Below are 288,358 nucleotides of genomic sequence, written 5' to 3'. Positions count from 1 at the left end.
AAGTAATTTGTACCTCTACCAGATGAATCTGTGGTTCGGCTCCTTCTGTTTTTTTGTTTAAGAAGAACCCTGTAGGCATCAACATCTTCATTGTTTGTTTAAGATTGAGCTTCTATGGCAGTAGCTACTGTCTGTACAAGTGAGGATCCATCTTCTTCCACACTAACAGATCTGACCAAGAATGATTGTTTCCTCTGCATTAGGTGGAATGGGCTCACTTTCCTCTTCAATTGTGGGCTCACTGCCCCCTGCAACACCCTGAATCTTATGTAGAGCCTGTGGGTTTTCCCCTCCAATAATGTCAATAACCAAACCTAAAGGGCTTATAGCCTGTTTAGGTGTTTTTTTTGTTTCTGTTGGTCCTTGAATCCTTTGGCCTTCAGATTTTTCCACTTAAACTTTACTTGATCAATGGTCCTCTTCGGCATTGACATTCTGGGTGATTTCACACCAAATGTCTTTTTTCTTCTTCAGTCAGTTCTCTTCCCTTAGTAGAGTTAAAATATCTTGTTATTGAGGCATAATGATACCTAACCCCCTCCAGCAGTGGACAGGTTTCTCCATCCATCCATTCTCTTCCGCTTATCCGGGGTCGGATCAGGTCGCGGGGGCAGCAGCTTGAGCAGAGAGGCCCAGACTTCCCTCTCCCCGGCCACTTCTTCCAGCTCTTCCGGGAGAATCCCAAGGCGTTCCCAGGCCAGCCAGGAGACATAGTCCCTCCAGCGTTTCCTGGGTCTTCCCAGGGGCCTCCTCCCGGTTGGACGTGCCCGGAACACCTCACCAGGGAGGCTTCCAGGAGGCATTCTGATCAGATGCCCAAGCCACCTCATCTGACTCCTCTCGATGCGGAGGAGTAGCGGCTCTACTCTGAGCCTCTCCCGGATGACTGAGCTTCTCACCCTATCTTTAAGGGAAAGCCCAGCCACCCTGTGGAGGAAGCTCATTTCGGCCTCTTGTATTCGCGATCTCGTTCATTTTGGTCACTACCCATAGCTCATGACCATAGGTGAGGGTAAGAACGTAGATCGACTGGTAAATTGAGAGCTTTGCCTTACAGCTGAGCTCTTTTTTCACCACGACAGACCGATGCAGAGCCCGCATCACTGCGGATGCCACACCGATCCGCCTGTCGATCACACAGTCCATTCTTCCCTCACTCGTGAACAAGACCCCGAGCTACTTGAACTCCTCCACTTGGGGCAGGATCTCTCCCCCAACCCTGAGAGGGCACTCCACCCTTTTCCCCTCCTTGAACCGTCACCTTATCGTGGTGGAGGGGTTTGCGTGTCCCAATGATCCTAGGAGCTATGTTGTCTGGGGCTTTATGCCCCTGGTAGGGCCACCCAAGGCAAACTGGTCCTAGGTGAGGGATGAGACAAACAGCGGTTCAAAAAACCTCCAATGATGAGCGAAAATTTCGGACAACGTTTTCCCTTGCCTGGATGCGGGTCACCGGGGCCCCACTCTGGAGCCAGGCCTGGAGGTGGGGCTCGATGGCGAGCGCCTGGTGGCCGGGCCTGCGCCCATGGGGCTCGGTCGGGCATAGCCCGAAGAGGTAACGTGGGTCCTCCTTCCCATGGACTCACCACCTATGGGAGGGGCCAAGGAGGTTGAGTGCAGTGTGAGTTGGGTGGTAGCTGAAGGCTGATCCTCAGCTACAGAAACTGCACAGGTTTCTGCTACTGCAAAATTAAGTCCTTTTGAGTCAATGCTTCCACCTCATTGGTGTGGTAAACAGAGTTTATAGGCCATGGGCCTGCTTGAATTAACAGAAAACAAGCTGAAGCACATCACCTAATTGATGTTTAAAGGGTGTTGGAACCAATCATACAGCCATCTTATTCAGCATTTCTCTGAGGACGTACAGAGGGCCACTGACAATGGTAGGTATAGCCCATCGCCACTATCATTTTAGCAGGAGAGAATACAGTCAAAGAGTGTATGTGGAGTGTACAAAACCACTAGAGCAATGCACCACTGAAGAACTTTATGCTCAGCTTCGGTTTGGGAATGCCTTGTCAGGCTAAAACTTCAACACTGAACCAAAAGGAGTCACAGTCTGTCTGTGGAAGAACAGTCCAATTGCTCTGCGCTTCTGTGCATCTGGGTCTTTCTATGAAGTTGCTGGTGAGAGTATAGGAGTGGACAATTCAACTGTGAGTGATTTGGTGAAAGCTGTGTTAATCACTTTGGCCATCCTGGGCCATCAGTTTGTTTCATTTCCAAGGGATGTCCAGATTTCCCAGACCAAGCGTAAGTTCTTACTTTTGAAGGAACGTGCCCAACACAATTGGAGTTATCCACTGACCTCTTGTGTATACACAAGCATCCTATGAGAGAGAGTGGGAGTACATCAATAAAAAGGGGATCCACAGTATAAAAATACAACTTGAGGGTGATGCTGTGTCATGAAGTGGCCTGGGCCTGCCTTGAAGCGCGTATCCATGAGGGAAAGTGCTTTATACAGAGAGTTCCAAATCAACCGATCAGATGGCATAATATTAGTAGACAGTGCCAATCCACTCCTACCATGGCTGATGACACCTTCTCTTGCACCAAACATTCCTGAGCAGACATGTTTCAACACTGTCTATTGCAGAGCAAGATGTGCTATTGAGCGTTTAAATGGAGTTCTGAAGAGGCGCTTTCCATGCCTTTAACTGCTTGTGAGTGGAGAGCACAAGGGACGTGAAACATAATACTTGCTAAAAAACAGAACATCAGCATCTGTGATGACGTTTATGATGAAATAAAAATGCCATGGTTAGAAACTAGTTTTTGTTTTGTCATTGTAATTAATATAAAGTGTCAAATGAAAGTTCAAATTGAATAATTGTTCATACCTACAGTATTTAGAGGCTCATTTTGGGGGGGAAAAATCCTTTTTTTTTACCTTACTGTAGTAAAAGATGTAACAGCTTCATTTCCACTCTGTCTTCTTTATTACAAGTGCAAAATATAAATAAACAAATGTGTATATACTACATAATACAAATGTGGTATACTTGACCAGTTTAAATTATATGTTCCTGAAATCCACCCTGCATACACCCTTCGGCTGGGATCAGAATAATCCTGATTTTTTGGCTAAAAGTCATCCCATTCCTAATGAAAGGTTTTGAGAAACGTAGATTAAAACCAAGATTGGATTACTTGATCTAATCCGATATCAGAATCCATTTTTAGTTTTGAACAAACCATGTTCAAGATTTGATCCAATCCTTTATACAAAATCCGATCAGATTACTTTTAAACCACTGGGCCAGTGCTTGAAGTGGGCCATTAATGCAGCAATACTCTATCCTGGCATTACCCTGTTCTTGCTTTATGAGTACCACTGGTTAATGTATGCATACCAGTGTGTACTGTCACTTAGGATCAAATTAGCGCCCCTTATAACAATATGATAGATTGCACCGTGCATTTTGATATAAATTATGTTATTCAGCACATACAACAAGCGGCATAGGCAGTTTTTTTCTTTCTTCACTTTATAACTGGGCAACTGAATTATGTCCTCTGTAATTTTAGGCCCACCTGAATCACTCATATGGCGATTTCACTCACATGTTGCTTACACGTGACTAGTTTAATGTCGGGGCTGCACGGTGGAGCAGTTACGAGACCCAGGTTCGCTTCCCGGGTCCTCCCTGCATGGAGTTTGCATGTTCTTCCCGTGTCTGCGTGAGTTTCTTCCGGGTGCTCCGGTTTCCTCCCAAAGACATGCAGGTTAGGTGGATTGGCAATTCTAAATTGTCCCCAGTGTGTGCTTGGTGTGTGTGTGTGCGCCCTGCCCGGGGTTTGTTTCCTGCCTTGCACCCTGTGTTGGCTGGGATTGGCTCCAGCAGACCCCCGTGACCCTGTAGTTAGGATGTAGCAGGTTGGATAATGGATGGATGGATAGTTTAATGTGGGGTTATTTTTTTAATGAATCTTTTTAGAAGATTAAAGTCTTAGTAATCTTTAATGAGATATGGATGTGCAGTCCACATTGGACGGGACTAACTTAGATATGTTTCATGTCAGCAAAGCACACATTTGTTTCATTTTGTAGCAAACATTCTTGAATGATTTCTGTTACATATTATTTGTTTGGTGTAGGGGTGAAACCTGAATGTTCGAAAGGTGGAGAACAGATTTGCATTACATTTGTGTTTTTTAAGGACAAGAGAGGAATGGTTGAGGTTATCCCAACATCAAACTTTTACTGCAGTTTTCACTCCATCACCCATTTATCAAGACAACCACACCAGAAAATGCTGAAACAGTAATATATTACAAAGACACCAACATATATAAAATGACTTAGAAATGTTACGAGCAAACAGATAAGATACACACACACCATCTCCTCCAGACAATACAGATACAGTTCAGAAAGTCTTTCACTGTAAATGGTGTTATGTGAAAGCAGATGTGAAATCCAACATTAAAGCTCTTTTCGATTCCTCCACTTGACAAATCATTACCTATGAAACTGATTAACAATTGGTCCTAGAGACGATTTCTAGAAGTTCTCAGAGTCCTTCTCTTGTTTTGGACACGAGTATGGAAAGTCTGTGCTGCCTACCTGTTTGTTTTAGTTCTGTCTCATCGGTCTGAATTCGCTGCTGGAAGAATGGGAATTTGAGAGACAGATGACCAGTATTAACCGGACCAGGAGATACTTGTGCATTTGAGGATCAGTAAAGGGAGTCAATGTCTACAATTCAGAGAGGGCACTGAAAAGATCAAAAAGCTAAACCATAAGTCAAGTTAAAACAAACATTGTAATGAATCATTAACTAGAAAATGTGTTGTCACCAAAGCCGAGGCATTAAAACCATAAAGTAATTTGAGAAGTGGAAATGTGTGTCAGAAGACATATATTACAAACAGTGCAAAGACTGAAGGGGTGATGTCAGACACTGCCTGGAATGTCTGCAAAGCATCCTTCACGTGGCACAAAGAGACTTCTGGAAAGTAGCCCCTTAAAACATTGAGGTGTGTCCTAGCAAAACAGTCATAAATTATCGAAGCTACAAATGTGGCAATGTGACACGCTTGAAATTAAACAATAAAAGTATTTATACTGGTTAATAAATAAATTAATAATACAACACACATGAATGAATATGCCTTAAGGATTGAAACCTTCAAAAGAGCCACAAAAGAGTAACAGTAAAAAATGTGAACATAATATTCTAATTTGCACAAACTTCCTTGAAGAGCACCATGGGTCACAATAAGTCACCTCTGACCTTCACAGGTTGACAGCTCTGTAAAACCCACAGCTGGAGATCAAAGTTTCCAAAAGGATGTTGCCATTGCTGTACAGTAAGTTTGGGTTGTAAGTTTCAAAAAGTCTCATTGAATCCTCTACTTACAGTTTATACTGAGTAACATGGAAACAAACAAAGACTTCAGTACCCATAAACTCAGCCCCTCTATATTGACTTCACACCATCTCGATGGTTAGTATTATTACAAGACATGCATGAAATTAAACAGAACATACCAAACAAGAACATCCCCATAGGTTGGCATCACTGCAGAATTAATAATAAAACTTTCATCACAAGAACACGCAACATTCCTTTTCCCCCATTTTTCACATGCAGAGCAGTATCAATGCTTAGTGTGCCAGGTGTTCTTCATCCAGACGTGGCCACCAAAATGACAGCAGAGACATACCAGAGTCCCAGCGTTAGTTCATAAACCCAGAATACAGTACAGATCCCAAGAGATTCAGATAAGCCCACTTAAGCACTGCCTTGTCACGGTGATATACTCGCGTATAAGTCAGGTGTTCAAACCCGAAAATTGATCAAAAAATCAGACCCTGACTTATACGCCCATTCAAAAATACATTTAATTTTTTTTTTTGTTGTTGCAGAAGGACAGTTAACAATTTCTTTTGCCAATTCAACAACTTTTAATTTAAAACCAGCTTCATATTTTCTTCTGATCGAATGCTCCATCGTAGATAAGGGATGCTCTTACGATAAAGGTGTATGAGGGTGTGAGATACAAAAAACACAAATGTCGCATCAGTATAGTTCAGGTATTACCATGTTGTCACTTAGGCACAATACATAAAAAAAAAAGGCATTGTGCTCCGTGGTTACTCTCTCAGGTGGGCGTTAGCATATCATAATCTCTTGGACCAATAGCGTGAGTTTTCCGCATTCGACTTATACAACCGACATTATAAAATACTTAAAATTATATGGTAAAATCAAGCCCGACTATATACAGTGGAACCTCGGTTCACGAACGTCCCGGTTCACGTACAACTCGGTTCACGACCAAAAAGATCGCCAAACTTTTGCCTCGATTCACAACCACACACTCGGTATACGAACAAGCCAGGTTCCCTTGCCTGCCTGCAAGCTGAGCTGAAAGAGAGAGAGAAAGAGAGAGAGAGAAAGGGCGAGCGAGCACGTGCCTGCTAGGGAGGTGGAGGAGGAGATTGCTGCACGTGTTTGCTGAACAAGCCAGTTTCCCTTGCCTCCTCAGTTGAGAGAGAGAGAGAAAAGGGCGAGCGAGCATGTGCCTGCTGGGAAGGGGAAGGAGGAGATTGCTGCACGTGTTTGCCTGCCTATCTGTAGGCTGTAGTGCAAGCGAAAACATCCCCCTCCCCCCACAGGCAGCCTGAGAGAGAAAGAGAGCGGCCATGCTTTTTCATTTAAGCAAAGCCGCTCCTTGTTCATTGTTTTCAATAAGACGTGCACTCTCTTTGTGCTCTACAGTATTTCGTGTGCTTTTGCAGTTAACTATGGCTTCTAAGCAAGTGGAGAGTGGTCAGGAGAAAGTTTTGAAGAAAATTGAAATCGAAGTAAAGAAAGAAATTACAAAAGGTGGAAAAAATTTTACCAGTTTACTCATTTACCAATCGGAGAACCCTCGTGCTTTCAAGCAGCATAATGTAAACAAAGCCAGACTGCCAGTAATGTGGAGGGTCACAAGAACTTTCTTTTTGGAATGGCTGCATGAGGCTTTCACTCCCACCAGCTAAACAGCTAAAAGCACCAGAAACCCAAGAAATCACAAGAGAGAAAACACCTGAAGGAAAACACTTCATGCCAGAACTCGTTTCATGCAAGGTTAGTTTTCTTGGTGGTTTTTGTATTACGGATTTTTCAAAAGTAATTTTTTTAGTTCATAATGCGATTTGTTGCAATGTCTTTTTTCAAATGTTCGCTTTTTTCCTTGTGCTTAAAACTCATGAAATGTTTACAGATGGAGTTTTTCATAGCGATTAGGTGCGATGTTACATTTCTCTTTTCAAATGTTCGCCTTTTTCCTTGTGCTTAAAACTCATTAAAAATTGTTTACATGGAGGACTTCATCGTGTGATTTGTTGCAATGTTACTTTTTTGGTTGCTTGCGAGTTGGTTTTTAAATGAAGTTCGGATTTGTGCGATGTTTTTTTCTGCTGTGCTTAAAACTCATTTTAAAAACATTGTTTACAGCGATCAGGCTTTAGGTTTAATAACGTGATCTCCTGCAATCTCGCTTTCTTGTTTGCTTGTGAGTTGGTTTTGTAAGCGCTTGGATTTTTTTCTGCTGTGCTTAAAAGTCATTTTAAAAAAAAAATGCTGCGCGAGCAGGTGCTACAGAGAGATTAGAGAGCCGGGCAGCTGACAGGGAAGGGATTGGGGGGACGGATAGGTGGGTGTGTGTGTGTGTGTGTGTGTGTGTGTGTTTGTGCGCTCGCGCTACACAGAGAGAGAGAGTGCGTGAGCGAGCCAGCTCGTGTAGCTGATCAGGGAGCCTGGGTGTTTTGTGTCAGTGTTATTCAATGTTTTTACATTAGTTTACTATTACACTGTGCATTCTATGGTGTAATTAACTATATTTGTGCTTAATCTTTACATATTTTTACATATTTACATACAGTTTGTACGGTCTGGAACGGATTAATTGTATTTACATACAATCCTACGGGGGAAACTGCTTCGGTTCACGACCAACTCGGTTTACGACCAAAGTTCTGGAACGAATTATGGTCGTGAACCGAGGTTCCACTGTATATATTTGACTATACGCGAGTATATATGGTAACTAAAGTCACTATTAATGACGAGTGCAAATGTTATGTTTCAGCCAGCATTTTACCCCTGGCTGTTGTTCACAGTTGTGTTTAATTTTGTATCATTTATTTGTAGTAATGCTTATTACGTACATTTTCTTTATATTGGTTATGTCCCTTGTGGTTTGTGGTTGGTTCCCTAAGGGGCGGGGCCACCTGCCAATCACCACCAGGAATTGCCCATCTATCCTATTTTAGGGTTGGTCTCCCATGAATTCTGGTGTTTCATAGAATGCGCTTGGGAGTGGAGTCGTTTCTTGTGTTTTTGTGCTTTTTCTCTTTGGGGACTTTGTTTACTGTGTTTTATACTGCTTTTCAGGCAATTCTTTGTGCTCTTTGGAGCTTTGTGCCTGCACAGACTTTTGTGAAAATAAACCTTTTATTTTTATCAAAATTTTCCTTGGCCCTTTGGGTTTTAGTCGGGGTCTTTTCTTTTTTGACAGTGGTTCCCCCTCTAGTGGGCAACTTTGGAAAGTGTTTTGGCCCCATTGCTGTTGGGACTTTCGTATTTCACGACAATGTCAAAAAGAATCGTCTGAAAACAGAATGAAAGATCATATTGTACATTTGCTTTCAACAGCAGCAAACACAAATGGCAACAGAAGTAAACCAGATACAGAATTCTAATACAACAACAACATTTATTTCTATAGCACATTTTCATACAAACAATGTAGCTCAAAGTGCTTTACATGATGAAGAAAGAGAAAAAAGAAAAAATAAATAAAAATTATAATAAGGGAACACCAATTAACATGGAAGAAAAAAAGTAAGGCCCGATGGCCAGGGAGGACAGAAAAAACAAAAAAAAAAAAACTCCATACGGCTGGAGAAAAAAAAAAAATCTGCAGGGGTTCCAGGCCACGAGACCACCCAGCCCCCTGTAAGGCATTCTACCTAACATAAATGACCTCAATCAGTCCTCATTGTATTCATGGTTCACATGGAAGAACTTGATGATGATGGTCATGTGGTCTTCTGGCCTTTAATCCAGCAATGTAGGGACAGCACGGTGCTTTGATCAGGTGATGGTTGCGCAGAAAAAGAACAGAAGAGAAAGTAGGGGTTAGTAGGGATTTTGGAGCCACCATGAATAATCATGATAATTAATTGAATATACAGAGCATCAGGATTAAACTGAGATGAAGCTATGAGAAAGCCATGTTAAAGTAATGTGTTTTCAGCAGTGTTTTAAAGTGCTCAACTGTATTAGCCTGGTGAATTCCTATTGATCATAAAAAGGCAAACAAAAGAACACTACATAAAAAACATAATCCTAAAATCCAAGCAAAAGTCAAAAAAAAAATCTTTCTACAAGAAAACACAGAGAATACTTGCTGCACAAAAGAACTATTTTGTTCATTATTGAGTGCATGCTGAGGAGCAGACATATTTACAAGCAAAAAACAGAAGGACAGGCAGATGTAGCTTGGATCAATGTATAGAGAGATGACTGGCCAAAACACCAAAGCCAAAATGTTAACAAATCTCAGACATGGCAAGAGGGACATGAAGCCTCCAGTAGGAACCACAAAACAGGCCTGAATCTCCACACGTCTACAATTGACACCTGCAGGCTTCAGCTGGTACAGGCCTATAAAGAGCTAAATTTACAATTTTAAAATACATCAAAAGTTACAAACTATACCAAATAAGTAGAGAGTCACCATAAAACTCTGACTTGTAGAGAGAATCCATACAAATTTACTTTATACACTTGGAATTTATTAACAAAAAAAATCAAGAAAGACTAAAAATGCACAGAAAAGGGAAAAGAGGATTTGTCTGAAAGGCAATCTGAGATGAACAAGTCCCAATACACAATGCCAAGGATCCAAATCCAAAAACTAAATCAAGAAAAACACAATAAGCTAGAAATAACAAGAAAAGCAATACTTATAAAATGACTCTGTTGTTGAGACCCCCTCTTTGACTGCACTATAAAGCCAGAAGGAGGACTGAACAGCAGTGACATGATGGTGACCTCCTCGGTATTCACCCATAAAACCCAATCAATGGCTGCACATATTGGACACAAATAAATGAAAAACAAATGTGAGAGAAATGACACGATAAAATGAAAAATACTGTGATGTTTCAAAAAATAAAAAACATACTAAAACAGAAAATAAGTATAAACCAGGAAAAACTATGAAGTTGAACCATAACAAACCTGAAATCAAGACCCTTATATAGTGTGGGCACAATGATTACACCATTAGCACATTTTGTTAAAAACTCCAGAGTTCCGAAGCACATAAAGACCCAAAAAATACTCAAAAATGCCCACTAGAAGGGGAACCAGCAACCCCAGCTAGTCACAGAAAAAGAATCTTTATAAATGAAAGGATTTATTAACAAAAGAAAACGGTGCAGAAGGTGCCAAACCGAAATCCAAGAGGCGAAAAACAGAGCAGGAGTTCAGAATAATCCAAAAGCACAATAACAACAATCACTAGAGAATCTCCCCACCAAAAGTGCATTCAGGATGAACGCCAGGAGACTGCAGGTTGTCCCCACCTTAATATGCTGAGGGCCGTGTCTTAGCAGTGATGGGAAGGTGGCTGCCCCTCTTGGGGAACCACCTACAAAACACAAGGAACAGAAGAGAATGCACATCAGCCTAAAAGAACTAAATAATCAGCACTGTCAACCTAAACGGTGAACAAAATAGACACAGATGAGACATTTGAACCCCAGTCAGTGGAGAAACCCTGGCTTGAGTATAACAGAAGTAGTAAGTAGCAAGAGGCATTATTGAAATAAAGTAAACAGAACCCAAAACAAGTTTCTTTATGTATTTTAAATGGATGTATAGGAAAATGGAAAATAATGTCAAAGTATATAATTTGCCCTTTGCTAAGTAGTTTCTTTCTGAAGTGTTTATACATTTATGATAATTTATTGTTATTTTTATAATTCATACAGCTTTTGTTATTGGTCAATTGATTGATGGATGATTGGTAGATCTACTATTATTAGTCCCTGTTCCCATATCATAGGTATCTCAAATGGGTCGGTGGCAGTTAATGGTCATATGGCCACTTTCACTTTTTCATTGGCCACAGAGTTCAGAGTCTATCCCAGTGCAAGGCACACAATGTAAATCCATGCATGAACCCACACATCCTCAAATTCTCTCTAATTCTTAGGAGCTGCACAGTTTGGAGTTAGAAAGACGCTGATAACAAATCAACCCATCTCTTGGAATTTACAAAACAAAATTCATCTCTTTGATTGTACTTAAATATATGGAAACCCAGTTTTTAGGACACTTCCACACACTCATGTGAAGCAGGATACTAGGCCCCTACCTGAAAAAGAAGAGGATTTGTTTCAAACTTCCCTGCCTCTCTTCTGAATTCAGAAATTATTTAAACAAATGGCTTTTCAGAGACGGCACTATGCCTGGCTAATGTGTTGCAATTTGGGAAAAACGGTTGTGGCATTGACATCATTATAATAATGAAACATTTTGGGACTCTAATTTTATTCACTTTTCTTTGTTCAAATACTGGAAATTGCAGGATCTTTATTAGTAGGTTCATGATCAGTATGTGAAATAATCTCCACTAACTGGGGGAACCTGTTAGCTCAAATGTTACTCTGCTACTACAGAACATATAATAAATTAGACATGGAGAATCTATATATATAATTCACTAAGGCAAGACAACCATGAAAAGCACGCCGGAAGGGGCGTGGATTCACTAAGCCGCCGACAAGTGAGACACCTATGGCGCACGCAGGAAGGAGCCACGCCCACCAACTCCATAACCATTGGATATGACGACAACTCGCAGGGCCACGCCCACCAAGTCGGCCGCGAGGACACAGAAAAAGTGGCGTCATTTATATTCGTCTGTCGTGGAGGCCACATGCGGTGCAGGTCAGGTTAATGCCATGTTCATGTCATGCACCTCCGAGCTACGTTGACTGTTCATAGAGGCATGTTTCTCGCGGAGGTGAATCGCCATATGCAGCGTGTGAAATGGTTTGCGAGGGGTATCCCATGGGATCCTTAAAACATTCCTTTACAACGGAGATTAAAACACAATGAAGTAAGCAGTCTACGAGTTTTCGGTTACAACGCATGACCGCTTGCACCATAGCAAACTGTTTTACACACTACATACAGCAATTCGCATCCGCGACAAACATGCGTCTTCTTAGATGTTCCTGCAGGAACACGGAAGACGTTTTCCTGCCCACCAACACTCCTTTTTCACTGGCCCGGGTCTACCCTCACTCTCAACGCATTCACACTGCCTACCCATGTGCCCTGACGCAAAAACTCACCGACCACCCAGTTAGCCCCTTTCGTCTGTGCAAGGAGTCCACATGCACGTCTAAGCCACGTTGACTTTTCATTATTCTTTTCGGTTTCGACACCAACCGCGTCCACCATGAAAAACCATGCGAAAGGAACAATGAAGCCCCGCCCACAAACCCCTCCTCCCACGTGCTCAGGAACGCACCTCAGACCACTGCCCGCCAAATCAAACAGCTCATCAAACACCTACTCACTAGCTTTGGTCTGTGCTGCGGTCCAAACCCAGCTGTGAGCCACGTTGACTATTCTTTTGCCCTCCATGGCTACCGCTTCAAATGTATTTCATGGAAACAACACTTCTTTCAATGTTATAGAAATTCCTGCTTCAGGTAACTGTTTGTTTCTGTCAGTCGGGTTTTTTTGGAGAAATGTCATTGACGAAACTGTTGCTCATAGCAAACTGTTTTACACGCTACATACAGCAATTCGCATCCGACAAATATGCATCTTCTTAGATGCTCCTGCACTTTGTACACACACCCCCGTGGTCGGGTGTCTTGGTGGATTATATGTAGAAAGGCAGCCAAAACCGCACAGAGCAATGAAAAGTCTTCGTGAGTCACAGGTAGGGTTACCACTTTTAATACAAACAAATAAGGGGCGCATACTGCAGCGGGGGCCACATCCCTTGGGGGCCAAGACCACGGAACGTGCAATTTCATTCTCAAATACGGGACGATTCCGTATTTTAAACGACGGATGGCAACCCTAGCCTCACAGGTGCATCTGCACTGTACAAAGACGACAATGTCTCGAGTGACGAGTTTGAGGTGGGCACTTCAGCAGGCAGTGTATACTGAACGAGAAATCAGCAGACTAGCATGACGGAGGGAGCGGAGTGGATGTCGTCCTCCTCTCCTCCCGTTCCACCCTCCGCGTCTGTGCACCGCACAGACGATTGTGTGTTGGTTCGTTCCGTGCATTGGTTAAAACCCAATGAAGAAAGCAGTCTTTAAAAACCAATAAGCCCTGTGCCTCTGTTTCATTACCGTCTCACCTGATTCACCAATGCAGGCCCTGCAACAGGCGATCCGGCGTCATTCCCAAGTCTTTGGGTTCAGGGGAGTATGGTTACAAAGCTGAAACTTAAAGGAATTGGGAAGGGCACCACCAGGCGTGGAGCCTTTCGCTTCATTTGACTCAACATAGGAAACCTTACCCGCCCGGACAAGGAGAGGATTGACAGCTCTTTCGATTCTGTGGGTGGTGGTGCATGGCAGTTCTTACTTAGTGGAGCGATTTGGATGCTTATTTCCAAAACGCGAGACTCCCGCCTGCTAAATAGTTACACGACCCAACAGCGGTTGGCGTCCAAATTCTTAGAGGGACAAGTGGCTTTCAGCCACGTGAGATTGAGCATTAACAGGTCTGTGATGCACTTGTATGTCCGGTACTGCACGGGCGCTACACTGAATGGATCAACGTGTGTCTACCCAGCGTGGGTAAGCCATTGAACCGCATTTGTGATGCAGACCGTGGCTTGCAATTGTTCCCCACGAGCGAAATTCCCAGTGCGTGCGGGTCATACGCTCGCACTGATTACGTTCCTGCCCTTTGTAAGGGTCGGGTGACTTGGTGGATTATATATAGAAAAGCACCCAGAACCGCAAAGAACAATGAAAAGTCAATGTGGAAACCGACTGAGGCGGTGTTTGGAAAATTAACAGTCAACGTGACTCACAGGTGCGTGTGGACTGTACACAGACAAAAGCGACTCAGGTAGGGAGTTGGGGGCGGGCAGTGCGTACTGAACGAGCGCCGTTTAACCCGTCCTTCGCTTTGAAGGAGAAGGCGCACCTCCGGTTTTCAGTCACGGACAATTGCATGTTGCTTCGTAGCGTGCATTGTTGCAATGTTACTTTTCTTGGTGGTTTATTAAATTACGGATTTTTCAAATGTTTATTTTTTCCTCTGTGCTTAAAAATCATTTAAAAAGCGGCCTGATTATGCGGCGTATGCTACGCCGCGGGTTGGCTAGTGTTATTAATTAACATATGCATGTCTTAGGCCTATAAAGTGCATAATTTGTGAGCAAACAGTCTGCAAACAAAAGACATACCAGCATTAAATGGAAAAGACACTTTTCATAATGCAAGTAACTGAAACACCATAAAACACTGCTGCTGCTTCACCTGGACCGTCTTGTTTACCACGGAAATATGAAGTTTAATGCCAACTTCTTTAAACTTCTTCTGAATGCTGGGAATTTAAATCCACTCAGTTGCACTGTCACTGTGTTTCTTATATATAAACGTCTACACATGGAAGTGCGTGTGTCTGTCCGGCCCGGACGTGAGAGGTGGAGTTGGGGTAAGGGCTCCACCTCTGAGGAAACAGAAAACTCGCTTATCTGCTAATAACACAAGTGGGACCAGCATGTCAGCAAAACAAAACCTCAGGAGAAAGACAAAGTCGCTTAGCCGCTAACATCAGCAAAACGGTATCCCTTTTACTTTTCCTCCCTCCGCTAATACACAAGTGAATTGAGTGCGTCCACAAAATGAATCCTCCTAGGAGAGAGATGCCCAGAGTAGTTCCTTTCAATTTCCTGACATCTCTACATTTCAGGTTTTTTTCTGACGATTTCAATACTTTATAGGACCTTGGGCTTTTTACAGCATGGGCTTACACAGCTAGTATTAAATAATTAAATATAGCAACAGTGCAACGCCTGCATGGGGGTCTGATTTGTTTCCAACTAAAGTTTCCACCTTCCTGATTTAAAGCATTTGGACTGCTGCTGCCCAAACATGGAGCTGCGCCCAGCCTGCTCCCTGACACTCATTTCACCCCACCCACTCTGTGAGCCATTCTCAGACCAATGTCTTTCTTTAAGTCATTTTGTAATATTTCTCAGATACCCAGTTATGGGTGATAAGTAATTTAAAACATCAAAAAACATGACCGTTCATTTCATTACTGCTTTGTTCAGTCCAAAAATATATACAGTTTTTCAAAAATGAATATATATTCTTGTGGCTTGCTCTGTGTAGATGTGATTCAACACCATTCTGCCTCGTTTACTCTAGGTGTATACACTTTTTCAATAATTCTGATTTGTGGGTTAATCTATACTAATAAAAGGCAAAGCCCTCACTGACTGACTGACTGACTCATCACTAATTCTCCAACTTCCCATGTAGGTAGAAAGCTGAAATTTGGCAGGCTTATTCCTTACAGCTTACTTACAAACGTTAAGCAGGTTTCATTTCGAAATTCTACACGTAACGGTCATAACGGTCAATAACGGTCGACAACGTCCGCCATTTTGTTGAACTTTCTTATTTATGGCCCCATCTTCACGAAATTTGGTAGGCAGCTTCCCTGCGCTAACCGAAACCGATGTACTTACTTATTTCGATGGTATGACGCCACTGTCGGCCGCCATATTGAACTTTCCAACGTCGCCAATTTTCCAACTTCCCATATAGATAGAAGGCTGACCCCATCTTCACGAAATTTGGTAGGTGGCTTCTCTGCGCTAACCAAAACCGATGTACGTACTTATTTCGGTGGTATGACGCCACTGTCGGCCGCCATATTGAATTTTCCAAACGTCACTAATTCTCCAACTTCCCTTGTAGGTAGAAGGCTGAAATTTGGCAGCCCATTCCTTACAGCTTACTTACAACACTTAAGCAGGTTTCATTTCGAAATTCTATGCGTAATGGACATAATGGTCAGCCATGTTGAACTTTCTTATTTATGGCCTGATTTTCTCGAAATTTGATAGGCGGCTTCCCTGCACTAACCGAAACCAATGTACGTACTTATTTCGGTGGTATGATGCCACTGTCGGCCACCATATTGAACTTTTCAACAGTCTTTGTTACTTATGGGCCCATCTTCAAGAAATTTGGTACACGGGTTCCCAACGCTAACTGAATCCTACTTACATACATATATACGTCCATAGCCTGCAGCTCGGTCACCGTGTGAGGTGGCGTTGGGTCCCCCATCGCAACGCCTCCCACATTGTTGGCTGCCTGCCTATATAAGACCATCCCTCGCTCTGGTCTCTACATTCCCTTCCTTGCTTCGCCACGGGATTCACGTCTCCCTACTGATAACTACAGCCTTTTTGTTTAATCCACGGCTTCTCCGCTGTTTAATTGTTTGTTTATTACAATTATAGTTATTGTATATGTATTTTAGACTTACTTTACATTGCTCAGGTACCCATTTCCTTTATCATTCCAACCCCCATTACCATATCTATCAAGATGATCACTATCAATCAAAGAACTATCACTTACCGAGTGGTTTCCATGCCCGGAGATGGCACCTACCTTTTCCATTCTCTTTGTTACATATTGCACGGCCATATCAGGCTCACTCTTGATATCTGGAGGAACATTGTGTCTTATGTATTGAATGACTGGGACAGGTTCAAGGTGTGGACTGATGACGGTACAGGAGATAATTATACTACACAGGAGCACTAGAAGAGTGAAATGCTTAAGCCCTTCACCTATGGTTCTGCATGTGAGTTGATGGCTGCCGCTGAATTGTTCGGTTGTCGCTTTCAAGTGTACCGAAATGGCCAAATATTTTACACCTTTCGACAACCCCCAATGCCTCTTAAACATCTTAGATTCACAGGTGACGATTTCAGTAGTGGACACTTTAAACATTCATAAACATCAAACTCTCAAAAGCTGGATGTGATTTTATCGATGAAACCGGTTGTGTGCTTACAACGCTTGACAGATGCCGAATGTTACTTCAACACAACAAATCCTGCAAATACTGTCGTAATTGAAACAAACCATGAAACTCAAACCGATTATGACAGCAGCAATCCAAGCTGTGAGATTTGAGACAAGATTACTGTTCACATGGCCAACTGTAAGTTGCATGCTCAAGAGTAAGCTCAGCGCACAGCTTGGTCATGTTACAACTGGAGGGCCGAACTGACAACATGGTATACAAAGAGATCCTTAACAAATAATTATTGGCATATTTTCCCTCAGTTTAAAAAGGTTACATTTTCTTCTTCATAAAAATTTTAATGCAGTACTTCGCCGCTGCGAAGCGCGGTATTTTGCTAGTGTGATAATAAATACAGGTAGAACACGGCTCTCGGCCAGCGACATGAGTATTGTATCTGTTACAGGTCAGCAAAGTCGGGTCTGAAGCTGTTTTGCCCACCAATCAGTTTGCTAGAAACGTTTGCCTCATGTGCCAGGGTGGCCAGTGTCTGCCATATGCAATACAGCATGAGGGAGAATTATAAAATTAAGGCGAACTATGTAACTAAACCACTTCCTCTTTAAAATATAAGCACCAGCTCTTTGTCATCTTACCTTTCATTTTATAATCTTTTTAAATCTGCATTAATGAATTCTAGGCTTTGCATATTAAGCAGAGCACCAATGGGTTAAATATAGTGTACTGTAATATTTTGTGTAAGACTAATAATTAATTTGACATTGTGACAGAAAAAGTATAGAAGTTACACTGATTTACTCATTTTAAATTGTAATTAATGTTTGTGTTAGTCAGAGAAATGTCAGGAGGCATATTTAGTTTAATTGATGTACCTACTGTATGCCATTTTTTGAAGCTGATATTGAAGACTAACTCAGGGCTGTTGAATGAACTTGGGCCACTGTGGATCTGTGCACCGCTTCTTACATATGTGGCATTTTTACATTGTGTTTCCCGAGGAAACTTCTGAAAAGAAGAAAGAGAAGCAGGTGAAAAACATCTATTAACTTGGAAGCCATAAAATCATGGAGACGCTCTTCACACAGCAACTGCTTCAAGTTCTTTCATGTGGGTGACACAGCCAGACACCTGAAATTAACTTTATAAAGCATAAAATTACAGCATCTCTAAATTTGTAATAAAAATAATTACATAGTGTCGCAATTAGGAACTTGGAACCAAAAATGGCAAGTCAGTTAAATAAACAAACAACATTTACAGTATAAGTAAAGTTTATGCCTAGGATGCAGTTGTGCTTTTGCTTCACCTTTATTTATATTTGAACTAAAAGCATATGCTATTAAACTTTAAAAAAATATTGATTTATTGAAAGAAGGGAAGCACGTAGTGATTCACACACATAGAGCACATTGAAGATCACATACAAAACAAAGCATTTAACATGCTACTTTAGTTACAATGGGATTTGAGAAACTAGTTCTACTAGTTTATGATGTTCTACTTTAATGACAAAATAAACTATGTGATTAAAGCAGAAATTTCGAGATTAAAGTTGATGTTTCGTGCTTTTTTCCCACTGTGTGCATATTTTTTTTTTGTCTGTACCCTAATAAACTCAGACAGTGGGCTACAACTTGCCTTTTCACGGCGACTTTGATATGTGACTTCTTTTTTTATTTTGGCATTGTGTGACTTTGTAAATTTGAGTTTTCAAGTTTCTCCGACACGCTATGTCACTCGATCAACTTCCTTTTGTTGTTTATTCCACTGTTTAAATTAACAAATAGTTAGTTTTTCCTTTGCCTCCACTTGATATTTGCTGAAATTGTTATATTTTCCCCCCTGCCTTTCCCATTGTCTTTTCACAGAATGCTGAGCATAAGGGCTATTTATATTGATTTGAATATTCAAAGAGGCGTAATTCTGGGAGGAGTTTGGGTGGGACAGCACGCACGTGCACAAGCATTACTTTTCACAATGATCAGGATTTATGGAGCGGAAGAACGCAGAAGTTGGAGTACGCACAGATTCCTGCATCTGGATTTTTCTGTGCGTAAGCACATTTCGGCTTTTGTGCTTATGTCATGTTATAGTGCGAATTCTACGCACGGCGTTATGCATGAGGCCCTTGGTCATTGTTTTTGAGGAGTGAGGCCTTTCTTTCCAAGTTCATTTGGGTTTTCTCTGGGAACTCCAGTTTTCAAACTTATCCGCTACTGCTGTGAACTCGAGAGTTGCCAAACATGTAAGACCCAAAAAATACTCAAAATGCTCACTAAAGGGAGAAAGACAGTCAAACCCTAGCTAGTAGCAAAAATGACAACAAAGAATCTTTATAAATAAAAAAGTCTACTTAAACAATAAGCTCATTTAATCAAAAATAAGCTCTGAGGATCAAAAAGAAAAAGGCGCAGAAGGTAATTTCTTCAACATAGGAAATCCCACAAGCAAAAAGTCCAATGATCCAAGCATGGTCAGAAAAACAGAGAACAGAAATAAAAATTCCAGTAATACACAAAAAGGGCAGAGTAACTGAAAGAGAAACTCATTAACACCAAGAGCACATTGACAATGAACCGCAGAGGACTGTGGGTTCTCCTAGCTTTTACAAGGCTGAGAGCATCTCCTTCATGGTGATGGGCAGGTGGCTCTGCCTCTTGGGGATATGGTAAAAACTATTTAAGCATAAGTAATTTAAATAATCAGCAATGTTAACATAAATCATGAAGAATACAAGGAGAAATGTAAGATTTGGACCCAAGCCAGGGAAGAAAACCTAGCTGAAACAAAACACATTTATGGTCAATGTCACACTTTTAAAGTGAGTGTTGGTGAGAATACTCACACTGAAGTGATCTCCCCACCATAATTGAATCCTTACATATGCATTTTATTAAAGATCCAACTCCCCTCAGCAACATAGTGGGAAAATGGAGATAAACAAAAAGGATATTTTGTGCCTCAGAGGGCTTTCTGTTATGACTCACAGCTGCTACCTCATGATGACCGAGATCTGTGACATCATTACTCAGAAAATAGTTAAGTCAGTGTGTTGTGGACCTCCTGTTGTCCAAGTTTCTGGATTCTTGTGTGTTCTTGTGCTTAGAATTTTAGCAAGCTGTATTACGAGTTTTAGTTATCATATTTTTGGTTGCATATCTAATGCATATCTAAGGCTTTAGTTTTACACTATCATTGGCCTTTTAGCCCATAACAGATTTTTGAATGTTTATTAATATTTTTTCCCATTTTGGTACTTTTTGCTTTTGTTTTTTTCTTGTGTTTATTCCTTTTATTGTTTATTACAGTGACATCATCAGACACTGCTATAATCTTCAATGCTGATCATACAACTCATGTCTCTATCTATGATGTTACTGTCTTTCTAGCATTTTCCCTCCACATCCACACAAACTCCATGTGCATTGCCTCTCTCTGTTCTTCTGCCCTAAAGTGTTATTACTTACATCCACTGGCAAATACATTATCACACATCAAAATGGCTAAAGGAAAGGAACAAAAAGGAAATACACTTCCTCACAATTAGATAACAATTTTCTGTTTTTTGCATTTGAAGATGTCTGGAAAATAAGGTGAACTGATCTGGAAGAGGTTGTGACATGTAATAAAATTCAGAGCCACTTTGTTCTTAATTACCTTCAGAATCCTCACAGTCCACACTTAGCACTCACACCTGCTGCGGTTAAATAGGACTGCTGCTCTGTTTCATTAGCACTAGCTGAGGTGTAACCAGATTAATATTCTGATACATCTAACTGCAGATTTGAATGTTTCTTGATCTGTTGTGTTTCTACACCGCATTTTCTTTTTTCTGACCGTAAGTTGGTTGGAATGTGGTGACACAGTAGTCCTATGAAGCTATGCTTGATATGTTTAAAAGTAAAAAAATATATATATTTTTAAACACATGTTTATATTTTTAACAAATTAAAGATACACTGTGTTATTTAAATTTCTCATCTGTCATCTTATTTTCGTAACTGCATTTCCTGGTGAGGGTTTTGGTGGTAGCAGCTCTTCCTGATGAATTCCCAGGCATCCCCAAGCCATTGGAGAGATATAATCTCTCCAGCTTGTCCTGGGTCTGCCACATGGTCTCCATCCAGTGAGACATGCCTGGAGCAGTTCTAGGGGGCATCTTTATAACATGCCCAGACCTTCTCAACTGGCTTATTTTGATCTGAAGGAGCAGCAGCTCTACTCAACAGGCTCTCCTGAATCGTTGAGCTTCTCACATCATCACAGAGTGTCAACCCAGCGACTCTGCAAAGAAATCTCATTTCTGCTATTCTTACTTGCAATCTCAATCTTTCCCTTATTATCGTCAGCTCATGACCATAAGTGAGGACAGGAATGTAGGTTGATCTGTAAACCAAGAGTATTTCCTTTAGACTGCACTCACCTGCCACCACCATGGATCTGTTCAGCATCTGCAGAACAATCTACATGCTCCCTTTTTCACGTCACTAGATATTTGAACTCCTCCACTATGGGTGCCTCACCCGATGGCCAATCCTCTCTTGATTTGAATCCTTACAAAGGTTTAGTTCCCACTGTATCTCTGGCTTTTACACTAGGTGAATTATTTTTGTGTTCATAACAATTACTTATGAATGCTTAGAAATCACTTCAGTTTTTTTTTTGGTCCAGCGCCTCTTTACCTACTAATACAAAAAAACATATGAAATACCTTCCGACTAATCAAGTGTAGTTATGCAAAATGTCAATTTGTTGGCCATTTTTGGACCATATTTTGTTCAATAAATTACATCCACATGATAAAGAGTAAAACAATGACCATCTAAAACAGTGGTGATATGTTATGCAAGGAGTTGTGGTACCACCCCACAAATATATTACAAAGTCTACTTAAATGAATTAAGTAATGTGAAATAATCGTATACTGTGTGAATCCCTAATTTCCTGAATAAAGGATGCCAGCCAAATGAAAGTGTATATCAGTCCTTGATCTTTTGGCAAGCAGGTTACCTGAGGCTGCCCTGAAATGGATTGCTTTCAGATCTTTCCGGGGACACAGCTCTTTGCATTCCGGACACTCCTACATTTATTGAAAGTGAATTAGTATTGTTTTAGTTTTTTTTTTTTATCTAATGTGATTGGACAATCATCAACACACTATTTCAAGTTAAGATCAATGGCACACCTGCCTTTAACGTTACGTAACTATAGATGAGTGAGCGCAGCTTTAAGAAGATGGCAACTTCAATCGGAACTTCAGAAATCAAAAAAAAATTAGTTATTTCTTTAACGAAATCCCCTTCATAAATTGTTCACTTGAAGAAAAAAAAAGATGATAAAATAGCTTGAACCAGAACGACCAGACTAAGAATCTGAGCACAGGCAAGTGATCAAGGATGAACTTACACACTGACTTTTTCCAGCTTTTGCTATGACAAATGGAGTTGGCTAACATGGTGTGGTGTCTGTTTGTGTGGGATTAAGTAATGTAGCAATGGCAGAGACACCTGTTTCAGATGGCTCTCTGTGTAAAAACAAAGTTGTATCCACACACGCAGTGAAGAGCTGGTAATGCTAATATCTGCCGAGTTCGATAAACTAACCTGGCTGGAGAAACTGCAGGAACCGTGCAGGTGAGTTATGAGCTTTCAAACATCTGCTTATGGAGTATAGCGTTGTTGTTTTTCTAATTGTTGAAATGATGATAAAGTGTCACGTTATTACGCTAACTTGTGTGTGTATTAATTCAAGGAGATCAGTTCCTGGAATTTTTTAAATCCTGAGTTTTTAATGCTGCTTTTATAGTTATTTTATGTAAGTGATTACTTCTCCAAACCATGCATTAAAAAGGTTGAGAATGCTGTGATGCGTAAAATTGTAATGTAACAACAGTGGCATCGATAACAAAGGGCCTTCTTTCACTAGGCATTCTATAGCTCCTGCAACTATAAGCATTTAAAATATCCACAACGAGTAATCACAGAAACAATTTATTGCTGTGCTAAGTAATGTTATTTATTTCATAAAATAGACTCTAAATAATAATAAATACAAACAAGCAAATTTATTTGCATACAACCTGGCAATAGACTTGGGATATTGTGATTCAGGAAATTTGTTATTCTTGCAAGCATTTCAATTTTTTTTTTCTTTTTCATATTGTTCACAAAAAGAGATCTACTCTGGCATCTGAAAATGTGAACAAACTTGTGTGCCTTAGCAACTTGTTGAATGTTAAGATGGAAAAATAATGATGAAAGTGGCCTTGAGCAATATTACACACATGTCTAAAATATTTTATTTTGTTTGTCGTAATTTTCACAATAAATGGAATTTCCAAAATCCTCTGGGAATTATTTCCAGTATATAACGATGTTTACACTATTATTTGTACAGCTGATCTGATAATGTACTAACTGTACACGTTACATAGTGTATTGTACTATGATTACAAAAGATGCAAAGACTCTGTTTTTTCTTTTTATACATTGTGTGTTTTATTTCCTTAATGTGCTATAGTAACAGGCCTACTGTTTGTTAAGGTCATGAAGGTTAAGACGTTTGAACTGAGTGAGAGTTTGAGAGAGAGAAAAATATTCACTTGACAGCGCTGTTCACTGTAAGTGGTGTCTACAGTTTTGGTGCTATCATGATAGTTGTTTTTTTGCATCATTGCCTTAAATTTGTGTGCGTGCATCATCCAACATTGTGTGCATTAATGAGCAGGGTTTTATTAGAGGAACCCCACTTATTCACCTGCTGATGAAGAAGTTCTATAAACCGTGTTATGTTTCATATATGTCCACTGTCACGCACGCGCGCATTGGGAGCAGCTGCAGGACCTGACGCGCACCGCAATCAGCTCGGCCAGGGGACGAAGGCAGTGTACTAACCTCTCTCTCTCTTGTTCCATAGAAAAGACGAAACGCCACCGCCATAAACCAACCCGGAGTAAACAAAGGACTGCACTTCCGGGTTCCTTTCTTCCCTCTGGTCCCCCAGTGATGACGTCCAACTCCCATACACCACCACGCCTTCCCAGCATCCATCACATCTGATTTCCGGTCCGCCCCTTTATATTTTCCGTCCAAACCCTCCATTATGTCTTTTGTTTTCATGCTGTTTTGTCTGAGAAAAGAGACCTATTTTCGTTACAGTATACGGGGCTCAAAACCCCAAAACTTTATGCTTTGTTTGTGCTTCTTTCACAGTTACTTAGTCGGTAGGATTGCGAAACACCCAAGAAAATGACTGAAGGGCAGGATTTAAATACGGTGCTGAACACCCTGGCCACTGAACTACAAGCTCTCAAAGTGGATCACGCTACCACGAAGGCGGAGCTCACGGATACTTACCTGGCAGGGGAGATACCATCTCTCCTGTTTGGTATAGGGAACGTCTCACGGCCTTAGAATAATAGGTTGGCAGGTCCACCACTGTCTAGCTTTCACTAGGACGTGGCGGTTGAGAGTTTTTTTGTTTTATAGCTTTTTTAGGTATCCAGAGACGCTGGGAGCTGTATAGAAGAAGAAGGAGGAGGAGGAGTTAGTAGCTTTTTTCAGAGGTGGTATCTCTTCTTCCCCTTTGTGTCTTTGTTGCAGGACTTCAAAGATGGTCTCCGAAGAGGAAAGGAAGAACGCTGTCCGTTTTCAACTCGCTCAAGGGGAAAAAATGGACCGAAAGACTTTTGTAGCCTCAATCCTGTTTGGAAGTTTGGGCTTCACTGCTCGTCAGGTAGAGTTTGTTTTTGCCTTTCATAATAGAGACCTTTGAGGTAGTCTTCACTAGTAACTTTTTAATGGAAAAATGCATAAAGACTTTTAATGAAAAGGCACAAACTGACAGAGCTTTGGAAAAGGTGACGATGCAACCTCTTGCACAACAAGAATTAAAATCTGTTAATGTGGTGATGTTTTCAGAGAGGATCAAATACGAACAGATCCTCCAATGGATAGAGAGGTTTTGCGTGGTTCAGCGGGGTAATATAGGTAGGGATGAGTTTGGAATTAAGACGGGGTATTACAGTTTCCTTGTAAAACTCCCAAGAAATGAAAAGGGTGAGTTAAGACATCTCTCGCCTACAATCCAGATTGGAGGTGCAAGGGGCTTGATTTTTTACAATGGACTACCTAAAATTTGTCGTAAGTGCGAACAAGAGGGGCATGTAGCCTCACAGTGCATGGTGGAGAGATGCAGAAACTGTGGAAATATGGGGCATCTGGCAAGGAAATGCACCCAAAACATCCAATGCCACCTGTGCGGTGAAGAAAATCACGGCTACAAGATGTGCCCAAAGTCGTACGCTAGTAAAATTAAGGAAAGCACAGTCAATGACTATTAATATAGATAGCGCAGAAGAGTCTGAGAATGAAGAGGAGGGAGAGAGAGAGAAGGGGGAAGAAGGTAGCCCAAACCTTTTTCAAACCCCAGAAAGGGGGAGGCGTCAGTGAAAAGAAGAAAATGGAAATGGTCCGGACAGTACAAAAACTAAGGATAGAAAATGTTAGAGAGGCAGGAGGAGGAGTAGAGGGAAAAAAGAAAGATGAACGCCCTGCTGAAGGAGCACAACAAGAAATAGGGGAAAGGATTGAGGACAGCATTAGGAGGACAGCTCTGGAGCTGGAGGAGATGAAAGAATTACTGAGCAACGCCCCCTCCTTAAGAACCCCTGGAGCAGAAGAGAACAAAGCAGGAATAAAGGAAAGCTGGTATGAGAGGACAAGAGAAAGTGAAAATTGTAAAGCAAGAGCCTTAACGATTCTGGAAGAGGGCTACGAAGAATTTGACAGTAACCCTTATATAATAAGCAATATATTTTTGAAAGAACACCCCTTTGAAGCCCTGTCAAGGGTCATGGAAGGAAAGGAGCAAGGAAAGAAAAGGAACCGGGAAACAAAAGTGGAAAAACTGAAGAAGAAAAAGATCGAGGAGAGAGACCCCCAACCAAAGAACAACTGATGAGAATTGCCTCGGTAAACATGAGGATGATAAAAGGGAGAACAAGAAGACAAATAGTATTCAGGTTCCTACGGAATAGAAGACTGGATATTATCTGCATACAGGAATGCGGGATACCAGGGCTACAATCTTACACACATCTAGGGAAGGGATGGGAAGGTAAGGCCTTCTTTTCAGGGTCCAGTGACAACAGAAAGAGCGGGATTGGCTTCTTGATAAAAAATGAAGACATCAAGGTTAAAGTGTTCGAGGAGGTAATCAGAGGTCACTTGGCTGTCTTAAAAATCGAACAAGTGGGTCAAATGTGTAATGTTATCAACGTTTATGCCCCCTGCGAAAAGAACGGCAGGTTTGAGCTTTTAAAAAAACTAAATTTGCTGTGTGGCGAACAGAGAACAAGGTCGTTGTAGGAGATTTTGACTGTAAAATAGACAAAGGTAGGAAGAAGGACAAAACTTCAGGGTTCCTAATGGAAATTTTAAAAGAGCACTGTTTGAAAGACAATGGGAACCGGGGGAAAGGGATAGGAAAGAAATACACTTGGAAAGGGTGGAAAGGACGAACTTCCAGAATTGACTATATTTTCACAGAGAGGGTTTTTAAAACAAAGAATTTTAAACTAACCCCTGTATTTTTTTTGGACCACCACCTTTTGCAAGTAGAGATCGAGGGAGGACAAAAGCAGGAAAGAGGTGCAGGTTTTTGGAAGCTTAATGTAGCCTTGGTAGAGGGGGAATTAGTAAGGAAAGAATATAAGAAAAATATGAGAAATGGAAAACCCTGAAGGAATCATGCGCAACGATGGGAGAATGGTGGGAAATTGTTAAATTTAGAACGCGTAAATTCTTTCAAAAGAAAGGAAGGGAAGAAAGGAAACAAGAAACAGAAGAACTGTAAGCCCTCAAGATGTTTTAGAAGGCCTCTATGAGGAAGGGAACAAAGATGAGGAAACGGAAAGGCAGATAATAGAAACAAAGAAAAGGATGGCCAAGATATATAAAAAGAAAAAGAGAAAATAAAATTCCAAAGCCGGGTCCAAGAAATTGAGGAGAATGAGAAATGTTCTTGTTTTTTCTTCAAAAAAATCAAGGAGAGAAAGAGGAGGAGTTTCATAAAAAGGTTGAAGGACCCTGAGGGAAACTTCAAAGAGAAGGAGGAGAAAAAAATAAAGTTTGTAGAGGACTATTATCAAATGCTATATCAGAAACGGAGTTTAGATCTGGCGTGTCAGGAGGTGGCCCTAAAAAATGTAGGCAGTAAGGTGAATGTAGAAGACCAGAAGAGAATGGCGAAAAAAATTCCAATAGCGGAAATCCGAGGAGCCATAAAACAGGGAAAGAAGGGGAAACCACCAGGCATAGATGGATTGCCCCACGAATATTATGAAACCTTTCTGGACATAATAGAGGAAGATTTGGAAGACCTCTATAAGGAAATTATGGAGGGGAGCGATGTCCCAGAAACTTGGAAGAAAGGAATTATAACACTAATCCCGAAGAAAGAGGAGTCGGAAAATATAGCCGACTGGACACCAATAACCCTCCTCTGCCAAGATTATAAGATATGAGGAAAAATAATTGCAAACCGAATTAAGTGTTTTTAGATCAAATAATTGGAACGGAACAAGTGTGTGCAGTGCCAGGGAGAACCATAGCGCACCACCATCCTTCTATATAAAAGCGGTTGGGTGTCCTTCTGTCCCGTGAGTGCTACGCAGGCGCGGAGTTTCACACACGCCCCGTCCATTTTGCAATGCACGATGGGATTTGTAGTTTAGTTTTTCTAGGTAAAAGATGATTTTCTACTCCAGACTGTGCGATATCTTCTTCTTCTTTCTTACTATATAAAAGCGGTCGGGATTGTCCTTCCGTCCCATGAGTGGAAAGCATAGCGGTATTCCGCTTATCACAGACTTACTACTTGCAGCTTGCGGTACGAAGCGACATGATGTGAGCAGAGTTCTGGTGCTTCCATCGTTCCCTTGTTTTTGTGCGCGATGCGCTTGAAAAATAGATAAAATTATGTCTCTGGAAATAATTAAGGATGGAGTACAAATGCCTCACCGCGTAGTAAATATCAGGGGGGTTCAAAAGGGCAACCTCAATACAGAAAAAAAGTTTAAATTTCATCACAAAAATAACAGAAACTACGAGTATTAAAGTAATACCGCTCAAATGCAATATAACCAAACTAATGAGTTTGTATAAAATATCAAATTGATCTACATATTGAATTGCCTTAAGAAGTGGTCAACTTAAAAGTCGGTTGCCTTAAAAGGCGGGTCAGCCTAGTATTCTTATAAGGGACGTATGTGAGTATGCAAGAAACAGGGAATTCTCCATAGGATTGGTCAACTTAGACCTGGAAAAGGCCTACGACTCTGTAAATCATGAGTTTATGTGGAAAACGCTCAAAAGGGTAGAAATCCCAGCAGGGGTGAGGAAAGCAATCAAAAGATGTTATTTAGGAGCGACAGGGAGGGTGCTCTTAAACAGGAACCTAATAAAGGATATCCGTATTGAAAGAGGTATTAGACAGGGCTGCCCTCTCTCAGCCATTTTATTTGTATTAGTCATTGAGAAACTGGTAAGGAAAATAAGAGAGAATCCAAAGATAAAAGGTTTGGAGATACCAGGAAGTGGGGGACAGTCCGCAAAATGTACACTGTACATGGACGATATCACCCTAATAAGCAGAGAATGCCTATCGGTAAGGAAGGCCTTAGATGAAGTAGAGGAGTTTTTCAAGGCAGCAGGATTCCAATTAAATAAGGGGAAAACCGAGTGCCATCTGCAGGGCAAGTGGCAGGAGGACTTTGTGCACGACATGAAAATACACAGAGGGTCGGTTAAAATATTAGGGATCCATTTTGGAGAGGAGAAGGAAGGAAGAAGAGACTGGAAGGAGATGGAAAGAAAGGTATAGAAGCTCACAAGTCTCTGGAGGACTAGGAAACTAACATACAAGGGCAAAATTTTGCTAATTAAATCAATAATTTTGCCCAGGCTCTTTATTTTGGCAACAGTTTTTTTACCGACAAAATATATTTTAAGAAAAATCGAAAGACAATGTTTTTATTTTTTTGGGGGGGACTACATACGAGAAGGTCGCAAGACAGAAAGTAAAGAAACAAAAAAGGAAAGGGGGAAAAGGTTTTCCTAATTTAAGGATCCTATTAAGACTGAAATACACGGCCGCTTACATATCCTTGATACAGAGCGGGAATGGGAGGGCAGCGGACTTAGCCAGGTACATGATGGGTGGGCATCTAAGAAGGTTTGGGCTTTTCAAAACCCAGAATAGGAACCCATATGAATTTAGATTACCCAAACTATACAGGAGGAAGGTAGAATGTATCAAAGATTATGGGCTTCAGCAGGATGAAAAGGACTTGTGGAGGAGGTGGAAAGAATTAGTGATAAAATGTAAGGGAAAGCGAGAAACCAGTAAACATTAGTGGGAAATCTAGAGAGGAATCCAAACTGATATGGGAAAGATTTGGGGGAAAGTTTCCAAATAATAAAGTAGCAGATATAGCCTGGCTAGCTGCCCACGAAGCACTAGAAACTAACCTGGATTTAAGTAAAAGGAAGATTTTACAAGGGCCTAAATGTCCCAGGGATGAATGTAAAAAAATGAGTCAGTGGGACATGCAATGTGGGACTGCCCCACAGTGGCAAGGATATGGAGGGAAGTAAGGCAGAGCCACATAGTAGACACTAAGTTGGATAGGGATTTGGTGGTATATGGGAGATCAGGGAAAAAAGAGGTCGGGAAAGATTGGGACCGAATAAATGTTGTAAAAGGAGTATTGTGGAAGGCAAGATGTGCAAGTACAAATAAAAAGAAAGTTTTTTCCCAACAGAAAATGATCGGAATGATCAGAGAAAACCTCTCGTTTTATGAAAAAAAACATCTCTTATGAAAAAAAGGCCCAAAGGTAAGACAAGCCACATAAAGTTTTTAATTTTTATTTTTGTAAAGACAGAGTTTTTTAATGCAATCGGCATACCTTGAAATTTTCCCCGAGGGACTGTACTCGGGAGAAGGAAAGGGAGCCGAAAGAGAAACACTGATCAAATTTTAACTTCATAACTGTTTTTAATGAGATATGAAATAAAATTGATTGAGGACAAAAAAAGAAGGCGGAGCTCATGGCCTAACCCTAACCCTCGCAATCTTCGAGAGGACAGTCACTCGGAATCAGTGGCCACGTGCGGAGTGGGCCGCTATTTTGGCCCCGTACCTAAAAGGCCCGGGGCAGCAAGCCTATCACGATCTTCCTCGGGAAGAGGAAGCCGCCCAGTACACACTCTTGAAGGCCAAGATATTCAAGCGCTACGGCTTGACCTCCGATCAGCAGGTGAGGGATTGGCAACACTGGCCCACCTAGGGCACAAACCTTTGAATTCTGGGGAAAGATCAGTCACTGGCTATGGCCAGACGTCAACCAGGCTCGACAGGTAGTCGAGCTGGTGGTCTGCGAGGCCTTTATAGGCCAGACTACCTCGCCCAGCAGGTCCAGAGACAACTCGAGCAACAGCTGGCTGTAAACTGACTCGGGGAGGCGGAGAAGCCGGTTTGCGGGGTCCGACAGGGACGAGTGGCCATGCTGGAGGTCACCCGCCACAGTCCGGAGGTTCCGGCTAAACCGCGCAACAGACTCCCCTCCACACCGCACTGTTTCAAGTGTGGTGAGGTGGGGCACATCGTCAGCTCCTGTCCCCTGAATCATGAGCCCATGGACTGCAGCTGGACCCGGGGTGAGAGGTACTGCGCTCTGTCTAATCCCCTGGCGGTTAAAAATACGGGAGTGGTGTTAATTAATGGGCACTCGGTGGTGGCACTGTTCAACTCCGGGAGTAACATTACCATTGTTGCTCGCCGTTATGCTTTACCGCGACAGTGGACTGCTCCGAACTCAAGGGTCACGTGCGTACATGGGAAGAGCAAGTCATATAGGTCTGCCTACTGTTACATAACATGGGAAGGGGAACCTAGAAAGATGTTTATCGCGGTGTTGCCCGAACCCTCCTTCCCGGATATATTGGGACACGACTGGTCAGAAAGCAAACACGGTGGAACAGTTACCACTCCAGAAGCCAGGTTGGGTCTAATCATGGAAGGACAAGGTCCCCCAATGGCCCGGGATCAACGAGGAGGTCCGGCGTTTCTGCCAGTCCGCCAGTTATGCCAGATTCTCAGAAGGGAACGTGCTCCTCTCGTCCCAATTCCCCTCATTGACGTGCCATTCGAAAGGATCGGGATCGATCTAGTTGGACCCCTGGAACCTTCGATACGAGGCCACAAGTACATATTAGTGATGGTCGATTACGCAACTCGATATCCAGAAGCAGTTCCCCTGCGAGCTGCCAATTCGAAGAACATCGCACGGGAACTAGTAGCCCTCTTTGCCTGAGTGGGCATACCCAAAGAAGTCCTCACGGACCAAGGTATGCCCTTTACATCGGATACGTTCAGGGAGATGCATTACGCATCTCAGGACGTCTGTATACCACCTCCAGACTGATGGACTGGTGGAGCGTTTTAATCAGACCCTGAAACAGATGCTCCGCAAGGTAGTCAGCCCAGATGGTCGGAACTGGTACCAGCTTTTACCCCTGGTGCTTTTCGCTTATTGGGAGGTGCCCCAAGCCTCCACCGGGTTTTCCCCTTTTGAACTCCTATATGGACACCAACCCTGGGGTATTCTGGATGTATTGAAAGAGGGCTGAAAAGGAGAGGCACTTCCCTCCACTAATATCCTAGAACATATTGTGCAATTACGCGATAGGCTACAGAAAATCAGACCCCTCCTAAAGGAACACATGTCTAAGGCTCAAGCAACACAGACCCGCAATTACAACAGGAACTCGTCCCTACGCGAGTTTCAGCCGGGGGACCGAGTCATGGTGCTCATGCCCACTTCCCACTCCAAATTGTTGGCCCATTGACAGGGTTCGTACGAGGTAAAAGAGAGAAAAGGGCTCGTAGACTATTTGGTGCTTCAGCCGAATCGTCGTCCGAGTGAGAGGATCTATCACGCAAACCTGTTGAAACCCTGGAGGGACAGGGAGAAACCGCCCCTCCCCGGGCCGGCCCTCTCCCTTTTCTCTGGAAAAGACGACCTTAACCTTGGCCCCAATTTGAGTCCCCACCAGTGACAGGAGCTCATTGGTGCAATCCGGTCAGTTCCGGAAGTGGTCAGTGAAGCACCAGGACGGACCGCGCTGATTCAGCACAACATTGTGACAGTCCCGGGGGTGGTATTCAGAAAACGGCCCTATCGCCTCCCGTAGGCAAAACATGCGGAGGTGGAGCTAGAGGTACTGCTGATGTTAGATCTGGACGTTATCGAGGAAAGCCATAGCCCCTGGTCCAGTCCAATTGTCCTCGTATCTAAGCCGGATGGCTCCTGGAGATTCTGCAATGATTTCAGACGCCTCAATCAGGTCTCCAAGTTTGATGCCTACCCCATGCCCCGAATAGATGAGTTGCTCGAAAGGCTGGGGATGGCCTGTTATCTGACTACCCTTGACATGACCAAAGGGTACTGGCAAATTCCCTTAACGGCATCCGCAAAAGAGAAAACAGCCTTCAGCACCCCTAGTGGACACTGGCAATACAAGGTCCTCCCATTTGGTTTGCATGGGGCACCAGCGACCTTCCAGCGTCTGGTAGACTGCCCCACCAGTCCTATTGCGCCGCCTACCTGGATGACGTGGGCATTTTTTCCGGCACCTGGGAGGAGCATGTATCGCAGGATTACGCCGTCCTCCTGACGCTAGCGAAAGCCGGCCTCCGCATCAACCCCCGGAAGTGTTATTTTGGCTTAGGGGGGAGACTGGTGAAACCACAGTGTACCAAAGTCAAAGACATCCTGGAATGGTCCCGTCCGGTGGTCAAGAAGCAGGTGCAAGCCTTCCTGGGACTAGTGGGGTACTATCGCCGGTTTGGGCCTTGGTTTTCCGAGAGGACAGCACCCTTGACGGAATTGACAAAGAAGTAGGCCCCTTTTCAAGTGGTGTGGAATAGCGAGGCGGAACGAGCATTTAGTGACTTAAAACTGGCCCATAGCTCAGCACCTGTTTTGAGAACACCTGACTTTTCTCGTCCTTTTCTCCTCCAGACCGATGCTTTAGACACAGGTCTCGACGCCGTGTTGAGCCAGAGCATCGATGGTGTCGAACACTCCGTCATATACCTAAGCTGGAAACTGCTGGACCGGAACACCAGATATGCGGCGGTCGAGCGGGAAGCCTTGGCCATTAAGTGGGCAGTAATGTATCTGCAGTATTACCTCCTGGGTCGGGAGTTCACCCTGGTGAAGGACCATGCCGCTCTCCAGTGGATGGCTCTGCATCGGGAGTCGAATCCCCGGGTCACGAGGTGGTTTTTGGACTTGCAGCCCTACAAGTTTACTGTTACTTATCTCCTGGGTGGCCTGCAGGCCAATGCTGATGCTCTCTCCTGGGTCCACGACCTCTCAGTTTGGTCTGCCCAACCCGATGAGTCTGAGCTCTGGGGTCATGTCACACACGCGCGCATTGGGAGCAGCTGCAGGACCCGACGCGCACCGCGATCAGCCTGGCCAGGGAACAAAGGCAGCGTACTAACCTCTCTCTCTCTTGTTCCATAGAAAAGATGAAACGCCGCCACCATAAACCAACCCAGAGTAAACAAAGGACTGCACTTCCAGGTTCCTTTCTTCCCTCTGGTCCCCTAATGATGACGTCCAACTCCCATACACCACCACGCCTTCCCAGCATCCATCACATCTGATTTCCGGTCCGCCCCTTTATATTGTCCATCCAAACCCTCCATTTTGTCTTTTGTTTTCATGCTGTTTTGTCTGAGAAAAGAGACCTATTTTTGTTACAGTATACGGGGCTCAAAACCCCAAACCTTTATGCTGTGTTTGTGCTTCTTTCACACCACCTACCAACACATTTCTAGCTTCACTACTACTACTCATAATAATTCTTTACATTTATATAACACTTTTCTCACTTCTCAAAGCACTAAGTGTGTAGGCAACATTACAGTTTGGTATGTATTTTTTCTTTGTATTTCTCCTGAGCTATGAAATTCTGCTTCAGTTTGTCCCCCCAAAACCTGCTTCCCACTCCCCCAAATATCTTTTTCACCAGCCACCACTGGTCTACAACAAAAATGATCAGAAGGATTTGATATTGTGCATGCCAAAGATAGATAGATAGATAGATAGATAGATAGATAGATAGATAGATAGATACTTTATTACTTCCAAGGGGAAATTCACATGCTCCAGCAGCAGCATACTGATTAAGAACAATATTAAATTAAAGAGTGATAACAATGAAGGTATAACAGACAGACAATAATTTTGTATAATGTTAACGTTTACCCCCCACCAGGTGGAATTGAAGAGTCGCATAGTGTGGGGGAGGAACGATCTCCTCATTCTGTCAGTGGAGCAGGACGGTGACTGCAGTATGTAACTGAAGCTACTCCTCTGTCTGGAGATGATACTGTTCAATGAATGCAGTGGATTCTGCATAATTGACAGGAGCCTGCTCAGTGTCCGTCGCTCTGCCACGGATGTCACCCTGTCCAGCTCTGTGCCTACAATAGAGCCTGCCTTCTTCACCAGTTTGTCCAGGCATGAGGCGTCCCTTTTCTTTTTAGAAGAGAGCACTCGCCACAACGGTCTGATAGAACAAATGCAGCTTCTTATTGCAGATGTTGAAGGATGCCAGTCTTCTAAGGACATATAGTCGGCTCTGTCCTTTCTTACACAGAGCATCAGTATTGGCAGTCCAGTCCAATTTATCATCCAGCTGCACTCCCAGGTATTTATTGGTCTGCACTCTCTGCACACAGTCACCTCTAATGATCACGGGGTCCATGAGGGGCCTGTGCCTCCTAAAATCCACCACCAGCTCCTTGGTTTTGCTGGTGTTCAGTTGTAGGTGGTTTGAGTCGCACCATTTAACAAAGTCCTTGATTAGGTTCCTATACTCCTCCTCCTGCCCACTCCTGATGCAGCCCACGATAGCAGTGTTTTCAGTGAACTTTTACACTTGGCAGGACTCCGAGTTGTATTGGAAGTCCGATGTATATAGGCTGAACAGAGCAGGAGAAAGTACAGTCCCTTGCGGCGCCCCTGTGTTGCTGACCACAATTTTAGACCTGCAGTTTCTGAGATGCACATGCTGAGGCCTGTCTGTAAGATAGTCCACGATCCATGCCACCAGATATGAATCTACTCCCATCTCTGTCAGCTTGCCCTAAGGAGCAGAGGTAGAATGATGCTGAAGGCACTAGAGAAGTCCAGAAACATAATTCTTACAGCATCACTGCCTCTATCCAAGAGGGAGAGGGATCGGTGTAACATATAGATGATGGCATCCTCCGCTCCCACCTTCTTCTGGTATGCGAACTGCAAAGGGTCGAGGGCATGGTGGACCTGTGGCCTCAGGTGGTGAAGCAGCAGCCTCTCCATTGTCTTCATCACATGTGACATCAGAGCGACAGGCCGGAAGTCGTTCAGCACACTAGGACGTGATACCTTTGGGACTGGGGTGATGCAAGATATTTTCCAAAACCTCGGGACTCTCCCCTGTTCCAGGCTCAGGTTGAAGATGCGCTGTAGAGGACTCCCCAGCTCCAGAGCACAGGCCTTCAGCAGTCGTGGCGATACTTCATCTGGACCCACCGGTTTGCTGGCACGAAGTCTCCTCAGCTCTCTGCTTACCTGGGCTGCTGTAATTGTGGGTTGGGGGAAACTCACTCCTATGCTGGTATCAGCAGAAGAATGGGTGGGGGGTGCAGTACTCCGAGGTGAGAGTGGGTTAGGGTGGTCAAACCTGTTGAAGAAGTTATTCATTTGGTTTGCTCTCTGCACGTCTCTCTCGATGGTGGCATCCCACTTTGAGCTGCAGCCAGTGATGATCTTCATCCCATCCCACACTTCCTTCATGCTGTTATTCTGCAACTTCTGCTCCAGCTTTCTACTGTACTGCTCCTTCGCCGCCCTGAGCGGGACTCGGAGTTCCTTCTGCATGCGCTTGAGCTCATGCTGATCACCGCGTTTAAAAGCCCTTTTCTTCTGGTTCAAAAGGCCCTTGATGTCACTTGTAATCCATGGCTTGTCGTTAGCATAGCAGCGTACTGTTCTTACTAGAACTACAATGTCCATACAGAAGTTGATGTAGTCAGTAGTGCAGTCAACAACTTCTTCAGTGTTCTCATTATGTGACCCCTGCAGGATATCCTAGTCCGTAGTTCCAAAGCAGTCTCTCAGAGCCTGCTCTGCCTCAGGGGATCACTGCCTAAATGAGTGTGAGGTTGTAGGTAGCTCCCTCACTCTTGGTTTGTAGTGAGGCTGAAGCAGAACCAGGTTATGATCTACTTTCCCACGCGCAGATAGTGGAGTGGCACTGTATGTGTCTTTAATGTTCGCATACAGTAGGTCAACAGTCCTACTTCCCCGGGTGTTACAATCCACATACTGGGAGAAGGCAGGTAATGTTTTGTCCAGCGTCACCTGGTTAAAGTCTCCAGCGATTAGCACAAGCGCTTCAGGGTGCTGCGTTTGTAACTTATCAACTGCAGAATAGATGATGTCACCCGCTATCTCCACGTTCGCTCGAGGAGGGATGTAATTAATAACAACAATGACGTGTCCAAACTCTCTGGGCAAGTAATAGGGACGCAGACTTACGGCCAACAGTTCGATGTCCCTGCAGCTTTTAACGTTTACATGTCCAGAGTTGCACCACTTTGTATTGACATAGAGAGTGAGTCCCCCTCCTTTCTGTTTCCCGCAGGTACTTGCGTCTCTGTCCGCTCTAACTGTGCTAAACCCAGGTAGCTCTATGTTAGCATCTGGGATGGTAGTTGTTAACCATGTTTCCCTAAAACACAGCAAGCTGCATTCTCTGTATGTCCTGACATTTTTCACCAGTGCAGCCAGTTCATTGATCTTATTTGGTAGTGGGCCCCAGGAATTCAGCCCCTAATGAGATACAAGGGGTCAACTTTATTCCTTTTCACAAAGCTTAAGAAAATGGGGATCAGTAATATAGGCATGTAGAGTGCTGTTGTATGCTGTTTCAAGGCTGCTGATGAAGAACATGACAATATTTCTGATATTTAATTCTTTACCAGTGGTTCTGCCCTCCTAAGAGCCACTCCGAGAAGGTTAAAAATGTTTCATGCATAAGCATGTGGGTATCATTTTAGACTTTTCAATGTCAGTGATTACAGATATGATGTTAATTTTGATTTTTGAAATTTTATTGGGGGTCTAGCCCTCTATGAGTATCTATCAGATGGTAAAAAAATATAAATATTTAGAATTTAAACATTTAAATTGAAACACACATTTCAGTATTTCATTTATCTCACACAACTATTCTTGGCTATTATGTATGTCTCTGTTCATGAAGTAAATCATTAAATTTCTTAAGAACACACCACATTAGGGCAGCTTACACTAATTCAAATTTTTATTTTTTTTGTTTTGTTGGCTGGTACTCATCCATCATCTTTAGGAATCCAAGAGGGCCCACCATATCAAGATGTCATGTGATGCAGTCACATGATGGACATGACCACCTGGCAGGTCTTGTAATCACGGAGCACGAACACCCATTTTGTGGCGACTGTACAAGCGGACTGGCTGACTGGTTACATCGTCAGCTCATTTAGTTTTTTCTTTTTGTGAGAAGCTACACTCATTTGAAATTCAGATTCTTATTAATTGCTAATTTCATTTTCTACTTTTGCCTGTGATTTTACACTTTATATTTCCTGGTGGTGTTCTGTGCTCTTGTTTTTCTTTGTGTAAGACTGCTTACTGTATTGCTTGTGTCTGTTAATGCTAATCTGTTTGAAATGGCTTTGTTCTACCATGTCTTTAACCAAATATGAATTTTATTTGTACAGTAATCCCTCCTCGATCGCGGGGGTTGCGTTCCAGACCCCCCCGCGATAGGTGAAAATCCGCGAAGTAGAAACCATATGTTTGTATGGTTATTTTTATATATTAAGCCCTTATAAACTCTCCCACCCTGTTAACATTATTAGAGCCCTCTAGACATGAAATAACACCCTTTAGTCAAACGTTTAAACTGTCCTCCATGACAAGACAGAGATGACAGTTCTTTCTCACAATTAAAAGAAAGCAAACATATCTTATCTTCAAAGGAGCGCAGTCATAAAGGGGCGCCGTCAGGAGCAGAGAATGTCAGAGAGAGCCTTGCAAAGAAAAGCAAACAATCAAAAAATCAATACGTGCTTTTAAGTATACAGAAGCACCGCGATAAAGCAGCATTTTGTAGAGGAGCGTCCGTGTCCTCTGTGCAAACAGCCCCTCTGCTCACACCCCCTCCGTCAGGCAGAGAGAGTGAGAAAGATAGAGAGAAGCAAACAATCTCAAGTACCACATGGGAAGCATATCTTATAGCACTGAGGAGTTTTAGTTAATATGTAATACATGCTCTGATTGGGTAGCTTCTAAGCCATCCGCCAATAGCGTCCCTTGTATGAAATCAACTGGGCAATCAAACTGAGGAAGCATGTAACCTAAATTAAAAGACCCATTGTCCAGAAAGCGAACCAGCGAAAAATCCATGATATATATTTAGATGTGCTTACATTTAAAATCCGCGATAGAGTGAAGCCGCGAAAGTCGAAGCGCGATATAGCGAGGGATTACTGTATATTTTTTACATTTTTTTACCTCTGTGACCTGAAAATAGAATAAAGTCACAGTCCCTCATAATTAAATCTAACTAAAGAAGTTTGTTGTCAGGAATGTAAGACGTCTGCGCCAATATGCCGAAACTTTGGAGAGCAAACGGCCAACCTAGGTGAAGCTCGAAAATGACTGTTAAACGTTATGTGTTTTATTCAGTTCGTACTTTTGATTTTACCTGTAGATTTGTTACAGTGTAGAGTGCCACAAAAAAATCAATTGAACTTTAGGAGCTAGTTAACTAACAGATGCTCTCATGGAATGCCATGAAAATGGAGGTGATGTTAGTTCTTGCGAGATCAACATAGCTATGCCATTAGGTTTCTGTTTGTCTGGCTAGGTTTTGGGTACAGTAAGATTTTAGACAGTGTGCTCTTATTCCATAGTTTTTATCTTCTTGCTACTACCAAAAACCATAAAACATAGCAGTATACTTATGAATATTAGTTGTTTATTTACAAGTGCCAGCTGATTGTGATGTTTTCCATCTATTTGCACTTTGATTGACATTCCCTAGTCAAATATAATTTGGAAAATTAGATAGGTTCTGAAGTATTACATATTCTACAATTTCTTGGTTTGATCGTCTACTATATTTATAAAGAACTGAATTAAATGGCCAGTACATGTCAAAGGTAGTGTACAGACTAGCTAGCCTCCACTGAAAATAGTAAACATAATTGAGATCCAGGTAGTAGACCACCTACAGTGAAAAAATAAGTAAATCTTTCAAAATGTTATCACATATGTGCACTTGGGAGACAACTGTAGGGCCCATATTATGGTCATTCCACCCCAAGTCGAGAGTTAGCATCATCACCTGATCCCTGTCCTAGCCTTTTGCCTTCAGGCCTTAAGAACGACGACAAGAAGATTACAGATGTCACTTCCGTTTCCAGCAACATGAACCCTGGCTCTTTCTGCCAGCAGAGCCCCCATCAAGATTGCAGAAGGTCTCGCAACAGACTCATGTCTGGAAATGCATCTCCATACAACAGCTATTACTATTTTTTTTCTAATCATGTGGGGTTCACCTATTGCTCATCTTTGTTTGTGCCTTTCTTACAATGAGAATTTGCTCAAAGTAGGCAGCCAAAACACAATATCTCCCCAATATTCAATCTTAAAAAATCTCTATTCCTTTAGAAATGCCAAACAATCTAAAATTTATTGTAAATATGGTAAATAAATCCTTTTCCCAAAAGAGGTCTCCACAAACTGCAAAACATCACGCCAAGGAGGGTCATGAAGCTTCTTCCATTTTTTGATGATTTGGAGACAGCACACACAGTATATACTGTCTCAATGTTTTCATAAAACTCTTGAGGATGTCTGCTTTATCTACGTGACTTGGTAGTACGGCCCAGCTCTCAAGTTATAAAAAGTTCCTTCTTATTTCTGATTTAAATAACCTTCCTACTCCAGCAAATGTGGATTTACATTTCCGGCTAAAAAGCTAGAATATTTGTGATTTCTTACCATGGAATGCTTCCATTCAGCCATGCTGTGTTCATCTCGTTTTATTGCTAGTTGTGAACAGCAAACAGAACTAACAGCTTTCCTTCGAAAATGACTGTGCCAGAAATCTGTGGTATAACTAATCATTTCCAAACATTTGTGTTGTTGTCAAAATAAACAGAAGGCTTACTTCATGAGACCAGTAGCTTTGTCACTATGAAGTGGACATATTTATTTGGTCATTTTTTCTCTTTGCCTGGCTCTTTATTTATTTTTTAAAGAAAGTCATTTTATTTACAAGCAGCACATTATAACAAAACCCAATCAAACAAATGTGGATAGTATGCTTTGAATGCAACCCGTAAAACTCACCAGGGTTGGTAAATTTTAATTACTTTACTTCACATTTCCATAATTACTTAAGCCCTAAAAACCTTCAGTTGGATTAAGCAGGGTTGACGTTGGTTATGTTATGTTGTAAGTGGCTTATTGGCTATAACTGAAATTTATAGAATCAGGACATGTGACAAACAAAACGTTGTCTGAAGGAAATGGTAACACACCTGGAAAAAATGTGAAAATTCCACAATTATTCCTTGAAATGCATTCATTGTTTGTTATAAAGTATGGGCTAAATTTATGGAAAACGTTCTCATTGTTGTGTGGAACATTCTGTAAAGCATCCATGGTGAACCACACAAAGTATGATACAAAGCATAGCAGCATGGCAGCTTTGTTTCATGGCTGAAATAATGTCCATACATCTGTCCATTACCAAAACTAGGAGGTGTAATGTATAGTATGAAACACCAGCTGCCATGAGAGCTACATCTTTCACATTATCAAGTGTACATTTGGGAAACCGGGCCAACGTCCAAATTGTATAGCGGCCCTGTGGTGCTGAGATTCACACCATTAAAAATGGTGCTTTATTTATTTGAAATGAAGAAGCAAGGATAGCAGAGAACAGTCAAACCGCTCTCACCAAGACACCATGTTGAGATCAAATCTAGAATATGTATATATTAAACTAGGGCGCTTATCCCTGCTCACTTCGCTCGTCAACCCCCCTTTTCTGCGCGTCGCTCTTTGCATCTCTGTCGCTTGTGTTGTGAAGGGGGGGGGTTGAACAAACCCCAAGGAGATGCGGTCGCTCCTCCGAAGCCCCCTGTTAAACGGTGATATAATGGGAAACAAATACAGTTTCTTTTTTACCTCCTCTTTGCTCGATCAGCTGCTAGATTGCTGCTGCTGCTGCCGTGCCGCGTGATCTTCATCTCGCGCGGTGCTTGAAACATTTAAAAGCCTGTACAGCAGCTGTCTTTGTCATCTACTCTTTGTCCTTTATTTTTGGCCCTGGGCGTGGTTAAATCTCTTGGCACAAAGACTTGTCTCGCAGGACACAAGTTCTTGATATTTTTTAGTTTAGAATTTTAAAACAATAAAAATCTGCAAATCTAACAACATCACATTAAAGTTCAATAAATTCTGAAAAGAATGATACCAAACATACATATGTAGGTTTTTAAATAAGCCTGATTGAAAGCATGACAAAAAATGTCACATATAATCATTGCACAAAATCGCTGCACTTTTAGACTTAGGATTTTATATACTGTATATATAGTAGATAAACTGTTTACAAGCACAAGACAACTTTTTACAAAGTCCCTTCCCATAACCTGCAGTGACAGTACACAGTTAGATGCCTACAATCTCAGTTTAAAACACAGTCCAGATGACTGCACGTGATGATGATGATGACGGTGTGTGAAAATAAACCCCATTCAGCAGTCCTCCAGAAATGGCATCTTACTGTAGTTCTACCATGAATATGAATGTCTGATGATGATCCACTGTAGAAGGAGTGTGCTTTGTGAAGCTATCACTCCAAACCAGATAGATATCTCATGAATACATTAAAACATAAAATCGATGAAGAACACAAAGGCAAGAAAAACTGTATCCTGTAGCATAGATGGAAAATATAAATGAGGGAAAAAAAACAAAGCTCTTCTGTGTCCAGCTGGTGTTCTACTATACTGAGTGCTTTAACAAGCAGATCCTCAACAACCGATACCCTGGCAGTCTGGCAGTGATACTGCTGCATGCTGGGAGATGTATTTCTCATAAGGCAGCACTGCTACAATTGCAGGAATATGTGATATGACACATTGTTCTCATTTCAACCTTCGGTTTACCTTAACACATTATCTTTTTCATGACATCATGTGATTCACCAAATGGTTGTTCATTTTGACATTTACTGACTCCATGATGAGGCAGACAAAAAAACAAAAATGGAGGGAGATTTATGGAGAGTTCTCACCTCCAGTTCCCCGACCTCAAAGTCTGTGGCTCAAGAACAGTATTTCTCGGCCATCTAACGGTACACAGATAACCTTTTCAAGTGTCACTCTTATTTTGATTGACCTCTTGCGATGATTATGGCTTTATATGCTCAGACATTTATTTTGTAATTTCTGGTTCTTCTCATATTAATTTATTTAAGGACAGGAGTAAAATGAGCGATGAGAAGAATCTGTCCAGTGAATGAGGCTTTTATGGGTAGGCAGTGGCTTAATTATCTCCATCCTCAGGGTGTCGATGTAGATGTGGTGCACTCCTACAAGTACTTGGGGATCCACAATAATGACAGGTTGGACTGGTCTCCCAACACAGAGAAAATATATAAGAAAAATCAGAGCACACTCTTTTTTCTTAGGAGACTGCGTTCTCTTAATATGGGAATTAAGTGACATCCTTCACATTTTCTGTATCTCAGAAATGGCCAGTATAGTTTTCTACACTGTGGAATGCTGGGCAGCCAACATCACAACACCACTCTGGATCCCCTGGAGGTTGTAGCAAAGGAGAGAATTAAAACAAAACGGAGTGCCATTATAAACAATGCTGCACATCATTTCTGTGACACACTAGCAATAAGGAGTGTCAGTGCTGTGTAAAACGCTTTCCTCTGTTTTCAAAGAGTTCATGGAGATCAGATGAAAATGCAGAACGATTATTTGCACAAATGTATCAGTCCATGGAGTGTGCAATCAATAATACAGTTAATTTGCTCTTATGGTTTTCTGCAACCATTAGCTCAACTAATACATCAAATCATCTGACTCTTAATATGCAGAATTCTGTCATCTTAGCCAATCAACTACAGCCACCAGTAACTTTGTATACATGTTGATTCTTCCATTATTCTAAACATCGCTTCGTTAATAAAGGTGACCTACGGGTTTTCCCATTGATCTTATCACTGCTTCATAATAGGGGTGTTTGGGCTTCCTCACTGGTCTGTCCTCGCTTTTTAAGGGGGTGTTCATTACACATCTACTTCATTTTAACCTTGGTAATTACCACGATGATTCCTCTTAAGATGAGCTAACCCTCAAATGCTCAAGATTAAAGCCATGTTTAGTTAACCCTTTACTTACCTTTAGTTCTTTTCCTTACACTTGTAATAATCCATTGATACAGCTTCATTTAAATAAACTTGCATTAAATAGTAAAAATTACCATGAATTGATTAAAAATATTTGATTAAAATTCTGTTTCAGCCAATGAATTACTGTATTTAGCAGAAGTGTGTTGAGAAACGTTACTGGGGCTCCCTTATACCAACAGCAATATGCCTGCATAATGCCTCACTGGGATTGTGATGGCCAAGTGAGAACATCTCTTTCTTTTTAACATACTTCCTTTTGCGTCATTCTGGTATGTGTTCAGACCAAAGTATCTATCTATCTATCTATAGATATCTATCTATCTATTATATAGTGACTTTCATGTCTATCTATCTATCTATCTATCTATCTATCTATCTATCTATCTATCTATCTATCATTAGGTCACTTTTAACAACCCATGATGCTCTCGATTTTGTTTGAACAGATCAGTAATTCATTTCCTATGGCAGTTTCAGAGAAGTGGCGCTCATCAGTATTTATTCTGCACACGCTTTTTTGTAACTGATGTGATTAATTATTTGATGGACATTTTATGTACAGTATTTGGGAATTCTGAAGAACTCTATTAGGTCCCTACATAGCCTTCTGGGTTCACGACTGACAAAGTTTTAAATTACTTTATCCTGCCAGTGCAGGTTGCTTTTCAGTCAAGGGATGCATTTGGCCACCCTTTCCTGCATAGTATCTATTGCAGGTGGGCCTTTTCTTGTGGTCCTGCTGCATGCTGGTGGTAAACTTTCCTGTCAAGATACTTTCGATAGTAGATGTGTAGAACCTCAGTAGTAATTGGGAGGGAAGTCTGAAATCCATGTGGCATATGTGGTGGTGCCTTCTTCACCAAGTTGTCAATGTGCTTGGACCAGGTCTGGGCCTATGTGATGTGGACACTGATGTATCTGCAGCTGTCCATCTGAGTGCTGTTAATTCTGAAAGGATGGTAGTGCCTTCGCTGCTTTCTCCTAAAGTCCACAGTCTGCTCCTTTGTCTTACTGACATTCATTCATTCATCCATCCATTTTCTAACCCGCTGAATCCGAACACAGGGTCACGGGGGTCCGCTGGAGCCAATCCCAGCCAACACAGGGCACAAGGCAGGAACCAATCCTGGGCAGGGTGCCAACCCACCGCAGGACACACACAAACACACCCACACACCAAGCACACACTAGGGCCAATTTAGAATCGCCAATCCACCTAACCTGCATGTCTTTGGATTGTGGGAGGAAACCGGCGCCCGGAGGAAACCCACGCAGACACGGGGAGAACCCGGGAAGCGAACCCAGGTCTCCTAACTGCGAGGCAGCAGCGCTATCACTGCGCCACCGTGCCGCCCTACTGACATTCAGGAGAAAACTAATGTTCTGATTACTTGTGTGACAGACTCTCCACTCCATCCAGGTGAGCCTGCTCATCGTTGTTAGATACCAGGCCTACCACAGCTGTGTCAAGAGCAAACTTGATAATGATGTTTGAGTCATGTGCAGCTCATATGTGTAGAGGGAGTACAGCAGAAGACTCGGAACACAACCCTGTGGAGCCTCTGCATTGAAGACGAGGAATGATTCAGTGTGGCCACCCACTCAAACCACCTGGAGTCTGCTTTTAAGAAGTTTAAAAATCCAGCTGCAGAGTGTTCAAACGCAGGTCTCTGAGCTTGGTGATGAACATAAAGAGCTTTATTGTGTTAAATGCAGAACTATGGTTACCTGGTTGTCCAGGTCAGCCTGTCCTGTATGTTGGAATAAGATGATGGCCTCCTCTGTGGATCTACTGGAGCAGTATGTGAACTGTAATGAGTCCAGTTCTTTTGCCGGTGAAGTGCATGTGTAATTTTTGACTAGCCTCTCAAAACACTTCACTACTGTAGGTGTTGCATGAGTGGGCCCTGACATGAATAGTTCTTGCACTGTACCCACTGGTAGCAGATTAGGCTGTGCCCATGATTTAAATTGAGCTATTTTTATCTTATATAGCACCTTTTATAGTGAAGCCCGAGGAAGAAATCCTCAGACGAAAACAGTAGCTAAGCCAGACACAAAGTAAGGCGCAAAGTGTCTAAACATCATTAGGGCTGCAGCTGCAGAATAAGCGACCTAAAGTGATTTGAAAACAAATGTCTACAGCAAACGTCTGCTTAGCTTTTAATTAGCAGAAAATACAAACTCTGGTAGTAATTGTTTATAACTCAGCTGTATTTCTACTCTACCAATGTAGAGCACAGTGTGTGGGGAGAGTCTGAATGTGCAGTCTCCATATTTGAATGAGACATTATAGTGTAAGCAACTCTTAGCCTGCCTCTCAGCCGTAAACAGTAATTAGTACGGCAGCATCACCTAATTTGCCTCCTTTAATTTTATAGCCTTATATCACAGTAATGTGAAGTGGGAGGCTTAATTATTTTTTGTGTTTAAATCTTATGTAGCTGTTTCAAAAAGGTGTTTTCTGGAAAAACTTAAAAGAACATTCCAGCAGTACCAGATCCATTACCTGGCTCCACATCCACTTTACTTATTTCTCTGAATCACAGAATATTGGTACTGCTTCATTACAAATTAGAAACAACATTTAGAGAAAAATTAAAAAAAAAAACAAACAAACAAAAAAAATAGTGCACAAGTGGTGTGCTCATTCACTGGTTTTCTGAACTGTTTTATCGTATTGAGGGTCATAGGTAGCCATATTTCCTGTGACAGCAAGAGGGAACCACCCTTAGAGAGGGTAGAAGTCCATCACACAGCACACTCATGCACATTACATGAACAACGGCTAAGCAGAGGCACAGCCTCAGAGAATGATGGGACTGCGCAAACTCCCATAAAAACCCAGGAGCTGGTAGGCAGCACCCAACTATTGGTGCCAAGGAAAAATGTCCTTAAACAAATAAAGTGGAAGTGAATAGCCAAGCTAAGTACAAAATTTGAAATATTTAGGATCAGTGGTAACCCAAGATGGAAAACTAGCTGCAGTGTGGATGGAACAATTGGAAGATGGAATCAGTAGTATTGTGTGATTTAAGAATTAAGGCAAAGGTTGAAGGTAAGGTTTTTAGGGCAGTGGTGAGACCAGCAGTGATGTATGGAGCTGAGACATGAGCAGTAAAGGGAGTGCTGGAGGAGAAGTTAGATGTGGCAGAAATGAGAATGTTTAGATGGATGTGTGGAGTTACCAAAAAAGGACAGAATACGAAATGAGACAATCTGAGGTACAACAAAAGTGGGAGAGATATCTAAGAAAGTAGGTTAAGAGGTATGGACATGTGATGAGTACAGATAATGAATATGTGAGCAAAAGAGTGATGGCGATGGAAGTACAGGGGATGAGAAAACAAGGGAGGCCAAATCAGAGGTGGATGGATAGAGTAAAAGAAGATCTATCTGAAGGAAAAGGGCTTGACTGGCGAGGAGGTGCAGGACCAAGCTGTTTGGAGAAGGTTGATTAAGCACAGCGATCCCTCATAGATGTGGGAAAAGAGGAAGAGGAAGAAGAAGAAGACTGTATCAGATCATTCTCATGGCTTTGAAATCTGTCAGGCCAGCTGCAGTGATTATAGGACAAACCTGTGCAGTGTTCTGTCAAGGTTCTTTGGTTTTATGTGTTACATTTTGGTGATAAAAATCTGTTCACAATTGTTTCAAATTATATTTTCCTTTAAGACTGCAATAAAATAAGATGGCAACCACATACTGTACATGGCACAGGCCGAAAATGTGGCTTTCTGGCCAGAGAATTGGATCTCACGTGACAAGACTATCAGTTCAGGACCCCCTTGATTGACTGTGTGACCCTTACAAAGTCGCTAAACCGTCCCAATTCTTACAAATCTGTTGTGTCTAATGCCACCAGTAATGTTCTGCGTATTGTCCTATTGATCTTGACGCACTTCATAGGAGGGGTGTGCGGGCTTTCCCCTCGGTTTATCGTCACTTTATAGAATGTTGTTTGTTACTCATTTCTCTCGTTCTAATCTTGAAACATTTAAGATGGAACAGCTTTAAGTTGAATTTAGTTCATCTTTAAGTTAAAACTCAGTCCTTTCCCTTGTGTTTAATAATTAATTCTGTTATAGCTTATTATATATTTGTATATATACGCACATATAATGGCTTGCAGATGGCGCTCCTGCCACCCAAACCTGACACAGACAGATGCAGGACACAACTTCAGCATACATGCTTTTATTCAGCATACAACGCCTACCCCCGTTTCCCACCTGTACAGCACAGCTTCAAACACAAGCACAATACAGAGCACCAAGCATGTTTTTCTTCTCTCTTCACCTCCACTCCTTCTCCAGCAAGCTCCAAGAGTAGTGGCAGCAGGCTCCTTTTATAGGACACCCAGAAGCACTCCAGGTGTCCAATGACCTTCTTGCAGCAGCACGTCTGAGTGTGTCAGAAGTGCAGCCAAACAGGGCTCAACAGTTCCTGCAGCGCCCCCTGGCAGTGCCCCCTGAACCCAGGAGGGCTACTTCAAACTCCAGTTCCCAAGGAGCCTGTGGGAGTCTGAGGCACTAGCGCTCCAGGGGAATGTATTGGCCTCAATAAGCTCTCTCCCACAGTCCTTCTACTGTCGAGGCACCCTGGTCGGGTAAGAGCCCTGGCCATCCATCACAATTTATACAGTATATTTGTAATAAATTGTGAAAGATTTATTAACTTAAGATAAGGGCTGTTCGGTCCCTGTACAGCCGGTGTCAGAGCTTGGTCCGCATTGCTGGCAGTAAGTCGAGCCCGTTTCCAGTGAGAGTGACTCTGCTAGGGCTGCCCTTTGTCACCGATTCTGTTCATAACTTTTATGGACAGAATTTCTAGGCGCAGCCAGGGTGTTGAAGGTGTCCGGTTTGGTGGACTCAGGATTGGGTCACTGCTTTTTGCAGATGATGTTGTCCTGTTTTCTTCATCAGGCCGTGATCTTCAGCTCTCTATAGATCGGTTTGCAACTGAGTGTGAAGCGGCTGGGATGGGAATCAGCACCTCCAAATCCGAGGCCATGGTCCTCAGCCAGAAAAGGGTGTAGTGTCCTCTCAGGGTTGGGAGCGAGATCCTGTCCCAAATGGAGGAGTTCAAGTATCTTGGGGTCTTGTTCACGAGTGAGGGAAGAATGGAGTGTGAGATCGACAGGCGGATCGGTGCGGCATCCGCAGTGATGCGGGCTCTGCATCGGTCTGTCGTGGTGAAAAAGGAGCTGAGCCGTAAGGCAAAGCTCTCAAGTTACCAGTCGATCTACATTCCTACCCTTACCTATGGTCATGAGCTATGGGTAGTGACCAAAAGAACCAGATTGCGAATACAAGCGGCCGAAACGAATTTCCTCTGCAGGGTGTCTGGGCTTTCCCTTAAAGACAGGGTGAGAAGCTCAGTCATCCGGGAGGGGCGCAGAGTAGAGCCGCTGCTCCTCCGCATCGAGAGGAGTCAGATGAGGTGGCTCGGGCATCTGATCAGGATGCCTCCTGGACGCCTCCCTGGTGAGGTGTTCCGGGCACGTCCAACCAGGAGGAGGCCCCGGGGAAGACCCAGGACACGCTGGAGGGACTATGTCTCCCAGCTGGCCTGGGAACACCTCGGGATTCCCCTGGAAGAAGTGGCGGGGGAGAGGGAAGTCTGGGCATCTCTTCTCAAGCTGCTGCCCCCGTGACCCGATCTTGGATAAGCAGAACAGGATGCATGGATGGATGGATATTAACTTAAATTCCATAGCAACAAAGCTTCAACTGAACTAAAAACTAAAAACTGAACTGTGACTGAAAAAAGTATTCCAATAAAAGGCAGTCACTCTGTCCCCTTCAAATTAAGTACACACACCTGGTATCCACTAGGCAAGTGTCAAACATTTTTAAAGTTTGTGAAACACTCTCACAGTCAAAGGTACTATCTCATGGGATTCAAAAGCTGCACTAAGCTGCAAAAAGACTGGCTATACAAAATATTGTAAGGTTTTGCATTACCTATCAACTTTCCCAGAATGCACTTCACATATCTCCAGCTTAACGAGTCACTCAGTCCTTGGCTACTTACCTGAAATCTATCGATAGAACAGGTTAAAGCAACCTCCATACAAACAGCACTCTACTCTAACTTAAATAAGGTACTGTCCCTGCCTTTGCTGTATCTTTGTGAACAAAGTGCTATCACTACATGCTGGGATATGTACAGGTATGAATGAACCTTATTGATTTTCTTTTGTGTTTGAAGCTCCTGATGTTTATAAATATATGAACTGGTTTAAAGCCAAATATTCTATGTTTTGACAGCCATGTACAGTCTGAAGACATTTTCTTATGTCATTTTTGCATCCATCCTCCTAACCTGCTTATCCTGACTAGGGTCATGGGAAGGATGGCGTCTATCCCAGCAGTCATTGGGTGCAAGGCAACAACAATCTGTCACTCTTCATAATGTCTAGCAATGTATCCCTTATGTTAGGTGAGGTTCTACCGTTATGGTGAGTTACACAGTTTATGAGGTGAAGCCCAGAGTCTTGTGAGAGATAAGATTTCAAATATCAGATATATAGAGGAGTACACCATTGGAATGGCTTAAGAATCACACCACTGTTTCATACACCTCCTGGACACATCTGGAATCGCAGCTATAGGAGTAAAATACTGAGACATGAACACTTTGAAAGAGTGGTTTGGCCCGGACTGACAATATGTTTATGAAGAAATAAAATTAGAACATGGCTTGGCTATACAGAGCAGATTTGGCTTGAGGTAAAGTAAATACATGAAAGGCGCTCACAGTGAGAACAAATGTAAGCAGGAGGACTTGAGAGTGGACCGATAATCTGACTCTATCAGTTCAAAATTAGACAAACCCTTTCTGAAGGAAGTGAAGAAATCAGCTTTGCAAAGCCACTTTCCTAAAGTGAGGGGAGTGGGGTGGGCTGAGTTGGTCCTGGGTCGGTGGAATATTCTGAAATCTAAAGCTTGCAGTGGGGATAATTACCTCATTGGAATGTACATGTTGGCAAGAAGCAGATCAAGATAAAGAGAGCTTTGTGAAAGGTGCTATATAAAAAGAGACTGACTGAGAATATGAAGATGGACAGGGGCCTCCTGCAAGCATTCAGACATGGAACTCAATTAAAATCTTTCAAGCAGAGCTGAGGTAATTGGACCCGACTTGAGACGGTCATGGAAATGGAAGTTTAAATATGGTGGTCATACCAAGGTCAGCACTCATATTTAGCTCAGCAGGGTCCCTCATATGACTAGCTTTCTCTTAGAAAAACAATTTGGTACAAGCATAATTGCTTCACCCACCTAAAATCGGAGAGAAGCTGTGAGTGCTCACCTCCCACTGACTATTGATAATGTGTCAACACGCCAATCAATCCCCCCTCTTGGTTTAATATAGTGCCCCTCGCAGCAAATGTCAATAGCCACATAATACAACACGACTTAATCAGACTTTCACTCTGCTGCCTGTGGCTCTCTACTTCTTTCATTGGGGCTCCACAGTGAATGCCTGTCTTTAAGAATAAAGTTTTCTTTTGTTCAATAATTCAAAGAAAACAGAATTATGAAGAACCAACCATTTAACTTGCACATTGACATGATTTGTAAGTTACTTTGGACAAAGAAATTAATTAACAATAGAATTATACAATTGTACAATTATAGGAAAAATTAAGTACACCCCATGGAAATGGTTGACTTTTTAAACATAGTGGAACAGACAAACAGTGCCTATGGAGAAAGATGATATATTTGATCAAATGACATAAAACTGACACGATGCATTCGTGCCAGTACTCTCATAATCTAAATGAACCAAAACTGCAGATTTGTCACATGGCAAAAGTTACTACACCCCTTTAGTATCACCACTTCAAAGACATACAATTAGAATCAGGTATTGCAGATTAGGTACCAATGACTGGAACCTTCTAAGGAAGTACCCTAGTGGAACCGCAGGTTTCTCAGGTCTGGTGATCAAAAGAGCTCTCAGAGGTCCTCAGAAAGAAGGCTGCGGATGCCAAAGTCTATGGCAAGGGATTTAAAAAGATCGGCAAATTATTCCAAATCAATTATCCCACCATGTATACCATCTGCAAGTGGTATACATTTCAAACAACTGCTATCTATATAAATGCAAAGAATTATTATTATTATTATTTTGTCCAGGACTTGCCGGCCCAACAAATTCAAACCACGAGTAGACCATTTGATACTAAATATAGTCTCCAAGAAAACCCATAATTTCATTGCCGGATCTGCAGATAACTCTTACAAATGTTGAACATGTAGGCAAAGACCAGGGGCCTCATGCATAATGCCATGCGTAGAACTCACACTAAAACACGGCGTACGGACAAAATTGGAAATGTGCATATGCACAAAAAAATTCAGATGCACCAAATCGTATGTAAGCCAACTTCTACACACTTCCGCTCCATATATCCCAGTTGACGTGATAAGTAATGCACGTGCATGTGCCTGCTGTCCCACGCCGACTCCCTCCTCAATTATGCATATTTTAAAATGCAAGTCAATATAAATATCAAATTCCCCATTCAGTGATGGCAAAAGCATACGAAAAAAAGAATTTCAGCGAATGCAAATTGGAGGCAAAGAAAAAGTAGTATTGGTTGACTTAAGCAGCAGTATAAATAACAAAAGAAAGCTGATCCAGAGATACAGAGTGTTGGGGAAACTCGGAAGTTCACGTTCAGAAAGTCGCACAGTGCCTGAAACAAAAAAGAAGTGGTCAGATATCAAAGTCGTCGTCTGAGTGTCATACGGAAACATATTAGGAGACAGAGAAAAGAAAAAAAAATAGGGACACAGTGAAAAAAAAATGTCAAAATGTGCACTTTAATCTCCTAGTTTATTTTGTCATTAAAGTAGAATGTCATAAACTTAATCTTAAAATCAATCCCATCGTAACTTAAGTAGTATGTTAAATGCCTCGTATTGTATGTGTTCTTTTATGTGCTCTATGTGTGTGAATCAGTACATGCTTCTTAAATGGGCTTTCTCTTACGCCAACAAGACACAGAATATATTACATTCATGATATTACAGCTTTCTGAACAATTTAAATTCTAAGATGTATGCTTAATATCATTTTCCTGATGAACTGAATTAGAGCAGTGGTAGCGATGAGCTGGCACCCCTTCCAGAGTTTGTTCCTAAGAATCTTATGAATATATGAATATGAGATATGAATATCTTCGTAGTACATGTTTAATTATTCCATCCAGGGCCATGCCAGTCCCAGCAAGCATACAGCGTGAGGGAGGAACAATCTCTGAACGGGGTGCCAGCTCATCGCTACCTCTAAGGGATCGATTCTTCGCATATTTAATCATTAACAATATACATTATTTAAATTCAGTTATAATTTATCTGTATAATGTAATATATATACTTTACTGTATTTAATCTTAAAAATGATATCAAGAGCTCCAAGAAGATAATGCCTGGAAATCTAAATCGACTTAGAAGCCAGTCATCATCATCTGCAAATGTGCACTCTCTTCTATTGAATTGAATTGAATTCCTTTATTGTTATTGTATGGTACAATTAGATTCAATATGCAAATCCTCCATAAACTTATTTTCCAATAAAATAATAATAATACGATAAAACAATTAAAAATATACACTATGAAAACATAAGTATAATGTACATGTACATATAGTGCACATAGTGTAAATAGGTCATAAAGTGGCTCAGGTTGTGCAATATTACAACTGTAGAGCAAGTTCACAGTAAAGTGATTGCACTTATAAGTACAAACAATTCTACTGGGAGCACTTGGTGGACTGAATGAGTGCGTTTAGAGCTGTTGGGATGAAACTGTTTCTGAACCTCGAGGTTCATGCAGTAAAAGGCTCTAAAGCATTTGATGAATGGGACAAGTTCAAATAGACTGTGTGCATGGCTGAGGCATTGTGTGTTATAAATGTTCTCCAGGGTAGATGCTGTATCCTGATAATCCTCTGCTCTCACAACCCACCGGAGAGCTTTCCGAACAGCTGTGATTCCACACTTAGACACCAGCTGCCTGAGACTGTCCAGCCCCTTTGCTCCTTCTCTGTTGCCACGCAGGAAGAGGTGGAGGACATCATCAGGAAAATTAAACCATCTACCAGTTCCCTGGACCCTTTTCCCTCAGCCTTGCTGAAGGCCAACATTTCTGCTGTTTCTCCACTTATCACCAGGATTATAAACCAATCCCTTTTGGACGGCATATATTCCTTCAGCACTAAAAACTGCTGTCATCACACCTCTACTGAAAAAACCCACCCTGGATCCTGAAGTTCTGTCTAATTATAGACCCATCTCTAATCTTCCATTTCTCTCTAAAGTTCAGGAAAAAATAGTTGCTGTACAACTTCATGATCATCTCAAACTGAATAACCGAAACAGCCCTGGTCAGGGTCACAAATGACCTTCTGATGTCAGCAGATACTGGTTATCCTTCTTTACTCATTCTCCTTGACCTGACAGCTGCTTTTGATACAATTGATCATAATATTCTTCTTCACTGTCTGCAATACACCATTGGACTTTCAGGAGATGTTCAAAATTGGTTTACATCCTATTTGACCAGTGGAACTGAGTATGTTGGCAGCGCAAAATCTCATACCCATAATGTTACCTGTGGTGTTCCACAGGGCTCTGTGTTGGGCCCCATCCTTTTCATCATTTACATGCTCCCCCTTGGAAGTGTCATTAGCAGACATGGTCTATCTTTCCAATGTTATGCCGATAACACTCAGCTTTATCTTAGGACTACTCCCACCTCCTTTACTGCTCCTCTGCCAACATCTACACTGACTATTTGTTTGGAGGAAATTTGTAGAGGCACGGATGAGGCTCAACTTCCTTCAGCTAAACAGATCTAAAACAGAAGCCATTTTAGTTGGCACACCACACCATCTTCGTTCTTCTACCATCACCAATATCACTTTTTCTGGTCAAAACATTCATCTTTCTACAACTGTTGCCAATTTGGGTGTTAAAATGGACTCTCAACTCACTTTTGACACCCACATTAAACATCTTTGTAAGTCATCTTTTTACCATCTCAGGAACATTGCTAAACTTCGTCCAACACTTACCCTGGCAGATGCAGAGAGGCTTGTCCATGCCTTTGTCTCATCCAGGCTGGATTACTGTAATGTGCTCCTCATTGGGATTCCTGGCAAAAGTATCCAGAGACTCCAGTACATTCAGAACAGCGCTGCCAGGATCCTGATGAGGGTGCGAAAGCATAGCCACATCACTCCTATCTTGAAAACCCTTCACTGGCTCTCTGTACCACTTAGAATTGAGTACAAGGTTTCCCTCCTTACCCATCAGTGCATCTATGGATCTGCTCCCCTGTATTTACAGGAACTCCTTATCCCTCATACTTCCTCACGCACCCTCCGCTCTGTGCATATTAACATTTTTCAAGTTCCTAGAACTAAGCTTAGCAGTATGGGTGATAGGGCCTTTTCTTCAGTGGCGTCGAGGCTGTGGAATTCTCTCCCTGACTACCTGAGAGCCTCACAGTCGACTGATGCTTTCAAACGAAACCTAAAAACGTATCTTTTTAGAAAGGCATTTTGTTAAATTATATCTATAGATGATCTTGTTTGTTAATTTATTCTTATTTTGTAGCACTTTGAGATTGTTAAATATAAAGTGCAATATAAATAACATTTATTATTATTATTATTAGATACAGTGGGTTAAAATACACTGAGTGATGCAGTGAGAGTAACAACGCTAAAGCAGCTATGGATTTGGAATAGTTTGGCCATTCCGTGCACCATTATATTGTTACAGGTTAATTACAATCAGATGCCTTAAATTTATAAACGATATATAGTTAATTTCAGTGTATTTGATAAAGCCACGTCAGGGATGTGATTCTAAAAGAAAGGGAAACCACACTGGAACAATAGCACTGCTTTGACGCTGGGTGCTGCCAGTTTGCAAAACTGAGCAGAAAACGTGCGTACGCAAAGCAGGGAGCTGGTATGAAAATGAGTGTGGCTTTACGCCAAGTTTAGTTTTTATACATTTCAATGTGAGCGTGGAAATGGGCGCACCCAACATTTTTATGCATGCACACCGTTTATACACGAGGCCCCTCAGACCTACTAGAATAATGTCATTTGGACAGATAAATCAAAGAGTTGCTTGGCCACAGACAACATTTCAGGGATGGTAGTGGAAATGTGATGGTTTGGGGTTACTTTGCTGCTTTAGGGCCTGGAGAGCATTGAGTGAATTCTGCATCATAGCAAAGTTGCCGTGTGAAAAATGTTAGGCTGTCTGAAAGTTGAAGATGAACTAGAAATTGACTTTTTGGCACGATAATGATCTAGAAAGCTAGAAAATCCAACAAGAAACAGCTCAAAAATAATAAATGGAGAGTTTTAGATTAGCATAGTTAGAAACTGATGTAATTCAAAATGCCTAGACAAAGTCATTACTACTAAAGGGGTCAATACCAGCTTCTGCGGTCAAGGGTGGACTTACTTTTCACCTAGTAGACCATTACATCTGTTGATATTTTTGTTGAATAAATGATTGAGAAGGCAACATTTCCCTATGTTTTTATTCAAGTATATCACTTTATCAGTAGGCACTGTTCGCATGAAGATGTACTGTTTGTCTGTTCGAATATGTAGAAAAAAAAGCAACAATTTCTATGGGGTGTACTTGCAGTATTGTAATATTAAAGTCATCCATCTCACCATGTACTAAAGCTACAACATCGTAGCAAGACACAAGGCAGACCAAAGTTACTCACACTTATAAAAGGTCAGCATAGATTGCAACATCTTTGGAACGAAGAAGGAAACTGGAGTAACCAGAGTGACGACCCACTGACAAAATGAAACCTTTTATTACTTGAGGTAGAGGCCGAGGGGTGGCATGAGATAAAGATGCCATACAGGAGATCAGTAAAATAGGCAGGAAAACCAGGGTGAAGGCCTCTGGGTGTGAGGCAGGAGTACTGCCATTGCTGAGGTGTTCCTGTACCAGGCTCAGGGAACTGCTGGTGCTGCACAATCCTGTTAGACTGAGGAGAGCCCAACTGCTCAGATCAATGTAACCTAATATGCCTAATATTTCCATAAAAATTAAATGTAGTAACCTGTAGAAAGAGAACTTTGGAAAGCATTCATGGACATCCCTTACAAATCTAGTTGTGTAATCTGACATCCTCAAGATGAAGTGACAACAATTACCAAGTGTGACATTCTGTCTGGTGAGAATTTATGCAAAGTGCTCCCAGCTTTAATTCAAAGTGACCTCATATTTGTGAAACAATGTTGACTCGGTTGTCATGGGTCTCAGCCTAGAATGATCTGAGAGGTGAAGCCAATATTATTATTCCCTGATCAACAGAAAGTGAGCCATGTGTTTATAGCTTCCCATTTTGATTATTGCAATTCTTTCTATACGGGTATCAGTCAATTGTCTTCAGAATGCGGCACCGAGATTATTGACTGGCACTGAGAAAAGAAGTCACATCCATCCAGTTTTTGCTTCCCTTCTTTGGCTCCCAGTTCATTTCAGTGTTCATATTAAATTATTGCTTTTTGCTTTTAAACCATTAAATGGCTTCAGCCCACCTTATATTTTTGATTTTCTTTGACCCCACTCCAGCACCAGCTCGTTAAGATCTTCATGTCAGCTATTAGTAGACGTGCCTCAGTCATGATTATTGGGATTGTTCCTTCGCAGCTGCTGCCCCGAGACTGTGGAACAGCCTACCCTCAATGTTACAGCTGCTCCTTCTAGTCCTGCTTTTAAATGAACTCTTTTGTTCATTAGCTGTTAAGTCTATCCAGATGAATGTTTCTGTATTTGGCTTTTGCTTTTTGTCTTAAAGGAATATTCCACCCAAAAACAATATTGTGCATCGGAGGATTGCCTTATGGGCTCGATTGAGGTATGTAATAACTTATTGGGACAAGAGGGGGTGCTGTCGCTAACTTTATCTTCTCCTTCTCTCCCCACAGCACTGAGACACAACCCAGTGAGAGCAATTAGCCTTGTGCCTTCCTGATCACCAGTAATAAGAACTCTGACTACCTGGAAGGAGGCATCTTTTTGGCAAGAAACTGCCTGCTACATGGAGCAGCCGAGCAAACAGTCCCTAAACCTACAGCTAAAGCTGAGCCTTTTTTGTTGATTTGGAAACCTGAGACCAAAACACCTAAACTCCAAAAAGCTTTTGTTTTGGTGGAAGTCTTTTGCTGAATTAAATGGGGCAACCCGGTTGGCACCCCGACTTTTATCTTGAGACCTGTCATTCCTGCACCCGGACACAGCATTTATGAGTACTCGTTGAAAAAAATAAATGTACTCTGCACCTGCGTCTGGGTGGCAGACTCCTCATACAGGAGCAGTATGATAAAGAAAAGCCCTCTCCTCTTTTCCTGCTGCTTCCCATGACTGAGAACATCAAACAAAAAATAAAACAGATCACAAAATATTCAACAAAGTAAAGCAAAGTAAAAGAAAAAAAAAAACCACCACAGACATGTCAGATGAAGGAAGTATTGAAGAAACACCCAAACTGAGTCTAACAAGTGGCAATTCTGCCATCTACTGGTCATTAATGTACTTGCGGTGATCAAAGCAAGATACTGTATCAGTTGAGAAGAAAGAAAAAAAGACTTGTGTAAGATTTGTCAAGCTTCTGAAAATCTCCTTAGAATTATCAAGAAAATGATCTGAAGTCAAAGTGTGCCAGCAAACACTAAGAACCACCTAGGTGCATAAAATATTATCTATCTATCTATCTATCTATCTATCTATCTATCTATCTATCTATCTATCTATCTATCTATCTATCTATCTATCTATCTATCTATCTATCTATCTATCATATAGTGCCTTTCATATCTATCTATCTATCTATCTATCTATCTATCTATCTATCTATCTATCTATCTATCTATCTATCTATCTATCTATCTATCTATCATATAGTGCCTTTCATATCTATCTATCTATCTATCTATCTATCTATCTATCTATCTATCTATCTATCTATCTATCATATTTGTTTTTTTGTCTGTTGGGTGATTGTGTTATACTGATTTTTTTTAACAATTATATCAACCACACATATTTTATTTACAAATATATACAATAAATGGTCACTCAGACCCAGTCCAAATAGTGCACAAACCCCAACACACACACAGTCCTGGCCACAACAATGCCTTCTTCTCGGGCCGCCGCACACACTCACTCACACACACACACTCTCTCTCTCTCTCTCTCTCTCGCCTTGTCCATCTTCCACCCGACTCCAGCCCTGAATGAAGGGAGATGGCCCCTTTTATAACAGCCCCGGATGAGCTCCAGGTGTTCCGAACATTCCCCCGTTGTCCACGCCCCAGCATGGCAAAAGTGCCGGCTGTTCTCCCGGCAGCTCTCCGGGTGTCCTCCTAAATCTTCCCGTCCAGCACTTCCGGGCCCCTACAGGGTTGGGCTTCCAAGCCCTCAACCCGTGACCCCCAAAGCAACCAGGAAGGCGGCCCCCACGTGATTCAGGGTGGGCGCAGACCCACATCCGGTCCCTCATGGCGTCCCGGCTGGGTCGTGGCCCCTGGCATCCCTGACACTATCTATTTATCTATCATATAGTGCCTTTAATATCTATCTATCGATCTATCATATAGTGCCTTTCATTTCTATCTATCTATGTATCTCTGCTTCCTTCCTGTTTCGCTGTCGCAGTGCTTGTTGGGAGTGTGTTGGTGCGGATGGAGGTTGTGGGGTGTGAGATCGGATCCTGAGGTATGTGTTGTTTTGTTTAAACTTTAAATCAATATTCTTTTCTTTTCTGATTTTCTTACTTTTCTTTCTAAGTGTTGGTGGAAAAGTTTTAAAAGTACTTATTGTGTGGCTTTAGGCCACGGCAGCCAAAATGGCTGCAGGTTTGGAAAAGTTGACTCGCCGGTATGGCGTTAAACTTCTGTCAGAGGATTTTTTTCCTTTGGAGAGTGGGGTATTGGCTGTGGGAGAAGTTATAGGATGTGCAAACATTAAATCAGCGTCTCGAATGAATCGATCAAAAGTACTATTTTTAAGTTCTGTTGATTTGGTATCGACGCTTGTCGAAAAAGGAGTCGTAGTCGATGGTATTTTTGTGCAGGTGTATCCACTGGCGCCGGCCCGTAAAAAAGTTATTTTGTCTAATGTACCGCCATTTTTAAGAAATGAAGTACTTGAAAGAGAATTGGAGCATCACGGTCGACTAGTATCAAAGATACGATATATTCCCCTTGGGTGCAAAGCTCCTGCAATTAAACACGTATTGTCATTTCGAAGACAGGTGTATATGGTGCTCAACCAGACGGACGTGGATCTTAACATTTCAATGCGGTTTAGGCTTGACGGTCACGATTACGTTATTTTTGTTACTTCTGATGAGATGAAATGTTTAGCGTGTGGCAGTGGGGGGCATTTAGTTAAACAGTGCCCTGAAAAGGGGAATCGGACAGTGGCACATAAAGAGGGAAAAGATGAACAAGGTGTACAGCAGGCTGGACCCTCCTCAGCCCAAGAAAGTGCAGCGCAGGGGGTGTCCTCAGTGCCGGTGAGATCAGCCAGTGAGGGGGCTTCTGTTAGTGCGCTGGGGGAGAAGGGCGCGAGTGTTGATGAGACTGTGAACAGTGAGGAGGGGAGCAGTGGGGTTACAGGAGAACTACCTGCTGTTGTGGATGATAGTGTTTGGGGATCGATCGAAATGGAAGAAGTTAAAGATCCGGAAAACAATGACGGTTTTAAATGACCAGCTCTAAAGCGCTTTTACAGTACAGTAGAAGGAGGTTCTGTGAAAAAGCGCAGCAACGTCTCGGTGGCATCGCCTGTTGCTGACCGAGAGAACAGTGCGGCCGCCTTTCCCGTCGCTGCGGGCAGCTTTGCAGTTTTAGCAGCTGTGACGGAGGAAGACGCCGCGGTAGCTAGTGAAAGTGAGGTAGAGGAAGGCAGTATTTCTGATTCATCCACGGTGTCTGAAGCACAAGACCTAAAAGACAGGGGGGGTTACAGTGCCCAGAGTATAAAAAACTTTCTATTAGAGACCGCTGGGCGGAAAGGAGTCGATGAGTCCGAATTCTTTCCTGATATTGATCTGTTTGTGTCATCAGTCTGCAGTTTAAGAAAATGTCCATCTTCGTCCGCAATGTTCACCTCACAAGAGCTGGTGAGATTAAAGAATATATTAAGTAAACTGAAGAGAAAGTCCAAAATGAATAGTCAGAATGAATAGGAATAGTAGGATTCACCCCCTTTTGAACTGGGGTCTTCTCGTGAATTGTTTTTTTATATCATCTGTGATTATGGCCAGTATACAAATTGGGAGCTTAAATATCAATGGGGGTAGAAATACTGGCAAGAGATGGGCTCTTTTTGAGTTTTTAAAACAGAAAAATCTGAATGTAACCTTCTTACAAGAAACTCACATTGATAAGGAAAACCAGTGGGAGTGGAGCCGGGACTGGAGTGGTGGGATATTTTACAGTAATGGGTCCAATGTCAGTGCCGGGGTGGCTGTGCTGTTGACAAATAACATCAGTGCGGACATCTGTGGGGTGGATAACATACTGGAGGGGAGATTATTGAGAGTGAAGGCACAGATCCAGGGGAAGGTTCATAACTTCATAAATGTCTACACTCCGAATGATGGAAATGACAGAGTACAGTTCTTTAAGAAAGTTGAAGATCTTTTAGAGCAGTGCAGTTCGGAAGAACTCGTGGTGTTAGAAGGCGATTTTAACTGTACCATCGACTCACCATTAGATAGAAATAATGGGATTGAGCCTCATCCTCGCTCTGCCCAAGAACTGCTGAGGATACTGAGGGGAATGGAGATGGTGGATGTATGGAGGAGGAAGAACAGGCAATACACGTGGGGGAGAGTAAGTGGTGGGGAGGTGTCACTGGCCAGACTGGACCGCTTTTACACATTCAAGCATCACCTTGGACTGTTCAAATCGAGCTCCATCACACCCACTGGGCTGTCAGATCACAGTTTACTAACCTGCAGTGTGCTGCTTACAGCCTACACACCTAAAAGTGCTTATTGGCACTTCAATTCTACTTTACTTCAAGATCAGAATTTCAAAGAAATATTCAGGTTTTTTTGGAACACATGGAAACTTAAAAAAAGGGAGTTCATCAGCCTGCAACAATGGTGGGATTTAGGAAAGGTGCAGATTCGAGGGTTGTGTCAGCAATACACTAGAAATGTCACTAAATGTTTAAAATCTGAGATGGCTGAATTAGAAGCTGAGGTCACAGAGATCCAGAGGCTTCTCGATTTGGGCCCAACCACACAGCTTACAGAGAGCCTCAAAGATAAAAAGAGGGGTCTGGCCCCGCTGTTGGACACCAGAGTTAAAGGGGCTCTGGTGAGATCACGATTCCAGAGCCTAAATGAAATGGATGCACCAACAAAGTATTTTTTTAATCTTGAAAAAAGAACTCACAAAGTAAAGTTTTATATTGTTTGCGGGCAGCAGATGGGACAGAGAAACAGCAGCCAGTGGAGATCAGGGAGATTGTGAGGGACTTCTATAAGACTTTGTATGCTGCAGAGACGGCTCAAGATGACAAGGACTGCCATCATTTGTTACAGAATCTTCCTCAGCTTCCTAAAGGAGATGTCACAAACCTGGAAGCAGCTGTGACTTTATCAGAACTTTCAGATGCTTTAAGGGGGCTTAATGTGGGCAAGGTTCCGGGTATTGATGGGATCCCAGTTGAATTTTATAAAGAATTTTGTGATCTCATTGGTCCAGACTTATTAGATGTGTTCACAGAGAACATCAGGACGGGTGTCTTACACCAGAGCTGTCGGAGAGCAGTGATAACCCTCCTTCCTAAGAAGGGAGATTTGTGTGAAATTAGAAACTGGCGGCCTGTGTCACTGCTGTGCGCAGACTATAAGGTTTTTTCTAAAGCGCTGGCCAACAGACTCCGGACTGTTCTGACTAAAGTGGTGCATCCAGATCAGAGCTACTGTGTCCCTGACAGAACTATTTTTAATAATATTTTTTTAATTCGGGATATTTTGGCTTCCTCAGAGCTTCTTAATTTTAAAGTTGGCTTGCTCTCCTTAGATCAAGAGAAAGCATTTGATCGGGTCAGTCATTCCTACTTATGGGATGTGATGAGGGCTTTTGGTTTTGGGGAGAAATTTGTTAAAATATTCAGTTACTCTATAGTGACATTTCTAGTGTAGTGAGAGTCAATGGTGGCTTGTGCGCACCTTTCACAGTTCAAAGAGGAGTTCGTCAGGGCTGCTCTCTTTCTGGAATGCTGTACGCACTGGCATTGGAGCCATTTTTGAAGGAGTTGCGAAGAGTGCTGAGTGGTTTGTCTATCCCAGAATATACAGTGGAGCCATTTAAAGTTACGGCTTATGCGGATGACATTGTGGTTCTCATCAAGAATCAGGAGGATGTGGATAAGCTGACAGCTTGTCAAAGGACTTATGAAAAAATGTCATCGGCAAAAATAAACTGGGCCAAAAGCAGTGCTCTGCTAGTGGGAGACTGGGCCGGAATAAGTCCACCCCAGCTTCAGGGCTGTCTGCAGTGGAGCACTGGAGGATTATTGTACCTGGGAGTCTTCCTTGGCAATGGACACTTTGTATGTAAGAACTGGGAGGGATTACTCCAAAAGGTTCAAGATCGACTGGTGAAATGGCGCTGGATCCTCCCCCAGATGTCCTATAGGGGTAGGATGCTGGTTGTTAATAACTTGGTGACCTCCAGCCTGTGGCACAAGTGCATCTGTTTGGAGCCCCCATCACAGCTGATCAAGCAAGTACAGGAGGCTATTGTGAACTTTTTTTGGGACGGTATGCACTGGCTTAGACGGAGTGTGCTTTACTTACCACTGGAGGAAGGGGGTCAAGGACTTATGGATGTTGGGAGTCGAGTGGCTGCTTTCCGTCTACAAACAGTACAAAACTGTTATATTCACAGGAGCAGCACCCATGGACTTTTTTAGCTCGGTTCTTTCTTGACCAGGTTGGACAGATGAGACTGGGGAAGAGCATAGTGCTGTGTGAAGTGGACAAGATCAATACCTCACAGTTATAAAAGTTTATTAAAGTTTATTAAGTGCTTGGTCTCTACTGAAGGTCACAAGGGATTTTGAAAGTACTTCCTTGTTTTGGGTACTGGAGGAACCGCTGCTATTTAACCATCATGTCAGCTGCTCTTTGGAATTATGATATTTTGTTCATAATTTTGTACAGTGCCATATTACTAAACTTCGTCATTTAATTGATTGGGACAGATTTGGTTGGAAGGACACAACAACAATAGCAGAGGAGACAGGAGTGCACTCTCTGCGATTATTAGGAAAATTCTTGAATAGACTGAGAACATCATTGATCAGGAACTATTTTACACAAATAGAAGACCTGTTTGTTACAAAGATTTGCCCTTCCAGTGACTGTGATTTTCCTGCACTTGTGGTGTCCCCGGCATGTGAGTGGACTGACAGTAAAACTAATGGATCACTGTCCATAAGCAACCTGCTGGACTTACCACTGCAGTGTGTGACTGGAAAGCAGCTTTACAGAATGTGTGTGACTGTCAACCATCAGACTCAGCTGAAGACGCATCCTGATACACCATGGAGAGACAAACTTACTGTTCTAGAGGGAGCAAAGCCGGCCTGGAGGTCGCTGTACAGGCCACCATTGGCTCATCGGGTGGGAGATCTGCAGTGGAGGCTGTTGCATGGCATTTTAGCGGTGAACTCCTTTTTAGCAATAATTAGTCCTGGGGTTACTGATACTTGTCCATTTTGTGGTGAAAGGGAAACTGTGTTTCATTGTTTTATGTTTTGTATGAGGCTTCAACCTCTTTTTACTGTCATCAGAAATCTGATTTTTAGATTGGGTATTGTTTATAATGAGGTGGGCTTCTTATTTGGGTGGAAGGCAACAAAACGAACATCGAATAATGAAAACCTGGTGAACTTCATCATAGGTCAAGCAAAACTAACAATATGGAAAACCCGCAAAAATAAGATCAGTGGGACTGGGCTACAGGATACCATTGGTTTCTTTAAACAGTTATGTAAAAGTAGAATCTTAGTTGATTTTAATTTTTATAAATGTACAAAGAATTTGGAAAGGTTTAGAGATATATGGTGTGTAAATAGTGTGTTCTGTGAATGTGAAGAAGACGAGTTAATCTTGATGGTATAATATCTCCACACATATGCTTAATTAGAGTGTGGTAGGACAGATTTTTTTTTGGAAATGTTTTCCTCATTTGTTATATTGAACAAGATTATTTTTATTTTTCTGTATATACGTTTTTTTTTTGTTTGTTGGGTGATGTTATATACTGTTTTTTTAACAATTATATCAATAAATGTTTTTTTTTTTTAAATATCTATCTATCTATCTATCTATCTATCTATCTATCTATCTATCTATCTATCTATCTATCTATCTATCATATAGTGTCTTTCATATCTATCTATCTATCTATCTATCTATCTATCTATCTATCTATCTATCAGGTCTTATTAGAAAGGCACCAGTAACACTTTAAGTATGGACTGCCCAACTGCTACATAGTAAAGGTTTGGTTTGTGTTACATTACAGATGTCCTGTACGACAATACGGCTTTAAAGCTGTCATTTTGACGCATCAGGAGGCTGTCTGCTTGGCTCTGGGACTTCTTGTTTTACTGGTCCTGTGTTATAGTCTCACCATCTGTGTATCTGTGCACTAGCCATGTGAATAGAGAAGACTAAAAAGAAGGACAGGCAGTGAATGGATGTGAAGAAATCAGGAGGAAATGAGGGGTGTGGAAACAATGAAAAAACGGTTATATGGTGGGAAATGGGCATGCATTGGAGGTAGAGAGATCAGCCTTGCTCAAGATGTCTCTGTACACAGCTTTAACCGTTCAACATAATGAGTCAACATAATCAAGTAGCCATCAGTCTAGGGAACTGTTTGGGAATAAGACAAGGGTTCAAATAGAGCTATAACATCCATCTATAGTAATATTTCAAAGTGGTGTAAAGCAGACTGGATATTGTATTTTATTAAACTAAAGCTCTGTTTATTTAGGCCAGACTGAACACTTCTATGAGCAAATATCGTTTTTTTTTTCATTTTTGTACCTCTGTTGTTATGTCCTGTACTGCACATGTGCTGCTCAAATCTTTCAGTAGTGTAACTTTAATTCTGACATACAGCACACTAGGAAGCATACCATACCATACCATACCATTTTCTAAGCCCTCTTAATCCTGAAAAGGGTCACGGGAGCATACTGGGAACCTACAAAATATTGTCTTAATTGATTTTATTTGTTACTTTTGACATTTATTTGTTTAGCAGATGCTTTTTTCAACATGACTTTATGAAGAGTGTAAGGTTTCTAAAGTCTTGGGACTCACCCAACGGGATGACAGGATGAAGAGCGTCACGAAGCGCGATCACCGTGTCAGTGGAAGACTGCTTATCCATTGCCAGGTCAACCGCAGGCTCAAAGCACTGCAGCGGCTTGCAGCAAAAGCAAATCGAAGCCAATCGCCGTCGCACTATAAGTGGCGGTCATCGATGGGTGATGCAAGGAAAATTAGAAATGCAGGGGACAGGATTACATGGCCACTAACCTGGCCAGGACCCTGCCTGATGGCTGTGTATAGGAGAGTGGCAGATCAAGACAATGAATAACCCTGCTGTTTCTGTTTCAAGTGGAATAAAGTTGGTTTTACTCAGCTTCGTGTTTTGGGGTGCAACGCAGGGACTCACATGTCACAAGAGATCAACATAAATGAGTAAACAGTAGTCTGGGGGGCTGTTTAGGAGCAAGTGTTACAGGATAAGGGCACTAAACGGATCACCACAAGTGAAGAGCTCAGAACAAAACACAAGCTGGTTACACTTCTTAGGCTACAAAAAAAACTAAAATCTAATATCATTTAGACAGAAATTCAAAAAATAAGAGAATCTTAGAAGGAGTCATAATTTCGATTGGAGGTGGGCAGCTCATCTCATAAGCTAGGAGCTCCACGTGAAAGGAGTCTGGATTGAGATTTGATGCCACGTAGAGGTGGCATTATCAGAGGCCATTCATCAGCAGACCTGAGTAGGTGAGAAGGAGCATAGGACTTCATAAGTGTTTCCATGTACGTTTAGGTGATGACCCATTGACTACTCTGTTGGCAAGCATAAAAAATCTGAACTTAATAACATGCTGCTACAGAAAGTTAAAGTAGTGATCTGAAAAGAGGAATGGCATGTGCCCATCTCAGCTGGTTGAATATCAGATGTACCACTGCACTTTGAACCATCTCCAGCAGCTGGTCTAGACATGACAAAACCAAAGCTTGGACCAGGAGTTGTGTTGCATACTCTGTTGGATGCAGCCTGATCTTGTGGCTATTATACACAACAAATCTTCAAGACTGAGAGACCATAGCAACATGGTCAATGAAGGACTGATTTTCATCAATCACCATCCCAAGGTTGCGTACTGACTTTGTGGGTGTTAACGATAATGAGCTGAACTGAAAAGGGATGTGGTGTTGAATAGATATATGAGCTGCAATAACATGAAGGTCTGACTGGAGATGGTGAACCTTTATCCTAGATACAATATCAGTGAGACATGCAGAGATTCTAGCTGATACCTTGTGGCCCTCTGGTACAGCTGTGTATTATTGGCACGACACTGATAAGAAAAAACATTGGACTCAATGATAGGGTTTAGTGAGGAGGTGTACAGAGAAAAGTGCAGAACTGATCCCTGTGGTACTGCATGTGCTTGCCTGGTGCACCATTCCTTGCCAGTAGACATGGGAGGATCTGCCAGAGTGGTCTGACTCAATTCACCTGAGGACAGTTCCAGCAATGCCAAGGTCAGAGAGGGTGGCAAAGAGGATCTGGTGGTCGACTGTGCCGAAGGGAGAGGCAAGGAGAGATCTTCAGAATGAGGACAAATGACATGCTGGTAGCCCTATTTATTTGTAACGTGTCAACAACACCAAGTATAGGTGTCTTATTGTATGCTGTTACTTTGTAGAAATGATGTATACAAGCGATATGCAATTTATATACAGCATATTAATTACAACTGCAGCACAAACCACAGTAAATCAAAATCTGTCCCTCTGGTTTCTGTACTTGCTTTGTTCTGTTCAGGGTAGCATCAGGTTCAGGGCACTAGGCATCCCAGCATTGTCAAAGGTATGTCCCCTGCTGTGCCTTGTCCAGATCAGGTCCCCCTCTCATTCAATAATAATGCCTCAATAGATCCTGATGATAATTTAAAAGATAAATTTAGTTTAGTAAATGGATTGGTGGGTATCAACTGCACCCCCAAAAATAAATCGCACGGAATGAGATCAGGCGAACATGAAGGCCACCCGACATCGCCATGTAGGGAGATCAACTTCCCCAAAATCACAAAACTTGCATGGATCTCCATGGCAGGAGCAGGTTTGTGCGATGAACGTCAAGGAGACTGTAAAATTGATGACCTTACAGCTTGGATGTTTTCAGGTATTCATATAGTCCAAGGACAGCCTGGAAATTTTTTGATCAATGTTGCAACCTTTTGTCTAAATTTAGCCACCCATTGAAGAATTGTTTTCCGATTTGGGACGTCACCATTAGAAGGAATGCTGAAGTGTGTTTGGAATGTGTGTTGCATAGTGATGATGGATTCATTTTATTTGAGGAACGCTTCAACAGAGTAAGCACGGTGCACACCAGACCAAGGAAAGTTGCCAACTGACATCTACAAAGGATCGCCTTTCAAAGGACCTCAACCACAACCCACTTAGTTGCCTCTACCTCGCACATTGACTTTGAGAAATGTGGCACTTCATTTTGGCTCACCCTGGAGATAGATAGAAATGATGTGCACTAGATAGATACAGTTGTGCTTGAAAATTTGTGAATTTTCTATATTTCTGCTTAAATATGACCTAAATCACTCAAATCCTAAAAGAAGATAAAGAGAAACCAGTTAAACAAATGAGACAAAAATATTATACTTGGTCATTTATTTATTTAGGAAAATGATCGAATATTACATATTTGTGAGTTGCAAAAGTATGTGAACCTCTAGGATTAGCAGTTAGTCTGACGGTGAAATTCGAGTCAGGTGCTTTCAGTCAATGGGATGACAATCAGGTGTGAGTGGGCACCCTGTGTTATTTAAAGAACATGGATCTATCAAAGTCTGCTCTTCACAACACATGTTTGTGGAAGTGTATCATGGCACGAAGAAAGGAGATTTCTGAGGACCTCAGAAAAAGAGCTGTTGAAGCTCATCAGGCTGGAAAAGGTTACAAAACCATCTCTAAAGAGTTTGGACTCCACCAATCGACATTCAGACAGATTGTGTACAAATGGAGGAAATTCAAGACCATTGTTACCCTCCCCAGGAGTGGTCGACCAACAAAGATCACTCCAAGAGCAAGGTGTGTAATAGTTGGCAAGGTCAAAAAGGACCCCAGGATAACTTCTAAGCAACTGAAGGCCTCTCTCACATTAGCTAATGTTCATGTTCATGAGTCCACCATCAGAAGAACACTGAACAACAATGGTTCGCATGGCAGGGTTGCAAGGAGAAAGCCACTGCTCTCCAAAAAAAAACATTGCTGCTCGTCTGCAGTTTGCTAAAGATCACGTGGACAAACCAGAAGGCTATTGGAAGAATGTTTTGTGGACGGATGAGACCAAAATAGAACTTTTTGGTTTAAATGAAAAGCGTTATGTTTGGAGAAAGGAAAACACTGCATTCCAGCATAAGAACCTTATCCCATCTGTGAAACATGGTGGTGGTAGTATCATGGTTTGGGCCTGTTTTGCTGCATTTGGGTCAGGATGGCTTGCCTTCATTGATGAAACAATGAATTCTGAATTATATCAGAGAATTCTAAAGGAAAATGTCAGGACATCTGTCCATGAACTGAATCTCAAGAGAAGGTGGGTCCTGCAGCAAGACAACGACCCTAAGCACACAAGTCGTTCTACCAAATAATGGTTAAAGAAGAATAAAGTTAATGTTTTGGAATGGCCAAGTCAAAGTCCTGACCTTAATCCAATCGAAATGTTGTGGAAGGACCCGAAGCGAGCAGTTAATGTGAGGAAACTCACCAACATCCCAGAGTTGAAGCTGTTCTGTACGGAGGAATGGGCTAAAATTCCTGTAGGAATAATCAAAAGTTTAGTTGCAGTTATTGCTGCAAAGGTCACATCAGATACTGAAAGCAAAGGTTCACATACTTTTGCCACTCACAAATATGTAATATTCGATGATTTTCCTTAATAAATAAATGACCAAGTATAATATTTTTGCCTCATTTGTTTAACTGGATTCTCTTTATCTACTTTTAGGACTTGAGTGAAAATCTGACGATGTTTTAGGTCATATTTATGCAGAAATATAGAAAATTCTAAAGGGTTCATAAACTTTCAAGCACAACTGTAGATAGATAGATAATGCTGTTAGTTTTTTATTTTTTAATTCCCTGCAGCAACCATCCTCCTGTAGTGATTGGAAATTGTAGAGGCAAGAACTCTCCTCAAAGAATTTTACTTGGCTTTTGGGTCAATCATGTAACAGCTTTATTCAAAATGTTGCAAAAAGAGTGACAATTTTGTGATGACATCTCTCTGACTTTTCCTGGTAACAGTTATTTTTAGATCTTAAGCTACACTGTACAAAATAGAAACTAAATTAATACCTTATCTCATAACAGGAAGACAGGAAGATAAAATCTACATGTGGATAATAGCTTTTCTAACAGCAGAAGAAAGCATTGATTTGTTTGCCCCATACTGCTTAGTAACAACCTTATTTTTGGATATCATTAGGCAAGTAAAGCTGAATAGCATACAAGTCCATCATGCCTTGCAGCAACTTCTCTTGACATAAGTCTGGCAGACCCCTGGTATTAGTTAAGCCAAGCCATGTTAAGGAGAGCAGCAGCTACGATTTTTCTTGGCATCATTTCAAGATAACAAGATTGCAGACTTTTCAGAAATATGTCTTAAAAGAAGGCATCATTAGTTTAAATATAGTAACTAAATATAGATTCCAACAGAATCTATAATATACAGTATTACATTACATTTATCTTATCGTGTGTTTGCCCCTTTAAATGCTCTCAGAACAATTTGCTTTTGTCAGGGCACGGGCTCAACTAGATGATGAAAGTGCGTCACTAGGTAGCTGACACACGGTGATGCAGACATGTCCCTCTCTTACTGTAATTTACCTGGCAGTAGGTGTCTTATTGTGGTGTTTGCTGTTTTGGTAGTAAGAAACCCAGTATATGCCACAAGGCACAGACCACCTTATTACTCGGCCTCCACTAGAATGGCACAAAAAATAGACCTGCATTTATCAACCGTACAGAGTGGAGCTGAGCACTTCATAAGTGCTTGAAAAGTGGGCATCTAAACAATGGAAGTACATTGGGGGTCTGACATGGAGCAAGTCCAATTTCCTGCTCAATGTGACAGACACAGGTGTATGGCCCAGGGATCCTGCTGGGGCGCGGAAGCAATCATGTTTGCGTAACCCTTTAAATGTGCAGCAAGGAACTGTCGCTTCCTGAGTTTTAGGACATCCGATCTGCTGATATATTTGATATGAGCCAGATAAGAGACTTTTTCACTTTGGAATCTGCTATCCTGATATGCCTAATGGTGAGGTCTCGTTTTTGTTTACCCTTTACTTATTTGAATAATGTTTGTGTTAGACAATACTTCTTATTATAATACTGTACATAAAAGGTTTTTATTTTACTCAATTGTGTTCTGCTATTATAGGAGGGCAACACTCTAGACCCATAGGAAATGTCAAAGAGCTCAAATTTGCAAACCATAACACGCCAGCTTAATCCAAATCAGTGTCACAAGGTCTGGAGTTTATGAGAGCGCTGGGTGTAAGACAATAAGACATCTACTGCAGAGCCCACTTGCACAAAAGCACACAGACGTACTGAGAACATGCACATGCCGCACGGATAACAACCAGGCAGTAAGCTGAGACCTTGAACCCTGTATCTACTCTGGTGGAACACACGCAGAGGGGATAAACAAAGTTTGAAGCTTTCTCCTTCTGCCTGTAAGGCCTTGCTTACGAACTCACAGGACACTATGCAGTGAGGCAACTTGAAATCCTCCTTTGGATTTAATTCTAAGTATTCCCAGAATCACTTGTGAGGTCAGGAGTTTGCATGTTCTCCCCGTGTCTCCGTGGGTTTCCTCCCACAGTCCAAAGACATGCAGGTTAGGTGCATTGGTGATTCTAAATTGTCCCTAGTGTGTGCTTGGTGTGTGTGCCCTGCGGTGGGCTGCCACCCTGCCCGGGGTTTGTTTCCTGCCATGCGCCCTGTGTTGGCTGGGATTGGCTCTAGCAGACCCCCATGACCCTGTAGTTAGGATATAGTGGGTTGGATAATGGATGGAAGGATAGATGGACTTGTGAGATCAGGGGCTGGTCATTAAAGCTTCAAAAGTAACAAGCTACAATGGCAGAAACATTTTAGGCAGTCTACTGTAAACATTCCTACATTTGCTGTCATCATATGAGTGCTAACATGGACACACTTCTGTTTTTGTAGCATATGTTGCTCTCTGATTAACAGAACAAGATGCAGAAGACAGAAAGATATGGAAGAAGATGATCCACTGTGGTGACCCCTAACGGGAGCAGCCGAAAGAAGAAGAAGAAGATGTTACTCTCTAATGGCCAGTAGGTGTTTGGATCGACTGCTAAACCGTTGTTCTCTTTCTGATTCACTCTGTCTCTGTCTAGCTGAAGACATGTCTGCTCTGCTTGGGGTAACTAATGATTTGCTTATGGCAGCAGACCCCAGACAAACTGGTATATTAGTTCTGTTAGACCTTAGTGCAGCATTTGATACTGTCAAGCATGATATTCTGCTGTCCAGAATGGAGAGCATTCTGGGTATCCCTGGAACTGCCTCCATTGGTTTATGTCCACACTGAATGATAAGTAGGAGTTTGTTAGTCTTGGCAACAGCAGGTCCAGCTCAGCACCTGTCACACAAGGGGGGTCCTCAGGGCTCTGTCCCTGGCACTGTGCTCTTCTGCATCTACATGCTCCCCCTACTCCATATTATTTATAGCTTTAAACTGTGTTATCATTTTTATGTAGATGACGCTTGGCTCTATTTCAGCATTGATAAAAAAATGTTTTCTCAGCTCACGACTTCTCTCAGCAAAATTAAAATCTGGATGGAATAACTTTTTAAAATTAAACTGCAACAAGTCATGTAAATTGGCACTAACGCTCAGCTTAACAGGATGAGCGTCTTTTCAATCATCAGATCATCTTCTGCTAGGAATCTTGGTGTCATTTTTGATTCCTCCCTTTCTTTTTCCACCCACATAAACCACATTAAGGAACTTTCTTACTTCCACTTTTTTAACATATCCCATGTTCACTTATTCGTCTCTCTTTCCAATGCTGAGAGACTTGTTCTTGAACTTATTACATTCCACATGGACTTCTGTAACTCCCTACTGCCACGTGCTTGTTCTAATTTGTTATCACAGCTCCGGTTGGTCCAAAACTCTCCTGCAAGAGTCCTTACACAGACCTGCAACTATGAGCACATCATGCCCATCCTGCTCCACCTTCACAGTCTCCTTCCTGGAAGGGTCAGCTTGTGGCGAGTCAGTATGGTGGGCTAAGCTACACAATAAGACAGCAGTCCAATTAAATGGGGAATTATTTGTAATAAAAGTCCACAGCTACAAGGACCAAGCAGGATGACTCCTCTACTTCAGTATGTTTATTAATGACGCACACAATTTCAAAATGTTACTATTTAAATCAACAGTAATGAATATTGAGTACTTTTTGCAAATGAATGGTAGACTCAAAATCATCATGGACGGAGTTATTGTGATTGCGAAGAACTGACACTGTACTTGTGTAGTCGTCTAAATTTTAAATTTTCATTTTAAAGGTAAGTGAGATGGATTTTTCATAATTAGATAGACACATGCAGCTAAATAGGTAGTGTGTATTTTATGTTTATTTTTTATAAAATGTTAGAAATGTAAAATTTTAAGTTCTAGCTTTTACATTCAGTCATATCTGCATCTTAAATGGTCTCTCAGGTGAGTTTATATACCAAAGCACCAGTTCTACCACCAGTACTTCTTCAAATGGAAAGCCCAGCCAATGTGCACAAATCTATACACTTAAAAGTTGGGATACTAAAATTGAAAGACTTTTAAAGAAATGTTTAATACAAGAAGAAATGCATATCAGAAAGAGCGTGTATAAGCTAAAGTAGCCACTTCGTGCTCAACAAGCGCAAAGAACGAGAGCTGTTGCACTCACCATATGACGAATCATCTGGATTGAGACCCGAGTACAGCGCGTGACACCTCAGCACCACACTTCAACAGTGTGAGGTTTTTTTACAGTGGCTGGCTGGAGTGCCAATCCTGCCACCAACCCCCAAGCTTTCCGTGCACGTTGGAGGGCCTGCTTGCAGTGCTGGATGCAGATTAACGTCATACCCAGGACGAAGCAACTGCAGGTTAAGGGCCTTGCTCACGGTGTAACTTCTGGTGTTCATGGGATTCATACCAGCAACCTTCCCATTGCTGGTGCAGAGCCCTAGTCCCAAACACAAAGAAAATTTTAAATATTGTATACTTCCATTTTATTCAACTGGTCTAATTAGGAATGTTTTGCCACTTTATATTTAGATTTGAATATAAAATTTCAAAAATGTGAGATAGCACATTAAACCTTCCTAAACAACACAGAGGTAGGAGTGAACAGGTAAACTGAAATGAAATAAAGCAAATGTTGTTTTGTAGGAGAGGTAGATCAACAGCATAACAAGCAATATTTCATATCGTTTCTTTTATTCCACCATGGTATAAGTAACAAAATTGAATGGGCATCATAATACATGATGCTTGATGACTTTTATAAAACACACACATTTTTACCACAAGACCATTTTTTTCTTGTTAGCAATAACATTAATTCACAAACAAGTGTCAATTTGACAGTCTGTTAAACTGTAAATTAATCATAAAAATAACATCTGTAATATTGTATAATGTACCAAGGCCTGAAAAAAAACCCAAAACAAAACAGACATTACACAATACCATGGTAGAAATAAACATTTTATACACTTAGAATTTTGGGGGATTTGCATTAAAAAGGGGAGTTGTCAAAATGCAGCTTAAATTCTCTCAGAATATTGTTGGATCTTTTAATTCCAGTTACATATTTTTCCCCAAAAAAAAGGAAATATACTTTTATATACATGTTTATATATATATATATATCTGTTCAACGCTATATAAATCTCAACTGTAACCATAATATAAGACCTTTTCAGGTGATATAAAAATGGTCTACTTTCCTCAGCGTTCAAAATTTTACAAAATGAGATCGTACCGTTCGAAAAATGACCCACTACAAATTGCAGATGACAACTTTAACCCCTTTATTGGGTATTCCTATTCTGTTTGTTTCTACTTTGGTAAAATCCGAATCCAATCACTTTAAACAACCACTTAGAGTCTCATCAAGTCATACAATGCATATTACAAAATTACCTTGTCAATGAATTTCTCCGTAGGTGTGTTCATTCAACATATTAGAGTATTTGGGAATACCGGACCTTTACATTAATACAACTGTTAAGAAAGCACAGAAACCAGCTTGTGCACAGATTCGGATTTGTTTTTAAGGCGACGATGAAAGTGCAAGATTTTCAAAGCAGACAAAATTGTTCATTTATCTTCAAACATTGAATATGTAATGTATCAAGAAACAAATATTTCATAAGGAATACACATTTTAAAAAAATAAACAAAAACGCATACATTTAAATACAGTCAATGCTACACAATAGCTTGAATATTTTCTACACATTTATGCAGCATATGCATACACCAAATATCAAATGCAACTCAATTTTCCATCATACATATGGCAAACTCCAGGTCATTCAGAGATATCTGAAATTTAAAAAAAAAAAAATCTTGAGACAAAATAATGGCAGTGCATACTCTTTTTGATATATTCATTCAAATTGTATCATTGAAAATTGAAATATTTGAAGTTCTGAAAATTTCAAGCATATTGAAATGTAGACGTGTAATAAAAGTATAAAGAGCCATTATCAAAATCATCACATTTTTCTTCCATAAATACATGCAGTTGAAAATCATGGCACAGCCAATGTGATAAAATATATCTGCATTTCATGTGAAATTTTCATTTCCTTATTAAATCGACTGGGACCTTAAGATAACGCAAACCTCTAATGCCTAGTGCTCAGAGCATTCTTGACTTGGGAAGACTCCCTTAAACTCATAAGCAGCCTCACCTTGCTGATGACAAGTTTGGTTGTTAACCTCAGAGTTTATAGATCTTTTCTTTCTTCTCTAAATGAATGTTAGACTAACACTGGTACAAGGTGAGTCTCCCAAAAGATTCATAACAATAGACTTTGTTATCTCATACTTGAGATTGTGTTTCCCAAAACCCTTCATAACTGAAGTAGGATGTAAATTTGTTTGCAAATTAACAAATGAACCAACTCACTTGTGACTTTTACCTGTGATTCTGTCACAGACAGAATTAGATCACAAGTAACAACACACTGATGCTCTCATTTGGGTAGAGTATTAACAATACTAATAATAATAGGTTAACGTTGTAACATAAATATTTAATTATAATGTAGGCTATAAATTAGTGTAAAACAGGCTCTTTGTAGCTTTAATATCTCTGGACAATTTGAATACATAATGAGTTAACCTATCGAACTTGCTAAGTAACCAGTCACATCCTTTAAAGTACGAAGGTGATTCACACCTTAGTACCAGCAATGACAATGACAGCTATCCAGAGAATTCTGAAAATCATCAACCCAAGATGCCGGCTAAGACAACACCATCCAAGAAGCCAAGTCACTGTACTAAACGCTGTTTTATTGAAGGACATGAACCCCTTGGACCATCTCGGTAATCAACACTTAACAGAGAAATACAGGCTGTCCAGAAGTGAAATAATGACCCTCCTTATAATTGCTCTGTCCTGCGTATGTGTCACCTGTTGAATGGCTGCGCTCGGGTCCTAATTTGGGATTCTGAGGTGGGTCATTGTGTAGTGGGTGAGACAATGTGCTGTTATCAGTGCATGCTCCAAACCTTGGTCTGGTGCTGTACACATTATAAAGAGGAACACACTGCCATCAGTCCCACTGTGCAGGTTCTGGCAGCCTTCTACATCACTTCTACCACATTCCTGCACACCGATGGCGATGCAAAGCTGCGGTGTCCAAATCTGTGTGTGCAGTGACCAGATTACTACTGCGCTATGCATACAATTACATATAATTTCCAGCATGAAAAGGAAGCTTTCTATGACACTAAAACTGATTTTCATGCCACTGCATTCATCCACACTTTTGTCGATACAGTGGATCGAATGCTAATCCCTAGCCTCTTGAATCCCATCTAAACCTGTCTCTAAATGTCTAGGTGATGTGCAACCATCAGTGGCATTTTACTCTGTGGCTAGGTGACTTGGGAGTACACAACATGTTTATTTCTTATCCAACTTGGTAGTGTGTCAGGGTTGATGTGTTTACTGGTGGCAGGTTACTGGAAGACATCTTTTTTTGCCAACACCTGCTAACTTCTGTGTTGAATCTACAAACTGACTGAGGATGGGGACACTGCCACACACCAAAGCAGACGCAGTGTAGCAGAATGCACTCTGGGCACGTGGAAGATGCGATTCTAGTGCCTGCACAAGTGCGCAGGGGGTTTCCATGAAACAACACGTCTTCATTTTTTGTCACCTCCTCCATGTTTCCTATCGCTGCTCGCATTTGCTTTTTTTTTTTTTCCTCCAAAGAGGCCACTTTACATTTTGAGCCCATTTATAGATTTCAGACTAATAGGTTAAATTAATTTGGTCTTTACTTTGTGTGCTTTTACATGTTGGAATTGATTTCAGATAACAAAAGGCTTTGGGAAACACTTGTAAAACTCATTTGTTCTTTAACAGCTTTCTTCGCTCTCTGGTTAGTTATATAGTAAGATCATTTTCAGGAAACAAAGTCACTAATGGTAATAGGCAAATAATTAGATTTTTCTCATTTGCTCGGGGAAAGACAAACTGCAATTTTAAGACTCTCTTTTTTATTAAAGGCATTTAATATATAACTCGGAACAGAAAAAAAAAACAAAAAAAAAAACCCTTCTTGTTTCTTTAAACTGGCTCTTTCAGTACTGCCAACAAAAACGGCTGGCAGGCCAGAACACACTGACAGCCTGAAATCATTGTTAAAATATTCAGATTTATTTTGAGATCAGCTAGATGGGAAACTGTCTACATCTGCTTGCTTTAAAGAACTAATGCCCTGACGTAAAATAAATTTTAATCATCAAGAAATACATAAAATTATGTTTTGGGTTTGCTCTTTTTCTCAGGTAACTTTGGCACCCTTATAAAGTTTTATAGTAATAAAAAATACACAAACAAATAAATAATAAAAAAATGTAAATTTTTTTTATACATCGACTTTTATAACTATTTTTATTCTCCTCGAGGTAGAACAGGAAGAATTTTTCAAATACTGTTTACACTTTCTTTGGTTTGAAATGTCTTTGGGTTGACAGTTAATGTATGATTTGTTTTAATTAAATCATAATATATGCCTCTAAAATAATACATAAGAAATAACTATATATATAGTTATTATATAATATAACAAAATATAATTATCATAAAAGTGTGTTGAAAAAATATCTGAGATATTAAATGTGACATATTTGAGAATAAGATATCTCAAAATTACATTTTATTTACCATAAATATAAAGGAACGGCTGCAGTGTCACTTTTTTCACACATACAACATTTAGAAGATAGTGGTATTTTTCCATTAAGTGGAAAATTGGCTAAGATTGCCTTTTCATACAACAAAAAGATAAAAAAGGTATTATTATATAAACATTTTCTGTAAATTTATTTTAAAATATAGTATTTTTTGTTATAACTAAATTAATAAAACCTCTAGTCAGATGGTGGTTAAACATCTCATACTAGTGTTTCCGGCAGTGAATCGGCATTGTCGGCAGACAGCAGTTCCCAAATTTGCCACCTTTCCCTCTGCCACTCTTGCCAGTCTTGTTCTCCAATATTCCGACTCCTCGGATTCTCTGCCTGGTTTAAGTACATTTTGTTCATTTGATTTCTTGAAATGGGTAGCTGAGGATCCAACTTATGTCCCTTCTGATCTGCAGACACAGCGTTCGGCTCAGAAAGCACAGTGGGGCTCTTTTCAGGTATGGAGGTTTTTTTTAAAATATTTGAAACAGATGTGAGTGCCTGATTTCCACTTGACCTTTGGTGTGATGTACCTGGGTAAGGTGGAGGAGGACGAGTTTCATTGCCTCCAATATGCCCTTGACAAGAAAATGATGATTTTGTACTGCATTTCAAGCAGGCAGAGTTCAAGCTCCTGTGAGAAAGGTCTTCGGCACTGCTAGAGGCAGACTGATCTTCAGGCCTTGAGCATAATGAGTCTAAGCTTAACTGAATATGGCGAAGGCTTTCTTCTTGTGGGCTGCTGGAGGCTCTGGTAACCGGCGAGTGAGGTTTACAGTCTGGAAAGCCGGTAGTGGTTTGTGTTCGACGGACTGGCGATTTTCCATTTCCCAAAGGCAGCGTCAATAAACCTTGACTTTCAAGCCACTCTGAGGTCAAGCTTCCAAGAGAAAGAGAGGTATCCTCTGGGACTGAAGTATATTCATGCATGTTACCATAAGAGCCTAAAAAATTAAAAATAAGTGTTGGTGATTTTTTCAGTTATGTAGATGTCATCAGTCTAATATTCACACTAGAAAATATTCCAAAATTTACATCAGGTACTGAAAAATGACTGGAAACCATGTGTAAAATTGAAGTTTGTACAATATTATTTATAAGCTGCACTCTGGACTCTGATTTACAAAGAAAATCAGATTAGGTATTTTAAACAAAAGAATAATTACAAAACTCTCTTAAACACCCAAGCTACAGCCTCTTGCTTGAAAAGAGGACTAATCTGAAATAACGTTTGGAGCAACATGCTTCCACTAAAAGGAATATTATTGAGAAGTACAGAATTAAATTCAAAAGAATTCAAAAGTATACTAGGCCATTTTCTCTTATGGGGTAGCTAAGAATAAGGGATATAATAAAGAACTGCCAGTCCTCTGAGAAAACATCCTGTGTTCAAGAGGAAAAATAACATGCATGTTCTCGTGGAAAATTCAAGATTTTTTGGTATGCAACATGAATGATTTTGTACATGTGCCATTTCAATTAAGAGCTCAGAGGAAAATCTATATACATACATGCTAAGTTTCTTGTCTCTCTTTCCCTCAGATGACACTGTTAGATTTTTGTTTTAATTAAAAAGGTGCAGATGGCATTCCCTTTCAATAGTTAAACGCAACAATCCAACTACACGTGAACTGTTAATGTGAAAGTGTGCTTATTCAGCGTAACCATTTGGAAAATATCTAACCCTAGATGTGCAGAGAACAGGAAAAACAATACTGTGCTGTAATACATTTTCTTTTTAAATGGACATATTACCTAATGCCTAAATTAGGTAAATCAGGAATGGCATTTTGTGGTTGTTTTGTGTTTCGTGTGAAGTGATGCCCATTTAACAAATACCATTTCATCTTTACATTTATAAAAAACATCCATCCATTATCTAACCCACTATATCCTAACCACAAGGTCACGGGGGTCTGCTGGAGCCAATCCCAACCAACACAGGGCACAAGGCAGGAAACAAACCCCGGGCAGGGCACACACACACACACACACACATACACACTAGGGACAATTTAGGATCACCCATACACCTAACCTGTATATCTTGTGGGAGGAAACTGGAGCACCTGGAGGAAACCCATGTAGACATGGAGAGAACATACAAATTCCATGCAGGGAGGACCCGGGAAGCGAACCCAGGTCTCCTAACTGCAACTGTGCCATTGTGCCACCTTATAAAAAACATAGTAATCTTAAATTCTTTTTACATAATCAGAGCGGTCTCGTGTTTCTGCGAAGGTCTACCTGATAATGCAGAATAAACTGGGAAGGTGAGGTGCCACAAATGGTAACTCTGTAGTGCCTGTAACATATAAAGCACTGGAATATGCTATTGTATACTGAATAGCATTATCTTAAAAATACAGTTACTACTATCATTTATGGATATTTCCATTATCCCAATATGTAAAAACCTGAATAAAACAGTATGTAATTATAAAATGATTGTTTGCTGAAAATGAAATAATGGACTGAAATATTAATAATGTATGACTCATTTTTAGAACACACTGTATTTGTGCTGGTTTTTGTTGACTACTGTCTCTTTAAGCATTTAAAAGCAATTCTAAGAATATGTTACCATAAACCAAAAATGCCCTTTATGTTAATTTTCTGCAATTACAAGAAGGAGTTTTTATTTTTCATACTGTTCCTTTATCACTACTAATCATTTTTTTTATTTGAAAATTAACATGAATTGAAAATTAAAGCAAACTAAAACTATATTTCCAGGACAGTTGTACTTTAGGACTAAGTCTGGAAAACACTGTACTGCAGTTGGATGCAGTATTAGTGGTACACCAACTTTAATTTAACTTTAACTTGCTATCTACAAAATTATGTATGTACCTGTTGGGCTTTGCTCTCTCAAACCTGATTTCAGTGTGGAATGCCATGCTCCCCAGATATAATTGTGTTCATCCTTAATATCTGTAGAAGACAAAAGCACATTTCTGTTTGGCACTGGAAATCCCTCAGCTTGGAAATCAAATGATTACCACTCCTCAACTATCCTTATACTTGTATTACAGTCCAGCATTATGTATGTGGTTTTGTTCATGAATGTAACACGAGGTTGTTCTTTTGCATTTCAAATAAATATAATTAAACTATAAATGAGCTGAAAATGTGGACATTATCATCTGATGAGCCAAAAATGGTGGATGGAATAATAGAATACAGATAAACAAAACAGTACGTCTTAAATACACTGTAAATGTTACATCATTTGAAACAATCCTTCTGTTAATATATTTAACCTGTATACATACAGTCATGATTATTTCTTATACTATATATTTTTTTTCTGAGAATTTTGCTCCTCCTTGAGAACCAACCCTCCTGCTTATGACATGATTGAAAGTTTCATTAATTATAAGATTCTTGACGGCAGTTATCAACTCATCAGACAACAAAAACTCTTGGATGATATTTATGAAAAATGCTGTGTGATTCCGATTCTTTATTTTCATAAACATTGAGTGGTGAAAATGACAAACTAGGTGCAGCAAACTTCTGATCCTCGATCTCTACAGGAAATGGAATACTTTACATTGGCCTGATCAAGTGGACTGTAGGCACAAAAAAAAAAATAAACTAGTATTTTGGGCCCATGATGCAATTACATGTCAAAGAAAAAAAAAGAAATGACATGCATCCAACAACCCATTTCTATATTGGCTTTTCCGATATAAGGACTCAGGGAGGCACAGCCGATCCTGACATCATCAGATGGAATTAAGGAACCAATCCAGTTAAAGCTGCCACAGCTTAATGTAATGTAAACATTTATGAACATAAAGCACTGACTAAATTTCATTTACAAATAACATGTTGCATTTCTGAGTTTATTCCCAAAAAGTGTCAGTCTTGTAACCAAGCATATATATGAAATACAAAATAAGAGTACTGTTGATCTCATTTGTTTTCTGGGCAAACCAAAGTACATTTAAAAGTCTTTTTTAAATGCAACTAGCAGTTAATTCTATGTCAGTTGGCTTCCTGCATGGAATCCTCTTTGTGTTAAATGTATACAATGTGCTTCAACAGAAATGTGTTAAAAATACAGTATACTGGAATTACCACATATAGCAGAGTAGCAAAATCTTGCCAGTTGATCACTACATGCAAGTAATAATTTTAATATTCTGTTTATGTGACATTAATCACACTGCAAACCTATAAACTTATTGTCATTTCACTTTTAATTGCAAATTTGTGATCTTAGAACCTTAGAAGCTAGTATGTTTGTAATTTTAACAGAATAACATCTTTATGTTTTAGTTAAAATTAATATAATGGTTTTCTGGCACACTCTGCCTAGAATATGAGATGGGGTTTGGATGCGATATCAGCTGAGTGAGAGGAGTGTATGAGACAGATCAAGATGTATGAGACTTTGATGACTGAAATGGATTCATGGAACATTGAAAGTATGGTATGACAAAGAAGGAAACAGAGGTGCAGGGAGTCAAAAAATACTAATTAGATTTAGCTGTACTCACTCCAATAGTTGCCATTAAAAACAATAATGAAACTGTTTGGTTTAGAGTGGCCTCTTCTTTGGTTTTTCCCATTGGGCAGACACTGGGGATATGTGGGGAAACTCATATGTCCAGGGCCTTTGTTACTGAGTCTGTATGCCTAATAACTGTTTCAAAAATTTGGCTCATTAAAGACTGTGAATGCAATAAAAATGTCCAGCTGTGCATTGCAGAGTCAGAGTTTCTACCAGTGGACAAGAAGATCATCTCAATGCAACTTTGACTTATTAAAAAGAAAACAAAGTTGTTTATGCGTTTTCATTCACTTAATAATTATTTAGACTTTTTACACACAGGACTGAGTTAGTGCACCACTTTTACATAAATAAACTTTCTTTTAAATCTAATTCTTACTTCTTTTAACAAAGTGATGCTCCAAGTAAGACATATTAATGACCAAAAGAGGATGAATATAAAATAAATAAATAAATAAGAAGTTCTCAGACTTTAACATAGAATAGTATCAACATTTTCAAATAGTAATTTTAATGACTGTCAGAAAATGAAGAACTGTACTGTATGTTCTGCTTTCAGCCTTAACCTTACCAAGCCTAACCTTCTCAACTCACCTAAGGTATATTCGTATTATCAGATGGGCCCTCTCCATCTTCAAAGTTTAGCCATTGCATTTTTAAACAAATACTAGGTGCTTCAAATGCACCATAATACTTCCTCTATCTATCTATCTATCTATCTATCTATCTATCTATCTATCTATCTATCTATCTATCTATCTATCTATCTATCTATCTATCTATCTATCTATCTATCTATCTATCTATCTATCTATCTATCTATCTATGCTGATCACACAGTAAGATTTATAAAAAACTCCAGCTATTCATAAAGCACTTCTTTTGTAAATTTTATATGGTTTCCATTCACACAGGTGATGCATCTACATGTGATTTTAACACTTACATTGTTCACATTTTTGGAAATATATATTTCAATAATACAAATTTAAAATTGTTTTCTTGTACCTTTTCCAGATAACTGTCCAACCAACTGTTCCCTTGGTCTTGATTTTAAATGCCCAACCAAAGCATACTGCTCAGGGACACGGAAGAGTTTTTCTGACTCAGGGGCAATATCATCCTGCCTCTGGAATAGCAATCTTTCAGCCAGAACCGGGGAGTTGTTGTCATATGGTGAAACTTCTCCACTTGATGCTTTGTTTGAGTCTGTTGAAGAATGCCTCTCTCCAAGAGAAAAAGATCCATCACGCCTCATAGGATCTGGGCTTCTGTGAACAATAAAAACACGCAGTATTTAATGGTTTCTTTCCAAGACATTTAAACACATGGTCTTAAGATATTAAACAAAAAACGTTTTTTTTTAGAAGATGCAGTCTATTAAAGCTGACCCTAAGGAAGCGGTGCTACAAGGTTTCTTCTTCAGGTTAAACTTATCTTATTATGCCAACACTATTTTCACAATGGTTTACAGCATAGTTCAAGGCTTAAAATTATAAATGTTAACCTCATAGCTATTGAAAATACAATCAACAATGGAACTGTGAAAACTAAAATCCTTGATGTACACTTTATTTATACTAACACTTAATTTTAAGCAATTATGAAAGTTTTCTATGGCCAGTCAACTGTAACAACAGGTGCAATTTACGAATCTATTTCAGATGAGTACACCACAATGTAAAACACAGGCATATAACACCATAAGCAGTTAAAGTATATATAAGTATTTTCCTGCTTCACATAAACATTTAACTCCAAGCATATCACTTAAGCAGTTGATAGTTTTATTTCGCATATAATACAAAACAAAAAAACTGAATTCCAACTGGCACCAGTAAATTTAACTATATACTCTACATTTTCAGTGTATTTTTGTAGAAATGCATTACTACTAAGTTTATGGCTGATCTGTATTTGTTAAATTCAAGAATGGCGATCTGAATTCTTCTGTTGATTTCACTACATTCACCACTCAGTGACTCATGGACTTGCTCTTTGGTAGATAGCTGTGAGAAATTCAGGTTCTCGTTACACTTACTAAGAGATATAATATAATAATGTACTGCGTGTATCTCAGAATGTTCAACACTGTACATGTCTTTTTTTAATCAAAAAATCAATGCAGATTAATAATTCTATACCAGACAGTTTATTAGCCCTTCATGATATGGTTTTCTGCTGTGATATTTTTTATTTCATAGCATTCCATATAGTTGGAATAACCACTTATGAGTGACTTCATACAGATGTGATTTTGGACTTTCACAGTAAAAGAGAGTGACTATTCATGAAATCATTTCAGTTTTATTTTATAACTAGCAACTTGGCGTGCGCTACGCTGCACATTGGATGACCACAGTTGAAGGACTCAATCGTAAGGACCTCTTGTTGGGTGTCTCATTGGCACGCTTTTGCCTCTTTCTTTCGCGATCACTGCGTAATCTGTCTTCTCTCTCTGTAGGGGTTTCAGTTGCCTTTCGTTGTGCGGCAGAGACGCGTCGTTGAGCTAATCTGTGTGAATGCTGAGTGTCCTTTTCTTGCGAGCGACTGTCAAGCCTTTGCCTCTTTGCTTTGTGATCACGCTGTAATGTGTCCTCTCTCGCAGCAGCGGGTTTAATAGTGTTTCGTTTCAGCATTGTTCCGTAAGGTCTCCTCCGTACAAGTGCACACGGGTAGCTGAAGACGGAAAGGCATAGTGAAACACATGAATTGGTGACCAGGGGAACCATCCGACTGAGACGCGGGGCTCGAAATACTCAAGTGCACATGTTATTTATAATGAAAATTTTTTTTTTTGTTATGAACTTCCCCAAAAGAGTTGATCCCTGTAAATAGTTAATAGTATATGAACAATATAATCTGTTGTAGTACGGGCGTTAATTAGCGTCACACCTCATAACCTGCATACACCACGTGTTTGGCTATAACGCCATAAGCGCGGTGTACGCTGTAAGGGTAGGTTGTAGTTTCTGTTTCTTTCGTGATTTTTTTATTTCATTTTATTGATTATTTAATAGACAGAGGGGAGAAGACGTTAATGTGACGCTCTGTCTATTTCTTTACTTTTGTTTTGAAAAGATTTTCGGGAACAGGAAAAATAAAAGCAAAGGGGAAAGAACGGAGGGGGGTAAGCAGGAATTCTGAGAAGGGACGGACTGGGGCTTTTCTACGGGGCAGCTATACAGCCAAAAGTAACGCAGACCTGGACCCGGACACCGCGCTGGGCTTTTATTATACAGATTCATCAAAAAACTATTTTCAGAATTTCATTCCAGTTTAACTTTTTGTGTAATTTATGTACATTCACAGTAACAAATGATCAATCACGTAGGGGTGTACTTTCTGAAGGATAGACAAAATACATTAACAACTCAAGAAAGACCATATCCTTTTAACATTCTACTTAGGTCATTTTAAAACTAAGCCTGGTTACACTGTTGAACAAGGGCTGTGCACAATGACAACATTGGAAAATCTTAACCCAAAGTAAGCAGCTTAATCATTTACTGTTCCAACATATTGAAGACAGCTATTGGCATTAACAAGAATTTCAATAAAAGAAGCATTCACATTTAAGATTTACACCATGGAGAGCCTTAAATATCCACAAAACAAAATTTTGCTTCATCATTCACCAGTTAAGGAGCCTAAACAAAATTAAAAGGAAGCTTTGCTAAAGCAGTTTTAAAAATTGTAATATAAACTTTGAACACAAGATGGCACTCAAAGATTACCAGCTTTATGACGGCCTTTTAAGTAAAGGTATAGAAGAAGATACTAACGTTGACTGTGAAGCTTTTCTGCGCAACAGATAGTCCACTACGTCTGGATCAGTCTCCAGTAAACTCATCAATACTTCATTCTGAAGATCGGGGGGGACCTTGTATGGAAATAAAAAGATTACCAAAAAAATGTATATACCATCTGCAAAAACATTATACTAAATTGTATAAATACATTTTTTGAGAAAGTCTTCTGTTATCGAAAGAACCATATTTTCTCATTATTAAGAAATAAGATGTACCAAGTTCAGAGCAATTAAAGTGTAGACAGACATTAACTATAAAAAAAGAATTAACTTACAGTAACTGTATGAAAGACCTCAAGAATCTATCCAGTATTTGACCTGTCTAATTTTCTTTAATACTGTCTACTTTTCATAAGGATTTGGTCAGATATTTTTCTCTGTATTATACTAAACCAAATGAATCTTCAGGTGTGATGTCAATGGAATTAAAGGGATAATTAGAGCAATCTGATTGTATACTCTGGTTAATTATCTCAGATGATTTAAATTTAGCTGAGTATGGTCCTTAACCCTCAAAGTGAATTTATCAGTGCTCAAAATCAGGGTAAACAAAAAATAAAAAATAACTGTCCACGTCTATTAATCTAGAAAGTATTACAAACCCATATATAAGACTTTAGGGTTCTACTGCACACATCTCAGTGCTACACTGTTTAAATAAAGATAGTCTGGGATATTAGCACATTTTTCCAGAAGATGTCACCCTACAATAATCTACTCAAAATTACAGTATGAAATGAAAAATTAAATTAAAATAAAATAAAAAAAAATAAAATAAAATTAAAAAGAACCATTGAAAATTTGGATTGGGATCAGTACAGCTTTCCCATGCCTACTCAGGTCAGTGCTCTTCATTCTAAAAATGCACAAAGCAAAGATGGACTTCATGGCAGAACAGCAAGGAGAAAACAATTGCTTACAAATATAACTTTTGCTTCAAGCTTACTGTTGTTCAGCATTAGTCCCCATTGGCACCTATAGTATCTGGAATAGTGTTATCTGCATATTCCATAAAAACATTAGATTGACAATTTTTTTCACCCATCATTACAAACAACACATTGGGTAAAAAAAAGATTAAAAAATATAATTTTGGGGTATAGTATTCTTTTTAAAAAACAGATGGGTTATCCAATTACAATTTTGCTTTACCTGAAGCAAATGAGAGATATGAAATTAAAGAAAGAATAATAATTTTTATTTGAATTTCAGTAACCTGTAATTTTTCAGACTTCATTTACATCTCTTTAATTTATATTTGGTAAGTAAATAAATAGCTGACATCTCATCTCATCTCAACTTCTTATTAGTGAGGGTCGTGGTGGCAGCAGGTCAAGCAAGTCAGCCCAGACTCTCATGTCCTCTGGAACAGATTCCATCTCTTCCTGAGGAATTTCCAGACACTCCCAAGCCAGCTGAGGGATGTAATCCCTCCATCATGTCTTGGGTCTGCTGCATGGTCTCTGCCCAATAGGGTGAGCCGAGGACAGCTCCACCTCCATTGGACCCTCTCGATCCAGAAGAGCAGCAACTTCTTTGAGGCTCTCCTGCACTGCTGAGCTTCTTACCCTGTCATGGAATGTTGGCCCAGCCACCCTGTGAAGAAAACCTTATTTCTGCTGCTTGTATTTGCGATCTCATTCTTTTGGTCACTACCCACAGCTCATGACATAGGTCAGGACAGAAATGTAGACTGACTGGTAAACCAAGAGTTTTGTCTTTAGACATAGATCCTGCTTCACCAACATGGACCGGTGCAGCACCTGCTTTTTGATTTCATGTTCCCTTTTTTGGTCACTCATGAACAAGATCCCAGGATACTTCAACTCCTCCACCAATAGCTAACATATATTCTAAAAAAGACTGTAAGTAAAGAGTATGTTTCTGGTCTTTTGGTTGATAGAACAATAGCCTCAATGCATCCCAGTACTAGTTACAATTTACAGTTCACAAATAAATTGATCTGCTTGAAATTGGGAAGTGTTAGAAAACTGGAGATCATATATACACAAGGCAAACATGTAAACTCAGAGAGTGGCCTCACTGGGATCTTAACCCCTGTAAGGCAACAGCACTAACTACTGAACCATCATGTCATCATTAATTTAGTGACAAACTCAATTTGGTCTCTTGAGACATTAACATACTGCAGGCTTGCTTATGCTCTTTCAAATACTTCTCATTTTGGGCCCTGACATTTCTAAGAAACCCACTACGGTTGTTTGAAACCAAAAATATTTTCATAGATTATTTAAGAATCTGAAATAGAAATTATTCTGATTATAAAGGCAACTCACAATATATGTGTCTTCCATCCAGGACATTAACACTAGAATTACCAAAGCCTATGAAAAAACTTGTAGATACGTCCCACCTTAAATCGCTTTTCACCTCTCCGTCAGCTTCTTTTGTCCTTTAAATGTGTTGATAAGCAGAAAGCAGTCTGCTATCACATCCCCCACCAGTGCACAGTTTTCTCAGCTCAAGTCTGTTTACATGCGTGTCAGTTGCTTGGAGTTGTATAGAGTGAGAAGTCAAGCAAAATCACACCTTTTATAAATACTATATCATTATTTGGAACACATGCATTTCATGTGTGTTCCGTGTGCAGAGCTATAGCGTGTCTTTATGTGAAAACAGCAGTGTCAGATGGCAGGGTTACGATCGTGAACGCGACTGAGAGAATGAAACTGAATGAAATGAAACCCATCTGAGAAAACTGTGCGCCGGTGGGGGATGTGATAGTAGACTACTTGCTGCTTATTAACACATTTAAAGGACAAAAGACGCTGACAGAGAGGTGAGAAGCGATTTAAGGTGGGAGGGATCTACGAGTTTTTTCGTAGGCTCTGGTAATTCTAGTGTTAAAATATATAAGAAATCCTTACTGACCAGCATCTTTCTAATGGATAGTTTCATTGTTTTTTAGAATGAAAGTAAACAGCCCTGAATCTACTGAAAAGCACTTAGCCCACAGTAAACGGTATAATTGACCTACAAAGGTACCTTGACAGCTGATAACAGGTACTATAATGTATAAAAAAAATCTTACTATAGGTGAATCACAAGAAGATATAATAATTTTAAAGCTGCTGCCTACCATGAAAAGTGTTTCATAAGTCTCTATCATCCTCTGGACAACAGTGATGATTGCAGCACTCTCTTCAGCCCGGGCTGTGCTCTGTACTGAGAATTCTTTATCTGTGCTTTTTTGCTTATGCAGAAGATTAGGTCCAAATATTGTGGCCAAGTTAAGAGAGGTCATTTTGTTTCCTGTTACCTAAAACAACACAGTGTAACAATAAAAAGACACTTATTAATGCTTTTCAACATGTGAAGGGCATATATTTCTGAATTATGGTTAATCATTCTTTACAATCATTAACTGTTACAAAATTATAAGCAATGAATATGTTGCTAACCCCTCTCTTTAAAGAATAAAAATCAATTTTGTATATTGTCTCCATTTTTTCAAAGACTCATTGCCCACTTTAGCATAAATATGTTGCTCATTCTAACAATGAACATTCAAAAAGACAAATACTGAGACAAACAAGACAGGCAAAACAGTAAAGAAAATAACAGGACAAGGTGAAATAAGACGAAATAAGACATAAGAAAATTTTGTGATTTTAGTTGTACAGTATATAGTTTTTCTATTGCCTAAATAAGAATAATAAATAAATAAAATACATACATATATACATACATACAAATACCAGCAAGTAAAAATAACAGTCAGAAAAAGGAAACCGGAGATAGTGTGGTATGTATTCTCAAATATAAACATCTAATTTAATTACACTGCATTTAGATAATTAAAAATGTTCCTGACACATCTCTAGAGAATCATAAAATAAAATTTGTTTAAAGCTTTCAAGTTCAGGAATATGGTGTCACATTTTTGCAATTTATTAATACAATGAGTAGTGCCTGTCATTCTAAAAGAGTATATTAATTACTGAAAGATTTCTAAATAAATAGAGACAAATTACTGTAGTTCCAGGACCAGCTCTTCTCTAAAGGATTCAACAGATAACAAGTTGTTCAGTTATTCACAAAAAATACTTAAATGGAGGGCTGTGGCTATTGCACAGATAGCTCTAATATATTTTGTAGGTACTGAACCACACCAATGAATTAATTACCAACATGGCTTTCCTCAGATCAATACAACTTGTTAAAATAATATTTTTTTAACTAAAATTGCCAAGTAGTTTTATTTCAAGCAAAGAACCTCAAATAACTGCATTACAAAAGGAACCTTCAATAATCTGATCAAATCAAGTACCTACAGTACTTTAATCTTTGGCACAATTTAAAAATTATTTAGACAGAACCTCTTGGCCTTCCTTATCCATGGTGTCTTCAGCATGGCCAGCCACAGTAGAAAGAAATGCAAGAAGTCGGTGCAGTGTGTCACAGTTACAGGGAGGCAGAAGGTAAATGAGAAGCTGTAAGGCACTTGTCTGATCTTCAGACTCCAGCACTGTTGAGGGAAGCATAAAGAAAATCCATTTATTAGGCTTCAAACTTTCCTCATTATATCTAAAGTGACATAAGTTAGCATTTTCAGTAAAAGAGAAGAATATATATAAAGTAAATGTTTGCAGATAATTTTGAATCAGTCCATCAAGTGCTCCTTGTAGAACTGCTTGTACTTTTAAGTACAATTACCTCACTGTAAACTTCCAATACAGTTATAATATTGCCAACCTGAGCCACTTTATAAAGCGCGTATTTACATATGAAGACGATATCATTTTAAAGATGAAATTCAGCAAAATATTCTAAGCTCTACAGATGGCTTAACATCTATTACAAAGCTGATTGTGTGGCGATTGATTACTTGGAGAAAGAAAAGGAAGGACAGGAGTTGGAGGTTAGTACGTTTGAAAGAGACAGTGCTCCTGCGATAAATTATTTCATCGAAGGTCACACACGGCGCAGCAAGCATCTTGCGGGAGGCAGGAACAATCTCTGGATAGGGTGCCAGCTCGTCACTATCACTGTGCCATCGTGTTCCCATGTTTAATAACATGTTTTACGCCTGTCATCATGAAAATTATATCAAGTATACATATCAGTATTTAAATGACTCAGAGAGCTGTAATATCACAAATGTAATGGATTCTGTGTCCTGTCGGAGGAAGAGAAAGCCCATTTAAGAAGCACATAGTGATTGACACACATAGAGCACATTGAAGAACACATACAAAACAAAGAATTTAATGTGCTATAATAGTTACGATTGGATTTGAGAAACTAGTAGATTAAACGATTTTAAGATGAAGTTTATGATATTATACTATAATGACAAAATAAGCTACTTGATTAAAGTGGAAATTTCGAGCTTTTTTCTCGCTGTGTCACTATTTTTATTCTTTTCTCTTTACCCTAATAAGCTTTCATATGACACTCAGAAGGTGGGTTACAACTCGCCTTTTCATGCCGACTTTGATATCTGACAACTTCTTTTTTATTTCAGGCACTGTGCAACTTTGTGAACTTGAGCTTTTGAGTTTTGTTTTTTATATCACTGTTTAAACCAACAAATAGTACGTTTTTCCTTGCCTCCACTTGGTATTCACTGAAATTCTTCTATTTTTCCCCGTGCTTTTGCCATTGACTTTTCACAGGACAATGAGCTTAAGGGCTATTTATATTGATTTGCATATTCAAAGAGGCTTAATTCTGGGAGGAGTTGGGGTTGGGCAGCAGGCGCATGCAGGTGCGTTACCTTTCACGCTGACTGGGATTTATGGAGTGGAAGAACATGGAAGTTTGCGTTATGCATCTGGATTTTTTTGTGCAAACGCACATTTCCACTTTTGTCTGTATGCCATGTTTTAGTGTGAATTCTACGCGCGGTGTAATGCATGAGGCCCCTGGTCCTTACTGACTATGCAGTATTTTTCCATAAAAACATGTTTATTATAATTAATATAAGATATCCACAAACTCTTAAATGTCACTCAATAAAGCTTCTTAATGGCTGATTTACTCACATTAAAGTACATACATATCAAGCAAGGCCATGCTGATGTTGTGTGAATTTGACCCAGGAAGTTTAAGCCATTGTTCACACAAATGGTATTTCAATGTTTTGTATTTTTCTTTATGGGAAAAATCCTTCAAGTTAAAAATTCCATGATATAAGGTTTTTATTGAAAATAATACAAATAATTTTAAAATAATATTTTTAAAATAAGACAATATCCGTTTTACTAGCATATCTAACAAAGGCTGCAGTCAGCTTGCTAAGACACCATTTTAAGGCCGTGAGAATGAAGCAAAATCAGGAAGTAGAGACATGTGAACTGTTTTTGTACTTAATGTCATTCTAGCAAGAGGTGAAAATCAAAAGATATTTATAAAACAGACAAATTGTATAGCTGTCTGATATTTAAGCCCCAGATTCCATGCTTTGATGTTTTCAAGGAATTTTTTCAGCTGCTGTCTACTCCATTACAATTGTTTTTAGAACGTACAGTAAAATCCAACTTTTAGACTGCAAATAAAAATTGAATGGCAAATTTTTAACACTTGTGCCTTATGACTTCAGAAACCTGAGTTCCACTGTGTGACAAATCCCTGTCTGTGTGGAGTATGCAAGTTCTCCAATGTCCATTAACTCTAAATTAGTATAGTATGGATGAGTATGTGTGTGAGTGTGTGTGTGGGTGTTTTTTTAATTTGATGTTGCTAGAACATATTGAAAAAATGAAAAAAAAGCATGTTCAGATAATGAGTTGATGAATGGATGTGGGTTAAAACATCAAAACAGATAAAAAAATGATCTCTATAACAGCTACACGAGCACTGTAATGTTGAACTCATATCATATTTGACTTGACCAGAAGATTACAGAAAAGGAACGGTGACTATGTATACAGTATTAGACTTACTGTACATACTGTTCCTGTATATGGCCACTGATTAGGCACACACATTCAATAATGAGTATACCCTCTATCCACAAAAAGTAACCAATTTGTCAGGACATAAATTAAACAAGGTTTCAAAAGCATAGTGCACAGATGTGTTGATTCCAGAAATTGCTGAAAATTAAGAGATGGTGGATACCTACTCTAAACATATCTGAAAACACATGCATCTTGACCAGACTACATTTAATGGCTGAGAAGGCCACTAAATTAAAATGGATTAACAGTCATATTTCTAGAACAATTCTTTAATATTCCTGTTCTTGTGACAATAATCTCAATTCTCTGATGGACACAGAGCTGCCATGAAGAGATGTATCCAATTTATGTTCATATAATCAGTGGTTTCTATATTAAATAAACCTGCTAATTAAAAGAACTGTCCTGCTTTTCTAAACAGATAATCATTTGTCTGCAACTCAATATATGCAACATGCAGACAAGGTCTAGAAGTTTAGTTGCTGTTTAATATACCAAGAATGACCATGCAATCAAAGAGACTTTGACCAGGGTATGACTGCTAGTGCCAAATGAGGTGTTACCACAAAAATAGCTGTCTTCTTGGCATTTCATGTATCACAGCCTCTCTAGTCTTTACAGAGGATGGTGCAATAATATTGGCAGTTATATGTGCAAACAACATGTTCTTAAAAAATATGGTTAAAGGAGAATGGACAAATGCATTCAAGCTAACAAACAGGACACAAATATTTAAATAACAGTCTTTCACAAAACTTAACTAGTGTACAGCAATGTGCAGCAGTGATCAGCAACAACAGCCAGAAACATTGTAGAGTTTGATTCCTGTTAACTAAGAGCAGGAAGATTAGGTTACAAGTTCACCAACATGGGAAGTATGAAGCTTTAGAAAAATGTTGCCTAGTTGGACAAATGTCAATTTCTGTTGCAACATACAGATGAAATGGTGACATTTGGCATAAAAAGCAAAAATTAATTTATTCCTTATGTCTTGTCTCAGTAATACAGGGTAGTTGTAGTGGTGCAATCATGTCCATAATTGTCAGGGCAGTGATAACATTTTCATAATTTTGGCTCTGTGTGCCACCACAATGGATTGGAAATAAAGCATTCAAGATGTGACTGAAGTGTAGACTTGCAGTCTAAATTTAAGGCATTTAACATAAACATTGTATGAGCCATTTTTATACATGGTTCCCCCCAATTTTCAGGGCTCAAAAGTATTTGGACAAACTAACATAATCACGAATATAACAATCATTTTCAATACCTGGTTGAAAATCCTTTGCAGTCAAAGACTGCCTGAAGTCTGGAAACCATGGCCATCTCCAGGTGCTGGGTTTCTACCCAAATGATACTTTGCCAGTTGTTTACTACAGCTGTCTTCAGGTGTTGCTTGTTCACTGGCCTTGCTATCATTAGTTTTGTCTTCAGAAAGTTAAATGTTTGTTCATTTGGGTTGAGGTCAGTTGATTGACTTGGTCACTGAAGAATATTCCACTTCTTTGCTTTGAAAAGCACTTGGTTTGCTTTGGCTCACTGTCCATCTGCACTACGATGTGTCTTCCTATCAGTATTGCAGCATTTGTCTGAATCTGAGCAGAGAGTATAGCCCTGTATACATCAGAAGTTATCCTACAACTTTTGTCAGTAGTCATATCATTGATAAACACCAGTGACCAACTCCATTGGCAGCCATACATGCTACAAATCCTAAGCCATTCTTTCTATCTTCCATATTCTTCTTTATCCACCATTCTGGTACATATTGATCTTAATTTTATTTGTCCAAAGAAAACTGTTCCAAAACTGGACTAGTTTTTTAAATGTAGTTTTTGGCAAAGTCTAATCTGTCCTTTCTGTGCTTGAGGGTTACTAATGGTTTGCACGTTGTGGTAGTCCCTCTGTATTTACTTTTGTGACGTCTTGTCTTGATTGTAGACTTTGGCAATAATAGGCCTACCTTCCAGAGAGTGATCTTGGTTTGGCAAAATCTTGTGAATTGGTTTATCTTCACCAAGGAAAGAATTCTGCGATCGTCTAGCTCAGTTGTCTTCCATGGTTGTCTAGGCCTTCTTGTGTTGCTGAGCTCAGTAGTGTGTTCTTTCTCTTTAAAAATTTGATCACTCCTGGTGTTTCTGCTATTTCTCTGATGGGTTTGTTTTGTCTTCTCTGTCTATTGATGGCCTGTTTTTACTGGCAAGGACAGCTCTTTAGACCTCATATTGAGAATTAATAGCGACAACCATCAAAAGCAAATTCCATACTTGGAATCATCTCCAGACTTTCTACCTGCTTAACAGTTAATGAAATAATGAGGGTTCTGCTCACACTTGGCTATGGAACAGCTTATCAGAAAATTCTGGAGGTCAAATAGACCATACATTCTGCTGAATATGTGTATTTAATAAAGTCACTAATGAGGGTATGTCCTGTGGTATGCAAAATCAATTTGTGTATTCAGTCTACTGTTAAAGACCATATTTTAATGTTATCCTCAGAAGCACACTTGACATTTGTGGAAAAAGATCACAAGTAACATTATATTTTAAAGAAAACATTTCCAGGAAATTTGAAAGAGGGAGTTTCTAGCAAGGGAGCAGAGCATTTTTGGCCACAATAGTACCTAAAGATAAAATACGGTGCTGGAGGCACGTAAGGGAAAGACTAGAAATCTTGAGAAAGTAAAATAGTTGGACAAAGGAACATTAGTGGCCATAAAACTGGTGGTGACAAAACCCAACTGCTTAATGTAAGAATCCTCAAGAGGTTTCTTTTATAGAAAGCACATTTCATCTAAAGTGCCTTTTGAAACATTTTTGAAAGTTGTGCCTTACTATGATTGCCTTTGCCTAGTTTTGTGCCTTGGAGTGTTTTGCTATGACATTCTTGTGCAGTAACTGTATTTACCAATAAATATCTGTATAATCTTGATAAATGTCTCCAAAAAAGAAGTAAAAAAGTTAAAGCAATTGAAAAGTTGGTGCAATTTCTTTTAAATAATTTCCATAACCGCATTTTTGAAAGTGTTATTAGTGTAACTGATTCCTGTGATGGACTTGCACCTGTTGGTTCCTGCCTTGCAGCCAGGATAGGCTTTGGCCCTTCATAACCCTAAATTGGACTAACTGGGTTTAGTAATGTAATACAGATGTAAAATGACAAGCCACTTCTGACATGCTGGGTATAACAATACAATCGTTAGTCATTTACTCTTACTAATTAATGCACTAAAATACCCAAGCACAATGTCAAATAAAAAGACATTCCTTTGAACAGTTAGTGAAAAATATCTACTCTGAAATTCTTAACTGTAAATAAAGTCAAATATAATACCCTCTGCCATACTGGTGTCTTAATCTGACTTAGAGAAAGCAAAACAACTTTTTCACTAATCCCTTCCATTTAATACTTAGTGTAAGGTTTCAAATGTAATCATCTGGCACATCAATAGAGATTATCTCTGACCTCAGCTTATTTTTTTTCCTTCATCACAGTCTTTAGTGAGTTGGAGAATGGGTGTGCTTGAGATAGCACAACTTCTTTCAAATCTCTAAGAAATTGCCTATAACCAATGGGGTATTAAATTTCTAATAACCCATTTCTATACATTCAAAGTCCACATCTAAATACACCCTTTTCGATTCCTTGTATGCATCTGAGAGCTTGTCACCCATTTTAATGGAGATTTTTACAAAGCACTATTTTTGTGTTCACATTCGTGCAGTTGTTAAAGATTCTCATAAGATTTTAGGCCATTTTCCTGTAAAGTCAAATTTCTCTTTAACACAGCTTATCAGTGTGAGGGTATCAGTCATAATAATCAAAGGTGATCAGGCCAAGCCACTCCATCCCCAGCAACTCCTTCCAGAATTATTGGGTAATTTCCATAAGCTCTCAGTCCTATGAAGTGATATAATCTCTCTGTCCTCCATCCCTGCACGTCCTGGGTCTGACCCTAGCTCTACTCAGTCAGATGTACCTCGTAAGACACGCTCCCCATGGCAGACATCCAAAGGATATCCTTATTACATATCCAAACCATCTCAGTGCTCACTGAGGTAGAACTACAGGTGTGGTTCCTGGTTTCTCTATTTTAGGTGTGATCTGTTAAATTTAAGTGAAGTGTCATTCATGAAAATCATTTTTGTATTTCTCTTTGTCTGATCACCACCAATGATCTTGTGAAGTATGAATAAAATGCAACAGGCTACTCTGACTTGTCTGCAAAGAAAGACATACCAATACTACAAAAAACTCACACTGGAAACAAATAATTTCAGTTATCAAAGAAAACTAAAGGACCGAAGGCTTATCACCAGCTCATTCACCACTCTCACATCCTTTGAATGATAAAAAGGAGTTTAGCAAGTGGTTTACCAAATACATTTCTTGTAAAGTTACAAGTAGCTGTCCAGAAACCTTAAAACATTTGGAATTTATTGCAGAAAACTCAATATTTTTAAGTGACTAAATGTTATTTGGTATTTGAAGAGGTGCAACATTTTGAAATCCCAGAAATCTTTGACATTTTGCACTGTAATCATAAGACATTTGTAATTTTTTTTCTGTAAATGTCTGGAGCCCAAATAGGGAGGCGGAATCTTTAGTCATGAAGCCCCTAAGGGAGGCCAAACTGTTCTTATAGATTATATCCTTATAGATTATCAAAGCTCAATACACATATTACCTGTAACATGCACTTGGTACAATTGCTGGAGAGGTTGTTTATATTGCTTCTTAATAACCACAAAAACATTTATTTGTGTTTGGTTGCTGTTGTTAACTTTTTAATTGTCAATCTCTTCTACAATAATGCTTGGCTTCACTGCCAGTTCGATCAGCTGTAGATGTTTCATAACTATTAACCAACCCAAAGTTAAACCTTCTTCAAACTTTACTGTAGTTATTGTAATTTTCCTGTGCTGTGAGGTACTCAGGAAGGTGCTGGACAACTGTTTAAATAATAGACGATGGGATTTTTGTTTTTTGCTCGTCTTCTGCCAGCAAATTCTATGTCTAATATATGGTCACTAGTCCATTATAATGGCCTGTCTCACACCAGTTTAAAATCACTGATTAACCTAACATTCATGTCTTTAGGATATAAGAAGAAATTAATTCATATTATTAAATTCTATGCATATATATGTATTGTGTATAGTTCTATGTACACAGTATACTGCATGGTGTTTGCATTTTTGGTTTATATGATTGTTAAGTATTACTTTAATAATACTGTACTGCAATTGTAAATAAATGTAGCATGCTACAAAAAATAAACTAAATGTATATACTGAAAATCTATTATGTGACTTATTAGTTAATTATATTCCCAATTAATACTGCTTTTCTTACATTTTTGCAATGTTTGATGTTGTTTTATCATTCTTACGTAATCTGTTTTAAAATATGACAGTGAGTTTGACTCTTTTTTATTCAGAAAAATGTTAAATACCTATTAAAATAATGAACAGTCTCACTTCTGTTTTTAATTGACAAAGTGTTTAATGTTCAAGGTAAATAAATAAACATGCAAAGAATAAACCTGAGCTGTTTTATATTTGACAAGCTATGAAGCATTCTTAGACAGTCTACCCTACCAAAAACAATCAAACTGAATTCAGCACCACTGCGACCTTGAAAACAAATGAACAGGTTTGAAAATTGGCACATGGGAGCCAACTATGTCAGTTCAATGCTCCTTCTAAAAGAACACAATGTTATCAAATACGGTGAATATTTCTAAAAAACATTCCACGTCACAACAGAAACAAGTTAAACAATCATATAATAAATCATAGTACTACAATGCTGCTTATTTTTAAGAATAAAACACATTTTCTTAGGTTATTCGCAATTTTTTTTCATTTAGGTTCTATTTGGCCACATGTTTTTTGCTTTACTCCTGCAATGTCATAAACAGTGAAACTCTTTTCATAAGCCACCTAACTGCTTTCTCCTTACCACATAACTTTTCACTTCTATTTCTACCTTTTCCTTTAGTTATGTGTTTGTCTTTTTCTGTTTCTCTGAAACTCTACACATCCACTCAATCATTCTCAAAATGTTTGACGTTGAGTTTGTAAAGAATTATTTACAATCAGTGTGTAAAACATTATATACAATTCTTGGAACATTTTACTCCAGTGGAATTTATCTGCAATGGTTTAACAGATCTACCACTTCTGAATGCTTCACATGATATTTTCATTAAATGGCAGATACTCACGCAATGTGTTAATGAAGGCAGTGTAGAGCTCTCGGGTAAGTAGTGGGTCTGGAATGTCTCTGAGGAATTCTTTCAGCAAAGCTGCAACATCATGAACACTGTGTTCCTCGTCTAGCACAACATCTACGCCACGGTCAAACTCCTCCCTAAGCTGGAATGTAAAGTATTATTATTACCTTTTAGATACACTGGGTTTCAAACAGACATTTGTTATATTCATATTTGGCATCAATACAACACAAAATCACTAAATTTCAGTTTTTAAATAGATTAAACATATGACATCATTACCTAGAAAAGTTAAGAGCGCAACATGTTTTGGTAAGTCACTTTTTCCTAAATATTATGATATGGTATATTTTATTTTTCTAAATATTTTTTCAAATGTATTTATTAAAAGTCACTTAAGAAAAGGGAAATGTGAGATATCTGTAGACTGCTTATATCACTCATTTAGTATTCATCTTCATTAGTGCTCTAAATCCATCCATCCATTCTCCAAGCCTCCGAATCCGAACACAGGGTCATGGGGGTCTGCTGGAGCCAATCCCAGCCAACACAGGGCACAAGGCAGGAACCAATCCCGGGCAGGGTGCCAACCCACCGCAGGACACACACAAACACATCCACACACCAAGCACACACTAGGGCCAATTTAGAATCGCCAATCCACCTAACCTGCATGTCTTTGGACTGTGGGAGGAAACCGGAGGGCCCAGATGAAACCCACGCTAGTGCTCTAAATATTACATTATATGTTGTCAATTAAAATATACATTACAGGTATGCTTACAACAGAACTATACCAACAGACAGACAAACGACCATGCCAGATCACATCTGTGCATTCAAGGTTGTCATTCAGCTGAAACTTTTGTAATGGCTATGCAAATAATATAAGCCAAATAATACAAACTGAAATAATAAAAGACAAAAAAATTGACAAAGAAGACAGAAGGGCACTTAATAAATTACTTGCCATTGTGGACAAAGACATTTACCCTTTTTATGACATTCTCCTTCAGAGAGAAAGAACACCTTCAGCAACAGGCAGGTCCTAATGCATTGGCACAGACAGTCCTATGGGAGGTAATTTCTGCCAGCAGCCATAACATGTTATAATGAATTTCCTAACTTCCACAGTGGTGTTGATATCTTATTTTCTGAAGGGTACTGAGTTGTTCCTTACACTGTAATACAGTACATTCATTCAAACAAACTATCCCCTTTATATGTATTATTTTGGAGACCTTAATTGTAGAGATTAACTAATGGATGTAAGATCTAATATCCTGTGAGAAAGATGAAAGGCTTGCCTTGAATTACAAACTGTATTTATTTGCTCTATGTTTTGAACATGATTTTTTCTTTGATGTGGCCTCCGATGAAGCATACAGAAAACAAAAACCAAAACCATAAAAAATGAATAGAAGTAAATGTAAAAGGAAAAGACCTTCTGCAATAATACAGAATTTATACAAGATCTAAAATGGCAAAATGTTCTTTTTTATTGGTTGCCCTTGACTTCCCATAACCCAAAATAAATAATCAGGTTAAGTAAACACATATATAGATTGAAATAACACAGTAAACTATATATTTCTCACTGTCAGCATGTGTAAATTGTCCTAACTTCTTTACATGAAGTCACAGAAAACCATGCAAAAATATACAATTTTAATTTCTGTTGATATACAAAAGGACATGCTTAATTATTTTTTGAGATTTTAAATTCCTCAAAATGTAATATGTGAAAAGGAAATATTTTCTTCATATAACAGAATAAAAATTTGCTGTTCACATAGTTCACAGATGTATAAACCACAATCAAAATTGGCAGTTTTTTTTACATTTCACTTTTTATTGATGTCAAAGCATCAATACAAAAAATAAACTGTTCAACGAGCAACATTTATAACTGAGGGTTCCATCAAAGAGATCTATTTCAAACTCTCTTCTTTGACACATTATCAGGCAAAACAGAATGGTTAGAAGACTTGGAGAAATTAGGCATGTTCAATAATGATTTTAAATGCTGCTAGATGAGGACCATCTTGATAAAATTTCTCAATATAATGAAATATATTTTAATTTTTTCTTGTAGGGTTCAAGTATTTTGATGTCTTTTGTTGTTTAGATAGAGAGAGAGATATTTCTTTTTTTAAATTTCCCCATGGCATTAATAAAGTTTATCTAATCTAATCTAACCTAATCTTATCTAATCTAATCTAATTTAATTACACTGCTCATAAAAATTAAGAGAACACTTAATTATCACAGTCTAACACAAAGTCAGTTAAGCTTCAGGGATATCAATCTCCCCAGTTAGGAAGCAGAAGTGATTGTGAATCAGCTTCACCTGCTTTGGTGCAAATGAAAGTGAAAATAGGTGCAGTAGAGAGGCAACAGCAAAATGACCCTCAAAAAGGGAATGAGGCCACAGACAATTGCTCTCTCCTTATCCTTCCTGACAGATTCTTTCCTAGTTTCGCATTTTGCTAGTGCCTTTGTCTGGTAGAATGAGGCAGTACCTGCAGCTGATTCAGCTTGCACAGATAGTGCAGCTCATCCAGGATAGCACATCCATATGTGCCGTTACAAGAAGGTCTGCTGTGTCTCCCAGCACAGCCTCAAGAGCATGGGGGAGACACCACAAGACGGCCCATTACACAAGGAGAGCTGGAAGAGGCCATAGAAGGTCATGAACCCAGCAGCAGGACCAGAATCTGCTCCTATTGCAAGAGTCAACAAGAGGATCACTAACAGAGCCGTACAAAATGATCTCCAGCTGGCTACTGGTATGCATGTTTCTGACCAAACTGTCAGAAACAGACTTCATGAGGGTGGCATGAGGGCTCAATATCCTCTAGTGGGACCTGTGGTCATAGCCCCTTATTTTGCAGCTTGATTGGCATTTGCCAGCGAATACCACAATTGGCAGCTCAGCCACTGGTGCCCATTAATCTTCACATACAGTATGAGAGCAACTTCACACTAAGCACATGTGACAGATGTGAAAATGCCTGAAGACACCGTGGTGAACTTTATGCAAACTGCAACACCAACCAGCATTACCAGTTTGGCAGGGGGTCAGTGATGGTTTGGGGAGGCATATCCTTGGAGGGTCAGAGAGACCTCTACGTACTAGGCAACGGTACCCTGACAGCTCTTTGTACTGGGATGAAATCCCTGCAGCCACTGAGTCCTTCCAAGACTAAAGTTGGGGAGGTGGGGCCACCTGCCATAAAAGATGGAGACTTTAAGAATTAATGTTGTCCGGTTAACTACATTTTTTGCTTTTTTATCTCAGTTACATATCAGTATCTGTAATCTTAAAACCATTCAGTATAATCCTGATATTTCTTTTAGTTACTTGTAAGTTTCTGATCTGTTCAAGTGTAAAGTGTATGTTTTCAATATACAATTTATAAAATAATAAAATACAGTGAAACCGTTTCAAATTAAAAATTGATTTTATTTATCAGGTGCTCTTGTTTTCATAGGTATGATAGATAACTCTAGTCTAATATTTCCAATCGATTTTAAGAAGTTTATTCTTTTCATTAATTCTTTACTGATCATCTGTAGTTTAAACTTTCACATGTTCTTGACTTTCACCAGAGTGGACTCTCTTTCTATAATACCTGTAGTTTAAACTTTTGAAATCTTATTTCCTGCTTGTTTGAGTGCTAATGCAGGTTTATTATCTACATTACTTATTGCAAATTAAACCTTCTGAAGTGTTTGTCCTTCTGGACTTGAAAGGCATACCCCAAAAGTATTCTGACTCTTCTGCTGTGGATAAAAACACTCAAATCTTGCTTCACATATTGACTTTGTGCAAATTGTTCATTAACTTTCTAACTTAAGTTTTACTTGTTCCTATTGTGAATTCCCAAAGACACTGACTTTAAAGTGTGTTGTGCATCTTCAAACTAGGAATTTTAAGTAAATTACCTCTCATGTGACCACTGCTGTTTATAGATATCTTTCTTTTAAAATGAGACCAATCACCACTCACTTCACATGTGTAAGTTTTCCTCTAATGTAGATGAAAAGGATTAAAAATGTAGAAAGAGTTTCAAAAACTGTTAGCAAACACCAAAAAAAGAGGCTTGCAGTAATTGAAACAGTCTCATCAAACAAACTACTTTTCACTGATGTCAATGTGCGGAACATTGTGTGTACAGTATCCTAGTCCATCAGCAAAAGACCAAATATATATGACAAAACCAGATCCTCTAAGCTAATACTTGCTGCAACATCCTGTCTGTAACAACACAAAGTCTTTTTCTATTATTTTCTAATATTACACTATTCTTTTGATTAGAAATATACCAAATATTTTATATTTTAAGTGTACACATAACCATTACCCTTCTTAATTAATGTTTTTAGTTAGGTTTATGTCCTGAGACTCAAATAGCTAAACCAAGAGCAATATTTGTTTTCAATCAAACAATTTTGAAATACAGTAAGTTTGTGTCATTATAATGCTGGATCATAATCCCGCAACCTCATTGCACCTTTCTGAAACAGGCAACTAGTTTTTGCTCAGTACTTAGAACGATCACAATGCCATTTACTTTAATTAATAAGAATGCTAGGACCACAGACAGCAAAACAATCTACTCCATATTTCATGAGGAGTACAAAATTCTTAACTTTCTATGCAGCTTTCCTGTGAGGTTAGATAGATAGATAGATACTTTATTAATCTCCAAGGGGAAATTCACATACTCCAGCAGCAGCATACTGATAAAAACAGTATTAATTAAAGAGCAATAAAAGCACAGTGCAAGTTAAAAAAAATGAAAGGTGGAGAGTGTGAGATAGGTATAACAGTAAAATCTTGTGTAGTTTTAACGTTTACCTCCCCGGGTGGAACTGAAGAGTAGTGTGGGGGAGGAATAATCTCCTCAGTCTATCAGTGGAGCAGGACAGTGACAGCAATCTGGTGCTGAAGCTGCTCCTCTGTCTGGTGATGACACTGTTAAGTGGATGCATTGGATTCTTCATGATTGACAGGAGCCTGCTCAGCGCCCATCGCTCTGCCACAGATGTCAAACTGTCCAGGCTGCCTACAATAGAGCCTGCCTTCCTCATCAGTTTGTCCAGGCGTGAGGCGCCCCTCTTGTTTATGCTGCCTCCCCGACACACCAGCACGTAGAAGAGGGCGTGCGCCACAACCGTCTTATAGAATATCTGCAGCATCTTATTGCAGATGTTGAAGGACACCAGCCTTCTAAGGAAGTATAGTCGGCTCTGCCTTCTCTTGCTCAGAGCATCAGTATTGGCAGTCCAGTCCAGTTTATCATCCAGCTGCACTCCCAGGTATATATAGATCTGCACTCTCTGCACACAGTCACCTCTGATGATCATGGGGTCCATGAGGGGCCTGGGCCTCCTAAAATCCACCACCAGCTCCTTGGTTTTGCTGCTGTTCAGCTGTAGGTGGTTTGAGTCGCACCATTTAACAAAGTCCTTCGTTAGGTTCCTATCCTCCTCCTCCTGCCCTCTCTTGATGCAGCCCATGATAGTGTCGTCAGCAAACTTTTGCACGTGGCAGGACTCCAAGTTGTATTGGAAGTCCGATGTATATAGGCTGAACAGAGCAGGAGAAAGCACAGTCCCCTGCAGCGCTCCTGTCAGACCTGCAGTTCCCAAAATGCACATACTGAGATCTGTCTGTAAGACAGTCCACGATCCGTGCCAACAGGTATGAATCTACTCCCATTTCTGTCAGCTTGTCCCTAAGGAGCAGAGGTTAAACATACTGATGACGTGAGTGAACAGAGTTTAATTGTAATCTCCTCTAACAATAGCACCTTGTCCAATTCAAAAACCATTTGACCAACTCCAAGCGATTCAGTTTGTTTCTTGTTATTGGTAACTGCATTTTTATGACATTCCTTCCAAATATGAGGTGCTATCTAATGTGGATCCGGAGATGTGATGCTCGCAAGATGCAATCAGATGCTTCACTTCTCCAATTGGAACATCTTTGATTCTTATTTCCTCCATCACTATAAGATTTTCACCTTTATTCTGTATACCAGGTACTTCTGTAGTTCATTTTATAGAAAATCAACTGGCCAATTTTATGAATTAGTTTTCTGTTATTCTCCCAGTTAAATGTAGTGGAACATATTAAGTTCAGGTCCGTGATGCTTGCCTACAGAGTAGTCCACAGGTTAGTACCTATGTACAGTATATGGAGACACTTGTGAGATCCTTTACTTCTTCTTGACAACTCGGGTCTGACAAAAGGCATCTGGTGATGTCACCCCTGTGTGACATCAATCCTCAATTCAGACTCTTTTCATGTGTAGCTCTTAGCTGGAGGAATGAGCTGACTAACTCCATTCAAAGTTCTGACTTCCATGACGGTTTTAAGAAGCATTTGATTCTCGTTTAATGATTTTTTGTCTAACACACATTTGACTTTTATAACAAAAGAAGTGTAACTAGATAGAACTTTGTTCTGAGCTCTTCAATTGTGATGATCAGTTTTGTGACCTTGTCCTGTAACACTTCTTTCTAAACATTCCTCTAGACTGATGTTTACTTGATTATGCTGACCTCTTTTTTTTAAGTTGTTTTAGATAAAAGAATCTGCTAAGCAAACAAATGTAAAGGTAATGTACACATATGTATAGTTTTAAAAAAGGATTATATGGACTATTTTTTTAAAGGTACAGTTAAATTAAACTAATACATAATTTCACTTAGCCAGCACTATATATATATTGTACAATGTATACAAGCAATCAAATTCACTGACATGTATTCTTTAAGCTTACAAAAATATTGTAAACAAAATATCTTACTTGTCGTACTCTCTTCTTCGAACTTCCAACTCTGAATATCCCTACTGTCTGAAGCCCTGAAATAAAAAATAATGTTTTTCACAAATTTTTTTATTCATAATATATTTTGTATTTATAATGCCATCCTCATTATGTGTCCTGTTTGCCCATTTTCTGGGCATGTTTTCCCTTAAATAGTCATGAGAAGCCACGATTTCTACCATGTCTGACCAACTAATATAGCCAAGATATTTTTGTCTTTTTTATTGACCAAAAATAATTTGGATGACATGTTTAGAAAGGAAATATATATAATATAAGAATGACTTGATGTAGGAGAATGAAAACAATAGCAATCCATAAAACTCAAATAACAAGTTATTTTATCAGTCAGGATTGACTTCTAATTAATTAATTGGGCTGGAACAAAAACAGCCAGTGAAGTTCTCTGGGATTGAACTTGGGAACCCTTCAGATTGTTCAATGGAAAACTTTAACATAATACTTGCAAACCTGCTTAATCTAATTCAGGGTCATTACAAGCTGGAACCTAACCTGGGTGCAAGTTTGGAAACTTACCTAGACAATGTGTCAGTCCATTGCAGGGACCACATACAGCATCCATATTCCCATTGACAATGTATATTTTAGGATCAAAGGATAAAAATGCTTTATAAAATAATTTACAATAAAATAGACATATAAATGCAACAGATGCTGTAGTTGTATAAATGAACAGAATAATGAGAAACAGACATTGCAGACAGAGCTGATTAAAACTGTGTTGTCTAATGTGAAGAGACAAATGCAGAAAGATGGTATTTTATTGTCTGAAAAGAGAGAGAGAGAGATAGGCAGAATAAGCAATATATAAAAATGTGATCAGATACACAGATTCACATAAAAGGCAGTTTATAAAACAAACTGAGAGACAGATAGACACTGATAGAAAAAGTGGTTTATAAAATAAAGTGTCAGACAGATAAATGAACATATTATACAAGACACTATATCTACAGGTTTGCAGGAAATGGGCATAAAGAAAAAAAATCGCTGCATCTATTCATCCAGTACAAGTTTATCGTAGCCAAGTTTATCTGGGTAGCACTGTACATAAGTTAAGAAACAAATCTTAATGACAGGACATTCAGTAGGATAATTTAAATGGCATCAGTTAATTTGAAATGTACATTTTTAGGCTATGGGAAGAAATTCAAGTATATGCAGAAAGATTACATCATATGAAAGGATTATGTGAAAAGGGTACATAGAGTGAGAATAAAAACTGAGTTTCTGGAGCACTGAGACAAGAGTGCTAACCACTATGAGACAACTCTACATTGAAAAGTACAGAAGGGAAGAAAAAGTTAATGGAAGACATAACACATACAAAATAAAAGAAAAACATACTAAACTGTTTTTATAATATTCTAGTGCTGATTCTATATTTATAAGTAGCCCAAAGTTTTAGGAGATATAATGGAATCTCTAGAATTTCTTAAAAAATGTATAAATAACATTAGTAAATTAAGTCAACACTTGCCAATAAATTCCGTTCTGCCTTTGTAACTTTTTAAAGGCACTAAATGGCCTTTCGGAAGCAAGCTAGTTGATAATAACAATACAACTTCAAACTTACTTTATATGTTTTGTGTTGTGATAATGAGTCTTCAGAAACTGCACTGGACAAAGTGGCAGTCCTTTAGGTTTGTTCAACTAACCTGCCATATTTCGGTGTTTGTGAAAAGAAACTCGAGGACAGATGAAAACCTGCACTGGGATTTGAATCCAGGATGCTAATTTCATGAGGAAACAGCACTTACCAATACACCACTGTGCTGCCGTAGTATGGGAATATTTACAGTAGGTGGAAATACTTTAGTACATTTAAGGCAGCCACCAGGAGGCAGCTGGAACACACAGTAATTCACCATGGCACACTTAAACATGTAGATAAAGATACTACTGTGATGTTCTGTTTGTATCTGAATCCAAAATTACAATGTAATCATTTATTTCAGGCAAAATTATTAAAAAAAAGCAAAATGTTACAATATGAAAACCATTAGCTGTTCAATATGTAGCTAAAAATATAATCAATAACAACAAAAAAAAATCAAAAACAAAAAGCAAATGCAAAAATTATTGGATGAGGGGATGAGTGAGATTGTGTATCTCTTACACTTGACAATTTATGAAAATCTCACCCACAACTCAGGCTAAAATAGAAATGGTATATTGTAACAATAATAATAATAATAAGAAGAAGAAGCAATCTTGTAGGAGCTCCTGACATAATCATGATTGACAAGGAAACTGTCAAGAACCTGGAACCAGGCAAAGCGTACAGATACCTTGATGATGACGAGAGTGATGACATGAAGCACATTCTGATGAAGCCCAAGATCAGCAAACAGTACTATTGTCAAGTGTGACCTGCCATCAAGACAGAGCTCAGCTCACGAAATAAGAGATCAGCCATCAACTGCCTGAATGTACCAGTTGTCCTATATAGATCTGGAATTACCTTCTACATGTGCAAGCGGACGCAGAGTATCTCTACATCTCACAATGCCAAGGAGGCTGAGGACTTTTAGAGGTCAAGACAGCAGAGAAGGTTACAATTGTCACTCTGTGCAAGTACCTTGAGTGGACCGGCTTCTGCAATTGCTGCTCAAACACCACAAAGCTCTGCACAATCACAAATCCATTAAGTAGGGAGGCCACAAATAAAAAAGGTATGGTTTGCCAGAGACCACTAGTGCTAGCAGTGAGAAAACCAAGCAGTTACTCAAGTACAACATCATGGAGGCGAGGATGCAGCACTACATAAAGCCACTACACTGCCAGTTCTTCAACAACATGGACACGCCATTCGTCAACAATAATAATACATTTTATTGATATAGCGCCTTTCGCATGCTCAAGGCACTTACAGAATATGAGAAAGAAAGGCAGGGTATACAGCATATAGCATTGTACAAACCAAATAAATAAATAAAGAAGAGTAAGACAGTAAATTCAGAGAAAGCCTAATAGACAACAGAATTGATGGTCTAGCAGACACACACAGGCTACATGAGCATCTTGACAGAGAGGTAAACTGAGAAAAGGGGAAAGTCAAGTAGAGCTAAAAGCCTTCCTTAACAGATGAGCTTTGAGTTGTTTTTTAAAAGAATTCATGGAGTCAGCTGACCTGATTAATTTCGGTAGGTCATTCCAGAGTCTGGGCTATACAGCTGAAGGCCCTGTCACCCATGGAGTGTAGATTAGTGTGGGGCACAACAAGATTAACAGAATCAGAGTACCTTATTGAGTGGGCAGGCACACAGTGATGGAGAAGGTCACTGATGTAGCTTGGCGCGAGGTTATTTAAGGCTTTGTAGGTTATTAGTAGGATTTTATATTCGATTCTGTAAGACACAGGGAGCCAGTGAAGACGGAGCAGGATGGGTGTGATGTGCTCGCTGCTGCTGGTTCGAGTAAGGACTCTTGCAGCCGAGTTTTGAATAAGCTGGAGCTGTGATATAAGATTAGAAGGGGCACCTGTCAACAGCGAGTTACAATAATCAATGCGGGATGTGATAAAAGCATGGACAAGTTTCTCAGTATTAGAAAAGGAGAGGAAGGAGCGAACACGGGATATGTTACGGAGGTGAAAATAAGAAAGTTTCTTAATGTGATTTATGAGTAAGAAAGGGAGGAATCAAAAATGACACCAAGATTCTTTGCAGTAGAGGCAGGTCTGATGAGATCACCGCCAAGATGGACTGGGAAGGAGCTCATTTTATTAAGTTGCATTTTAGTCCCAATTTGCAGGAGTTCAGTTTTGTTGCAATTTAATTTTAAAGAGTTCTGCTCCATCCAGGTTTTAATTTCACTAAGGCAGGTTGTGAGCTGAGAAAGCTCTGATGAAGTTCCACTTTTAACATTGAAGTAGAGTTGAGTATCATCTGCATAAAAATGATAGCCCAGTCCATAGCTACGAATAATATGGCCAAGGGAAGCATATAAATACAGAAGAGAAGAGGGCCAAGACAGAGCCCTGAGGAACTCCTTGTGTGACTGGTGCCAAGCTGGATCTACTGTTGCCAAGACTAACAAACTCTTGCCTATCAGTCAGATAGGACTTGAACCACTGGAGGGCAGTGCCAGAGATACCCAGCATGTTCTCCATTCTGGACAGTAGAATGTCATGTCTGACAGTGTCAAATGCTGCACTGAGGTCTAACAGAATTAATATGCTGGTTTGTCCAGAGTCTGCTGCCATAAGCAAATCATTGGTTACCCGTAGCAGAGCAGTTTCACAGCTGTGCTGCACCCTGAAACCAGACTGAAAGGGTTCCATCAAATTATTAGACGTTAAGTAATTGGTGAGCTGGGAAGCTACAACATGCTCAAGAGCTTTTGACAGGAAAGGTAAGTGGGAAATAGGCCGAAATTGTTAAGATTGTCAGCATCAAGACCAGACTTTTTTAACATTGGGGTTACAGAAGCGATTTTAAAAGTGAGCGGCACAGAGCCAGTGTCAAGGGATGAGTTTATTATTGTTGTAACAGTCGGGATTATGGCATGAAGGCAGGATTTAAGTAGTGTGCTGGGGATGGGGTCCAGTACACAAGTAGTCGGCCTCATCTTACAAAGCAGGTCATTAACAAAAGCAGATGTGACTGGTGAGAACTTAGAGAAGGAGCTGGATGGAGTGGGAAAACAGGCAGAGATATAAACAGATGATGTATTTATGTTAGTTGAATTATTTAGATCTTTAATTTTGTTACGGAAAAAGTGGAGGAAATCCTCACAGACTTCAGTAGAAGAGGTAGTTGGGCCAGATGCAGGTTTGAGTAGTTTATTAACTACAGAAAACAAAACCCTTGGGTTATTGTGGCCACTTTCTATTATTCTGCCATAGTGGGTGTTCTTAGCAGCAGTTAGTGCTTCTCTGTAAGCTCTTTGGTGGTCAGAGAAAGCCTGGATGTGCACGGTGAGGCCAGTCTTACGTGACATTCTCTCAAGGCGTCAGCCAACTGCTTTCATAGATCGCAGTTCTGAGTTATACCAAGGAGCTGAACGTTTAAAGGAAACCTCCTTATGTTTTAAAGGAGCTGTTTTATCTAATGCTGAATGAAGGGCTGAGTTATAGTGGTCAACAAGACTATCTAGTGTTGATGGAATAGGTGCAGACAGTAAAAGATCAGAAATGGATCCAGAAAGGATAGAGGGACAGATATTTTTAAGGTTTCTGTAAGAAATTTGTCGTTTACAGGTAAGAGGAGGTAAAGGTAGTGAGACAGTGCAAAATACTGCTTTATGGTCAGAGTCCCAAATCAGTGCTGTAAATATTTGCAACAGATAGTCCAGAAGTGCAGATAGATCCAATATATGACCACCAGAGTGGTGTTGTGTCAAGTCAAAACAGTCCAGTAAGGATAGGAATTCATTTCTCAGTTTAGATGTAGTAGTGTCAATATGGATGTTGAAATCACCAAGAAGGATAATTCTCTGAGAGTAAGAGCTTAGGTGGGTTAAAAGTTCAATCAGATCAGATAAGAAGGATGCATTGTATTTTGGGGGATGATAAAGAACAATGAGTGAGACAGGACCTGTTTCCGTTATTAGTTTAAGAGCCAGGCACTCAAAAGACAGTGGACAGTCAATTGGGATTCATTTGATATTTAAGTCTGCTCTGATAATTACCGCTAGCCTACCTCCTTGTCTTGAGCTGTGAGGTTCTGTTTGGAAAGTGAAACCACGTGGAGTCGCCTCCGTGAGAGACGTCAATTCGTTTGGTTTTTGCCAAGTCTCCGCTAAACACAGTATATCAAGTTAGGTGTCAGTGATGAGTTCTGACAGCACCAATGCTTTGCCATTTAGAGATCTCCAGTTAAACAGTGCAATATTAGTTAATGAGGCATCTTTTGCACATAGCCGAGATCAGGGTTTATTTCCACACAATGCAAATTTGGCACACTGACACTTGTATTTTTAGGGCCATGAGAAGGAAGGCTTATTCCTGAGCAAATGCTGCCGGTTGTCTTTTTATTCACAGCCCGGCGGTGGCGGCGGCCTGACCCGCGATGTATATATTTCGGGCGCTGCAAAATACTGGCGTCTTTAAGGATGTTCCAATCAGACCATTTGCTCTGGACAAACTATTTAATAAGAAGGAGTTTGTCATGAGAGTATTTTAGCATGATACTGGGCAATACTTATCTGAAAAGCAGTGGAGAAGCAGCACAGCATAGCGGAACCATTAGGACAGGCGGGTGTGGTAGCGTTGATGAGATGAACGGCGATTGCAATGCAGCAGAAAGCATAGCAGGAGGAGGTAGCAGGATTTGGAGGTTCCAATACACAGCCACAAACAGTAACGCTTGGTAATTTCATGCATGATCACCGCGGAGCCATAAGCCAGGTTAGTATGAGCATTAGATCAGATCCCAGTCGTAGAGTACTGTAAAATGAATCGGGAGCAGATCAACATAGCGAATATAATCACGGAGACAGATCATCCTGAGGTCCTAGATCGTCAGGTACAAAGAAATGTTCGTAGGTCTTGTCCCGCGATCAACAGACTCAGCTGTTACCAGTCAAAGTAGAGTCCATAAAATCTGTAAATATTAAGCCAAATCCATGCAATTCAAATCGGCTGAATCCACAAACTATACGTACAATGAAAGAAATAAAACAAGCGTGAGAAAGTGTAGAATTAAGGCGAATTTTGCAAAAAGTGTTAACAGGGAGGAGCGGCAGCAACTTGCGTGCACCAGCGTCCCCTCACCTGTTACTGTTACAAGGATCTAATACATGCATGGCTTCAAAGTGCATGTCTCAAGGGTGAAACTAAAAGCCTTATCACAGCCACTAAAGATTAGGCCTTGAACAGCTGGGAAGCTGAGGAGTCCACCGGCCACATAGTGTCTGGATTCCATGTACAGGCCCCGAAGTAACATCTTGAATGTCACAACAAGGTCACTATGTACCTGCACTGGGCAGTATGCTAACAGATGGGTGTTTCTATGATACACAAGTGGTATGAGAATACACCAAACATAGTCATTGATGAAGGAGACTTTGTCGTCATGTGGATCAAGACCATTCCCACAGACTGTACCATCACCACCAACAGGCCAGACATCGTACTGTATGACATGAAGAGCAAGTCGTGCGTCTTCATCAATATAACATCCTGAGCAAGAATGCAGAGAAGATCTTCAAGTATAAAATCCTTGAGATCGAAAGCAGTTGGACAAACTCCAATTTAGAGTCAGCAAGATCCAGAAGATTGCACTCCACTGAATGGCCTGCATTCTTAAGATGAGTCCTCTGCTGAACAACAAGCAGAGTTGAAGCCTATTCTAGCAGTATCTAAAGTGAAGCAGAAAGCAACAGTGGACAAGATGACATACCTCTGCAGAAGCGATTCATGTACACAGCCACACTTGCAATCATAATTGAGACCTAAACATAATCACTAAATTAACATAACACCCATGTCTTTAATATGGGGGAAGAAAGCTTGACTACCTGGAGAAAACCCAAACAGAAACTGGAATCAAGCTCCAGTTTCCAAAAAGACCTGCTCCAGGATTCAAACTCAGACAGCTGACTATTTGAGAAAGCACAAATAATTACATCATTGTGCTTCTTTCTTTTCGGCTAACATTAAATTTCTGGACTCTGTTTCAAATTAATTTTTCTAGTACTCATTGGAGCAGATTAAACCACTTTTATGGATCTTCAATTAAGGAACAATTAAGCTGCATAACCTTTTGTAAAAAAAAAACTAGCTATTCAATAATTGAATAGTTTATGATGCCTGTCCAAATGCTGTGGAATTCCTTTGCCCAGTTTTGTATCACTAATCTATTTTTTTGCTCAAAAGATGACTTCTTACTGAATGTTTGCAAAATAACCACATATGACACTAGATAAACAAAAGACAACTTGTGTCTAAGAATGTGTTAGGTAGAAGCTTAACCTCTGTTAAAGCTGTCTTGAATCTTGGGTTGAAAAAAGAGGATACAAAAGGCTTGATTTCAGTTCTGCTGAGGTCACTTTTGGTACAGTATAAAGAACCATCTGGTTTATTTAGATGACATTTCTGTGTGCAATTAAAAGTTGGGGTTGCCATTAGTCAAAAACAGTTGACACTTTATGACTAACTATAACTACAAACCTTTCAAATTTCACATAACAGAGCTCCAGAAAACTTTAAAGATATGCAGACATGACAGCAGAATTCATGACTTAAAATTGGTTCTTTATAGATGGAATGGTCAAAGGGCATAATGCTACGAGTTTGCCTTCCACTTTGTTTATATAACAGGACAGCTAAACTAAAATTCTTAAAAGAAACAAGTAAATCCCTATTTTGTATTTGAGTGAACTTCCACATCCTCTCCCACCCAACATTTCCTGGGATGTTGTGTGAAGTCTACACTATTTATCCTTAGCAAGAGCTTCCTCCTCAACTCCAAAGACAAGCTGCCGCTTTCCTTAACACTGGTAAGCAGCCATTGTTTATGTGCACACTTTTAGGAGGCAGGGATCAGATTCAGGAAAAGATGCTGGCTTGGATTTTTTGTTGAAAAAACTATTTTACTTCGCCAAAAATATGGAAATAAGATCAGAAAATTAATGGAATGGACAAATTCAAACACCTTTATTTATATCAACAATATTCTGTCTTTATAACAGAGCTCAGGATATACAGTACTCAAATTATAAACTGAAAAGATTTTTATTCCAGGACATTAGTTCTAATGCTTACTTTCACTACCTTTATTCATTTAGGTTACAGTTTTATACAAAGATGCTTATATAAGACATTGACATCATTTAACTATTTCAACATATCTGCAAGGGCAGCATGGTGGCGCAATGGGCACAGCTGCTGTCTCACAGTTAGGAGACCCGGGTTCGCTTCCTGAGTCCACCCTGCGTGGAGTTTGCATATTCTCCCCGTGGGCTTCTTCTGGGTACTCTGGTTTCCTCCCACAGTCCAAAGACAAGCAGGTTAGGTGCAATGGTGATCCTAAATTGTGCTTGGTGTGTGCGCATGGCCTGCCCGGGGTTTGTTTCCTGCCTTGTGCCCTATGTTGGCTGGGATTGGCTCCAGCAGACCCCTGTGACTGTGTAGTTAGGGTATAGTGGGTTGGATAATGGATGGATGGAACATATCTGCAATATGGAGAATGACAGGTTAAGGAACTTGCTCAATTTTACTTAATTTGTTGGCAAATTATTAAGTCCTGGTAAATGTGTACTAATCTTTCTTTAGAACATATAAGAAAAATATTATAATGGACCAAAAAAATAATTTTGAACTTTGCATCACATATTGCTTAAGAGTATACAATTACCAAAGCAGCTAGTCCTTCAGGAAAATGTAGGTCAACCCTTAAAGCTCTGTTGTAAAAGTGAAGCCATATGAGCCATGAACCAGTCTCCTGGTTGCCACCACAATAGCAAAAGTTGCACAGCTGACTATCAAAAGTTAATCACAGCAGCAGAATAAAGTTAAGGGCTTAAAAGTGAACCTGCAGGAACATCAAAAACAAGTTGCTGGCTACAGCAACTGAGGTATTAAAAGCAGTAGACAATAACAATTTTCACAGCAACACTGTTAGATTACATTTAAGAGAGCTGCCTCACACGTCTCAGCACACCTGCACAAACAAACCACAAGACTCATCCTGTGTGCTTATGTTCAGTATCGTGCCACCTATTTAATTGCTATAACCCTCCAAGGAAAATTACTAGAATGGTTAATACTAATGAGTTAAGCAGTTTTCACAGTGCAAAGAAAATTTTAATAGCCTTTTTGAATAATTAGTACCACTAAAATTTCTAGTCTGTCAGGAAATCTTGATGCCTTGGGCTACTGGACTACTGCTAATTCAAAATTCAAACACTTGTAATCTTAAAGAAATTTTAAATTGGTTTAGCAAAGGTGTTTTTCTTCTGTTGTTGAGTAAAACTGAATATTCTCTTCTCACTTTACTATTGCTGATGGGTTATTATTCTTTCAGTTGAGCAGGATAAGATGTCGTACCAACATGGAAGAGCAGGTTATCACCATAGATTGTTCATTAAGCAGCAATATTCCAAGTGGAGTTATACCAAGGATTTTGTCAACCCAAGACTACTTCTTCTTCTTTCGGCTGCTCCCGTTAGGGGTTGCCACAGCGGACCATCTTTTTTCATATTTTTCTGTCCTCTGCATCTTGTTCTATTACACCCATCACCTGCATGTCCTCTCTCACCACATCCATAAACCTTTGATTAGGCCTTCCTCTTTTGCTCTTCCCTGGCAGCTCTATCCTTAGCATCATTCTCCCAATATACCCAGCATCTCTCCTCTGCACATGTCCAAAGCGACGCAATCTTGCCTCTCTGGCTTTGTCTCCCAACCGTCCAACTTGAGCTGACCCTCTAATGTACTCGTTTGTAATCCTATCCATCGTCGTCACACCAAATGCAAGTCTTAGCATCATTAACTCTGCCACCTCCAACTCTGTCTCCTGCTTTCTGGTCAGTGCCACCGTCTCCAACCCATATAACATAGCTGGTCACACTACCGTCCTGTAGACCTTCCCTTTCACTCTTGCTAATACCAGTCTATCACAAATTACTCCTGACACTCTTCTCCACCCATTCCACCCTGCCTGCACTTTCTTTTTCACCTCTCTTCCACAATCCCCATTACTCTGTACTGTTGATCCCAAGTATTTAAACTCATTTACCTTCACCAACTCTACTCCCTGCATCCTCACCATTCCATTGACCTCCCTCTCATTTACACACATGTATTCTGTGTTGTTCCTACTGACCTTTACTCCTCTCCTCTCTACAGCATATCTCCACCTCTCCAGGGTCTCCTCAACCTGCTACCTTCTCTCACTACAGATCACAATGGCATCAGCAAACATCATAGTCCACGGGGACTTCTGTCTAATCTCGTCTGTCAACCTGTCCATCACCACTGCAGATAAGAAAAGGTTCAGAGCCGATCCCTGATGTAATCCCACCTCCAACTTGAATGCATCTGTCACTTTTACCGCAGACCTCACTATTGTCACACTTCCCTTGTACAAATCCTGTACAACTCTTACGTACTTCTCTGCCACTCCCGACTTCCTCATACAATATCACAGCTCCTCTCGAGACACCCCGTCATATGCTTTCTCCAGGTCCACAAAGACGCAATGCAACTCCTTCTGGCCTTCTCTAAACTTCTCCATCAATATCCTCAGAGCAAACATTGTATCTGTGGTGCTCTTTCTTGGCAAGAAACCATACTGCTGCTTACTAATCATCACTTCACCTCTTAACCTAGCTTCCACTACTCTTTCCCATAACTTCATGCTGTGGCTCATCAATTTTATTCCCATGAAGTTACTGCAGTCCTGAACATCCCCCTTATTCTTAAATATCAGCACCAGTACACTTCTTCTCCACTCCTCAGACATCTTCTCACTTTCCAATATTCTATTAAACAAACACTGCCATATCTACTAGACACCTCCATGCTTCCACATTTATGTCATCTGTATCAACAGCCTTTCCATTTTTCATCCTCTTCAAAGCTGTCCTTACTTCCTCCTTGCTAATCCATTGCACTTCCTGATTCACTATCTCCACATCATCCAACCTCTTCTCTCTCTCGTTCTTTTCATTCATTAGCCTCTCAAAGTACTCTTTCCATCTGCTTCACACACTCTCCTCGATGGTGAGTATGTTTCCATCTTTATCTTTTATCACCCTAACCTGCTGCACATCTTTCCCAGCTCTGTCCCTCTGTCTAGCCAATTCGTACAGATCCTTTTCTCCCTCCTTAGTGTACAACCTCTCATACAACTCATCACATGCTTTTTCTTTAGCCTTTGCCACCTCTCTCTTCACCTTGTGACTTATCTCCTTGTACTCTTGTCTACTTTCTGTTTCTCTCTGACTATCCCACTTCTTCTTTGCCATCCTCTTCCTCTGTATACTCTCCTGCATTTCCTCATTCCACCACCAGGTTTCCTTTTCCTCCTTCCAGATGTCACGCCAAGCACCCTTCTTGCTGTCACCATCACTACATCTGCTGTCTGGTAACTCTTCACTGGCACCCAGTGCCTGTCTCACCTCTCCCTAAACTCAACATTGCAGTTTTCCTTTTTCAACTTCCACCAATTGATCCTTGGTCACTCTCTTCCTCTTCTTGATCTCCAACGTCATTCTACAGACCACCATCCTATGCTGCTTAACTATACTTTCTTCTACCACCACTTTGCAGTCTTCAATCTCCTTCAGATCAACTCTTCTGCATAGGATGTAATTTACCTGTGTGCATCTTCCTCCACTCTTATACGTAACCCTATATTCCTCCCTCTTCTTAAAATATGTATTCACCACAGCAATGTCCATCCTTTTGGCAAATTACACTATCCTCTGACCTTCTTCATTCCTCTCCTTGACACCATACCTACCCATCACCTCCTCGTCTCCACTGTTCCCTTCACCAACATGCCCATTGAAATCCGTTCCAATCACCACTTTCTGTCACTTGGGTACATTGTTCATCACTTCATCCAACTTACTCCAAAAATCTTCTTTTTCGCCCATTGCACACCCAACTTGCAGTGCATATGCACTAATAACATTCATCATCACACCTCCAATTTCCAGCTTCATAATCATTACTCTGCCTGACACTCTTTTCACCTACAAAACACTCTTCACATACTGTTCCTTCAGAATAACTCCTACTCCATTTCTCCTCCTATCCACACCATGATAGAACAATTTGAATCCAACTCCAATCCACCTGGCCTTACTCCCCTTCCATTTAATCTCTTGCATGCACTATATATCAACCTTCCGTCTCTTCATCATATCTGCTAACTCTCTCCCCTTACCAGTCATACTGCCAACATTCAAAGTTCCTACCCTCAGTTCCACTCTCCTTACTTTCCTTCTCTACTCCTGCCTCCGGACACGTCTCCCCCCTCTTCTTCTCCTTCTTCTTCTTTGCCCAACAGTAGCCCAATTTCCACCAGCACCCTGTTGGCTAACAGTCCTGGTGGCGGTCGTTGTTAACCCGAGGCTCGACTGATCCGATATGGAAATATGTATTGTTGTCCGCATATTGATTTGACAAAAATTTACACCCTCACCATTTATCCGGGCTTGGGGCCGGCACAAAGAAACATACTGGTTTGTGCATCCCCTGTAGCTGGGTTAACCAACCCAAGACTACTAAATCTACTAAATAAGCAGAGAGTGAACATTCCCAAAACATATAACCCAGTGTAGCAGGTGAAGATAAATTCATTTTGGATGAATTTAGCACAAAAATATGTATACAATAGATTTAGACCATGTTTTTCATTGTATTTTATATAAGCTGAATTCCATTCAATATTAAGCATTGTTTTGAGTTACTGATCAATCTCTTACAGTCGCAGGCTATTAAAAGAAGCTGGTGGAATGGTAATCTAATGACAGTTGTTCAGCATTATTAAGGTATTACTTTTTATTAATTAGAATCACTGTGAATCATAGTAGTCCTTCTATAGCATTGATTTAACCAGTTGATGTTAAAAAGAAATAACACCATCAAATGAGTCTTGAATATGGTTTTGTTTAATATTGCTGGGAAAAAATATACAGACTTCCCGCCCACAATTGAAAAATGTACTCCAAAAGGCCTCTATATTTCCTCATTCTATAGATTAATGTGACCAGTTGGTTAAACAAATGAGGGTTAGCTAGAAGATGGGGATGACTGTTGGTTGCGTTATGGGTATACTTTATTAGAACAAGGTTTAATAAGAACAGGCCATTTAGCCCAACAAAGTTCACCAATCCCATTCACCTAATTCCTCCAAAATAACATCAAGGAGTTCTGAATGTCCCTAGTGCACTACCATCCACCACACTACTTGATAATTTATTCCGTGTCTATGGTTCTCTGTGTGAAGAAAAACTTCTTAATGTTCATGCAAAATTTACCCTTAAGAAATTCACAACTGTGTCCAGGTGTTCTTGCTGAACTCAATTGAAAGTAACAGCCTGGATCTGCTGTGCAAATGTCATTTATAATTGTAAACACTTCAATTTTGTCACATCTTAATCTATATTTGCTTAAAATTGAAAAGGTTCAACTTCAATAACTCATATACTGCTGTCCTGGAATCATTCAAGTCGCTCACCTATGGATTTTTTCTTGCTTGTATTTGGTGTATCCTGGACACCAAAACTGCTTGTAGTACTGCAGATGAAGCCTCACTAGTGTGTTATAAAGTTTAAGAATAACCTTTGACTTTTATTCCACACATTGTGCTATACATCCCAATATTCCATTACCTTTCTGAATGGCTTGCAAATACTGCCTGGAGGTTGATCGTGACAAGTCTACTGTGACTCATAGGTTCTTCTCATAAGGGATAGTTTCAAGTTTTAGACCTATATTAAAATCTAACTTCTGTCACAAATCTGCCATAGCCTGTGTAGTATCCATGTTTCTCTGTAATGATTCAACAGATTCTAGATTATCTGCCAATCCACCTAGCTTGGCATCATCTGCTACCTTAACCACCTTCTTGTTTATATTCCAGTCCAGATAAGTTATTTATATTAAAAGTAGTAGCAGCCCTAGCATTGTATGGGAATACACTCTTGGTAAGGTACATTTTAACAAGAAAGGTTCCGTTTTTTTCAAATGTGTCATACACTTTTTCAACAACTAGGATATCATAGTGAAGAGAAAACCATAATGTTGTTTGCCTTTTTAAGCCATTTGATCACTTTTCCAATTCAGCAAACTCTTTAGTTGAACAGTACTTGCTAGCATTGGGATTTCTTTTTTCAAATTTTCTCCTCAAACACGTTTAGTTAAAAGGTTGCAAAATAAAAAATATGATTCATCAGAGCTTACCGTATTTTTCTATGTGCTGACTACAACTGTCAACTAGTCTAGGGACTTGACGGTAAATTGGGTTAAGGCTTAGTTTCTTGTCTCTCTGCTTCTCCTTTTTGTTCTGAGCCTCTGTTGGCAGAGACAACTGAAGTGCTTCTAATAATCTTGACTGGTTGTCATCTAGATCTGTTATGGAGTCGACAGACATACCACCCTGAAAAGAGGAGAAAAAAAGAAAAGTAAGGCAAAGAGATGTACTGAATAAAACAAACTAAATGCATGTATATGGAATTTATATTCACTAAATTACAAACTTGTCCAATTAAGATTTTCTGTATCTTAATTTATTACATATTTATCTAAACTATAATAAAGGATTTATGCTTGCATCAACTGCAGTTGTACAGTAGTCACTGTAAACAAACATTTCCTCTAATTGCGGATCAGGCTACTTCACAATACAGTATAATGGATGAATTCTGACCCACTTTTGATGACCAGCTTCTTTAAATTAGTAACATGTAAATGGTTTTAAAGCACAAACTGTTTGCTTTTATTCCTGCTCTACCATTCCCATGGGTTTTGGCATAAATATTCACTTGTCACTCCAAACAAAGAATTTTATGATTTTTTACCCAGGCTTATTTTTGTGAATTCATACACTTTCCCTACAAACTTATAATTGAATCAACATTCTTCAAAAAACTGTAGAACAGATAAATGGATTTTCAGATTTGCAACATTAAAAGCCAGTATGTCAGATTTGTATCATATCTATCGTTATATAATAAACTAGCAAAATAACAGTGCTTCGCAGCGGAGAAGTAGTGTGTTAAAGAAGTAATGAAAAAGAAAAGGAAACATTTTGAAAATAACGTAACATGATTGTCTATGTAATTGTTTTGTCACTGTTATGAGCGTAAAGAGCCAAGAGCCAGGCGGTGGGTATGCATGACGCGTTTCCCAATCCGCCTCGACTCGGGGATTCACCCAAGCTGACGCTGCCAGACCGTCAGCTCACTCAGTGTTCCTTGTTCTCCCATAGCGTGAGGATTTACGCATTTGTGCGCTTGTGATTTCATTGTTTCGCTGTAGCAGTTCGCCGTATAAGCGTGTCCAAAAATATCGTGGACATGCAGACGGAGAATAGGAGATGATTGCCCTCAAGAGGAGAGAGATAAATTTTTCTTCACCATAGAAATGTGAAATGTGACTCAATTCAACTTACATTCCTACCAAAGATATTTCTGTCGACTAAAAAGAACCTACTTATATCCAAATAGAACTTGAAAAGATGTATTTTATCGAATCTGAGCGTGCATTTTAGATAGACTTAACGCGCACTACATCGAGCCCCGTGCTATTGTGGTCTGGCCTGCATGCCTCAATAAGTCACCGTCGCTTTGCTCTTACTTTTTTACCGTTCATTTAATCATGGGCCTCTCTACAGTTTTGTTTATTTTCAGGTTGTAATGTTCATTAAATTTACGCATGATCTGGTCCATTGGCGGACCGTGCATCTCACCTAGGCCTTCAGTACTGCTCCGTCTGAATCAACCCGCCCCTCAAAAACTAATTTATGGTTATAAAAACCATCTTAATATGCAGAAATACAGTATAAAGAGCCGCTGCATCGCAGATAGATAACTCCTGTAGCCACAATAAATGTTCCTTTCTACTGTAGCCACAGCCACGACACACATAAAAAACATCAATAATAACTTATAAACTTGCAATATTATTTAGGAAAATCGTAACATTTTACTCATCAAAAATTCGGATTATTTGTAAACAAAATCCGTCCTCCTCTCTTTCCTCAAAAACAGTTCAATCACTCTGTCGTACGGATTATCTGTGCGCCTCAGTTCCATCGAAAAGTCCCTTTCTATTGTCATCGAAGCTAATGCTAAAAATCGAACCTGCGGCTTCTATCCAATCAATGGGTCTGAATACGGTGACATCGCCGTACGCCTGCTAGAGGGCCGTACTGACACCAACTCAAAATCTGATTGGTTGAAGCAACAGGTTAATCGACATTTTTTCTGTGTTAGAGTGCCTGCACAATGGATTGTAAAGTCCTCTCTGCCTGGCAACAAATGATAGCTGAAATGTGATTGGTTAAATGCTTTAATACGAAAATACATGCCTGGAAGCAGCACAACCATCAGAAAAGCTATGAAAGGAAGCGGACAGACTATTTGGAATTATTTAAAAAGTATTCATGGACAAAATATAATTAACATCAGTTTGTGATTCAGATATTTTTACTTATGAATATGCTAAGCACAGTCCTTCACCTGCGAATATTTACCTTATATGGGCAGGCACTCAATTATGTGGGAGGCGGGATGACGCGAGACATAACTCCACCTCCCACGGCCATCGAGCTGCAGTCTATTACAGTATATGGATGAAAAAATAGGTTCCAGTTATGACCATTACGCGTAGAATTTCAAAATGAAACCTGCCCAACTTTTGTAAGTAAGCTGTAAGGAATGAGCCTGCCAAATTTCAGCTTTCTACCTACACGAGAATTAGTGATGAGTCAGTGAGTCAGTCAGTGAGGGCTTTGCCTTTTATTAGTATAGATACACAGAAGGCTCTGTGGGACTAAAATTTATTTAATTTGGTTAAATAGTTCACGCTTTCTAAATATTATTTTATTTGTTTTGATTCATAAAAAATTACACAGAAAAAAGAGGAGGTTATTGGTTTTGTTCAATTAGTTTAGCATAGTTTGGACACAATATACCTAAAAAAATGACTCTATTATTTTGTTCTACAATAAAATTTTATATGACTTTTTGTAGTAGATTTTCATTTTAAAGATTTAAATCCTGCATTCTTATCAGAGAGAGGTGTTTGGTTAATCCAGTCTGCATGACTATTAAAACTCACAGTAAGAAAATAATTGAGAAGTAAACATTAAACATTCTGCCTCAGACCAAATGAACATCAATGTGAGTAGTTTACCAATGACTGAAAAACAAGATATGTGAAAGTGTATTTACTTTGGTAGCAAGAAAAGTCAGGTTGTAATACAGTAGGTCTAAATAATACTAGAAAAGACAAAAAGTTGATGAGAGACATGAGAAATCTCCTGCAGCTATAGTAATTTTTTTCAAAAGCAAAAGTCAGAAAGACATTAGCAAGGTGAATTAGTGTTAACTGTGTTAAATACACTGAGATGAATGAACTATATACTAATGTTTTTTAAGAGTTATGAAGACCAAAAGAAGTTACATGCATTTATGTAGTACCTAATGTACAGTGTCACCAACTAATTGTTCACAAGAATATGAGTAAATGTAGTGTAAAAGTAGTCATAGCTTACTAGCTCTATTAATTATTCACAGGTTTGACAGTAGACACGCATGCTACTGTACATACTTTGATTAAATCAACAGTCACATGAAGTAACCTACATACAGAACTTGTTAGCACTGTTTTACCACAAAAGGCCAGCAGCATACACTGACCTAATGAATGCTGAAACTGAATGAATGCAACTTCAGTAGTTTTTTGGGGTTTTTGTGCAATGCAACTGCACTGAAAGTAAATATCTTTTAAAGATGACAAACAGGTTTCTTAAGTAAATTTGTAGCTTCTTAAGTAATTGCTTCAGAGGGTGGAGATGACAGTAATGGCAAATAAACTCCACAGTGTGCAAATGTAAAAGCATAAACTAAAGTAGTAACTGCATTTATTCAATGTTGAAACTGAACTACTTCTGACATACTGTATTATTTATGCAAAAATGATTGTTATAATTATAATGGAAAACCCTACTCATTACATTTAGGTTTTACTATAAAGGGAAAATAATATGCATTCATTTTTAAAAGTCCTTTACTGTCTGCTCTAGTTTTAAATTTGATAATGGTGGTAAACATTTTTTCAAATGTACTTTCATGCCTCTCCTGATTTTTTATCAATGCTGTATTTTCCATTTGTATTTAAATTTGTTTCTTATGTTGTATTTTGCTGGTTCTTATGATACCATACTGATATCATACTGATATTTTAAATGATATAAGAATCTTAAGAAGTAGGAAGGACAGACATCCTGGCCAGAATAAAGGAAGGATTTATATGTGGGCAGGAAGGATCGAACAAACAGGCTCATTAGGAGCAGTTCATTCCCTCATCTGACAGGTGGCAGTATTTTTTAAGGCTGGACAAGTTTAAGACACCCACAGGGTGGCACTGAAATTGGAATCTGGAGACACAGCGTTGCCAGGGTCATTGGCGAAAGCAAGAGGGTACTGCTGGGACAGACTGCCCTGGTTTCTGCATGACCTGAATGTGGTTTGGAGAACTTAAGACAGGAAAAAGAAGCAGTTCCTGGGTCAACTCTCTTGGAGGGATAAGGAGTGAATTGATTTATCTGGCTGGTATTCTTGTAAGCAAGGTGTTAGAGGTAAATAAAACCCTTTCATTTGAAATGGCATTGTGTTTGTGAATTGTTGTATTTGTGGTTTGGGCTTAGTGGTACTGCCTTGTAGTTACTATATATATATATATATATATATATATATATATATATATATATATATATATATATATATATATATATATATAAGTTAAATTTTCATATGTTGCAAAGCACTTTGAGCTATATGCTTTGTGTGAAAATGTGCTGAGACAAAACATTAAGTACAAATACAAGTTTTATTTTCTTTAGGCATCTATATAACATTGCAATCACAGCATTTTTTTCCATATCAATCCCTTTTTCCTTCAAAACACGTTGATTAATATGGCAATGCAATGAGGCTAACAACTTTCTAGCAGTTATTAGGGAATGCTTCTAGTTATATGGCATTTCAAATTGTATCTAGTCCAGACCACAGCTCTTTCAAAATGCTTGTGTTGGAGTCTTAATGAAAACAACAATCTGATCAAATTGCTCAACTACTAACATCTAATTTATCAAATTTCAGTAAATTACACGATTGCCTTTAAAAGTCTATTTATAACTTGGAAAACATTTTCCTTTTTACACTGGTATGTATACATGTTTTCCATGGCCCAGAATGGCTGTCCTTCTCAAAGAGACCAAGGGTAAAATAGCTTTTTACCATCTTAAATAACAGAAGTAACACAGCAATTAAATTTAAAGGTGATCACATTTAAATATTTTGGTACCAAAGTGCTTTTTAATTCTAGACCAAAGTCTATGGTATATGTGATCAGTTTGCTCTATTGTTAGTTTTCTAAATTTAGCCCCTGCTTATCTAAGTGTGAAATTATAACTATAAGTAAAAATGTCTGCTAGTATACAATGCTGAGCAAAGTTTAAGATACAAGGAAAAGAACCATCAGCTCTACTGACCTGCCTCATGAGTTGTCCATTTTACTGTAAGTAGTAGAAGGGTGATGTATCATGTTAGCCATTATGGGTGTAATGAGAAGTGAAGCAAAATGATATCTTTTATTTGGCTAACTGAACAGATTACAATATGCAAGTTTTTGAGGCAACTCAGGCTCCTTCTTCAAGCAGGTTGTAGTCTGCCTTGCCTGAAGGTGCCTGAAGAAGATGGCCTGAGCTGCCCCAACAGCTTCCATATTGTAATCTGTTCAGTTAGCCAAATAAAAGGAATCATTTTGCTTGACTTCTCAGTACTGTAAGGAAATAAATAAACTTAAGACAAGATACATCAACTTCTACAAGATTACTGAATACTGTGTTGGTCATATCACATTTTGATATGACCAACACTAGTTTGCTAGTCCTGTATTAGGGGGCTCCAAAAGGCACAGTTATCAATTATTTTTAGATTTGCTACATACTGTATACATTTAAAAGTGATGATTAGTGATTGGCTATTTTTTCATGCATGAACATTACTGGGATATCACAAACAATTAAATATATTTTGTTTTGTGGAACCATGAAAATAATTAAAGAAAGAGTGACTGTTAAATTGATCAGGTTTGCTTAAGCTTTCTTTTTTTTTACTCATTAAAGCACAAAACAGCAAATATTTACCACTGTCTAGATTGTCAATAATGTACAGTATGTGCGTCTTGGGAACTGCAGGTCTAAAACTGTGGTTAGCAACACAGGAGCGTTGCAGGGGACTGAACTTTCTCCGGTCCTGTTCAGTCTATATACATCGAACTTCCAAGTCGGAGTCCTGCCACGTACAAGCGTTCGCTGACGACACTGCTATTGTGGGTTGCATCAGGAGTGGGCAGGAGGAGGAGTATAGGAACCTAATTAAGGACTTTGTTAAATGGTGCAACTCAAACCACTTACACCTGAACACCAGCAAAACCATGGAGCTGGTGGTGGATTTTAGGAGACCCAGGCCCCTCCTGGACCCCGTGATTATCAGAGGCGACAATGTGCAGAGGGTGCAGACATATAAATACCTGGGAGTGCAGTTGGATGATAAATTGGACTGGACTGCCAATGCTGATGCTCTGTGCAAGAGAGGACAGAGCTGACTATACTTCCTTAGAAGGCTGGTGTCCTTCAACATCTGCAATAAGATGCTGCAGATATTCTATAAGAATAAGCATAAAGAGGAAGGATGCCTCATGCCTGGACAAACTGTTGAGGAAGGCAGGCTCTATTGTAGGCATGGAGCTGGACAGTTTGACATCTGTGAAAGAGCGACAGGCGCTGAGCAGGCTCCTGTCAATCATGGAAAATCCACTGCATCCACTAAACAGCATCATCTCCAGACAGAGGAGCAGCTTCAGCGACAGACTGCTGTCACTGTCCTGCTCCACTGACAGACTAAGGAGATCATTCCTCCCCTACACTATGCAACTCTTCAATTCCACCCCTTTTTGGGTAAACGTTAACATTATACAAAGTTATTGTCTGTTTTACCTGCATTTTTATCACTCTTTAATTTAATATTGTTTTTTATTGTTTTTTATCAGTATGCTGCTGCTGGAATAAGTGAATTTCCCCTTGGGATTAATAAAGTATCTATCTATCTATCTATCTATCTATCTATCTATCTATCTATCTATCTATCTATCTATCTATCTATCTATCTATCTATCTATCTATTATTGTATAATCATTTTGGAGGAGAGTTTAACATATGAATATGAATGCTACCCTAACTTGACATATTTTATAATTGATTATATATAAAAGTACAGATTTTGTGGTGATTTGGCCTTCTAGGGATGTGAATGCATGAATGACTGGCAAGACAGATAACCATTTAAGATGTAGTGAACTAAAAGTGAGCACAAAAGGGCAGGACCAGGCTGCTCTATCAGAGAGATCGTATCAGATTTGCCAGCCACACTACCACTGAAGGTGCCAGAAGATATAATGCCTGCTTCACTGAATGGACAATGAGGGGCAGGCTCTATGCTGTTGGCCTTATAGGAAGGTAGCGTGTCAGAGGTCCACTTCATGCAAGTACACCTGTTACATAATATAACTAGACCAGGACACACACACACAGAGCAGTGACCTCAACTCGACTAAAGAACAAATGCTGCCATTAGTTTCAAAGCAAATGATAAAGAGGACCAGAAAACTTCAAAAAGTCAATTTATCAGCATTGTTTCAAACAGGTAGTCTTTCATTTCTCAAATACAAGAAAATTGTGGACACTCTTAAACACAATCATTTCTGTGCTTTTTATCAAATGATGCTCTGTTTTTTCGTTGTTGACCTCACCATTCACATTTGGGACCCAACATTTATGATTACTTTTTATAAGCAGTTGCAATTTGTAGCAATACATTTATTGCCACTTGTTATTTATAGGCTACCTTTTAATGAACTGTTTATATAAATGTACTCTGCTTAAATTAACAAGTATAATAAAATATAAATAAATAGCTTTTACTTCTACATATCATATAGGCTACGAAAGGTAGTTAATTAATTTGTACTGTTTAAATAAAACCGCACTGTTTGTTTACATAAAAATACAAAAAAGATAAATGGCCTACCCCTACTGTGAGCTGTTTTATGAAGATCTTTAAAACAGTTTATGCTATAAATTAAACTATACAGAATTAATCTAAGAGATTGACAATCGGTTAGGATCACACTAGTGTTCATTCTGATTTGAGCTGTTACTTTTTCTTTGTATTGCAGAGTTTTAGTTGTAGTTTATAATTTTGGAACACCCCATTTGTTTTCACTTTGCTTTTGGATTTTTTTTACTGTTGTTTCTTGCACTATAATCATTATTGTATATACATATGTACAATATGTATGGCTGGTGTCATGTTCTTGCAAGCAACAAGACTCTTAAATGTGGTAAAAAAATGTTCACATTGCATGTTTATCATATCTTTGTATAATTCATAAATGTCCCTGTGGCCTTGACAGAAATAAAAACATTGAGCCACTGCCACTGTTTAAGACCCAAATATTTGTGGTGTGCTTGGTGATATATGTTTAGCCAAATATTACGAAAAACTGAACAATCAAAACTTTTAATTGTTTACAGAGCTGAAATGTTAAAAGAAAAGACACAGCCTACCCTTCTGCGTACTCTTGGCGCTGCCTCAGGTGTATTGGGAGATGTAGATTCATTTGGAGTTTCAGATGTAGAGCTTAGAGATGAATTACTGCTCGAAAGCTCCTTGTTTTGTCTTTTCATTCCAAACTGCAAAAGTGATGTGACCAGGTCGGGTGACTCTTTCTGATCATCCTTCTGGGAGTCCTGCCTCTGTTTGTGAGTTCTATCATTGGTTATCACCTGAGACAAAGGCATGCCAAAGGCTTGAGGCACAAACTCTGAAAACAAAAAATAACATTTATTTCATTAAAATGTAACTCAGAAATAAACATTAGACTACAAAAGATTGGTTGGTGAAACAATGTAAAAACATGCCAGAAGCAAAGGTGATGAAAAAGGGAGAAGGATCTACAAAACAATATACAGATCATTAAGCTGCATAATTGTGTGTGCTATGGTATGCTATGAGGTTTTACCACCCCACTAAAAGTGATGGAAATAAAATGTTTAGAATTTAAACTACAGTATTTCAATTTATTGTATTACAGTTATAGTATTGCAGTGTAAAAAATATTTAATGAACCTCAGAAGGAACAAGATTCTTAAATAATGTAATATTCTGGTAGACTTTGGACATCTGGCCATTACTTGGCAAAGAGGGAATGCATAGCTGCATTAAAGAGTAGTGGACACTTTTGTGTTACAGTTGAGTGATAAATCATATTTATCAATTAAATTGAATTTTAGGCTTAGAGTGATTTAGAAAAATTAAAATCTTGATTTACTTCTACCTGGAAAATTACAGCACGCTCCATCAGACTTCCTTAGAACCCCGCATACAAACACAGTAGCAAGATGAACACACACTCGTCAGTAAGTGAGCAGCTCATATCTAAAACTGACAGTGTCTCCTCAGTCATTTGGAAATGCTTCAGATATACAAAATCCAATGTCAAACAAACTACTGTCTAAGGGAATGTCTGTCTAAAGTCTGTGGCAACTAAAGGTAAAAGCATGGCAAACCTATTCTAGCATTTGTGTCAGAGGCACACACCTGAGTGGGAAAAGTATGTAGTTCTGTGAGATTCACAAGCAAGCGGAAGCTATGAAAGGCTTGCTAAAATGCAGGTTACAATAGTGGCATAATTTTCCCATTGCATATAATAAGTAGGTGCACTGGAGGAAAGAAATTACAGATGCGGTTAAGTTTCATATCACCAAAGATATGGTGTCCATATATACTGTGGAAAAGAATGGTTTCATCCAGATGCTAAATAAAAACAGCTACAGATATGAGTTACCAAGGCAAAAGTATTCTGATGAAGTAGCCCTGTCCCATCCGAACAACGTTACAAGTGAAGAAACACAAATCAGCTTTTGAATATGCTATTTTACTCCACTACAACAGAGGTATGGCCCAGATGTACCATGCAGCCCTGCATGAGTTTGATAGCACTATTTGTGACTAATGATTGGACTCTACAAAGTGTCTGCCTCCAAACGTCTTCCATAGTGACCTCACTGGTGAAATCATCTCCTAGCGGCTGAAAGATACACTGGCCTCTTGAAACCTCAGGGAAGACCGACAAATCTGTAGGACAATGGATAGGAGCACCAACCTGATCAGAGCTCTTAAAGTTAATGAGTTGACTCACCTCTAGTCGATACAAACTGTGCAATGCCATAGGTGTCAAAATGCATTGAATAATTAAAACTGATTGATTTATTGTTTAATAAATAATGAATTACAACATGAATTTATTTTAACTGAAAGGTTCTTTTATAACGTTTATTTGATTTTATGAAGCAATACTGTGACACATACCAGGAATAGCAGCCCAGGTCCTGGAGTCAGATAAAAAAGCAGACACCTATTTAGACATATTGGAGTCAGTCAACAGAGCTGTGAAACCATTCCTAGATCTCATTGATGCACTGTATGAAGAGGCTTATTTCAGTCTCTTACCTCCCTTTATTCAAGAAGGGGACACTGAGGTAAAAGAACAAATTGGGGAAAAAAAAAAACACACTGGAATACTTTGATAGAAAATACAGAGACCCTGTTACAGCTGAACTCTTGGATATGGCCTCAGTGGTGGACCCCAGGATCCAGACAAATACCTTTGGCCATGACTAGGTGGAACAAATTAGGAAAAAAACTTTTTTGGAGCTAACATATTTCTTTGCTGACAAAATCACACTACTGCCTGGCCCAGCTGTGCAGATGCATGAAAAACAAGTTCAGTATGAGCCGAAGAAGAAAAAGACTTTAGCATGCTTCTTCAAGAAAAAAATGTTAAACTTAGCTGGAAATCTACTTGTCCCCTGACATAGCTCCAGACACTGATCTACTTTAGTGGTGGAAGTGCCATGAAGCAAACGTCCCGTAGCTCACCAATCAGGTCAAGAAAAATCTCTCCATCCTTGTGATAAGTGCCCCATCAGAGAGGGTCTTTAGCGTGGGGGACAGCATTGTAAAGTACCATAGGGCATGTCTCAAGGCACAGGGAGCAAACAGGCTTGTACACCTTTGCAAAAAACCCATAAAAAAGAAAATTAAAAGCACATCACAATCAATTTTGTTATTTGCCAATTACAATTTGTTTTGTTTAGAAAGGTCTTTCTTCAGATATACAAGACATTTTTTCACAAGGCACTTTTCTGTATGTGTTCTAATTTGTAAACTTGGATTTAGACTTTTTTAATTGCCATGGGAAAATCCATATTTTGCACTTTACCCATGCTAACACCAAGCAGTAAGCAGCAACTGAGCAGCAATCAAGAATAATTCCAGTTCTGAAGCCACTTCTTCTATATGCAATTTTGTACAAAAAACATCATGGGACTTTCTTATAAAGGGGTTTGTTCTTATTGTTAAAGTAAAATAATTTCTCTGTATAGCGTTTCTGAAAAAGAAAAAAAATTGTAAATCGGTTGAAGGAGTGAAAAGAGCTGATATTTTATTTTTAGGCCATATCGTGTATCCCTATTTTGTATGGTAGTTTCAGATTATTGGCAATCTGCTGCATGGAATAAACTTCACTTTACAAAACAACAATACACTGGCGGGTTTCTTGAGAAATCTGTTTTCGTTGTGGCCATTTTTGAACCCAAAATTGAACTTTACGAATGCCATTCCCTTCAACACAAGGAAAGACAATTTACTTACTTTGCTTTACATAATAAAAGGTTTCAGCTGTGCTAACACAATTATAAATGTTTCTCTAGTAGCAAATTAGCATAAAAAAACGATTAATTAAAGATGAGCTAAAAGAATTTATTATAAGACTGGAGTAATGGCTGCTGAAAATGGTGCCTTATAATCATATATGAATAATGAATTATAAATAAGTACTTTCAAACAGTAATAGGCATTTTCAACATTAGTAATATCATGGCTATATTTTCAAATCAATCATAGTATATATTTCTATCAAAAACGTTAACATTTTGGGTGCAACAAGCTGTATGAAACATCACCAATTCTGATTGTTGAGAAATTCTAAAATTAAATTGCAAAAGTTATGAAAGCTACATTAGGAGTTATAAAGAGTGTATTAAGGTTACAATGTAAATGATGACAATGAGTAAATGGATGTGCAAAGAAGAGAAAAATAAAAACAGTGAAAATCTGAGAATGACAGAATTAACCTGTTCACAGTGATGCAGGTAGGACAGGGAAGGCATGGATATAATTTATTTACGGTGCCATGAGAAGAATGGATTGCACCCTTAAAGAATGTCAAAAACCAAAATGTATGTTTTGGTTTTGATGTCAAAACATGGGCCTCGGCACACTACTTTGCCTGGGGGCTATGATGCTGTTCAGATGGCCCTTCATTTAGTGACAAATAAACTATAAAGAAAGGGATGAACGTAGAGACAACAAAACAACCCTACTACCTAAAATTACTTCATAGGTGTCTATAATAGGGAATTGGCTGGCTCACTTTTTCACCTTAATGTTCTGCACAAAAATACTCTCTTCTCCTTGTCCTGTCTTTCTTTTTCACATAATCCTGGGCATTCTTCTTCTCATCAGCTAAGCCTCTGCCTCTTATCTTATGTTGTTATCTTGCACAGGTCTTGACCAAGTTGTTTTTAAAAGGTCTACAGAGTTCAACCAATTTGTATCACTGGACCCTATACAACCAGCTAATTTGTAAAGGACCATTATAATGCTTTATGGTCCAGCTATTGTCATTTCCTTATTACTGTCTAATTTAAAACATGGAAGAAAGAATTATATCTGTAATTAGGAAGTATGAGCTCATAAAGCAAGTTTTTAAATTATTACACTGGTTTCCAGTTTAGTTTACTGCTGATTTTAAAATCCTTATTTTGTCATGAACAGATCATAAAGTGGGGAAAACCCAGCCGCATGGGTTAGCTACCGAACAGTTGGTTGACGCTGTAATAAGCTTGGCCTAGGGTGCAAAATAACCTAGCACCGGCACTAACTGCATGGTGTGCATTGTGCCTTCCTGAAATTCCAAGCCTAAATAAACCTACTATAGGAAGCCAGACCTTTACCTATAGAAATCCAAACTTTGGAAAGACTATCTATGAATATACAGCGATCCAATAAGACTTAACATTTCAACCAAGGCAAAAAACTCATTATTTTAATAAAACACATTCTTAGTTGAAATGCTTTTGAAGCTGTTAGAAAATAGGATGTTTGAAAAATAACTGAACACCATTCAGTCCATCAAGCATGTTTGATCTGCCAGCTGCAAAGCTGTCAATTTTCAAAAGTTGTGAAGGTCTGCTTTACAAGCTATATAAGCATAACGCTGTAGTTTATTCCAGATTCCTTCACCCTTTTGAATGAAGTGCTTCCAAGGTTATGTATTGGTTTTATTTCTGGTTAAATTCTGCTGAGGTCCTCAAACACTTGATTTACTTTTTAATTGAAAGAATGCTGTGTCCTTTGGCAGCACTTGAACCCAGAACTATCAATAACTTGTCTGTGGATGAGCTAGGCAAATGAGGTCACACACAGTTAAGAGGTGGTGCAAAGTGCTCCAGTGCATGTATTCAGTCCAAAAATAATTAAAACAAAGCATAAATGTGTAATTTAGATAATAAATAAAGTGAACAAGTAATTTGTAAAAATGGGTGCTTTTCTGTGAGTTAAAGAGAAATCAATAAATAATCCATATTATAAAAGAACTAATAAAATAACAGTGGGAGGTTGAGCTTTTAGTCACAGGGCCCCTAAACTGTGGAATGGTCTGTCTGCTACTATAAGAGGGGCCCCTTCAGTCTCAGCTTTTAAATCTTGGCTGAAAATTCACTACTTCAGTTTAGCATATGCTAACTAGAGCTGCTGATTACCTGTACAGACTGCATCTCTGTTGTTAGTCATTAGCACTAAAATATAAGTAACATGATAGTTATAATTTGATACTAACCCTCACCTATTCTGTTTCTCTTCTCAGTACTCAAATGTGGCACTTGGTGCCACGGCCCACCTGCCAAGTAGTTTTGCCTGCCTAAGGTAAAGTCATCCCTGATGGAGGATTGCAGGAATTGTGGGAAAAAGGTGTCCTTTCATCGGATTAGCGCTATTTCAGCTGTGGAATGGCCAAATGGGGGAGGCAGCTTGGTGAATGAGGTCTACAGGACTCCAAACAAATCCAAATCATATTATGTGATATCATCTACTGTTAAATTCTACTCCGTAATTCTAAAATTTTTATTTTTATATTGTATTGAGGATTTGTTCTGTTCTGTGTATTGTACTGTATTGTATTGGCCCATTCTTTATGACACCCACTGCACGCCCAACCTACCTGGAAAGGGGTCTCTCTTTGAACTGCCTTTCCCAAGGTTTCTTCCATTTTTTCCCTACAAGGGTTTTTTTTGGAGTTTTTCCTTGTCTTCTTAAAGAGTCAAGTCTGGGGGCTGTCAAGAGGCAGGGCCTTTTAAATCCCATTGCGGCCCTTCTTGTGTGATTTTGGGCTATACAAAAAATAAATTGCTTTGTATTGTATTGTATAAAAACCATAATAAAACCTTGTAGTCATCAGCCTTTCTTTCTACCTCTCTCTCAAGCCCAGCGTGTCCAGTTCATAAATATAGCTCACCCTGCTGGTCACTCAGTCAGCTTCTGTCCTGGCTGCCTCCCTTAGCATCTACCAGACTGCTTTGAGCTGGCTGTCCTTCTGTCTTCCACCTTGTCTGCCTCAGCGTCTATGGTATCTCTGGGAGGGACACCTCTATTGTACCCCACTCCTCCACAGTTATCAGTGGGGGATGATCTACTCCTGAAGCGCTGATCACTTACTCCTTCATGAGGCTCCCAACAACTCTGCCACCTCTCCATCACACTGGCTCAAACACTCCGCTGCTGCCTTCTCTCAGTCACATCTCTACATCTTTCTGATCTGTTTCACCCTGATTCCTGCTCAGGCATCTTTATATCCTTTTCAAGAGATGCAGCTGACATGTGAAGAAGTGCAGCTGCCCAGCACAGGAATAAGAGACAAGTTGGCGAGCTGTGTGGAAAATAAGATGTGAAGTGGACGAAGGAAAGTTAGGCAAAACTGAAAGAAGACATGGTTAGCAGGTGGCCTCCTAGGTACAGGTAGTACCCCCTTTTTCTGTTGGATTCTTCTTACTCCTCATGATTGTCTTTAAATATATACTCTTTCAAGCTGGATTGGATTGTCAAGCACTCATATATACATAAACTTTAAAGAAAATTGGATTGAGGGGGCAATTTGGTAGTAAAATGCACATGATTCTGCTAAGGACTAAATTTTCCTTGTTGAGGTCAGACAGAGATTTGCTGCTAGGCTCCGGTTTGCAAGTACAAAAAGGGAACTGCCAGTACAGTGTACCAGTCCACTTCAATCCCTGTGTAGAATACAAGCCAGGAGAGATGGCATGCCTTGGTCAGATTAAATGCTTGCACACCTCACTAAAGGGGCTCCCCATGGACAGAACACAGAGGAGGTCGACATTGTACATACTTAACAATATTTACATTTTTTTGCTGTACAATGCTTAAAACATTAAGTGCATTCCATGGGACACGTAAATGAACACAGCCTGTAAATGTCAATTCTGTATGTAATAAGTTAAAAGAAACCATGATTTACTGTATACTACTTTTTATCTAAACTCTCCAAAACACTGTAACAGTACAGGATTACACACCTTTCCATTCAGATTTGACTGAAGCCACCACTTTTACAAGATGTTCTACAGGGTGAAATTACGTTTATACCCCAAATTACCACTATTCATACTAATTGTTCGAATTCAAAATAAAAGAAGAATAACATTTTTTTTAAAATACCTATCAACAAAATTCAAGTCACTAGAAAAAAGAAGAACTGATATATGGCAGGAATGTTATACTCCTGTGCAAAGTTATGTACATTATGTTCAAGAGTAAGGAGCTCCAGTGAACTAATTATATTAGCCCCTGGGGAAAAAAAATTAAATACAGAAAAGTACTCCTACTTATATAGTACTTCTGATACATCCAATTATCCTTTGGCACTGGGAATGAGGCTCACTGTCTTAGAAAATTGCCCAGGGGAACCTGGGTAACAGCTAGTATTATCTATATTGTCCCACACGTGCAAGTAGGAGGCAGCTAAAGTAATTGTAATAGAACATCCGACCAGGGGGCGGTGAAGTGTGCTGTCTTTCTCAGTTCCCTACAGACTTTTCCCGGGAAATCCTGCAACGTTCCAGCGCCTCAGAAGACATCACTTCCCTTTGCTGATGTCAGCTCCTGTCCAGACGACATCAATTCTGATTTCAGCCCTTTTGATGGAGTCACTTCCTCTACGGTCCTTTAAAGCCTCTATCTTTGTCTGTTGTGATCAGTTCTGTTTTGGACTCTGTTCTATGCACAGCATGGTACTTATTTCAACTTTTGTAGCCGGGAAAAACAATATACGGGTGGCTGCCCCAAACCTTTATGTTGTCTTGGACTCTTACTTGTTACAGTGGTGTAGTTGGTAGGGTGAAGTCCCAGAAGAAACCAGGACGCAAACTAATAAAAAAACAGGTAGGAAAGTACCGCGGCCGAGTTTCTGGGGGGTGGAGTGCGTTTGTGGGTCAGGAAGGACTCAGTACATGCTCCGCTCCCAAAATACAAACACGGGCTGATAACTTACCAAGTGGAGAGTGTAAAAGGGAAACACAGATGTAGGCTGGGTTCTGAGGATGAATCAAAAAGGGCTTATTATGCTCTCTCGGAGGAGAGAGCTGAGCCGCCCATTGGGACTAAGGTCCCAATAAAAAATATAGGCTATCCCCAGTCCAGCAGGCAAGAAAAATACAGAAATGGAAGTTCAAGCCAGAAAGGTTGACAAAGGAGCAGGCCATAATTTGCTCAGCCTTTCCAGCAGCTCCGTGTACGACTTTATCTTTCTACCTTTTTATCTATTTCACTGATCACTCCTAGCACTTTCTTTTATGTGGACTCGTTCCCTGGACACTTTGTACTACTTTTTATTACTTGGACATGAATTTTTACACGCCGAGACTCATCTATTCAGGTAGTCAACTTCAAGCGCTGAGAACAAATGCCCCCGCCAGTGTGGTTCCCTATTTACTTGACGAGGTAAGAAGGTGGTATTGTGACAGCAGAGCTGGAGCTAAGCTAAGGAGGGAGCGGAGGATGCCATCATCTATATGTTACACCGATCCCTCTCCCACTTGGACAGAGGCAGTGGTGCTGTAAGAATTATGTTTCTGGATTCTCTAGCACCTTCAACATACGATACCGCCCTATGTTTCATCAGTCAGGAAAGATCGGTAAAGAAATTTCCCATGGCGGTCCACCCTAATTCTCCTTTACCAATGATTCTGGGGCGGGACTGGTCTGATATGCAATGTGGTAAACTATTGACTACTCCCGATAAAAACCTAGGCCTCGTTATAGATGGGGATAACTCGTCTCAAGATGTCTCAATGCCATGTACAAAGCCAGCGGAGAGAGATACGGAAGCCCACGAGGAAGACGGGGAGACTCCTGGACCGTCGCAGGCGAATACGTCATCCACCCGCGACTCGATGAGTCAGGAGGAATTGATGTCCTTGATGTCATGCCAGACCTTCTCTCCAAGATACACTTTCAGTTTAGGAAAATGCTGGCTTCTTTCAAAAGGGAGCAGTGGAATGATGACTCCCTAAAATTTGCAAAGAATGCAGTGGTCCTCATCAATGGCCAATGCACGCATCAGGCCATGCCACAGGGGTCTCACTTTGTAATAGAAATTGATCTATTATATCGGGTCACGGAGCATGGGGGAGAGGTCCGGAAACTGTTTGTGAATTAGCACACGTCGACCTCCTTGGAGACCATTTAGGCTCCGAAAAAACTTTAGAGCAGGTCAAGCTCTGATTTTATTGGCCGGGAATTAACGAGAAGGTTCGCCATTCTTGTATTTCTTGTCCAGAATGTTAATTACAGCACATTCCTAGGAGGGACCGTGCTCCTCTTGTTTCCCTTCCCTTAATTGATGTCCCCTTTGAAAAAATCGTTGATATTGTATTGTATTCTAGAGCCCTCAGCCTGAGGACATAAAAACATATTAGTCCTCGTGGATTATGCGACCCGATACCCGGAAGCTGTTCCCTTGTGCTCAGCTACATCTAAAGCAATCGCACGGGATTAGTAGGGATCCATAAAGAAGTCCTAACGAATCAAGGGACGCTTTTACCTCGGAGACGTTCAGGGAAATGGCCAAGTTACTGAAAATAAAGCACTTAAAGGCCGCTGTGTATTATCCTCAAACCGACGGTCTAGTAGAGAGGTTTAATCAGACTCTCAAGTAGATGCTATGTAAGGTGGTCAGCGGGGATGGGCGGAATTGGGATCAGCTCTTCCCCCTCGTTTTCTTTGCCTATCGGGAAGTCCCACAAGCCTCTACGGGGTTCTCACCTTTTGTATTATTATACGGGCGACAACCCCGAGGTATATTGGTTATTTAGAAAGAAGGCTGGGAAGGAGAGGCTCTTCCCTCTACAAATGTTTTGGAATATATTGTGCAATTACACGATAGATTTGGAAAAATCCACCCTGTTTTAAAAAGTCATATGGAGGAGGCAAAATCAGCACATGCCCGCTATTATAACCGTGGCACGACACTCCCAAGAATGTCATCCAGCGGATAATGTCATGGTGTTAGTTCCCATCTGCCATTCTAAATTACTCGCCCACTGGCAAGACCCTTATGAAATTAAGGAGAGGAAAGGATTGGTCGACTATATGGTGAAACAACCCAATCGTAGACTAAGCGAGCAGGTTAATCATGTGAACTTTCTGAAGCCGTGGAAGGAAAGGGAATCTGATCCCTCCTCCGCTTAGCCCTGCTTATTCTTTGCTCACATAGACACCCTCAATTTTGGTGAGGAATTAACTGCTAGACAAAGGCAGGAGCTGGAATCAGCTATCCTGTCCGTCTCGGAGGTGGAAAGTGAAAAACCAGGAGGGATCTCTGATTGCGAACAATATAGCAACTAAACCAGGGGTTATAGTCCGAGAGTGCCTCTATAGACTTCCTGAGGCAAAGAAAGCAGAAGTGGAACAGGAAATCAAGTGAATGCTGGAGCTAGGAGTGATAGAGGAAAGTCCCTGGTCCAGCCCAATTGTATTGGTTAGTAACCCTGACGGCAGTTGGGGGTTTTGCAATGACTTTCGTCGGCTTAACCAGGTCTCCCTATTCGATGCTTACTCTATACCTCGTCTGGACGACCTCCTCGAAAGGCTTGACCAATCAAAATTTTTGACCACACTTGACATGACAAAAGGGTACTGGCAGATTCCTTTAACGGACTCCGCGAAGGTCAAGACAGTGTTTAGCACCCCTAGTGGACACTGGCAGTATCGGGTCCTTCCATTCGGGTTACACGGGGCTCCTGTGACTTTCCAACGTCTGGTGGACAAAGTGCTCCGCCCCCATAATGTGTATAGTGCTGCCTATCTGGATGACGTTGTCACCTATTCCAGCACATGGTGGGAACACATATGGCAGGTCACAGCGGTATTGTAGGCACTAGGTGAAGCCGGGCTTCGTATCTATCTATCTACTAAAGGAGGTTAAATATTTGGGCTACCTAGTGGGTCGACGTACCGTGAAACCACAGTATACAAAAATAGATGCAATTTTAAAATGGTCCTGTCCGCAAACCAAGCAGCAAGTCTAACCATTTCTCGGATTGGCCAGGTACTACCACCGGTTATTACTTAGGTTTTCAGAGAGAGCGGCACCCTTGACTGATCTAACAAAGAAGAGGGCTCCTAATCATGTGGTATGGACTGACAAGACATACGCTACATTCTGTGACTTAAAACAGGTTCTTACTTCAGCACTAATATTAAAAGCTCCTAATTTTTCTCTCCCTTTTATTCTCCAGACGGACGCTTCAGACACAGGCCTGGGGGCCGTGCTGAGCCAAAGCGTCAATGGTGTTGAACTCCCTGTCATGTACCTGAGCTGGAAACTGTTGGATTGGGAGACCAGGTATGCAGTGGTGGAAAGGGAAGCCCTTGCGATTAAATGGGCAATTATGCAGTTGAGGTACTACCTCTTGGGCTGGGAGTTCACTCTGGTGATGGATCATGCTCCGTTACAGTGGATGTTTTCAGGAAATCCTGCAAGGTTTAGGCGCCTCAGAAGACGTCACTTCCGGCACCGGCCCTTTTGCTGATGACACTAAGACCAAAATAAGCCTCTAGTATCTCTGTATTTAACTCACCAGTCTGCCAGACAGCATACAGTGCTGACTGTCCTAATATAATGACAAAATTCTCTGAAAATAGAAGTGTAATGATTATCCCTACCCATGTTCAAGTATGCAGTACCTTAGCTAATTTATGGAAAGAACACAACATAACCATCCAAGCAACGCATGGTAGACCAAAATTCTATATCACGGTATTTTTCAAAATTATACCACTTTCATGGTATTCAACAGTATTTTTTTCCCATGCATGAGTGGATGTTAATGACATTTTCCACCACAATTACTGCAGTAGACTGGCTAAGACTAACCTATTGCAATATAACTGTCATGACAACTGTACATTGTACAAAAAACATTTTAATGTGCACACAAGTATTAATACAGGTTTGCATGGCCCCATAATGTGATAGATTTCAAGGGGGTGGCACTAATGAAGAGAAGGAATTACATTGCATGACAGTTGCAGTCAAAATATAGAACCTTTTTATTGAACAAATTTTGCAAACAACTTAAACTATAATTTTGACAACATATTTTCAACATATTTTAGTTTCCTGCCTTGCGGTATAAGGAAAATCCATATCATAACAAAAACAAAAAACGGTTTTCGGTATGAACCGGTATACCTCCCAGCACTAATGCATGGTGTCGGCTTTTAAGCAAAATAGCAGCTACAGAGATCTTTTTCAGCATGCCAGGAGCAAAAGTGTAGGTACAGCAGTGTTTTCCAACTATTTTTCTTTGGTGGCACTTTTTGTAACCCAAAAAATCCCAAGGCACACAACGGTTCTACCAACCACAGAGGCATTAAATCTATACATGTGCCAAACTGTCTGCAAAACGGTGATCACAGAGCCGCTTTTATGTCAGCTTCTCCAGGTAGTCTCGTCCTTCATGGATAAGTCTTGACAACTGAGTAGTGTGTCTCTCTCAGGTCTGGAACCCGGGGCACTACACTTTTATTTCAATGGTGCACCAGTTGAAAAATACTTAGGTAGAATATAATTATTAAGTCGCTGATGGTGATGAACAATTGAGGATAGCATTTATGGAGTATTAATGCAAGTTTTAATGTATGCACATTTAAGAGATGCATATTCTGTCAATTAAATCAGTCTTCAGCAGTGCATTCAAAGTCAACAGTCATTTTGATCATATAATTTTACTTTGACAAATCTGTGTCTCATAGGTAATGCCAATTTGATAATTAATACATTGGCTCTGTTTTCTTTTTGCCTTATTTTCAACTTTCAACAATTGCCCAGAGGGGACTGGGTGGTCTCTTGGTCTGGAATCGCTACAGTTTTTTTTTTTTTTCTCCAGCCTTTGGAGTTTTTTTTTTTCTGTCCACCCTGCCCATCGGACCTTACTTATTCTATGTTAATTAATGTTGACTTATGTTTATTTTTTATTGTGTCTTCTATTTTTCTATTCTTCATTTTGTAAAGCACTTTGAGCTACATTTTTTTGTATGAAAATGTGTTATATAAATAAATGTTGATTGATTGATTGATTGAACTTGCCTTTTAGGAACACATTCAAATTCAGGTTGCACTTGCTCAAGTAGTATTCTGTTAAAAGTTCAGGTTTAAGGTCATTGTTTAAGTTTTTTTTTTTTTTTAATTCCTTTGTGTTGATTCTCCGTTAAATTTGTGATTCAGTCTGTATTTACTTCATAATTTTTGTATTCATTTCATAACTACACATTTTAATGTTAGATGTGATTAATTGATTAATTACATACATTTATGCAATTAATTTTTTAATCGATTCCAAGCCCTAATATATATGAGGGATGTTCAAAAATTTTCTGCACTTCTGTGTTTTTGTTGGAAACGGTGAAGGCGGGAGGGGTAGTAATTAGGCATTAGAAAGTTGATACGAGCCTGGGAAAATTGCATTGTAAAGGAAGGTGACCATGTAGAAAAGTGATGTAATTTGATTTTGAAATTCTTAATAAATAGAGTTAAAAAAAGTGCAGAAACATTTTTAACATCCCTTGTATATTTATACACACATACATGATATTTGCCTTTATAATTCATTATTCACATTTTCTTTGCAGTGAGACCATTGTACCACGTAAAGCCATGCATTATGCACAGTATTTATAAAACAGTTAAACTCTTTTGACAAGAACAGACCATTTAGAGCATCTAGCCTATCAATTGTATCCACATACTATATTTTCTCCATTATGGCATCAAACTGAGTTTATATACCACAGTACTTGGTAACTAATTCCATGTGTGTGTATAATTAATGTTCCTGTGGCCTATATGTAACACTTGGCATTTGCCTACATTAAACTACATTTTCCATTTGTGAACCCAATTTTGAAGATTGTCCAGGTTTGTATGAAATGTTTAATACTGAGGGATGACATGTCACTATTACCATCTGGAATAATACCAAAAAGAGAGGTGTCTCTGATAATTTATACCGTTCTTTTTTAAGTGCTGACAAAGGTTTGTCAGGGCTGGGCCTTCTTCCAAAGCCTGATGTGTTTGTCATCAAAATACATTTTCTTCACTTGAGAGAGATTTCTTTTAACAGATAATGTGTAAATTACTTCTACAGCATCGTTGTCCTAGGATCAGTTGTTACTAGTGCCTGACACATTAGAACTTAAAGAGTACATTCTTTTTACCATAATCAGTGCTATAATACTGCTTTTAAGGGTGGAACAGATTCTTTCACAGCAAGTTACAGAAAGGTTTTGGAGTAATAATCATGTTGTTGCTATAATGATTCTGTTTCTTAAATGTCTAGTTCTCTCTTGCAAATGTTTCTGGTCAGTTGCTGGATGGGGATGTTAATGGCAAATGCAGACACATTTTTTATTGGAGATAGTGGTTATGTCCTCTTTTTACTTATTTAATTGGAAAGTGTCCGTGAAAAAGAAAACAAAATGTCATATAAATTATAAGACATAAAAACATTTTAGGTTCTCTGCAATTTTCTCAGCAAGCAAATCTTCAGTAACTGAAGCTGACATATATTCAATGAAACAAAGGTAAGTATTTCAATACCTTCTTGGAAAGTAGTGGCTTGTTGCATGTTGGTTCAACCTTCATGTAAGAATTTCACTGAACTCTGTATAGTATATGTTACAATATTTCTCAGTACAACATACACAAAATGCCTTAATTGCCCATTGACAATAATATAGCAAAGTGAAGAAAGCATTCATAAAATACAGATTAATTTTTTAAATTAATTAGGTGCATAAAATGCATCTAAAAAGAAACAGTGAAAATCTCTGCTGTCTGTTTTGATTTTAACAAGTGCACTGGTAGGGGTTGAAAAACAGGCTAGACCAGGGTTTCGCCAACTCTGGTCCTGACGGTCCACCGTGGCTGCAGGTTTTTAATCTATCCCTTTTTTAAATGAGTGCCCTGTTTGTGCTACTAATTAACTTGTTGTAATTTCATTTCAAAATTGACTTCTTTATTAAGATTTGTTCCCCCTAAATTTCTTCATTGTCCCTCTGAATTTATTCACTTCTTTCCTTAAATGGAACCAAAACAGAAATAAAATGTGAAGTGAGGGAGCCAAGAGAAGGCCAGCTAAGTCAGGGTCTCAAACTCCAACCAGTTACTTAAATTAGGTACTGATTCTTGTTATTAATTAAACCCGTTCTTTAATTCTGTGACATGTTGCTGCTCTCATGGTGCATTAGCAGACATTTACAAAATTGTTGATTTTCTCTTTTTAAGAGCACTGCTAAAATGTTTTGGGGACATGAGCAGATCAACATTCCTGAGACCTTCATGTTTCTTTATAACATTCTGCTTTGGATGCACGGATATTTTGAATTCCAAAAAAATTATGATTGAGTCTAATTTCTTAAAAAATGAATTATTAATGTATATGGGGATGCTTTGAAATAGGAAGAGCAACTTGGGAAGGATGGTCATCTTAACAATGTTAATTTTCCCTGCTAACATAAGGTGGAGATTAGACCATCTAGTCACATCTTGTTTACTTTTTTCCATGCACACAGCAAAATTTTGTTGAAAAAGAGTTTATTTACTTGTAATATTTGCCTAAAAAGGTTAAAAAGGTTCTTTAACAAACTTCATGAAATTTACAGACAACACATGTTCTCATAAGATCACTTTAATCTGATTATTGCAGCATTAATAGCAAGATACACAAGCTGTAAGAATCTTGTAAATACAGTATTTTTCTATCATAAACATATATTGGTTTCTTTTTGGGCAGCATGGTGGTGCAGTGGCTAGCTCTGCTGCCTCGCAGTTAGGAGACCCGGGTTTGCTTCCCGGGTCATACCCTGCATGGAGTTCACATGTCCTCCCCGTGTCTGTGCAGATTTCCTCTGGGTGCTCCGGTTTCCTCCCACAGTCCAAAGACATGCAAGTTAGGTGCATTGGTGATCCTAAATTATCGCTACTGTGTGCTTGGTGTGTGTGTGTGCCCTGCCCAGGGTTTGTTTCCTGCCTTGCGCCCTGTGTTGGCTGGGATTGGCTCCAGCAGACCACCATGACCCTGTGTTTGGATTCAGCGAGTTGGAAAATGGATGGATGGAGGTTGGATAATGGATGGATGGATGGTTTCTTTTTCACTGTAAAAGATTTTGTCTCTGTTTTATTTTTTCTGATCATTATGCTAGCTGCCAAAAAAATCACATGCATTTAATTTGTGTCATTGTTTAGCCTAAACATCACTCCAGATTCACACTACAAGAGCAGCAATCAAAGTACAAAAAACTCTGTCAGACCAGCAGATGAAATTATAGAGTAACTCTTTACCATCCCAATACACCCGAATTTGAAGGTGGCAGAACCAAAAACAGGCAGTGAAGATAACAGTTATAGCAATAGTTATAAGAATAGTTTGTTAATAATGTAATTCTTAATTGCACTTCTCCTGTCACTATCACAGAACACACAAAAACAAACAATGATTCTATGGAGCTAATGGATCATTTCTGAAATTTGGGAACTGTCTTCTGTTTTTGACTGTCAAAGCACCTCTTGCACAGATTTAATTAATTTCTCTATCAACTGCGATTTATTCAAACCAACCCCTTTCAAGCATAATAGGTGCAGGTTTCCACAGAAACCAGATTTTTTATAAAAGAAATTAATTATTGCCTTTAACCAGGCTCTCTTTGTTTAAAACAGTGCATGGGCTGAATAAAAGGGCTGTAACAGAGGTAGAATGAACTGAGGTTTTCCTAATATGAAGAAGCATGTAAAACAATAATTGCTTCTTTTAGTAATATGTCACCTTTGTCTTTGTTCTTCTCTTTTGCTAAAGAGTCCAACTTCCTTCTCAATGACTTCTTACGTTTTTGACCATCTGAAATTAACAAAAATAATAACAGAATATGAAGTTATACAGTGAGAATGATAGCTGTAGTATGTCAGTACACAAAAAAGCATACATAATAATTAATGCTGCCTAGAACATGTACTGAATAAGCACATGAAAATCTTAAACAATGATTTCTTTTGAATATATTCAGCAATAGGCAACCTATAATTAATTCAGAATTAAAAGCAATACTTCCCTTTTCACTATTAAGTCATAACTCCTTAACAGTCTGAATCTCCCTTAATTTTACTCAGGAATTTTTGCATTCATCAATTCTACTTAAATGCTTAAATGTATTACATTACAAATTTTGCCTAAGGCATATTTGCTGCTTGTTGATTTTTTATGTTAGGCAACAATAATGATATTTAGCATATGACTGTATAGCACTTTAATTATATTATTTCAGTGTAATCATATTTAACTTTAAATGATAGAATATACACAAATCTTTCATTGTGCACAAGTTGTGTGAACTACTGTATATGCAAAACATAGCATTCCAAACAAAACAAAACATTATAACTTTTTGTGCTTTTCTCCCAGACTTAATAATTATATAAATACGAGAAAATGTCAAAGTACACCGACTCAGGCTGATGAAAGTCTATGCTTTCACAAAGATTTGATTTTAAAAATTTAATTAGTAATGTAAATCTAAAAAGCCAAGTCACAGTACCACAAACTGAAAAGCAGCTCCATGAAGTAAATGTAAAATGATGAAGGCCACAATAATTTGTATTAAATTTATAGATCTGTCAATTTGCTAATGTTATGATCTGTAACATTTTCTGAAAAAGTATAAGATTTATGGTCAATTCTAGTAAAAAGAATAGAAATAAGTAAGATATAATAGCATTTAATAATACAAAAGAATATCCTGTGCATCAGTTTTATTAAAAACTAGCAAAATACCCACGCATCGCAGTGGAGAAGTAGTGTGTTAAGAAAGTAATGACAAAGAAAAGAAAACATCTTGAAAATAATGTAACATGATTGTCAATGTAATTGTTTTGTCACTGTTATGAGTGTTGCTGTCATATATATATATATATATATATAAACTGCTCAAAAAAATTAAAGGAACACTTTGAAAACACATCAAATCTCAATAGGAAAAAGAAATCCTCCTGGATATCTATACTGATATAGACTGGGTAATGTGTTAGGAACGAAAGGATGCCACATCGTTTGATGGAAATGAATATGATCAACCTACAGAGCCCTGAATTCAAAGGCGCCCAAAATCAGAGTGAAAAATTATGTGGCAGGCTAGTCCATTTTGCCAAAATTTAATTGCAGCAACTCAAAATTGTACGCAGCACTTTGTATGGCCCCTGTGTTCTTGTACACATGCCTGACAACATCGGTGCATGCTTCCAATGAGATGACAGATGGTGTTGTGGGGGATCTCCTCCCAGATCTGGACCAGGGCATCACTAAGCTCCTGGACAGTCTGAGGTGCAACCTGGTGGCATTGGATGGACCAAAACATAATGTCCCAGAGGTGTTCTATTGGATTTAGGTCAGGAAAGTCACCCTCATGGTCTTTCTGGTTGTTTGGTCAGAGACATTCACACCAGTGGCCTGCTGGAGGTCATTTTGTAGGGCTCTGGCAGTGCTCATCCTGTTCCTCCTTGCCCAAAGGAGCAGATACTGGTCCTGCTGATGGGTTATGGACCTTCTATGGCCCTCTCCAGCTCTCCTAGAGTAACTGTTTGTCTCCTAGAATCTCCCCCATGCCCTTGAGACTGTGCAGGGAGACACAGCAAACCTTCTGGCAATGGCACGTATTGATGTGCCATCCTGGAGAAGTTGGACTACCTGTGCAACCTCTGTAGGGTCCAGGTATCGCCTCATGCTACCAGTAGTGACACTTACTGTAGCCAAATGCAAAACTAGTGAAGAAAGAGTCAGAAAAGATGAGGAGGGAAAAATTTCAGTGGCTTTCACCTGTTAAACCATTCCTGTTTTGGGGGTCATCTCATTGTTGCCCCTCTAGTGCATCTGTTGTTAATTTCATTAACACCACAGCAGCTGAAACTGATTAAAAACCCCCTCTGCTACTTAACTGACCAGATTAATATCCCATAAGTTTCATTGACTTTATGCTATACTCTGATTAAAAAGTGTTCCTTTAATTCTTTTGAGCAGTATATATATATATATATATCTATATCTATATATATATATATCTAATATCTACTGTATATCTATATATTTATATCTATATCTATATATATATATATATATATATATATATATATACACACACACACATTATATATATATATATTATATTATATATATATATATATTGCAAAATACCCGGCGAAATAGCGGGGAAATACTGCCTTAAAAGTTTTATTAAGAAGAAAATTTTTAAACTGAGGGAAAATATACCAATAATTATTTGTTAAGGATCTCTTTGTATACCACATTGTGAGTTCGGTCCTCCGGATGTAATATGACCAAGCTGTGCGCTGAGCTTACTCTTAAGCATGCAACGTACAGTTGGCCATGTGAACAGTAATCTTGTTTCAAATCTCACAGCTTGGATTGCTGCTGTCATAATCGGTTTGAGTTTCATGGTTTGTTTCAATTACGACAGTATTTGTAGGACTTGTGTGGAAGTGACATTCGGCATCTGTCAAGCGTTGTAAGTTTACAACCAGTTTCACTGATAACTTCACATCCATCTTTTGAGAGTTTAAACATTCATAAACATCAAAGTGTCCACTACTCAACTCACATGCAGATGCAAAGGTGAAGGGCTTAAGCATTTGACTCTTATAGTGCTCCTGTGTAGTATAATTATCTCCTGTACCATCATCAGTCCACACCTTGAACATGCCCCAGTCATTCAATACATAAGACACAATGTTTCTACAGATATCAAGAGTGAGCCTAATATGGCCGTGCAATATGTAACAAAGAGAATGGAAAAGATAGGTGCCATCTCCGAGCATGGAAACCACTCGGTAAGTTACAGTTCTTTGATCGATGGTGATCACCTCGATAGACATGTTAATGCGGGTACGGTTGGAATGATAAAGGAAATGGGTACCTGAACAATGTAAAGTAAGTCTAAAATACCTACACAATAACTATAATCGTAATAAATGAACAATAAAACAGCGGAGAAGCAGTGGATTAAATAAAAGGCTGTAGTTATCAGCAGGGAGACGTGAATCAAGGAAGGGAATATAGAGACTGGAGCGACGGATGGCCTTATATAGGCAGGCAGCCAACAACGTGGGAGGCGTTGGGTTGGGGGATCCAATGCCACCTCACACGGTGACTGAGCTGCAGGCTATGGATGTATATATGTACGTAAGTAGGATTCAGTTAGCGTTGGGAACCCGCGTACCAAATTTCTTGAAGATGGGCACATAAGTAACAAAGACTGTTGAAAAGTTCAATATGGCAGCCGACAGTGGCATCATACCACTGAAATAAGTACCAAATTTCAGCCTTCTACCTACACGGGAATTTGGAGAATTAGTGACATTGGAAAGTTCAATATGGCGGCTGACAGTGACGTCATACCACCAAAATAAGAATGCATACATCGGTTTGGTTAAGCGCAGGAAGCCGCCTACCAAATTTCGTGAAGATGGGGCCATGAATAAGAAAGTTCAACATGGCGGACATTGTTGACCATTATGACCGTTATGCATAGAATTTAAAAATGAAACCTGCTTAACTTTTGTAAGTAAGCTGTAAAGAATGAGCCTGCCAAATTTCAGCCTTCTACCTACACGGGAAGTTGGAGAATTAGTGACGTTTGGAAAGTTCAATATGGCGGCCGACAGTGATGTCATACCATCGAAATAAGTATGTACATCGGTTTCGGTTAGCGCAGGGAAGCCGCCTACCAAATTTCGTGAAGATGGGGCCATAAATAAGAAAGTTCAACATGGCGGACGTTGTCGACCGTTATCGACCGTTATGACCGTTACGCCAAATTCCAGCCTTCTACCTACACGGGAAGTTGGAGAATTAGTGATGAGTGAGTTAGTCAGTGAGGGCTTTGCCTTTTATTAGTATAGATCAAAAGGATTCTTGCATTTTAGGATTTTAATAGAAGGGTCAAATCTGATTGTACTCAGTTGATCCATTCAGAGGTACCACAGACATACATTACAAACACAAGTAAAGACCTTTTGCAGGACATGATTAATTAAATTATCCCAAATATGAAGTTAAAATAATTAAATAACTCCTCCCTATACTAAGTATGGAGGAAATAAAAACTGCATCTGACACAGAGAATTGTCACAGTCAAATATAGAATATAGAATGTGGAATGACCAAAAGCTGTTCAAGAAATGCTAACATCAGCTACAGTAGGTGCTGACTATAGTAGAAACATTCAGAGACAAAATCAAAAAATCAGTCTGTCTTAATGAAATGCTCAAAAGCAGTGTTTAGACATGGCAAGTTAGTTGAAACCAAGATTCCCAGGTACTTTATAAAACTGAAAAACATAAAACCAGGTGAATGAAGTACTTAATAACAAATGTACTGTACAATTATGAAGGAGTAAAAGAAATGGTATACAATATAATACAGTTATAAAGACATACAGTAAATAAGTTAACTCCTGACTGCATACACTAACGAATTTCAAAAGGAAACAAACACACTAAAAGAGGAATACAAAGCAAAGCAAAGCAAGTAATGGCTATAGACAGAACAGAGACACAAATCCTGAACAGTGCTGAGAAGGGAAAAAACTGACCTGCTCAAGGTTACATGTAACATTTTATCAAAACCATGAAAGATTAGTAATCAACAAGGAAGCATGCTAATGCAGTTACAGTTTCAAAGGCGATATGGTGAGCTTATGAGCCTCTGGGCAGATCTGTTAAATATTTTGTTGAAATAATAATAATAACAATAATTAAGCACAGTTAGTGAGACTATTGACTCAATATTAATAAGCCTTCACAACCTGAATAATGTTTCTTTAAATCACATAAAGTCCCAAACTCAGTCACTGCCAGTTGTCTAAGTTGTCTCAGTGTACAGTGTATTAAATAAATACAATAATAATAATAAACATTACATTAATATAGCACCATTTTCTATCTACTCAAACTGCTTTATATAGAGAGCGGGGAACCTATTGAACCACCACCAATGTGCAGCATCCATCCAGATGATGTGATGGTAGACATTGTTGCACCAGTACACACAGCACACATTAGTTATTAGGTGGTGAAGGGGTGAGAGAGAGATAACCAGTTTGAGACAGGGGATGGATAAGTGGGCTAGAAAGGACAAGGCTGTGATGGGCAATTTTGCCAAAACATTAGGGCACACTCAACTGTCACTGAAGGATGCCCCAGGATATTTTATGACCACAGAGAATTAGGACCTTGATTGTACATGTTATTCAACGGACTGCACCATTTTTCATCACATAGTCCCTGTTCCTGCATTGGGATCCACACACAAGAACACTTGCTGGCCTCACCAATACTTCTTCCAGAAGGAAACTTAAGCCTTTCAGGTTAGTCTCCATTTTGAGTACTGGCCAGGCCTAAACATGCTTAGCTTCAGGTTAAATACCTGTTGTGAAGTGCAGGTAGTTTGACAACTTGGAAATGAAGGCATATACAACAATATAACATATCATCACAACTGGGTTCTTTTGTTGTTTAACCCAATTAAAAGAAGTCTTCAGTATTAAGAAATGAGTTAGAAATTAACTGGCCTAGTCAATGTACACTGTAAATGTATAGCATTGCATTCATTGAATTTGACAAAATTTTCCCATAATGTGAATTAATCATTTAGTTTAGTGCCACGAGTCTTTAGGAGGTAGTGCATGCCAGAAATGGCACTGCCTGCGTTTTCACAAGTGTTTGTAGCTGAATGGTCGCCTTGTTCATCTTGTTTCAAAATTGAAATTATTTTTGCAGGTTTAACAAACGGAAAAATACACAGTTTTAAAATTATGGATAGCAGATGAAGCAAAATTTAAGAATGTTATGAATAAGCTATAGCTATTAATGTTATCTAAATGAAAAAAACTGTGACTTTAAAGATAAAAAAATTAATAAACATTAATGCTGTATATTTAAATATACATTGTGACAGATTAAGGCTGTATCGCTCCCTTGTACCCCTGTCCAAGACTCTAGACACCAGGAAAAAGTCCAATAATTGACTTTATTAATTTGCCACAGTGCACAAATCACCCTCTCCTCCACTATATTCATAAATCTCAAAACACTAATCACAAATACAATCCTCCAACTCCCAGACGCATTGCCACCCTTCCACCCAGTTCAGCTCGCTGTCTGGGAGCTCCCACAATCCTTTTATCCTTCCTGACCCGGAAGTGTTCCCAATCCCCAGTCCACGTGATTCTCTATCACTTCCGGGTCAGGTACGAGTCCTTCTTCTCACCCCGGAAGCACATCGCTCTTCCTTTGATGCACTTCCAGGTTATAGGGCACAAATGAGTCTTCGGTCCTCCCTGCAGCTCCCTCTTGCGGCCCCTGTGGTATCCAGCAGGGTCGTGTATAAAAACTACATAGTCCATGACTCCCTGCTGGTCTTCGGGGCACCTCCATACTGCAGGGTGAGCTCCATCTGGCGGCCTGGGGGTATTGGCCGGGATGACAAGCCAGCCAAAGACCACAAAATGCATAAATAAACAAAATTAAATTTAGACGAATTATTATGCTACCCTCTTTCTGTAAGGATGCCAAGAATCCATTATATTTTTCGTATATATGAAAAGATTTACTAATATTAAACAACAAAATGTTAAAATAACTTATTTAAAGGAAAATAATGTGTCTGACAAAACATAATAAATATGCCAAAAATATTATGTTTTCCACATCATTAAATATAATAAAGTGTATATATGAATAAGATGTCAATTTAGCAGAACAAATATATTGAGACATGAGCAGAATTCTTTCATTAAAATGACCTGTACCCATGATGGTGCTTTGATTATTCAGAAAATTGTCAACATTTAAAATTATATACTCAGATCTCATTCAGGTGCTAGAGAAGCTCAAACAATGGCTCTAATGCGTGATGTTTTGACTAAGAGTTGGCTGTAGTGTTCTCCATTCATTTTCAACATTTTTAGTTTCAGCACATTCTTTAGATTTTCCAGGACCCTGTCTGTTTGTGTCTTACCCTGGCCAGTCCCAGAAGTTAATCTAATCTGTCATATTCTAACAACTGACAGTCTCCTTTATTTGGTGCAACTGCCTTTCACAACTTTCCCACACTTCACTGTATGGACAAAGCTAGTTGAAATAGGCAGGAAACTACTAACAGATCATGTATGGGTGTGTGCTAATTAAGCACAGAATAGGGGAAAGTGGATTTTAACAAGACATAGTAAATGGGTGCAGACAGACTAGCAAGACTAAAACAATGTCATGAGTTTATTGAAAAATTTAAATACAGCAATGGTTATATTGTCAAAGACAAATTGTCCCTGCACAAGGTCAATTGAGTAACAGATGAGAAACTTTTTCCAGAAGACATCCGTCTATAACACAAAGGTACCAAAATATATAATTCGTAATACAACATCTGCTCAAGGAAAGGGTATATCAGACAAATTGACTTACTTGACACTAAAAGACCAGAAAAATATTGCCTGGTTTGATGAACCACAAATTTTGCTGATTTGCGCTGATGAAAAGAACAAGACATGCCAGACACCTACAATCTTATTCATTTTGCCTGTCAAGCGTCAAAAACACAAGCTTTTAGTGGCCATAAAAATTACACAATGTATTTTGATGACCTTAATACAAGAAAAGATAATGTTTGGAAAACAGGACAGACTGCAGACCTATTTATGTATTGCAGAACTAAGGAACTTGTGTTTGAATTAACAGTGGCTACACAGCCCAGGAGTATGACTTATTCAGCTAATCAGTATCAGACCTGCTTTCTGTTTATTTGTATGAGCCGGGAGATGGAATTTATTTGACATTACAGTTTTTACGATTATTAATTTGGAGTTTTGCTTCTAAAATTACTTCATTTGCCACCCTAACAGATAAGATACCCCAAATGAGAAATCACTTTTGATATTACTTTTTTCCATTCTAACAACAACCCAGTAAAGAACAGAGGGAATGTCTGCTATTATATCCATCTGTCTCAACATACCAATCCATGTCTTTCCTAATTATATGCCTATAAAACATCCATTTCTGATCCTGTGTGACTTCATACAGTGTTTCAAGCTCAAGAGTGCTAGGCAGGAACCTAGGAAAAGGATTCCAGGAGCCTCATGTATGAACGGTGTATATGCATACACCCGCTTCCATGCTCACATCAAGATGCATAAAAACTAAACATGGAGTAAAGCTATGCAAATTTTCATGGCAGCCTTAGACCAAGTGTAAGCACATTTCTGCTCAGTATTGTAAACAGGGGCATTCAGAATCAACACAGTGCTAATGTTTCTGTGTCATTTCCCCTTCTCTTTTAGATTTGAATTAATGTCACAGGCTTTATCAAACACACCGAAATTAACTGCATATTGTTTACAAATTTAAGGCACTTGATTGTAATCATTCTGTAACAATATAACAGTAAACGATTTCAACTATTCCAACTACCATTGCTGCTTTAGCGTTGTTAGAAAACATCACAAATGGAAGAATTAGAAGAGTGGGCATAGCTAGAGATCATACTGATTTTTTGTCCCATAATGATGGCTAGCTTCTATGTCAATTTAGATTTCCAAGAGCTAACAGTTAAACAGTTTAACAGTTAAACAGTTAAACAGAATATAGCCTAATAAATTACTATGTACCATCACCATCTATCCCTCTCCCAGCTGTGAATTAGCTTAACAAAATAATTAAAAGTAAAGAATATTTAAGACACACATAATAATCAGTAGGACTAATATGAAAAGCATGTTTGTGATATTAAAATTAAACATCTAATAATACTCTGACACCTGCTTTTCCACTTTTATTGTCCCCGACCCTATAGTATTACTGTAACAAGACATTTTGCTATGACTATGCTATGACTATATATATATATATATATATATATATATATATATATATATATATATATATATATATATATATATATATATATATATGTCTGTTCAATTTTTATATTATGATGATGTTCCAAAAGCTTACTATCTTTACCCACTGTTTTCAAAACATATTATTCTTACTAATTTGCTGTATGTTATCCTGTCTCTAAAATTGGACATCATACAACTAAACAAAATTGTAAAGAGAGTATACAAATGGCTGACTAGGACCTAGAGACAATGAACAGAGGAAAACCAAACCATACTAAGCTGAAATTAGGCAGAAGTAAAAGGTGAGGTAAGGTGAGTCAGGTTGAGAACCAAGAAGTCACAAATAGCAAGGAACTAGAAGAGTGGACAAGAAGCAAAAGGTGAAACAAATCAAATCAAAATTCAAGAAGAAGTAACAGCAGGGAGGGTCAGGATGGGCATACATTTGGGAACGTATGGTGAACTATTAGTAGTATGACATTACCATCATTATATAAATTTTGGGTCTTGGAATCACAGATGTCTTACAGGTTGTTCCATTTGTAGTTTTCTATTAACTGAATATGTTGCTGCAAAGATCCTTGCTAGAATTACGAAAAAGCACAGGAAATACTCAGGGGCAAAGATGTGCCTGAATTAAATGTGCACCTTATAAAACAAGGTCAAAGGCAAAAATAAAAAAAAAAACACATTAAATTACTTATAATATTAAAATATATTACAATTACTACTACTAAAAAAGTACACCTTTTACATTACAATTCCATCTAAAATTATACTTTTTACTGCTTTTTCCTGTCACACCCTGGCCCAAATGACCATTTAAAACTACATAGAATCATTGACATCTAAGAAAAAAATCTTAATGCTGAGACACCTTAAATTCCTGCACACCTCCTCATCCTCCACTAGCAGCAGGCAGCCTGCCATTCCATTCCCCATCGAGGCAGGTGAAGTCGGAGACAAAATTCTCACAGCTTAAGTCTGAGGATCTGGGAGGGAGGTGTCCGGAATTGTATTGAGTAAATAATATATCATTATTTGGAATACATACATTTCATGTGTGTTCTGTGTCTATAATGATCTGGGTAAATGTAGGATGACAGGAAATGTCATAGTAATAATGACAAAATGCTGATGTAAAGTGTATAGTGTGTGAAGACTGAAGTCCAAATATCCAATTATCACTTTCACAAAAGATATAACATAAGAAATGTTGCTTTTTTCGTCATCAACTATAAGATAACAATGTAATTGTCTTGCTGTATTATGGGATTTTTCTTAGAGCAGTGTTTCTGAAACTTTCAGACCTTGAGACTCAGTTTTAACTTACGTTTCTTGACAACCCACAGACAGAATTTAAAGTGCAGAGAGGTCTCCCCCTTTATGAATCAATTGCAATTAGAACAGCAATGGGAATGGGGTCCATTTAGTGAAAAGAGAGCAATTACAAAGGGTGAAAAATATCGTGCAGCATTGTTAACTCCTTTGGCAGACCAGGGGTATGTCACATATGACAATAAATTTGAGATGAACTGATTAGACTATTAATTAAGTTCACAATACCAATCAACAATTAGTGTTAAATGCCCCTTACAAAAAGAGGAAATTAAAAAAGGACAAAAAAATCACTGCAGATTAACTGATTGAGCCAAGCCATGACTGAACAGAATGAAGTGTGATTTTTATGGAGCTTTGAGTGAGTAAAACTGATTAGTTTTTTTTTGTTTTTTTTTGCCAGACATTTATTAAAAACCGCTGAATACTGAGGTAGGACTAATTTTAGGTTTTGATGCAGTTTTTAGCTTTGAATGAGTCAACTTTAAATCACCTTTGTAACACTACCATATACCGCTATTTGTGATGTCCTTTAATACATAGTTCTGCTGCAATCTCTTTCATACCAGTACCACCAAGAACTGTATATAGCATGAACAACAGCAAGCAGCTTAAGTAAACTAATAATATTAGCCTCTGGTAAAAAATACAAACATTGGACACAGAAAAATATTTATTTAGTTACATGGTACTGTAGCGCTGCCACATAAAGATAATGTGTTCTGCTGTCGATCGGTTGTTGGGGGGGAATTGCTTCTAACAGAGATTGACAGCGGTACCCCAGAGGTGGAACTTCCGGTTGGTTCGGGGATTCATTAGCATAAAGCGCGCCGTCTTTGAGAAAGGAAGGAGAAGGAGAAAGAGAAAGAAGGAAGAACATTGGATAAAAGAAAAGGCAGATCAGCTTTTGCTCTGGCCATGGGAAAAGCCTAGGAGCTCCGATTCAGTCCTGTCTGAAGGTGGATGGTCTTCTGTTTAATACCTGAAAACGATCGTTCCACTATTACCGACGGACTCGGGTGAGCCACAAAACGGACTTACTATTACATTTATCATGGCGCAAGTATGACTGTATGTCTTTTATGACGAAGAGGAGATAGGTTGTGTAGTCCGCTATTATCAGGACTCCTCATCAGCTCGCCGGCCGTAGCGGGAGTATGACAGGGGACTACCTGGATCTATTTATTACCTCTGGAACAGGAATTGAAGGGGTGAAAACGGTTTATGGGTAGATACATGTATATGTGTGTGGCGCTGCAAATCAAGGGTTACTTATATTCGGGTGGGGTGATCTATGTGTAGGGGATTGTTTTTCTATTTGTTGTTTATTTTGATGGACTGCAAGTATAAATATGGTTTATTGGTGGCAGTGACCTATAAATGTACTGATATTTGGGGGGTTGTTTTATATGAATAAAGGTGATACGGGAAAAGTATTAAGGTGTGATATTGGCCTAACCTTTTATCATCTGCCTTTAGCTAGGTCAGATATAGTGGTAGCATTACTCTCGGGCGAGGGCTCAAGACAAATTGTTACAGTACTTCTGATAAATCTGATTATTATGGAAATATAGTAATAACAGATAATAAGTGACCAAGATCTTAATTATAGTATATATTGTCAACATCGAGTGTCACCAACTTTATATTAACTGCTTAATTTGTAAAGTTGTGTTTTGGAAGTTATTCAGAAACTTTCACAGAAAAATCCTTAAATGTTTTTTTACAACAGGAAATATTTTCTTTGTACTTCTTTTTGCACAATATTAAAAACACACCCTTTCTGTAGCTGACCCTTAATAATATTACTTATTCAATGACTGCAAAGTTTTTTTTTTTGTTTTTTTTTTCTGATTACTTGATACAAACATGGCTTATCTCAAATGTTGAGAAAGGCTCCCTCTAAATAATAATAATAACAGTAACAATAAAAATATATATTATGTAAGCAGTTCAAAGACTTTTCCACATCAGTATTTCTTTATGTTTTGTGCCAGGCCTACATTACCTTTAGGGATTGTTATCTGGCAGCCTAAATCATAGTCCTGCTGGAGACGATTAAAAGCAACATCCTGCAGCCTTATTCTTTCTAGTTCAGAGAGGCTCTGGATGGGAACTGGCTTCAATCTCACATTTCGTCCAGACATGCTGTTCCAGGTAAAATCACCCTGTAATAAAAGAAAAATCAGATAATATAGTTAATGAACAAATTAATTATTTACTGTATCATTCACACTTTATTACTACTATGTGAAATGGCTGATATTTTTCTAAGTTGTTAATGTTTTGACAAATAGGGGATCCAGGCTTTTTCTTCAACAGAGAATTTTATGACATTAATCACGTACAACAGGTGTTAATCAAACTTGTCAGTTCAATCTACCATTCAAATATAGTCATATGCAAGTGCTTTGTTTGTAAAATGGTGTCTGCAAATCTCAAGTAACTCCTGTATAGGTTTAGCTTGTAGACAGCATGAGCATTAGAGAATTAAGAGATACATACAGGACTGGACCTGGAATTGCTTGTTAGGATTTTGTGAATTCATCTCTGACTCCACTTACTAGTGAGGCAACACATAACAAGCAACCGATAAGCATTTCTTTAAAGAGCCCAGCGTATTTCCTAAACTGACTATGGAGGAAACAAGCACCACCACAGAAGTTTGGGTGAAAAGTCACTGTTAATCTTTCCTTGCTACTATCTGACTGAAATTATTTAATTATAAAATTTAAAGGCTTATTCAAATTGTAGGATTAATTTTTCTACAGTGCTATAGAGGTTTTTGATTTGTGGTATTGTTTACAATTACATATCAAAATATAATATAGTGCAAACTTTTGATAATGTTAATAAACAGTAAAAAAACACATTTTTCATTTCAAAACAAAACAGAAACAACCGTGTCATTGAAGAGTTTGTAAATCAATGAAAAAATTCACAGTTTACTAGTAAGAAAAAAAAAGTCTTAAAAGAATTATGTCCCAGGATATAGGTCAGTCTCAGAATAACATATAGTGATTCCTAAAGACGATGCATTATATTAGCATATCATGTTTAAACTATTTTACAATACCTATCAAATATATTTTGAACAATGTTCTCAACTTGCTTTTATTACTACAAACTCTTAATGAAACTATTTGTAATCCAGCAATGATGGCCACAACCCACGAACCAATCTTGCAAAGGAACAATTACCAACACTGGGCTAAATAACAGTTGCTGATGAACATAACAAAGACCACATTTTCATTAATTTCTATATTGATTTACAGGGCTGGATATCAGCACTAATGTCCCAGTTCGATTTGATTTTGATTCACAATGCCCTGATTCAATTTGCTGTCGATTTTATCTTGAATAGCAAAATACCCGCACTTCGCAGCGGCGAAGTACTGCCTTAAAACTTTTATTAAGAAGAAAATTAAACCTTTTTAAATTGAGGGAAAATATAACAATAATTATTTTTTAAGGATCTCTCTGTATACCACTTTGTGAGTTCGGCCCTCCGGTTGTAATATGACCAAGCTGTGCGCTGAGCTTCCTCTTGAGCATGCATCGTACAGTTGGCCATGTGAACAGTAATCTTGTTTCAAATCTCACAGCTTGGATTGATGCTTTCATATTTGGTTTGAGTTTCATGGTTTGTTTCAATTACGACAGTATTTGTAGGACTTTTGTTGAAGACACATTCGGCATCTGTCAAGCGTTGTAAGTATACAACCGATTTCATCGATAACTTCACATCCAGCTTTTGAGAGTTTAAACATTCATAAACATCAAAGTGTCCACTACTGAAATCGTCACCTGTCAATCTAAGATGTTTAAGAGGCATTGGCGGTTGTCGAAAGGTGTAAAATATTTGGCCATTTCAGTACATTTGAAAGCGACAATCGAACAATTCAGCGGCAGCCATCAACTCACATTCAGATGCATAGGTGAATAGCTTGAGCATTTCACTCTTATAGTGCTCCTGTGTAGTATAATTATCTCCTGTACCGTCATCAGTCCACACCTTGAACCTGTCCCAGTCATTCAATATATAAGACACAATGTTCCTCCGGATATCAAGAGTGAGCCTGATATGGCCGTGCAATATGTAACAAAGAGAATGGAAAAGGTAGGTGCCATCTCTGGGCATGGAAACCACTCGGTAAGTGACAGTTCTTTGATCGATGGTGATCACCTCGATAGACATGTTAATGGGGAACGGTTGGAATGATAAAGGAAATGGGTACCTGAACAATGTAAAGTAAGTCTAAAATACCTAAACAATAACTATTATCGTATTAAATAAATGAACAATAAAACAGCGGAGAAGCAGTGGATTAAATAAAAAGGCTGTAGTTATCAGCAGGGAGACGTGAATCCCGTAGCGAAGCAAGGAAGGGAATGTAGAGACTGGATCGACGGCCTTATATAGGCAGGCAGCCAACAACATGGGAGGCGTTGGGATGGGGGACCGAGCTCGGTGACCGAGCTGCAAACTATGGACGTATATATGTACGTAAGTAGGATTCAGTTAGCGTTGGGAACCCGCGTACCAAATTTCTTGAAGATGGGCCCATAAGTAACAAAGACCGTTGAAAAGTTCAATATGGCGGCTGACAGTGGCATCATACCACCGAAATAAGTACCAAATTTCAGCCTTCTACCTACACGGGAAGTTGGAGAATTAGTGACGTTGGAAAGTTCAATATGGCGGCTGACATACCACTGAAATAAGTACGTACATTGGTTTCGGTTAGCGCAGGGAAGCCGCCTACCAAATTTCGTGAAGATAGGGCCATGAATAAGAAAGTTTAACATGGCGGACGTTGTTGACCGTTATGACTGTTACGCTTAGAATTTCGAAATGAAACCTGCTTAACTTTTGTAAGTAAGCTGTAAGGAATGAGCCCGCCAAATTTCAGCCTTCTACCTACACGGGAAGTTGAAGAATTAGTGACATTGGAAACCTCAATATTGCGGCCGAAAGTGGCATCATACCACTGAAATAAGTATGTACATCGGTTTTGGTTAGCGCAGGGAAGCCACCTACCAAATTTCGTGAAGATGGGGCCATAAATAAGAAAGTTCAACATGGCGAACGTTGTCAACCGTTATGACCGTTACGCGTAGAATTTCGAAATGAAACCTGCTTAACTTTTGCAAGTAAGCTGTAAGGAATGAGCCTGCCAAATTTTAGCCTTCTACCTACACGGGAAGTTGGAGAATTAGTGATGAATGAGTGAGTGAGTGAGTGAGTGAGTGATGAGTGAGTGAGTGAGTGAGTCAGTGAGTGAGTGAGTCAGTGAGGGCTTTGCCTTTTATTAGTATAGATGAATTAGCATGCACTGATATATTTGAAAGGCTGGCTTTTTTTTAGAAATTATTTAACCATGTATAGAAAACATTAATATAATGTGACAAATTTCAGTAACACTTTATTTGAAGGATATCTACATACTGTAGTAACTTAATAGCATATGCATTAAGCATGGAATGACCTTTAAGAAGAAATGCTTAGTAATGATCAATTAACATCAGCATTTGGAAGATGTGTAACAAAATATCATTGCTCTTTAAAAAAAACTTTTTCACAGCACTACAGTCATTCATAATTTAACTACCTAACATGCTTTAATACAATGCAATGGCATACACTTTTTAAAACATTTATATCATCTTGCGAATAATATTATTATAAAATAATCAAATATTGCTTCTTAAATAATAAATGTTATTCAACAATTTGTTTGGTGTTATGAATCTTCAAATGTATTCCCCTATTGGACATTTAAAATAACCCTGAGTTTGTCAAATTAAAGATGAAGCAGAAAGACTTGCATCTTTCTGAATGAAACATGAAGGAAAAAGAACCAGCCATTGTTACTGATAATGCTGTTATTATTGAGCTACTTCAAGTCAGCTGCTTTTGTATCGCAGGCTGCTCTGAAAATTCCAACAATTGCTTGCATGCATCGCTGGATGCAGCATGTTGCAAACCTTTTCCACTGTTACTACTGCTAGCCACGTGCTTAAAGAGAAGAAATGATTATTAGACTTACCAACACACAAACCTCTAATTGATGCGGTCATGCAATTGATCAATGTATTTGAAATTCTAGAAACGTTTTTGGAACAACAGCGAATCATCTCAGCAGTTCTGTATATAGGCAGCGAGGTATATACCTGTGTAACTGGTATGTAGCGTTCTTGGCTGTAACACATTCGCCACAGGTGTCTTGTCGTTTCTAATGTGTGATTGTTACATAGGAGTCTGCTGCTCTGGATGTTCAGCTGTTTGAATCTTTTAATAAGTCTACACATCTGATTTAAGTGTGGAAGACACTGATTTCAGTTAAAGAGGACACACCATTTTCTGCAAGATAGTAAAGTACTTTTTCTGTAGAAAGAGCTTCAGTGACATACAGTAATCCCTCCTCGATCGCGGGGGTTGCGTTCCAGAACTACCCACGATAGGTGAAAATCCGCGAAGTAGAAACCATATGTTTTTATGGTTATTTTTATATATTTTAAGCCCTTATAAACTCGCCCACACTGTTAACATTATTAGAGCCCTCTAGACATGAAATAACACCCTTTAGTCAAAAGTTTAAACTGTGCTCCATGACAAGACAGAGATAACAGTTCTTTCTCTAAATTAAAAGAATGCAAACATATCTTCCTCTTCAAAGAATGCGTGTCAGGAGCAGAGAATGTCAGAGAGAGAGAGAGCGTGCGCGCGACAGAAAAGCAAACAATCAAAAAATCAATACGTGCTTTTGGAGTTTTAAGTATGCCAAAGCACCACGCTAAGGCAGCATTTTTAGAGGAGCCTCCGTATCTTCTAAGCAAGCAGCCTCTGTGCGAACAGCCCCTCTGCTCACACCCCCTCCATCAGGCGTAGAGAATGCCAGAGAGAGAGAAAAGCAAACAATCAAGCACCGCGCGGGAAGCATATCTTATATCTTTGAGGAGTTTCAGTTAATATGTAATACATGCTCTGATTGGGTAGCTTCTAAGCCATCCGCCAATAGTGTCCCTTGTATGACATCAACTGGGAAAACAAACTGAGGAAGCATGTACCATAAATTAAAAGACCCATTGTCCGCAGAAATCCGCGAACCAGGGAAAAATCCGTGATATATATTTAGATATGCTTACATTTAAAATCCGTGATAGAGTGAAGCCGCGAAAGTCGAAGCGCGATGTAGTGAGGGATTACTGTATACTGAATCACACGGCAAAAACAAATATAAGCAAAAATCTACATATAGAAACTGATTAGGATAGAGATTCACGAGATCAATCTTGAAACTTTAAGAACTGATATCGAATCGCTTAAATGAAAAATAACAATTTATCTGAAAATTAGTATTTTTACTCAGGTGTGTTTGTTTATATTTAGAAAAACATAAAGATCCTCAGAAATTAGGAAGAAACTATCCACCCCAGTCCAGTCAAGTCTGTTTCAGCTATGAAGGCACAACCACTAAGGCACAACATTCAAAACATATAAAGTTGGGTAACCATTAGAATCTTATGATCGACTTCTCAAAACATGTGTGATGCACTGTAATACACCACTTGACACTGAGGTTAAGAGAAATGAGCAATATAAACATTTGCTATCTAGTATGGAGATGGTAAGAAAATATTTTAAAACTAGCCGACACCCGCTATAGCATACGGCGGTGTAAGAATAGGAACGGAAAACGATGAGAAAGGAATTCAGAAATCAAGAAGAAAGAAATACATCTTGAAAGACGCAGTTGTGAATTGGTGCTTTGCTGGAGACAATTTGTGTCAAGAAATGACTCACTGATAGGAACAGGCAGTTGCCGGATCCCGGAACAGAGATGACGTTGTACAGAAACCCATTGACAGAGAAGATACTGTCGTTCATTTTATAACAAAGGCTTAGGAAACAACTGTCGCAGTATAACGAAAATAGCAAGGAGTAAAACCAATAGCAAGGAATGAAACCAATGCCAATGGTCGAGAGCATAGACATATATAGATAGATGCCACATTCACTGTGTTACCCAGTCAACACGATACGTCAGCGCGTCTGCCCTATTGTGAGTGGTGAAAGTGCCATTTAAACTAATACAGGCAGACGTGGAGACTGGGTTTTATGATGAAAAAACAATAACGTTTAAAACAGTATTGTTTACATACAACAGATTTTGGTTAATCGTTTACATGCAATTATTTATATCCATTTATACACAAATAATGGCAATTATTAAATAATAATTATTATTATTATTATTATTATTATTAAATAATTCCTCCCATATAAATAACATTTCTTGGACTGCCTACTTCCATCTCTGAAACATTTCTAGACTTTGTCCTGTTCTTACGCAACACAGTACTAAAGTATTGGTTAATTCCCGAGTCACCTCACATACAGATTACTGTAATGCTATTCTAACTGGCATCCCACAAAAACGTATCCATCGCTTACAACTTATTCAAAATTCTGCTGTCAGGATAATAACCTGCTGTTCTAAATCCACTGAACATATTACATCTAGTCTCTCTCAACTTCACTGGCTCCCTGTGAAGTTGTGAATGGGTATTTGGCTGATGATGACAGTTACCAGATACCGGAATATAGATGTTGTTGTACAAAAACCCATTGACAGAGAAGATAGTGTTGTTCGTTTTATAACAAAGGCTTAGGAAACAACCATCGCAGTATAACGAAAATAGCAAGGTGTATGGGAGGCTACAGGCAGCATGGGGAAGGGTATGGAAGAGGACGAATAGGAATCGAGAAATGCCTTCTCAGCTGCGTGTGGGCGGGACCGGGTTTGAAGTGGAAGCAGGACGAACCAGATGAGAAATATATATAAGAGATATACAAATTGGCTCCCCATTCACTGGAATTGCTTCATGTCTTCCATCAGCTCCCAGTGACCCCAACATTGATAACTGAATAGATAATTAAAAATTGCAAATCTCTGTAAGAAAGGATGGCACAGTGGTAAGAAAGATCAAAGGCAATTAATTTAATATCTAAGAAACATTGGCTGAAGGGGCAGTGGATACAGAAAAACATTTAAAAAGGTCATAATGACTAAGCCTGGCAAAATTTCCTGAAACAAAATATTATATATAAACTACTGCATGAGAAAAAATACCAATCCAAGAAAACACTTTCAAAGCCAATGAACATGTGACATGTTTAATTAAATGTACGTTGCTCATGTCTGGATAGCTTTTTCCAGCCCCTTTAATTCAATTAGAGACCAGCATTGTACTAAAAGGCTATCCAATGAGGGTAGTCTCACTGGGTCAGTTCCTAATCCAGTCAATCTAACAGAGAAGAACTCACACAGACACAGGCAATGTTTATATGGCCCTCAATGAAGCAAGCACCTTGCACAAGATTCAAACCCAGTACACTTCCCTGCTTCTCTGTCTAGTTAGTTCAGAAGAGATGTTTTGCAAAAAAAAAAAAAAATTGTTATTTTTCAGCAATGTTGCCCTACAAAGTTAAACAGGCATTCAATTAATTTCATTTTGAGACTACTTCTGTCAAAGTTACCGTGATAAATAAAATGTATTTTATTTTGCTTCAGGGGTTCAATGTTCTGCATAGTTACAGTCTATGTGGATCTTACTCCATATAATCGCATAAGTTTTCATCTGAGATGTGCATGTTATTTAGTGACTCTATCGACCTAGTATGTACACATGAAGGTGTGAATATATCTGGTAGTGCACTGGTGTTTCATTCAATGCTAGTTCATAACATACAGTGCTGCTAACATACACACATCAAAACTGAAACTAATGTGAGTTCAGACACTGAATGGATAACTGAAAGTTCTTCATGGTATCAGTTTACAGACTAAGTTTGTCTTTTCATTATAAATATTAATATTGTCAACATTTTGTGTAGGAATGTGGTGTAAGGTTTTGGATGTTATTGTATCTACCAACACTCATTTTTCCTATGTAGCATGGTTTCATTTTACAAAAGGATTATAACCCTGTATTGCTGAGCATGTTGGCCTAAATCTCAAGTCTTCACTACTGACACCCGACCTGTCACAAAGTTCAGTGTTAGTCTGTGGCAAGAACAATGATGTCAACACTGTTGTAATTAAATGAAACCATAGCACTGTTTGTGCTCCATACTTGGGACAAGAGTAAGGGGCTGGCCACAAGTTGGACTTTCTATCTGACCCATTAACTCTCATGACATTGTACTTTTAAAAAAATATTAAATATTATTATTAAAGTGCATGGTAATCAAGAGACAACAGTAAACTACATTTCAATCCCTGTCAAAATGTGTAAACACTGTCCATGTCTGTAGGAGTATTATTCTGGTATTCCAGGTGTGTTCAACATGTCAAAGAAATGCATGTTAGATTAACTACTGACTATGAACTTGATTGATATGTGTGAGGGTGCCTTGTGATGAACTTGCCCTCCATCCAGAGTTGGTATCTGTCATGTGCCTGATTCTGCAGTATTTGCGTCTGACACTGAACTACCTAGAGCTGGGTTTCAAAATGGATGGATGCATTCTTATTAAATAATTTGAATCATGTTTACTGCCTAGTATGTGGAACACAAACTGAGTAAATTGTTTTTAATGTGTTTAATTTTATTAGACTATAGTCCAAGCAGGAGGAAAATTCTTATAAATTCATGAGCAGTACCTAAACCCATATTTTTAAAATAAAATACCAAATGCGGTAACAAATGCTGATAGCTTTGTTTCTTAGGATAATCTAAGAATTACTCTGTGGTCTAGTCAAATGTGCAGATCAGCTGTTTTGCACAAACAAATTCTGAAAGAACTAAGACCGCTTTAAACATGTAAATTTGTGAGCAAAACATCAAGTGGAATTCCATTCAACTCACAGCATGGAAAGTCTCAATGCCTTGATTTGTTAAACCTAGTCATTAAGAATTATACAGAATGTCATATTATTTCTTGTTCCTTGCAAGAGTAGTTATATTATTTCAGATGGGATAATAATTTACATCAACATACAAACTCTAATGGGTGATTTAGGAGTAAATTTTGCAATAACCACAAGATAATGTTGAAATGCCTTGCGTTCTCCACCCTTTTGTTGCTCAACAATCTTTCTGCATATATTCTATCCAGGAAAAAGCACTTCAAAGTTTTTTTTAGCTGCCTTAAGGTGATATTCAAATGATATTTAAAAAGTGTATAACAAAAAAGGAAGAAAGAAAACTAGATAATTTATCCAGCAAATAGGTGTGGTGTTTTGATGTTTTTCTCCTATTCACAAGGGCAGGGTTATTTGACAGAGGAATGATGTGTTTTTTCTCAGAGGAGAAGAGAACATTTTTTTAAACAGCAGCTGTGGGCTATCACCAAAAAAGGGGAATATTATTAGCATGGATATCTGCATAACTTGCACCTTGCCCAGGAATGGTTCCTACTGTCCATCAGTTTGCTCCAGCAGCTCATACTGTGACTCAGTAGTGTGTGTGGCCCTCACATGTCTGTATGTACTCCCAACAATATCTGGGCATGCTCCTGTGGAGATGCCAGCAGTTCTCAATTCGATTCAGATCTGGGGAATGGCAGTCAATGTCATCAATGCTTTCATTATCCAGGAACTGCTTATACACTCTGGCCACATGGGGCCGGGCATTGTCCTGAACCAGGAGAAACCCAGGGCCCACCACACCAGTGTAAGATCTGACAATGGCTCTGAGGATTTCATCCAATTACCTAACAGCAGTCAGGGTACTGTAGCCTATCATGTGTAGGTCTGTATGACCTTCCAAGGTATGCTTCCCAGGACCTTCAATGACCCATTGATGATGTTGGAGGCATCGTAGCGTTCACCACAGCATCTCCAGACTCTTTCATGTCTGTCACATGTGCTCAGTGTAAAACTGCCCTCATCAGTGAAGAGAACAGAGAACCAATGGCAGAGCTGCATGGTGATGGACTGTGAGCGCAGGTCCCATTAGAGGATGTCAGGCACTCATGTCACCCTCATGGAGTCTGTTTCTGACAGTCTGATCAGAAACATGCACACCACTAGACAGCTAGAGGTAATTTTGTAGGGCTCTGGCACTACTCCTCCTGTTCCTCCTCAAACAAAGGTGCAAATACATGTCCTGCTGCTGGGTTAATGAAGGTCCTGTCCAGCTTTCCTCATATACAAGCCTGTGTCCTGGTATTTCCTCCATGATCTTGAGACTGTGCTGGGAGACACAGCAAACCTTCTTGCGATTGCACGCATGCATGTGCTATCCTGGAGGAGCTGAACTACCTGTGCAACCTGAATCAGCTACAGGTACCACCTCATGCTACCAGTAGTGACAAGAACATTAGTAAAACAGAAAACTACAGAAGAATCGGTGTGGAAGGATAAGGAGAGACCGATTGTCTCTGTCCACCAATTGTAAAACCATTCCATTTTTGGGGGTTGTCTTACTGTTGCCTCTCCAGAGCAGCTGTTGATACTTTCATTTGCACCAAAGCAGGTGAAGCTGATGAACAATTGTTTATGTCTCCTAACTAGACAGATTATGAGGATTAAGGGTTCCCTTAATTTTTTTTCAGCAGTACACACAAGCTTTCATACAACATCATGTTAAATGGATTTAATTTTACCGAGATGTAAATTTCAGTATAACAAACATTTTTTCGACCAAAAATGGCCACCCAGGATAATAATGCGATGCAAAAAATACTTAATACACTTTTGGTGACTCTTGGGAAACCTTCAACAGGCTGCCTCTAGAACAAAAGAATGTGAAATTTCCAGTCTAGGTCAGTCTCAGCAAGGTTCATCACGAGTGTAAGCAAGATATTATACACAAAACCAAATTCAGAGTTAGTGCTCCACCGAGTGTTCGCGTGGGTAATTATCCTGGAAAAAGTTGAATTAAGAAAGTAGAAAAATGACTTGGCGAAACCATTTGAAATCCCACCTTCAACACTGTCATCAATTCTGAAAGATGGAAAAACCATATAAGACAAAGTTAAAGGCTGGGCGTTGGGACCTAAATGAAAAAAAAAATAGAAGTGTGTTTGTATTTCCATAAAAAGAAAAAAAAAGTTACATCTAACATCTCATTTCCATTCTGTATTCATACCTGTATTTCTATAAAAAAAGTTACGTCTAACATCTCATTTTCAAATAAAATATTTTTTGTTTTTCAGTTTAAGTAGTGCCTTTTTTAATACATGTATTGTTGAGCTTGGTTCACAGAGTTAGTTGCATAAGAGAAAGAAAGGTAGGTCTAGATTGTGTGTTAAATAACCTAAGCATCATGTGATAAGCACATCACACAGTAAGTCGCAGCAGAGCAGCTACGGAGCTGTCCTGGTGCTACTGCTATTAGAGATGGCGAATCACCAGTGACTCTAGTGACAATAGTATAAGTACTTTCCTCATATCTGTTATAACAAAATTTACATTATAACAAAAAATTTGTATGGTCCCATGGATTTTGATCCAATGGAATTCCACCTTTATAGATAGATAGATAGATAGATAGATAGATAGATTAAAAATTGCAAATTAAAGTGTAAAACAACAAAGTACCAAAACCATCCTTCACCTTCCTAACACAGGTGTTTTGTTCCTTTCTAACAGTAAAATGGATTCTTCACTTGAACCTGAAGACAGTGTTCCTTTACATCCTATCTCTCTCTTTCCTTCTCCTGCTGTAACCGCTCTTCCTTTCTGCTGTCAAGCACTCACCACAAACATTGAACTGTTTATCAGACATTCATAAGCTTCTTCTTAGGTCCAACCCTGTAACTCATTCTGTGCTCAAAAGTAAATCTCTATTTGCTCCTGGCAAACTAGCATTGAGCTCCCTCATTTTCTTTCCTGGTGACTCCATAGTCATAGTATTTCTGTTAAAGAACCAGGTTTCTACTTAAGAATCTCTGCAGCCAAGTATAGTTGTATATTAATTGTTCTATCCACCTTCTGTTGATGAGGAGGTCCTTTTACTCCATGTTTGCAGCAAACATCAGGTAACACAGTTACTGCTGAACCAGCTGCACCTTGTGTGAACATAACTCATCTTATTGTTGTTGTTCTTGCCAGTAGCCTGTCCAGGATATACTGCATTCAAGGAAGGCATATCACCTCCACTGGCATTGGTCTTGTTGGAATGGCATTTTAGTTGTGTTGCTAATGTCTGGGTATGCTTATTACTTGCTGTTTGGACCTAATATGGCTTCTGCAGCTATCCTAAAGCTCTTTATCCTTTTTGCAATCTCAGTTCCAACTAAGTCATTAATAATTAAAAAAAAAAAAGCATGATTCAGACATGGGTTTACTCTGCAAAAAACAAGCATGATTCAGCTCACTCTACACCTCTGGCTATAACAAACTAATCACCAGTACTGCTTCAAGGATCAGAAACATCTCTCAAAAGTCATGGAAATGCCTCGTCATAAGAACATTTCGCAGTCTGGTGTGTTCCTGCATTTCTAAAGTTTACTCTCAATTATGAGATCAAGCCAGAATGGTCACATCAAGACTATCTTCAGCCGATAGCCTCAATGGCAACTGCTGGCTTAGTGGAATTGTACTGGTAGTATACCGGGTGTCCCGAAAAGAATAGAGTTTTAAAGAGCTGTAGCTTGGTGCCCATTCATCGGCGACTGCAGAGCAACCTAGTGGCGTTTTGAAGAATTAATCTAGTTTCATTTCGTTGCTGGTAGATGGTGCTAGTGCTTATCAAAAAGCTTACAGTGTGTTTTTTCGATTAGTTACGTTTGCTATTATGGCTGTGCCACAACAAAAACCTTTTTGCGTTTGTGAATTCGCCAGAACTCAATCGGTTAATACTCTGCAGCGGGCATTTCGTCAAAAATATGGGACTGATCCTCCAAATGACAATAACATCCGTCAGTGGTACTGGCATATTTCGGGATACTAGGTGTATCTGCAAAGGTAAAAGCACCAGGCGACCTCAAACTTCCTCCTCTGCTGAGAATGTCGCCAGAGTGCAAACTGCGTTCACTCAGAGCCCATCGAAATCAGTTCAACGAGCAAGTCATGAGTTACAGATACCAAAGTCAAGTGTATGGAGAATTCTCCGACGCCGGTTGGTTATGAAACCGTATCATCTGCAGTTGGTTCAGGATGAGGGGATAAGACATGTCGAGTTGAGTTTTCAACTTTCATCCAGCAAAATTTGGAGACCAATGAAGATTTTTGTTCCTTGATTATCTTCAGTGATGAGGCCACGTTTCACATTAGTGGGAAGGTAAGTTGTCATGTACGAATTTGGGGTGAAGAAAACCCTCATGCAGTTATCGAACATGAACGAGACTCCCCCAAGCCTAACGTTTTTTGCGCGATTTCCAAGTCGAAAGTTTACAGGCCTTACTTTTTTGAAGGAACCACAGTAACAGGGGCTGTGTACCTGTTAATGCTGCAACATTGGCTGTTTCCTCAATTGGAAGATCAAGAACCAGCCGATTTCATTATTTAACAGTATGGGGCATCACCTCACTGGTCTCTTCAGTGCGGCATTTCCTAAATGAGACCTATCCCCAACGTTGAATGGGAAGATCTGGGAATCAAGATTTGTCACTCCACCATTGGCCTCCAAGATCCCCAGATATCACCCCATGTGACTTTTTCCTTTGGGAATACATCAAAGGATTAGTGTTCCAACCACCAATGCCTACAACTTTGGATGAAATGAAGTTGAATAGCTGCCATTTAGAGTGTCAATCTCGATATGTTAGAGAGAGTTTGGCAGGAATTTGAATACCGCCTCGATATTGTTACAGTTACTCGTGGTGGGCATATAAAACATTTATAGATGATCTGGGAAACGTGAATATAACAGTTTTTGTATATGCTTGTATAATTCAATAAATACAGCTCTTTGAAACTCCAATATTCTTTTTTTAGATACGAAATTAAACTAGATTAATTCCTCAAGACGCCACTGGGTTGCTCTGTAGTCTCCAATGAATGGGCGTCAAGCTACAGCTCTTTAAAACTCCGATATTCTTTTTGGGACACCCTGTATATGTTTTGCTTGTAGTCTCTACCTCTAGCTCCTTTAGAGCAAATACCAATAGGCTGCAACTTAATAAAGTAAGGGCTACTATAACGTGATGGCCCCCTCCCTGTCAACACTGCAAATTAAGGGCTACTATAATTTGATGACCCCTCTCTGTCAACACTGCTACTTGGAGAAGCTCTTCAATCACCAATGTGGGTTTGTCTTTTAAATTATTGACACTCTTGACTCTTTGGCCTTTCCTGTGTCTCACTTCAGCCTCCTTAGCCCCAGGTAACTCGTTGCAATCTGGACAGTTCTCCCCAGCTTCTCAGCTCTGGAGTTGTTTTTCAATTTTTTTCTGTCCTCCTTGTTTAACTGACTTTATCATTTCACTCATCTTTAGAGTCTTAAAAAATACTATATACAAGGACTCTACTAATTATGTATCTATTTTTCATAAGTACATATTAATTTATTTTTGCATGTTATTTACTGACTGTTATTATTATCTAATTTTAGTTTGTAGGGAGCCACTTCAATCAACCACTAACGTGTAGCATCCACCTGGATGATGCGACAGCAGGCATTTTTGTGCCAGTACACTCACCACTCATGAGCTACTATAAGTGGTTAATTGGCTATCTCTGTCACAACTTTGAGACAGGGGATGATTAGGGGGCCAGAATGACTAGCCCATAAAGGGCAATTTAGCCAGGACATTGGGATACATCCTGCTCTTTACAAAGGATGCCCAGGGATCTTTTATCACATTCTGGAGTCAGGACCTTGGGGTTACGTCTTATTGAAGAACGGCACCATTTTTATAGTGTCCCCAGCACTGCACTGCAGCATCAGAAACCACATTCAGACCACCGGGTAAGCACCACCTGCTGACCTCACCAACACCTCTTCAAGCAGCAACCTAAGCTTTGGCAAGATGGTACCCAATCCAAATACAGGCCAGGCCCAAACATGCTTAGTTTCTGGTGGATGGCCTCTTCTTAAGTGCATGTGGTATGGTGTAAGCTGCCGTAATTCTGGGTGTTCAAAACAAACATAATGATTTATTTCATGCAGTAAAGTACATAATAAACACAAATTGTATAATGTGTGCTTCAATTAAATATGTAGATATTCTTGACCATAATAGAAATTTAATGTTTCACCCTCTGATAGAGGTCCATAGAGAGCTAGACCCATAGTAAAGAATCAAAAAAGAATAAATAATATCATATTCGTAATCACTGACCATGAAATAGTCTAAAATGATACCCCACATGCTTATGTTTGAAATTTGTCATTTGTAACCTTCTGGGAGTAGCTCTTAGACAGCTAAGACCACTGGTATAGAAACAAATATAAAAAAATGATCAAATTTGTGATTATCAAATATAAAATATCATAAAATGACACTCCACATGCCTATATGAGTTACCAATCCTCATTTAATGAAAGTTTTGTGAAAATGATTAACTTTCACAGCTTGGAGTTGAACTTAAAATCTGCTGAAGAAACCTATTGGTTCACCCTTTACCATAAGGGTGTTTTTTCCTGCATAAATTGTGGTCCAAGATGGCCTAAAAGTGAGGGTTTTTCAGGTCTAACAGACCAAAAAATAGGGATAACTTTAAAAAAAACTTGAAGTCTTACATAAGCAGACACTGAGACGCATTCAGTGGTATTTGTACCATTGAGTAAGAAGGACCTGGAGAAAAACTGAAGTGATTTCAAAGCATTCATAAGTAATTCTTATGAACACAATTAATGTTGGTGTTGTTGTTGTTATTAGTGGTCAAATGCTAATGAGCTATTGCTTTCTATTGTTGTTATTATGGTGATTGTTTTATAGAATTAAACATATACAAAAGGAAACATTTACAACAAACTATGAAGAAATAATAGATACTGTAAATCAGCGAAATCCATTTATCAGCAACAGAGAAAAAGATAAAAAGGGAAAAGAAACAGTATGACACATTTCTTAAGAAATAACCTCAGTTGGAGGTACAAAAGACAGAAGATTATGAGGGAATATGATATCTGGATTCTAGCAACTAGAACATCTAAAAATTCAGAGTAATCAAAAGAGTACTAATACACAAAAGAACACAAGACTGTAGAGACATGGAGCTCTCACTGATTCTAATGGCCTTGTTGTGGATGAATCATGTGTAAGAGTGCTAACTCAATTAAGTGTCCAAGTGTCTTCCAACCTATTATTATGTCTAGATTGTATACGAAATAAAAGAACAAAAGCTGAGGAGCTGACACTTTACCTTCGCTAAGGAAAAGGAGAGGGCAAAAAACAGAGTGGATAGAAGCCACTCCAAATTCAATCAATTCAATCTCAGATCAGATGGATAGCGTACTCACAATAGCATACTTCTAAAAGTGACAAGGGCCCATCCGAGTTTCAACTTGTCTTTAATTAGGATGAATGTTTAATGAAAAGACTGAATAGCTATTGCATTAATAAAATCCCACAGAACATTTCAGTTTTACTCAATAACAAAAAATCTTTTTTTTCTCAATTTTAAGTGGAACAGTATCCATCCATCCATTATCCAACCCGCTATATCCTAACTACAGGGTCACGAAACAGGGTCACAGAGTGACTATATGGCTACTACGATTTTATTTAAATAGAAAAGCAACTAGTTTAAATAATAAAATTTGATTACTTTCTAATTTGATCAGTGACTGTATGGCTACTACTGGCAACGAAAAAGCCTGTAATCCTCTCTAATGCATGACTTTTATGTATTAGGTTCATTTGAAGCTTGTAAAAAGAATTCTTACCAGAACTGATATTGTACAAAGTAGTTTGCTTCTGAAGTATATACTCCTTCTGAAAGAATGTTTACTTAAAATCAAAAGATGCAGCATAACTGTTCACAAAACTCTCTGTTTTGGACTTAAGCAAAGCAAAGGATTAAGAAATTTTAAAAACTTAGGGGGCAATTTAGAAACATAAACCTGTGGTATACACAAACACACACACACAAACACATACCCACACAAAGATATTAAGGCATTTGGCTAAAACATATACTGTAGCATCATTAACCAAAAATGCACAAATCCAGAAACTGCACCAACTGAAGAATTCCACGTTTCAAACCTATGAAAAACAGCTGAATACAGATTGATCCAAAACTCAAATATTGCCAGATGTCTCATTACAGTCAAGAGTATTATTAGGGCACTTATAAATTAGTGGCACAGACGTAATAATACACAGGTTTACAATTAAATAACATCTAAACAATCATATAACAATAGAGAGAGTTTGAATATCATACTATACCATCATGCAACACTTGGTCATCTGTTGAACCCAAGTTTTAACACTTAAAAGAGGCTTGTCAGTATTCAATACCTTACATTCAAGGGACATTCCTTTTGTTGAAAACTTTTAGACTCTCAAATTTTCACACAGCCTTCTGCATGTCAAATGTATACAGTACAGTAGACGTCAAATCCATAATCCACTTTAAAGTTATAGGGCCAAATTCTGTTTTTACATTTTATTTTATTTTAAAAAACCACCACATTACAATATCTTACTACTCATTCAAACAAAGAACAATAAAGTAACAGATATAACAATTTTCTTCAAAATTAAAACAAACTGGAAAAAAGCAAAACAAAGCAACATTCAACACCCACACATGAGAAAGAGAAAAAATAGAGAAACAAGTAAAAAAGCAAAAAATATGATAAAATGATTAATAACATAATGAGTTAATCACAGGCTCAATATGTTTATTCTAAAATAATATTAGCAAATTCTTGCCGTGTTTTAAAAACGTTTTATACATATCCTCTAAAAAAGAACTCTTTCTAAGTTGAAATAATACTGAATATCAATTATAGAGTTGAGTTATATGAGTTATTGAAAGGAGGGATGGGATTCTTCCAGTTAAGCAAGATAAGTCTGAATGCAAAGTAGTTTTGTATAGGCTATTACAATCAACTTATCCCTATGCACTTTAATGCAATTAATGACTTACAGTAGGAGTGACTGTACCACCTAAGCTGTCTAAGAAGTACGTAAATATTTTTGTAGAAAAGAATGTTAATTTAGTACATTGCCAAAACATATGGCCTAGTGATGCTGGACCTAGATGGGAAGTTTGCTGGGTGGATCTGAATTATTTTAAACAAGATGAATGTGATCGAGGTTGCACAGATATATTAAATCTTTGGATATAAAACTGTAACATTTATCCAGGCACTTCTCTGCGTATGCCAGAATGTCTGATTGACATCTGAGTACATTTTTCTGGGCAGAATTTGATGAAGAAGTTGTGCTTCTATGTTTATTATTTGTTCAGGAAAGGGCATGACATTTTTAGCATTTTGTCTGTTTTTACTGCTACTTAAATAGAGCAGCTGGGATCAGAATTTCTGACAGGGCATTTATAGACATTGCTCTTATGATTAGATGCTCTGCTCCTTAATTATTTTAACCCCGAAGTGTTAATCCTTCATGTTAAACCTCCTATTTGCCTGTTCCAAAAAGTAGGATTAGTGATTTATCTACATCTTTGGCCTCATGGATCATGTGATTCTGGCTTAATCTGTTCCAGAAACGTAGGTTTGGCTAGTCTAGGTTTTCTGGAACAGGATAAGCCTGCTTACATTAAATCCTGACTTACTTTAAACAAATTTCACACTCAACCTGCTTTCTGGAACAGATTGCAAGTCACCACTGGACATACACAACTAACCTCACTCATCTGGGCCAATAAGACTACAGCTGGTGTAGTGACAATGAAGCACTACTGGTTTCCCAATTTCCTAATTTGCCATATGGTTGCTAGAATTACAACAAGGTGGATCCCCTCTCCATCCAAACAGAGTTCATGCTATTAGAGGTCACATACAAGGACAAAGGACCCAAAAGCCATTGGGACTGTAGATAGAAGTTTACACATGCAAAAGGCAGATTTTACAGTGTGAATTCAAATGCAGTGGTTGAAGGAGAAATGGTATAAAACAGAACAATAGTAATCAAAATACATACTTCCAGCAGGCCCGGTGCACACAGTTGATGCACACTGCAGGCAAATGTCAAAACTCTTCAAAAGTATAAAAAAAGTCCAAAAAAAGAAAGGGTTAAAAAATATCCAGGACATTTTTAGGCATAGGGAACAACTAAAAAAAAAACTTTCCAAACAAACACAAGGGACTCACTAAACTGTGCAATGATTGTAGATAATGAGATGGGAGCACCCTGCTTAAATGCCTTTTAAAGACTCGTGTGTCCACCTGGTAATTAACCTCCTTAGCATTATGTTTACCCCTGGAAAAATGTGCCAAAAACATTACATTTTTTTCAAGAAGAAAAAATGGCATTATGTGAAACGTACTGTAAACACTAAACTATCAACATAAATACAGTAGGAAAGGTATGTTGAGTGTCCATTGCTGTACTGATACAGATTTAGTACAAGTTCTTTATGTGATATGTTTTGAAATAGTCACCGACACACAGTCCAAATAACAATCAGGACAGTAAGAGAGTGTTTCTTTGCACACTTTTCTTATAATATTCTTTGTTGACAGTCAGTGCCTGAGCTGCACGATTGATGCACCCTTTGTGACATTGTAGGCTACCACGGTGCAAGGCTTAGGGACTTTGACATTTTCCCAGAAACAAACGTTGACTGTTGCTGTTGAGAGCAGTGTTTAGAGGGCTAACATCCTTCTTGTCCTTCCACTTAATTTCTTGAAGCACTTTGGTCGTACACTGCAGTATGCATCAGTTTCATTATCCATGTCAACACCTGATGACCAGTTCATATTGTCATCACTATCACTTGATTCAAATAATGGTTCACTTTCATTTTTGTCTAAAGCTGGCTTTATAGATTTTTGTTTACATGCCATTGTGTTTTCGGTTGAAGGTTCCACCCCCACTCATGAATATTGATGAGTTACCTTAAAATGGCAAAACACATTGAAATAGTAAGGCCTTTTATGCACCATAATGTTATTTCATCCACTAGATGGCAGCAGAATACTATCCCAAGAGTTATTTGGGCTTCACATGGTAAAACGGATCATTAAATGTCATCATGAGTCTGACTCTGGGTTAACCGTAATAATATAGAATTTTGAAGTCAGGCTCAGGGTAGATGTGAGCTATTTAATAAGAACAATTTTAATGTAAGTATCTAGTTGTGCAAACATGAGTCACAACACATATTTTCAGTTGGCATATAAGCGTAACAAAGCAACTTTTAAAATCACTTTTAAAATTGCTTCTATAAACCCCAATGTTAAATAAATCTGGTCTTGATACTGACAATCTTAATTTTCAGCCTACCTCTCATTTACCTTTTCTGTCAAAAGTTCTTGAGCGTGTTATAGCCTCCCAACTCATCAATTACTTAATTTCTAATAATTTGATGGAACCCTTTCAATCTGGTTTTATAACACAGCACGGCTGTGAAACTGCCCTGCTTCGGGTAACCAATGATTTGCTTATGGCAGCAGACTCTGGACAAACCAGCATATCAATTCTGTCAGACCCCTGCATTTGACACTGTCAGACATTACATTCTACTGTCCTAAAATGAGAACATTCTGGGTATCTCTGGTACTGGCCTCCAGTGGTTTAAGTTCTATCTGATTGATATGCAAGAGTTTGTTAGTATTAGCAACAGCAGGTCCAGCTCAGCACTGGTCACACAAGGAGTTCCTCAGGACTTTGTCCTCTGCTCTCTGCTCTTCTGTATCTATATGCTTCCCCTTGACCATATTATTCATAGCTTTGAACTGAGTTATCATTTTTATGCAGAGGATATTCAACTTTATTTCAACGTCAAAAGCGAAACTTCAGTGAAATGAAAACCTGCATGGAGCAGAACTCTTTAAAATTAAACTGCAACAAAACTGAACTCCTGCAAATTGGCACTAAAGCGCAACTTAAGAAAATGAGCTCCTGATTTCAGTCACTCTTGATGGTGATCTCATCAGACCTTCTTCTAATGCAAGGAATCTTGGTGTCATTTTTGATTCCTCTCTTTCCAATTCCACCCACTTCGCCTTCACTGGCTCCCTGTGTTTTACAAGATCAAATATAAAATTCTATTAATAATCTACAACGCTTTAAATGGCCTTGCACTAGACTACAAGCAAATGTGGCCAACAAATGAGGCACTTGTTGCCAGTGTCCAACTTCCAAGTTCTTTTGCCTGCCTAAGGTAAAGTCATCTCTGATGGAGGGTCGCAGAATTCGTTGGGTAGAGGGGTCCTTTCAAAGGATTGGCTGGCCCAGCACTGACTCAGCACTGACACTGACTTGGAATGACCAATAGAGGGAAGCAGCTTGATGGCCAAGGTCTCTAGGGCTCTGAACAAATCCAAATTGTATTATGTAATATTATCTACTGTTGAATTCTGCTCTGTACTTGTAATACTGCTATTGTACTATTATATTGTATTAAGGAGTACTTGTGTTCTGTTCTGTGTACTGTAATGTATTTACCCCCTTTTTTGATACCCACTGCACACCCAACCTACCTGGAAAGGGGTCTCTCTTTGAACTGTCTTTCTCAAGGTTTCTTCCATTTTTTTCCCTTCAAATGTTTTTTGGGAGTTTTTCCTTGTTTTCTTAGACAGTCAAGGCTAAGGGGCTGTCAAAAGGCAGTGCCTGTTAAAAACCCATTATGGCACTTCTTGTATGATTTTGGGCTATACAAAAAATAATTGTATTATATTGTATTGTACAACAACACCAATTCCAAAAAAAACTTTGGACACTGTGTAAGATAAATAAAAACAGAATGCAATGATTTGCAAATCTCATAAACCCATATTGTATTCACAATAGAAAATAAAAAACATATCAAATGTTGAAATTGAGACACTTTAATATTTCATGAAAAAAATACGCTCATTTTGATTTTGATGGCAGCAACATGTCTCAAAAAAGTTGGGACGGGGCAACAAAAGATTGGAAAAGTAAGTGGCACTAAAAAGAAACAGTTGAAGGAATATTTTACAACTAATTACTTTAATTGGCAACAGGTCATTAACATGATTGGATATAAAAGGGACATCTTAGGAAGGCAGAGTCTCTCAGAAGTAAAGATGGGCAGAGGTTTACAAATCTGCAAAAAATTGTGTCTACAAATTGTGGAACAATTTCAGAATAATGCTCCTCAGCATAAAATTGCGAACACTTTGAATATCTCATCATCTACAGTACATAATATCATCATAAGATTGAGAGAACCTGAAGAAATCTCTGTGTGCAAAGGACAAGGCCGAAAATCAGTATTGGATGCCTGTGATCTTTGACCCCTCAGGTGGCACCGCATTAAAAACAGGCGTGATTTTGTCATGTCATGGAAATCACTGTGTGGGCTCAGGGACACTTCCAGAAATCATCGTCTGTGAACACAGATCGGCAAGGCATCCACAAATGTAGGTTAAAGCTCTCTTGTGCAAAGAAGAGCCATATATGAACATGATCCAGAAATGCCACTGTCTTCTCTGGGTCGAAACTCATTTAGAATGGATTGAGTCAAAGTGGAAAGGTGGTCTGTGGTCAGATAAATCGAAATTTGAAATTCCTTTTGGAAAATATGGACGTTGCATCCTTCGGACTAAAGAGTAGAGGGTCTATCCGGCTTGTAATCGGCACTCAGTTCAAAAGTGTGCATCTCTGATGGTATGGGGGTGCATTAGTGCCTATGGAATTGGCAGCTTGCACATCTGGAAAAGGCACCATCAATGCTGAAAGGTATATACAGGTTTTAGAGCAACATATGCTCCCATCCAGACAATGTCTTTTTCAAGGAAACAATGCTACTCTGCATACTGCATCTTTTACAACAGCATGGCTTTGTAGAAGAAGAGTCCGGATGCTGAACTGAACAGACCTTTCACTAGTTGAAAACATTTGGTGCATCATGAAATGAAAAATATGGCAAAGAAGACCCAGGTTGAGCAGCTAAAATCCTATATTAGACAAGAATGGGACATTCCACTCCCAAAAGTCCAGTAACTGGTCTCCTCAGTTCCCAGGGGCCTCATGTGTAAACGGTGCATACGCACAGAAATGTTGCGTAAGAACTTTTCCACGTTCAAATCGCGATGTATAAAACCTACACTTGGCGTAAAGCCACGCACTTTTCCACGGTACCTCATGCCTTGTCGTACGCAAGTTCTCCGCTCGGTTTTGCAAACTGGCGGCACCCAGCGTCAAAGCAATGGTACTGTTCTTGTGTGATTACTCATTATTTTCATGACGCGGCTTTATAAATACACAGAAACTAACCGCATATTGTTTATTAGTGTAATGCATCTGATTGTAATTAACTCGTAACAATATAATGGTCCAGGGAACAGCCATAGTATTCCAAATACCATAACTGTTCTCACTTCTCCTTCTTCTTCTTCTTCTTTTCTTCTTCTTCGTCTTCTTTCAGCTCCTCCCGTTAGGAGTTGCCACAGCGGATCATCTTTTTCCATATTACTCTCACTGCACGACTCGGAGTATTTATATCACTATATCTGAGTGTGAATCACAGCAGCAGCTGATCGGAAAGAGAATTATCGGTATACGGCATTAAGCACACGCTGTCTCTGCCACGGCAAAACGTTTCAAAGCCTTTCCTGTACGGACCTCGCGGTTCAGAAACAGTTTAATCCCAAGAACTTTAAATGCACTCAATCAATTGCACCTTGTAGAACTGTTAGGACTTATAAGTACAATCACCCCACTGTAAACTTGCACTACAGTTATAATATTACACAACCTGAGTCACTTTATAAAGCGCGTATTTACATATGATGACGATATCATTTTTAAGGTGAAATGCAGCAAAATATGTTTGTTAAATTATACACATAAAACTTTAACTTCATTTAAATAATCTATATTCTTCACTGGGTGTGTCGTGAAGGGTAGAATAATTAAACATGTACTACGAAGATATTTCAATGTTCTTTAAACGTTTTGAAGAATCGGCGCTAAGCTTACAGATGGCTTAACGTCTATTACAGAGCTGATTGTATGGCGATCGGTTACTTGGGGAAAGAAAAGCAAGGACTCTTGGGCGCGCCAATATATATTGAATATAAAACAGAGAGAAAATAACAACAAAAACACAGCTAAAAACGCAGCGACAAATTTCGATAAAAGATAAATGCTTGTCATGAGCACGAGGCTCACGAAACCCATGTTTAATAATGTGCTTTAGCTCCTATCATCATGAAAATGATATCACGTATACATCTCAGTATTTTAGTTATTCAGAGAGCTGTAATATCACGAATGTCATGGATTCTGTGTCCAGTTGGAGGAAGAGAGCCAGTTTAAGAAGCAAGTAGTGATTCACACACATAGATCACATACGAGTAGAAGATCAAATACAAAACAAAGCATTTAACGTGCTACTTTAATTACGATGTGATTTGAGAAACTGGTTAATTAAACGATTTTAAGATGAAGTTTATGATGTTCTACTAAATGACAAAATAAACTACATGATTAAAGTGGAAATGTCGAGATTGAAGTTGACATTTCGTGCTTTTTCCCCACCGTGTGCCTTTTTTCTCTGTACCCTAATAAGCTTTCATATGACACTCAGACAGTGGGCTACAACTCGGCTTTTCACGGTGACTTTGATATGTGACTTCTTTTTTATTTCCGGCACTGTGCGATTTTGTGAACGTGAGCTTTCAAGTTTCTCCAACACGCTATGTCACTCGATCAACTTCCTTTTGTTGATTATACCACGGTTTATTTGAACAAATAGTATGTTTATCCTTTGCCTCCACTTGGTATTCGCTGAAATTCTTATATTTTCCCCGTGCTTTTCCCATTGTCTTTTCACAGAAGGTAATTCTGGGAGGATTTGGGGCGTTACATAATGCGCATGCACGAGCGTTAGTTTTCACGCTGATCGGGATTTATGTAGCGGAAGAGCGTGGAAGTTGGAGTGCGCACAGATTCCTGCATCTGGATTTTTCTGTGCGTAAGCACATTTCAGCTTTTGTGCTTACGCCATGTTATAGTGCGAGTTCTACGCACGGCGTTATACATGAGGCCCCAGATGTTTACATATATAAAGAAGAGAGAATGCTACACAGTGGTAAACATGGCCCCTGTCCTAACTTTTTTGAGATGTGTTGCTGCCATCAAATTTAAAATGACCTTATTCTTCTTTAAAAATGGAACATTTTTTCAGTTTAAACATTTGATATGTTTTCTATGTTCTACTGTGAATAAAAAAATGAGTTTATGAAATTTGCAAATCACTGCATTCTGTTTTTATTTTCATTTTGCACAGCATCCCAACTTTTTGGAGTTGGGGTTTATTCATCAGTGACCTTTTCCATCACCATGATCCTGTTCATCCACTAAGGACCTTTCATTCTAGCAATCTTATTGTTGCTCCGTACTGACCTGCACTCTATGGGTGACAGGGCCTTCAGCTGTATAGCGCCCAGACTTTGGAATGACCAACAAAATTAATTAGATCAGCTGACTCCTTTCATTCTTTTTAAAAAAACACTTAAAACCAATATGTTCATTAAGGGCATTAAGGCTCAAAATTCTTATTTCATCTTTCACATTATCTTTACTTTCCAAACTCGAGTATGTAAAAAGACATCCAATAAATAAAATGTGATTAAAAGTAATGTGGGCACTGGTTTTATTACCTTTACTTCACCTGTGAAAATGTAAGCCTACTTCAGATCACCATGTTAAAATTTACACATCATCATCATCATCACCTTTCACAAAACATTGTTGTCACATTCTAATTAATATGGTCAAGTGTTTAAATACTTAAAACAGCAGGACTTCTCTCAAAATATGATTACGTTTTCAAATTTGTTTGAGACTTGAAAAATGTGACTCCCTTTTCAAGTCATGTGTTTAAGTATTTACCACTTAATCTTTTTTGCTTGACTAAGCTTTTATTGGATTGTATAAAGCATTTTGTAATGTTGACAGCTGCAGACACAAATGCATTAAAATATTTGATAGGTAATTAAGGAGAACACTGTACATTAGGATTACTTTGTGTAAATAAAATTTACATTTCACCTTTAAGACTATGAGAAAAAAGCGGTCAGAAAGCTTTCTAAGCAGAGCTGGCTGATTTTCACATCTGGGCTGCTACAGAAAGGTCCTTTAGTTGTTTATAGAAAAAGGTTATTTTTCCATTTGCAGCAATTGGTCACAGCAGACACCATTGGATAGCGTCCATTTGAATTCCAGTGGCAGATGCAGATCTCTTTTCCAATGGAATTTTAATCAAAGAGATCATATATCACCTACTACACCAGCTCTTTTAATATTTTATCTATGTATTATTTCTTATACACAATACACTTCTCATGCATAATAACTATTTGTTGTTTACAATACAAAGTACAAAGTGTGAAATATACACATTATATATACTGTATGTCTTGTTTCTAAAAGTTAAGTGATACCCATTTTAGGACTATTAGTGCTACCAACTCAAAACTTTTCATTAGATGGGGAAGGGCCAGGAATAAACTGCCTTTTTCTGGGTTTTCAGGGGCTCACAATGACCAATTTGCCAAGAGAACAGACTGCAGATACATATGCAAAACATGCTTTAGCAAAAAGGCAAGTGACCCTCAGTCTCCTAATACTTTTTCCAATCTGCATTCTAGCATTGAACAGTCATTGACCTATTTGGAAAAGTTAATGTGGCTTGAACGTGATGACCATAAGCTATCAGTTTGCTGTCTGTGATGGTCATTCTCAAGCACCTATGTAAGTTAATGAGTTTGGCTATAACACGCACTGTTATCCATTTAGCAAAAACCAAATTTATAACCTTGACACACACATTAGTCTGTAGCCAAGTGTCTACCTCTTTTCATCCTGTGTGCCCACATACGCATCTAATTGACAACTACCTATGAATGCTCAGTCTCTGCCACTGACAAAATCCAAATGAGTAAATAAGAATTTTGTTTCAGGAAGCCTTCTCTGTGCGTGGTATCCCTCTATATCACATATTTGCAACCTGCTGGAGTGCACAAAACTAATTTTCTTATTAAGTATACAGGAAAAAGCCCACCAGCCAAAGAATGCAAAGTAAGACAGAAAGACCTCACCACATGTGAATATAATACAAGTGCACAGCACTGCAGCAATCCAAGTTCCTTGGAGAAAATTATATCAAAAGCATCTGCTATAACAGTTCAAAGATAAATTAGAACTCTAAATATCAGGAAAAGGCAGCCAACCAAGTACTGCTTTCTCATACTTAAAAGGATAAGTTATTTATTTTTCAAGAAAATGCTATGTAGTCATGTAATTGTATGTTCAAAATCGCAGTGCATTACTGTACAAGAAAACTGTCATATTTTATTTTCATAACTGAAACATTTATTCAGTCAATTTTTATTATATTTATTTTAATTAAGTAAAAACATACATTACAAAATATTATATATACAGCTGTTTAGAAATTAAGGTTGGAGAGGAAAAATATGCCTAGGGCAATTGCTGCATTTACAAAGTTAGCTTCAGAAAACCATGCACTTGGGGAGTGAAAGGTTGCTGTGGAGGCAGTGAAGTGAATAGCATAGCTAAATTTCTTTAAAAATGGTACAATCTTACAAAAAAAAAATGCAAAACAAAAAATATATGACGTGGATACGCTGTTTTTCAATATGTAGGCAATTTCAAGACGTGAATCAATACTTGAGAGCATACTTGGCTTTAAAATGGGCATATATAGTAAAATAAAGGCTTGTGCTCCATAGATGCCGTATTAATCTACAAGAACAGTCACAACATTTCTCAAAATGTATAATAAAATGCTTCACTTAATAATACAATTGCCCATAGCAAATATTAATGTATACCATTATTGTAAAAAAATAACATTAACATGTCACTATGTAACATGTTACTATGTAACATACTGTAGATCAGTAACAGTATACTGATACAAGTACATAGAAAAAATAAGGCAAGCAATCCAGCATCCAGACTATTATTTATATATTCAGTGATCTGCTTGCTTTCTAGAGTTCCATATATATTATTATTTCTAAAGACAGAATGATAAATAATTCCCTGCATTCCAATGAGAGGTCCTTCAAGATTTAAAGGAAACTAAGGTGAAAAATAATTGGAATGCACACAAAGTATGTGAGCCAAAAAAGTAAAAACGTGCCAACTACATAGTCAAGACTCTTAAAAGATGAAGTCAACAGTGAACATTACTAGTTTTCACAGAGGAACTTTTATGAGAGGTTCTAAATGAAAAGCTAATGCATCACTTATGTGTAGTTTTCAAGTCCAAGCATTCACATCTGGATCCTGTTACAGTTTTGTGTGAAACTTGTAAATGCCAAGTAGCAGAAATAAAAGTATTCTTAGGTTCCTTATTTTTATGTATTGATTATTGATTAATTGTACAGCTAGGGCCTTGGGAAAATGCACACACAGACACACATTCTATAAAAACAATACTTTAATGGTGCTGCTCTCAGCTTTGATAAGTCAAGGACTAACAAGTGTTCCTAACCTGCTTAGCACAAACATATTTTTGTTCTTAGAATTATTTGTAATGGAAAGGAAGTCTAAAAGCTTTGAAACTACAGAAAAATGATTACTGCTATTTTAAAGCATTTCTCTCAAAACTATAATCATTATTTTGTTTTATTATAATTTAAAGAAAAATAAATTACAATATCAATATGTACAACACAATAGTTTAGCTAAATGAATGTAAAAAAGCATAAATAGATGTAGTAGAATAATAAACACTTGAACAGTCTTTTTCTAATTAACTTCTTTGCACCCAGAAATAAAGAGAACACTTATTTTCACACAGATTTATATTTGGTACTGAAATGCATTGTATCCTATGCCAGTTATTCAGATGTCTACCTATGTCACAAAATATAAGTAATTAATCTACAACTTCAATCAGTATAACTTAAAAAGCTGTAGAAGACAACATCATAGCAAATGCAAGGCAACTACAAAAAAAGGAACAAAGATTTAAACAATATCACATAATTCTGTAGTCAAAAAACTATTTAGCAAATTGCTGAAAAAATAAAAAATATAATTAAATAAAATCCTTTAACCAAATGCACTTCCCATTTTCATAGTTTTTGGTCCTCTTCTTTTGCCACTATGCTCTTCCCACCTTGCAATGACATAAGATCCCTATTGTGCCTGCTCACTTAGAATCCTTTAGCACTCTTTTTTTCTAACCAATTGTTTCATATCTGCAGTAGCATACAGTATAAGGAAATGTTTGATACATCTATAAACATCATAAATACAACCATGCCATTAACAGTTACTCAAATGTTGTAAAAGTGACAATTCCCCCCGTTTCCTTCTGTATACAGTGTATTCTTTTCACTTGCTTTCAGTGACCTTCAGTAATACTGATGGTTTTCCTCTTTGTGATCATATAACATTATTTCTATTTATTATCTATCTTATTTTATGTTCATTTATTTTATTACTATTTATGTTTTATTGTTTATTTTTTTAATTTATTTTATTTTTTTATTTTTCTTTTATTCTATTATTGTAAAGCACTTTGGCCGCAGCATTACTATGTTGTTTGAAATGTGCTATATAAATAAATTGACATTGACATTCCATTGATTTCACATCTGGCTCTGCATTTTACCTTTGGATTTTTTTAATTATATAGCTTGTAAGAAAATGGAAGGACTGACTTCCTTTGGACAAAGGAAACTAAGATCAATATATACAAGAATGCTGGAGAGAGAAAATATCAGAGAAGAGAAGAAATGGCTCATGATCTGAGCCAATGAATATTATCTGTGAAACATGGTGGAGGCAGTTTTACGGCATGACCATGTTTGCCTACAAATGGAAGTTACTCACTAGCATTTGTTGATGATATGACCGTTGGTGGAAATAGCAGGATGAATTTTGAAGTGTACAGGGTTATACTATCTGTTCAGATTCAGCCAAATACTGCAAAACTGATAGGATGACAGTGCATAGTACAGATGAACAAAAAAGTCAAAACATACTGCAAAAGCAAACCAAATGCTTTTCAAAGCAAAGAAGTAGGATATTCTTCAATGGACAAGTCAATCAGCTGACCTCAACCTAATTGGACATGCATTTCAATTGTTTAGACAAAACTGATGGCAAGAAGTCCAACAAACAAGCAGCTGCAGTAAAGGACTGGCAAAGCATCACTAGAATAAAAACCCAGGATTTGGAGATAGCCATGTGTTCAGACTTCAAGCAACCATTGACAGTAAAGGATTTTCAACCATATATTGAAAATTATCATTATATTTATAATTTGTCCAGATACTTTTGAGCTCCTGAAAATAGTGGGACAATGTATAGAAATGTTCTTCTTTTTAAACAGCTTATACAATATTTCTGATAAACCCCATAAATTAAAGTAGAAAGTCTATACTTTAATCATATCTTTGTTTCAAATCCATTGTGGAGGTGTACAGAGCAAAATTATGAAAATTTTGTCACTGTCCAAATACTTATAGAGCAGACTGTATTTTGCCAACACGCTGATAATGAGTCTGATAATACTGAATGCAGAAAGGAGTCACTCACGATTATTGGAGGGGTTATGCAAACAAATTTGGTGACACCTGTTATGCATTAACTACAATACAATACAATAAACTTAAAATACAATACACTACAATAAACCTAAAATTTCATTAGATTTATAGAAACTAAGTGAAAAAAATCAGTAGCCTCCAATTTCACAGATTTCACAGAGATCCATGAATTGCAGTGCTACAGCATGAATCATACACAGCAGAAAGGTACAATAAATTCAGTACTGTCTGACTTAGTTAATAATTGGAACATGCCCTTGTCAATTATGTAGAAAAAGGATTTCTGATACATTCTTTCAGTAGCTGACAAGTACAGTTCAGTTTGTTTCCGAATAGTGGCAACAAAAGCACAGCTCATTGATGTAAATAGAAGATTGACTCAAATCTCTTAGACTATGAGCTGTAATGGCTTTAAGCAGGGTCTGCCTCCAGTACTCCAGTGAAATGTGTTTTCAGTTATGGCATTCTACTGTGGCCCCAATATGGACAAATAAGGGAGAAAGGTTTGGCCAATTTAGTTTTTTGTAAATGCAATGAATCATAGGCTGGTGAGATATGTGGTACTCCCATGTTACTGAGAAATTAAAGAGCACTTGTTCCCGGTGTGCAGTAAGGCTAAATGGTGTATAGCATGTGCTAACTGATGGTGAAAAAGGTGAACATTAATTACCCTGAGGTAGTTAATATACCAGGTAAGCACTAGTCGGGAGAAAAACAGTGAGTATTAATTGTCAGAGAGACAATTGAGAGAGCATTAGAAAGGGAAGTAAAATGTCAGGAGAGTACTTGAGGACAATACCAATGAGTACTGAGTGAATCCAGCAAAGTGGAAGAAGGGAATGGTCAACAGAGAGAGAGCAAGCAGTGAGTGTGGTTGAAAGCCCCCTAGAGTACCAGTGAGAGCAAAGAAAAGCACTCCAACGCAGCAGGTGTGCTGGATAAGGGTGATTGCTCAGTAGAAAAGTGATGAGCACTGTGGATGCTTTGGTAAAGGAGAGTGCTAGGGTATACTCGGAAGAGTCACAGTTGTAGCAAGTGACATTTAGTATTTTATCAAGTGGTGTCAATCCTATACCAGGGACTTCTAAATGGTAGAATATGTCCTCAGTCTGGATGTCATGAGTCAACATTGGTGAGGTCTAGAAGGGTGGAGATTTATTTATGAATAATGTAGATCACTGTACACTGAATATTTAAGTTGGATTTTACTGAGGTCTTTGGAAAGTAGTTTTTCACTGGGGTTCCTTGTAGAACACAATGACTGTGCAAACAGGGTGAGTTATGGATACGTTAGCAGTGAAACTCCATACAGGCACCAATGTCTGGAATGACAGTTCAGTTCAGTAGTTTTACTGCTCATTTAGAATTACTGTCCTTTTGCTTTTTCTGCTACATGGATTTTGTAATTGTCCATCCATCCATTATCCAACCTGCAATATCCTAACTACAGGGTCACAGGGGTCTGCTGGAGCCAATCCTAGCCAACACAGGGCAGGAAACAAATCCCGGGAAGGGTGCACACACACACACACACACTCCAAGCACACACTAGTAACAATTTAGAATCACCAATGCACCTAACCTGCATGTCTTTGGACTGTGGAAGGAAACTGGAGTACCCGGAGGACACGGGGAGAACATGCAAACTCCACGCAAGGAGGACCCAGGAAGCGAACCCAGGTCTCCTAACTGCGAGGCAGTAGCGCTACCCACTGCACCACTGTGCTGCCGTAATTGTACATATTTATATGTTTAATTATTTATAATTATCTGATATTTAATTTTGCACAGTAATAAGATTAAAATGTTCAGATTTGCACTGATAGCTATTATTGTGTCCTCACTTACCCTAATCCACCCTCATATACGATCTACTAGATGATCTGGTGAACAGGTGATGTCCATGGCTAAAGGCACAAAGCATCAAAGATAATATTTCTAACTAATTTGATTTCACCACTTTTTGTTGTTTTCTACTGTGACATTGAAAACTGTTTCACATTACATTTTGTCACAGACGAGTGGGGTTCTTACCCGACCGGGACACCTAAAAGGACCGGAAGGGTGCAAGAATAGCTTCCAGGCCACGAGGAACAGGAAAGGACCACGGGAAAAGAGAGAAAAGATTATAACTCGTTGGGGCCTGTGGCCACCGCCAGAGGGCACCTTAAACCTCGTGGGACCTGGAAATAGTTACTTCCGCCACACTCTGCAAGATGGTGGAGGAAGCTTCCAGGGATGCCCGGAGTCCTTCCGGTGCAAAGGGCAGCACTTCCCCCACACCAGGAAGTGCTGCTGGATGGACGTCATCAGCCACCTGGAGCATATCCAGGCAGGAATAAAAGGGGCCGCCTTCCAGCAATCGGGAAGCTAGAGTTGGGAGAGGGAGAAGGACAAAGCTACCAGGAGGAGATTGGCGGCCAAGGACTGAGTGAAAGAGGAATATTGGGGTGATTATTAATTTTTGCATTGTGTGGTGTTTGTGGACTGTGTTTATTTAATGAATAATAAACGTGTGACTTTTATAAAGATGTGGTCTCTTACTGGTGGTGTCCGGGCATATTTATAATATACATAATATATATGATATACATAATGCTTTTTCTTTTGTTTATCCATGTATTAACATGGAATCGAACCATTCATGATCTAAGAAATGGCATTAAATTTGGTGAAAAATAAATTCTGACTTGTTTAGGACTTGTCTGTCTTGACTTGAGACATGACTTAAGATGCTCTTGTCCTGACTTAAGACTTAACACAAGACTTGCCCAGCATGACTTGGGACTTAATCTGGGACTTCAATGTCAAAATTTGAGACTAACTTGTTAATTGCTAGTTAGACTTGTTCCCACCTTTGATATACAATATACATTTTACATTCAGCACAATAATTAACTAGAGTTTACAGCAAATGTTGGCTCTTTTAGAGGATAGTTGTTTATTATGAAAGTAGGACACCAACAAAATACTTAAAAATAATAATTGCTGTAAATGAACAAAATGATGCATTTAAAAAGCATCCTCTAAATTGAACTTGGCCCCATTTTATACAGTACTTTGTTTTTGGTATTGCTGCAAGAGACACTATAACTCTCCTGATGTAGTTCAGTGTCTCACAAACAAAATATCTAAACTCTTGTGGAAAAACAACTTCCTTTTCTTAAATGTACTTCCTCAACCCAGTAAAAATAACTTTCTATTTACCAAGTAAACATAACGGTAGGTTTTCATAAAGTCTGCTCTGGCTTTTAAAATACTGTCATATTTGGTTATGTGCACCCCTCTTAGCAAATATTGAACGGACAAGAATATGGGGAATTGCATATCTCTTTCATTTCCACCTTATCTACTCAATGTGATTCACCTCCTCTCAGTGCATCTGGCATTCAGGAAATCTCCCTGATGACTTTATTATGTGCATATTTTTGCTACACCCCTCTCAGTATGCAGTAAGCCGAAGATTCTCACATGGCTTGAGGGAATGCAGCTGTGGTTAGACAAGAACAAAAATACTGACCAAACCATTAAGCATATAAGCCAAATTCAAAACAGCTTGACATTTTTTTAACAATAAGTCATATACATACAAAGAAATACAATAATTTTTGATGTATACACATTGTTTTCTGAATTCCTTTTAGTCTATTTTTCAATTTCTGCATAAACCATTACCCTTCTGTTTAAGTATAAGTCTATCTATCTATCTATCTATCTATCTATCTATCTATCTATCTATCTATCTATCTATCTATCTATCTATCTATCTATCTATTGTGGTGGATGGCCGGCTTCAAGTTCCGGTCCTCACCCCCAGGCCGACAGCATGATCGTGCCCCGAATTCCAGCAGGGCCTCATGGACTATGTAGTGTTTATACACAGCCCTGCTGGATACCTTGGGGGCCACCAGGAGTCGCTGTAGGGGGGGCTTATGTGCCTTATAACCGGGTCACGTGACAGGAAGGAACGACATGCTCCCAGGTTGAAGGAAAGGACTGTTTACCCTGACACGGAAGGAATAAGGAACTGTGGACTGATTGGGCAGGAACACCTCCGGGTCAGGGTGTATAAAAGGATTGTGGGAAAGCCCTGAGACTGAGCTGAGCTGTCAGGTAGAGGGGCGAAGTGTTTGGGCGAGGAGGAGAGAGAGTATTTTCATTGTGTTGATATAGTTTATGAATAGTGTCAAGTGGAAGGTGCTTTGTGCATGTTTATTGTTATTCAATAAAGAACTTTTGGACTTTTATCCAGTGTCTGGACTGGTACCTGAGGTGGACAAGGGCGTTGTCTATCACACTATCTATCTATCTATCTATCTATCTATCTATCTATCTATCTATCTATCTATCTATCTATCTATATATCTATCTCCCATAGCTCATATCCTTCATTGAGAGTTTAGAAGCTCAGATCTAGTTTTTTCCTAATGCTTTTTAGATGCGGCCTTCTAAGCATAATAAACAGCTTAAAATTACCTCTCATTATTTATACTTCACAAAAAATTCTGTATGACCTGGCATCCTATTCTGTACTTTAATCATCTTAGTGCACTGCCAACATACAAAAACATTTTGTACAGGTTGAATTTTGTACTTCACAAAAGACACATACTATGTTTATAACTGTGTAATCCAACCCTAACACTGATACAAAAATCTCATATTTGACTTTATTATATATGGAACAATATCCTTTCAACATAACTTATTCCTGAGTCATTTATGAACCTGTCAGTTACGTGAATAATCTCTCATGAAACACTTTGCAAAGTTTTCAAAAAAGGGTGATTATTGCACATGCTCAAATATAATAAACTACTTTTGCTACATCCTCAAAACTACAGCATATTAAGTGTTAAAGAATCATTTATATATTTTTTGTACAACATTCTTTATAAAAAAAAGTGTAGCATTGATTTTCACATGACTGTACAGTTGCTGCTTGTTTGCTATATGTGTTGTATTTTAATCATCTTGATATTAATACATATAGATTTTTGCTTTTATCAACTCATAATACTGTAATTCAAACACTGAAACAACCTTTTCATTTCATAATATTCCTCTCAAGCTACTGTTTAGTGTTTCTAATTTGCCTTTAAACTGCAGTTCTTATGTGTTCATAGGTCTAAATTTAAAACTGTTAATGATTTTTCTAAAAGACTAGGTAGAACGGCCTTTGCTTAAGGCTATGATTCCTTATTCTCTTAGTCAGTGGCTAAAGTCAGCAATTTGTTAAAATACTAATTCAAATCTTTGGGAAAGAATGGTAAAAATACATGTAATAATTAATGCTTTCTTGAGGGTGTGCTTTATCAAGCAAAAATATGTGAGCACGTAAATTAATAATGTGAAATCAGAACACGGTGGTACAGTGGCGCAGTGGTAGCGCTGCTGCCTCGTAGTTAGGAGACCCGGGTTCGCTTCCCGGGTCCTCCCTGCGTGGTGTTTGTGTGAGTTTCCTCTGGGTACTCCGGTTTCCTCTAACAGTCCAAAGACACACAGGTTAGGTGGATTGGCGATTTTAAATTGTGCTTGGCGTGTGGGTGTGTCCTGTGGTGGGTTGGTGCCCTGCCTGAGATTGGTTCCTGTGTTGGCTGGGATTAGCTCCAGCAGACCCCTGTGTTCGGATTCAACGGGTTGGAAAATGGATGTATGGAAGTCAGAACATACTATCCTCCTTCTTTTTGTTTTACATACTAATTTAGAAACGCAATTATGATTTAAATCTATTAATTTGTGTTTTTATTTTCAATTTCTGTAGCGCTTGTGACAGTGAACCAGTCAGAACCTGAACTGTTCTGAGGGCATTTTACAGATAACATGACGGAAATGCAGCCACTAACAGCCCTAGTGGTATGTGAATTGATTGTTACAACTTTTGTGACCTTGCCAGTGACACTGGTAAACTGACAGGGTGTTACACTTCCTGATTCTGGAAGGTTTTTTTTATAAATGCTTCTATAGCAGAATCTGATAGTTGGTAACAGGGATTCCCAATGACTTATGAGTGGCTCTATGCTACCTACCAACCTTATGGAAAATACCTTTGGGGTACCTGGCCTTTTAACTGGATATTGCCTTTTAGGCTAACGGTGACCTATTGAGTTGTGCAAGTTCACATGTTTCCCAGGCTGATCCTGATGTCAGAAGTTATCACTAGAACATTTCAAGAAGTAGTTCGTGAGGTTTAAAGGCCTATTCCATTCCTAAATGTTGTCACACTTAAAGTCACATTTTGCCAAAAGATCAACCAGTGAGAAAAAGAGAAGCTACAGGTGAAAGCAAAGGCATGGCTGGTGAAAAAAATGAGGAGTGTACTGTTGTTTGAAAGCTGCAAATCCCATAAGGCACCCCATAAGGACAGAAAGGTGTGGGACCTGTATTAGCCAGACAATATTGGGTAGCTAGGGATGTATTTTCTCTATTTTATTTTTATATTCCTTATATTTACCCCTTCCTTGTATTATATAATTAACAAAAATCTTTTATATTTATTTTAAGTGTTTGCATTGTTTTAATTGACAAGTTTACTTGCTAGTGCCTCCTACTCCTAATTGTGAGTTCCCCTTGGGATTAATAAAGTATCTATCTATCTATCTATCTATCTATCTATCTATCTATCTATCTATCTATCTATCTATCTATCTATCTATCTATCTATCTATCTATCTACTGGCTATACATTTTTAACATATGTAATGAAGGTTAATAATTACTATAAATTTCAAGACTGCTTGAAGCTTGGCATTACTGTATGTGTGTTGAATTCATACCAAGTCCCCTACCATTTTGCAAAGTTATTTTTTAATAAGATTATAATGAGATTAAAACTGAGATGTTTTTCATCTCATTCAGTAGGACTGTATCTGAATTTTGAGAAATAAATAGTATAACACTACAACCACATTATTCTTGCATATGTGTCGTTATTACTTAACTAGAGTTTTGGTTATTGCTATGTTGTCATAGTTATTCATAAAAACATATTCATAACTCCATTTATCCAACAATCCATCCATCCACTTTCAGTCAGGTTTTAATTACTGGGTGGCAGGGTACCAAAGTTAATTACTGCAGGAAAGGGGAAAAGCCAGTCCTGGATGGATTTCAAGTCACACAAAAACAATTACTGATAGTGAGGCAATTCACAATTGTCAATTAACCCTTCAGGCTAGTCTTTCAGTTATAAGAGAAGGGAGAAGCAAAGCAAATTCCTAATGCAGGTAGAAACTGAATATTTCATATTAACAGTGATGTACAATAGATCAATAATGAACCCATATTCTAAGAACAGTTTCAAGTTCTCTGTCTCCTATTACAAGTAAATTTTTATTTTTCACACTTCTTCCTAAAAAAAACATCATTATTTTTTTTTAAATTAGACAAATCTATAAACACTCTATTTTATTTTTAGTAGCTGTTTAGTAACCATACTATTTTACTGTCCTTTCTACTGCTTCAATCTACAGAAATGCAAAATTCACATGTTTATAGCTTCATCTGAGTAGTGACTCTGTGAAGGTGGAATTACTTTAGTCAACAAGTCTCTCTTTATGGATCTGTTTCTACAAAAGGTTACATTTAACACACATCTGGCTTCACTCGATTACAATGTCTGTTTTAACACATTATAGACTTCTTCTGGGTTGTAAGCCTTTCAAATTTTAAAGTAATAACTCATACTCAAATATTATGCATTAGAAATTTCTTTAAATATATTCAAAAATGGGTTAAAATATGCACTTCAGTACTCCTGTCTTCTTTCCACATAATCAGCACTGCCAAAGGGGCCCTGTGTGAGTGTGAGTGTGAGCATGGATGTGTGCATGAGTGGCCCTGCAATGGATTGGTGGTCTGCCCCAGGGCTGTGATGCCAGAATAGTGTCAAGTCTTGTGGCTCTGAATGAGATTAAGCAGCTTTAAGAATGTTATGTTGTTATGTTATGTTATGTTTTGTTATGTTATGCAGGCATTTCTGAATGAGATGCATTACATTTGCATTCATTCATCAAGTTGTGTAAATCTTATAAAGCACATAAAAAACATATTGAACACAGATTGATTGTCAATAGTAATGGAAGTTCCATGTTAATTAACTTTCTAAAAATTATAACATCCTACAATATAATGTGCCACATCCTGTTTTATTGTTTTTTCTTAAAGATTTTCTTTCTTTTTAACTTGTGTTTAATTTGCAGCTTTTTTTTGTTTGAGACATCCAATGTAGGTTGTCCGCATGCAAAGGAACATTTTGAAATTGGGAGTGTTAATACTGTACATGCTTTTGCTTGAAAGACACATGTGTAATACAGTATTGCAGTTCTGTTGATGGAACTTTGTAGTAATAAGTTGCCCAGATCTTAGAAATTTTAGTCCTAAGGTATGGCACATTTAATTGTTTCATTTAAAATGCCCCAGTTTATACAAAAGAGGGAGAAATAAGCAGTGACATGATCCACAGCTGCAATAATTAATGAGAAATTATGGACTTATGAAATGAATTTGACCAACTTTGAAAAAGGTCCATTCAGTTTTGTCTTTGGCACCTCTACGTGCAGCAACTAAAATGCAAAGTATCCTGCCTAATTTTTCCTTCACATGGCATACTAATCATCTTTCAGAGAACATTTATGAAGGAAAAAGCTGTGCCTTACCATGGCACTTCCCATATGCTGTTAATAGAAGCATATATAACCAAATAATATGCAAGCTAGTGGGAGAGCCATTTGATGTTCTTCTAGATGTTGCATCTGGTATACACCCCTGTGCCTGGGGGAAAACTAACTACCTGCCCAAACCACATAATTTGGTTTCCTTTAAACAGGACAAGTAGAAGTTTTACTTCAAAATCATGTCATGGAGCTAGATGGAGGCCAGCATCCCTGAAGAGAAACCACATTTAAACCTTGGGTACTTGCAATCTCAATCTTTTGGTAACAGAGATTGTAACTAAATGTGACACGATGAAACCAGAATAAATGATAAATTGAAAGCTTCATTTAAGAACATAGACCCCATTTCATCATCAGGATCCAACATGATTCACTGATAAATTTCATGATCACATCTACTCACACATCTAGCTTGGTAATAAGACACTGATGTACATGATCACCTTCTCTTGTGGCAGCTGTTGACCCCTTACATCTATTTAACTAGCCACTCTCTTATAGGAGGTGAACCATAATCTAGACTTGAACTCACTAATTCTTATCTGGGGAGCTCAAACTTAGCTGTGATTCATTACAGTGCACAGTGGAGATCACAGTTTGATTATCCACAACCACCAGATGTGAAACTCTTAGATCCCAAAACCAAATAATTTCCAAGTTATGTATGCACTTTGACACCCTGACCATCAAAATCATGAACAGAAAAGAAGTCAAGACACACAACCTTGGCACAGTGAAGCACCCACATTGAATAGACTGAACTTGACACCAAATATGCAAACATAACTCTCACCAGCACATTCAGGGAAAAAGGACACACAACAGTAATTTTTTACATCCACAATCCCATTGTACATCCCAAAGGATACCACAGGCTACTAGGTCATCTGCTATTTCCAAATCCACTAATTTAAGAACTGACAAACTCCTATGATTCTTGAAACATCTGTTCACGCAAAAAAAGTTAGTCTACTGTTCCACATTAAGACAGTGTGTACCTTTCTCCTCCAGAAAGATTCAACTCTTGAGTGCAAAAATTATAAATTTTCAAGTAAGTATAGAATGTTTAACCACATTACACATTTAAATTTATTGAGAATTTTAAAAGACAAATGTAGCAATCCCGTAAGCTTGTAACTCCAAATCTGACTTGCTGTGAACGTTCATAAATCTATAACAATTCTTTCTCAGCCTGATTTTTAGTATCAATATTTTTGTATGTCTTAAGTATGGTTGTCTATGACTATATTTCAAAGTCATTCTTAAACGCCCCCTTTCTACTCTCTAGGCCTCAGATTTTTCTTCTGAACTACCTAGCCCACTACAGATTAAACTCACAAAGACACTCACATGCTAGTTAACAAAAATGTACCAAATCATACTCAAACTGATTCTGCTGTAGATAAAAAAGAAGTAAACACCTTCTGAGAAGAAATAAAGAAGCCTGGACAAATTCTGCACAACCTTCTTGGGAGACTGAAATCAAGTTTTAAAAGTAAAATGTTAACAACATAACAGTGGATTAAAAAAAAAACAACAACAACAAAATCTCAAAACAAACTGACAGCAGACTAAGTAATTCTCTGACATGAGCATAATGTGTGTTCTCTGAATTTCTTCTCTTTAAGGGTCTCCTGGGATTTGAAACAATGTTAATCCACATAATTTAATAACAAATGCTGCAAAATTTTGAGTAATAATGTACTGCACATTACATGCAATACAAGTCATCAAAACAGATGGCTAATATTTCTGTACTTAATTTATTCTTAAATTATAGAGGCACAATGCTTTTTCTTGTTATCTCAATGCGTGAACTCTCTCAGATGTCCCAATTTTAAGAACCTACTGCTGAATGGCTTTCTCCACAAAAAATTAATTCCCAGTTACATCTAAACTCAGTTACGAAGAATCAAAACAAGTGTGTTTCCTATCTATAAATAAATGCTGTAAACATACCTTAAAATCCAGCATAGTTATTCTGCTGGCATTTTGTGGCATTATACTTGATCTTTTAAAGCACTTGAGCTACATCATTTGCATGAAAATGTGCTAAATAAATAAATGTTGTTGTTGATAATATTTTGTAGTGAAGAAACAACACGTACTAGCGTAGATGTCACATTATGGAAATGTACTAGATGACATACAGGTCTCCAATTTAAAAAAAACCAAAAGTTAAAATTATCCCGATCCTGAATCGTCAGAAGAGGGGATGCACCCATGCATCCAACCTGCTGAATCCGAATACAGGGTCACGGGGGTCAGCTGGAGCTAATCCCAGCCAACACAGGGCGCAAGGCAGGAACCAATCCTGGGCAGGGTGCCAACCCACTGCAGGCCACACACATACACACACACACCCACACACACACCAATCCTTCTAACCTGCATGTCTTTGGACTGTGGGAGGAAACCGGAGCACCTGGAGGAAACCCATGCAGACACGGGGTGAACTTGCAAACTCCTAGTGGTGATACTCACAGTCGAATCTCTGAATATGTTTATGAGTCACCCAGGGCAAGCAAAGCAAATGCTCAAAGTTATGACTGTGCATGTCAAGTTGGATATGAGTATAAGAAAAAGTTGGTCACAATCACTGAAGAAAGTGGCTACTTTAATTCAAGAAGCCCTGTATTTATCATTCTCTTAAGGCTGCATCTGACAAGTGGTATATGCCTATAAATGTAGCACTTGATGACCAAAGATCTATTCGCACTCTACCAACAATTGACTACTCAGAATACACTACACAGTGCTCACTACAGCTCACCCTCACAATTTTGACAAGTGGAAATGATAATTTCATATTGTACACAGTGTCACTAAAAAAAACAAATAAAGATATTATTAAATAAATAAGTAAAGAATTAAGCACCATAAACATACTTGTAGCCGCCGATGTATAAGGCGAAGTCAGGCACAATTATGTTCACACATAATTGTTTTTATTTATTTATAATTACATTCCACAATGCAGTTATTTATTTACTGTATTTATTTATTCAAACATATTTCTCCATACTGAACATGCTCATTGAAATATATTTCTTTATAAAGTTGGTTGCTTTTACATTCAGTTGCCATTGACACAAAAAATTCAAACTGAAAATTTTCCTTGATTTTAAAGTCTTTTGATTTTTAAGTCTTACACTGGTAGCATATGATAGAAGGTCACAGATAGAATGGGTTAGATCCAAAGAAACATTCACTCACATGCTCACTTTTATAATATCTTCCATATTTCAAAAAAACCTAAAGCAAACTTTTTTTTTTTACTTTCAAGACAGACGTTAAACTTTACTGCTATGGAGCACATTGTGTTTAGCAATTTAAACACTATATAGATTTAAAATGTACTGAATTAACTGCATCTCTGCAGGACCAACTCTAATGCTGAACATCTTTGTCAGGAAGATGGACATTCAGAATTGATTAAGTTCACAGCCTGTACACTGGGTAATTCACTGTTTTAATAAGGTTTTCTTAGAAAATTTGGAAAAATCAGCAGATGAAAAAAAATCAGGAGACAGATCAAAAGCCTATCATAAATACACATACACACACGAACACAGATTAATGATGCAAGTTACACTGTAAAACTGAACCAACAATATTTTTCAGTTGAAAGTTAATTTTTATATTAAACAGTAGTGGAATCATATCACAGAAATGTAGTGCCATGTAGGTTTTAGACATGCTGAGTTTCTGTCTAATGCCATAGAACATATCTATACTAATAAAAGGCAAAGCCCTCACTGACTCACTCACTCACTCACTCACTCACTCACTCACTCACTCACTCGTCACTAATTCTCCAACTTCCCGTGTAGGTAGAAGGCTGAAATTTGGCAGGCTCATTCCTAACAGCTTACTTACAAAAGTTGGGCAGGTTTCATTTTGAAATTCTACGCATAATGGTCATAACTGGAAGCTATTTTTCTAAATATACTGTAATGGAGTTGAGCTCGAAAGCCGTGGGGGGCGGAGTTTCGTGTGACATCATCACGCCTCCCACGTAATCACATGAACTGAATGTCAACGCAGTACGTAGAAAACCAGGAAGAGCTCCAAAATCTGCTGAAGAAAACATGCATTATATAATTCAGAAGGCAGCGAAACAATAAGAAGCAAGCGAGTGACATATATAACCATATTCATGAGTGCTGCTTCTTCGCAAACAAAGCACGGTGTAAACCTAAACTTTAAATTAAGTACATAGATAGGCTGCCGCTGGCGTTTGGCATGCCCACGGGTAATGCGGGATACAAGTTTAATGAGAGGACGCAGGATATAAGCGAGAGTTTTGATCACTTTGTAACTAAGTTAAAATTGCAGGTGAGGGGCTGTGCTTATGCAAATTCGAGACTGTGTTTGTGGGGATTGACAGTTAAGGCGGGTGGGGGAGTCACGTCATCATCTCCCCTCCCATTCATTTCATTTCGCTCTGAGCTGCGCTCTGCAGCTAACGCAGTGTTACGACTTTGTGACGCTGCCACCAAATACTCATAGAAAAATCCACAAGTTAATACACACGCTGTGTCTACAGTTTCTCCACACTGAATCCTCCAGGCACTACTTACAAAAGGTTACATTGACAATCGTGTTTTTTTTAAAATAGTTCCTTTTCTTAGCACAAGCACAGCTGAGAAGCTTTGATGCATGTGCTCCATAACACGTTAAAAATGACGCATTTAATCACAAGCAAAGGGGAACTTCTGTCAATGCATGATTTCCTGGTACACCGATTACATTGATTAGCGGTTTCCGATTCATTTTAGCCTCGCACACCCTTGGTTTGAGAGGAAGTATGCAAAAATATGAGGTTGACACAGAAAAACAGATCACCAATTGAAGCTTTATGAATAATCGATTCGCCATCAATAATTGTTTTGGTAAAGCCATACTCAGTGTAATCCTCCTTCCATTTTATAATTTTTCCACCACTAGCCATGATTAAATGAATGGTAAAAAAGTAAGAGCGAAGTGAGGGTGATTTATTCAGGCAGGCAGGCGACAGCTCAATAGCTCGAATTTGGATATAAGTAGCTTCTATTTAGTCGCCAGAAATATCTTTGTTAGGAATGGAAGTTGAATTTAGTGTTTAAATTTCTATGGTAAAGAAAAAGTTATGCAATGATGACTACATTTAACCATATAAAGTCAAAACTTGTATATATAAAGTCATTCACGAATATATAAAGTCAAAACTTAATTATATAAAGTCACTGTCGGAATATATAAAGTCAAAACTTGAATATATAGCCTAAAGTCATTCCCAAATATTTAAAGGCAAAACCTAAGTAAATAGACGGCATTGGAATATTTCGGAATACTGTATATAAAGTAAGCGCTGGAATATATAAAGTCAAAACTTAAATATATAAAGTCAGCATCGGAATATATAAAGTAAGCGCTGCAATATATAAACTCAAAACTTGAATATATAAAGTCAGCGTCGGAATATACAAAGTCAGCGCTGGAATATCCATCCATTTCCCAACACATTGAATCCGACCACAGGGTCACGGGGGTCTGCTGGAGACAATCCCAGCCAATACTGGGCGCACGGCAGGAACCAATCCTGGGCAGGGCACATGCATCATTTTCAAAACATTAACCGAACAGTGTTTTTTTAATTTATTTTTCTGAATACGTTTTTGTTAACTTAGTTCAGTTCAGAGTCGTTTCAATCAATAGATTTTGACTTTCACTTTATACATTCAGGAGTGAGTTTATATACTCCGATGTTGACTTTATATAATCAGGAATGACTTTATATATTCTGACGCTGACTTTATATATTCAAGTTTTGACTTTATATATTCAGAAAAAAGTTATGACTTTATGTATACCGACGCTGACTTTATATATTCAAGTTTTGACTTTATATATTCTGACAGTGACTTTATATATTCTGACGTCGACTTTATATATTCACAAAATCAATTTATTTGCCTGTTTGGCACCCCATAGTATATGTGTGTGTGTATATATGTACACATGTATGTATATATATGCCAGCAACACTCATGACAATGACAAAACAATTACATTCTCAATCATTTTACGTTATTATTAAAATGTTTCCTTTGCTTTTTACTTCTCCGCCTAGCGCGGGTATTTTGCTATATATATATATATTGTAGTCAGCGTTAACAGCATGGTGCATTATGGGTATTTCGTTAGAGTTTACTTTTTGTGTTAATTAAGCAAGGCAATCGATTTCTTTTGCACTATAAATGTTATATGTGTGTTATATTTCAGTTAGTTGGGTGAGCTTGGGTCATTTGCAGCCCAGGTATATAAAAGTGTAACAGTTACCATTATGGAGAAAGATGTCTTGATGAATGACCTTGGCTATGGCCTTGCATGTATTAAGCTTTGTTTTTGACTTTCTGCCCTATTAAAGAGATAATAAAGGACATAGCTGTTTCTTGCTAGATATTCCATCTATGCAATTATTTACGGAGACAATCTGGGTCGTGCGGTGTATGGGATACGAGTGTTCGCCTGCTTAATGAGCTAGGTACAGCTGCGTGTATGGCGCTGGCATTCCGCTAGCCGATAGCTTGGGGGAAGTGCGCAGCAAAGTTCAGCTCCGAGAACTTCAATACTCAACTACCAGTTGTTACAATATATATATATATATATATATAGATAGATAGATAGATAGATAGATAGATATGACAACAACACTCATATCAAAGACAAAACAATTACATTAACAATCATGTTACGTTATTTTTAAAATGTTTCCTGTTCTTTTTCATAACTTCTTTAAGACACTACTTCTCCGCTGCGAAGCGTGGGCATTCTGCTAGTAATATTTAGAATGCATAAGGTGCAAATGCAATTTGCTTTGGGTTTGTGTCTGTGATCCGATATCCTTTAACTAAACCTTCAGTCAGTATAGTTACATATTTATGTCATGTTCAACTTTACTGTGACATGTACAGTGTAATTCTTTGTATGCCTGACCGTCATGCAACATGTCACCATTCTACAGTAACATAATCAACAAGTACTACTTGAGAATTTCTATGTAGCTTTCTCCCGAAAGGATTACACAGAAGGTGATGCCACAAACTGTGCACTCTCATAGAAACTCTAAGCCTTTTTTCAGTACAGTGTTGGAGTCTGCTTCAGTCTAATTGCCAAACAAACCAACCCTGAAGGTCGCCCCTCCATAGCAGACCACAACCGTGTACACTTACAAAGGATAGGTTATGAAATAAACCTGACCAACCTATATTATATAACCTTATTCAGCTCCGTACTTCTGTCCTTAAACATAACATTTCTAAATCCATTCAAATCCAATATGGGGTTAGCAGAAGCTACAGTCTATCCCATCATCACTTGGCTACAAGTCAAGATTCCACACTAGACAGTAAGCAAGCCCATCACAGAACAATCCTGACTAATCAGTACTGTATTATCTTATAAAGAACAACCCCACTGTAGACTTTAAAGCACTTTCTTTGATTAATGAAACCTTACTTTTACTTTTACTAAGTGATGTCAAATATGGTTTGTCTCATGTGAGTTTTTTCTTTAAAAAGTCAGATGCCATTGACACATAAATTACCTATGACTGAAATGGTTTCCTGATTTTAAAGTCTTACCATGCTTTTAAATTTCTACAGAAGGTTTTTAAAATAAGGAATGTTTGGCAGGACTAGTTGCTGGGGCTCAAAATGAGCATTTTTTTGACGAGATTGTAAGTTTGGCTTGGCTCACAGTTTACTCTGAGATGTCTTAATTTATTATTCTGTGACGCTGAAAATGTTCCAGTGAAATGTGTGCAGATTGTCCCTCTCTCTATCTTTGCTCTCACATTAGCTGAACACAACCATATCAAGGCAAACATCAATTTTGGGCATGTATGCATTGGGCTCTATTTGCTTACAGTATGTTCTCTACACAAACGTAAATAAAGAAGCTGAGATTAGGGTGTACAATATCATCTAGGCCTGCTGACAAAGAATGCCTTTGACAATTTTGAAAATGTGAAATAAGATCTCTTGCAAAGCCTCACTTGGCCAAAACATAAATTCACAGGTGCAGATTTTTAGTGCTACACAGCTGTCTGCATAGCAGACAGAGCTGCCAGGGATACTGTATATGTACAGATGTCACAATGTGAATCACAGTAATATGGCAACTATCTCCATTTAATTTTATCTTAAGATGAATTACTGTATATAAAATAACGGAGAATGAGCATTTTGTCAGAATTAGTCACTGAATTTTGCACCTGTTCTTCTTAAATCTAACTTGAGCTGTGAAAAGGATTTAAGTTTACTAGCACATTTGAGCACACAATAATTTCACATGGCAGGTAGACTAGTATGGAAACAAAAAGTGATAAGGTACACCACATAATTCCAAACTTTTTCTTTTCCTTTCATTAACATACAAACACCGTAACTACAGGTTTATTTCCTGGGTTGAACATTCAGAGAATTAAAAGGTGGTTTACACAAATCTGAAAAGAGTGATAACATGAAAATTCCTAAGTAAGCTGGTGCCAAAAGTTGAACGTATCAAAAATACCAGACTACAGATTGTACTGCAGTACTGACATAATACTGACAGTCTAAGGTTGTAGCTATAGTGCAATTCTCAATGTAAACATCTTTCTTATATTTTTTTTTAGAATTTCTAAAATTAAAAATATCTTAAAATTGTTAAACTCCAAAGCAAATCTGAAATGTTTTCTGTGCATGAAACCATTCTTCTAGAAGATGAGGCATAATGTGCCAAAACAATTCCATTATTTTAAGATTGTGTGACCGATCTTCAGCAACTTGATTGGAAACAAAGTTTCTTTTGTTCAAATGATCTACTGTACAAGCTCCATAAGACTTACTAATGTATACTTGTGCAAGAATGCCTGGCAGCTCTCTCTAGGTTCACCATTTTTATTAGAAACATTTGCCACATTTAATGCAATATGAGCATCTGGCTTTCGTTTGAAATTCTTAAAGAACAGCCCTAGAAATAGACAAAAAGCATAGTCAATTTAGTGGCCAGCAAGTAATACGTTTTTTAGAACTTTTTGTATGTCATTACTCTAGCCAGAGGAAGAATGAAACTTGTATTTTAAACAGGAAGAAAACAAAAACTGAATTCAACATAAGCATGCATGACTTTCTCCACCTATTTATATTTTCAAACTGAGTCTTATTATTTCAATACATGATATTCCACCAGTTTAATTAAAGCAACAAGGATATTTATTTTTCAAGAGTCGATAGTCATATTGAGCATTTTTAGAGACCACTTTTAAATTTAGGCACATCCCAAAGGATAGTATTTAACCTTACACTGATAACACATCTCTAAGTTTGTTCATGAGATAACTGAGAGAAATTCATAATTCCTTATCAGCAGAAGCTCCACCATATCGAAGCAGCCTATTTGGAGACTTGTGTCTGCAAAGACCAGCCACTTTATTAGGTACACCGTTTAACTGCTTATTAATGCAAATATCTAATCAGCCAATCACATGGCAGCAACTCAATGCATTTTTGGCATGTAGACACTGTCAAGATGACCTGGTGAAATTCAAACTGACCATCAGAAAGGAGAAGAATGATGATTTAACTGACTATGAATGCAGCATGTTTAGTGCTAGACAGGCTGATCTGAGTACTTCAGACACTGCTGATCTACTGGGATTTTCAGTTACAAACACTTGTAGCATTTACAGAGAATGGTCCAGAAAAGGGAAAATGTCCAGTGAGTAGCACTTCTCTGGACCAAAATGCCTTGTTGATGCCAGAGGTCAACTGTACCTCAAACAAACATTTGTTACAACCAAGCTGGCTGGAAAAACATTGCCTGGTTTTGATTTCTGCTGCCACATTCTTAAGGTAGAGTCAGAATTTGGTGTTACCAACATGAAAGCATTTATCCAACCTGCCTTGTGTCAACAATTCAGAAGTGTGGTGGTGGTGTAATGGTGTGGGGGATATTTCATTGCCACACTTTGGGCCCCTTAGTACCAACTGAGCATGGTTTAAATGTCACAGCCTATCTGAGTATTGTTACTGACCATGTCTACCCCTTTACGACTTCAATGTACACATCTTCTGATAACTCTAACTGTATGTGTGTGTTCCCTATGATGGACTTACACCCTGACCAGTCAAATAGTCTCTTGCCTTTTTAACCCTGAATGAACTGAGAATGTATGCAATTGTGTATGCTTACATTACATTTTTTATATAATATATGGCACAAAAGCACCTTAAGTTCCGGAACCTATTTTTTCAATAAAATGATACATTTAATACAAAAGCCAAATTTTTGTAAAAGTAATCTGCCAAGTATTATCTGTATTCCTACTTACTATAACAAATATAATTTTAACATCTTTTACCTTTAAAATTTTCTGTCAAATTCAAAACAAAGTTTCAATAAAGATTACAGTTAAATTATTATAAATTACTTCATTATAAGTTTGTAAATATTGAGGGACACACTTTAAAACCACAATACTAAGCTCTAACTTACCTTTACCTTAATATAAAAACCTGCACCACACTCATTTGCAGTATGCCTTGTGCTTAGTGTGCGTATGGTAATTTAGTTGAGATTCTGCTTAAGATATATATTTTTACGAGATCAGTCAAAGTTTAATGAAAATGAAGTTGCACAATAAATTACACAATCTTTACACTGTAGCTTGTTTTACTTATTTTCATACTTTTTTACTTCTAATACATAATGTAAATTTAGTAATGTAATAGCATGAGACTCACCAAATTGTGATTCAGTGATAATCAGATATAATGAATTGCTTCTGATTTTATACAACCTCTTTGATGTCTTTCAGAACAACTTACAGGCCAAAATAATTTTTTTAAGACATTTCTCCTTTCCATTCTTATTAACAGTCTCTGGAAACTGCCATCTAGATATCTGGTGCAGTCCTTAGCGTTCTCAGAGTGGCTCAGACTAACTACTTTGACAATAATAGCAACAGGTAAAAAGCTTTTCTGTTCTAATCCTGGCAGATTCCTTTTGTACAACAGAGGACATTGGCTCCTTTTACTGTAAGCTTTCAGCACTTTTTAGAGTACCTTATGCACAAAGATGCCAAGAAGCTTGCTTGCTATGCACACTTTAATTGACAGAAAATCCATTAAAGGAAGCTTTCAGTTAATGACGAAACAGGAAAAAAGGTAGAGTGCTTTTTTTTTTTTGTTTTTTTTTTTCAAAAAGATTAGCAGGATGAAGTTGACATTTTGAAACAGAATAGTTAAACTAAGAGCCTTGCAGAGCTCCCACAAACATTTCAGTTTTTGCCTAGGTTGCTATTTGTATGGGGATTGTTTGTTGTCCTTGTGTTTGTGGCAGTTTTCAAATGACTGGGTAAAATGGTTTTTGGAAAAATGAACTGATGGAACTACCACAGTTTGTTAGCTTGTGAAGTACCACAGTGACTAAAAAAAGTGAATGCACAAGGGTTTCATTGATACTCTGTAAAACTGCTGAATTTGGAAAGTAGCAATGCATTTTTAAATGCAAGGTTTCCAAACAATCATTTTCTTAAGTGCATAAAAATGCTTCGCATTTCATCTCGGGTTAAAGAAGCTTCTTTTGATTATATCTGTTGTAACAGCCAAGCCTACAATAAGTGGCCAGGTATGCTTTCCTCAATTTTGCTTAATGGGGACACACAGGATTATTTTCATGCATTTTTTGTGCAAGTTAAAAATAGAACTACAAAGAACTAGTGCAACATTTCTGAAATATAATATTAAAAGCAGATGCTGGTTGTTTTTAATGTCCTGTAACAAGGACAATTAAAATAAATATTACAAACAAGAGCAAAATTAAGTAGTGTTTTAATATTTATAGGATTTTAAAATGGGTCTAGCAAGATGAGGACAATATACAAATATATAAAGGACTTTTTTAGTGCAATTTACATTTAAGAATTTGGGAACATGAGTGATAAAAACAATTTTGTCACGAACTTTTGCAAACATCATTTACATGTTCAGATAAATGAAAAAAAAAACAACATTATTCACATAAACAAAAGTAAGTACAGGCAGGGTATGTGCCTGAAATAGTTACAAAGCAGGTAAGATGTGAGAAATGAACCAGCATCTGCTTCTACTCAAACATTTCCTACTAAGGCAAAATAAAACGTTGCAACTAAATCACTTCAAATAGTAAGTGATCTAGGATTGTTAAATTGTCAAAAAGTTCTTGTCATCGCTGATTTTTTCATGAAACTGCCCTTATAAACAAATTCTTTATTGCAGTACTGCATTCAATTTTTGGAGAAATGAAAGTAAAAAATAACATATCACACAAACACCAATTTATTTGGATTTACTAATCTGTTTTATTGTATCACAATCAATGTTGTGCCTTGTGAATCAAAATGACATTTTCCCATTCATCATTATCTTCTATTAATACAATCTTGGTCAAATATTCAATATTATATTTTCTTGGTTCATTCACATACATTTTAACAAATACTAACAACTAGTGGGTCATCATAAAGATTTCTGGGATGTAAGTGCTTAACATATCTGGAATTTAATACATGAGACAGCTTGATGCCATAATGATTCACATATGTGTGACTGAATTCTACCTGACAGGCTTTTGTCCTTTTAGTAGTTGTATCAAAGAACCAAGAGACTGCCTCACACAACTGAAAGTGAACAGTGTAATTTTCACTTCCAATCTGTACCCAATTTCTGTGGGTACTCTAGTTTTCCTCTTAAATTCCTAACAAATGCAAATTAAGTTTTTAACTTTTTATTCCTAATTAGCCAGTGTGAGTATGTGATTTTATCCATGGGTCCATGCTCTCTCCAGGAACGATTCTTGCTCCAGGTCCAACTAAGATGTGTTTTATCTCTCCAAGACATGGAGTAAGAGTGAACCTACGGATGAATGGATAAATAATAATTTTAAAATATTTTGTTTCTATCTTTGCACTGTAATGAAAAAAACTATTCAGAAATGGATAAGTGGAGTTATGGGTGTAAACTTGGGCTGTCCAAGTTAACTCATTAATGCATGCGATTAATTTTGAAATGTTTAAAGTGTTATTTTTCCTTAATCAAATTAATCAACACCCCTTGCTATTCTAAGCCAATGGTTTTTATTTTATTTTGTAAAACTGTATTGATTTTATTATAATCATTCCATACAAATAGATTAATTTTTACAAAAAATAGGATTGAAAACAAATCAACCCCCACCCCTGAGAAAGAGAGCATTATCAACGGAATAAAATTTAACACTAGTAAAAATAAATAAATTGGTGAGTTTAATAGGTGGATAAAGATAAATAGAGAAGATAAAGAAATGGGAAGAGAATCTACTTCCTCAGTGCTTTAAGAGCTTATCTATACTAATAAAAGGCAAAGCCCTCACTCACTCACTCACTCACTCACTCACTCACTGACTCATCACTAATTCTCCAACTTCCCATGTAGGTAGAAGGCTGAAATTTGGCAGGCTTATTCCTTACAGCTTACTTACAAAAGTTGGGCAGGTTTCATTTCGAAATTCTACGCGTAAGGGTCATAACTGGAACCTATTTTTCTACATATAATGTAATGGAGTTGAGTTAGAGATGGCGTGGGGGGAGTTTAGTGTGACATCATCACCTCCTACGTAAGTACGTAGAGAACAAGGAAGAACTCCAAACAGCGATGAGCACAAAACGCCATTTCACAATTGAGAAGGCAGAAAAACATTATGAAGCAAATGATGCACAAGCATATTCATAAGTACAGCTACTGCGGAAACAAAGCACGGCGTGAACCGTAAGTTTATATTAAATTAAGTTCATAGACAGGCTGCCACTAGCGTTTGTAATTTAGTGCCTGCCCATATAAGGCCGTCCATCAGCGGCAATCCAATACAAACACTGCCGGTAAATATTCACGTGTGAAGGACTGTGCTTATGCAGAGGAAGATGAGATGGTCAGGGTGGTGTTTGGCACAGACTCATTGAAACTGCGAGAGAAACTTTTAAGTGCCGGGTCTTAGCTGACATTACGAGATGGCACCAGCACAGCTGGGAACCTTCATGCAAGAACACCAAGTGGCTCACGTGAACTGGCGCAGTGCACAGACAAAAGCAACAGTTCCAAAGAGTGCTGAACAAAACCGAATTACACAATTGAGAAGGCAGCAAAAAATATGGCGCGTCTGATACATAGAATCATATTCATAAGTGCAGCTACTGCGGAAACAAAGCACACGGTGGAAAAAGTGAATGTCACGCTAAAGGAAGACAGTGTAAAAAACCGTGCATGCAGTTTGTCACATCTCAGATAAAGAGGAAGGCGAGCTGTTTATTGATGCAGTAAGAAACTAATCGATGAATGAAACCTCTTATCTTTACAGCGATTGACAAACACGGAATGTAACTTGAACACAACACATCCTACAAATACGACCTGATTGAAACAAATAATGATAATCAAATCCTTGATGACAGCAACATTCAATAACACTCACAAAACAATTACTGTATATTGACAATCATGTTACGTTATTTTTAAAATGTTCCCTTTTCTTTTTCATAACTTCTACTTCTCCACTGTGATACGCGGGTATATATATATAAATGTATATATATACCCCGATCTACAATACATACTCTAGCATAGACAAGCCACACGCTGTGCTAATTGTAGAGTCTTCGCCTCTAATGCGAGGTTGATTCGAGAGGGATGCACTGAGTATGTACGCTACCGATTCATTTTACCTTCATCTCCTTGGTTTTGGGCGTATGAAAAATATTAGGTTAACTCAGAATCATGTTACGTTATTTTTAAAATTTTCCCTTTATTAGCACAAGCACAGCTGAGAAGCTTCCATGCATGTACTCCATAGCGCGTTAAAAATAACGCATTTAATCACACTTTCAATTCCAAGCAAACGGGAACTTTTGTCAATGCATGATTTCCTGGTACATCCATTACACTGATGCACACATCACAGCTACAAAAATGTTAGAGTCGGAATAAAGCGCGTTCCTACGACTGATCATTTCGACTACCTGAGTGAAGCCTTGATAAAAGCATGGTTTTGTGCACACTGAAAAGCAAGCAAAATTAGATGCATTACAGAAAGCGGACTTTGTGGCTCTTACTGGGGATCATTGGACTTCCGTGACCGTTAGTAATTCTAATTACATCTAATTACAAAATGTTCAATGATCACACTGTTTTAGCCTAATGTACAAAATAATTTTGGGTAATGTTACTCGGAGTTTAAAGATTAAGTTGGTCAAATTACCTTTTATGTTTCTGACTTATTTTTTAAGAAGAAAAACTGCACTTTATGTTGAAATTTTGGTTATTATTATTTAAAGACAATACTATTCTGAAAATGTACTTAAAGTACTTAAACTACCACTTTATTTTAAGTCTGCCCAATTTTAACCAGGGATGATATTTTTGTTTCTGTTTTGAATTCAAATGCAGTTTAAAGGCTTTTTTTCAGAAATTAAAACAGCTTCAGTTTACAATATTCATGTCCATGTCTATTATTTGATTCTGTCACCCACTAAAACCCTTTTAAATTAAAAAAAAACATTTGCGATTTGGGGCAAATGCGTGTGCGATTACATACGATTAATCAAGATTAATTATTACACAGCCTCTAATTAATTGGATTAATTTTTTAATAGAGTCCCACCTAATATATATATATATATGTGGATATATATATGTAGATTTGTATATATATGTGTATATACAGTATATATGTAGATATGTATATGTGTATATACAGTATGTATATATGTGTGTGTATATATACAGTATGTGTATATATGTATATATATGTTTATATATGTGTCTGTATATATATATATATATATATATATATATATATACCAGCAACACTCATGACAATGACAAAACAATTACATTGTCAATCATGTTACGTTATTATTAAAATGTTTCCTTTTCTTTTTACTTCTCGCTGCCAATGCAGGTATTTTGCTATATATATATATATATATATATATATACAGATATATATAAATAGATAGATATGACAACAACACCCATATCAATGACAAAACAATTACATTAACAATTATCTTACGTTATTTTTAAAATGTTTGCTTTTCTTTTTCATAACTTCTTTAACACACTACTTCTCCGCTGCGAAGCGCGGGTATTCTGCTAGTTCTAAAATATTATTGATTAGATCCTGCCAGGTTTTGAAAAAATTCTGCACAGACAGTCTGAGAATTAGATTTTTTCCAATTTCAAATAATATAAAACATCGGTTTCCCACTGACTTAAAAGAGGAGAGTTTGGATTCTTCCAGTTTAGCAAAATAAGTCTATGTGCCAATAGTGTAGTGAAGGCAATCACAGTTTGTTTGTCCTTCTCCACTCTAAGCCCATCTGTATGAACACCAAACACATCTGTTAATGGATTAGGAGGGATTGTAACACCAAGGCTGTCTGAAAGGCACTTAAAAAATGTTTTCCACAATGATGTTAATTTGGTGCAGGCCCAAAACATGTGACCCAGTGAGGCTGGGACTTGATTGCAGCATTCGTAGGTTGGATCTTGCCCTGGAAAAATTTTGAACACTTTTAAGCGAGACAGATGTGCTTGTTATATAAATTTGGGTTGAACAATTGTATGCTTTCTGCATATGGAACTCGAGTGAAATCTCTGCATGGCTACCTTCTACTCCTCTTCTGATATGTTGAGTGAGAGATCCTTTTCCCATTGTCCTCTTGGATCTTTGAAAAGGAGGGACTGTAAAATAATTTTATGTATTGCAGAAATGCTGTCTGAGTTCTTGAACCTGAGCAATATTTAAGGTGGGATGGTTTTTAAATTGAGGACTGTGGCCTCAGAGGAGTTGACATTATTAAAAACATCAATTCCAATTTGAAACAATGTCTTTGAAGTGTCCAGTTTTTCCATAATTAAACATACAGTAAATGGAAATGTTCTTCAGTTATTGCATAAAAGTAGTCGTATATCAATGTTAGTTATACAGGATAGCAGCATGGTACACAAACAGCAGTCGGGGTAGGCGAGTGAACAACCAAAAAACAAACAAACAAACAAAACAAAAAGGCTTACAAGTGAGACTTAGAAGGACACACTGAAGCTAAACTCAAGTGTCTGTGCTCAGCTGTGGTTCAATTCCACTGCTCTGCTTCACTGTGCTCTTGATGTGACACTCTACTCCAGTCTTTGGAAATCAAAGTCTTACAAAGCTAAAACTGGTTCAGAGAAAGGAGTTACCTGTTACTTCCATGCCATGAAGGAAGGCCAATGGATTTCTGTGAAATTAAGAGTCTCATGTGAGTGCTGTCTTTCTCACCTCTATCACTGTCCCAACCGCCACCCACACGAGCGGACTGCACAGCAAACCTATCAGTGCCAGAAGATTTTTTGTTTTGGTGCACTTGTTTTTTGTACCATCATTTTTAGAATAATTTTAGAAATAAGCACACAACTACAGAATAATATGTAATGAAGATGAATTGTAACAACTATTAATAATAAAATACAAGTATCTAACATTACATTTTAATATTAATAATAATAATAAACAGTGGAAATCTATTTTTTCAGAGTGAGTTGTCATTTGTTTATAAATCAACAAAAACTTTGTATTTACCCCTAAGCCATTTTTTTGCTCATTTGTTTATATATATATTGTATTAAAGTGCATACCTTGCAGTTTACCTTAAAAACACACTATTTAACATTTCTTTATAGATTCATTTTTACAGTGATTTTTCTTGTGGTTTCCACCTCAGATCCTTTTCCATACTGGCAGCATTTGCCTAACCACTGCCATTACCTTATGTCTGAAATGGATTAACGTCTTTCAATGCATTATAGTCAGTTTGTACAAGATTTCTTATAAGGCCACGGCCCTGACAAAAATCCCCAGACAGTTGCCACCCTTGAAGCCCTGTTATGTAATGTGTCTAAAACAATGTCTCATTTTTGCAAATATATTTTCATTCACATATGCTACTGCATTCATGCACAATCTAAAAATATGTAGTTGTGAATGTCTTGTTGCCAGGCAAGTAGCGTTAAAATAGATCTGAATCTGGCACAGCAATTTTCTTTAAGAAATTGTTTATTCAGTTGCAATGAAAACAATCATCACTGGTTTTGTTTTAAAAACAAGTGCAGCTAATCCAGAAAAAACACCTACCTAATCTCTGGATCTACTCACGCATATGAAGAAATAATAAGCTTCAACAATGCAAGCATTATGCTAGTTGACAGGCCCTATACAATCATTACATTGACGGTGCTGTAGAGATTTTGTCTTAGATTTCTAAAAGTATATATACGTGAATTCTACTCTATGTTTGTCACAAACCCCAATAAGAGCATGAAGAACAAATGAACAATTTTCAAAAGAAAGTAAAAATTGAACGACAGTGTTTATTATTATTTTAGACAATCTTCTTCCACAGCAATCACAGCTTACAATTAAGTTGCAAAAATGTGTACATTTTATGGACAAGTGTCATGATACTGAAAAATTATTAACATGATCTTTATTAGGCAAAAAAGCTGAATAAGGGGTCTGTGTTTTTTACTCACCACATGTCCAGCCACTGGTTCTTTGACTATATAGGTACAGTATACTGAAATCATAGTTTACTATTAGCACTCTGATGCCCAGGTTCCCCAAAGCAGGCATCAATTCCTTTTTTGAACCTGGATACTGATAGTTTTGAAATGAGATGGACAAGGGCAAAAGAGGACACATAAAAACAGGACATGGTGCATCAAAGTGCTGTGTACATTTTTTTGCATAAAAAACAGCATCATGTGAATAATGTGCAGTGCAAAGACTTCTAAAGAAATAAGTCGATCAATAACATAAAGAAAACAGTAATGTGAAGAAGCTGAAACCAGCAATAAAAATTCTTTTAAAAACACTTAAAATCAGGAATAAAACCATTAACAATGTCCTCTTTACTCATTTCAGCCCCAGTGCTCCCTCACTTGTCTTATCATGCTCACCCACACAGTACTGCTCAGCAGAGGAGAGACTCCAAGCAATTGCAGTCAACCTTTGCATGGCTTCCATCCTGACTACCATCCCTCAGGTTATCTCAAGACCTTCACTAAACCTGGTTCCATCGTCGTTAAACCTCACACCAGCATCCATAGGGTCCTAGGAGCCAACGATCTCCTAAGCTCCAAATGCATCACCCTGGGAGTGCCTTTCCCCTTGTTTCCTCACGGGACTTCCTTGACTGCGCTACCTCCACACCATAGCACTAGTCTCTTGATTCTGCTTTCTCTGTTTCTCTCGGTTTCTCTGCCCTCCATTCTGATCTCTCACTCAGACCCCTTTTATCCCCTGTAAGGGCAGGTATGCCAAACAACCCACAAAGCCCAGATGAGAGGCAACTGTGTTAAACACTTGTGAACACATTAAACACAATTAGCAAATTCCCTCATCAAAAATCCCCGTGCCCACATGGCTTTTCTCTTACACACCTACACTCACAGGGTCTAGGCGGCCAAACACTGCCACAGACCCCTTACTCACATTCCCCACAAGCAGTGGAGACATGTTATAATTTCCTTGCATCTTTGCATGACAAATTGCATTAGCCTGGCAGTGTCATTACTGTTGAGCAACCAACAGTGTGAGCAGGCAATCCATCATTCAATTGAGCAGCTTCAGTACCAGCTGAAGGAGAGCAGATAGAAATGGCAAGCCTGTTAACATCTGTACATAATGCAGCTAAACTAAGCAGTATTTCTAAGGACAGATAGCTACCTAAAAAAAGCCATGTAAAGAGCAAGAATCCATTTTAAATTATTTGTATCACACCATGGTTTTTATTTTCTTTAAAAAGAAAAGAAGAAAAGGAAAAATAGATGTAAGATATTGAAAGAGACAAATCTGAACAAGAGTTCAGGTAATCTCTGAAATCACTCCCCTACACAGCCACATCATTCCAGGAAAGTTTACAGCTGTCAATCGATACAACTTGCTCCTCTTTATGAGGAAAATAAAGCAGCAGCCACACAAACATGAGTGAAAAATGTCATCTTCACATAAATAGTGACCTTACTGGGAAATATACCCAGTTTAAGAAACTTGCTATCAAAGGTATGTAAAATTAATGTAAAATAAATAAACAGTAAACTGACTTCTTAACTACATGACGTAAGGCACATTCAAATAGCACAGACTAAAGTATGCCAACAACAAAATGAAGTATTTTAGGATTTTTCTTTATCCACGGTCCACACTTGATTTTCAGTACAAGGGAAAATTGATTTTAAAGGTCTAATGAAGCACAGAATGATGATGAGGGGTAACTGCTGCACTCTTTTTTCCATAATCCCTTTGCTTTCCACACATTCAGTGGAATTGTTTTTTTCATCTCTCAAAAATTAAGTAAAAACTTAAGAAAAAACATGTTGAAATATTTTACTAAAATGAAAAATATTCATCCATCCATCATGCTTTTTTCTAAAATGTTTATCCATATCATGGTTGTCAGAGGCCGGTACCTAAACTGGTAGTATTAGGTGCAAAGCAGGAGCCAAACTGACAAAAACCAAAGTTGGAATGATACATTTAACCTACTAAACTGCTGGTACAAAATAACCAATCTTTCATACATAGGTTAAGCTAATTGTTCAGGATGATAAAAGTGGGGGAACTGGACTGTGGTTATGCCTTAACCATACAGCCACAGGGTAATGTGGTTAGCCAACTTCAAATATTCATCTGTTCATTTTATGACCACTTCTGCTGGTGAAGGTTATGACATTTACAATCTTATAAGGGTACACTAAACTCCACTTTCACATGAAAAGTTTCAATATTCTTTTGGGTAATTCTCAGATTCCTATATAATACTTCCTATAATGGGATCAGAGGTTTAACATTTAGCTTTGCTAATTTGTTGTTACTCAATACAAAGTCCTCCACTTTTGATTAAAGGTTACTTACGCTGCAGTGTTTGTTCCAGTATCAAAAAGAATGTACTACTCCAGGTGAGAGGTGGCTAGACAAACTTATGTACTGACCCAAATAACTGATTACAAAAATAATAGGAGAACTTTAACCAGATCAGGCAGTGTTGCTCTCTTAAAATATTCAAATTAATAAGCTGAGTTGTCATGTTCAATTGCTGATATAATTGGGATTTATTTAATCAAATTGACTGTTTTATATATTAATATATATATAGCAAAATAAGAACTCAAAAGAGTTTTACATTTAGTGTAAAATTTAACCAAGTAATTAATTTAAAAATGTACAGCATTGTCAGTAGAAACTTTGATTAGTAGTTCTTTAAAGCAACAGCATGCTTAGACAGAAAGAGTAGGTTTCATGTTTTAATTAGAGAAATAAAATCATACAAAGTAACTCCTTAAATAAAGTTTTTATAGGGAAAGAACATTGAAGAATTTCAAGGCATGCATCTGAAACATTATATCTGTGGGTTCCATGCAACAAAAAAATTCACGGTACTCTGTATATGTGCCAAAAATGACTTTATAAACCTATTATACGTATCTTCATCAAGATACTCCTTTACAATTCATTTGTATCCAAACAATACAAAACAAATATTTCCAAAATTATTAATAAGGGGCCATTTGCTATGCTTTCCTTATTATCTTTAAACTATCAGTGTAGAGGCCAAAAGAATCGTGTTTAACCACATTTGCTTAAAACTATTCTGACTTTCAAACTCCACAATACTTAAAAAAGTAATTGCCAGGTAAACACTAAATGTTTTGTCGGAACTGGATCTAAGGAAAAAATGTGGACATATTCAAAATACTTGGGACATCATAACACAAGTAAGTATCAAAGTAAATCTAGACAGACAGACATTAATATTGTCACATACACATGCCTGGGAGACAAGTTCCAGGCTTGTTGACTTGTAACTCCATCCCAAGCCAGGGGTTGGCGCTACCTTATAACACTCCTCCACTCATTATCTTTGCATATCTAGAAATCAACAAATCAAGGGCATATGACATCACATCTGGCTCTAAGCGTTCCTGGATCTGCCCCCTCTGCCTTTACCACCTTTATAATCTATACCACTGCCATCTTTCTCGGGTCTGATCGGGGACTCATGACATGTTAACCCATATTTATTATTTTGGTTTTACTACATATGGAGTCTGAGAGTCTGATTTAAATTTTAAAGCAAATAATAACTTACTTTCAGGTGTATATCACTCCCGCCTCCTGGCCACAACAGAAAGCACCAAACAAATTGGCATGACAGGAACAAAACTGTTGAATTCATTATCTATACTAATAAAAGGCAAAGCCCTTACTGACTCACTCACTCACTGACTCATTCATCACTAATTCTCCAACTTCCCGTGTAGGTAGAAGGCTGAAATTTGGCAGGCTCATTCCTTACAGCTTACTTACAAAAGTAAGTAACAAAATTCTACACGTAACGGTCATAACGGTCGACAACATCCACCATGTTGAACTTTCTTATTTATGGCCCCATCTTCACGAAATTTGGTAGGCGGCTTCCCTGCGCTAACCGAAACTAATGTACGCACTTATTTCAGTGGTATGACGCCACTGTCGGCCGCCATATTGAACTTTCCAACAGTCTTTGTTACTTATGGGCCCATCTTCAAGAAATTTGGTATGCGGGTTCCCAATGCTAACTGAATCCTACTTACGTACATATATACATACCCATTTCCTTTATCGCTCCAACCATACCCCCATTAACATGTCTATCAAGGTGATCACCATCGATCAAAGAACTGTCACTTACCGAGTGATTTCCATGCCCGGAGATGGCACCTGCCTTTTCCATCCTCTTTGTTACATATTGCAAGGCCATATCAGGCTCACTCTTGATATTCAGAGGAACATTGTGTCTTATGTATTGAATGACTGGGACAGGTTCAAGGTGTGGACTGATGACGGTACAGGAGATAATTATACTACACAGGAGCACTATAAGAGTGGAATGCTTAAGCCCTTCACCTATGGTTCTTCATGTGAGTTGATGGCTGCCGCTGAATTGTTCGGTTGTCGCTTTTAAATGTACCGAAATGGCAAAATATTTTACACCTTTCGACAACCGCCAATGCCTCTTAAACATCTTAGATTCACAGGTGACGATTTCAGTAGTGGACACTTTGATGTTTATGAATGTTTAAACTTTCAAAAGCTGGATGTGAAGTTATCGATGAAACCGGTTGTATGCTTACAACGCTTGACAGATGCCGAATGTCACTTCAACACAAGTCCTGCAAATACTGTCGTAATTGAAACAAACCATGAAACTCAAACCGATTATGACAGCAGCAATCCAAGCTGTGATATTTGAAACAAGATTACTTTTCACATGGCCAACTGTATATTGCATGCTCAAGAGTAAGCTCAGCGCACAGCTTGGTCATATTACAACCGGAGGGCCGAATTCACAATGTTGTATACAAAGAGATCCTTACCAAATAATTATTGGTATATTTTCACTCAGTTTAAAAACGTTTAATTTTCTTCTTAATAAAAATTTTAAGGCAGTACTTCGCCGCTGCGAAGCATGGGTATTTTGCTAGTTATTGCATATATGCTCTTGCCACTCATCCATTTCTGAATTTTTTAATGACAATCTATCCCCAAATGGTAGACTGGTTGCAACTTTATGTTAATTGCTCTTTAAAGAATCCAAATGGCTTTTGTTTATAATGGCAGCATGGCAAGAGGACCTATCTAAGATTTCATCTATTTTATGGAACCCAGTTTTTATAAATATTAATACTGTGGTCCTCAGAACACCTTTTATTTATTAATCTTCAAAGACAATGTGACATGGGTTTAGTTCAGGATCTCAACTGTAACGTTTTGACTTAAGCACTTTCATACACATACTTTGGGACTGCAACCCAATATCAGCTTTCTGAAGCATCTAGTATCCTGAACCCGGGACATCAGCACCTCCGCCACACCTAGAGGTGCTGGGAGGAAGGAATTCCAGTGACACCCAGAGTGCTTCCGGGTGTTCATGTGGCACTTCCGCCACACCAGGAAGTGTTGCAGGAAGTTCATCGGAGAGCGCCTGGAGCATATTCGGGTGATTATAATAGAGGCCTCTCTCGAGTGAGAGAGCTGAGTCAGGAGGAAGAAGGCAATGCTCTGGAGGAGAGGTGGAAAGGCGGAAGGAGAAGCCCAAGTGGAAAGAAAGGGACTGACAAAGGTGTTAGGTGCAGGGGCACTGTGTTGTGTGCTGGACTTTATAAAGTAAAGAGTGTGTTTTTTGGAACATTGTGTCCATGTCTGTCTGTATCGAGGCTGACCTACCACAATATATAATTCAAAGTTAACTTGTCCCATTCACTCTAGGGCAATCTAGGGCAAGAGGTATCCAATAAGAAAGGCCATTTAAATATACCAATATTTAGGGGTAACTCCCCTATCCACAATAGAAAAACTAAATTCCACAAAATCTGAAACATGCTTTGACTGATTTAATTGAAATGTGGTTACATTATCAATAAAGATCATTAACCCACATTTTTTGTTGATTTCAATTTATTTTTTCTATATTTATTAATATTATGTTAATATGCATATTCTGCAGAGGTCTTGGAAGTGGTTTTATGCAAATGAAGGACATACCAGAAGTGATTGACAGCTATTATCAGATATTTTCTTTCATTTCATGCATTAAAGAAAACAAACCAAAAAGTAAAAACATTCAGGTTATTGCATGAACCACCTAAATGTGAAGTCTGGAAACATCATTCCTGTTTGTAACAAGTTAAAGTAAAACGCAACTCAGTGCTATATCTTCATTGTCTGTCTATTTCTATGGCTAAAAAAATATACAACTGATGAAAACTACAAAAATATTTGAGTGAACATCATAAGCAAGTGAGAAGTGTAAGCATCTAATAATGACAATACTCTGTATTTAAATTAGGCATTATTTGTACTACCTTTCCTATAAATTGTGTTTTTTAATGACCATCAACAAAAGCCAAGACACTAGGAAAACCAGAAATTGATCTAATATAAGAATGTTTTGCTCATGGACAATTGTGTATAGTGTGTTTAAGAGTAAGCAACTCCAGTGGCCTACTATTACTATTAATATTACTACTTATTATTTGTGTGACATGCATATTCAAGTTGACTTACGACATTTGAGATACAAATGATTAGACATCTTTTTTTCTAGTTGGATTAATGGCAGGTGAAGTGTCTTGCTCATAGTCACACAGTGTTAGTCGAAGGTCCTGGACCCTCAATCATATATATAGGTTAAGTAAATTGCCGTGGTTTAATATGGTAGAAAGAAAAGAAAAAACACTTAATGTGCACTTTCAAAAGAAGACCTTATCAGGTACAAAACAAAACACTCGACACTGAGCCAATTTAGAATGAAAATGGGTTCTGCCAATGGTACCAAGTGCCATAAACACCACATTCACAGACATTTTCTCAAAAAAAACAAAACAAATTAACTTGTTATTCTCCTTGGTTACATAAACTTGTGCTAGGATTCTTGCTGTACATACTGAAAAAAGCTTACAAAACAATTTAAAACCATGTGAGAAGTAAAAAAAGGAAATGAGTAAAATATTTTTTTCTAGCTAAAGTGCTGATTATAACAATTCATTAAAAAAAACTGTCAAAGTCAGTTTAGCCCTAACCTCTTTGGGGTTTGAACAAATTAAGGTATCAGTGAAGCCAAGTTTGAACCCAGTAATGTTCGTATTTTTGCTAGAAACTTATGCTTTATCAAGTTACTATTAAAGTCATTTAAAATTTAGCCAATACATTATTTTTATGAATGCCCTTAATTGCTTGAAATGAGTGATTTATAATTTATTGATAGCATATAACTACTGAGCCCCAGTTTCACCTGCTAGTGTCTGAATGTAGATTCTCTTAGCTCACCTTTATTTAATCATGTTTAAATGCTAACTGGTTATTACAGAAATTGGGTTAGCATAGCTCAAACCTGTTACATTGTTACATAAAGCAAGTAAATTGACCATACAAATTGGCAATCTGTACAAAATGTGTCTGAGACACATTCAATGGTGTGGACTGTCTACCAAACAATCACACATTCTACTTTATTAGATTAAAATCATTCACTGTGCTATTTTTTTAATACTACACAATTTATTTGTTTATGAAGATTTGTTGGGTACAATATATTTTACTGTACGGTGCTAAGGTCTATAGCAATCATGCCTTACTGCTCAGTTGGACTTGGGTTTACATTCCTAGTCCAGATTTGCATATATTCCCCAGATTTACATGAGTTTTTCTCCAGCTCCACCAGGTTTTCCTTTAACATCCCAAAGAAATTTTGGTAACTCTAAACTGGTCTTGTGGCACTTTTCAGGGTTGGCTGCTGTCTTGCACCATTTGCAAATGGGATAGACTTCAGGCCCTGTGACCTTAAACTGTGTCAAGCATGCCTTATAAGGATTGGATGGGTGAATGGCTTTTCTTTGCATATATCTCTGATCAGTTAACATTATCTGACGCTTCTATGAAGAATTTAAACAGCCAGATTAAAAAAAGAAATAATAAATAGACATACTGTATACATTAGTGCATAATAAGTATCTAAACTTGTAAATTACATACAGTCAATGTTGAACAAGATCAATTGTTTTTAGGCAACAATTAGGAATTATCATGTATCACGTTTCGCTGCACTATGAGAAAGTTCTAATATATGAACCAAAATGTATCATTATTATTATTAGTATAATGCTACTCTCATTTGATTATGTCACAGTTCTACAGTATATATAGTACATACATAAATTAAAAGCAGTATGAACCTATTATTGCAAAACACAAAACTTCTATCACTTTTAAGAAATGAAAATAATTTAAAGATCAAATTATTTCTACAAAAGGCATAAAATGGGGCTGATTAAATCATCAAATGTGATTACATGCAAAAAGCACAGCTAACAGCTAACTGAAAAACCTTATTTTTCCTTTAGTCTTGTCAGATGTGCTTTGCAATAGTGTTTACTATAAAAACATGACTTACAAATGGTATTTGTTACTAAGTATTTGAAAAGAGAAAGGGAGAAGAATTTTGTTAATTACGTTCAATTTTATGAGTGTTTCCATACAGGAACAGATCCTGTTGTCTAGAAGAATATCACAAGATCTGCCCTGTGAGAATGAGTCACAGACATTACCAACAAAATGATTTAAAATAGCATTTAAGGGTGAGGAACGAATACAAACAAAATAAATAAGTGTAATTCCAAACAAAAAAAAAATCAGTAAGACTAAGTAACATTATACTGTAGATAATCAGAATTTTTGTATGAGTCTTTACCCTTTAATCATATCTGGAAAACATCTATTTATGTTTAGTCAATATATTAGACTTTTAAACCAGCAATTATGCGTGATTACAGAAACGTTTTGTAATTTTCAGTTCCAGTTTTCTTCTTTAACATTGCATATGAACATGAAAAAGAGCCTCTATAAAAGTGAAAAATAGATTCACAGTATGTAAGATTCCTTCTTTTTTAGTCAAACTGGACAGATAAATCTCTGCCTACCTGCTGCAGTACCTTGACACCAAGTGAAAGTCAAGATTTGAAATTCTATGTCGAAATCCTTAACCACTACCACTACACATCCTTGACACCATGTGAATGATGGGATAGCTTGATAAGTAGCGGCATCTATACGCTGGTGTTTGTACATTGATTCATAAAATGAACGGTTTAATATTTTAAAAAGTTTTAAATACTTATTTAAAAGAGAGCATTTTAAAGATCTTTAAATATATATTTTTGTCAAAGGAACAAGTTTATACAAAATTGAAAATAAACCAATTCATCAAAAAACAGACCAAAAACAGAGAAATAGATCAGATAAGACACCCTACAGTAAAAAAAGAAAAGCAGAGAAATAGGTAAAAAAAAAAAAAACAGTGGGTGGAGATCACAAAAGAATGGAGACTAACAACATGTAAACAGAGCTGGGATGAGATGGGCAAGTAATGCCTAGAAGGAAAAAATAAAAAAACTAACAGCAAAGAAACACTAGCAACACCCTGTTAAAAAATATTTATATTCCAAACACAAGTGAATTCCACAAAGTGAGAATGCTCCTGAAATTGTCCGGATCAGTAGCTTGCCTATATGGTATATTTTTTGACAAAGTTGCTTACATTTCTGAAGCCAACAAGGGGGTGTGTATTTTATCTTGAAGGACAAATATAATAAGAGGGATTCAGCCCTGAATTTATGAGGTAAATTGAAGAGAACACTTCAATGGGAATCCAGAACATTTCTGAGGTAACACTGATAAAACACTAGAAGATCAAATGAAGCAAATGCTGCCAAGATACAAGCTGAAACATGGTGAGAGCTACAATGGAAGGTTGTCAAATGTTTAAAAAGTTAGGATTCAGAAAATGAATAATGAAATCCAGGCAATAATTGAGAACATTTAGAAAGACTGAGCAGAAAATAGAGGAAGGGTCATGATACAATTTGATGGATTTTAAAACTGAAAATGGTAGCAGAAGTGATATGGCAGTATTACTTAAATCTGTAATCTAAACCACTAAGTACTGTAGTTTTAATATCCTATAACATCTTGGGGGGCATGGCTGCACAATACAGTGGGCCTGGTCATATGAGTAACATTTACCCCTATAAAAGGTGGTGTAGCTACATAGTTAGTTAATTGCCTCTTTGGAAATCTTTTCCTTCACAATCTTCTTTTCTTATTTGTGATTTTAAGCTTTTTTGTTTAATTTTTTGGTGCATTGGTGCAATAGGATATCACAGAGGTAGCCAAATCAAAAGGACTTGAACATACTGTAATTCAGTGCTGGATATTAATGTTTATGTAAATTATAGAACTTTACATACGTAGACTAGACATTAAGCCTGTTAAAATAACGGGCGCTAGAACAGTAGTGCATAAACATTTGTATGAACATGCAAGGGACCTTGTATGTGGCTGTAATATGTGTCACTGTATTGTGTGCCTTTAATTTTCTCTCTCAGTAATACTGGTTTGTATTTCCGTGAAATGCCTGTAATTTTGTCTGACAGTAATACAGTGGAACCTCGGTTCACGACCATAATTCGTTCCAAAACTCTGGTTGTATGGTTGTAACCCGATTTGGTCGTGGACCGAAGTAATTTCCCCCATAGGATTGTATGTAAATACAATTAATCCGTTCCAGACCGTATGAACTGTATGTAAATATATATTTTTTTAAGTTTTTAAGCACAAATATAGTTAACTATACCATAGAAAGGACAGCCTAATAGTAAACTAAATGTAAAAACATTGAATAACACTAAGAAAACCTTGAACAACAGGTAAAACTAACACTGCAAGAATTTGCACTATAGCCTTATGACCCGCTCGCTAAAAACTCTTTTTTTAACGAGTTTTAAGCACAGGGGAAAAAATGAACATTTGAAAAATCTGTAATTTAATAAACAACCAAGAAAAGTAACATTGAAACAATGCACGCACGTGCCTGTGTGTGTGTCTCTCTCTTGTGCGCCTTTGTGTGTGTCTCTCGCGTGTGTGTCTCTTAAGCGCACGCCTCTGTGTCTGTGTGTGTGTCTGTCTGTATCTCGCCTGTGTGTTTGTGTGTGTCTGTCTGTCTGTCGTGCGTGCCTGTGTGTGTGTGTCTCGCGTGTATGTGTGTGTGTGTGTGACTCGTGTGTGTGTGTGTGTGGGTGTGTATGTGTGTGTGTGACACACGCGCGCCTGTGTGTGTGACGCGCGCCTGTGTGTGTGTAATACCAGTTCAATCAATTTCTAAATTTATAAACTAAACATTTAAGCGGAATTACAATTTAACTGAGATATAATGTGAATTAGCCATCAAAGCACTAATTTTACACATTCACTTATTTGCATGTAGATGTTTCTTTTGGATACTGCGTTTCCATATACAGGTATAATGGTTTGTGATTTACCAGCTCAAGAAACTCAAAAATGAGCTTCAATTAAAAGAAAGGTCAGTTCTCATAAAAGGCCTAGAAGCAAACTCAAGAAGCAGACTTTGCGGTCTGCACAGATCAAAAAGAACCAAGAATACAAATTCAAAACAGCAGTGGGAGCTATACCCCTCTAACACAAAATAATAAAGGCTCCTTTAAAGTTAAAAAGTTTATTAACAAAACATTCACAGAAGTTAGTTTAGTTTAGGAAGGAAACAAAAACCCACATTCTGCAATCTAAGACAGAATTTATAAATCAGAAAATCATGAAAAGATAGTCACAACAACAACATCCAAAATAAAAAGATAACAGGAAAAACATGAGCAATTGGAAATGCCTCAGTACTGACACTGAAGTTCAATAGCTTATATATGCTGGGACATGTCCTACACCTGCAACATTGGGGGTTTCCCCCTTAGGTTTAATGTACAAAACTGAATGAATTCACCAAGCTGTATAATATAAGCAATACATAAAAATAAATGTAAAAAAATTAAAGATTAATAAATTGCAAAACGTAGAAAAGAGAAAAACACTTTCTGAAACAAAAATTACAGAAGAATAGTAACAACTAAAAATAAACACAAAATACACAATAGCCCGAGATGAGAACCTGGCTATAACATAACATAAAATGCCTAATTAGCATTTCTGTTATTTAAGAGTGCTTATTGAGTACTGTTACATGTAAATTTGCAAGGCAGTCTCACTTCCTAGATTCTACTGTGCAAGTAACCATACTATGCCAACATAATGGTTAATCTATTATTTTTCTGATATATAAACTGTGGTAAAGGTTAATGTCTCTGGTGTAACACTGGGAGTGAAAATGAAATAGAAAAAATTCATGAAGATTAAATATTCTTTTTTACTTTAAGGGCTACACATATCAAAAAGGTTTCTTTATAGCTACATTAAATTCTGGGTAATATGTAGGCTTGCATATTTATTAGTAACCTGTTTTATATATATTTTCAATTCTATAATAATAATAATACATTTTATTTATATAGCACCTTTCCCATGCTCAGTATTTTGTTACAAGGCCATATGTCAGTAGACTTCATTTTAACAGTGCTTATTAGGAAAATATTACAAGAATGATTTATAGCAGAAGATAAAATATCTTACAACTTTCTTTTTTTCAAGAACATCCTTTTATTTCACTAAATGATTATCTAACTCTGTCTAAAATACTGGTGGCAAGTGCAGTGACGCACTTTAAAAATCACATTTTGGAATTTCTGAGTATTATTTTCACAATATACTGTATTGTAATGGTTGATAGCAAAATGTGCAATAAGCCAGAAAATGTAATACTTAAAAAATTCACTTAATGGTTACAAACAGAAGGAAACAATTAGTACTGTAATGGCTGAAATAACAATCAATGGCAGCCTAGAAAATGTCTAATATTGCAGGCCAGCAACAGACAATCAAAGTCACTATGGTTACAAAGGCAAAGGATGGCCAGTTCCACCCACACTCAGCATGCACTGCAGCTCTCCTATTATCTCTGCTCTCTTAAAAAAGAAACACAAAAGTTTGTGTATCATCTCATTTTTTTATGATCTTTTTTCTCTGGTTTGAACAAAACAAATAGTGCCCTGCTACTTATATTTAACCCCTACTTTAACTTAATTCTTTAAAAAAATGAAATCTATACTAATAAAAGGCAAAACCCTCACTCACTGACTCACTCACTGACTCATCACTAATTCTCCAACTTCCCGTGTGGGTGGAAGGCTGAAATTTGGCAGGTTCATTCCTTACAGCTTCCTTACAAAAGTTGGGCAGGTTTTATATCGAAATTCTACGCGTAATGGTCATAACTGGAAGCAGTTTTTCTCCATTTACTGTAATGGAGATGAGCTTCAACGCCGTGGGGGCGGAGTTTCGTGTGACATCATCACGCCTCCCACGTAATCACGCAGTACATAGAAAACCAGGAAGACCTAAAAAAGCGCTGAAGAAAACATGCATTATATAATTGAGAAGGCAGCGAAACAATAAGAAGCGAGCGAGTGACATATACAACCATATTCATGACTTCTTCTACTTCGGAAACAAAGCACGATGTAAACCTACACTTTAAATTAAGTTCATAGACAGGCTGCCGCTGGCGTTTGTAATTTAGTGCCTGCCCATATAAGGCCGTCCGTCAGCGGGAATCCAATAGCAAACTCCCACTAAATATTCACGGGTTAAGGACTGTGCTTATGGAGAGGAAGATGAGATGGTCAGGGTGGTGTTTGGTACAAACTCAGCGAAACTGCGAGAGAAAGTTTTAAGTGCCAGGACTAAGGTAACATTAAATACAGCCATGGACATAGCACGAGATGGCACCAGCACAGCTGGGAAACTTCGATGCATGTACACCGAGCGGCTCACGTGAACTGGCGCAGTGCACAGATAAAAGCAACAGTTCCAAAGAGCTGAACAAAACCGAATTACACAATTGAAAAGGCAGCAAAAATATGAAGCGTTTGATACATACAAGCATATTCATAAATCCAAAACAAAGCACACGTTGGAAAAAGTCAATGTCCCGCTAAAGGAAGACAGTGTAAAAAACCGTGCATGCAGTGTGTCAGGTCTCAGATAAAGAAGAAGACGAGCTGTTTATTGATGCAGTAAGAAGCGAATCGATGAATGAAACCTGTCATCTTTACAGCGATTGACAAACACGGAATGTAACTTGAACACAACACATCCTACAAATACGAACCTGATTGAAAGAAATAATGATAATCAAATCCTTGATGACAGCAACACTCAGTAACACTCACAAAACAAATACTGTATATTGACAGTCATGTTACGTTATTTTTAAAATGTTCCCTTTTCTTTTCATAGCTTTTTAACACACTACTTCTCGCTGCATACGCGGGTATATATATATATGTATATATATATATATATACCCGATCTACATACTCGAATAATGGATACTTTATTAGCCATCAATGATTGTTTTGGTAAAGCCATACTCAGTGTATTCATTAGATGAGCGGTAAAAAGTAAGAGCGAGGGAAGGATGACTTATTGAGGCATGCAGGCTGTAGTCTTGCGTCAACTCTATCTGAATTGCGATCACATTTGAAAAAATATATCTTTTCAAGTTCTATTTAGTCCATATGTGTCAAACTCAAGGGCGCGGGCCACATCCGACCAGTGTAATTATATCCGGCCCGAGATCATTTTATATACTGTATTATTGTTATTAAAGCCGGGTATATGAAGCGCTGGTAACACAATAAACTACAGATCCCATAATGCAGCGCTTCAGCTGCCTTGCCAACACTTACCGAGTTAATCAAGTTATTGCGAAGCTAGCTCACACGATGCTGAAGAGAAAAGTTGATTCTGAAAATAGAGCCTTTAAAAACCGATGGGAGGCTGAGTATATGTTTACTGAACCCGTGTGTCTCATTTGTGGAGCTAATGTGGCTGTAATTACAGAATTTAATCTAAGACGGCACTATGAGACAAAACATCAGGTTAACCTGAATGCAATGCAGAAGATACAGAAAGCAGCATAATTAAATAAGAATCTGACACTTCAGCGGACGTTTTAACCCGTGCACAATCACAAAGTGATTTCAAGTGAAGCTGCTTTTATGGGAGACACAAATGCACCAGTGCACTTGCCCCACTTTCCCTGTTGCCAAGTAATGTTAAACCAAGTCGTCACTACGGTGTTCCCAAATCGCACTTTGCTGATAAACTGGCGCACTGAGTTTGCACGGCGCTTTGGTGACTTTGAAGAACAAAAAGTCCGTCTACATGCGGCTCGAACCTTGTGCATGTTTGGTAGCACATATCTGTGTGAGAAGCTCTTCTCAGTGATAAAGACTAACAAAACAGCACACAGGAGTCGCCTCACTGATGAGCACCTGCAATCCATCCTGAGAATCTCCACAACACAGAACCTCACACCAAACATAAACGAACCTGTGGCCAAAAAAAGATGCCAGGCGTCCAGCTCTAAAATGACATATGAGCAAAGACAACTGAATGATTTGATTTGTTATTGCTGAAAGAACACATTTCATTTATATTTCTAGGTTTTGTTATGCAGCATGTTCATATTTGAATTTGTATCATTTTGACAGGATATATTTTTATGGAGAGCAAAATCTTTTGGGATATTTAAAATCTAAGTTTATTTTTATATAAAATTACATAAGAGTAAAGAAATGTGAATGTTTGTTCTTTTAACGTTTACTTTATTTCTAACTTGTATAATTTAGACAGGATAAATTTTTATGGAGAGCAAAATATTATAAGTTGTTTAAGGTTTGAGTTGATTTATTCACGAATAATATTCCTGTCTGTTTTTACCATTCCTACCAAAGATATTTCTGTCGACTAAATAAAAATTCCTTCTATTTAAAATTTAAATAGAACTTGAACAAATCGATAGTTCATAATATCCACGCAGACTTGCACGTAAGAGCGGGAGTTATCCGTTTTAACAAGCAGCGTATTGCACTGATCTGAAATAGCTGTGTGTGTATATATGTAGATATGTATGTATATGTATATATATGTTTATATATGTGTGTGTGTATGTATATATATATATGTATTTGTGTGTATATATATGTGTATATGTATAGATATGTATATATATATATGTTTATGTGTGTGTGTGTAAATATATATATATATGACAACAACACTCATCACTCACAACAGTGACAAAACAATTACATTGACAATCATGTTACGTTATTTTCAAAATGTTTCCTTTTCTTTTTCATTGCTTCTTTAACACACTACTTCTCCTCTAAAGCGCTTGGTATTTTACTAGTATATATATATATATATATATATATATATATATATATATATATATATATATATATATAATTCTGAATGTTTTCATTAAGTATATTTTAATGATGGAAGAAAGTATAAGAATATCAGTTATTCAAAGATAACATAATGTAATTTAACTTTAAGGAGATCTTTTCGTTGTATTTTTATGTTAAATGAAATATCCATCCATCCATCCTCTTCCGCATATCCGGGGTTGGGTCGCGGGGGCAGCAGCTTAAGCAGAGAAGCCCAGACTTCCCTCTCCCCGGCCACTTCTTCCAGCTCTTCTGGGAGAATCACAAGGCGTTCCCAGGCCAGCCAGGAGACATAGTCCCTCCAGCATGTCCTGGGTCTTCCCCAGGGCCTCCTCCCGGTTGGACGTGCCCGGAACACCTCACCAGGGAGGCGTCCAGGAGGCAACCTGATCAGATGCCCGAGCCACCTCATCTGACTCCTCTCGATGCAGAGGAGCAGCGGCTCTACTCTGAGCCCCTCCTGGATGACTGAGCTTCTCACCCTATCTTTAAGGGAAAGCCCAAACACCCGACGGAGGAAACTCATTTCAGCCGCTTGTATTCGCGATCTCGTTCTTTCGGTCACTACCCATAGCTCATGACCTTACGGCTCAGCTCTTTTTTCACCACAACAGACTGATGCAGAGCCCGCATCACTGCGGATGCCGCACCGATCCGCCTGTCGATCTCACGCTCCATTCTTCCCTCACTCGTGAACAAGACCCCGAGATACTTGAACTCCTCCACTTGGGGCAGGATCTCTCCCCCAACCCTGAGAGGGCACTCCACCCTTTTCCGGCTGAGGACCATGGTCTCGAATTTGAAGGTGCTGATTCTCATCCCAGCCGCTTCACACTCAGCTGCGAACCGATCCAGAGAGAGCTGAAGATCATGGCCTGATGAAGCAAACAGGACAACATCATCTGCAAAAAGCAGTGACCCAATCCTGAGTCCACCAAACCACTCCCCTTCAACACCCTGGCTGTGCCAAGAAATTCTGTCCATAAAAGTTATGAACAGAATCGGTGACAAAGGGCAACCCTGGCGGAGTCCAACTCTCACTGGAAATGGGCTCGACTTACTGCCGGCAATGCGGACCAAGCTCTGAAATTGGTTGTACAGGGACCGAACAGCTTTTATCAGGGGGTCCGGTACCCCATACTCCCGGGGCACCCCCTACAGGGTTCCCCGAGGGACACGGTCGAATGCCTTTTCCAAGTCCACAAAACACATGTAGGCAAACTCCCATGCACCCTCTAAGGGTGTAGAGTTGGTCCACTGTTCCGCGACCAGGACAAAAACCACACTGTTCCCCCTGAATCCGAGATTCGACTTTCCGACGGACCCTCCTCTCCAGAACCCCTGAACAGATTTTTTCAGGGAGGCTGAGGAGTGTGATCCCTCTGTAGTTGGAACACACCCTCCTTTTTAAAGAGGGGGACGACCACCCCGGTCTGCCAATCCAGAGGCACTGTCCCCGATGTCCATGCGATGTTGCAGAGACGTGTCAACCAAGACAGTCCTACAACATCCAGAGCCTTGAGGAACTCCGGGCGTATCTCATCCACCCCTGGGGCCCTGCCACCAAGGAGTTTTTTGACCACCTCGGTGACCTTAGTCCCAGAGATGGGAGAGCCCCACTCCAATCTGCTTGTCGATCTTCACTCCATTTTTCCATCATTTGCAAAAAAGACTCCAAAATACTTGAACTTTTCCACTAAGGGCAGTTGTTCCCCTTCACAGCTATCCATACCCATTGCCTCAGCCTGGAGGTGCTGATCCTCATCCCAGCTACTTCACACTAGGCAATAAATCCCTTGAGTATGTACCAAAGGGCACAGTCAGATAAGGCAGAGAGGACATCATCAACATCATCTTCATTATGTTATGTGTCAGCCAGGATTCCTCTTCTGGATGGAGTTTATATACTTGTTTAATATCTGTTTTGTTCAATTTTGATTCTTTTGCTTCTGTTATTATTGTTCTTTACTTAGTATGTGTGTATCTATGTATCATTTATAAAGTTCTATGTCTTTTGAAGCTGGTTCCCATGAGTTGGGAAGACCTGCCCATCACCGACAGGAACTGATCTAAGCTATGTAAAGGCGAGAGTTTCCCACTGTTTTTGGTGATTTATTCAAATGCACTAGTGGTGTAGTGAGTTTCCTTGTGTTTTGCTTATTTTTGCCATTTTCTGGATTTTCACCTTCTTGCTCTGTTTTTGAACAGTCTCTTTAAATATCATAGTATGACTTTGATTTCCTCTGATTCTCTAGTGGGCTAGTTCTTTTTTTTATTTTTGCTCCACAGAGACCTTTTGTTACAGAACAATTTAAAAAAAATTTTTTTTTTTTATTTACAACTGTGTTTGCCCTATTACTAGCCCAGTTTTACCCCTCTAGTCTGCAGTTTTGTGGTTATTTGGGTTACTTTTCTCTCTTGGTGAGTAAGTAATATGTATAACTTCATCCTATGTAAATGTCTTTCAGGGACAGCCACATGGGGCTGGAATAGCAGTAAACCTTTGTTTGCCCTCGAATGTTAGAAATAAGAAATGTCTAATGACACCAGCATGTCACACTGGATCATTAAACTAGTGACATTTGGAAAAGAAAAAAATACATACTCACTTGATTTTTGGAATTGTTGTGAAAAAAGAAGATTATAGCAGCTTTGACCCACTAAGTGATTTACTGTATGCCTAATATTCAAAATATTATGAATCTACAACTTGTGATCTTTATTTACCAGTAATAAAACAGTTATTTTCATACTTTTCTGCTGTACATTCTGTTTTGTAGTTCTAGTAATATGTCTTCAGTGGTCTGAGATAACGAAACAGCAGATGTTTTTATATACTGTACTCTATTACCTTGTTTTCTCTTGTCTTTGTGTTTCAAATGTACTTCACACAGCCAGTTTCCTTTCAGTTGTAAAAGGGAAATGGACACTTTTAGTCAGTAATAATTTTTTTTCTCCAGCCTTTGGAGTTTTTTTTTTTTGTTTTTTCTGTCCACCCTGGCCATCGGACCTTACTTATTCTATGTTAATTAATGTTGACTTATGTTTATTTTTTATTGCGTCTTCTATTTTTCTATTCTTCATTTTGTAAAGCACTTTGAGCTACATTTTTTGTATGAAAATGTGCTATATAAATAAATGTTGTTATTGTTGTTGTTGGTGCGGCTGAAACACAAAACATCAAGCAAAGATACTACCCCTAGCCTCCAAAACTGGACACCCTTGCATTCTTGGCTGCACCTTGATATCCTGTCCATAAAAAACACAAACAAAATTGATAACAACACAAAGTTTAGAGAAGTTTGAATCAGTTTAACAATTTCTGCTGTACAGGTACATGTGAAAAACATCATCTGTAAAGTTCTGAGAAGCAAAATAGAGTTTCACAATACTAGTGTTTATTTTGGTATTATTTAATTTTTTTCAGTTTCTGTACTATAGAGGGTATGCAAAACATTTCTAATGAAAAACTGCAGAAGTCAACTTTAGTCTTATTGAAGTATGTTCTACATAAATGCTATCATTAGCTGTCATGCATTTAAGATTATGTTATAGGCTCTCTTTTTCTTGCTAACTCATTATTCACTTTCAAACTTTTTTATTTGAATACGCGGACACGAGAGCCAAAAATACATTCTACTAGGAATAAGACCACCTTGAAAACAGCCAAGATAAGTGCACCTGCCTATCATAATAGTGAAAAACTCACTCATAGAGAAACAATCTAGACTTTTCAATCAACCAGAATAAATACAGGAAAAACAATGCAGATACAGTGAAAATATGCAAACTTTACAGTAAGTGACTGGCACCATGTCACTGTGTTTCATGTTTATTTATTTAATAGTGCTGTACTTTCTTATAATGCATCAGATACAGTACCACATTTGCCAGTAACTGATACAGTAATCCAGCATCCATCCATTATCAATTCAGCTTATTTCAACCTTTCCATTTATCTAACTGTATTAACACAGTAAAACCATCCTGAACTAGACAGAAGTAAATAACAATGCCATTTGTATAAATAATCCACAGTTCTGGTGGTGGATATCACTATTAACAATTTAGATCAGCTAACATCACATTATAATGTTACCTTGAGAGATGCTCTGGACACAGTGGCTCCCTTAAAACAAAAGTGATCAAAGCACATAGAAACTCTTCCTGTTTTAATGAAAACACTCGAGCTCTTAAATTAGAATGTCGAAAACTGGAGCGCAGATGGAGAACAACAAAGCTACATGTGTTTCATATTGCATTGACAGAGAGTGTTAAAAACATAAAAAAGCTCTCTTTAAAGCTCGCTCAGAATGCTATTCTACAATAATAGATAATAGGTACTGTTTAGAACAATGGCTAAATTAACAAATGGAAAGTCAGATCTACAGTGCAAAATACCAACAGATATTAGCAGTACAAACGTTATGAACTTCTTCAATGAGAAAATTAAAAATATAAGATCCCAGATCTCATAATCACAGTACAAACCAAATACTGGCTTAGCAGACCCTGTATCAAATTGCATTCAGCACTTTAGTAATTTTAATTCTTTAACTGAGCAGGAAGTCTTAACTTTAATTTCTAAAATGAAGCCCACTACTTGTTCCCTAGATCCAGTGCCAACAAAACTAGTAAAGAGTGCAATGGATGTTCTTGCAACGCCTATTCTAAACATTATCACTAGTTCATTATTGCATGGCATAGTACCTGATGCACTAAAAGTGTCAGTCTTTAAACCATTACTTAAAAAGTCAGACCTAGACCCACACATACTAAATAATTATAGGCCTATTTCAAATTTCCCCTTTCTCTCTAAAATACTAGAAAAAGTAGTCGCCAGTCAGCTTCAGTCACACCTTACGCATTACAATTTATTTGAGAAATTCCAGTCTGATTTCCACACTGGTCATAGTACAGAAACGGTCCTAACGTGAGTTGTAAATGACATTCTGATATCCTCTGATGAAGGAAACTCCACTGTAATTATGTTGTTAGACTTAAGTGCAGCATTTGACACCATTGACCATTTTATTTTACTGCACAGGCTAGAAAATGATGTTGGGCTTACAGGCACTGTGCTCGCTTGGTTTAGTTCTTATTTATCAAATCAATTCTAATATATACAGAAATGTGCTGACAGCACTCCATCATTATACACAGAAGTGAGATATGATGTCCCGTAGTGCTCAGTACTGGGACCTTTACTGTTTTCACTTTACATGCTTCCACTGGGATCTCTCATTAGGAAACATAATGTTAATTTTCACTCGTATGCAGATGACTCTCAGTTATACCTTTCATTTAGATCAAATTAAGTTTCTCCGATATTTTCTTTAATTAGTTGTGCTAGTGAATTAAAGGAGTGGATGGATGAGAACTACTTGTCTTTATATACAAATAAAACAGAGATGTTAATTGTTGTGGGAAAAGACGCTGAACACAACAATATTATGTCATCATTTAACTCAGTTGGAGTCACCATTAATTTTACTGAATCAGCCCGCAATCTAGGAGTTACCTTTGACTCTAGCATGTCATTTAAAGCACATATTACAAAGTTGTCCAAACCATGTTTCTTCCATCTTAAAAATGCTGGGAAATTAAGGCGCTTTCTAAATAAACAGGATTCACGTATTTATTTCTAGTAGTATTGACTACTGCAATGCGGTGTTCACTGGATGTTCAAACTACTCTTTATACAGCCTCCAGTTAATCCAAAATGCTGCTGCAAGAATTATTACAAGAACAAGAAGATACAAACACATAACTCCAGTTTTTAAATCCTTACACTGGCTCCCAGTTAAGTTTAGGACAGATTTCAAAATCCTCTTTTTAACATATAAAGCATTAAATGGCCAAGGTCTGGCTTACTTGTCTGAACTTATCATGACTTACAAACCAGAGCACACATTAAGATCTCAAGATGCCGGTCTGCTTATGATTCCAAGAATTAATAAAATAACAGTGGGAGGTCGAGCATTTAGTTACAGGGCCCCTCAACTGTGGAATGGTCTGCCTGCTACTATAAGAGGTGCCCCTTCAGTCTCAGCTTTTAAATCTTGGCTGAAGACTCACTACTTCAGTTTAGCATATCCTGACTAGAGCTGCTGATTAACTGTACAGACTGCATCTCTGTTGTTAGTCATTAGCACTAAAACATAAGTAACATGATCGCTATAATTTGTTACTAACGCTCACCTATTCCGTTTCTCTTCTTGGTACTCAAATGTGGCACTTGGTGCCACGGCCCACCTGGCAAGTTGTTTTGCCTGCCTAAGGTAAAGTCATTCCTGATGGACGATCACAGGAATCATGGGAAAGAGAGGAACTTTCATCGGGTTAGCACTATTTCAGCTGTGGAATGGCCAAATGGGGGAGGCAGCTTGATGAATGAGGTGTCCAGGACTCTAAACAAATCCAAATCATATTATGTGATATCATCTACTGTTAAATTCTACTCCGTACTTCTAAATTTTTTATTTTTATACTGTATTAAGGATTTGTTCTGTTCTGTGTATTGTACTGTATTGTATTGACCCCCTTCTTTTGGCACCCACTGCACGCCCAACCTACTTGGAAATGGGTCTCTTTTTGAACTGCCTTTCCCAAGGTTTCTTCCATTTTTTCGCCTACAAGGGTTTTTTTGGGAGTTTTATCTTGTCTTCTTAGAGAGTCAAAGCTGGAGGGCTGTCAAGAGGCAGGGCCTGTTGAAGCCCATTGCGGCATTTCTTGTGTGATTTTGGGCTATACAAAAAAATAAATTGTATTGTATTGTACTATAATGGGCTCTGTTTGCACATAGAAAGGCATTTTAAAAATGTAGTAGAAGAAGTGCTTTAGCTTCCCCTCTAGATGTGGAGAATGACAAAATTTAGATGTCTAAGCTATCAACACTAATTTCTTTTAATCTCCCCCATCACTTCATTTACATGCCCAATAGAAACTGAAGAAAGTTTACTTATTTGTTTATCATCTCTAAATGTATATGATAAATTACAGGTAAGATGAGTCACCACAAGTTGCCAGAACAGTAATAACATGACTCGAAGCAGATTCTACAAGACTGTTAAAGTAGGAAACAACACCATTCTCCTGTTAGAAATGTCATCACATGGTGCCCTGATGCTGGTGGAAAACAATGTCTTAGGTAGAATGAGTTGTGATTAGAACTGCTGTTCCATATAGCTAATATCATCTTCAGAATATTTTCTGACTGCTCACACCTAGTTTGTTTTCATCTTACACAATACTACTAAAATCAAGTTATCATAATTTTTTTGATATAGGCCAAAGTCATTCAATTTATATAAGAACATAATGAACGTAACATTAGAAGCTGCTTAGTACTCTACTCCTAGCTACTCATTTTATCAATAAATTGCCGTTGTCCACTCCTATAGTGGTTCATTGCCATGTACAATTAAACATGTGGCAGTCATGTAATGGCAGATATGATAGAAATAAAAGAGGGAGGTAGATAGAAATGCTACTTCTGTTGGGGAAACCTCTGTATCACATTTACTGTATGATATTTTAGTCTTAAGTATTTTCTTAGTTTTTTTGATATGTCTGTCTGTGTGGCACTTTGCTGCATTGTGTTTTGTAACGTCAACTATTTTTGGATTAAGGTTGGTATAAAAAATCAATATGTTTCACCTTTTCTTTGTACCTTTTCATGCTGGTTCATTCCATCAGGTGTAATAAAATGTTTACTGTATGTATCTCACCCTGGCCACAATGTCCCTTTCTGTGAATTCTTTGACAGAATGTTTCTAGTTAACCTTTATGCTCCTTTGTGATCATTTACATTCAAATGAATCATAACATTTGGTCTGTTTTTTCTTTGAATCCCTACTCAGTACACATAAATCATTGTTAAAGAGTTTGAACTTTGGCTCACAGTTTTATGTATTTCCTTTCAAACTGAATCTAAACTTCACCAACACCACTGTTCCTTTTAAAATATGACCAAGCTGAGTAGTCTTTATCACTAATTCTTCTGCAAAGCATTCATCAATAATAATAATAATGTGATTCAAGCTTACAGATTAACACATTTGGCTGCTCTCTTGCTTTGTGTTGGCCAAGAATACCTTCCATCGAACCCATCTATAGTTTCACAATTACTTGCAGTGCCTATAAAAAGTATTCACTCACTTTTCACATTTTATCATTATAACTTGAATTACAGTGAATTTAATTTTGCTTTTTTGACACTGATCAACAGAAAAAAAATCTTTGTATATCAAAGTGAAAACTGATCCCTGAAAACTCTTTTAAATCAATTACAAATATAAAGTACAAACTAATTGATTCCATAGGTATTCACCCCTTTTAATATTACAAAAGTAAATCATCATTGGTGTATCTAATTGGTTTTAGAAGCCCTGTAATTACTTTAATGGACATCAATCAAGAGATTTCAATTGATTGTAGTTTAAATTCTCCTATATTTGGAAGGTCCAGCTTGTGGTAAATCACTAGCATCACCTAAGCTACACAATAAACACAAAGGAACACTCTGAGTAACTCCACGAAAAGGTGATTAAAAAGCACAGGTCAGGGTGATGGATATAAGAAAATAAAGCCACTGTTAAAAAAAAGCACATGGCATCTCAGCTAGTTTCATCGATGCTCTGATGAAACCATAATTTTTGGCGTAAGCTTAATACTGCATATTATCAAAAACATACAATTACCACAATGAAGCATGATGTTGACAGCATCACATTTCCCTGCAGCAGGCCCTGTAAGGCTTGAGAGGCTAGAGGCTAAAATGAATGCAACAAAATAGAAGGAAATACTAGAGGGAAAAACCTCCAAGAAACCTGAAACATGGGAGGAGATTTGTTTTCCAGTAAGCATAAAGCCAAAGATACACAGGAAAGGCCTAATAACAACAATGTTAATATCTTGGACAGTCTCAATCCAAAAGAGAATTTGTGGGTCACCTTAACTACTAGGGTGTTGTACCATGTTAGCCATTATGGATGTAATAAGAAGTCAAGCAAAATGACACCTCCTCATATTGGCTAACTGAAAAAATTAAAATATGAAAGCTTTTGAGGCAACACAGGCCCCTTCTTTAATTTTGCCTGAAGAAGGAGACTGAGCTGCCTTGAAAGCTTGCATATTGTAATCTTTTAGTTAGCCAATAAAAGGTGTCATTTTGCTTGACTTCTCATGGTTCACCCAAAAAAAGGCTGTTAACTCATGATCTCCATGCACCTGGAGAGACCTTTCACAAAGATGAGTAGAAAACAAATTGCAATGTGTCCAGGTATGTAAAGCTGACAGAGTGCCATCCACACATGTTCAAGGCTGTAATGGCCCCCTAAAGGTGAATCTACTAAACACTCACAGGAAGGGGTTGAAATTTATGTAACTATTCTGTGCTTTATATTTATAAATAATTTAGATCACAATGTAGAGATCTGTTTTCACTTTGACACTGTTTTTTGTTGATCAGTATCAAACAAAAAATGAAATCCACAGTGAATCAAAAATGTGTAAACTTTCAGGGATGTAAATACTTTTCATAGGCACTGCACTATGGTAGTGATCCTGCAGACCATGTGTATATTGTGAGTGGGTTCTGTCTCAGAAATGAACATATATGGGACTAAAAAGTGTTGATTCACGATTTAATTTTGGAAAAACAAGATCTGGTAAATATTAAAAACTGGATAGCCTAGTTTAAGCTAAGTGGCCAATTCAAAATAGTTTACATTCTGTTTTTGACTATTCCATAGGGATTTGTGCTCATTAACTCGACTGCCATTTTCTTCCTTTGCCTTTGATGATGTACTGTAAATGTGATAAAAAAAGAAGTTCTTTCCGATGGAAATAACTGACTCTACTACTCAAATCAAAAAGAATAAAACAATGTTGTAATTGGAAAAACATGCACTGAACCATTCTTATGCATGATTCATAAGATCTAATACCCTTAAAGTATGATTTTAACCTGCTAAAGTACAATAACTTTTAGAGGCAAATTTGCATTAATCTTTGAATATTTTATTTGCTGTTACAAAACTTTGATATATTTTTCTTTATTATGACTCCTGTTTACAATATATTCACAATCCCAGAACAGAATAAATACAATAGATGTTAGATGTTAGCCGTTTCCACACAGTGTTTTCTTAGTGCCAGTTAAATCAAAGTCTTCCTTCTGTCAGGTCCTGTTCTTTTCCTTCTAGAACAGACTTTTTAGATAAAAAATTCATTTTTTTTATTTGTCAAGTTTAAAGACTACCAAATAGAATGAAACCTTAAGCATTCCCTTCACTGGAATGCTGTTAGACTTGCAGACTTTGTCCAAAAATCCTAAACAGGAAAAAGCAGGTTTGGAAAATGTTTGCATGAACTGTGTCAGTTTGCTTGAAACAAGCAAATGATTTACTGTTGTTCACAATTTCAAAATGTGTTTAAATAATATATCAAAACCAACCAGCACACAAAGCAGGTACAGTACTCCAATTATTTCTGAATTCTCAATATACAGAAGTTTATTTTGTATATATTTATTTGATCTTGTTTTCTTTTTATTTTTGACTCATCAGTAATTAATTTTGTAATTTATTTATGTTATTTTTCAGCCAGGGTTTGTTTCCTGACATAAGCCAGTATGCTGTCCTTTTTTCTAACATATTTACTGTTTTTGAATTTTAGGGTGAGGCTTGTTGCTGAAGCAGACTACTGAAGTTCTGGTTTGGTTGTTTTGAGGCCTTTTTACTCTTTTTATCAGTTTTATTTTGGATATAACAACAATAAGTATCTCTTAACCGTCACCATTGTGTATAATTTTTTGGAACATTAGAACAATCTAGACGACAACAGTCCATTCAGCCCAGCAAAGCTCTCCAGTCCTATCCACTTAATTCTTCAAAAAATATCAAGTGTAGCTTGAAAGTCGCTAAAGTCTTACCGTCTTACCACACTGCTTTGTAGCTCATACCAAGTGTCTGACTGGTTCCCTGTTCAAAGAAAAGCTTCCTAATGTTTGTGTGAAATTTACAAGTTTCCAATTTTTTCCCTGTGCTCTTGAATAATTAATTTAAAATAACAGTCTTGATCCACTGTACTAATTCCCTTCATAATTTAAACACTTCAGTCATGTCACCTCTTAACCTCATCCCCTGTAGCCCTTGAATCAGTCTAGTTGACCTTCTCTGAACTTTTTCTAGTGCTGCTATGTCCTTTTTGTAGCATGGAGACCAGAACTTCACAAATTACTCCAGATGAGGCCTCACCAACTCATTATAAAGCTTGAGTATAAAGTCCTTGGACATGTACTCTATACATCAGGGCGCTACATAACTTAACATTCTGTTAGCATTCTGAACACTGTCTGGTAGTTGATAGTGTTGAGTAAGGCCGGAGTTATACTTCACGTGACGTGACGCATGCTGCAGCGGATGCTCCAAATCCCCAAATCTGCATATCTTTGGAAGGAAACCGGAGCACAGTGTGGAATACAAGTAGGAAATACCAGCAACATAACTCCCTGCGAGACAGCAGTGCTATCACTCCACCACCGTGACACCCCCATGTCTGTAATTATTCCCCCCATGTGTGTAATTATTAACAGTATTCATTATTTAAACAAAATTATATGTAAAATGTAAAATACACACTTTAATGCATTCATCATGAAAGTGGTATCAAGTACAAATCTAAAGATTCTAAATGTGCAGAGAGTTCGAATATCATACATGTCATGTGTTCTGTATGGTGATCTATTGCTGCTTGCCGCTGCTGTCAGGTCCAAGAAACTCGTAGCGATTAAAAACTGGGATGACGTTTACGATGGTCTGCATTAATGATAAAGTAAACTACGAGGTTAAAGTGGACATTTCGAGATTAAAGCCGAAAGATGGTATGTGAGACTTTTAAAATGTATCGTGTCATTACGATCGGGAATATGCAACGCTTGACTATAAAAGCACCACGAATACATCTGTATGTCAGCATTTTGCTTCACCACATCGAAGTATTCATCCCGTAGGATCGTCATAGAGGCTTTCTGTCACATGTAGATAGTAAACAGACACTGACGTCATGTTCTGACTTTTAGCACACTGCGCCCCCCGACTTTTTGCTGGTACTGCAACTCGCGCACGCTTCGTGCTAATTTCTGAGGACCTGCTCAGAGGACGCGTGACATGAACGTTGGGAACCCGTGGCAGGCATACCACGTACACGTTCTAGGCGTGAAGTATAAATGAGCCCTACGGTGTACTCTCAGTTTTCATACATCCCATTGTGTATTCAAACCTAACATTTTTACTTTCTACGTGTAATGCTTTACATTTACTGCCACAAATCAGCCCAAATCTGTACGGTGTCCAAGTCCTTCTGTAATGATCTAACGGATTCCAAATTATCTGCCAATCCACCTAACTTGGTATCATCTGCAAACTTAACCAGCTTGTTACTTATATTCCTATCCAAATGATTTATATATATTAAAAATAAAATGCGGAACACCACTATTAACACCAGCCAATTCTGATAAGGTTCCTCACACCATCACCCTCTGCTTCCTGTGTCTGTGCCAATTCTGCACCCATCTACAAACATCACTCTTAACTCATATTCCTTATATTCCTTTTAGTATGATGCCCAACCTCTCATGTGGCACCTTATCAAATGCTTTCTGAAAGACAAGATAAATAATATCATATGCTCCACTTTTATCATATTCTATTGTTGCTTCCTCATAGGACTCCACCATGTTGTTAAAACATGACCTCCCTCTTCTGAACCCATGCTGACTGTTCAGAAAAACTCCTGTACTTGTCATGTGCTGTTCAATATTATCCTTAATAATTCCTTCCATTAACTTACATGTTCATGGATTCCACCATTTTGTTTATGGTTTCTTGGGCCATTGTTCCCATATGACCAGAATTGTCACAGAGTAATGTCAATGGCCATTTCTTGTATAAGATGGTGTTGCACTAGTTTCTGGGTATTGTAAAAGGAAGCATTGAATGCTAGTTGTTGAATAAATCTTTCAAGGAGTTAGAAATTTAGTATATACTATGACTTTTGATTTTTGGTTAGTAATATGAACTTGATTGGCTCCAGCAGACTCCCGTGACCCAGTAGTTAGGATATAGCGGGTTGGATAATGGATGGATGGATGGAATATGGACTTGACAACAGATATTTTTGACTTCCTGCTTTGACATTTTGCTAAGAATGTTTGACTATGGGTGTTCTCTCTCTCTCTCCTGGGGTCTCATTTAAAAAACTTGTGTACGTACAAAAAGAGATTCGAAATGTGTACCCGCTCAGACAGTGGTTCCTAATGCCTTTTCCAAACCTTCAGATCACAGAGGAGAGCCGCTATAATTGCATGCATGATTTTGCACTCTCAGTTCCAGAGCACAGCTAGATACTCTTGAATGTGCAGTAGGTGGTCGGGACTCTTGAATGTAGGTGGAGGGAGCTTATACTTATACAAAAATTATTATTCTTCAGTGTACCAAATTTTGATACTCTGCTAGACTCCTACTCTACAAAAGTACATTACCTTTATAAATAGACAGACAGACAGACAGACAGACAGATAGATAGATAGATAGATAGATAGATAGATAGATAGATAGATAGATAGATAGATAGATAGATAGATAGATAGATAGATAGAATAATTCAGCTGGCTAATTTCAGCAAAGCTAAAAATCCCATTAGAACTTATTTCTAGATATGTAAGCTAATGAGAATTACTTGGGATATGTCTTGCCTCAGTTTTACTTTGGGAGACCACATTATGCTGAAGTCAGATGTTCTGCTTTATGAGAAAAATCAACATTTATCAGCCATCTTGCAAATCTGTTTACATAGAAATGCCAAACGGGTATAAGCATGTTGTTCAATTAGATCCAACAAAATCTGGCAAAAAAACTATACCCAAACAAAAACCAAATATGGCTAAAACACTCAAGACTATCAGACTCTTGCTCATAGCACTGATATTTTCTTTCTTTAAAGGAAAACATTTAAAATGCTTTTTTGAGGAATAAAACACATCATTTAAAATACCAGGTCATCTAGCCAAAGGCATCCTGTGTCCAGCTGGTTCAATAAGGGGGTAAAGTCAATCTAGGAAACGTATTGTGATTTGCAACTTATAATAAGCTCAACTATTATAGCTAAACACTTAACTAAAGTAAACTAAAACCTAAATAATATTCTACAAAACAAAAAAATAATTAAACCCAGTAACTTAAGATAAATGCTTTTAATTTTCATGTTACTCTAAAGTAGTGATCGGCACAGAATATAACAAAAATCACAAGAGTCTTAGGGGCTACTGTGTTGGTAAATAGGGAAGTGGTGCTATCAAAGTGGAGATGTGGTGCATTGCTTCTACAACGAGATATTATTGACTTGAAGCAAAGTTTAATATTGTTTACATTAAAAATGTGTATAAACATTTTAAATTCAGGAAACTATTAAATATGTTTTTAACACAAGAATTCCTGAAGCCTATGAAAAAACTCGTAATCCTGGCCAACCTTAAATCCCTTCGCACTTCCTCATCAGCGTCTTTTGTTTTGTAAATGTGTCGATCAGCACAAGCAGCAAGCAGCCTGCTGTCCCATCCCCCGCCTTGACAGAGCTCAGCTCGGGTAAAAAGTTCTCCCAGCTCAAGCTAAGGCTCCTTATCTGTGTGTGAGATCTGGAGTTGTACAAGGTAAATAATACAGTATATCGTTATTTGGAATACATGCATTTCATGTGTGTTCCGTGTCTACAAAGATCTGGGTAAGTGCAGGATGAACGGAAATGCGAGAAATGCAAGAAATCCTGAACACAAACCTAAAACAGAAAATTTTTCCATGTTATACTAATAATGCGTATGAGTGCATACACCCTCAGCATGTCACATCTAAACACTGCTTGTGTACTGAAGTGAGAGTTGAGCTCCGGCAAGGCGGGGGATGGGACAGCAAGATGCTTGCTGTTTGAGCTGATCGACACATTTACAAAACAAAAGATGTTGATGGAGAGGTGCAAAGGGATTTAAGGTGGGCCTGGATTACAAGTTTTTTCGTAAGCATCAGTAATTCAGGTGTTAAATTAGTCTTGGTCCTACCATGTCATGTTTTGTTTATATAGTATATTACAATTACCAATTTTGTTATTTTTTTGTTAGGTATTGTCTCTGGTAAACAATTACTCATGACCTTGCACCTTTCTGTTTCACACTCCTTATATGGCCACAAACCCAAGACCTCCTAGGTAAGAAAGAGGATATCTCCTACCACTTAAGTAAGAAGGCAGGTCTCTCACTTTCTAATTGCAGCAGAAAAGTATCAGATTACACAGCAGCAAGTTGTCTGTCACTGCTTTGTTACCTCCATATTACAGGCATGATAATTGCAAAAAGACATTTTGGGCAGTCACGGTGGTGCAGTGGTTAGTATTATTGCCTCACAACTCCACAATACTAGGTTTAAAGCTTGGCCAGGGTACCTGCCTGTTTACTCTTTTGCAGAATCTCCAAATGACTAAATAGGCTTTGTCTGCTTGTTTCTTCTACACTTTAAACACATACTCCGACTAATCAAGACTAAGACTACCTGGCTTACAAATATCACAGTTGTAAAGGCTATGAGACATATTACTGTACCTTATAACTTTGACTCAACAGCCTTCTTTATTATTTAGATTAATATGTCAAAATTTGTTTTTATAAAAATGGTTGTTAGTGAATGTCAGGTTAAAGTTGTTTACAGCTGTATGTATATTGAATGTACATAATGATAAGGACAGGATTCAGATATAGATGTGATTAAACCCAACAATAACCAATGGTTAAAGAGGATATCAGTAGAGTTAAAAGGTAGGTGAAAAGAAATATTGCAGAAAAGACAAAAGATGACCAACAGGGATTCTTTATACAGTATGTTACTTTAAATTAAATTCTTCAACAAGAATGCAGGGGCATGGTTGGAAACTTGCAAAGGGAAACACCTGGACAAATAATAGAAAGTTTTCTTCACAGAAAGACCCATAAAACATATAAAAACTTTATAACATATAAAAACTCGCACACTTGCTATGCTTCCAATGACTCTAAATATTTATCAGTAAACCAGTGAATTTCACACAATAGACCATGGTAGAGGGCGGCACTTTAGGGAACTTCAAATCTCAACTTGGTGTTATTTTGGGCAATTTAAGTGAAAAGCATGGGTGAGCTTATTGAGCTAAATGTTACAATGTTCTAATGTATTGATGTTTAATCATATGAGCTTTGCCTAATGAAATTTCATATAACTGTTAAGCCCCATAAAGTAATTTATGACAACGCACTGAAATGGACTGGCACACCATCAAAGGTTGCTCCTGCCTTACACCCAGTGCTGGTAGGTTAAATCAGTAGGTTAGGCTACGGATCCTGGTGACCCGTAGTTGGATATAACACATTCAGTTACAAAATAGATGCAGTGATTGGCAATTAATTAAATTAATCTTTCAAAGCCTCTCTATTGACTATGTGACATCGTAATTCTTTATTATACATATAAGACTTTTTACCATGCAGATTTCTGCACTCGTTAATATAATCACATTGAATTGTGCTTGAATAATATTAAAACCCACTACTTATTAAGTCTGTTAAACTGCTTTATATAGCACATCACAGAGAACAAGAATTCAAAGCAACAAAATAAACTATGTGCAACAAATCATGATTCAAATACACTGCCACTTGGCTTCAGCTTGAATTACCTGCATTTACTATTTAGATAATTAATATATTACAATATTAATATATTAAAATATGAATTAATATTTAATACCCTATTGCTTTGAAGGCAGACTTGAGCACAGTGCTGCTCTCAACCACGAAATGAGTAAGGGGATTAGAAAATGGATGCATTTTTCAAACCATGTTGTGATTTACTGTGGTTGCCACAGAAGCTGACCCTTTCTCTATTTCCTTTGTAGCATTTATATGGCAGGGCACATTTCCAAGTTCTTAGATTACATGTTTATAATGAACAGTATGACTGTAAATTAAAACCAGTGAGTGTTTAATATAGGGTGGAACAGTATACAAACTGTAGTGTGCATTCATTTTTACTTAGCCACCTATCTGATTATCTATATTGTTGGAACCTTTTATGTCTGGTGTTTTAAACTACATGCCATAAATGTCACAATGCAAGCTCCATTTAAAGCTTATGTAAGGCTCGGGTATAGTTTCATTGAAGCAAACTCGCTCAAATTTGCCTTTAAAAAATAATTCTTAAAAAAAATAAATCAGATATTCCAATTTTTACAATTTCATTACATTTTAGACAAAATAAAATATGTGCCATTCATAACATATAAAAACTCGCACACTTGCTATGCTTCCAATGACTCTAAATATTTATCAGTAAACCAGTGAATATCACACAATATGCCTTTGCCTAACTCCAATCAGAGAGATGATATTAATTCAACCAAACTTTCAATTGTATCATTGTACTCTGAATGACAGATTTACAAATCACTGTATTGCAAAAGGCGGACCAACAGCCTATCATACAGGACGTCCTTTTTAAACACCACTAAACATTTTCATGCAAAGGTATATAAAATGTTTTGTTTATACTGAAAAAATGTTCCAGGATTCAGAGAGAATTAGTGCAATTGCAGAAACAAAAGCATTCACACATGCCTCACTATTCTGGTTTGAAAACAGAAAATTGGAAGCTATTATATAAATACTTGCCTTGATAAATATTACAATATACAGTATTATTATTTGATATTTTCTTTAAAGCAAACACTGCAGTTCTCTATAAATGCATGGAAAATTTGTATGTTAAAAATACAACAAAGAATTCTGAATAATAAGTCCCTCATGGCTTTCATTATAAACAAGTAATTAACAGAGTTTCACAAGGCCGAGACAGTACCCTAGACATTATAAAAAACATTTTATTATACACTAGAAGAACTTACTCCAGCACAAAAGTAGAGTTTTCAGGGTCATAATTTCACTATATTAAGAAAATTTGCTTACTGAATGTGAGGCAGTATAAAGTGATGGCATAGGATAGAAAGGAGCAGCATAGAAAATCCAGTAGACAAAAATGAGCTGTTCTATCAGCTGCATGGTGGTACAGCAAGTATAATTCTGTGTGGAGTCAGCATGCGCTTACTGTGTCCAGGTAACTATTCCCCCCAAGGATAATGCCTTCTATTTGTAATAAAGGCTATTAAGCCAAGTTCAACTGAGTTAATAGAATTTACCCAGCATGTATAATAATATTAATAATAATACACTTTACTTATATAGCACCTTTCCCATTCTTATAGTTCTTCACAGAAACTCAAAATAAACAATAGGGCATATATAACACTGGATGCAAATAATATCATAAAACTAAGTAAGGATAAATACAGGAAAGAAAATGGTTAAATGCCTTCCTGAACAAATGCATTTTAAGTTTTTTTTTTTTAAAGAATGAATTAAGTCAGTTGATCTAATTAATCTAAGGAGGTTCTTCAAACGTCTGGGCGCTATATAGCTGAAGGTTCTATCACCAACGGAGCACAGGTTAGTTTGGGGCACAGAAAGATTGCTAGAATCAGTGGAGCTTAGTGGGTAAACAGAAGCATAGTGATGAAGGAGATTACTAATGTAATCTGGTGCAAGGTCATTTAAAGCTTAATAGATTAGTAACAGAATTTTATATTCAATCACAGGGAGCCAGTGAAGGAGGTGTGAAGTTATGTGCTCGCTGTCTCAAGTGTAAGGACTCTTGCAGCAGAATTTTGGATCAACTGGAGCTGTGATAACACATTAGAAAGAGTACCTGCCAATAGGGTGTTAAATAGCCAATGCAGGACGTAACAAAAGCATCAGAAAAGTAGAGGAATAAGTGAACATGGGATATGTTACATAGGTAGAAGAAAATTTCTTAATGTGATTTATGTGGATAGAATTGAGGAATCAAAAATGACACCAAGATTCTTTGCAGAAGAAGATGCGTGTGATAATGTCATTGAAAATGCTTTAGTGCTAGTTAACAGGACCGGTTTTGTTGCAGTTTTATTTTAAAAGCTTATGTCCAGGCTTTAATTTCAATGAGGGAAGTTGTGAGCTGAGAAACGTCTGATGAACTTTCATTTTTAACACTGAAATAATCTGAGTAGTATTTACATAAAAATGATAACCCATTTTAAAGCTATAAATAATTTGGCAAAAGGACAGCATGTAGATATAGAACAGCAGAGGCACAAAGACAGAGACTTCAGGAACTCCCTGTATGACCGGTGCTGAGCTGTTGACAAGACTAACAACTCTTGCCATCAGTCAGAAAGGAATAATAAGAGTCCCAACTGAAAAGCATCTCATCTAATGCTGATTTCTGCCCTGTGCTTGTTCCTACAGAGGCATACAGTAGATACACATAACCATAAAAAGGAACAATCAGTAACAAAATTAATATGTAAAATTACATTCTTCCTAAACTACACTTTTAAAAAGAGAAATAAATGTTTTTTGCCTAAAACCAAGAATACCCATGTAAGGGTCTTACATTGGTAGCAATTTATTAACATACATTATTCAGATTATCTGAGTAAAACTCAAAAATTGAACAGTTCCATAATTAAACATATCCTTGCATACAAATGTAGTACAATTAGAAGCTGAAACCTGTGTGTAGTATTCTGTGAACATCAAATGGGTTTTCTACCATAAAGACATCACAAGATTAACAGTAGCTTATTAAGTCCATTAAGCTATTTTGATTAGATAAAACATGGTTGTGCCAATATAGCCCCAGTAAATCAAGAATGCTTTTTATCACACATACCTAATAAATGGTGTGATAGTAGTGCTATATAGTGCCCGACCTGGCACAGACTGACTCAGAGACACATGTAAAACCCAGCAAAGACTTTACTTTCTTCACCTGTGGGGCACGTCTTCCCTGTGAACCCCACAGGCAATACAAAGTCCCAGTAAGCACAAATCCAAAGCACAACTACACACCCGTTTAGCACCACCACTCCTCCTTGGTTGCCTCGTCCTCTTCCCTGAGTGGTGGTTGCCGGCCCTTAGTTTCCAGAGTTCACGTAGTATTAGTTGTTATTCAACAGCAGAGGGTATCAAGGACTCATAGTCCAGGTAGAAATCACACATAGCGCAAGATCTTACTAAAGGAGGCTAAACTAACCTTTAGGTGGTTTTCAGATCCTTCCTGAAGTGTAAACATGAATTGTTCTGCAGAATTCTGAAGAAGTTAAGATACAGAGTAGTCCCAGGGGCATACTAAAAATGTGAAGACAGCAAACAAGAGAGAAAAATTCAAAAGGCTCCACCTCTTAACAAACTAAATAAAGAAGAAGAGAAGGAGATGGGCAGTCTGCTCTTTATTTTTATTTTAAATTCATATTTATCAAACAAAGCTTTTAAAATTTTTAGTCACCTGTGCTCCAGATTATATGCATATATTTAAAGAAAACATTCTTTTAAAGTGCATTTCACAGTAGAACTACTGTCTCATTTGTAAACTGTCTCTGACCAACTCAGGTATCAATGCTGAATGGTATTAGGTACATTACCTGATAAGAAAAGCAGTCTCTCCAATGTACTCACACTTTACTCTAAACTATACAGATATCCATTGCATTATACAAAAATTGAACTATGGAGGCAAATACAAACAATTAAAGGTAAGAATCAATCAAATCAGATATCTAAATTTATTAGTCATTGATTAAGATGTTTGAAAGGAGAAAAACAGTTCTTGCTATTGATAATTGACCCTGGTTAATTTGAAAAAGACCCATTTTTTAATGCGAGTTATAAGTCATGTTAGTGTACTAATACTAAGCTTACCAGTTTTTAATACAGAAAATAAGTATAATATCTTGAACATAAAATAATTCTGCCAGATACTGGAACTAACATACAGCATTGTATTAAAATGTGTTTTCTTGTTTCTATTTTGCCATAAGCAAAATTTTTTCATGTGGAGAAATGCTGACTTTTTAAAAGTATTGTGTCACTTGACTGAACCATAACAGAATGTCTGAACCCAAGATCCAGCAAAACTAATGAGCTTGCCTTGAAGCTAATACTTTATTTTTAACTATTCAGCACATGGGAAAGGCATAGAATTAACACACTATAAGAAGATTATTTTGTGAAGGCTTACAGAAAAACAGAATCCTACATTTTTGTTTTTTTTGTTGTTTTTTTTATTTTTTATAATGAGATCTATAAGCATCAATGCAACACAACAGATGTATGCTCAAATCAAACAATTTTATGGCACAAGGATAGATCTAACACCACATCAGACATTCGATACATCTTATGTGCACAGTAGAGTATCATTTGTTAGAAACCATGGCACAATATAACCATTGAAGAAACAGAACTACAAAAACCAAAGTTGGATAATATATGGCCTGAAGCTATAAAAAATTTGGAGAATAGAGGGATTCACCCTTGGTAAATATCAAAACTCGGCCCACCACTACCACTGCAAGTAGACACGTGAACGCAAAACAAATCCTTATATCAAGAAAACAGTACCAGGAATCTGTGATACAATGTACTAAAACCATTTTACTTTTGTTCTCATAAGCATATTTAGGAAACATAGAAGGTGCATTTTAATAAATTGAACCCTTTGCTGCTTCAACGTATCTGGGAAATTTTAAGGCTTCTGTTTACAGGTTTGGACACCGACCCAATCAATTCCATTTTAAAACAGAAAAAGAGACAAGTTATTTCTTAAAAGTTATAAAAATGGTTCATTTTAGAACATAGTTTTATGTGGAAAAATTATATATACCATAATTGTGAGGAAATAACTTTGACTTCTTATCCTCAAATGAATCCATAGACATACCCATAAACACCCATACACATATACAAATCTTAAAAAGATGTTTCAGAGACAGAATTTTGGTAGACAGCTCAGGAAAGCAAAACAAGTGGTCCTAGGAAAGATATGTATCATGTGGGAATTTCTAAGAGATCTTGTCTGCGAGTTTTAAACAATTTAGGATTTCTGTCTTTGGATGTGGATGTAAGTCACTTCAGGCATTTAATTAAGAGATGTTTGTTACTTTAAAATCTGAAAACAGAAACCATAGTTTTTGCTAATTTATCATAAATCTTTTTTCTTAATTTATTTCATGTTTTTACTGTGGACTGGAGCTTAATAATGAAAGGGTATGGCATGTTTTTAATTTCTCCATCATGTGCTATATTATGATTGTTATCCATCCTTTACAATATAGTAAGAGAAAATCTTTCTCTTATTATAATTCTTAATTGGACAGTAATTTCCTGTATTAGAAAATATTGATGGAATTGCATGATTATTGTTTCTTTTATTCTTTCTTCTTATGACCGTAGCATAACTTTTTTGACTCCCATCTATATTTATTCTGCAACCTGGCTTAGGTGTTTGTTGCACTTTAAACCTACATGAGTGTAGTAAGTGTACCCTGTTAAGGCCTAATTGATTTTCTGCCTTGTGTCCCATGTTGCTAAGATAAACTCCAGTTCCCTACAAACCAGAAATAGAAAAACACAGCCTAGAAAAATATATGTGCATGAGTTATAAGTAAATACATAGACTATAAAAGCTAAATAAGGACCAAAGACAATTGTCATAAGTATTTGACAAAATCACTTTGTTTATTAGAGCAACTTGAAATTTTCCCTGCAACTTCAGTACATCTCTGCAGTCTGTAAGTAATTTCCCGAGGCCCCTGAAATACAAAGCTGAATTTCGTGAATTGCACCTACAAGCTATTTTGTTTCTTAATTAATGGCAGTCTACATAAGAGGAAGCCTACTTGGGAGTATTTCCTTATCAGATTTCCAACTAGAGTCACTTAAAAGCTTTTTAACTCAAGCAAATACAAACCTTGTTTTTACTTATTTGTGGATTTAAAAAAGTACATTTTTTATTTCTTCAGGAATGAAACATATGTTATAAAGAAATAAACAAACCAGATATTCATCTGGAATGAATGCTCACAAAAAAGCCATGTATGTAAGGTGTAGGGCCATATAAAAGAAGCCAAGCAAATTTTATATTAACAAATTTATGTTTACAATTCTCAGTCTTCTGAATAACTACATGTTTTTGACAAATGGTCATTAATATACTTTAAAACTACAGGATGAATGATATAATTTGGATGAAAGCTCAATGGTATTCATAGTTATTAATTTATAACTTTTCTGAATAAGTGTATTCCAGTGAGTAAGTATATATTCATTATATAAACACTTGATATTTATTTTTCCAAAATCACAGCACATTGGGGAATTTCTGATAGGTTTGAATCTAATACGTTATCAGATTATATAAAAAAAAAGTTAGAAAATGTATGCATGGAGCAACATTACGGTTCATTTGACGGCTGTTTAGTCACTGTAATAATTACATTATTCAATGTTTTGTGAATTCCACTACTCTTTGTACACTGAGAAATGATGTCTCCCATGGAAAATCTATGACTATATTTAAAACAGCAATGCTTCCTCTCTGTTCTCTTCATTCAAGAGAAGGAACTGGACATACTTTGACTGAAGTATGACAAGGGTTGAAGTTGATCCCTTCCTGTATTTTCCTATTTTTATAAGGTTTGTAAGTCAGGATGTGTTTAGAAACTCATTTGTCTTTTGAATGTCCTAAAGTCCAGTTATTAGGCTCACAACCTCTCACGGTTGTTAAATTGTATTATTCCCCCAAACTATGTAATTATTTTAATGCTGAACTGTCATCATTCCTTTTTCAGCTACTGCCCTTTCTCCAGATATTTCATTCGTTGGTGACTTTAATATTTATGTTGACTCTCCAGAGTGTTTTTTTCAAAAGTTTTTAATCTGTTCTAGAATGTATGGTATTACTCATCACATTACTTTACCTACTCATTGAAATGGATGTACACATTATCTGGTGTGCTCCTCTGGTTCAGCTCCCATTCATTTTACTACACTTGATCTTCCAGTTACTGTCAATATCTCAACTCTCTTAATTAAGATAAGTCACATTCACATTATATCTTTTCATAATCTGAAAATACTTCAACCATGTGTTCTTGGCTCCATTATTAGTAACAATCCTTTTCCACACAATCACTCTTCCACCACTGACTTAACTGCATATTATAATAATTATATTTCATATTGTTTAGATAATCTCGCTCTTCTTAAAACACAATTTCTTTTAAACATAGCGCACCTTAGCATAACTCTGAGCTGCATTGTATGAAATTCCTGTCCAAAAGAAATGGCCTGACTGTGCATACTCAAACATATGTTGACTATCTTCTTAAATAAAAAAGCTCCATCAGCTGCCAGATCTGCTTATTATAACACTATTATTAGTACTGGCCTAGGAAGTTCCAAAATTATTTTTTCAACAGTTAATAAGCTTCCACAGTTTCACTGTACTTCTCCTTTTATTGTTTCTTTAGAATTTTCTTGCTGTTTTTTTAAAAATGTTCCCATCTAAAGTTGATGCAATTCATCAGCAACTCGGCTCACACAACTGCCTAAAATTTTATCCTGGATGACTGCACGTTCACATGTCACAACTTAATCTTCAGATGTCTCTCCAGTTAATGACATTTTGATATCAAAGATTATCCATAAATCTAATTTATGTATATGTCATTTTGACCGAATTCACACTGTCTTAGTCAAAGCTTGTGTACCTTTCCTTGTTCCTCTTCTAACCTCTATTACTAATTCTTTTATTTCCTCTGGTATAGTCTCTGACAGTCTTAAAATTGCTACTGTCACCCCATTATCAAGAACGCCATGGATAATCCCATTGATTTCAGCATTTGTTCAATTTCCAATCATCCCTATCTTTCCAAAATGTTAGAATATGTTGTTGCTTCCAAACTATTTGATCATTTGAACATTAATAAATATTTAAGTCGTTTTAAGTGTGGCTTCTATCCTAAACAAAGCAGCAAAAGAGACTTGGTTAGAATAATACATGATCTGCTTCTCGCTGCTGATTGTGAATTACTAAGTACTCCTATCCTTCCTGATCCTAGTTCGCAATTTGTCATTCACACACTCTTTTTGGAATGTTTGTCTTAACTGGATGTAACTGGCATTGCTTATTCATGGTTTCAGTTTAACTAAACTAACAGATTTCAGTTTATTCAAATAAATAACCATATTTCTTACCATCCCATTGATACCCATGGTGTGTCACAGGGTTCAGTACCGGATCTCTTACTTTCTCATACTTCATTCCTGTTGGTTCAGTTATGCATCATCATTGTATTTAGTTTTATTGTTATGCTGAATTTCCCCTTGGGATTAATAAAGTATCTATCTATCTATCTATCTATCTATCTATCTATCTATCTATCTATCTATCTATCTATCTATCTATCTATCTATTTAGCTTTATACTTCTACCAAACCATCCATTATATTAAAATGTGGTCAGCATATTATCTATCTCAGCCTTAAGGAGTCTGAAAATTATCTTCTGGGTTATCCATTAAAATTTTGAAAATTTTAACATCTGCATTGATGACACCATTATTCCTTTAAGCCCTCAAGTCAAGAGCCTTGGTGTTGCTTTTACAGCATTCTGTCTTTTCAATCTCACATTAACAATACACCCAGTACTGTCTTCTGTCACCCTTGGTAACACTTTAGAACTTCACTGTTCTGCTCTATGGCTGAGGGACCAGTTCTTGCGTTTGTTATAACATAACAAGGCTATACTACTCCAATGCTCGATTGTCTTGTATTTCAGCTAAACCTGTTAATAAGCAGTAAATTCCAAGTTCTGCTGCTTGCCTATTAAATCAAACTATGGGTTATTGTTACATTACTCCTACTCTATATAAACTTCACTGGCTCCCAGGTAAGTATTTGACTATAAAATTCTTGTCTTCACTGAAAAAGCACTCCATGATCAGGCTCCCAGTTATTTAACACCAGCCTGTTTACTGCTTGCTCCCTTCTACATCTAACCGTTTTATTTTCACATCAGTCCACCTGTCTTCCATGGGAGGTCAAGCTTTAGTTACACTGCTTTTCAGCTCTAAAACTCCCTCATTCATAATATTTGTTATCTTGATATTGTTTCTTTATGATAAAAACATCTTAAATCTCACCTTTTTAGAATTGCCTTCTCAAAAGCATAAATGATATCCTAAATCATTGCTTTATTGTATTTTTCATAGAAGTATGTTTAATTTTCTTTGATTATTTATTTAATTTTATTGTTTTATGGTTTTATCCTGTAATGTGTCCTTGAGTGTCTAAAAAGGCATAACTAAATAAAATGTATTATCATTATTATTATAAGTACTATTTTCCTTTACTTTACCTTTTACTTTAAAATAAATTCTTCAATTTGTTAAGAGTAGATTTTTCCTACATTTTAGAAGGGTTTTATTCACCCAGAGAATAATGGACACATGTAATAAATCACCAAATAGAGTAGTTGAGAGCAGTACTATAAAATCCTTCAAATATAAATATGTCATTTTTGAGAAATTAAGTGAATAGGATAAGCAGTCTTTTTGGTCTGAATGACCAGTTCTCATCAAAATTATTATAATGTAGCAACCAGTTGAGAATTATCAAGCTACTCCATTCAGCAACACACTCTTTCACACCTCTGTACTTTAGCTCTTTCAATGCAAGGCCTATATTGAGCTAATAGTCAAGATAACATGCTCATCTTTGAGATGTAGAATGAAATTGCAATACTTTAAGCAAAAATACCCTATTCAAAAATGAGGTTATTGTGCAAAAAATATGAACCCATAATTCTAGACACATAGGAACAGGAATTATCACTATGTCAGAATATTAATAATTACTACACCAAAATACAAGGGTTACATTACATAGCAGAGCAAATATAAACTACAGGTGGAAAGGCATAAAATAATCTGTGATATTATTTAATCTGTGTTATATGTCATTGTATTGACTTTGTCACAATATACAGCTGTTCTGGATGTTACAAATTTACATAGTGGTTGTTTAAATATTACACAGCTTGCTCCTAAATTTAGGAAATAAATAAAACAGCATATGGTAAGATTAAGATTGCCTTTGCACTTGAATAATACATCACAATGTGCAAAAGAATGACAACCAGGTAAGGAAAAAAGGTTGTTTAAATGTTCTCAAAGTGGATTTCTTACTTTGTACAACATATAAGGGGTGTGTCACCTGTTAAATCCTGCTGTGCTCTTAAGAAAGGTGCTTAATCTGGCAGTGCTTAAACCACACAAACAAATGTTCATAGACTGTGGTGAGGAATTCATGAAAAATAATGTAAAGTTAAAGCAGATTTTTTTACTTAAAATGTTTTCTCCTTTAGTTGTCAGCACAGTGCAGCCCTGACTAATGTTTAACTCTTTGCCATTCATGCAAGCCAATAAGATCTAAGCAGGGGTATGTACAACATGACTGGTGTGAACAAATGCCAGAACCTATTACTATGATACAGATAATACACACAAACAGAGGGTCAGGTGTGCAAACCACAAAGCATATATTTTTCAGTGTCTCATATCTCTTTGAAGTATGATTAGCATCATATATCGGCTTTGGACACTGCATATTGATAAACTGCCCTCTTCCCATGCTAATGACACAAACTTCCAAATTCTCATGCTTACCCTACACCAGTCTTCTATGACATGTAAGAGTGGCTGCCACAGCAGACCATGCAGTGGACCTCACTTTCGGTGGTAGTTGAAAGTGATATATTTAACCATTTTTGGGAAAAAAAAGCATCCTTATTGTTTGTTTAATTTTATAGTTTATAGTTGGTTGTCATCATCTCATGACAGGGGGTCACCAATCTGTGATGTATTATTGCCTTTCCTATGTCAGATGCCTGAGCTTGAGGGCACTGTTATCATCCCTTTCTGGCATGTGTACTTTCCTTTAGAAGTTTCATTTTCAGCTTTCCTTTGAGCTTCTCAGACTAAATATATCATTTCAGGTACCACTCAGATTTGTACTTTGCTGAATCATCATCATAAGCTTGTATCACAAACTTGCTATGGAGCAGTCAACAGATAATTTAAAAAACATACTGCTAAGAATAATCTAATCCCCACTTCCCTGTTTAAGAAATCTCAAAATAATATTTCCACATATCCTTCCCAGGTCTTACTGCCATAATATTGAGATAGCTCCAGAGGATTTCTTCTAATCTGAAAGGGTTTTGTAAACTTTGAGATCCATCTCATCTGAGAAGTGATACTCCTAGCTGCCACATACTCAGCCCCTTCCTTAAGTCAACCATAATACCAGAAGTCTGCTGCCTAATTATTTTTCAGCTGTTCTGTATTAGCTGAGTACGGAGTCAGTGGAAACAATGGTAGGTTTCTAAAAGCAGTCCTTCTCGTTAATCTGCCTACTTTATCTGTCATTGTCAAGTGCAATCCTGAGGTAAGGCAATCCGTCAACCTCACATGCCACATAATTAAGCTGTACATATATTTGTAGTGCTTGCCCCAACACAGAACTGAAAAGAGCATGCTCCTAAAAGCCTATTCATCCTTTTTTAGGATGTATAACAATGAGTCATCTATTCCTTATAAGGCAGAGACCAGAAGCACATGGAGAAGGGTATGTTTGAATGTAGCAAAAACAATGTACAAAACATCACGATACAGTGCCAACTCTGAACCATGATTAAGTCCAATCAGTTTCTTAACTCAGTATTAATCATACTGTTAACTGGACTCTTTTTGCATGGATAGATCACATTACACATCTGTCTGTTGTCTCAAAAAATATGTCTTTTGCTTTGAAATTCAGAATAATAGTTATTGTTTCCAGGTCCTTCTTTGAAAAGAGATCCTTACTTCCTACATTATTTGTTTCAGTCTAATTGTAAAGGAATTTTACTAATCTTGAGTGATAAATAATAAGGGAATCAACAAATAATTAATTCCATGTTCACCATTATGTATGGTCACATAAAGCTTCTCTGTTTTAATAATATCAAAAAAGAAAAAAAGAGGGATTGATGGGTTGAATTCCTCCCCATTTTAAGTTGTTGATTTTAGAGAAAACTAAAAATGTGCTGGAAGAAATTCCTGACACAGAAAACCTTTAACATGCACTGTACAAGATGAAGAGTGTGAATTTAAACATAAACATAAAGAACTGGTTGCTAATTGAGAAACTGGTTGGAGCAAAAGCATGTCCCCACAATATAATGCCCACCTCAGTTGTATGTACATGTGCTGCAACATCTTTTATAAGTGTGAATTAAACTGCAAATATAGCAGGCGAGGGATATTGCATATTTTGTTAAGTCATGGAAACAAATGTATTGCAGCATACTGCATCCATCCTGTGATATAGCCCACCATGAAAAAGTGCCATCATTTGTCATGGATGGCCACAGTAGCTGAGTGCTTTCTTTCCTATGACCTTCTTAATCAGAAACTATTTTTCAAGTCAAATAGAACATACCATATAGTTACATTTTCTGTCCCTATTATTTGGCTGCACCGAAATTCCCTTAACAAAATGTTTAATGGACCAAACAGGATTAGTATTCCTTAATCCCTCAGCTTTATTATCTCATTTTCTTCAAAGTATTTTATTATGAGAGCTGCTTTAATTGTAATTGAATTATTAATCACCTCTGTTTGGGATTCTTCCATTTCTTTTTTATTTACTTATTGATTGATTGATTGCTTGTAATTGAATTTTTTTTATTTGACTACTTAGAAAGCACTTTGAGCTCCAACTCTGTATAAAAATGTGCTATATAAACAAAGGCACTTGCTTTATGATAAGCATATACACAGTGATCAGCTATAACATTAAAACTACTGACAGGCGAACATTGTTTATCTTGTTACAATGGCATCTGTCAAAGGATAGGATATATTAGGCATAAAGTAAGCAGTGAGTGTGATGTGTTGAAAGCAGGAAAAAATGGGAAAATGTAAGGAGCTGAGAATCTTTGACAAGGGCCAAATTGTGATGGTTAGACAACTGGATCATAACATCTCCAAAACAGCAGGTCTTATAGGGTATGCAGTGTTTAGTCAGTATCAAAAGTGGTCCAAGGAAGTACAGCCAGTGAAATTGGCAACAGGGTTATGGGTGCCCAAGTATCACTGATGATCATGGGAAGCAATGGCTTGCCCATCTGGTCTAATCCCACAAAAGAGCTACTAAGGCACAAACAGCTGAAACACTTAATGCTGGCCATGAGAAAAAGGTGTTGGAACATACAATGCATCACAGCTTCCTGCATATGAAGCTACATAACCTTAAACTGGTCAGAGGATCCATGCTGATGCCTGTCTACCACAAAAAGCATATACAATGGGCCCATTAAGTGTCAAAACTGGACCATTGAGCAACAGAAAAAGGTGGCCTAGTCTGTCTTTTAGACCATGTGGACAGACAGTGCATGTGTATTGTTTACCAGGGAAAGAGATGGCAGCAGAATGCACTATGAGAAGACTGCACACCTGTGGAAGTAGTGTGATGCTCTCAGCAATATATTGACACATACCATCTACTGTTACTCTAGGAGAGCTGGACAGGGCCGTAGAAGGTCCTAAACCCATTAGTACGACCAGTATCTGCTCCATTGGGCAAGGAGGAACAGGATGAGCACTGCCAGAGCCTACAAAATGACCTCCAGTAGGCGACTGGTGTGAATGTCTCTGACTAAACAATCAGAAACAGACTTAATGAGGGTGGCTTGTGGGCCCGACGTCCTCTAGCTGGCCTTGTGGTCACTGCCCAGCACAGTGGAGCTCGATTGGCAGTCGCTATAGAATACCAGATTTGGCAGGTCCTCCACTGGCGCCCTGTGCTTTTCACAGATAAGAGCAGGTTCACTATGAGCACATGTGACAGATGTGAAAGGCTCTGGAGAAGCCGTGGAGAACATTATGCTGCCTGTAACATCATTTAGCATGACCAGTTTGGTGGTGGGTCAGTGATGGTCTGGGGAGGCATATGCATGGAGGGACGCACAGACCTCTACAGGCTAGACAACATCACCTTGACTGCTAACAGGTATCATGATGAAATCCTTAGACCTATTGTCAGATCCTATGCTGGGGCAGTGGGTCCTAGGTTCCTCCTGTATTCAGGCAGTTCCTGGAGGATAAAGGAATTGATACCATTGACTGGCTCCCATACTCGCCTGACCTAAATCCAATAGAACAGCTCTGTGGCATTATGTTTCGGTCCATCCGATGCTGCCAAGTTGCACCTCAGACTGTCCAGGAGCTCAGCGAAGCCTTGGTCCAGATCTGGGGGGAGATCCCCCAGGACACCATCCGTTGTCTAATTAGGAGCCCGACGTTGTCAGGCATGCATACAAACAAGTGGGGGCCATACAAACTACTTAGCATGATTTTGACTTACTGCAATGAAATTTCGGCAAAATGGACTCGCCTGTTGCATCACTTTTTCACTTTAATTATCAGGGTGTTTTTGAATTCAGCCCAGTGTAGGTTGATAATTTTCATGTCCATCAAACAATGTGGCATCCTTTCGTTCCTAACACATTACTCAGTCCATATCAGTATAGATATCCAGCATGATTTTTTCCCACTGAGATCTGATATGTTTTCAAAGTGTTCCTGTAGTTTACAGTATATTGAAAACATACCAAAATACCATTTTCTTTGCATATGCAGTGCCTACAAAATGTATTCACCCCCTTTATAGTTTTTACATTTTGAGATTATACCACATTGAGTCACACTGAATTTAATTTAGCTTTTTTCACTTTGATCAGCAGAAAAAAGACTCTTTAATTCCAAAGTGAAAATAGATATCTGCCTGTGATCTAAATTAATTATGCTTTAAAACACAAAATAATTGCTCACATAAGTGTTCACTCCCTTTATATCAGAATTTAATAAATGTACCTTTAACAGCCTTGAGTCTGTGTGGACAGGTCTTTCTCTATTATCTTTGCACATATGTCCAGAACCTGTCATTTTTCTCCATTACCTCTTTACATAAGTGCTCAGGCTCTATCAGGTGGGATGGAGATCATAAGTGAACAACCTTTTTCAAGTCCAGCCACAAATTCTCAAATGGGTTGACATCTGGACTCTGACTTGACTACTCTAAGACATTGTTCTTTTTCATCCACTCCTGTGTAGTTTTGTCTTTATGCTTCATGGTACTCTCTTACTGGAAACCAAGTCTTTCCCCAAGGTACACATTTCTTGCAGACAGCACTACGTTTTCCTCCAGGATTCCCCTGTATTTGTCTGCATTCATTTTCCCTTTATTCTCACAAGATGTTTCAGCTATGCTGCACAGCAGCATTCCCATCACATGATGCAACCACCACCATTCCTCACGGATGGTATATTTTTCACAATGTGCAATGTTTGTGCATGTCAAGATATCATACCTCGTAACCAACTTCCAGTTGACTTCAGAGTCTCCAATGTTACTTCTGGCAAACTATATTTGAGATGCTATGTGCATATTTTTCAATAGTGGTTTTCTCTTTGCTACACAGTTGTTATTATATGGAAAGTCTCTTCGGTCTCAATCACATAGCTTGTAACTCCTTCAGAGTTCTCATAGGTCTCTCGGTGGCCCCATTGACTAGTGTTCTTCTTGAACAATCACTCAGTTTCTGTGGATGGCCTGTTTTGCACACATTTACAGTTGTGCCATACTCTTTCCATTTCTTAAGGGCTGCTTTAAATGTACCCCGGAAGATATTCACTGACTTGGATATTTTCTTGTATCCACACCCTGACTTGAACTTTTCTTTTTCATGGAATTTTTTGGAGTGTTCTTTTTGTCTTCATTGTGTACGTTAGGCCACAATGCTGACTCACCAGATAAGGTACATTCATGCTACAATTAGTTGAAACCCCTTGACTGCAGACAGGAGATCTCCATTTAATTAATTATGTGACTTCTAAAACCAATTTGCTTCAGCAGTGGTTGTTTATGTGTGTCTTATTAAAGGGAGTATATACTTACACTGTCAATTATTTTGTGTGTTATGTTTGTAAATAAATTAGACCACTTTGCAGAGATTTCTTTTCACTTTGACACTAAAGAGTCTTTTTTAGTTGATCAGTGTAAAAAAAACAAAATGAAACTTAATGTGATTTAATATTGCATAACAATAACATGTCAAAACTTCCAAGGATGTGAATACTTTTTGGCACTATATATAGAAATTGAGTGTGGGTAGGTATGAGTGATCCCTGTGATCAACTAGCACCCTTGCAGGGATGGCTCCTAGCTCGCACCTATTGACACCAAAATAAGCTTCATTCAGTCTTTATATGAGGTTATAGCAGAGCTAATATAAGACTGCAATTCACATTTACAAACTTAAAACAAATATGTTTGTGAGACTGTTCCTTGAGCTTTGTTCACCAAACCAAAGAATGTTAAAGTATGTGTCAATAAAATGTAACATAATTTGTGCATTAAAAATAGAAAACACTGAGCAGTCTCACACTGACAACCACAAAAGGTTGCTTAATGGAGCTAAACATCTTCTGTAATGGACAGTATTTCCATCAAAATAATATATAGCTTATACCTCTCTTTTATATTTTCAGAATCGTGAGACCTGTCACACAAAAAAACTGCCTATTTCCCTTATTACATATGACCGTTTCTCAGGCTTAGTTGACAAAAAATCGGCAGACATTTGTAAAATACATTCACACTCATGTACAGTATATACCCAATAACAAAGCACAACTTTATAATGCTGGATTGGCACCCTGTCCAAGTAAACTTTGTACCCAAAACTGGCTCAGAGTGACCCTGACATGAATTAAGTGGACTTTGAAGTACAGTATATAATGCAGTCATTTACATATCATTTACACTCAAGTATAATATTTCTCTACAATGAAAGTAAAGCCAGTCAAAAGTCTGAAAACAACTATTCAAAGCACACCTTAAAGAAGTCTTGAAGATTTCATTGTTTAGTCACTTAGGTCAAATATTAACAACTAACAGAACTTGAATGTTGCCAGATTTCTTGTAAACTCAAAACTCTGTCTGGCCAGAGAGTAACTGTATAATACTATATGACAGTTTGTTTTATGTCTAAGAAATTGTAATCTACACAAATGTTCAGTGAAATTATTAGTATGCTATAAGGATTTAAATATGTTTTTACAATATATGTACACAATTTTACTCATTCATTAACTGATATTTTTACATTTTTGTAGACAATTACTACCTACATAGCGCCATAGGCTAACCACCATTTTTTTTTAAAACTAATACATCTGTCTTCATTAGATGTAATATTTAATTGCTTTAGTAATCTTTTTTTCTCAAACGCATAATTCAGGTGAGATTAAAATATTTTTAACTGATTGATAGTGGATGCATTCAGATAACACAGATTCCATAGATTCATTTTCCATTTTATATTTAGTTCATAGGAAGCTGATTCCCATCTTTAAACAAAGGACTAAAAAACGCTGGACCTGATGTCTGCCCATCAATCGACATGATTACATCTATATGTATATATAGAGAGGCTTAATTGACACTACATAATACAGTATACAGTATATAATGCACAGATCACTGACTGAATAACTTATCAGCTCACTCACCACTATTTCTCATTTAGCTTAAACAGCAGGACATTTGATATATCAATATTTAGGGGTAAAAAAAATCCGATGATAGAAAAACTAAATACCCCAAAATCTCAAAATGCCTTCAAGGATTCAGTTGAAATTTGGTGACAGTGTAGAAATAAAAAAAGTAGCTAATAAATGATTTTTTTTTGTTTCATTTGTTGATAGTTATCGTTAATAATGCTGTAGGGAGTGACAATTGTAACGCACGGCATCCCCAATTTCACCACAGAGCTGACAGTGATCACTTGGAGAAAGGGGGCATGCGGGTTTAGAAGCCATATATTGAGGCGAAGTAAAATGGGTAAAAAGAAAAGTTCGCTGAAGTTCAAAGAAGGTGCATTTAGCAGGTGCTCAAGAGGCTCTATGGAAGTGAAGGTAGTCAATTTTGTGCAACTGACTCAGCCAGAAAGGTATATACTGTATTATATATTACTCCCTATCACCTTAACCTTATCTGCAACCTTGTGCAAATACTGAAGTGAGAACTGCAATTCCCATGAGCCAGTGTGCTGCTCCAGACAATTTCATCTGTGCTCACAAAGTTTAATTAGCAGTCTTGATGAAAGTGGACTGTCATCAAAGATAGCAAGTGCTACAATTGCTTTTTTTTAATCAATTTTGAGATCCAGTTTTACCTTCCTAATTTTATTGAGTACCCACATACAGCATTTGACGAGAGGTGGGATTTTTCCACTTGAATGGGGAATGATTATAAGAGCAGAGGAAAGGGTACCTGTGGTAAAACAAGCACAGTTAAAAACAAAGAAAAACATCACACAGGCGGACCATGGGTGTGTCACATGTAACAATACATTTCCGATAAACTTATTACACTGCTTTTTTTTTTTTTAGTGCATAACCTTGCGTTTTTGATAAAGCCAACATTGTTGTCCCCCTGCATATTATCATTAAGTTTGCGATCACAATCAATGATCAGCCTTTATAAAGTTAAAAAAGACTAAATAAAAACAGAATACATTAACTGATTGAGCGAAGCCATGGTTGAATAGACTGAAGTTACATTTTTTTCTAAAGGTGTTTTTCCGAATGTGATAATAAGAGAACAGGATTGTGCTTTTGAGTAAGCAACAGACATTTATTCAAATGCACTGTATACTGTGGCAGTTCTAATTTTAATCTTTGATGCTAATGAAGAGTTGTTAATTTTTATCAGTTTTTAGCTTTGAATTAATCAACTTTGTAACATACTGCTTTAATACAGGGTTCTGAAGCAATGTCTTTCATACCAAAACCAACAAGAACGATTTGTAACATGTTCTGCTATAATACTGCATTATCCATCCATCTTCCAACCCACTGAATCCGAACACAGGGGTCTGCTGGAGCCAATCCCAGCCAACAAGGCAGGAACCAATCCTGGGCAGGGTGCCAACCCACTGCAGGACACACACCACACACCACACACTAGGACCAATTTAGAATCGCCAATCCACCTAACCGGCATGTCTTTGGACTGTGGGAGGAAACCCATGCAGACACAGGGAGAACAAGCAAACCCGGGTCTCCTAACTGCGAGGCAGCAGCACTACCACTGCGCCACCGTGCCGCCCTAATACTGCATTAGCCTCTGGTAAATCAAAAATACAAATATTTTACACAGAAACATGCTAAGCCACACAGTACTTCTGATACATCTGATAAAATAATGGCACTTTAACTGAACCACTCAGACTTAGAAATTTTCTCAGGCGAAGTTGGCACCTTGTTCACAAATAAACTCAATCATGCAGACCCAGTACACAGTTGGTGATAAGCCTAATACACACACCTTTGGGGTTTAAAAGAAAACAAGACCACTTACAGAAAACAGTAATTTAATATTCATTCATCATCATATATATGTTTGGAGATATTGTATGTTTAAAGTATATCTAATAAGACAAATAACTGTAGAATCTAAGTGTTCTGCATTTAAGTATTATGTTATTAGTACTAAATTTCGGATTTTAATGTTTTGTAATGAATATCTGACTGAAGGTAACTTTTTCTTATTGCACATTGTAGAGGTGGGGTGCAACATTCAAAGACAGCATGCCCTTAAGATATTGAATATGAAAACTAGTGTGATTTTATGTACAATTATGATGCAAAATGAGTTGCATAATACATTCTGGTTGAAGGAGCAACCATTAGCCAAAAGACAGTCACCACAATAAAGTTACCAGATAAAACTTGTAAATCTAATACATGTTACATAAACCCCCTCCTCGAACCGCCACCTTATCGTGGTGGAGGGGTTTGCGTGTCCCAATGACCTTAGGAGCTTTGTTGTCCGGGGCTTTATGCCCCTGGTAGGATCACCCAAGGCAAACTGGTCCTAGGTGAGGGATGAGACAAAGAGCGGTTCACCAAACCTTCTATGATGAATGAAAACTTTGGACGCCATTTTCCCTCACCCGGATGCAGGTCATCGGGGCACCCCTCTGGAGCCAGGTCTGGAGCTGGGGCTCGATGGCAAGAACCTGATGGCCGGACCTGCACCCATGGGTCTCGGCCGGGCACAGCCCAAAGAGGCAACATGGGTCCCCCTTCCCATGGCCTCACCGCCTATGGAGGTCAGATACAGTGTGAGTTGGATGGTGGCCGAAGGCGGGGACCTTGGAGGTCCAATCCTTGGCTACAGAAGCTGGCTCTTGGGACATGGAATGTCACCTCTCTGAAGGGGAAAGAGCCTGAGCTAGTGCGCAAGGTCGAGAGGTTCCAGCTAGATATAGTCGGGCTCACCTCAACGCACAGCTTGGACTCTGGAACCAACCTCCTTCAGAGGGGCTGGACTCTCTACCACTCTGGAGTTGCCCGCAGTGAGAGGCGCCAAGCGGATGTGGGCATACTTATTGCCCCACAACTTGGAGCCTGTTCATTGGGGTATACCCCAGTGGACGAGAGGGTAGCCTCCCTCAGCCTTCAGGTGGAGGGACGGGTCCTAACTGTTGTTTGTGCGTATGCACCGAACAGCAGTTTGGAGTACCCACCCTTTTTGGAGTCCCTGGAGGGGGTGCTAGAGGGCATACCTTCTGGTGACTCCCTCGTTCTGCTGAGAGACTTCAATGCTCACGTGGGCAATGTCAGTGAGACCTAGAAGGGCATGATTAGGTGAAACGGCCGCCCCGATCTGAACCCAAATGGTGTTTTGTTATTGAACTTATTGTGCTCGACACGGATTGTCCATAACGAACACCATGTTTAAGCATAGGGGTGGCACCAGGACCTGCGGCCACATGCCTTGGACACTTGGGTGAAGAGGGGGCGGAGCTGTCAACTGATCACCACCTGGTGGTGAGTTGGCTTCAATAGTGGGGGAGGATGCCGGTCAGGCCTGGTAGGCCCAAACATGTCGTGAGGGTCTGCTGGGAATGTCTGGCAGAGCCCCTGTCAGAAGTAACTCCCACCTCCAGCGGAACTTTGACCATGTCCCGAGGGATGTGGGGGACATTGAGTCCGAATGGGCCATATTCCATGCCTCTATTGTTGAAGCGGCTGACCAGAGGTGTGGCCATAAGGTGGTCGGTGCCTGTCGTGGCAGCAATCCCCGAACCCATTGGTGGACACCGGAGGTGAGGGATGCCATCAAGCTGAAGAAGGAGTCCTACAGTACCCTTTTGTCCTGTGGGACTCTGGAGGTACCTGATAGGTACCGGCAGGCCAAACAGAATGCGGCTTCGGTAGTTCTGATCCAACATCCGCCGTCTCAGAAGGGGGAAACAGTGCACTGTCAACACTGTATATGGTGGGGATGGTGCGCTGCTGACTGCGACTTGGGACGTTGTGGGTCGGTGGGGGGAGTACTTCGAAGACCTCCTCAATCCTATTAACATGCCTTCCACTGAGGAAGCTGAGCCTGGGGACTTGGAGGTGGGCTCCCCCATCTCTGGGACTGAGGTCACCGAGGTGGTCAAAAAACTCCTTGGTGGCAGGGCCCCGGGAGTGGATGAGATACGCCTGGAGTTCCTCAAGGCTCTGGATGTTGTAGGACTGTCTTGGTTGACACGTCTCTGCAACATCGCATGGACATCGGGGACAGTGCCTCTGGATTAGCAGACCGGGGTGGTCGTCCCCCTCTTTAACAAGGAGGACCAGAGGGTGTGTTTCAACTACAGAGGGATCACACTCCTCAGCCTCCCTGGAAAAATCTATTTGGGGGTCCTGAAGAGGAGAGTCCATCAGATAATCGAACCTCGGATTCAGGAGGAACAGTGTGGTTTTCGTCCTGGTCACAGAACAGTGGACTACCTCTACTCCCTTAGCAGGGTCCTGGAGGGTGCATGGGAGTTTGCCAAACCAGTCTACATGTGTTTTGTGGACTTGGAAAATGCATTCGACCGTGTCCCTCGGGGAATCTTGTGGGGGGTACTCTGAGAGTATGGGGTACCGGACCCCCGATAAGGGTTGTTCGGTTCCTGTACGATCGGTGTCAGAGCTTGGTCCGCATTACCGGCAGTAAGTCGAACCTGTTTCCAGTGAGAGTTGGGCTCTGCCAGTGCTGCCCTCTGCCCTTTGTCACCGATTCTGTTCATAACTTTTATGGACAGAATTTCTAGGTGCAGCCAGGGCATTAAGGGGGTCTGGTTTGGTGAACTCAAGATTGGGTCACTGATTTTTGCAGATGATGTTGTCCTGTTTGCTTCATCAGGCAGTGATCTTCAGCTCTCTCTAGATCGGTTCGCAGCTGAGTGTGAAGCGGCTGGGATGGGAATCAGCACCTCTAAATGCCAGACCATGGTCCTCAGCCGGAAAAGGGTGGAGTGTCCTCTAAGGGTTGGGAGCGAGATCCTGCCCCAATTGGAGAAGTTTAAGTATCTTGGGGTCTTGTTCATGAGTGAGGGAAGAATGGAGCGTGAGATCGACAGGCGGAACGGCGCGGCATCTGCAGTGATGCGCGCTCTGCATCAGTCTGTCGTGGTGAAAAAGGAGCTGAGCCGTAAGGCAAAGCTCTCAATTTACCGGTCGATCTACGTTCCTACCCTCACCTATGGTCATGAGCTGTGGGTAGTGACTGAAAGAGCGAGATCGCGAATACAAGCGGCTGAAATGAGTTTCCTCCACAGGGTGTCTGGGCTTTCTCTTAGAAATAGAGTGAGAAGCTCAGTCATCCGGGAGGGGCTCAGAGTAGAGCCACTGCTCCTCCACATCGCGAGGAGTCAGGTGAGGTGGTTCGGGCATCTGATCAAGATGCCTCCTGGACGCCTCCCTGGTGAGGTGTTCCGGGCATGTCTAACTGGGAGGAAGCCCCGGGGAAGACCCAGAACACGCTGGTGGGACTATGTTTCTCGGATGGCCTGGGAACGTCTCTGGATTCCCCCTGAAGGGCTAGAAGAAGTGGCCGGGGAGAGGGAAGTCTGGGTATCTCTGCTCAAGCTGCTGCCCCCGCGACCTGATCTTGGATAAGCGGAAGAGGATGCATGGATGGATAGATGTTACATAAACCTATAAGTTTCATAAGTCATACTCTTTACAGCACTTAAGTTATACAAAATAAAATCCCATACATAAATTGGCCACATTATTTTCAAAGTATGGATATGAAAAAACACACATGGCAGCTGCATCTGTTGCATTTGCAACATTCCAGACTTCAAAATTTTCTTCATTAATGAAAAATTAAAATTAAAAAAGCAAAACTGATGGCCTTCCTCTGACCCTTTAAGGGATGTATTGGGGTTAAGTCTGCCTTGATTAATGACAAAAAGCAGAAAATGTTGCACATTGTCCAAAAAATAAATACTGTTTGCCAAACTACAAGCACCTAGTGCCCAGCCCACTGGTGCAGCATCCACTCATGGAATTTAACTTGAAGAACACTTACACAAACCATCTACAGTACCATGATATCTTCCATTACAGCTTATCCCTACAATATTTTGATTTTGCTCTAATATGCAAAGGTAACTCAATAGCATTCCTTCCACTTGAATTTAGCATATTGTTATAATATATTTGATCATAAAAAATGTGTTTTTGCTAGCTCTTCTGTAACTTGCATGGGCTTACAGTGACACTATGGTATTGGGTATAGCAACTAAGCTAGAACAACAATCACTTTATCATAGCAATACACCTCAATAAATGTTTAACAGTGTGAATAAAAATATTTGTCATATATAAACACACAACATGTATCAGACAAAATAAACAACAATCAATCAAACAAAACATCTGACAAAGCTACAGAGAAGTCAACAAATCAATAGTGCAAACTGACTGGTTGTGCAGGTGGATGTATAATGAAGTCTATATAAACTGCTCCACATTCAAAAGACAAACAGATTAGGTTAACTATTGACTCAATTATCAGTCACTGAGTGTGTGTGGGTTTCTCTAAGTGTTTTCTACAATGAAATGGCACTCCATCCATGTTTGGTTTCTGTGAAGTTCAGCTACCATAACACTAAACTCCCTGACCACCCATCCCCGATTTAAGTGAGGTGGATAATAGACTATAGTGCTTTCCCTTATATACTGATATTTATTAGTCTGTCGCATTAGCTGCTGACAAGAGGAGAGAGATGTGGAACCAAATTAAATAATAGTGATAATAAATACATAATATAAAGAATATCTTAAAATGTATAATAAAATGTATAAAATAAAAATGTATAATAAAAATATTATTTTTATTATTACACCAAAAAATACATTTTTATTTAAATCATATTGACAAAAGACTTTGCCAACAAAAAAAGCCATACAATTTTTTTTTATTGAATTACATTTTTTTAATTATTATAATTAGCAGGAAGTCAGAACACCGTTGGCTGCTTTGCATTGTACTTTTAATTACTGAAGAGGGTGTGAGCTGCATTAATGCATTTACCTAGGAATAGGGGACAGATCATATTATTGCCCAATGCTACATGTATGTCTCGAAACAACTCCGAAGGAGTTACAATTAAGAAGACTGCAATTGCCAAACTCCTTAATCTCTGAAGCTTTAACTGCAAGTGAATCTAAGTGACTAATTATAAGATTGTTTCCAAGTTTTCACATTCATTCCACAGCATTGTTTTGTGCATACAGAATATGGTGAGGATGACTTTTGCAGCTATTCAATATAAAGAAAGTTGGAAAATAAACAAGAACATCACACAAAAATAAACAAACACAATAGACAATTCAGGTCGCAGTTCAGCTCTCTTTAAAAATTCACATCAATTTGATGAATTAATTAAATTCACCTCAAGTCTGGATGCTACAATGTCTTTATCCTACCTCGCAATTTTTGAGTGGTGGAATGATGGTTCAATGGATTATTGGGTGGATGACTGACATTACTGTCTGCCTACTAATTTCAAAAGTAGGAGAAAAACTGAACAGATGGATGGCCTACCCAACATTAACAGATAAATGAATATGGTTAAAATGGCATAAAATTAATATAATGATAGAACATTTATCTAGAATTATTTTTTGTATACCCAGGTGTGAGACTTCTGGATCAAAGCATTACACAAGAACCCAATAAAAACTGTTATAAGAACAGGCCAATCTGCTAAAAATAGTTTGGCATACCAACTATGATTTTACCACGGTTACAACCAGCTATCTTTGATATTTGCTACTACTTTTGCACCCTTAGTGTTATCTGATTTAATTGATCTATTTGTTTTTGTCATTATTACTGTTACTTTAATTCTTTGTAAGGTGACATGGAGTGCTAAGAAAGGTGCCTATTAAAAAAATATATTATTATTATTATTATTATTATTATTATTATTATTATTATTATTGTTGTTGTTGTTGTTGTTGTTATTCACTAAACCTTCACAAAATCCAGTCAAGTTATGAAGATCACCAAATTTCTACTATCCATGACACCTCCTTGTAATTAAGGAAAGTCTAAACTAGTGTCTTCTGTGTAATATACTGTACAGTACCTTTCACATATCAATATTAAATCATGTTTTGTTAAGATTTTTCTATTTACTTTTTAAACAAATCACTTATAGGTATAGTAGAATCTAGAGGAATCCATATCTGAGTACCAGTTGTTATGCTTACTGATTGCAAGGTTGAAGAATGACATGTTGCATGATGATTAAACTTGCAAGTAAGAATTTAATTGTACTCTGTACAAGTGACAATAAGCTAAATTAAAGGTGCATTATGTAGCTACAAGGCAGCAGTGCTAATAATCATGCAGTCAAAACATGTACAATAATGGACTCCCAAGTCATGCTCTGATATTTTAAATGATACGCAAAGTTATGCAAAAATAATGAAAATGTATACTAAGCATCATGGCCAACACGTCAGACATTAAAAAGCCAAGGTTCAATTGCCTCAATTATACTTGATCCTTCTTTCAAGTAACACTTGAAAAATACAGGAAACTCTAGTAAACTCGGTGATAAGCATTTACTTCCCAACACACAATACAGCTTTGAATGTATTTCAATTTTTTCAGCTGATAACACTGCCTGTTAATTCAGTATCTTTATATTAGTACATACATATTATTTGGGCTGCATGCAGATTCACGTTCAATGTATTCAATTAGTAATTACAAATAATAATAGAAAATATAAGTAAAAATAAAAGCTAATATTGAATAACTTAGTCTATTCAGAATGAATAAAACCCCACTGTATACAGTGATAGATAAATAATCGCTGTGTTAAAAGTTCTAGGACACAGAGACGTCAATAACTACAGGATAATCTGGATAAATAGAAGAATTTTGCTACTATAGTCTAAAAATCTGTTGCAGAAGGGATGTTTTATAAACAGGTAAATCATAATCCAAATACTCATTTTATGAACAAACAATTCAACAGATATTATGGGAAGTGTAAATTGGCACAAGATAACAAATTTATACAAAGAGAGAACCTGCAGTTGCAGATGGAGTCTTATAACCTGTCAGAATCTTGTCACTTGAGCGGCTCCCTCAAGCTTCTTTACAAACAACTGATATAAATTTCATGTAACAGTTACGCCTTAATTGATTTATTTAACAAAAAGATAAATTTTGTTATAGAACTGTTCAATTAAAAATGCCACAGTTAATAACTGATGTCACTAGGGGGCACCAATACCAGCTTCTTAGAAATGAATGGTAGGAAACAGCATATCATTACAAGTTTAGCCTGCAGGTATTTTAAGACACAAAAGATTAGCAAAAGAAGTCTTTATTATCTTTAGCATCACCATCTTAATAATGATAGTTCATCTGAAACTGAAAAAACTAATTCCAAGTTTATTGATTTTACATTTACTGGAGCTATTACATTTATGACTATACTTCTCATGTGGAATGAATCTCCCCAGGGTACTGATAAAATAACTTCTCAGTTATTTTAGAGAATCCACCAGCACATAAACCTTAAGGTGACTGCATTTGTTTTACTTGGATATGATCTCTTAAGTTAATATTATTTAACTTTATCCCACCTGACCAAATAAACTGTACTAAACTCACATATAAAGAAAACACTAATAAATCTTTATTCCATATATATTCATGCATTACCAGTCTTGCAAACCAGAAGGCAATCAATGAATCATTCTTTCTCAAAATATGCTTTCCATTGAGTTAATGAAATTAGAAGCTGAATGTGTCTCCACTAGTATTGATGAGTCAAGGTGTGATTGCGTAATGGTACTCAAAGTGCTTTCAGGGGCCAATACTTTTAGAAAGCTATGAAATATGTTTGAGAAGAAATATTTACAGAAAGTTCCATATATACCTCTATTGTTTCCCTTCAGTGTTTGGATGGTGTTTACCATACAAAAGTTCTATATTCAGTAAGTGCACAACAACTAAGAAATAGGGTTAGACAGTACTAGTTGTCATTTAGTCTTTAAGCTAGACACATGTTACTTATTAGGGAGTTAGCTATGCTACTAATATCCTAGATTCCGCAAGTGTCATGTCACATAAAGAATGACACACTACAAGAAGGCAAGGCAGCATAGAGATTAGTGCTACTGTCGCACACCTTCAAAATACTGAATTCCAATCTGTCTCAGTCATTATCTATGTGAAGTCTGCAACATCTCTCTGTTTACAGCCCACATGAATTATCCTCCAACATTCCAAAGTGCATTCTAGGTTATTTGACTTCTCTAAAATGCTCTTCTATGAGTGAGTGTTAATGTCTTGCTACAAAATTGCAATCTGTTAAGGTCTGATTTTTATCTTATGCCTAATAAATCCAAAATGTGAATTAATTGGGTTAGGAAGATGCATGAATGAATGTAAGAATACAGCGGGCTTGGTGGCAAAGATGCTGAACTGTAAAACACAACGTTGCCTGTCCATGGGCTCAATGTCGAACATCACTAATCGTGCCAGTGCGTCAGTATGGAAATACGGACACAACTGTAAAATCACAGCTTTTTTGTCATTTGCAATAATAAATGTACTGTATAAATAATGAAAGTATAATTTTCTCAGGTTTTTAAAAAGATAAAAAGAATTATTTGATATTAGTAAACAAATATACTCTAAGTAAGTACTTTAACAGGTATATCTGCCTGCGAAAGGAAATAGCATGCTTCTCCAAACAACCAGTCATTAGGCTGCAACTCGGTGATTGAATCAGAAAGCAGCAGGATATAAGCAACTTTGACTCTGGTATGATTGTTGGTGCCAGATATGGTCCAGCATCTCCGAAACAGCTGCTCTCTTGGTATTTTCTTTCAGTATATTCTCTTGGAGTTTGGAGAGAATGGTGGAATAAACAAAAAACATTCTGTGACTGTTTCTGTTAGCAAAAACACTATGTTAATAAGAGGGGTCAGATAAGAATGACCAGACACATTCAATCTAACTGAAAGGCTATAATGCTCAAATAATAGCTTTTTACAACAGTATTAGGAACATCATCCATTAATATGAAGCAGGCAATCTGCAACAGCAGGGAACCACTCTCAGGTCCACTCCTGTCAGCTAAGAACAGTGGGCTTGTCATCACTAAAACTAAATGAATGAAGGGTGGAAAAAGTCACTTGGTCTGATGATTCTCAAATTCTTTTGCAACACGCAGATGGTAGGGACAGTATTTGGTATAAAGAGAATGGATCCATCTTAACATGTATCAACAGTGTATGAGGAATGTTTTCTTGACACACATTTAGCCTTTTAATACCAAGGGAGAGTCAAATTAATGCCACTGTGTTCCTATGCACTGCTGTCAATCATGTGTCAAACTAGTTTCACAAAAATGTTATTGACTTCAGTATACTCTAATGGTTTGCACAGATCTCAGTCCAGCAAAACACCTCTGAGATGATATAGGACAGGAGGTTTTCAAAAAAAGTGTGAAACAATGCATCTCCAGAAATTGTGTGATGTTAGCAAGACAACATAGATCAAAATGCCTAAGGAACATTTCCACCACTTTGCTCAATCAATGGTCCATTCTGGAAACAAAAGTGGGGTTCTAGATAGGCATTCCTAATAAAACGGTCACTGGATAATTACTGGAGTTTAAAGACTGGATGTCATGGTGATGCACTGATAAGTGCCACTGCCTCGAAGCTCTACAGTTCTGGATTCAAATCCCAGCCAAATGACTGTTTCTGTGGAGTTTTAGCATTCTTTCTGTGTTTTCCTTTCTCCCATATCCCAAAAATGAGTATGTTATGGTAACTGGCAATTTTATATTTGCCCATGATGAGTGAGAGTGTGTTCATGAGTGTGCCTGGCATTGATGGCACAATATCCAGGGTTAATTCTGATTTTCTTGAAGTCCTGAACAGGATAATCAGATCTGAAAATGGAGTATAAACTATCTTTTACATTTATAAAGTAATTTTGCAATTCTGTGTCACTTTGTATTATACTCTGTAATAGCGATTTCTTCAATTTGTGTTACATAAAGTAAAGCAACTAATTATAAAATACAGTTAGTTTAATACATTGGTACAGAAATATTACATGTAGCAGAGTGACGATTTTACCACAGCACATTATAACTAGGGGTGGCACTGTGGTACAGTATTAGCACTGCTGCCACACAATTAGAAGATCAGGGTTTGTGTGCCAGGTTCTCCCTATGTGGAGTTTTGATGTTCCCTGTGTGTATACATAAGTGTTCTCCAGTTGGGTTTCATCCCACAGTACCACAGTCCAAAGACATGCAGGTTAGGTGGACTAGCAATGCTAAATTGGCTACAGTGTGTGTATGTGTGTGTGTGTGTGTGTGTGTGTATTAGTGCCCTGTCCAGGGTTTGTTCCTGCCTTGTGCCCCATGCTCACTAGGATAGGCTCTGACCCCACTGCAATCCTGGTCTGGATTAAAAAGCCTAGCAAATTACATGATATTATAACTACTTTAAAGTAAACAAAACAAAACACTAGCCCTTCACAGTTGTCCACTTCTATAGCCACTAGACCACACTGCGACCTGCTCCATTAATTGTGGAGACTAGGAGTCAAATCCGTTCTGTCATCTTTTCCACAACAGCAATCTGGAAAGCTCATAGCTTGGGGTCAAATGCCAAACCCTAGGAGGGAGGAGGAGGTGAAGGAAAGCCACGGGCTGGACTTGATGGTCCATCCAAAAAAAAAAGCCATTGCATTCAGGAAGCCTGCTACAAATCAACAAACTAAAACTGCCAGCATTTGCTGAGCTATGCATATGAAGGGAGCGTCCCCGATCATATCCTGCAGATGAACTAGTGATAAGGTGAACAGGCACACATTTTCCAGATTTTTTTAGCGAACAGAAGGGTCCAGGTGAAGAATCGCAGAGTTGAGAGGAGACCTGCGGCAAATGCAATTTTCCCTGTACTTTATGACACTATATCAATTGCCCTTTTGATCCTAAATAGCCACACTTTTTAATTATGACAAGCGCATTCCTCCAAGAAGATGAATGAAATGCCATAAAATCGACTAAGCCCGGGGCACACAGAAGTACGGCTGCCGGTGGCATCGACGAAGCAGTTGGACGAAACTTTGCGATAGGTTTTCGGGCTAAACTTTTTATTTTTCCACTTTTATTTGCCCTTTTCCGCGTGTATTATCTTTAAACCATATTGGCTAAACGTGTTTCAATAGGATGCATTTTTCTGAAAGGCGGTTTATAAAATATTAATGAAAAGGCATCGCTCTAGCAGAAACAGACCTCTAATGACCACATCCCTACAAGGGCAACAGATTGTGCGAAGATAAACTACTTAACTGTAATGCACTATTAAACATAAACATGTAAAACACGCTGGAATCTAATCAAAACAGTAAGGGCGACACCCCGCAAGTAGGCGACTTAAGTCCTTTAGGCGAGATGCGCTCTTGCAATGAGAAATAAAAAGCACTCACACTTACCGCGCACGAGAGCAGCCTGTCAAAAAACACCGAGTCGCCCATGTGTGGAGTAAACATCCGCATAGAAATGTGTCCAAAACTGGCGAGCCGTTCGGCCACCCAAGCGGTGCCCCGTCACAGAGCCCGAACGGGTGGGATGGCAGGCTTCGCGGAGCCCAACACACACAACGCTGCCGCTGCTCCTGCAGTACTCTTCAAACGCGCCCCTCTGACACACACGCAGGGCTTCGCTGGAGCTCGCGCACTCCACCGTGTAGGGCAGAGGAGCGCGCAGAGGCGGGGCACCGGACTGGCCGCGAGAGGTAGAAGCTCGCTCGATCACTCAAGTGCGCTCCAAAGCTGGCCCCCCGAAAGGCTTCCAGCGGCTGCTGCTGCTGCTGTTGGATATTTTCTGGAGAAAAGTCTGCTTGCAGCTGCATGCGATTAGTGGCTCTTCGTAACTCAAACTGCACACCGTTCATATTCAAGTCACTTGCTGGCGCGCTCACTCGTTGAAGTGGCCTTCGCAGCTGCCTTCGCTAACTCGCTTCATCTGCAGGTACTGTAAATATGTTTCGCATTTATCGGCCCATCATCAAACGTTTTACGCATACCTTGCTTACTGATTGTAGTGTACTTCACTGATTACCTCTGTTTACTCAAACTGAACATTCCTCACACTCAAGTCTCTCAGTAATGTAAAGCCTGCACATTTTTAAGTGAAATCGCACTCTGCAACTGGTACCACCACAATGATTCTCCAGGTGTACGTTATAAGCACCTTCACTTCTAAACTAGTTGCTCCTTGATTAATTTACTCTGCTGCAGTGTCAAGCACTAGCAATCTTGCTGCCCTAGGTGAAGTTGTAAATGGTACCACCTGCCCAACAAGGTGTTAGTCCCGGTCGTGCCATCAAAATAGCTCTGACCCATCCAGGCGTAACATTAGCAACAGATCCTTTGAGTTCTGTAAGTTGTGAAGTGGGGCCTCCATGGATCAGACCTGTTTTTTCAGAACATCCTACAGATAGTTGATCAGATTGAGATCTGGAGGATTTGGAGGCCAAGTGAACACCTTGAACCCTTTGTCATGTTCCTCAAACCATTCTTAAACAATTTTTGCACTGCAGCAGGGTCGCTTTATCCTGCTGAAGGAGGACACTGCCATCAGGGAATACTGTTTCCACGAGGGGCTGTATATAGTCTGCAACAGTCTTTAGGTAGATAAAATGTGTCAAAGTAACACTCACAAGAATGCCATGATCCACGGTTTCCCAGCAGAATATTGCACAGAGCCTCACACTGCCTCCACCAGCTTGCTTCCTCCCCAGGTAAACAATACACCTGGCCATCTACATGATCTTAAAGAAAATGTTATTCCTCAGACCATCTATTGGATGTGCTGGAAAAACAAGTCCAATCCATAAAGGCCCCACCCCACGACTTACAAGACTTAAAGGATTTGCTGCTAATGTCTGAGTACCATTTACTAGAGAACACCTTCGGAAATCTTGTGGAGTCCATGTCTCAACAGTCAGAGCTGTTTTGGCAGCATGTGGAGAATTTACACAATATTTGGCAGGTGGTTTTAATGTTGTTGGTGATTGGTGTATATTGTTTAACCCACACAAAAGATAACTGCATCATATGATAGGTTTTTTCTATAATTTTCACTAATTTCACCAATTACTGTACTTATGTTATTAATATAGAGTACTAATAATGATATAATACTTATATTATTGAATATGCAAATCAAGAAATGCCAAGGTTGTAAAGTGTATGCTAATCATTTTGGAGATTAGGCAGATCTCCAGCCTTGGAGTATTTTTGTTCCTTAAATATTTTCACATTCATAGCAGAAACATAGGTGATCTTTCTAAAAGTGGTCGCAATTTACTGTACGTACAAAATAAAAGAAGAAGCAGGTAGTAAAACAGATGTATCTAAAATCTGCATTAACCCAATGATGACATAAAGATGAAAAATAGGATAAAGAGCACATTGGGTAAAAGCAAAATAGTACTAAAACAAAAGTAAAACCAGGAATTAGTACTTTAAGAAAAAAGATGTTAGTTATGAAGAGAGTATAGTGTATCCTGGTATTTGGAAGACCACCTGTAAAGGACTCGTGTAGCTGGTCACACTTTAAGACCAAAGACCAAAAATTCCTAGTACAATAAGATAAGATAAAACCTTATCAATTACAAGGGAAATTCGTGCGTATTCAACAAACTCAATACAACAAAGGCAAAAATACAGAATAGAAAGAGATTGCCAATTATAAAATTTAAGAAATTAAAATAAATAGGTACCAGGAGTAAAAGTTATCAGAGAATGGAAAAACAGTGCTAATAATAACAATGGATGAAATTTGTTAATGAGGGGAGAGGGAGAATATTATGCACCATCTTCTTCTTCTTTCGGCTGCTCCTCTTAAGGTTTGCCACAGCGGATCATCTTTTTCCATATCTTCCTGTCCTTTCCATGTTGGTCTGTTACACCCATCACCTGCATGTCCTCTCTCACCACATCCATAAGCCTCACCTTAGGCCTTCTTCTTTTTCCTATTGCCTGGCAGCTCTATCTTTAACATCCTTCTCCCAATATACTCAGCATCTCTCCTCTGCACATGTCCAAACCAACACAGTCTCGCCTCTCTGACTTTGTCTCCCAACCGTGCAAGAATATTATGCACCATACAAATAACAATTTACCAATTGCGTATATCAGATTATTGCACATCAGAAAAATGTTATTACTGAAAGCTCCTAGGTGCCCTGCCCCCTACAGGAAGAGGAGGCGCTGTAAAGTTCATTGGTCACAAGGAGAAAAGATCTCCTTCAGTCCTGCAAGTGGAGGCAATAAATCTTTTGCTGTGTATGCTCTGATGTTCCACAAGTGAGGCATGCAGGGGGTCAGAGGGATTATTCATGATGTTTAAAAGATTCCTCAAGATCCTCATCTCAGACACATTCATCAGAGTCTCAAGTTCAACTCCCAGAACTAAACCAGCCCTCTTAATCAGCTTGTCTAGTGTGTTGACATCAGCTGCCACAACACACCACTGTATAGCAGACAACAGTCCTCACCACATAGTACCTGCAATGTTTAAAAGTGCCGCCCCCTAGATTTTGCTACTTGAGGCTACTTCCTAGTTTGCCCTAAATTGCAGAGCTGGGCTGGCTCTAGTGCACTCCCATTGGCTACCTCTGCCCAACTCAAGTTGTAAATTTCCCACAATTGAGTCGCTTTCTCAAGTCAAATCACTAAAACATGATTCCTTGCACCTCATAATGAAGGACACACAATCATTTCAATTGCAGCCCTTTCCAGCTCAAAACTGCTGTCTTAAAAAGTTTCAGTCTGGATGTAGACCATTTCACAGCATTGTAACCTAGCATAGAGTGACAAATGATCTGCTGTTAGCAGTTGATTGTGGTATTTGTGCTCTGTTAATTCTGCTGGACCTCATTGCTGCGTTCGACCCAGTTGATAATGACATTCTTATTGATTGACTTGAACATTGGGTTGCCATTCAGGGGTACTGTCTTTGAGTGGTTTGCACACTACCTTAAGATGAGGACCTTTAGCGTTAGCTTTGGTAATTTATCATCTCCTACACCTCCTGATACCGTAATTTATCATCTCCTACACCTCCTGATACCACTTCTTTTTCCTTTGTATATACTAACAATTTGAATTATTTTTAATAAGTATAAGATCCCTTAACACTGTTATGCAGATGATACCTAAGTCTACATAATTCTGGAACCCAATGATAAGGATACTCTCACTACTCTTCATAGCTGCCTTGAGGATGTGAAATGTTGGATGACATCAAACTTTCTTTAACTAAGCAGAGGCTATTCTTTTCAGCTTTTCATTCTCCATAATTAGTATTAAAAGCAATCTTGATCCACTAATTCTGCATATCATATCTTAGGTTAGGGCGGCACAGTGGCGCAGCTGTAGCGCTGCTGCCTCGCAGTTAGGAGACCCGGGTTCACTTCCTGGGTCCTCCCTGTGTGGAGTTTGCATGTTCTCCCTGTGTCTGTGTGGGTTTCCTCCAGGTACTGTGTGTGCTTGGTGTATGGGTGTGCATGTGCCCTGCAGTGGGCTGGCGCCCTGCCCGGGGTTTGTTTCCTGCCCTGTGTTAGCTGGGATTGGCTCCAGCAGACCCCTGTGATCCTGTAGTTAGAATTTAGCGGGATGGGTGGATATCTTAGGTTAGAAGCCTTGGTATTATCTTTGACTCAAATTTCATTCAAATCTGATAAACAAATAAATGCTGTAAAGAAAAGTTGCTTTTTTCAGCTTGGTGCCATCACTAAAGTTAAATAATATCTCTAATGATCTTTCAAAGCTTATTCACACCTTTGTGTTATCCCATTTAAACTAATGTAATTGCATCTGTACTGGTCTTTGCCACTCACCTCACTCATCTCTTTTGTCCCTACTTATCCACCTGGATTCTCAGATCCTCTAATCAATTATGACTCTCTTTTATTCACTTGCTTTTGGGTTGTATTGACATTCTAGCTTAACTTTGTAGTTTTAATTCAGTTGTTTTATTTCCTAAATGTGTATTTTTATGACTGTTAACTATCAGACATTGCTGTTAGCTGTGTGTTGCTTTTGCCTTTTTTTTTTTACCTTTTGATAATAATGTATTATGTTTTTTTAAATCCTTTTTATTATCTGTTGTTGATTTTATGGTTGTGAAGTACATCAGTCAACTTTTAGTTGTCTTAAACGTGCTATATGAATACATTTGACTTGACTTGAAATCAGTGCCTTCCTTGCCAGCTTTCCTTTTGAGGGGTTCCAGGTGCAGCTGAGCACACATAGTGCCTCTGGATTTTAAAAATGTACACTTCACTTATCACACCCTGTAGCTAGTACAATTTACATAGCTACTGCCCAAAGTACAAACATCTTTCAATCTATCACTGAAATTTGCTCCAATATCCTCTACCCAGATTGAAGGCCATCTCCGTCACATACTCATGAGAGGTGGCCTCTCTGTAGACAAAGAAGGCAGGTTACTCACATGAACTACAGTGCAGGCCTTTAGAATCGGGAATTGATGAGGCTCAACTACAGTACATTTTTTGAATGCCTCTCCACAGCCCAAATGTGCAGTCACTCAAATCATTATGAAGGAAATTACTATGGTACACCCCAGCTGTTACTTTGAAATCAGTTCCTCAACAAGAAAATGGGGGCCACAGATAGAAACTGGTAAGGGTAAATTTCACACAATCATTTCAATAGTTTTCTTCACACAGAGATCTATAGATAGAATAAGTTACCAAGTAGTGCAGCAGACAGTGATACTCTAGGGACTTTCATATTATATTGCAGACAGGAGGTGAATAGAGATTAATGAGATATATTTGCCTGACAGGAAAGACTCTCTTTTCTTCATAAACGTTCTGAAGTTCTTTTTAAGGAAGCATGCTCTGTTATTGCATGTTAATTGTGATGCAGCTGAAGCAGTCTGTTTTTGGTCTCCCAGGAGCACACTCCACTTGCTCAGTAGTTAGTGCACCTTCACAGCTCAAAACCACACATTTTCTTTTATTTACCCCACTCACATATTCAAGCTCACTTTAGGTAAACTGCACTTATTAAAATCAACTGCTTGCACTTTTTAGTGCACTACATTAACTATAGTCAATTTGCCCCTGCAATTAAGTGTATTTTTGCTGGCTAAACTGTGCACTTCTTTTGCATTCAAGTGCATTCAGCTACTGCCCTCTCTCTACTTAAAGTGCTCCTGTTACCTAAGTCACTTTCATGTATGATGAAAACTACAAGATGCCACTTTGTTGTACAACTAGTCCTTGATAAACAATGAGGGCATTCCAGAGGTTGTTGACCTTTGACATTTACACTTAGAATCTCATGGTAGCAGACCACTGAGATGTTTTGTACCGCCTATTTTTTCCCCCTACGGCTCTAAAATCGGTACTGACCCCTACTCTCTTTTCTGTTTCTTTTTCCGGTTTCTTTGTGGTGGTGGCCTGCGCCACCTCCACCTACTCAAAGCTTCATGATGCTCCAACAATGATGGACGGATTAAAAGGCAGAAGTCTACGTGACCATCATCATCATCAAGCCCTTCCGTGAGAATCCTAAATCCAAAGAGGACTGTTTCATTTATGTTAGGTAGAATGCCCAGAGGGGACTGGGCGGTCTCATGGTCTGGAATCCCTACAGATTTTATTTTTCTCCAGCCGTCTGGAGTTTTTTTGTTTTTTCTGTCCCCCCTGGCCATTGAACCTTACTCTTATTCGATGTTAATGTTGATTTATTTTTTATAATTGTGTCTTTCATTTTTCTATTCTTTAATATGTAAAGCACTTTGAGCTACTGTTTGTATGAAAATGTGCTATATAAATAAATGTTGTTGTTGTTGTATCTGTGCAGGTATTGATTTTCATACCAGCCCTTTCCATTCAGTGTTGGTGGTGTAGGAGCAAATCAAACAACAACAATAATAATAGTAACTCAGGATTCTACACACGT

General features: G+C 38.3%; 1 protein-coding gene across 3 annotated transcripts; it reads right to left on the bottom strand.

Annotated features, from left to right (window-relative positions):
* Window positions 1-74,602: 74,602 nt before the first annotated feature.
* LOC120522883 (rho GTPase-activating protein 6) lies at window positions 74,603-282,313 on the bottom strand. Of its 3 annotated transcripts, XM_039743631.1 has the most exons (14): window positions 281,846-282,313; window positions 254,100-254,194; window positions 159,736-159,895; window positions 147,254-147,325; window positions 130,301-130,557; window positions 121,845-122,040; window positions 106,940-106,995; window positions 100,110-100,260; window positions 91,292-91,440; window positions 90,052-90,231; window positions 86,926-87,023; window positions 84,149-84,411; window positions 81,472-81,552; window positions 74,603-79,562 (listed from the first exon to the last, which is right to left on the bottom strand). In XM_039743631.1, exons 2-14 carry the CDS (start codon window positions 254,136-254,138, stop codon window positions 78,829-78,831), a joined length of 2,436 nt encoding a protein of 811 aa, XP_039599565.1. In that variant the 5' UTR covers window positions 254,139-254,194; window positions 281,846-282,313; the 3' UTR covers window positions 74,603-78,828. The 3 variants fall into 3 exon arrangements, with proteins under 3 accessions (XP_039599565.1, XP_039599564.1, XP_039599567.1); XM_039743630.1 differs by lacking the exon at window positions 254,100-254,194; XM_039743633.1 differs by lacking the exons at window positions 81,472-81,552; window positions 254,100-254,194 and having other exon boundaries at window positions 281,846-282,310.
* Between the last annotated feature and the right edge of the window lie 6,045 nt (window positions 282,314-288,358).

Source organism: Polypterus senegalus, chromosome 2 (genome assembly GCF_016835505.1).
Source record: "Polypterus senegalus isolate Bchr_013 chromosome 2, ASM1683550v1, whole genome shotgun sequence".
NCBI lineage: Eukaryota > Metazoa > Chordata > Cladistia > Polypteriformes > Polypteridae > Polypterus > Polypterus senegalus.
Note: the sequence above shows the minus strand (reverse complement) of the source record. Positions and strands in the feature narration are given on the sequence as shown.

Excerpts from the sequence above, each read along its gene's own strand:
- LOC120522883 (XM_039743630.1), bottom strand. The coding sequence starts at position 281,908 with ATGCGGATGTTTACTCCACACATGGGCGACTCGGTGTTTTTTGACAGG. Across the intron at positions 159,896-281,845 it reads ACAGGCTGCTCTCGTGCGCG|GGTGATTTTACCTGGAACAG; the intron begins GTAAGTGTGAGT and ends CTTTTATTACAG. Across the intron at positions 122,041-130,300 it reads CGCCAAGAGTACGCAGAAGG|GGTGGTATGTCTGTCGACTC; the intron begins GTAGGCTGTGTC and ends TCCTCTTTTCAG.